General features: G+C 39.1%; 7 protein-coding genes and 2 long non-coding RNA genes across 14 annotated transcripts; 2 read left to right on the forward strand and 7 right to left on the reverse strand.

The window, feature by feature from the left end:
* The first annotated feature begins 13,981 nt into the window (after nucleotides 1-13,981).
* Nucleotides 13,982-39,316, forward strand: RAB4A (RAB4A, member RAS oncogene family). The gene is made up of 8 exons (XM_026669456.2): nucleotides 13,982-14,086; nucleotides 19,527-19,607; nucleotides 21,635-21,749; nucleotides 22,238-22,300; nucleotides 30,286-30,440; nucleotides 32,605-32,700; nucleotides 33,727-33,881; nucleotides 36,341-39,316. Exons 1-7 carry the CDS (start codon nucleotides 14,056-14,058, stop codon nucleotides 33,840-33,842), a joined length of 657 nt encoding a protein of 218 aa, XP_026525241.1. The 5' UTR covers nucleotides 13,982-14,055; the 3' UTR covers nucleotides 33,843-33,881; nucleotides 36,341-39,316.
* A 3,715-nt stretch (nucleotides 39,317-43,031) lies between these two features.
* CCSAP (centriole, cilia and spindle associated protein) lies at nucleotides 43,032-57,228 on the reverse strand. Of its 4 annotated transcripts, XR_015746435.1 has the most exons (4): nucleotides 56,708-57,222; nucleotides 52,050-52,336; nucleotides 50,101-50,283; nucleotides 46,556-46,692 (listed from the first exon to the last, which is right to left on the reverse strand). XR_015746435.1 is itself a non-coding variant. In XM_087949286.1 (3 exons), the coding sequence occupies exons 1-3, from the start codon at nucleotides 57,099-57,101 to the stop codon at nucleotides 46,499-46,501; spliced, it is 888 nt and encodes a 295-aa protein (XP_087805412.1). In that variant the 5' UTR covers nucleotides 57,102-57,228; the 3' UTR covers nucleotides 43,032-46,498. The 4 variants fall into 4 exon arrangements, 3 of the variants coding, with proteins under 3 accessions (XP_087805412.1, XP_026525240.1, XP_087805407.1); XM_087949286.1 differs by lacking the exon at nucleotides 50,101-50,283 and having other exon boundaries at nucleotides 43,032-46,692; nucleotides 52,037-52,336; nucleotides 56,708-57,228; XM_026669455.2 differs by lacking the exon at nucleotides 50,101-50,283 and having other exon boundaries at nucleotides 43,032-46,692.
* Nucleotides 57,229-80,941: 23,713 nt separating this feature from the next.
* ACTA1 (actin alpha 1, skeletal muscle) lies at nucleotides 80,942-87,447 on the reverse strand. 2 transcript variants are annotated; one of them, XM_087949360.1, is made up of 7 exons: nucleotides 87,385-87,447; nucleotides 85,294-85,430; nucleotides 84,356-84,680; nucleotides 83,465-83,626; nucleotides 82,434-82,625; nucleotides 82,137-82,318; nucleotides 80,942-81,411 (listed from the first exon to the last, which is right to left on the reverse strand). In XM_087949360.1, the coding sequence occupies exons 2-7, from the start codon at nucleotides 85,420-85,422 to the stop codon at nucleotides 81,268-81,270; spliced, it is 1,134 nt and encodes a 377-aa protein (XP_087805486.1). In that variant the 5' UTR covers nucleotides 85,423-85,430; nucleotides 87,385-87,447; the 3' UTR covers nucleotides 80,942-81,267. The 2 variants fall into 2 exon arrangements, with proteins under 2 accessions (XP_087805486.1, XP_026525243.1); XM_026669458.2 differs by having other exon boundaries at nucleotides 85,294-85,434.
* Nucleotides 87,448-93,325: 5,878 nt separating this feature from the next.
* Nucleotides 93,326-128,503, reverse strand: NUP133 (nucleoporin 133). Its single transcript, XM_026669459.2, has 26 exons — nucleotides 128,213-128,503; nucleotides 120,933-121,051; nucleotides 120,013-120,116; nucleotides 118,949-119,056; nucleotides 116,924-117,055; nucleotides 116,581-116,751; nucleotides 115,665-115,820; nucleotides 115,519-115,589; nucleotides 114,760-114,907; nucleotides 113,968-114,112; nucleotides 112,783-112,940; nucleotides 112,529-112,620; nucleotides 110,284-110,447; nucleotides 108,286-108,380; nucleotides 107,983-108,207; nucleotides 107,553-107,675; nucleotides 106,364-106,463; nucleotides 104,748-104,990; nucleotides 102,920-103,053; nucleotides 101,839-101,997; nucleotides 100,281-100,416; nucleotides 100,033-100,151; nucleotides 98,229-98,309; nucleotides 96,400-96,464; nucleotides 93,846-93,934; nucleotides 93,326-93,546 (listed from the first exon to the last, which is right to left on the reverse strand). The coding sequence occupies exons 1-26, from the start codon at nucleotides 128,386-128,388 to the stop codon at nucleotides 93,407-93,409; spliced, it is 3,453 nt and encodes a 1,150-aa protein (XP_026525244.2). The 5' UTR covers nucleotides 128,389-128,503; the 3' UTR covers nucleotides 93,326-93,406.
* Nucleotides 128,504-131,201: 2,698 nt separating this feature from the next.
* Nucleotides 131,202-152,930, reverse strand: ABCB10 (ATP binding cassette subfamily B member 10). Of its 2 annotated transcripts, XM_026669460.2 has the most exons (13): nucleotides 152,409-152,930; nucleotides 148,712-148,912; nucleotides 147,067-147,269; nucleotides 144,924-145,058; nucleotides 144,116-144,262; nucleotides 141,491-141,626; nucleotides 139,999-140,094; nucleotides 138,292-138,501; nucleotides 137,663-137,742; nucleotides 137,215-137,395; nucleotides 135,941-135,984; nucleotides 135,027-135,061; nucleotides 131,202-133,745 (listed from the first exon to the last, which is right to left on the reverse strand). In XM_026669460.2, exons 1-13 carry the CDS (start codon nucleotides 152,758-152,760, stop codon nucleotides 133,493-133,495), a joined length of 2,073 nt encoding a protein of 690 aa, XP_026525245.1. In that variant the 5' UTR covers nucleotides 152,761-152,930; the 3' UTR covers nucleotides 131,202-133,492. The 2 variants fall into 2 exon arrangements, with proteins under 2 accessions (XP_026525245.1, XP_087805469.1); XM_087949343.1 differs by lacking the exons at nucleotides 131,202-133,745; nucleotides 135,027-135,061; nucleotides 135,941-135,984 and adding an exon at nucleotides 136,791-137,079 and having other exon boundaries at nucleotides 152,409-152,928.
* A 4,930-nt stretch (nucleotides 152,931-157,860) lies between these two features.
* Nucleotides 157,861-168,247, reverse strand: TAF5L (TATA-box binding protein associated factor 5 like). The gene is made up of 5 exons (XM_026669461.2): nucleotides 167,864-168,247; nucleotides 166,484-166,628; nucleotides 164,071-164,175; nucleotides 162,532-163,256; nucleotides 157,861-160,261 (listed from the first exon to the last, which is right to left on the reverse strand). The coding sequence occupies exons 2-5, from the start codon at nucleotides 166,623-166,625 to the stop codon at nucleotides 159,461-159,463; spliced, it is 1,773 nt and encodes a 590-aa protein (XP_026525246.1). The 5' UTR covers nucleotides 166,626-166,628; nucleotides 167,864-168,247; the 3' UTR covers nucleotides 157,861-159,460.
* A 110-nt stretch (nucleotides 168,248-168,357) lies between these two features.
* On the forward strand, nucleotides 168,358-201,964 carry URB2 (URB2 ribosome biogenesis homolog). Its single transcript, XM_026669464.2, has 10 exons — nucleotides 168,358-168,780; nucleotides 171,571-171,707; nucleotides 174,341-174,517; nucleotides 177,611-180,989; nucleotides 183,126-183,286; nucleotides 184,213-184,323; nucleotides 189,182-189,415; nucleotides 191,054-191,144; nucleotides 193,588-193,727; nucleotides 201,338-201,964. Exons 2-10 carry the CDS (start codon nucleotides 171,582-171,584, stop codon nucleotides 201,533-201,535), a joined length of 4,617 nt encoding a protein of 1,538 aa, XP_026525249.2. The 5' UTR covers nucleotides 168,358-168,780; nucleotides 171,571-171,581; the 3' UTR covers nucleotides 201,536-201,964.
* On the reverse strand, nucleotides 193,816-196,160 carry LOC148132863 (uncharacterized). Its single transcript, XR_015746436.1, has 2 exons — nucleotides 196,062-196,160; nucleotides 193,816-193,971 (listed from the first exon to the last, which is right to left on the reverse strand). It is a non-coding gene; the product is annotated as an uncharacterized LOC148132863 (long non-coding RNA).
* Nucleotides 201,965-218,718: 16,754 nt separating the features above from the next.
* LOC148132864 (uncharacterized) lies at nucleotides 218,719-226,280 on the reverse strand. Its single transcript, XR_015746437.1, has 3 exons — nucleotides 226,213-226,280; nucleotides 221,990-222,077; nucleotides 218,719-218,737 (listed from the first exon to the last, which is right to left on the reverse strand). It is a non-coding gene; the product is annotated as an uncharacterized LOC148132864 (long non-coding RNA).
* Between the last annotated feature and the right edge of the window lie 62,078 nt (nucleotides 226,281-288,358).

The following is a 288,358-nucleotide window of genomic DNA, read 5'->3' on the forward strand; positions in this document are numbered from 1 at the left end:
TCAAATACTGCAGGCCACTTTGCTCCTAAAATTCTACAAGCCATCTGTTATGGGCACTGATTATCAAAACATACTCAATTTGCAATTCTACACAGTCTATTTCACTAAAACAGATGCATAATCACAAACCTAAGAGTAATGGCACGACTGCAGCATTTTGCAAAAAAAAAAAAAAAGAAGTGCCATTTCCAAAAGAAAAAACATTGACACCATTATGCCCAGGGGGAAGGGTGGCCACGCCTGACCTGGATGTTGTTCTTAAAACATTAATTTCATTTGGTTTCATTTCATATTAATTTCATTTGGTTCTCATTCCTAAAAGTAATCAGCTACTATCTTTCTCTAGCTTATTCATTAGCCTACTGCAAAGACTTGTTTTATCATCACCAATTTCCTTCATTATCAAAGTTTCTTTGTCTCTTACTAGACAGGATGCATGTAAAAGGTAGGAATTTAGAAAGTACTTACAAAGTACTTTTAAATTATTTTTAGTTTTTTAATAACTCCTTTTCAACAAATTAATTAAGAAGCATAGTTAAAATAATTGCTTATCAAAACTTCAGAACAACACCTTGTGGATTTATTGAAGGAGATGTGTGATAACATAATAATGTTAAAAATAAAAATAAATATCACTTTGGATATTTTCGTATAAGCCCATCTGCAAATAAGTTGACATTTGAACTTTTAATCACACTATCATGAAAAATCAGCTGATTTTGGATGAGAAGCGAAACATCTTCTAGAAAAACCAGAAAGTCCAGTTGTCTCTTGAAAAAGCACCTTTGGGACACCTATATCTTGGATGACGGAGAATCTCCATGAATATCATGAAAAATGTGCCATCCATAGATAAGACAACCTGCATTTTCCTTGGTATTTTGGTTAAAAATTTATGAGTCTGTTTATCTGCAGATGGATTTATACAAAAAATACAGACACTTTTAAAAAGTATTACCATATACAGTATATTCATGCATAAGCTCATCTGCAGATAAGCCAAACCTGATTTTTGGGGTGCATTTGTCAACTAAAATTCTCAGCTTATCTGTATATGATAATAGCCAATGTTCTGAATACCCACCTATACTTTCCCATCCCTGCTCCAAAACACATTAAGGAGAGCAACTGGTGGCCATTTTGCTGGTTAGGAATAGGAATGAAAATAAAATCCATGAGTTGCTTTAATTGTTTAGCCAACAAAGTGCCACTCGCTGGCTTTATTGGTGAGACAAAACAGGGAACAGAAGTAATGGCAGCACAACTTATTGAAGAATAGTTCCTGCTACTCTATGATCTGAACGAAACTCTATGATCTGAAGGAAAGGACTTTAGTGCAGCCACCTGTCTGTGACCTATATCTATTTGCTTGAAAATGTTGGTCCTTTTCTGGACTGAAAGCTCTTCCTAAGTTCAGTTCAAAAGCGTGAAATCAGTATCTTGGATTCCACATTAGACAAACAGCCTATGGAGAGCCTTGCATAAAACAATATATTTCATGTTCAGTCAAAACTCAAATATTACATAGAACATGGCCTTTTATCTTAACAAAACAGCACAAATGAGAAGTGCATATATGGATCTGATTGGGTTCAACTGTAGGAGTGTAATCAGGGGTGGGATTCTACCAGTTTGTACCTATTTGTTAGAACCAAATGTTCTATTCGTTAGAACATTCTAAGCAGTTTGGAGAACCGGTTGTTAGAAGAAATTACTGGCCTAATTCTGTAAGGAAGGCAGGAAGGAAACATTCTGGTGTTGCTTACAGAAACTGCCTCTCCGTTAACCCTTATTACATTCTTGGCAGGACTAGACTTCCTGTCTCAGGAACTTCTCTGGAGTTTTTTTCCTCCTCCTTTGCTGGTACTTTGCTTGTGTGGAGTGACCATTCAAAGTTACAATGGCACTGAAAAAAGTGACTTATGACCATTTTTCACACTTATGACTGTTGCAGCATCCCCACAGTCATGAGAGGCCAGGCGAGGAGATGCGTGCCTCGATGTGAGTAATGTTGAGTTGGCCATGCCCAGCCAATAACATGACCACCAAGCCATGTCCACCCAGTCACATGACCACCAAGCCACGCCCACCACCAAAGCCACACCCACAGAACCAGTTGTTAAAAATTTTGAATCCCACCACTGAGTATAATGTTATATGGGAATGACTTCAGAAGTCAAGGGCAGAGATGCTAACTGAGGAACAATAAGATAAGAGAGTGTAGCCTCAGCTGCATAATGGGTGGAAAAGAAAGAAAAAACCACCCTAACTTCTCTGGCTATAAAAGACACAGTGGGAGATTGTACTACCAATATCAGACCTGGAAGATTGGATATCATCCTTTCCAAGTAGACCAGACAGAAAACACAACCAGATGAGCTAATTCTACCTTATCGTAAGGCTATCTTAACAGCATATTTTAATAAACTGTATTGGCTATATGAATCCTTTGGGAGATGCATCCAGCTCACCAGAAATAATTCATCATCTGTGCTATAAGTTGTATCACAGCCTCTCCCAGAAAGTCACTACCTGTCATTGCCAGTTTGGGCAGGTTTTATAATAGGACCACTTTTAATGTTCATTTATTTCCCATACTGTTCTCTCTTTGTTCTGTAGTGTAGATAATGATCTGGTCACTCATTCATTCATACTTTAGGTTTAGAATAGGTTATCAGTACTCAGCTATCAAACACACTCTTTAATGTAAATAAACCATTAAGATAGACTTTGGCTCAAACTGAGGAAGATATATACATACAATATGTATGAGGAAAAGAAAATAGATCATCCACCAGTGCCTCCCCAAAGCTGAGACCTTCTCCTTCCTTCCCATAAAACAAAGCAGTGTTTGATGTTTACAAAACTGATAATAGCCTGAAGTCTGTCAAGGCTGAAATTTAGCCAACAACTTGCACTCTGTTTCCCCAGCCCGGGTAAACAAGTTGATGTCAGTGTAAAGGTCAGTAGAATGTTTTATCTAAATCTACAGAGTCTTGGGACACCTTAAAGACTAACACATTTATTACAACAGAAGTTTGGATGGGCTACAGTCCACTTCATTTGATGCATGGAGTGTTATCCTGAAACAGGCATGTTACTATATACAACCATGATTTGCTTGGAAAGGAAGAAAAACGGAGAATAGCAAAGATAATGGTCAGGGGGGGAAATGACCATACCTTTTACATTTAATTTTCATCTGGCTTCCTCTTTTACTATTTTCCTTTCTCTTCCTCCCACCTACCTTCCAACCATGGCACTTTTCCTTCTATTATTCCCTTACAATATCCAAGACCTCTACAAAAAACACATTATCCAACAACACAGACATTACTTAATAAAAGCCATACCTATGGTATTAGGGTTGGTGATGGATTCTCTCTGCAAGAATCTGGGTTATCCAGTCTAATTTAGTTAAAGACTCATTCATAGAGAGAAGGACATTTTAAACATGCCTCTCAGTAATTAAGATCTGAAAAACAGATGTATTTATTTATTTCATGTCTGGCAGCAGACTGATCAGCAGGCATATCAATTACCTGATCACAATCTCTTGCTAATTATAGAAAAATATATTTTCTTTCTACTAAGATATTACAGTATTATTATTTATAACTTCATTCCTATGAAAGTTTCAACAAATCTGTTTCTGTTTAGTATTTGTTTCTCCTCAGCAATTCATTTATTTTTGGGGTGGGGGGTCATATAAAAGTGGCCACTCCAATCCCTGCTATATACACAACTGGAACTACATGGAAAATAGCCACATTCTGTCAGTGTCATATCAGATATCTTTTAGGTCTACAAGTAGAACAGCTTACCTACTGATAACTTGCATAATATAAAAGATTTCTTGTGAATGTTCCTCACCTCATATTTTCCAAATGATGAGAAGCTAGATTTTTCTTTGACATTTATTTGGAAGCAGTCTTTGTATTACAGTAGGGATTTTTCACCAATCCTCCTTCTCACCCTCTATCTCAAATTAAGGTGAAGAAGTACAGGTATAGAACAGGTGGTACCTGGCTCAACAGTAGCAACTATGAGAAGGATCTAGATGTCTTAGTGCAGGGGTAGCCAACCTTTTGGATCCCAGGGCCCACCAAATTCATACTTTTAAATCCCGAGGACCACTAATATGATTTTTTTTAAAAGCTAATATATTTAATATAAAAAAAATTAAAGAACAACTACAATGACGTGGGAAAATACCCGAACAAAGCTGAATGCCATATATATATATATATATATATATATATATATATATATATATATATATATATATATATATATATATATATATATATATATATATATATATATATATATATATATATATGGATCTTTGGTTGTTCGGGTTTTCCCCGTGTAAGATTGGAAGTATCTAGGCAATGTTTCGATGAAGTCTCATTCATCATCTTCAGGCTTGTGTCTTCAGCTCTGTGCTTCTCAGAGTGATGTGAGCTTGCAGCTGCTTCTTCCTTTTAACTGTTAGTGGGGGTGTGACTTGATTGGGTGGGGGCTTGGCTGTGTTCTGATTGGGTGGGGGTGTGTTCTCATTGGTTGGGGTTTGGCTGTGTTCTGATTGGTTGGGGGTTGGCCGTGTTCTGATTGGTTGGGGGTTGGCCGTGTTCTGATTGGCTGGAGGTGTGTTCTGTTCAGGTGGGGGGCTTGGTTGTGCTCAGGTTAGTCTTAGTTGCTGGGGGATTTGAGCTGGTGAGCTGTGATCTTGCTGTTTGGCATCGAGTTCGTGGTTGTGCCGCATCTTCATGGTGGGGTTCAGTTCGCTTCATGTATGGCTCGGAGGGGTTTGAAGTGAGTAGTGATGCAGCTGCAGTGCGGCTTCTGGTCCGTGGTCGTGTCTCATCTTCTGTGTGGGTGTGAGTCTGCTTTTTACGTGGAAGTGTGGTGGTAGCATCTTGTGTGGCCCTCGTGGGTGTGGGTCTGGTGTCATTCTTCATGTTAGGTACTCGTCTGTTCATGAGGGCGGGTTTCCAAATGGCTGGTAGGCGGGAGGTGTCATCTCTTTTATTCATGCTGTGTGGGCGTTTTTCTATCTCTATGGCTTCTCTGATTATTCTGTTGTTGAAGTGTTCGGTTTTGGCGATAGTTCTGGTACTTTTAAAGTCAATCTCATGTCCTGTGGCTTTGAGATGTTGGACCAGGGAAGAGGTCGGTTCTTCTTTTTTGATTGCGTTCTTATGTTCTTCAATGCGTGCACTTATTCTTCTGTTAGTTTGTCCGATGTATGTGGTGGGGCAGGCGGTGCAAGGGATTTCGTATACTCCTTGGTTTTCTAACTCGATTTTGTCTTTATATTATATATATAATATATACTATATATAGTATATTATGTTACGGCCACATATATGGGGTTTCACATGACTTCCACCCTTTATTTTCACACAATGTGAAATTTATTTCCTATCTGTTTTCAGTTACAGTAAGCACCAGGACACACTTCATTATCAATTTAAACCTTATTGGGATTGTCAGCCAGATGCTATTCTCTGGAGTTCAAATTCTCTGTGGGAATTGAACTCATGGAACCTCACTTTTTAGGTGACATTAGCTATGGGAACTATTCAGGTTCTGGTGCTTGGCAATTATACTTCTCTTTGAGGTCTTGAACCTCAAAGAATAACATCTGGCTACAGCATTGACAATTACTAATAAAGATTTAACTAGTAGCACAAATGCAGCCAAAAATAATGATAATCATGAAACCATTTTCTACATCATTGGCAGCTATAAGAAATGAGAGGAGCAAATTAATTTTTGACATTAATAACACATTACGTGTATATCATAATTTTAGAGCATTTATAATCCCCACCAAAATACTACACTCTGCAAAACAGATCATGGTAAACTTTAAGAAGAGGAATCATGATGAAGAGATAGCAGAGGATAGTCAAAGAATATAGAGAATTGAAAACTGAGCTCAGATTTGAATCAGGGATTTTCCAGATCATACACTTAATTTAAATCTATACTATTATTCTGTGTGCTTAGAGAGCACTTCATGAACAATAACAAGTAATAAGATAACAAGTAATAAGATAACAAGTTTAAATTAGATACCAAGTCAATGAATAAACTATTCAGATAATAAAGCATTGCTAAAGGAAAAATCAATGAAAAATGAAGATGGAATTGTTCCATTTGACTTCATTGATTCTTCTCAGCAAATATAGAAACCAGCTCCCATTTAACAGATCTTCTCCCTTGCAAATAACGCCTCAGTTTCAAGATAAATTAAAAAACAGTATTCACAATCTTCATTTATTTTTGTTTCCTGAGACCTATACAAATTTATTTGAGCAACTTTCAGAAGAAGCCCTATGGCACCACCTGCAGGATAGTTCAAAAATATTCTCCTACTAAGAAAAGGTATAAATCATGGAATGTGTTAGAAATATGGAATCAAATATAATTACACAATATCTGATACCATTATAACTCCAGACTTATACTCTGAGTTGCAAACAAATTTTGAGGAGGATTAAATGTTGGAGTTCTTTCAAACTATATTTTTCCTTCTAAAATAGTATACAATCCCATTGCATATTGGCCATTCGCTAGCAACAAAATTACTAAATGAATTCTCACTATATGAGTACCTATTCTTAATATATTTCTTTCATACTTACTGAAATAATTTGAAATAGACTTTTTTAAAAGTCCCTATAACTTAAAATTACAATTGTTCTCATCTTACGATAAAAATGTAACCAAACAATGCAATATTGGACAATCTTTTGAGCTTGTGAAAAAAATTATCCTAAATTTAGGCCTATCTTTTTGGGGCAGGGACATATTTGAAATTTTAAATCAAATAATAAGCAGACTTACAGCATTACTGCCTGAGACTTGCCTGCTTACAGAACAACTGCCATCCATAGTGAGCAGGTCAGTTACAAAACAACAGACTAAACTTCAGGTTCAATAGAGAAATCCAGTAGAATGCTAGAAGATGCCAATAGAGCCATCACAATAATTTCTACTACCATGATAACTCAACCCAATAAACTGATATATGCTACAGCTTTTCTAAACAAATGCAGTATACAGGTAATCCTTAACTTGCAACCACAGTTGAGCCCAAAATTTCCATTGCTAAGCTTTACTTACTTTACTTTACTTTATTGTCATTGCACCTCGTACAATGAAATCAAACACCATCGTCAGTGCACATCATGACCATGAAAATAAACACAAACACACATCCTTCACACTCCACACATTGAATCTAAAACCCTCGACACAGCACCAACACTGGACTATACAGCAGAATTGGTTCAACATGGCTCAATGCATCTCTCCCCGACTCCATTACCACAGTAAGAGACTATCATGTTTACCGATCAGATCGTGAAAATCGTCGAGGAGGTGGTGTTGCTATATTCTACAAAAATCCTTACATCTAAAAATATCCAAGTTACCCAGGAGCTTGCCCTTCCTGAAACCATCATCTGTGAACTATCCTTAAATATCACAATTCGATTCTTACTATGTTACAGAGCACCTGATTATGACATCGAACATATAAACAAGCTAAATACACTACTAACATGGGCTACATCCTGCCCATACCCTTTATCTTTCTTGGAGATTTCAATCTACCTCATATTGACTGGACCCTAAATAATTGTACAACTGAAATCATACACACAACCTTCTTCAATGCTATTACAAATCTAGGTCTTGAACAACTAGTAACCAACAACACTAGACTGAACAACTGCCTCGATCTCATCTTCTGCAATAGTTTGAATTTAATTTACCGAATACAAACCAAAGAACCCTTTTCCAGTAGTGATCACAATATGATTGACTTTTGCCTCAACATACGTCCACGCAAAAATCACCACAACGATGTCATCCCTAGTTGTAACTTCAAAAAGGCAATTATGATCTTATAGATAATGATCTCTCATCCTCGATTGGCAATCTCTATTCACTGGATGCAATACTGTTGAAGATCATTACAACATATTTTTACTTGAAGTCAAAAGAGTCATCAAACTATATGTTCCAACAACAACTCCAAAAACAAAACAAAAAAGCAGATTACCCATATCAATAAGGAAACTTCAATCCAAAAAGAGATCACTCTGGCGGAAAAACAAATCTGGTCACGTTGCTAATTTCAAAAACCGATATAAAAATTTATGCCACCAGATAAAGACCGATGCACCAATTACCACATTAAACAAGAGGAAAACCTTCTAAGCACCAATTCCACCCGTGCTTTTTACAATTTTGTAAACAACAAACTAAAAGACTCAAGGTCCATCCCTCCTTTGATAGGACCTGATGGTAAAGACTGCAGCGACTGACACCATTAAAGCCAACATCTTTAACACATTCTTCGGCTCAGTGTTTGTAAACAGTAATGGATCATGCCCAATGTTTCCTAGCCGTACCACAGACAACAATAATGATCTAATACATATCGATTTTACAGTAGACAACGTTGAAAAGCACTACGCAACCTAAAACCATCTCTATCTATTGGACCGGATGGAATATGTGCCTACTTCTTAAGAAAACTATCCGCTGCCATAGCCAAACCTCTAAGCATAATCTTTGAAAGATCTTTCAGAACCAGCTCCTTGCCCAACCTATGGTTACAAGCCACAGTCATTCCCATCTTCAAAAAGGGAGACCCAAGCCTAGTTGAAAATTACAGACCAATCTCCTTATGCTGCGCCACCTGTAAAGTCATGGAATCAATTATTAACCAATCCATCATCCTCCATTTAGAGACAAACAACCTACTCTCCAATAAACAATTTGGTTTCAGAAAAAACTATCCTGTAATCTGCAACTCTTACACTGCAAAAACATATGGACTACTCAACTCGACCAGGGCAAAGCAATAGACGCAATCTACATAGACTTCTGCAAAGCCTTTGATTCAGTGGTACACGACAAACTACTCCTAAAAATAAAATCTTATGGTATCTCTGGACAACTGAATAACTGGATAGAAGCATTCCTGTCAAACAGACAACAATGGTCAAAATTGGGAACGCCCTATCAAATCCAGTACCTGTCAATAGTGGTGTTCCCCAAGGCAGTGTTCTAGGACCAACTCTCTTCATAATCTACATAAACGACCTTTGTGATCATATCAAGAGCAATTGCGTTCTCTTCGCTGATGATGTAAAGCTGTTCAATACCACAGACAATACTACTACCCTTCAAAAAGATCTAGACTATGTATCTGAATGGTCTAACATATGGCAACTCCAAATCTCAACAAATAAATGCTCTGTCTTACATATTGGTAAAAAAATCAGAAAATAAAATACAAGCTGAATAGTCAAGATCTTGTTGATGACCCAAGCTCTGTAAAGGACCTGGGAATACTCACCTCTAATGATCTAAGTGCTAGAGCTCACTGCAACTACATAGCCAAAAGGCATTAAGAGTTGTTAACCTAATCCTACGTTGCTTTTTCTCTGGTAATATCTCACTACTAACCAGAGCATACAAAACATTTGCTAGACCAATACTCGAATACAGTTCATCAGTCTGGAATCCTTATCACGTATGTGATATTAACACAATTGAGAAAGTCCAGAAGTATTTCACAAGAAGAGTTCTCCACTCTTCTACCCGTTATAGAATACCTTACGCCACCAGACTGAAATTCTAAAACTAGAAAACCTCGAATTACGCCTGTCTTCGGTCCGACTTAAGCATGGTATATAAAATCATACATTGCAATGTCCTACCTGTCAATGAATACTTCAGCTTTAACCATAACAACACAAGAGCACACAACAGATACAAACTCAAAGTAAACCGCACCAAACTTGATTGCAGGAAATACGACTTCAGCAATAGAGTGGTCAATGTCTGGAATACTCTACCCGACTCTGTAGTCTCTTCCCCAAACCCCAAAAACTTCAACCTTAGACTGTCTACTATTGACCTCACCCCTTTCCTAAGAGGTCTGTGGGGCGTGCATAAGCGCACCAACGTGCCTACCGTCCCTGTCCTATTGTTTCTCTTATTCTTTTATTTTTCTTATATGTACCCATTTCATATATTCACAACTATGTATACACTTGTACTTATTATCTTGTAAACAATTGACAAATCAAAATAAATAAATAAATAAAATAGAATTCAAAAGAGCTACTGCCCTGGGATAGAAACTGTTTTTCAGCCTATTTGTCCTTGTTTTTCCTAATTCTGTCCCGTCTGCCAGATGGTAATAGTTCATAAAAAGGGTTCCCAGGTTGAGATGGATCTTTGAGAATGTTTTGAACTTTCTTAAGGCAGCGGGAGCTATAAAGCTTTTCCAAAGAGGGGAGAGGGAAACCAATGATCTTCTGGGCAATGACATTAACCCTCTGGAGTGCTGTCCTATCTGCCACTGTTCAATCAGTATACCATACATAGGTGCAGTAAGTTAAGATACCCTCTATGGTGCAGTGGTAGGAGGTCACCAGCAGTTTTTCATTCAATTGTTGTTAAGTTTTGCTCCAATTTACAACCTTTCTTGCCACAGTTAAGTGAAACACTGCAGTTGTTAAGTTAGGAAGGCAGTTGTTAATTGAATTGGGCTTCCCCACTGGCTTTGTTAAAAGATGGCAAAAGATGATCACATGACCCCAGCACCTTGCAACTGTCAAAAATACATTCCAGTTGCCAAGTGTCCAAATTTTAATCATGTGACCATGGGGACACTGCAACAGTAATAAATGTGAAAAGTCGTCGGTCACTTTTTTCACTGCCATTGTAACTTCAAACGATCACTAAATGAATGGTTGTAAGTCGAACATTACCTGTATACCAAGGTGATGCACTGACCCCACTGCTATTCTGCATAGGCTTAAACCCCTCAGCCAGAAAATCAGAAGAACTGGATAAAGATACAAGTTCAAGAGCAGAGCTACCACCAACTACCTCCTATACATGGAGTACAGCAACTTGAATGCAAAGAGTGAATGAGATATCGATTTGCTGATCCACCTAACACAATCTACAGTCATGGTATCATTTGGACTAGCGAAGTGTGGCCGGATTGTATTCAAGAAAGGGAAAGTATTAAGACTGATGGGGTGCTCACTGAGATATGGGAATTATTTTATTGATGGCTAGAGAAAAAATATGAAAGCTAGAAATAGCTAATAGATTAGTGAAACATAGAAAATAGGCTTATAGAATTAAGCATGTTAAGAAAAGGAGTGTTATAGTCATAGAGATATTGTATATATTAATAAGATAAGAATAATATAAAAATAGAGAATTAATACCAAAGTAATGAACATGGATGTGAATTTTAATTGTTATTTGTACCCAGATGACACACCGTTAGATGGAAGATGAATTGCATGTACTTTAAATAAAATCTTTAAAAATTGCAAAAAAAAAAAAAAAAGACTGATGGGGTGGAACTATCAACATAGAAGACATGCAGACCAGTTACAAGTTATTTGGTATCACACAGTTACATGGGAACCATGAGGAGGCGGCAAGGAAGACAGCAGCATCCAATTACCACCAAAGAATCAGACAGGTCATCAAGAGTCAGCTCAGGAGGAAGAACAAGATCCATGCCATCAATCTGTATGCCCTACCAGTCCTCAGACACTCTGCCTGTACTATATGGGACATATTTCTCTGTAGGGTGGAGAATTATATTAAGTGCTGTTTTAATTCCACTTTTTAACAATAGTGTCACAATACAGTGAGGGCTCCTGTATGCTCTGGGTTTCATTCATGGCAGTGGCGTTGACACTTACCAAACTCTGACTGCCCAATTTCCAGCTGATGTACAGTCTCGGAGTGTTGGATTTGGGGTGGAAGTTTCCAAGTCCTTCTTTGGCCAGCTCACTACACCGGCAGGGTGTCTGAAGACTGGCAGGGCATACACATTGATGGCGTGACTTACAACAGTTCGCTTAGTGACCATTCAAACTTACAGCACTGAAAAAAGTGATGACGTAGGACCATTTTTCACACTTATGACCGTTGCAGCATCCCCATGGTCTTGTGATTTACATTCAGATGCTTGACAACTCATTCACATTTATGAGGATTGCAGTGTCTTGAGGTGATGGGATCTCCTTTTGCAACCTTCTGACAAGCAAAGTCAAAGGGGGAAACCAGATTCACTTAAAAACCATGTTACAAATAGAACAGAATTAGAAGAATAGAATAGAATAGAATAGAATAGAATAGAATAGAATAGAATAGAATAGAATAGAATAGAATTCTTTATTGGCCAAGTGTGGTTGGACACACAAGGAATTTGTCTTTGGTGCATATGCTCTCAGTGTACATAAAGAAAAAATAAAATACATTCATTAAGAATCATAAGATACAACACTTAGTCATAGGGTCCAATAAGCATACTAGGAAACAGTCAATATAAATCGTAAGGATACAAGCAACAAAGTTAGTCATACAGTCACAAAAGAGGGAGGGGATTACTAATTTAAAAACTGCAGTGATTCGCTTAACAAATGTAGTCAGCAGAGTCATACAGTGGGGCAAAACTCACTTAACAAATTTACAGCTGGCTGGAGAATTCTGGGAGTTGAAGTCTACAAGTCTTAAAGTTTTTATTTATTTATTTATTTGATTTGCCAATTGTTTACAAGATAATAAGTATAAGTGTATACATAGTAGTGAATACATGAAATGGGTACATATAAGAAAAATAAAAGAAGAATAAGAGAAACAATAGGACAGGGACGGTAGGCACGATGGTGCGCTTTATGCACGCCCCCTACAGACCTCTTAGGAAAGGGGTGAGGTCAATAGTAGACAGTCTAAGGTTAAAGTTTTTGGGGTTTGGGGAAGAGACTACAGAGTCGGGTAGAGTATTCCAGACATTGACCACTCTATTGCTGAAGTCGTATTTCCTGCAATCAAGTTTGGTGCGGTTTACTTTGAGTTTGTATCTATTGTGTGCTCTTGTGTTGTTATGGTTGAAGCTGAAGTATTCATTGACAGGTAGGACATTGCAATGTATGATTTTATATACCATGCTTAAGTCAGACCGAAGACGGCGTAATTCAAGGTTTTCTAGTTTTAGAATTTCAAGTCTGGTGGCATAAGGTATTTATAAACGAGTAGAAGAGTGGAGAACTCTTCTTGTGAAATATTTCTGGACTTTCTCAATTGTGCTAATATCAGATACGTAATGAGGGTTCCAGACTGATGAACTGTATTCGAGTATTGGTCTAGCAAATGTTTTGTATGCTCTGGTTAGTAGTGTGATATTACCAGAGAAAAACTACGTAGGATTAGGTTAACAACTCTTAATGCCTTTTTGGCTATGTAGTTGCAGTGGGCTCTAGCAACTTAGATTGTTGCCAAATTTGGGGGACCACCGGACAGAAAAAGAAGACCACAAGGAACTAACTAAGGCAGCCCAGTGGTCTTATTTAAGCAGTGTGTTTTTCAACCTTGGCAATGGTGGGGAATTGAGGGAGCTGAAAACCACACATCTTAAAATTGTTAAGGTTGAAAAACATTGTTCTAGCATATCAAATTCCTGCTTTTCCAAAGACAAGCTAAGCTTGGTATCCGTTCTATCCTTTTCCCTCCAACTCCATTCCCCCCCACGCCCAGAAGCAGCAGCCGACATCCGCCCGTCCCAATCCCAGGAAAGAAGCGCCCGTCAATCCTGCTGGGTCGAACTGCTCCTCCCTTCCACCAGGGGCGCTCTCCGATGTCAAAGTCGCCGTGCACGTGCGCTTTGTTTTGGTGACCGCAAGAGACCGAGAAAGAGAGAGGGGAGGGGGAAGGAAAGAGAGAGAGCCGTTCGTGAGGCAGCGCGCCTGCGCATACCGGCAGGCCTCGCCCCCCCCCGAAGGGCGGAGCGAAAAGGGGAGGAGCTACGTGCGCAGGCGTAGAGAGCACGTTTCCGTGCGGGAGTTGGAAGTCCTTGCCCTTCTCTCCTGGGTGCCTAATTAGCGGGGTGGTGGGAGGGGGAAGGGCCAGAGGTGGAGCCTCGGGCTGCGAACTGACTGAGACGCGGGCGGGCTCTGTTTCCCGGGTGGCGTCGGCGGCGCTCCCAAAATGTCGCAGACTGCCATGTCCGAGACCTACGGTAGGGAGCGGTGGCCCGGGGTTGAGCTGCGAGGGGCGGGCGGGCGGGCGGGAGGGTAGGAAGGAGAGGGTCCGCGGAGGGTCTGCTTTCTTTGCTACCGAGAGAGCTACGGGAAGAAAGCAGGTTCAGAAAAAAAAAAAAAAAACAGGGCGCCAAGCATTACGTCCAGCGGAAGAACCTTTCCATTGGCTTGCCGGGGACGGGCTTTGCGTAATAAAGCCGCCCTTCTGTTTTCTTTTTAACGAACGTAAGATGCTTCCTCCCCGCGATAGGATCGCTCCTGCCTGGAGACATGAGAGCCTCGCGCATCTCTTCCCGGGTTTCTCCCCTTTGGAGCAGGAAGGGGAAGGGTTTCAGGTCTTCGCTAGTAATCAAGCAAGGTAGAGAGGGGTGCTGGGGGGAGACCTTGACAGCGTACTTGACGCTGGCTTTTTACAAATACCAGGTAGTCCCTGACTTACGACCACAATTCAGCCCCAAATCTCTGCTTAGGTGAGTTTTTGCCCCATTTTACGACCTTCCTTTCCCACAGCGGTTAAGCAAATCACTGCAGATGTTCAGTTAATCACACGGTTGTTAAGGGAATCTATTCTCCACTGATTTTGCTTGTCAAAATGGTGATCACATGACCCCAGGACACAGCAACAGTCATCAGTATGAACTAGTTGCCAAGCGTCTGAATTTTGATCACATGAGCACGGGGATGCTACAAAGGTCGTAAGTGTGAAAAATGGTCGTGTCACTTTTTCAATGCCGTTGTAACTTTGGTCACTAAATGAAGTGTTGTAAGTTGAAGACTACCTATAGTCAAAACTCTGATTCCTTACATTTTGACCTGTCTGATTTATCACTCTAATATCCCCATAATAGGTGAGTTGCTTTCAACCTTTTCTAATAACCCATGATCAGGTTTCAACCAAACCTGCATTTAGAAATGAAGCTTACCCATTGTGGTGGTGTTTTGGTTGCAACCAACTTGGGTTAGAGAAAGACTGTGACCCAACAGTATATCTCGCCCACTGATTAAAATTGCTGTTATCACTACTATAAATGAAAATTGTCACACTGTTAGGTAGTGGTTTGGCCTTTACGAAAAATAAGGTTGTGAAACATATTTTGTATTTCTGGATGAAGTAGAAGCTTCCAGCTAATGTAACTTATACTTCCTTCTGCATATGGCTCCTTAAAAATACTTAATCCTGTGTGTACAGTAAGTGTAGCAATGTAGTAAGCTCTGTATTTGTAAAGGAATTTAGAGCTGACCTTGTGGAAGATAAAAGAAAGCTATTAAGTGGGGAAAGAAAGGAGATGGCCATTAATGGCCATTCACACAGTTCTGAGGTAGAGGGAGGCCTGAAAAAGAGATTTAAAATAGCTTAGTATAAGATGGGTCACAACAAAATTGGGCAGGCTTTCAAAATATTGTTATGCTGTCTTGCCACAATAAAGAACATTCCTAGAAGCCCTGACATAATTGTTTGTTGACTCAAAGTAACTGCCTCAAAGACTTGACAATATTGTACACTTTTACTCAGTGTCAGTGTATCTATTCAAGGAAGACAAATTACCCCAGCACATAACTTTTCTTAGCAAAGATAATTGGTTTACAATTGCTTTGTGTTAAGTGATAAGATACAGATCTGACCATTATATAAGCTCAAATTGTTCCATACTGTATTTGTATAGGAGTAATTTATATACCTCATACAAATGGAAACTTGGTTAAATAATGATAAAAATGGGTTTTAAAAGCAGTGTATGTGATGTTCTTACAGCATAACAAGCTCAGAATGAAAGAATACTATGTATAATGAAGAGAATAAGAAAACAAGAATAGGAATTGAACACAACAGATCTTTATCAGGATACAAAAGCTTAACTGTCTGCATAAAATAAATGCCACGTGTTTCAGGTTTACTTCATTCACTTTCCTGAACAAAGCAGTACTGTATTTTCATTGCTAAGTGCCAGATATTGCCATAACTCAATCCTCTTGGCAGTTAAATTGCTGGATGTGCTATAAAGAGAGAAAATTTACTGGATATTTTCTTTCACTATATCAGAATTTTTCATTAATATTTGTTCTGTTTATAAGGAGGTAGGCTTCTGGGAATTAGTATCCTATATTATCTTTGTTTTCACATCAGTGTGCATAATCCATGATATTAAAATATACATTGAAATTCTCGAGGATTGCATACTGAGTTGGAATCCATTGGAGGTATTTGTAGATTTTGAAGATCTTGGAAGAACAAAACTAGTGTCACCTAAGCAAACTTCAGTTCAAGCAGTCTGATTTTACCACTTTTTTCTATTATTTCCATATTCAAATCTAATTTGAATATCTAGTATCCCATACTCAAATCTACTTTCAGATTTTCAAATTGTTTTAAGGTTATTGGTGGGGAGTGGAAAGGAGACATTCTTTTGGTAAAAGGAGTTAATTCATTTCGAGAAAGGAACTTTGAACAGTAACAAAACACAACTGATAACCATGGAGCAAATAACTATCAAACAATGATTCTATTCAAAGCTAGAAGAAATTTCTGTTTCATGGTTTTAAGTTTTATTATTGTGCCTACAATTTTTCTAGAAATGGCATACTGCACACTGTTTTGTTTCACTTCTGGCCCTTCCCATCTAATTTCTTTCATGAGGTTGCAATCCTGGTGTTTATATATACTTTTAGGTGAAATATATTTATAATTATGAAAGAATAAAACCATAAAAAATTTAAGTTTAAGAAAACTGACAATATATCAAATAAGACATTCATGAAATATGGTATAAAATATTTTTGCTTGCTGATTTATATGTGAATGTGAATTTATGTATGTATGGTTGCCACAAAGAAGGCAGGATCACCCAAAGCACCTGAAGGCAGGACAAGAAGCAGTAGATGGAAACTAATCAGGGAGAGATTCAACTTAGAACTAAGGAAAAATTTCCTGACACTGAGAACAATAAACCAGTGGAACAGGTTTCTTCCAGAAGTTGTAGATGCTCTAACACTGGAGGTTTTTAAGAAGAGATTGGAGAACTATTTGTCTGAAATGGTATAGGGTTTCCTGCCTAAGCAGGGGATTGGACTACTAAAAGACTTCCAAGATCCTTTCCAACTCTGTTATTCTGAATAATTCAAAACCAGTTTTTAAATATTAAATTATTTAGGGGAATTTAATTTTAACATTAGAGGATTATATGTTTAATACTTCTTTTTCAGTATTCCAAATTTTATCATTCCAAATATTAGGTAAAAGTTTGATGGCTATATTTTACAGACTTCATCTTTCTAAAATATATTTATCATGAACATTTGAGCTCTTGGGAAATGAAAATACATTCAACACACAAAATCCCAAGTCAACAAGGTCTTGAAACTCAAAGCACTTTTGTCATTGAGAGAAAAAAGAGAATAAGCTTTGTAATGAAATGCCTTTTAGAGCTTTTCTCCCCCATCTGGTTGAACCATTTAAATAACCGAGGCAATAAATTCTGTGAATTGCTTTCTTTGTCAAGAAACCTTATCTATTTTGAAAGAGTGAATCCATAATTTGGGGAAAATAGCATTTTGGTCTTGTAGGCCAAATGACATGCAAGAAAGGCTTCTGGCAAGAGTGGCAACAAATAAGACAAAAAGAAAGCACCGCATTCCTTTCCCTGGTGTCTAGTGGTTCCATGGCAGTGAACCCAGGAAGGATCATAAATTATGGTGCCAATGTAATTAACACTCTGTAATTATCACCAACTAAAGTCATTAAAAAATACAAAATAAAGCACAGACTTCAAAATTTAGGGCTATGATTTTACCTATATTTGCCTTTGGAAAAAAAAATCTTTTAAGTTGACGGCAACGTGAACGAAGCTACAATGAAGGATTTAAAAAAACAAAACAGTGCACAGATGCATTCCACATTAAATAGTCCTGTAATAATTCATTTAAAATATTCATACGTTCTGAAGGATATTTCTTTTAGGAAACGCATTTAATGCTGCCAATTCCGATTAAAAATAATGATTTCCTTTATATTTTGAGCAAATTTTGTCAGAGAATTTTTCAAGCAGGTCAAGTGATCAAATCTTACTAAATACATTTTCTGGTAAAAGGTTATCTCAGCATTTCCATTGGCGAGCATTAACTTTCATTAAGAGCAAGAAAACATTAGTTTTGTGTTTCATAATTTTATTCCTTCCATTAAGAGTGTGTGTGTGTGTGTGTGTGTGTGTGTGTGTGAGAGAGAGAGAGAGAGAGAGAGAGAGAGAGAGAGATGTATACCTAAACTTGGTGTAAATTTGATTAGTTATCATATTAAAGGCCTACCTCTGAAATTTTGAAACTATCCCATCCTTGCTAAAAATGGAAGAACATTCCTGTTTGATGACAACCTTCCAGTTCCTTGCAGCCTGTGCAATATTTGTGAGATTCTTGAAGGGGCTAAATGCCAGTGGTCTAAAATAGATGCCTTAAAATGATCTAAATATTTGTTCTGTTGAGGCAGATAAGAATTCTCCAGATTTCCAGAGGGAAATAGCATCATTCAATTGCCTGCTTTCATTCTGGCTTCCAGATGTCTTTCATCCCCACTGTTGGGTTAATTATATCTGTTTCTAACAAAACTGGATTAATTTTTGATACTGTTCCTTTGAGGTCTGTGGAATTGTTGATAATTTTTGTAAAAATTAGATAGTTAGCAGTTAACAATTTCCAACGCCTTCTTAATTCATAAAAATGAATGTACTAGAGAACAGAATAACTATGGTAAATCTTTATTTTTTGAAAAAGCTCTCATTCTGTATAAATCAAAAATGTAATAGATACATGCAACAAATGAAAAACAACTTTCCCCATCTTTATATCAATTCATGTGAACCAATGACATGTTTTAACATTTCAGCTGTTTTAAAAGAAGAAGTATACTGTAGACAAGATTGTTATCTAAATAAGGCAACAATTAGTTTTCACAATAAGTTAATACATTAAAGTGAGAAATAGCAAAGTACTTTATAATCAGGATGTTAAGACTGTATTTTTTTTAAAAAAAGCTCTACCTCCATTAATTTTTGTGCAAATATAAATTTATGTTTTTATTTTACACCAAGCTTTTGATTAATTATCATATGCCATTAACTGTCAGTAAATTTTGTTCATGAAGATCCTAACCTGGTCATTAGGTCTTTCAACAATCCATTCAACACCTCTGTAACTCAGTCCATCCACTTTGCTGCTGGTTATCCTCTTGTTAAAATATGTGCTTAAGTGATGTGATACCTATTGAGTATAAGTATTCATTATTTCTGTTACAATGTCTTTATGAATGAGCTACTGAATTATAGCTCAGCTGTTTTTTTTTCACTATTGTGATATGCTTTTAAGATAAGAAAATAACAGTTATAGTATAGTTCTGTATTTAAAGATACTAATATGTAATCTTGTTTACAGATTTCCTGTTTAAGTTTTTGGTCATTGGAAATGCTGGAACTGGCAAATCCTGTTTGCTTCATCAGTTTATTGAGAAGAAATGTAAGTAAAATTGTATTTTTTGCAGCTAAATCTATCCAGTTTGGAATTTGTAGGTGGTAGCATTTTATTAATCATCATATGGTGATATTTCTTTAAAGTATTATTAATGAAGTATGCAGGGGTGGGATTCTACCAGTTCACATCTATTCTCTAGAACTGGTTGTTAACATTCTAAGCAGTTCGGAGAACTAATTGTTAGAAGAAATTACTGGCCTAATCCTGTAAGGAAGGCAGGAAGGAAACATTCTGGTGTTGCTTACAGAAACTGCCTCTCTATTAACCCTTATTACATTCTTGGCAGGACTAGACTTCCTGTCTCAGGAACTTCTCTGGAGGTTTTTTTCCCTCCTTTGCTGGTACTTTGTTTGTGTGGAGTGACCAAAGTTACAATGGCACTGAAAAAAGTGACTTATGACCATTTTTCACATTTACAACTGTTGCAGCATCCCCACAGTCATGAGAGGCCAGGCGAGGAGATGCATGCCTTGATGTGAGTGATGTTGAGTTGGCCACACCCAGCCAATAACATGACCACCAAGCCACGTCCACCCAGTCACATGACCACCAAGCCACACCCACCAACTAAGCCACGCCCACAGAACCAGTTGTTTTAAAAATTGAATCTCATCCCTGGAAGTATGCCAGAAATCTATAAGCATGGTTGTAGAAGGGTATGATTTATTCCAATTAGTTTCTATTTTATTATGTGAGATCATCCAGAAGTGCTCTCCTGTCTTCATTATGAGAGCAGGATATATGACTTTACAAATCAAATCAATCTATGGATGTATATCCAAAGCAATGTAGGATAGTGCACACATTTCATTTGTATATCATTGTGACTTGAGTGAAATCATGATAAAGGTGGTTTTAAGTATAGGTTGGTTAAATTCAGAAACTTTAAAAACATAAGATGAAAAAAACTTAAGATGAAAAAAAAATCAATTATTGAAACTCCTTACCATCCAAGATGAGGCATGGCATATAGTGGGGAACTTTACTTGCTCCAATATTTGTTGGGAGAAAAACTCTGCCAGGTATAACTTTTCCCATAATGCCCTGCCTTGTCTTCCTAACAACTTTCTCCTTCAGAAGGTAGAGGGAGCCCCAAGAGTGTCAGCAATTTTGGACTTGGTGTCAAATAACAGGAAAGTCTTAGGAGAGGAAAAGCAAATGGCAGGAACATTTGAAGAAGATAGTTGTGTTTTGTTGGAGTTTGTGGTGATAAGAGAAACTAAAACAGTATGTACTGATCATGACTTGGACTTGAAGAAAGCTAGTAGTTCAGGCAGAGAGAGAGAGAGAGAGAGAGAGAGAGAGAGAGAGAGAGAGAGAGAGAGAGATCAACTACTAGTCTGGACCTTTATGGCTAATGGCAAACTTGAATTTGGTCTCTTCGACCACATCTTAATGCTACAACACACCAGCTTATTTCTGTGTTCAAAACTTGTTCATCTAAGTAAGCTTTAGAAATTCAGCATGATAAAAAAGATTATAAATAGCAGAAATGACTGTTAGCAAATGTGATAGCTCAGAACACTTATCAGTGTTTGTTTCTTGTAATAATTTTTTTTTCATTCAATAGCCCAAAATTAAAAACACGGTTCTATTATGATTTATTACTCAGATTTATACTGCGTCCAGAATGCTTAGAAATTTAATGTCTTACTATTTTCTTCATCTGATTTTTAGCTTGCAAAAAAAAGATGTTCTGTTTTTTGCAAATTCATAATGACTACTGGTTTAAGTTTAATTCAGTTTTCAAGCATCCAATTACTATATAAACCAAAAAATTGTGATAGTGACTTTATTAGCATTTCAACCTTTATGTAATATATTTTATATTCTGATAATAGCACAATTAATATCCATTTGTGTAGATTTTTTTTCAATTTTCCTTTTATTCTTTTTCTTGGCTTCAAAAGTTCCGTGATGATGCATCTGTACACTGACAATGACATAACCTGTTATGACCCTTGCCTTTCAACTGAAGTTGAGTACTAATTACTATTTTTTTCCTGTTATAGTCAAAGACGACTCAAATCACACTATAGGAGTGGAGTTTGGTTCAAAGATAATAAATGTTGGAGGCAAATATGTAAAACTGCAGATATGGGATACAGCTGGACAAGAACGGTTCAGGTATAATTTCCTGTTAAATAAGGGAAAGCAATTACAAGATAAGGGTGTTTTCAGTATTTCTGTTAAAGTAAAGGCTACTTTCTTCTTGTAACTATAATATTTTTATAGCCAACTAAGTATAGTTGTATTGATAGAGAGTAGCTTTTATATCACCTCAGCATGGCTAAATAACAATAGAAGATGCTATAACTGGCAAATGGGGTTTGTAATTGCATTGCTATTATCTCAGAAATTCTGACCCAGTCCGGCTAAAAGGAAACACATCTGGGAAGTTAATAATGCTCTTGTTAGGCAGAGTTCGATATAAGATGGGTAAGTGTTTTAAATAAACACATAAATTTAAATGGTGGAGTATGTAAATGCCTAACTCTAGTTTTGTCTTGCAAGTACAAACCTAAACAAGCACTGTAGTTTATGCTTACAATTTTAGCATTGCACAGAACTCAAATTTCTATCCTTTTAAATACTGTAGGGTTTTTTCTTCACAGATCAGTAACACGAAGCTATTACAGAGGTGCTGCAGGTGCCTTGCTTGTTTACGACATCACCAGGTAAAAGCAAAGTGCTAGAGAAATCTTTTTCCTTCTGTTCAATCATGTCTGATTCCAGGGGTAGGATTCTACCGGTTTGGTGATGATTCTCCATAGTTCAGAGAACCGGTAAATCGGGCCTCTGGCTGGCCCCTTTCTACCTGCTTCTCTGCTCCCTGCCCAATCAGGGAGTCAGTCCTTATCGCGCATGCGCGACATTGCTGACTGCAGCCTGCTTATGTGTGCCCACTAGACCGGCTATTGCTGCCTGCCTTCTGCTGCGGCCCTGCCTGAACTGATCTCCCTGAGTGAGTGAAGCTCTGCCCCTGCCCATTGCCTTTCCCTCTCTCCCCCCATACCACTTGCCTTTTGTTGCCTCTGGCGGTTGCCTTCCCCCCACTTGCCTTTTGCTGTCACTGCCGGTTGCCTTTCCCCCCCACTTGCCTTTTGCCATTGCTGCTTGTTGCCTCCCCCCCCACTTGCCTTCCACTGGGGAACATGTGGAGAGGCTCATATAGGCTTCAGCCAGGTCAGTGGCTGCTTCTCTCACATGCTTCTCTTGCTGGGAGAGCAAGAGAGTTTCCCGGGACAGCGAAAAACTTGCAAGTCCCCCTCCCATTGGAAACGGCTCCCGGGCAGCAGAGAAGCAGCCAGGTTGAATCCTGCTTCTCTCTGCTGCTCGGGAGCCATTTCTAATGGGAGGGGGACTTTCAAGCTTTTTGCTGTCCTGGGAAACTCTCTTGCTCTCCCAGCAAGAGCAGTAGGAAGGAACACGTGGAGAGGTTCGTGTCAGCAAGGTGCCCCTTGATCGAGTAGGGACAGCTGACAGCGGCTACGGGGAGCAGAGCCTGGAAACCCCGATGCACCACATATGCAGCCACACAGATGGCAGGGGGGAGCTGGTCCCGGAAGCCCTGACGCCGCCAGAATCGCCTTTTCCTTCCTTGCTGCCATCACCAATGCCGCCTCGCTCCCGCTGCATTCCTCACCACCTGCAGGTATGGTGAGTGTGAGCCCCCGGACGGATGACCAACCACCTCAACTGCTGCTCTCACCAACTTTTTTCCGTGCCAAGAGTGGAGGTGAGAGAGAGAGAGAGAGAGCAGCCCTCTTGGCACGGAGAAAAGTCACGCGTCTCCCCATATTCCTCTCTCAGCGAGCAGCCTCTTGCAGCATCTTTAAACTTAGCGTGCTTTACAAATGAGGAGGGGACGAGGCTGCTCGTTGAGAAAGGAATATGGGGAGACGCTCGACTTTTCTCTGCATTGAGCTGCTCTTGCCAGTGACTCCAGACTGTTTTTCCCAGCTAAGATTAGATTTACAAGGAAGAGAAAATAACACGCAGCAGGTGCCTAGCAAAATTTAGTAATACTGCAGATTGACTGTTTACATTGAAATCAGGTGCAAGATATTGATGATGGGTAAATTATTGGGCAGTTTAGTTTGGTATTTATTTCAGTAGGCTGATTTTAGAAAGCTAAACAGGATCAGACCTGGTAAGTACTTGGCTGGGAACCCAACACAAAATAGGGTGTGGGGAGGAATGGGGTTGGGAAGGAAAGAAGGAAGATAGGATAAGATAACTTTTATTGTCATTTTTTTACTGTAAGCACACTGGCACACATTAAAAGTGAAATATATATATATATATATATATATATATATATATATATATATATATATATATATATATATATATATATATATATATATATATATATATATATATATATGTTAAGCTTGTTCGGTATTTTCCCATCATTGTAGTTGTGCTTTTAAAGTTGTAGCACGTTCGGCAGAATCTCATCTGCCATCATCAGGCTTCTGTATGATGGCAGATGAGATTCTGCCAAACATTGCTACAACTTTAAAAGCACAACTACAATGACGTGGGAAAATACCGAACAAAGCTGAATGCCATACATGTAAGTACCGCGAAAGCTTAAGAAAACAAATATACATATACATATACATATACACATACACACACACACACACACACACACACACACATATATATATATATATATCTTTGTTATTCGGGTTTTCTCCCAGCTAAGATTGGAGTATCTAGGCAACGTTGATGAAGTCTCATTCATCATCTTCAGGCTTTGTTCAGCTCTGTGCTTCTCAGAGTGAATTCACTCTGAGAAGCACAGAGCTGAAGACAGAAGCCTGAAGATGATGAATGAGACTTCATCAAAACGCTGCCTAGATACTTCCAATCTTACGCGGGAGAAAACCCGAATAACCAAAGATCCACATACAAATACCCGAGAACCTCAGATATATATATATATATATATATATATATATATATATATATATATATATATATATATATATATATATATATATATATATATATATATGGTGTTCGGCTTGGTTCGGGTATTTTCCCACGTCATTGTAGTTCTTTTAAAGTTGTAGCAACGTTTCAGCAGAATCTCATCTGCCATCATCAGGCTTGTATTGTGTCCGTCTGTGGGTCAGACTTTACAGTGGTTTCAGATTTAAATTTGGGGCAGCCTATTGCTGTGCCAGAATGGTTTTTCTTCATCCTGATTGGTTGGGAGTCTTGGTCTGTGTTTATTGGTCTCGGAGTTTGCTGTGTTCTGCTTGATGGGTGTTTCTGATATCTTCTGTCTGTTTTTGGCTCTTTTTGTATCTTGATTGGCTGGCAGCATTGTGTTACTTTAATGGAGGTCTTTAGTGCAGCTTGGCTTCGGGTAAATGGACGGCTATCATTAGTTAGGAAGCTGGGTTTCATCTGGGTGCCTGGTTGGGGTGTGTTTGAGCTGGAGGTATCAGGGGGATCTGTTTGTGCCCAGGTGTTTGCCTGGCTTGTGGTGTGGAGATTTTTTGTTTGTGAGTGCAGGCTTCCAAATGATTGACAGCCTGGTGGAATCATCTCTTCTGTTCATGCTTTCTGGTCTTTTTCAATCTCTATGGCTTCTCTGATGACTCTGTGGCTAGGGTTTTCCATAGTGGCCAGGGTTTTGGTGCCATTGAAGTTGATGCTATGACCTGTAGCTTCCATGTGTTGGACTAGTGAGGAAGTGTGTTCCAGCTTTTTGACTGCATTTTTGTGTTCATCCAGGCGGGTACTTATTCTTCTATTGGTCTGTCCAATGTATGTGGCCGGGCATGATGCACAGGGGACTTCGTATACGCCTTGGTTTTCCAGGTCAATTTTATCTTTGGGGTTGCTAAGGATGGCTGCTATTTTTCTGTCTGTTTTGAAGGCAGTCCTGATGTGATGTCTGTGTAGTACCTTACTAATTTTGTCTGTAGTACCTCTTATGTAGGGCAGGACAGCTGTTCCATAGGTCTGTTCATCTTCTGGGTCTCTATTATGTTTCAGTGTGTTTTTGTGGATCAAGCTGGTGATTTTGCTTTTGTGGAAGCCGTTGGCTGTCAGTACTTTAGTCAGGGTGCATAGTTCAGCCTTAATGTGTGTCTTGTCTGCCAGGCGTTTGGTTCTGGTAATTAGTGTTTTAGCCACGGAGTTTATCTGTGCTGGGTGGTGGTGGGATTGGGCGTTGAGGTAGCGGTTGGTGTGGGTTTTCTTCTGGTATATGGTGTGTCCTAGTGTGCCATCTGTTTTTTTGTAGATTAGTACATCTAGGAATGGTAGTTGTTTGTTTGTTTCTGTTTCCATGGTGAACTTGATTTTGGGGTGTGCGCTGTTTAGGTGTGTTAGGAAATTGTTTAGGTTTTCTTGTCCATGGGGCCAAATCACGAATGTGTCATCGATGTATCTTAACCATAGTTTGGGTTTGAGGATGGCATTGGCCAGGGCTCTGGATTCGAATTCTTCCATGAACAGGTTAGCAATGACAGGTGACAGTGGTGATCCCATGGGGGCTCCTTCTATTTGTTTGTATCTTTGTCCTTTGTATATGAAATATGTGTTGGTTAAGCAGTGTTCTGTTAGTTCCATGAGGTGTTTGGCTGGTTGGTATTTATTTTTGATGATTTCAAGGGTCTCTTTTATCGGGACTTGAGTGAATAGGGAAACCAAGTCAAAACTTACAAGCAGATCTTCTTGCTCCACGTGTAGATCTTTGATCATTTCCAAGAAGTGGTATGAGTTTTGTACATGTGAAGCTGCTGTTTCAGCATGGGGCTGTAGCTGCTTTGCTAGGTATTTGCTAGGTATCACCACTGTCACCTGTCATTGCTAACCTGTTCATGGAAGAATTCGAATCCAGAGCCCTGGCCAATGCCATCCTCAAACCCAAACTATGGTTAAGATACATCGATGACACATTCGTGATTTGGCCCCATGGACAAGAAAACCTAAACAATTTCCTAACACACCTAAACAGCGCACACCCCAAAATCAAGTTCACCATGGAAACAGAAACAAACAAACAACTACCATTCCTAGATGTACTAATCTACAAAAACAGATGGCACACTAGGACACACCATATACCAGAAGAAAACCCACACCAACCGCTACCTCAACGCCCAATCCCACCACCACCCAGCACAGATAAACTCCGTGGCTAAAACACTAATTACCAGAACCAAACGCCTGGCAGACAAGACACACATTAAGGCTGAACTATGCACCCTGACTAAAGTACTGACAGCCAACGGCTTCCACAAAAGCAAAATCACCAGCTTGATCCACAAAAACACACTGAAACATAATAGAGACCCAGAAGATGAACAGACCTATGGAACAGCTGTCCTGCCCTACATAAGAGGTACTACAGACAAAATTAGTAAGGTACTACACAGACATCACATCAGGACTGCCTTCAAAACAGACAGAAAAATAGCAGCCATCCTTAGCAACCCCAAAGATAAAATTGACCTGGAAAACCAAGGCATACGAAGTCCCCTGTGCATCATGCCCGGCCACATACATTGGACAGACCAATAGAAGAATAAGTACCCGCCTGGATGAACACAAAAATGCAGTCAAAAAGCTGGAACACACTTCCTCACTAGTCCAACACATGGAAGCTACAGGTCATAGCATCAACTTCAATGGCACCAAAACCCTGGCCACTATGGAAAACCCTAGCCACAGAGTCATCAGAGAAGCCATAGAGATTGAAAAAGACCAGAAAGCATGAACAGAAGAGATGATTCCACCAGGCTGTCAATCATTTGGAAGCCTGCACTCACAAACAAAAAATCTCCACACCACAAGCCAGGCAAACACCTGGGCACAAACAGATCCCCTGATACCTCCAGCTCAAACACACCCCAACCAGGCACCCAGATGAAACCCAGCTTCCTAACTAATGATAGTCGTCCATTTACCCGGCCAAGCTGCACTAAAGACCTCCATTAAAGTAACACAATGCTGCCAGCCAATCAAGATACAAAAAGAGCCAAAAACAGACAGAAGATATCAGAAACACCCATCAAGCAGAACACAGCAAACTCCGAGACCAATAAACACAGACCAAGACTCCCAACCAATCAGGATGAAGAAAAACCATTCTGGCACAGCAATAGGCTGCCCCAAATTTAAATCTGAAACCACTGTAAAAGTCTGACCCACAGACGGACACAATACAGAAGCCTGATGATGGCAGATGAGATTCTGCTGAACGCGTTGCTACAACTTTAAAAGAACTACAATGACGGGAAAATACCCAACCAAGCCGAACACCATATATATATATATATATATATATATATATATATATATATATATTCTGAGGTTCTCGCTGGTATTTGTATGTGGATCTTTGTTATTCGGGTTTCTCGCGAAGATTGAGATCCAGGCACGTTTTGATGAGTTCATTCATCATTTCAGGCTTGTCTTCGCTCTGTGCTTCTCAGAGTGAATTCACTCTGAGAAGCACAGAGCTGAAGACAGAAGCCTGAAGATGATGAATGAGACTTCATCGAAACGCTGCTCAGATACTTCCAATCTTACGCGGGAGAAAACCCGAATAACCAAAGATATATATATATATATATGTGTGTGTGTGTGTGTGTATGTGTGTATGTGTATGTGTATATGTATATGTATATGTATATTTGTTTTCTTAAGCTTTCGCTGGTATTTCATGTATGGCATTCAGCTTTGTTGGAGTATCACCGCCAGTTGTGCTTTTAAAGTTGCACAGCAGCTGGCAGAATCTCATCTGCCATCATACAGAAGCCTGATGATGGCAGATGAGATTCTGCCAAACGCTACTACAACTTTAAAAGCACAACTACAATGACGGGAAAATAATTCCGAACAAAGCTGAATGCCATACATACATACACACACACACACACACACACACACACACACACACACATCCATATACATAACACACATATACACATGCTACACACACACATACACACACAATCATTGCCCATTTTGAATACATAGCGGAAAGGAAGAAAGAGTATTGGATACATATGCACAAATGTGTGTGAAAAAAACTGCAAAGAAATAGGATTATTAAAAAACAGGTTACAATCTTAGCTGTTATAGATGAGAGAGAGGAAGAGAGATGAGAAACAGAGAGAGAGATGAGAAACAGAGAAGGAGAAAGAGACACACACAGAGAGATACCTATTTAAAAGAAAATAGAAAAATGGCTCTTTGAATGTTTAAGGTTGCAGGGTGAGGCAAACACCATGGTCATTAAGGGAACCTTCTGGTCACTAAGCAAACACTGGTTTTTAAATGAGTCAATTTTCCCCAATGGTCATTTTTAACTGGAAACCGGAAGGAATTGTTGGAAACTGGCAAAAAACATAGAAAACCTCAGTCACAAGACTGTGGGATGTTGTAACTGGTCGTAAGTGTGTGTGTGTGTACATGGCTGTCAAAACACCAAAAACAGGTCAAGTAGCTCTGGGGAGGTCAGTCGTAAATTAGAACACTTGCTAGGCAACTGGCCATTAAGCGAAGACCACTTATATTTGGTTAGCCAGTCACATGGCCACCTAGCCACACCCAGCCAGTCAGATGACCACCAAGCCACAACCACAAATTAGGTCACGCCCACAGAACCGGTTGTTAAGAAATTTGAATCCCACCCATGTCTGATTCTCAGAGACTGCCTGGACAAGTCCCTGCAGTTGTTTTTTCTTCTTCAAGGTTTTTCAGAAGTGGTTCGCCATTGCCTCCTTCCTGGGGCTGAAAGTTACTGGCCCAGGATCACCCAGTTTATTCACACCCAAAGTGGAACTAGAATTCACAGTTCCTCAGTTTCTAGCCTGATACCTAACCATTACACCAAGCTGGCTGTTTTCAGGGAAATCTTAGGCACAGCTAAAATCTGGGTAAAATCACAGCTAAAATCATATTCTTCAGGGGATATGGAATTTTCTTACAGCTAATATGTATTTTGCACATAGGAAGTATAGAGGCAGTGTGATAGTTGATAGTTGAGTTTATGTGCAAAATACATATTAGCTGTAAGAAGATAAGTTAGTTTCACAATCTTATATAAAGTAACTTCACTCAATGGAAATGCTTTTAACAAATAGCGGTACAGGTAGTCTTGTTCCATAATAAGGAAGTCTGTTTAAAACCTCCTATGTATATACCTGCATACATGCATCTCTTTGGACAGTTTAGTCAAAACTTCTATGGAGTATGTTTTATTTGATTCCGAGAACCTTATCTGACTTCTCATCAGAAACTTCCTCAGCTCTTTGATTCTAGTTTTACTTTCAGATGTTGACTTTCTCCTGGGAACTGAATAGAATAGAAAATGTATAATCTGAAATGTATAGCTGAAAGTATTGGATCAACATTCAGTTATTTGCTTTCTGATCTAGCTCTTCTGGCTATCTTGCTGTTGTCATAGTTTCAGTTCCCATAGTGCATTAAATTAGGTCTCAATATAAGAATGAATATTTTTGTGACATTGCAGTATGTCCTCAGTCATAAATGAAAATACTTTTCAGGAATCTTATTGTGCAATATCTTCTTTGCATATTTCTAATCAAGTGCAGCAAAATATTTCTATAAGGGTGTTATGGGTTGTAAGTATTATTAATACAAAATATTTTGTTTGATTTAGTCGAGAAACCTACAACGCACTTACCAATTGGCTGACAGATGCAAGGATGTTAGCAAGTCAGAATATTGTAATAATACTATGTGGGAACAAAAAGGATCTTGATGGTGATAGGGAAGTCACTTTTCTAGAAGCATCCAGATTTGCTCAGGAAAATGGTAAGTAGTTTTCTTGATGTCTTTTGATTTCCTGATAAAGGGCTGTATTGAAAATTTTCCGCCACAAAAATGTTCAGAATGAAATGGAGGTGTAGGAAAGAAATTTTATAATCTTTCTTGTTTACTTTTTCCACACATTGCTTGTTTTTAAGTACTGTTTTCCAGTCTGCTTGAGTGTGTCTTTTGTGTTTAAAGAAACAACTAGTCTGAGTGATCATATAGGATTATGTGAATATGTGTAATGTATTTAATTTAATTTAATTTGATTACATTATGACATTGTAAGAATAGTCATTTTTGTCTTATGGTTGGACTCCCTTAATGATCAAAGTCAGGGAGGAGAGGGTAAAGGAAAGACCTTAATAAACATCCCTGAATTTTGCCTACATATACTATACTAAACGATTGGTCATATCCTGGTTATATTATATGCTAGTTAGCCTATAATTGGATTCTTGATTCAAGGCTACAGCTGAAAGCACTCAGGATTAAGAATAGGAAATTAACTCTATCTAGCAGCAGGGTCCTGCAGAGAGAATCACACTACCTGAGAACATTTGTGTTCATTGTACTGTTGCTCCCAACTCTTCACATTGGAAATTTGTTCCTGCTGTGCTCCAGCTGGTGTTTAACAAATTCAGTTCTATTTTGACTAGTCATGTCTTTCCAGATAAAGGAAAGAAAGCCATATTAAACCAATGCCACCCTTGAAAGGACTTTAGCTGCTATATGCAATTTCTTCTCAGTGAGGAAGAAGGAAGCAGAGTGTAGCATAATCTGACAAGTCTTCGAATTTTCATAACAATAAGCAAATCTGAATTATCCAAGGAACATTTTTTTGCCAGAAACTGGAAATAATGCAAGAACTAGCAAAAAAGTAAAAAAAAAAAAACTTCAAAACTTATGGTCCCAACCATGGAATGCTGTAAATGGCTGTAAAGATGAGCTGATTGCCAAGTGCCCAACATGTAATCAAGTGACTGTGTTGGTGGTACAGCCAGCAGAACTTTAAAATCAGGTTGGAAGTACTTTTTGTGGGTCCATCTGGTTGTTAAACTAGGATTACCTAGGATTTATTTATTTATTTATTTATTTATTTGATTTGCCAATTGTTTACAAGATAATAAGTATAAGTGTATACATAGTTGTGAATACATGAAATGGGTACATATAAGAAAGATAAAAGAATAAGAGAAACAATTGCACGCACTCTCTCTTTCTCTATAAGTCAAATTGTATGTAGCACAAAGTCCTGTCACATGAGATGAGTAGCCATACATAGCAAAGCAGAGTTACATTTTAATGTTCTCCAAATAGAATGCAAACAAATGCAGCTGTTGACAATGCTGTTATATTTTCTCTGGGGAAAACGTACTTGCAAGCAGTCCATACTGAGTATATGTAAACATGATTGTCTGTCCTCTGGCTTGTGTACTGTCTTCCCCATTTTGGTATACAAAGTATTGTTTCACTTGAAGGTCTTTCAAATAGTTTAGAATATTGGAACTTCCAGTAAATGTGAATCTTGCTGGAAGGGATAACGAGACAATTTTGGATGGGAGCAGAGCTTTAGAGTGAGGTTCTTGCTCAAGATGTAGCAATTAGATTTTCCCTATTCGTGTTCTAGGATCTTTTTAGTTTGAGAGATGGGAGATATTTTACTGATTGGAATTTTCTCCCAATTGTTTTCTCCCATACAGGCTGCAGTATTGGATGCTCAGTGAAGTTTACTGCTAAGTAGATATAGACAAAATTGACTTAGGAATGTTTAATAAGACGAATTGGTAAAAACTGGTCAGGAAAATCTTCTATGGGAAGAATATGATGACATATGTAAATATAGCAATAGCACTAGCACTTAGACTTATATACTGCTTTATAGCCCTCTCAAAGTGGTTTACAGTCAGCATATTGCCCCAACAATTTGGGTCCTCATTTTACCGACCTCAGAAGGATGGAAGGCTAAGTCAACCTTGAGCCTGATGGGATTTGAACTGCCAAATTGTAGGCAGCTGGCTACAGTAGAAGTAGCTTGCAGTACTGCACTCTAACTACTGTGCCACAGAGGCTCATCATGCAATAAATATATTGCATTTAAAGCTGAAAGACCATTATTGGGTAATTTTGAACACTGATCAAATACATTTCATTTTTACTGTTACAGAGCTGATGTTTTTGGAGACAAGTGCATTGACAGGGGAGAATGTTGAAGAAGCCTTTGTACAATGTGCAAGAAAGATACTTAATAAAATTGAGTCAGGTAATTCTAATCCACGTTTCCATTATTAAAATATTTTTACCTAGGATTAAATGACATTTCTAAAATGATAAAGTGGATTAAATGTGTTTTTCCTTTGTCGTAAAATTCTACTTGATAATAAACCCAATCTTGTCAAATAAATTAAAGAAGATAAGTTTTTCCAGCTACTGCCTAAATGGTCAAATTTAATGCTTTCTGTCCATGTTGTATTTATTTTCTAGTGCAAAAAGTATGGTATATTTTTTTTATTTATTACTCACCTTTATTATTTTTTCAAATAACTCAAGACAGCAAACACATTCAACACACCTCCCTTCTTCCATTTTCTCCACAACAACAAACCTGTATTGGGCTAAGAGAGAGTATGAGTAGCCCAAAGTCACTCAGCTGGTTTTCATGGCTAAGGTGGGACTTGAACTCACAGACTCTTGCTTTGTAGCCTGGTGCCTTAACTACTAAACCAAACTGGCTCTCTTTATATTTAGATTAATTATGTAATCTTGTATGAACAGATTTGTCAAAAACAAGAAAAATCCTTCAGTTACGATAAATCGATTATTTTTTATATTTTGCTGGCAGCTTTTCTATGTTACATCTGAAAACATTTAAAACAAGTATTTATGAACTAACTGTTGTATAAAACATTAAGATCTAGTGCTAAGGCAAACAATCTCAGATTGTAATCTCCAGCTTTCATTATCATGTGCTATCTCTTGATAGATCTCTGAACTAAGAGGAAGGAAATCGTTTTTACATTGTGTGACAGATTAGGCCACTGAATATTATTAAACAGTAGTTAACAAAAAAAATCCCAATCTCACCAACGTAAACTGCAATTTTAAAGAAAAATGTGTATATTCTTGTTTTTAAAGTACAGAATTTGTGTGTCAATGCTGTGGACATTCTCAATCCTCAAGTGTGATGGATATCGTGCTATAATTTAAATTACATTCAAAAAGGTTTTTAAATCTTGTGTATGCAGTTTAGGACCATATGAGAAAAATAAATTGTATTTTGTTTTATCAGGTGAATTGGATCCTGAAAGGATGGGCTCAGGAATTCAATATGGAGATGCTGCTTTGAGACAGCTAAGATCTCCCCGGAGAGCACAGGCTCAGAGTGTTCAAGAATGTGGCTGTTAAAGCAAACCACAAAAAACTTCTTGTTTTATGAAACAAAAGGTATGTATTACCAAGTTAGTATCACCCTTGCTTCAGTTTAGTAGAATAAAAATAGCTTTTCCAAGGTTTTTAGTATAGATTGCAGGCATTTACATACATTTGTTGCAGTGCAGAAATTAATTTCATTGACCTCTTACTATTTCAGCTGAAACTGGTTCATATGTTCTTCCAACAATCTTAGGAAGAGCCACTCTTTCTGACACTTTTGTAGCTGATACTTCATTGCCACTTTCATATTTCTCTGTATAATTAACTAAAAACAGAAAAATCATCCTTGGCTAAAAAGAGTTGAAATTGAGGTTTCCAAGCCTTTTATTTAGTATGAGTGTAGGTTCCAAAGTTGAGAACAGACAATTCTGGAAAACTTGCTTTGTGCTTACCATTTTAATCTGATTGAGCTATAAAGTTGGTGATATTTCAAGTTCATTTTCAGTCTCTTTTTCCAATCTTCCATTCAGTATGTATGTATTCAATTTCTATGGCAGCTTATCTTAATCAAGTGACTTTGGGTGGCAAATAATAATAAAATCCATTAAAACCACACAGGCACACACGCACGTATACATACGTACATACATACATACATACATAGAGAGAGAGAAAGAATGAGAATAAGTGTAGTGTGTCTTTATACATACAAACAACTACAAAATCTCTGTTATACTATTAGTAAGATGAAATTAATTAAAAATCCTGTAATTTTATTTGATTTAGTTGATTGCTGACTTTACTGTCTGGACATTTGAATATAGTCTTAATATGACTATAGAATGTAGTAAAAGTGCTTTATTTTTGTGTTAAAAATAACTTCAACATTGCAGTTATAATCTGCATTGAATTATCGCTGTAGGGTTTTTAACTGAGCAGCTTAGCTTTGTAAAATGTTTATCAACCCTTTTTCCAAGAATATATCCAAGTGGTTGAAAACAATATAACAAATATTTACATCAAATATATTATAATTTAAAAACAGTGATCAATCAACATAAAATATTCAATAAGACCACAATACACAATATTTCCCACAAAGAAGGGTACATGCTCTTGCATCCACATCAGCTTTCTGTGACACTTTTTCCCTAACATACTATCTTCCCAAAAATCTATTTTAATGGGTTGGGTATTAAGTGAAGAAATAATAACCAAAATTATTCAGTGGAATTCATTTACTGTTTTTTGAATTTTTTTCTTTATTGATTAAAGAGCTTACACACAGCTTATATAACTCCAGGGGTGGGCTGCTACTGGTTCACACCAGTTTGGGCAAACCGGTTGCTAATTTTATGGCCAGTTTGGCGGACCGGCAAATCCCACCCCTGGGAATCCCACCTGGAGCCCAGGGAGGCCATTTTCACCCTCCTGGAGGCTCGAGGAAAGCCTCCAGAGCCCGGGAAGGGCCAAAATGTCCCCCCCCGTGGCCCATTTTTGGTTGCAGGCCACAGTGGTGCAGGAGGCTGAGTAGGCCACGTCCATCCAGCAACCGGGCAGAGTTGCTAAGTTTTTTGAAGCCCACCCCTGTATAACTCCAAATATATATTTTTTCAGTAATGCGAAAGGGTTATCACCTTGATCTAAAATGTGCTGTTCTGTAAATAATGATTATTCCTAGAATATTTACATAACCACCTACAGTGATTTTAGGTACACCTACACATAAGATATGCATGCCCATATAAACCCCTGACAGTGACTCACATGGAGAATGGCATACTGTCAAAACATAGCACATAGCACCACCTCCATTTTTTCCTAATTTTAATGATAAATCTTTAAAATGTTCCCTTTTTGCAACAATAAGAGAGTGTCACACTTCTTAAAATATTTTCAGCTGCTGAAAGTGTGGGATAAGGAGAGGCAAGGCTCACATTTTTTCAGGGTTTAAGGTATAAATATTTGCTTTTATGACTTCCATTCCTTCTAGCCTTCCCCCGCTCCCCAGCTGACCTCCTTTATCTTCACTGGCCTCCCCTGTGCTGGGCTCATCATCACAGCCATGCAAAGGGAAGGGCTGCAGCTCAGGGGCTTTTTGCACATTTGTGAACCTTCCCCACCTAGCCAGCAGCCAACCCTCCCCACCCCCAGTCCCACTGCACCTTGCCAGCCACTCACACATCCTCCCTCCCACCCACCCAGCAGCAACTACTTATCTGAATCCCAGCCTGCTTGCAAGGTGCCTGGGACTTGCATCTTCCTGTTAGCTTCCCCTAACAATGGCAATGGGGACTATAAGGATTGACAGTCGTATAATCTGTAGAAACTTTGGACATTGCAAAAATATGGATTGGAGAATCACGTGAGGCTCCGGCTTGCCCACTCTATTTTAGATAGCAAAGGTATCTGTAAATGCATACATTAAGATACCAGTATCTTAACCTTGATTGCACCTGCCAGCTTTCCCCTTTTAAAAAAGTAGATCTAAATTTAAATCTGTTAACACTGAAATGCTATTTATTTTTCAGCTCTCCTTTCAAGTAATTCATGGAAAAACTGCCGTTGCTGCAAGAATCTGCATTTTTAGAACTCCTTTTTGATTCAACAAAACAGAACATATGGCATTTTTGTTTTTAAAAAGTACAGTGGAATGGCAGAGCAACACTGCAAAAAAAAGAACATTTGGTAATACAGTGGACAATATTGAGACATAAAATACCTGTACGTAAATATTTTCTGTTACATATTTAAGTTTCTTATTGTTACTTAAAAACACTGGTGTATCCACATGTATATACGACATTGTCATTAAATTTCCAAAGCATGATATACTGACATGATATTGCACTAACACTGCTTTTTTTAATTAAAAATTTTAACTCTGGTAGGCATTATCATGTTTCAGGGTTACTTTTGTTTTTGTTTTTTTATAAAGGCTTTTATTTATGAGTTGACATTGAAAGCTACTGGCATTGACTGCCAGTGTTTTATTTGCCACTTTCTACAGGGGCTTACATAAACTATTTTTTGAAAACTGTTAGGTCATATGTTTACTAATCTGCATACTGATTTTTTTTTTACTGAAGCGTAATTGTTCTTGTTTCTTGAAATGCTTAAATGTATTCCAGTTTGTCAAATGTAAGCTATAAATACAGTTGTGAACTCAAAGCTTGCTGCTGTCTGAACTTGACCGGGGATATATATACATACATTTTAGACTGCAACTAAGAATTGTAGTTTCAGGTAAAAGATAATGCCTACTTCTTTTTCCCATCCAGAGAAGTGTTTGAAGTTGTCAGTCACCATTATCTGATTTTTTTTAAAAAAAAAATTAAAATGATTTCTACATATATGTTTCTCAGTTAAAAACAATTTTAATGAGAAGTAGGATAGTTCCATCTGAAAGAGAATTGTTTTTAATTCCTATTCCACTTACAAACTGTAAATTTGTAGAAGCTTAATCTAGAAATGCAACTGGCCTAGACAAAGTTATACATTTTTATTGTAAAGCTGCCCAAAGCTCCATCTTCTGATAATAATCTGTGCCACTGAAAGAAAACCAGTTTGCTTTCATAATAGATAAATGGGCATCACTTGGGAATATAAAATTGTGACTTTGCTGAAGAGATTGTAAAAATGGCCTCTTTGAATATTCCTAGTTCATTTAAGAGCACCATTTCTGGGTTTGAGGCAGCATATATGAATTCTGGGTAATTGAAAGTTTTATATGGATGAGCAAGGAAAAAAAAAATCTATTGTTTCCATATCCATTTAAAAAGCAGCTTTTCAGCTGCCGCATACCTGAAAGAGTGTAAATGTTAGTATTAATTGCAATTTAAAATCTTACTGCCCTGGAGCCAAAATAGATGAATCCACATAAACATTCTTCATATATTTGAAGTGCAGCCACAGTGAGGTGATGAGTGTAATTAAAGTTGCAGGTCATTTTCAGTGGTCACTGGTTAGTCAACAAGGAAAGACCTAAGCACTTTCCCCTTGTCAGCTGTATTGTTTTAAATTTGTTTAATTAAAATATGGGCATGCCCTATCCTAATATCACCCAGGGCACTTTTATAACCAAAAATAACTTTGGGGGAAGGGGGGGCTTAGTGAAAGTCCTAAAAGCCCATGCATACAATTTTTTTCAATAGTTGCAAACAAAATTAGCAGCCAGAAGTTAGGACTAAAGTTAATATTAAATACTTTATTAATCCTTATTGTTAGTGTTACAAAACAGTACTGGAAAATTAAACTGAGTACCAAAAAAAGGGGGGGGATATTTAGACAGATTTTGCCTGGTACCTAAAGTAAAATAAAGATAGCATCAAAATGAAGATAGCATAAATTGATTGTTGTTAGGAATGAGTTCCATAATTCATATGCATAATTACCCAGCATAGATTACCCCAGTTGTAAAGAAGTATCTACTTGTCCACTAAATTTATAATCCGTGTGTGGTAAAACATGGGTCATGATTTTTTTAATGGACATCTGGGTGAAATTGGTTTTGGTTTTTCTTTGTGGTCATGGTGAATTGATTATACGGGTTATACAAGTTAGTATTAAGAATATAAAATGCTTTGGGAAAAAATGGGAATCTTCACTTGTAGCAATTTGTTCTTCAAAAAACTAAAAGTCAATAAGAATAAAGTATACTGATGTTGGCAAATAAATCATATCGCAAGAGTATGTTGCTCTAGAACAAAATCTGAATTCTGGTACTTAACAATTGAAAGAAATGAAAACAAAATTTACTAGCATGTGTATCTGTATCAATGTGTATTGAGTTTATAGCATGAGTATAAACAGCATGGATGTTTTGAATGGCTTTCAAGAAACACTTTTGCCTCTTTGGTTGTGGATTTGCTCATGCTAATGCTTTCCTAAGGTGAAAGAAAAAGAATCCAAAGAAGCTTGGAGATACTTTCCACCTAAGTGGATCTCCTTGGATCCATCTATTATGTATCATTGGCATTCCTTTCTCCATCCCCACCCCTTTAGAACTATTGTAAAGTAACCTTGTGTTTTAAATTTCAGGGAAGAGCAATACCAGGTCTTGGCCATTCTGAAGCTGTTACCAGCATTCTTTAGTCTTCCTACACATTGCCGTCACAGTTTTTCCTCTGAACTTTCATGTAGAGTAATATTTGCTTTACAACATGTGAAATCAGTACAATAAATGTTTTCTTTTGGTCTGAATGCTGGGTAGCCTAGGAAATGAAGAGTCGGGGAAGATAGTTACAGAAGGACAAAAAAAGCATTGAGGGTTCCTATCCTTACTATGTCGAAATGAATGTCTTTCCTATTGTTAGCAGCGTTTGTGATAGAGATTTTGCAGCATCACAGTTTGTGCTCATATGTAGGTATGCTGTGGGAGGGAGTCCCTTTCCTTTTTTTCTCTCTCCCCTCACCCACTTGTGAGTATAACAGGACTCATAAATGAGTTGCTCTTCTTTTTTCCCCTCTCTCGATTAATTTAATAAACAGCATTTCACAAACTCTAACTTGCTTGCTTAGAAATTCTTTCCTTTGGAACTAAAGTTAGCTTGGTATCGTTAGCTGGCTATTAAAGCTGCAGTTCTTAAAGCACTGCTTCTTTTAGAATAGATATTCTTTTAGAATAGATATAAGCAGCTACAGACCTGCTTATATCAAAATCAGCTGTGTATATAATGTAGAATTGAAAGGAAGCTCTAGAGCAAGATAAGATACAATCTATTCTTTTTCACGCCCACAAATTATTCCTAAATCTTTCTCCTTTTTCCTCTCTTATAAGTAGAATTTTTAAGAGAAAAACACTAGATGGATAAGTATTAAAATTCCCAGGCACTGGCTTTCCGTTGCATGTTTTTCTTTCTTCCTTTATGGTAAAGTTTAGTTAGTTAAAACATTTATATAGTTGCCTATCTTGAACCAAACAGAACAACTCCCAAACCCAAAATAAAATATCTGTAATAAAATAAAAATGTTAACAGCTAAACATAGTCATGCAGGCCACAACAAATTCATCCCAACAATCTCACCCTATCCTAGGGCTTGGGGAAGAACTCATCTCTGAAGTAGTTTTCAGAAGATTAAAAGGCAGGGAGAATATTCCATTGAGCAGGAGTTGACATGAAAAAGGTGTACTTCCTAGATCCCATAGCAGTATTTAAAGGAAAGGGACCAAGAGTGTGCCTAGCTCTCTGATCTAATAGGACAGGCAAGTATCCCTAGGGAGAGGTGGTCCTGGAGATAACTCTGTTTTCCTGCCATCCATAGGGCTTTAAATGGAATAACCAACACCTTGAATTGCACCTGGAAGGAAACTGAGAGCCAGCCATAAAATAGCGCATTGAAAATCCTGTGCTTTCCTTGTAATAGGAAATTCACCACTCAAAAGAGTTTTAAAAAGGCAGTTCAATTCAGCGCTAACTTTCAAATATAGGTAGTTCTTCACTTATGACCATTTGTTCAGCCATCATCCAAAACTGCAACAGCACTAAAGAAAGGGAATTACAACCTCTACTCAAAATTACAGCCACTGCAGCGCGTCTATGGTCACTGAACAAAATTTGGGTGCTTGGCAGTCTGTCCACCCTTACGATTGACTGTCCCACACCATCAATCACCCTTGGGCCTTCACCCTATCACTCTTCACTTTACTTATCTTTTCTGAAGATGTTCTTCAGGAAGGAGAACCACCAAGCCACTGCACAACTTTCCTATATAGAGGCCATGAGGTACCATCCTGGAAGCTGGAGGCATTTTGGATCCCAGAATTGTGGCCTCTTCCAAATGGCACCTGCTTCTGGAATGGGAATACTGCAAGTTTTTAATACAAGGGTGCTGAATTGCTACCATGTTTCCCCAAAAATATGACCTCCTCCAAAAGTAAGTCCTAGCTTGATTTTTACACATATACCCAATAAGCCCTACCCCCCCAAAATAAGCCCTAATTAAGACCCCCACCCACTCCAGGGTGCACAAGTAAAAAGCTAGGGTGAGGATGGGGGAGTGGAGCTACCCTACTACTTACCTTTGCACAGTTGCAGCCAGGCCTCGCACACCCCAACACTTGCCTTGCCGTTCCATTTTTTTTCTGCCTGTACAGCTTCCTGAAGGCCTCTGCAGCGGATAACAGAGATCCTGATCAATCTGGAGCTCTGTTATCCGCTGCAGAGGCCTTCAGGAAAGCCTTGCTGGCTGTAGAAGAAGTTCCCGAAGGCCTCTTGACAGCGAAAAGGAGGTGGGGGATGATGCGTGCAAGTGAGATGAGTCAGTGGATGACATCCCCCCCCCCGAAAATAAGACTGGTGACTTTTTGGTGGCAAATTTTTTTAAAAAAAATGCAGTACCTCTCTTAGCTTAGTTCTGGAAATAACTCCAGAAGTTTCAGCACCCATATTTGTGCTCAAGGTGGAATGTTATTGGTATTTGTGTCTAAAAATAAAAGCACATTTTATAGTATACATAAAAATGCATAGTTTGTAAACTATGAAGATTGTACTGTGCTGCTTAATTTTACAGAAATGTTACTCAACAACGAAATTCCAAATAGGTTTATATCCGTTAATGCAGGATTTTTTTGGGGGAAGAGTATGGTTGAATTGTATTTTCTGGCTAATTATATTTTTCACATAAATGATTTTTATCCAAATCAGAAAAATATCTCCCTTGTGCGACACATGCATTCACTTCCTGTAATTGTACACTCAATTTAATTTTGCAACGTTTAATTCCTGTGAAGAGTACTTTCTCAATACGTAAGGCTTTATGATATTTATTGAATAATCCCCATGCTACAAATGCAGATTTTGACCATAACCTAAGTCCAAAAACTTTGGCAAAACCTGACAGCTATGAAGACAAGTGCAATAGTGTACACAATGTCTGTGTGTCATTTGCTATAATTACAGGCAGTCTTCAACTTACAACTTACATTTATTTAATGACCATTTAAAGTTACGACAGCACAAAAAAGTGACTTACAATCAGTCTTCACGTTTATAACTGTTGCAGCATCCCTGTCATATAATCAAAATTCAGGCATTGGCAACCAACATGGATTTACACTTATTGTAACATCTGGGGAATTACGTGATCACCATTTATAAGCTTCTGCAAGCAAAGTTAATGATGGAAGCCAGATTTGCTTAACCACATTCATTTAACAATAGTGTCAAAAAAAGGTACTAAAATTGGAAAGAACTCACTTAACAACTGCCTTATCAAAGGAAATTATGGTTGTAAATTGAGGACTACTTGTGCATAGAATGTTTTATCAAAGGTTTGTCCTTATTAATGTAATTTCTATACTAATTTCAGGTTTCCTTTTGTTAATGCAGAATCCAATCTTAAAAAGAGTTTTTGTTTTTTTGGTAGAGTCACATCATTTCCCTTGGGCAATGCAAGAAAAAAATAGCCTTTGGCACCATAGCATGTTCCTGAAAACTAAATAGGGCAGTTTTGCTTAAAAACTTTCATACGACTTATTTTATGACGTGTGATATAGGTCAACCCTAACATGAATACCAGGTGAATTGATGAATAAATGGCTTTAAATGGCTTTTTTTGTCATATAAAAATAGTACATTCCTGATTTATTTTAGAAGTCAGAAAAAGATGAAAAGATGAAAATACTGAATTCTAACCAATATCATTTTCTATTGGCAATTTTAATGAAAGTGTGTATTAAGCATACACTTTCTGAATATTATATAACTATTGAACTCGGCATATAGTGAAAACTCAATTCAATGGACTTTGCATGCAATCAGCCTCATTTCCTTGGCAATTTGTATAATCCTGTCTTCATGAAAATGATGCAATGTTCATCATTTGCATGTTATGCAATATTCATCATTTGCAAGTTATGCAAATGATGTCATTTGCATTATGACAATTGATGTAAAATAACAAACACTGCATTGATATACTTTGTGGAACAAGCTAAACTTGCTAAAAGCTTGAATCATGCATGCAGCCTATTGTCATTTGGATGTGGATCATTGTTGCTAGTCTGGAAATAAACATGGAACTATTTGATAGTTTATCTGGTCTATTTTACCTCTTAATAGTAGAACAACTTTTCTAATTAAAGTGAGATGAGCTTACTACTTAAAGGAGAAATGGGCGAAGAGAGAGGGGTCTATTCTTTAAAATTTCTGAAGCCTTGCACATTTTTTCTCACAGTCAAATAATTGACTTCATGTATATAATTGAAATACAGCCATGTGATTTGTTTGAATTTTTCAAGTCATCTTTATTCACATTTTCAAAATCATGGTGAGTACAGTTACATTTAAAGACCACAAAAATATGAGAAAAACAGCATTTAGAAACATTCTAAGTCACACACTGTTCCAAGCTTAATTTTTTTCAGGCTTTAAAGTGATTTCAGTGCTCCCAATAATTGAGAAAATATATACCTCTGATTTCTAACCACATTACCCCTTCATTCTTTTTAAATGGATTGCACATAGCAACAGTAACTGTCAAATTTATGGCTTTCAGCCAAAAGCCTTTCCTTTGATCAGCATCTCCTAAGGCTCAGTAATCTGCCCCAGCTACAAACTGGAGTTTGACTTTGAGCTGTGTTTCTTGAAGAACCATACTTATTATCCTGGTCCAGAGTTAACCCTAAGTCATAAACTGATACAGCCTCATATAAGATTCCTCCAAATGTTGATGTTACATGGAAAGGAATAATGTCAGTACAACGTGTGCTCTACTTCCATGGGCCAATACATAATGATTTATCTCTGGCATAGTTACTCTCAGTGCACTTAAGAGACAAAAACTTACAGCTCATTTTTAACGCCATTCTGGAATAAAGATTTCAGTAGATGTCTATATTTCACTTTAAACGCATTCACTGTTTAAGATTAGTGACTTCCAACTGAAGCAGGCACCACTGCCATGGCTGGGGAGAGTGTACCTAGCAAGGATTTTTGTAGCAGTTTTGAGGAGAATGGCTGTATTTCAAGCAGCAGGGATATACATCCTGTTATTTTTCTGCTGGTATTAAGGTTGGCACAAAAGGAAACTTCTCAACAATTAAAATCTACTTAATTTTCTACTGTATTTTAATGAACACTAATGCTAGTGTTCTAGTCTATATGTTCATATTTATATATTATGGCTTACAGAGCATGTGGTAAATATAAAAGTTTTCACATGAGAAACTTGATGGGGGAAAGCAACTTTAATTTATGAAAGACGTTTACTTGTTACTATGGTAAAGAGAGAGAGAGAAAAAGAAGCATTAATTAGTGGTGATTTGCTCCAGGTTAGGAAGACTTCATTCTTCAAAAGTGAGTAAGAAACGCATTAAATAAAAGAATAATTGTTCAGCTGAGATATGGGAAAATATTTGAACACAAGTACATACAAAGGCAAATATCCACAATGCACATTATCTTAAAGTACAGATCTGTTGGAATAGTTGATATATACACAAAAGTGCCATTTGCAAATTCATGCATTTGTCAACCAAAAGCTGTACAGACCTACTGTTTGGAAGAACCCACAACTGCATAAATCAGCATTTAGATAGAGTTACACACTTCAGTTTATGACTGTTCCCATACTAAAGCTTATTAAACTAAAAAAAATCTAAACAGCAGACTGAAACAATGTTCAGCCAGGCGCTTGATGTTCTATTTCTCCAGATATTTTTTTCTTTCTGTTCCAATTTTTCTCCTCACTAATCAGCAGTGCATAGTTATAGTACACGTTCTATTCTCGAAAAGCTGGTGTTAAGGATGCCCTTTGGGGTGTGGGTTTTGTGGTACTTTTCCAAGCCCTAGGATTTTCTTGACATTTTCTAGTCTCTCTCTGGTGCATAAGTGGTAGTCATTTTATACTGAAGCCACATATTGTTCAAATTCATTAATTTGATACATTGAAGGAATACTATAAAGACTGAGGAAACAAATTACCATTCCAAAAAAAAGTTCAATTATATCTACCTATAGATGGAAATAAAGCCACCACATGCAACCATAGAAGAGGTAAAATGACATTTGTAGTATAGTGGTTGAAATGTTGGACTGGAAAGCAGTTTCACTTTCCGCAACACTGGAAACTCACTTGATTACTTTGGACCTGTTTTGAGGGGGGGGTGTCTCAGCCCCTCACCCAAAGGGTAATTTGTGGGGGGGGGGAATAGAAAGCCAATGCAATGAATTCAGGCTTTTTCTTGGCTCCTGGAAAAAGGACAGGATCTAAATATAATGAATATATCATATTCTTCAGAACAAACACTTTGTTCTAAGCAAAAATGAGTTGAAAAATGAGTTTTAAGGTCTCCCTGTTGATTAATGGCAGGTTTTACAAAGATCTGCACTTGCTGTATCTTTAAAGCCAAATTTTTTCAAGGTCTGAAGAAACAGTTTCTAAGACTGAAAAATATTTTATTTCAAAGTTAAAAAATCACAGGTAGTTTCACTCTGTGGTACAATCTTTCAAGTATGTTGCACTTTCATGATTGCCAATGGCTTCTTCTTCTATAGAAAATCACTTTAAAAACTCAGAAATGTGTGATACATTGGAGTATAGCAAAATTTGCAATGTCACCTGAGTTTTGACATAGAATATAACCCAGCTTGATTAAACAGGCAAATGAAACAAATTCAGAGTTTTAATGTTATAAAAGTCACTGTGCAGAAGCCTTATCTAACAAAACTGTTCACTGGATGTGTTTAAGTCCACTCAAAATGAAGCATTTTATTACAAAAAAAAAGTTTAAAACCATTTACTTTCTACAAACTACTCAATAGCCCATCAGTTAATGATTGTCTTTATCTGTCATTTGGTACAATGGGTTCATGATAGCAAATGTTCCAAACCACAATCACAGGATATTACTAATCTACTGCACCAAAATATCCAATTTTGTATGGTCACAACATCTACAGCAGGAATGTAAACCTGAAAAGTCACTATACATTTATGAAAAGGAGAGATTTTTCTTGTTCTAAAAACGTTCTTAACATTTCCAGCTATAGGTCTTCAACAGATACCTCTGCAAAAACTCATGTCTCTTAGTCCTTGTTGTGATTCCATTAAGCTGGATAAACGGCAACCTCATTTTGGCCATTCCAGGGAGGAAAAAATGGGTTATCTAAAGAATCCAATGATCAGCTTCCACAAAACATTCTTTTCCCTGCTAGTTTGTAAAGTGTGTGGTCCATTTTATACATTATTGCCAATCAGCTCATTTCATAATTTAATGAGACCTTCGTTTGTCCAGAAAGACTCTTTACAAATCCTTTGTTGTCAAGTTTTCATGATTATTTTTACAATAAATTGCACTGAAAGTTGGATGCTTTCAATGTAACTCTAGTGCAACCACTTTTCTACTGGCACAAGATTGGTATAATTCAGTAACTATAGAGAAAAAAGCCATTTCAAGAAAATATTGACTTGCTTTATTTAAAAAATTATTACTCAATTTTAATTTTTTCGGCTGACGGTCAATTTTTGACATTATCCTTAAAAATAGATATAGTAAGGGACCTATATTGGTAAACATAGTTCTCATCAATATGGACCCTCTTTTGCTGCAAAGGTTAAGTAGTTAAAATATAAATAAATGTAACAAACTGCTGGAAAAAACCCGTTGATAAAAAATGGAAAACCCTTGCATAATAGTCTGGAGTTTTCTACTGGTGTCCTAGTTGTTTTCAAAGCATTCTGAATTTTTAAAAAATTAGAAGTCTAATCACCGAGCTCGTGCTGAGTAACACCTCATGTATTCTGTCATCCATGGATTGTCTGGACCTGAAGGCTTGGTTCTCCATGTTCTTTCTACTTCTGCTGTGCGTATCCGTCTTTGAGGTAGCTTCCTTTTTTCTATTTGTCTTCTGTTCTTTGCTCTTAATGCAGATTCGTGTATCTGCAGAGACAGGTTAAAAATTGTGGGGGGGAGGTTTTGTAGAAAATACAGCTTTGAAATCATTTGATGAAAGTCACCCCCAAACAGCCTTCGAAATACTAATTTGGAATTTTGATATATTTGTGCTTTTCGAACTTGGCAAGTTTAAGATGTGTGGAGCTCAGCTCCCGGAATTCCCCAGCCAGCAATTTCACACATCTTAAAGTTGCCAAATTTGAAAAATACTGCATTATATAGATTCCTTTTTATGAATACTTCATTCAGTAAGAGATGGCTTATTCAACTGTTAAGTCCTATTTCATAACATTTACACAAAATATGCAAAGTATAATGTATCCCTATTCTGCTTTTGGATTTTGTGAATGATTATCCCTGGAGTTACCAAGCAATAGGTATTCTATGCTAGGATTTCTCTTAATATTTACTAGTACTGCCTAATTGCTTTATTTTTTTTATTTTTTTAAACATTTTATAGCATTATAAATATATATTTATATTATATATCTTTCAACCAACTCTGGAAAGTTCTCTATCAAAATAATATGCAATATAATTAAGACTATTAGTATCATAACTAATGATTCTAGCTCTATTATGAAAAGAGCTAAACGGAAAAATAAAAGAACTGTTTATTCCAGAAGTTCAGAATCATAGAAATAAACATGCTGGATAGACATGTTCCTAAGATGAAGATAAAATTCAAAACCACTATTTTAATAGGTGAACTGTGCCTATAAATTAGCATTGGACACAAGCACACAAAATTTATGGTTTAATTTGATATAGAATACATACGATATTATGAAATAATAGTTCAATACCATTAAAAAGAATACTGTAGGCTAGGGTACTTGTTTTAATGCCCTTGCCTTAACAGAGATTTATTTTCACTATAAACAAAATAACTCATGGAGAGTCTTGCTTCTGTCTTAGTCCAAACATTTTCTTCCTCAATTAAAAAAAAAAGCAATTAGCATCTTGTACTTGCTGAACAATTCAGCTGTGTTACTCATTTTACTTAAGAAAAACAATGTTGCTTTCACTTTTTTTTAAAGTCTTCAAGGAAAGAGATAAATGCAGTTTAAAGTGCAATATTTTTGCTGCTGAACCCAGTATTAACTATTTCTATTTTTAAAACTCTCTAGAAAATAATGCTATATGCCAGAGTAGTCAAAAACTTCATCTCATTACTTTGAGCATGTTTCTCTTATACACTAGATTCTACTTTTATTATGTATTATACAGTAAATTATACTGGTTAGTCCCAAAGGTGGTTTTTTTGAAAAAGCACCTTTGGGGCAATCATGACCTGGATGACTGAGAATCTCCAAAAATATATATATCAGTATTTTAACAAGGAAGATTCTGAAGTACTTCAATAGAATGCCAAGGCTAATTCTGAGTGTTGCAAGAAATGTCCGTCTGGGAAGAAAAACACTGGAAAGATGGAGGCTGCTTGGAAGGATGGTTTAATGGTGAAGCAAAACCACCAAGCATGTGTGATTCTGGGTAGAGAGAGATTTATACCCTCTCTTGGGCTTTGAATTTGAGCTTCCTGTTCCTGTGGCAAGGGATCCTATTGGAACCAACCCTATTGGTTGCAGTCAGACTCCCATAGGGCTATGCAGTCATAGCTGAGGTTGTCTGTGTCCCAGGCTTGGTTGAATCTTGCTGGGTGATGCAATGAAGGGCAATTTCCTATTGAGGCTGAATGGCTTTACCTGAAGGATAATCCCACCATCCTGGAGCTGAGGTCTTTTGTTTTGTAGATAGACTGCCCAGTCTTTTGTAGATAAGCTGGCACCAAAATATCTGCTGAGGGCAGGGAGCTGGGATCATTTGTTTCTGTTTCCTTTAAGATTTTTATTTCTCTTTTAAGGGGAAATATTCTGCCTTTTTAATATTTCCTAGAATATTTCATTCTTTTAGGAGAGGGGTGGGTGCTAACTTTCCACATGGGTCTACATAAAATCAAGGAATATAATTTTCACATTGATCAATACTTTTATATGGCCAAAACTGGTTCCTAAATCCCCAACCTTATCTAAAACCAGTAACAAATTTGCTGGATTCCCTTTGATCAATATGAACTGACTTTTCACCAGTGTGGATTTCAGTCACCTGCTGATAAATCAGAACCAAGAGTTGCAACAGAAAGCATACAGAACAGGCCTATCAAACTGGAGGCCTGCAGGCTGGATGCATCACGCATAGGCCACGCCCACCCTGGCTCTGCAAAGGCAAAAAAAGAGTCACGTCACATGACGCGATCGAGTTTGACACCCATGATATGTGAGATATCAGCTAGGTATTTAAAAAAATGGTTGGGGGGGGGGGGGCGCAGTGATCAACTGGGATCTATGTTCACAAATTGTCTCTACATTTTAATCCTTCAAGTTGCTGGACTCTGTAGGAGAACAGTTTGCTTCTGAATCCACCCTGAAGTTCAGATATTATTATCTGGGCGCTTGGCTTTCAGAGATTAGGAATTGAGGAAGGGGCTTTTCTGTCTTGCGTTCAAGTTACAACTAACTCGATACACTATTTCCCTTGTATAGTGTTTACTCTTATTTAAGATTGGACCCTGGACCAAAAACATATACAATTCTCGTTCGTTAGCTTTTCACATAGTTATGACCATATGGCACGGGCACTCTATGAAACATTACTCAAATAAGTTCAACGGATGTTTTAAGGGTGTGCAAAATATCTTAGTTATGGGTAGCTCTGCTTTTATTCAGGCAGTAAGATGTTTTAGAGAATATTATGCAAGCTTGGATAATCATATTTCAGCTTAATAAGTCAAAATATGAATTTCTTCATCTGCTTCTTGGTCTAGGGCTAGGCCAACTGCAACCAAGAAGCCGTTCTGTTAACAACATGTATTGCCCCATTGTTTTCCAAATTAGAAAGCTATGGTTAATAGCTAAAGAAAAAAAAAACCAATATAACCAACTCACTTCAATTTCATTTTATGTTCCCTCTTGTTTCCAAGCTATTAAGTTTTCTAATTTGGGTGACCATAAAAATATGGTTATTAGAAGATATCCTAGGCTGGCAGGCTAACTCATAGGAAAGGAAGAGCAGAGACAACAAACTACATTACAGAACCTACGAAGCTGAAATATGGTTGGCTGAATACCTTCTCATCTGTTCATACATTCTGTATGAATGTACTCCTCTGTCAAACTCCATGGTCTCTCACATCTTCAGACCAAAAATGCTTACCTTTTGATCAGTCTTTACTATAGGTACCACTAATTTTACTTGAGTAGAAATTGCCATTACATCACATGGACTTTTGGAAATTGGCTAAGGTTAATTTATACCTAATCTTAACTTAACATGCTGTTATTAATTTTAGTTGATTAAGCTAGCATACTGTAACATTATTTTGCAAGAACTTACAGCTTCTCAATGGCATTCAACTTCCTATCAAGGTGGCGTCATCAGCACTTCAATGTTTTGTGCCATTCCTAAACTTGCGCTCATCCTGTCTCATCCTGACTGCTGTTTTTACATATATCTTATGCTGATTTTGATAGGGGCTAAGTCATAATTCTAGCATCGAGAGTTCCGTCCACAGCAACACTGAAATGGCAGCCAAAAAACAAAACAAAAAAACTTTTCATTAAACCAGAATCAACAAGAAACAAGGATTTAGACCCATTTTATACCACGGTGCTATTGATTAACCCAGACATATTAACAGCCCAAGGAAACAGTTAACTATATATTCAGAGTGTCTCCTTTGGGACTATCCCTCCCGTATCAAGCACATTCACAGGCTTCCAGATGCCGCTTACAGGTTTCCCATGGGAACTAGCTTGCCACTGGGGAAACTGGAATTAGATAGGCTTGGATATGACCCAGCAAGGCTGTTATTTCCAAATTACCTGGGGGAGCGGGGGGAGCTCTTTTTAAAAGGAATCATAATTTAAAAATACAGATTTAGGTGACAAAAACCTTTTGGCTCTGGAAAAGTTGGAGGAATGCCACAATCATATCATCCTCTTTAAAAATATACTCTACCCCTTTGAAGGGAAAGCAAGCTTGGCACAGGAAATTCTTGCCCCATCACCAGGGCAATAGTTTTTCCAGGCCCCTATACCCAATTCAATGCATTGCTATGGGCCATGGAAACAAGGATCTTAATTTCAAGTTGTAGGCATTTCAAAAAAAAAAATGCATGATGTTAAAAGAACTTCCAGGTTCCTTTTCCGAGCCTGGATATTGCAAGCAAACAAGATGCAAGGCACGCTGCTGGAAGAAAGGAGATGATCCATTTATTTCCCAAAACAGAAGAGGTTTGCTCCTGTGGGCAGCTATAGAGAAAGTGGGATACAGAGTGTTTGTTTTATAGGGGGACTGATCCTTGGTGTGACCTTGGCGGGTGTGTGTGTGTGTGTGTGTGTGTGTTTGTGCTGTTTCTATGTGTGACTCTGTCAAAAGGTCAATTTTAATTGTCCTTTCTGGTGTCTGTTGGTTTGCCTTTTGTTGTGTAGGTGGTGTCTGGGCAGCCTGTTTAAAGGTGTGGGGGAGTGTGAATGAACAGGGTTTTTTTGTCTGATTAATTACACGTGCCCAGGTACTTGATTTGGTGTTTGGTTTTGCTATTGTCAGTTGATAGCTTAGCAGAGGTGCCATTTAGCAATCTACAAGGTATTTCGCATAGTTTCTGGTCTCAGTGGATCATGGATTTGGGTTAATGATTAAGGGATAGCTGAGAGAGTGAGAGAAATAAAGTTAATTTGGAATAATTTCCTCTGGTTATTAATTTTATAATAATAGGATTATTAATCCCTTGATGATTACAATAAAATTATTTTCACACTGGAATAATGGGCCAGCAAAAAGCTAACATGGGCCATGTTACTCTAGACAAGTGCATAGGCAGCAAAAAAGTAAGTGCATGTCGGTCAAAAGGGCAGGCAAACCACATCCAAAGATTTTTCCATCTCCCAGTGTGAGTGTCTTTGGACAAAGGTGAGCCTGCTCTTATAAAGCAGGTGTCCAAAGTAGCTTCAGACACGGGGACCTCAATAGGAGGGGAACAATCTAAAACTTAGAGCATGATGTCCTAGATATCCTATCCAATAAGTAACACAATAAAAAAGTTTTTATTTAAAAAAATGTTTACTTCTGACTGTGTTCAGCATCCCATGACACAAAGGCAGGGGAGCAGCAAAATGCTAATTCATCTTGGACCGCAAATACGCTGCCTAACACAGGGCTAAGCATAAATCCGAATATTTAGACCAGTGTTTTTCAAATGTGCCACCTTTAATATGGGTGGACTTCAATTCCCAGAATTCCCCAGCCAGTATCTTCCTAAAACACATACTTCTTTCGCTTACTTCATTTACTGAAGCAGATGCCCGGACGTTGTGTGTCTTCTGACTGCCTGTGTCAGTCTGCTTTTCACCCCAGCCGTACAAAGCAAATGGGTGCTTTATTCCCAATGTTGCTTCAGTCTTTTGTGGGCTTTTTGCTGCTTTTCTGTCACCTTGTCTACCAGGAACACTCTTCTGCCTTAAAGGCTGCATTTGCGCACCACTTGAACTGTCGATTCCTTTCCCTGCAGTTGTCCTTTCATCTTTCTTGACAATAGCCTTCCCTTGAGATTGTTCTTGAATGTCAGCCTCTGGGAAGAAAATGGCAAATGAACATTGTTTTAGCCTGCTCAAACTTGCATACGTCTACTTTCATCTACCCGTCTACTTTCGCGGCATAACTCTTTTGATGGATTAAGAACCGAAGAATAGCCATTGCAGGCTTAAGAGTGCAAGGTGGCTCACTTTAATTCTCTCTTATGCCACATTTGCACCTTAGGAGAAATAGCTGTTTGTATCAAATTCATTTAATTTCCCTTTCCCGAGGAGCCAATAGCAACAGCACGTAGACTTATATACGGCTTCACAGTGCTTTACAGCCCTCTCCAGGGTTGTAGGCGGTTCGGTGGGCGTGGGTAGGTGGGCGTGGCTATGTGACTGGGTGGGTGTGGCTTCTTCTTTTGCAGCAACCCCCCCCCCTTTTTTTTTTCCTCTTGGGCCTCAGGGAAGTCTCGGGGGGAGGAGCATTTTTGCTCCCAGAAGGCTTCCCTGGGGCCCAGGAAGGCAAAATATGGAGCACGGGGGAACTGGTCCAAACCAGTAGAATCCCACCCCTGGCCCTCTCTTAAGGGGTTTACAACATCAGCATATTGCCCCCAACAATCTGGGTCTTAATTTTACCAACCTTGGAAGGATGGAAGGCTGAATCAACCTTGAGCCTGGTGAGATTTGAACTGCCAAATTGCAGGCAGGTAGCCTGCAGTACTGCATTCTAATCACTGCGCCACCGTGGCTCTCAATAACTTGTTCATCCCTCCCATTTTCTTTAATTCCCAACAATCCGGTGAGATAGGTTAGTCTGAGAAATATTATTGCCTCAAACCTCATAGGTGAATGGAGAAGTGAACCAGAGTTAGATCTGATTCTAAATCCAACAGTAAAGCTGTAGCAGCAAAGGAAGGACATCCAGAAATGGCCATACAATATTCCAGTACTTTCCCCCAAGCAGACAGCAGATCAGGAGGAACCATAGATTGTGCTGTGTGAGGTGGGGGGAAAAGTGTCTCTTCCATCTCAGCTGCTGCCATTTGGGGCTGTGTTACAATTCCCACAAAAATCTGCAAATCCTGCTTATTTTTGGCTGGCATCTAAAAGCTTATGCAACTTTTAAAGTGCATGCTACCATGGCAATGACTTACATAAGCAGCAAGCTGTGTTTCAGTTTGAAAATCACCAATCTTATCTGAGTTGAGTATATATTGTATAAATATGATTCTTATTATTGAAAGGCTATGGGGAAGACCGTACTTTAGCCATTTAATTAGGAGTAACAGAAGGCTACTTAAACAATAGTTTTAACATTAGAAATATAATAATGTCCATGGTATCAGTCTGACATCAGCAAGATGACTAAGGATCATCTAAGCCAGTATCATATTACATCATCCTTAAATAATTAGCAACACTATATTGAAAATTTGCCCAGTGATCTATTTATTCTGTCTACTATCATTTATAATAATATATGCCATGTATCAATTGTACATGTGTCTTCCATTTGTTCTATTTGCAGATTCTATGGAAAGAGAACCACATTTCATAATATTAGCATTTCAGAGCCTTTTTGTAAAATTGGTTTCTATCTGCCAGCGAAGTGCTAGTCTCACCAATGTATTTCACAAATGAACTGAAACTAAACTCTGAGTGGACCTATAGCAATAGCAGTTAGATGTATATATCACTTCACAGTGCTTTACAGCCTTCTCTAAGCATTTTACAGAGTCAGGATATTGCCTCCAACAATCTGGGTCCTCATTTTACCAACCTCTGAAGAATGGAAGGCTAGGTAAATTTTGAGCCAATGAGAATCGAACTGCTGGCAGTCGGTAGAATTAGCCTGCATTCTAGCCACTGCACCACCACAACTCTTACAGCTAATATAATTCCAAGTGAACCAGAAAATGTATCTGTTAAGTCTTCAAGAAGGTGGGATTGCAAACCAATCAAAGACCTGTTTGAGACCATGGTGAACAATGTTTTGGCAGCTGGACAGCACCACTGAATTATTTTAGAGGAAAGACCCCTGGCATGCATAAGACCAAATTGGGATTTCTTAGGGTTTTCCCCTCCAGGTTTCGAGAGGTTGATTGAGGGACATTGAGTTATGTTAAGCATACTAAAGGGTTGCACTTAAGATGTTTCCCATCTTAAAAGTAGGAAATTATCCTGCCAATTTTGCAAACAATGGAAATGGTTTCAGAGACCATGAATTCCCTAGTCAAAAGCAGGCTGTCATAGTCTGGCTTTGGCAGGAGCATGAGGTATATAAATTGATAAATACTCAGCTATTCTGCTAACTTCCTTATGTTATTTATGTCTCTATATCAGGTCTCCAAACTTGGCAACTTTAAGACTTGTGGACTTCAACTCCCAGAATTCTCTAGCCAGCATAGCATAGCACACCTGAGGGACCTATGGTATGCTGGCTGGAGAATTCTGGGAGTTGAAGTCCACAAGTCTTAAAGTTGCCAAGCTTGGGGACCCCTGCTCTATATGAAGGATAATCATTTGAATGAGTTTCAAAATAGGATATTTACTCTATTACTATTATCTATTTAATCTACTCATGATATTATGAGGCTGGCTTTGAAAACAGTTTCAAATAACAGATGTTCTGATGAAGCATGTTAGATTAAAATATATTTCAAATTAATTGCAGGAGATTGTTCGTGAAATGTGTGGTTTCACATTATGACGTATAATTCCAACCATGGATGCACTGATTGCATTTGTTGTAAGCTGCCCTGAGAAGATTCTGTCCTGATGGCATTGTAAAACATATGAAATAAATGATAGTTCCGTCTTCTTTTAAAATTGACAAATTCTGGAGATTGGAAGTCAACCAAGTTAAGAGTTAGGCACAAGTAAGCCTGTTGATTTTAGCACAGGGTGTTTTCAAAACCTGATCTGCACCCAGCTTGGATTCAAAGCAGTTAATCTGTTGCGTTAGTATGGTTAGTTTGTAGCTTAGAGAAAGCAAGGGGCTTACCTTTGATTTACCTTTAAAGGAAGCTTGTTTTACCACTCAAATAAGGCCATTTGGCAGTGTTTAATCTACAAAGCACAGAGCAGTTATGTAACTTTAAAGTAACTAAAGATCTTTAAAGCTCAGGAACATGTTGAAATGCATAGCAACAAATACAAGGCCAGAACTGTATACCCACATATTCTCCTCTGAGAGGGAGGGGGAGGGAGGGATCCTAATTAGGGTGGAAGCTAAAAAAAACAGGAGGAAGGAAATCAAAGCTTAGAAGTTGGTCCCTGGGTGATCAGATCTCTAAATCAGCCAGCTGCCACCTTGCAGTAAGGTCACCCAAGCCGTAATGGATTAAGCTTTCCCACACAACCTCGCAAGGCAGAGCAGCCTCCTCCCCATCCCCAGTCGGGTTCCTGCAGGAAAAGAAAGGCCGATCCGCCTTCGCCCGTTCCCTGCCAGATGGGGTTCTCTCATGAGGAGAACTGGGCCATAATCCCCGCTCAGTGGCAAGAGACACACGTCAAGATCGCAGGAAAAGGCCGCTGGGTCCTTAGGCCGACCGGTTTCCCACCCGCTAGCCCTGCACGGAAGAGCGTAAAGCGAAAAATCCAAGCCAAAGCCTCCGCGCCCCTCGCAATTCGGTCGATTCAAAACACGCAGCTCCACTGCACGAAGGAAGAAGCCCCTGAAAGCGAATATTCGGGCCAACTGGCTTCCCAGCGGCCCCCATTTCACGGGCAAACCGACTGCCCGCCTCCGCCCGCCTGTCTTCCTGAGGCAAACGGCCTAGCGGCTCAAGGTCATTGCAGACTCTTGGGGAGGGCTCTCTCCCCCCACCAGCCCCAAATCATCCTCACCCGTTACACCCGAGGGAGCAGCGCTGCTCTGGTACCCGGCCTAGAGGCACACACGGGCGGCTCTAAGGGACGAAGGGTAGCAGCGATGGCTCGAGTACTCTGCAGGGGCGGCAAGAGGTTGCAAAAATCCGGACAAATTGCGTCCGGAAAGGAAAAGTCGGGTGTTTGTTTGTTTGTTTTTAGGTGGGGGCCGGAATCACTTTGCCTGCTATACTGTACAGAGAGCACTGCCCTTGTTTTCTGAGTCGGTTCGAGCCTACTAGCCTGCCTGTCGCTCCCTTCCACCTGCCCTCTGCGCTCGGATCCACCGCTTTTGTTGCCTTAGGCAAATGCAGAAGTTCCTCGAGGGACCCGCGTCGATTCTGCCGTGGATGGCGACGTTGTGTTGTTGTTGCTGTTTTGCTTCTCTTCATGACTGATAGGCCTGGCGGAGAGCCTTGAGCTGCGGAGCCCAAAGCTCAGCCCCACCGCCTCGATTCTATTCACGCCACTGAGTCACTCCAAGAAGACTGTTTACCCGCCATCCCAGCCCATCCTTCAATTTCCCCAAGCATTGGAGGAGCACATACCGGGTCCGTCGGGGGGCTCCGCCGGCGCCGGACTGGAAGCCACATCCTCTCCAGGCGCGCCGATCCTCCTGTCGAAAGTCAGATCGCCGCCGGGGACTTCGATTTCCCCCGCAGGATGCGCCTTTTCCTCCTCGGGCTGCCGGACAACTGGAGGGCTGTTATTGCCCTGGGACGATGGGGAGCTGCCGCTGCTGCCGCCGCCGCCGCTGCTTCCGTTCAGGCTGCTGTCCTGCTCCCAGTCGTCCCAAAACCAAGGCCGATGCGCCTGTTCTAAGAGGCGTCGGCTCAGCCGGTAGCGCAGTAACTCCTGGTAGCAGGGGCCGCACGCCTCCCATTTCGGTTCTTTAAAGCACTTCATGTACTCGCTTTTCACGCACCGCGACGGCAGCACCATCTCGCGAATCGCCTTCCAAGCCCAGCTGCTCCGCGGGATCTCTTCCCTCCGATCGGGGAATTGATCACCGCCCGAAAACACACACACACACAACACAACAACACTCCTACTTCACGTTCTTCACCCCCCACCCTCCCGCTGGAACGTTTAAACACAAACAGCAGCGTTTGGTAGCCGCCTCCGCTCCCTTCAGCCAATCGACGTTCGAGGTGGAGGTTCTGTGCCTACGTCACAAAGCAGGCTTTTTAAGCTCTTCGAAAACATCGAAGCACCTTCTGGTGCTTGGCGGTTTAATGGAGGGGATGGAGAGACAGTCGAATCATGAAATAAAGAGGAAGGGGGCAACAAGCATTTCTCTTCGATTTCGTTCCGGAAACGAGAGCATACTCCCTTCGTAATCCCCAGATCCGAACCACTTTACCAGTGCAGCTGCTACTCTAAAAAGGGGCTCTGGGATCTATCGCACGTGATCCAGGCCATCATTTTTATTTTTATTTTATTTTATTTATTTTGTCAAGCGATTATAAGATAACAGGTATAAGTATAAACATAATTATGAATACATGAAATGGATACGAATAAAAAGAAACATTAGGACAGGGACGGTAGGCACATTGGTGTGCTTATGCACGCCCCCTACAGACCTCTTAGGAAAGGGGTGAGTTCAATAGTAGAAAGTCTAAGGTTAAAGTTTTTGGGGTTTGGGGAAGAAACCACAGAGTCAGGTAGAGTATTCCAGACATTGACCACTCTGTTGCTGAAGTCATATTTCCTGCAATCAAGTTTGGTGCGGTTTACATTGAGTTTGTATCTATTGCATGCTCTTGTATTGCATGCTCTTGTGTTGTTATGGTTGAAGGTGAAGTATTCATTGACAGGTAGGACATTGCAATGTATGATTTTATATACCATACTTAGATCGGACCGAAGGCGGCGTAGTTCTAGATTTTCTAGGTCTAGAATTTCAAGTCTGGTGGCATAAGGTATTCTGCAACGAGTGGAGGAGTGGAGAACTCTTCTTGTGAAATATTTCTGGACTTTCTCAACTGTATTAATATCAAATACGTAATGCGGGTTCCAGACTGATGAGCTGTATTCAAGTATTGGTCTAGCAAATGTTTTGTATGGTCTAGCTAGTAGTGTGATATTACCAGAGAAAAAGCTACGTAGGAGTGCAGTTGAGTTAGGGCCATTTATGCACTACATAGTGGCTTAAAAGCATCACCGTCGTCGTGTTAGCTCCAAAATGTCGTTGTGCATGGGTTGTCTCAGGTATACGATTGCATCCTAAATATTATATAGCAGGTTGGAGCTTACTTCTGATGCTTTTATCTGGGATGCTAATACATCTCCCTCTTCCTCTCTAGTATTCTCCCCTCCCCTGCTTCCTGCGCTCACTGTAAACAGGCATCCACAACTGAGCACACACCCACAAATCTGGGTGACACAGCAACTGATCAAAGAGGTGCAGTTTATCTGGGCACCATTTCACTTTTGCACCAGGGTAGCTTTGTATGTTTTCTGCACAACGTGTACCCTGAAAGTCATTGCCGTTCTTTTGAATGCCTCTTCCTTGTTGTTTTGTGTGGCTGGGGGGGGGGGGGGACATTTTAGGTTGGCCCAGAAAATGAACTGGAAGCTGGAAAGGCTTTTGAGACTGGCAAAGCATTTTTAGAGGTTTGGAAATGCAAAAGCTTCTGGGTAATTTCCCATTTCTAATAGAAGGAAGTGGGCACCAGGAGTTGGGAGAAGCGAGATCTTTTAATCCTGTGTTGGAAGTTAAAACCCATCCCTCTCTTAGAAAAATGAAATATTTTAGGATATATTAAAAAGGCAGAATATCTCCCCTAAGAAAAAGAAGTACAAGCTCAGCCCTCTCACCTTTGTTAATGGGCCATTAAGGCTTGGGCCAATCTATTCTACATAACATGCCTCCTTCAGGCAGAGCCAATTAATTGACCTACAATGCACCACCCACCAAGTTTCAATCAAACTTAGCACACAGACACTCTACAAAGCTAGCTTTGACCTCTGACAGCAACCAATCAGGATACTCTTCCTGTGCCCCAGGAAGTTCAAAGCCCAGAGGGCATAAAACCCAGAGCCTCTCCCTATCTCTTCCCTTTTCACCCAAGATCTCCAAACCATGTGTCCTGTTCCTCAATAAACCACTTTCCAAGCGACTTCCATCTTTCCAATGTCTTTTTCCCCACTTGAAACAACCCAGAAGGATATGTCTTCCAACACCTGAATGAAAATCCTTCATCAGTCCTTGTTGAAGAAGGAGAGTTTAACTCCCAAAGAACTCTTCTGGAAAGACTTCATTCATAAAATAGCAATTATCCAATCTTGACTAATCTTGAGAAGGTGAAGCAATAAAAGCCCTGCTTGGTGCTTTGCACTAGACTAGGCTAAAGTCAGAAAATGTCCTGGAGGTGAGGAACAACAAAGCATTTCCATAGTGCTTCTGAGGAAATTGCAAAGCTGCAGTCATCAGTCATCCTACTGAAAGCATCTCTCATTTTCATTTTTATTTTTAGAGTAAGCTGGCAGCTTTTGCTTTGCAGCAGGAGCATAAAAAGAAACCTTGCCTCAATGACCCTGCATTTGAGATACCTCCATACAAGGCATTTAGGATGTATGTGTCATGTCTTCTTAACTTATTCATGCAATGCTATGTCCTGCTATGTTTTCTTTGTCATCTTATTTCCTGTGGATCTTCTTCCTTTTCTCGGAATACTGGATAGACACTCCAACTGAGTTCACTACAAAAGTATAATGCAAAACTGCCAGGTATCTTTACCACTGTTATGTTATCTTTGATGAGCATGATTGGGTATTCAATCCGATGAATATTGAATTTATAGAGAGCTGCTTTGGTGTAGTGGTTAAGGCATCAGGCTACAACCCAGGAGACCATGAGTTCTAGTCTTGCCATGGGAACAAACCACTGTGTGATCTTGGGTAAGTCACTCTCTCTTTCAGCCCTAGGAAGGAGGCAAAATGACAAACCATTTCTGAAAAACCTTGCCAAAAAAAACTGGGTCCTTCCAGGAAGTCTCCAAGAATGAAACACAATTAAACATAAATCACATTTTAGCATGACATCATGGAGCCAGCATGACATCATGAGCCTTCTCTCTGAAGCGGTAATCTATTTATCTACTTTATTTATTTTTATTTATTTGATTTGCCAATTGTTTACAAGATAATAAGTATAAGTGTATACATAGTTGTGAATACATGAAATGGGTACATATAAGAAAAATAAAAGAGGAATAAGAGAAACAATAGGACAGGGGCGGTAGGCACGTTGGTGCGCTTTATGCACGCCCCCTACAGACCTCTTAGGAAAGGGGTGAGGTCAATAGTAGACAGTCTAAGGTTAAAGTTTTTGGGGTTTGGGGAAGAAACTACAGAGTCGGGTAGAGTATTCCAGACATTGACCACTCTATTGCTGAAGTCGTATTTCCTGCAATCAAGTTTGGTGCGGTTAACTTTGAGTTTGTATCTATTGTGTGCTCTTGTGTTGTTATGGTTGAAGCTGAAGTATTCATTGACAGGTAGGACATTGCAATGTATGATTTTATATACCATGCTTAAATCAGACCGAAGACGGCGTAATTCAAGGTTTTCTAGTTCTAGAATTTCAAGTCTGGTGGCATAAGGTATTCTACAACGAGTAGAGGAGTGGAGAACTCTTCTTGTGAAATATTTCTGGACTTTCTCAATTGTGCTAATATCAGATACGTAATGTGGGTTCCAGACTGATGAACTGTATTCGAGTATTGGTCTAGCAAATGTTTTGTATGCTCTGGTTAGTAGTGTGATATTACCAGAGAAAAAGCTACGTAGGATTAGGTTAACAACTCTTAATGCCTTTTTGGCTATGTAGTTGCAGTGTGCTCTAGCACTTAGATCATTAGAGGTGAGTATTCCAAGGTCCTTTACAGAGCTTGGGTCATCAACAGGATCTTGACTATTCAGCTTGTATTTTATTTTCTGATTTTTTTTGCCAATATGTAAGACAGAGCATTTATTTGTTGAGATTTGAAGTTGCCATTTGTTTGACCATTCTGATACATAGTCAAGATCTTTTTGTAGGGTAGCAGTATTGTCTGTGGTATTGAACATCTTTACATCATCAGCGAAAAGAACGCAATTGCTCTTAAAACTGCTAGTTTGGCAGCTTGGGACAAGGATTGGAGCTCACTCTATCATATAGAGCTCCAGTCTCAAACGTGGACTACCAGCTTTCCAGCCAATAAGCCCAGCATCTTAACCGCTGAGTCACCACAGCTCCCTCTTAATTTTTGCAAGCCCTATATTAAATGAAATGCAATTAAATGTGTTTGGTCATCACGAAATAACACAATTTTAACTTGCTGGATTGTATCTAAATGGTGTGCCCAAAGTCTTCCCTGGGGCAATGTTTCTCAACATCAATAACTTTAAGACGTATGGCATGTTAGCTGGAGAATTCTGAGAGCTGCTCCATCCATCTTAAAGGATCCCTAACTCTATGGAGATAATTTCAAAAGAGGTAGGGAGTGTGTTCTGACCAAGGCTTATTGAGACACTAACAAACACACGTTGGTCCCAAAACCCTTTTTTCTTTATTTCAACGGCTATGAATTTTAGTCATTCACAGCCCGTAATGAGCCTCAAACAGTTTGTAACAGTCCCATGGAAGTCTGCCAAAGTCCTTCAGGATAAGTCTGATAAGCACACACCTTTATCTTCCTTGAAATGCTACCAACAAATAAATTTCCAATTAGTTATACAAGGTCAACCGGAGCACAAATTCAACACAGAGCTTCAGGTTTCAAACAGACCAGTACGAACAAAGTTGCTTCCTGCAAAGGTCCCTTTGCTCCTCCTTTATGTCTTATGGGAGGGCCAATCACCTCCAAGCCTTACTCCCGAGTCGCTCCTTTTGTCTTAATTGTTCTTTCCTTCTGGCATCTCTGTGCATGTGTGCACTGGGAAAAGGCTCCCCTTATTCCTCTGCCTCGCTGCTGTCAGATTCTGGAGGCTCCAGAATCAGCACATAACTCCCAGATGGCCGTGGCCCCATCTCTGTATTGGACGCAGGATCCTTGTACAAGTCCCCCCCAGACCCCCAGACTGGCCCATGTTCCTCCCCACTGTCCAGCTCTGTTGCCATCTCCACAGGCTGCCGGCGGACCACAACAGAGGGAGGGGAATTCAGACCACACAATATTGAATATTGCCCTTGTAAGATAAGATGGATTCTTTTTATTTCAGTCTTTGGAATTAACAAATTCAGTAAGCAAACCCTGACAGATTTTTGTTATAACATAAAATTATTAATGCATTCACAATAAACAAATTGCATTTTATACTGACATGTCATTTGTTATGGAGTTGACTTTTTCCATCACACATTCACCTTAGGAGATTGTGACTATTTTCTTCAATGCAGTTATAATTTCATACTTTCTATAGATAAATAGATCCTGGGATTTATTCAAAAACAACATATTTTCATCTCACCCAAGTTCTTTTTTCCAGGTAGACAACAATACCCAAAGATTCATCTAATTGGTATATAATGAATTTTCCGCAGTAAGAAAAAAGCCCTAGGCTTCAAGTATAATATTATGAAATATACATTATTTATAAAAGTCTTTGCATGAAGCAATTGTGCAATTCCAGACTGAGCCATAAGCTTTTGAAATCTAGATTGAATCAGGTGGTCAAGATTGTTGATAGGCCAAGATCATTCCTAAATTTGCCCACTGGAGGTCCTCTTGAGACTTCAGTTTTAATTTTCTTCCCCAAAGGATCTTTGCCTTAAAGATTGAGTAATGCTTCCTCAATGGCAGTCATGCAGAACATGCATATGCACGTATATATGTATATGTATGTGTGTGTGTGTATGTATATGTATGTATGTATGTATTTGTATAAAGTTGACATAGCAGTGCCATCATCAGCTTGGTCAGTGGGTTCATTAATTGGTATTTTTCCCACGTCCATTATAGTTATGGCTTTTATAATGACGTGGGACATAATCAGGACTGCCTTCAAACAGACAGAAAAATACCCAACAAAGCTGAATACCATACATGTAAGTACCATGAAAACTTAAGAAAACACACACACACACAAAACACACACACACATATATGCTTTTAAAGTTGTATAGCTGCAGAGAATCTCATCTGCCATCATCAGGCTTCTGTATTGATACAGAATACAGAAGCCTGATGATGGCAGATGAGATTCTGCCAAACGTTGCTGAAACCAACTTCTTCAAAGACAACTATAATGATGGGAAAATACCCAAACAAAGCTAAAAAGAACACTACATACATGTAAGTACCCCGAAAACTTAATATATATATATATATGTGTGTGTGTGTGTGTGTGTGTATCTTTGGTTATTGGGTTTTCTCCCGCTAAAATTGGAAGTATCTAGGCGACGTTTCGATGAAGTCTCATTCATCATCTTCAGGCTTGTATCTTCGGCTTTGTGCTTCTTGGAGTAATGTGAGCTTGCAGCTGCTTCTTCCTTTTAACTGCTAGTGTGGGTGTGACTTGATTGGGTGGGGGCTTGGTTGTGTTCTGATTGGGTAGGGGTGTGTTCTCATTGGTTGGGGGCCTGGCTGTGCTCTGATTGGCTGGGTGGTTGGCTGTGCTCTGATTGGCTGGGGGTGTGTTCTGTTCAGGTGGGGGCTTGTTGTGCTCAGGTTAGTCTTATTTGCTGGGGGATTTGAGCTGGTGAGCTGTGATCCTGTTGTTTGGCTTCATGTTCGTGGTCGTGCCACATCTTCATGGTGGGCGTCAGTTCACTTCATGTATGGGTCGGAGGGGTTTGAAGCGGGTAGTGATGCAGCTGCAGTACGGCTTCTGGTCCGTGGTCATGTCTCATCTTCTGTGTGGGTGTGAGTCTGCTTTCTACGTGGAAGTGTGGTGGTAGCATCTTGTGTGGCCCTCGTGGGTGTGGGTCTGGTGTCATTCTTCATGTTAGGTACTCGTTTGTTAATGAGGGCGGGTTTCCAAATGGCTGGTAGGTGGGAGGTATCATCTCATTTATTCATGCTGTGTGGGCATTTTTCTATCTCTATGGCTTCTCTGATTATTCTGTTGTTGAAGTGTTTGGTTTTGGCGATAGTTCTGGTATTTTTAAAGTCAATCTCATGTCCTGTGGCTTTGAGGTGTTGGACCAGGGAAGAGGTCAGTTCTTCTTTTGTGATTGAGTTCTTGTGTTCTTCAATGCGTGCACTTATTCTTCTGTTAGTTTGTCCGATGTATGTGGTGGGACAGGCTGTGCAAGGGATTTCGTATACTCCTTGGTTTTCTAACTCGATTTTGTCTTTAGGGTTTCTTAGGATGGTGGATATTTTTCTGTGTGCAGAATGCTGTTTTAATGTTGTGTTTTTGGAGGATCTTGCTGATTTTGTCTGGACAATTGATTTTGTCCAATGAGAACACACCCCCACCCAATCAGAACACAACCAAGCCCCCACCCAATCAAGTCACACCCCCACTAGCGGTTAAAAGGAAGAAGCAGCTGCAAGCTCACATTACTCCAAGAAGCACAAAGCCGAAGACACAAGCCTGAAGATGATGAATGAGACTTCATCGAAACGTCGCCTAGATACTTCCAATTTTACGCGGGAGAAAACCCGAATAACCAAAGATCCACATACAAATACCTGCGAAAACCTCAGAAAACAAATATATACATACATACATACATACATACATACATACTTCTACTAGGTTTATAAAATAGTTCACTTAGCCCAAATCAACTGTTCTTTGTTTATTTATTATAAAACTTTAAGACAATTTGGATGCTTTGGCCTGGTAAATAGTAGCAATAGTGTTTATTTCTCTTATCACTACTTTTAAGATTTTCTAATCACTTTATGCAAATTCATGTAGTAGAACTTGGCTCTCGGAGAGTTTTCCGGTTGAGGATGAGCAGATTGTCTCTGTAAGGATCAAGATGACTAAATCTAGGCTGCAAAGATCCAGGTGACCAATAGATGGCAGAAAAGAGATAGAGTAATTCTGACTATTTTGCAGTCACCCAATTGTTATCTGATGATGCTTGAGCACTCAGAAATATCTTATTGGCACCAATATTGAGCTATTTATTTGTTAGATTAGTTGCCCTATTTAGTGTTTTGGGTGCCGCAATATCTTTCTTGCCTTCGCTTGTACCATACCGGTAGTAATAACCTATGGAAATTCTGCAACTTCAGTTATCTCCAAGCTGTCAAAAGGACTAAAAAGTTTTTTTATGAAAAAAGAAAAAATGTATTTGATAATTATAAGGAAGATTTAAGTATGTTTAACACAACATACATTTTACAAAACCCAAATAGCTTAAGAAATCCAGCAGATGTTTAATTATTTGATCCTATATATCGAGACCAACATCTGTCTTTTTAAACTCAGCAAAACATACTCAGATAGAGGTAGATAGAATCTGCATAGAATTTCACTTTTTCATTTCTATTTCATTTATGCTTATTTTATGTATGTCTAATTAAACTCTTCTGAAAAGATATGCATTACATTAGACTGTTAATAATCTGCAATAGTTTCATTAATTTTACAAATTAATAAGGCAAATAGTTGATACATTTTCCTTGGATTCACAAATTTCATGACCATGTGCAACTATAGCCACATGCTATGCTCATGCTAGGGAGAGATTTTGGTTGATAGTTTCAGAAGGCATTGGGTTGGCAAAACCTATGCTAAATAAATGCCTGGAAAATTACAGTGCAAGCCAGTGTTGTAAACCAAGTACAAAAAGGGGAAAGTAAGGGAATCATAAGAGCACCAAGAAAGAAAAGTTTCTTTCCACTCCTAATTGTGATATCCAGTGAGACAGTATAAAAGCCAAACTTAACACCTCTTTAAAAAAAATCACATGGTAAGAGAAAAGCACGGAGATCATTTTTCTCCAAGCCATAAATTTCTAGGAAGGCTTAGTGTCTCCATGGAAAGATTATATTTGTGCCCATGATAATTTACTGTTGTGATCCAGTTGCAATGCAGTGTGATAAAGAGATGATAACAGCTGGACACTGTGTACACTAGTGAGGGAGGGGGAGTACAAAATTCAGTGTCAATGCAGTTTCGCAACCTGTAGGTTACCTCTACACCAACATTGAAAAGGAATTTGTGCATGGCCTAAAATAGGGAAGAGGGGCTGCTGAACAGATATCTTGAAGTAAATTCAAGTGCGAGTAAGCTGTAAGAAAGTGCTCAGGTTCCACTAAGATCAGGGTGATTTGTGAGTCTTCAATAATCTCCAAACTATATTCAATATCCTACGGTGTTCAAAAAACTAGATAAAACATCATGACGACTCTTGAGCCATTGGCTGGATGCTGACAGTAGTAATTTTTTTTCAGAACGGATATGAAAGAGTCATAATAAGGCTCTCTTATGAATATTTGGAGTGGGAAGCATAATAAAGAGCAGGTCTAGGATCCCTAGCTTCTCACCAATATTTACAAATAGTGGGTTTGATCAGATTAGGTCATGTTCGCAAATAAAACCTACTGTATGTAAATCAGTAGATCAGGAGTGTCAAACTCAATGCCTGTGGGCTGATTCAGCCTTCAGGGTGTTTAGATCTGGCCCGTGGGGCTGCCCTGGAAACAGGACTGGTCCATGGTGTCTCTGCCAGTGAAAACAGCCTCCCAAGCTCCATTTTCACTGGCAGAGGGCTGCAGGAGGCCATCATGGCCGAAAACAGAGCTCAGGAGGAACATGCGTGCCCCTCCCGAGCTCCGTTTTTGCTGGTAGAGTGCTAGCGAAACAAACTACTAGCAAAAGTGGCCTTTGATCACACAAGTGATGTTGAACTGGCCCTGCCCCGCGGCCCGGGGTCAAACACAACCCTGATGCATCCTTCAATGAAACTGAGTTTGACACCCCTGTAGTAGATAGTCTTCTAGAGTTCTACATCAACACCCAATTTGCTTCCAACCACATGCAAATGAATGAATTTTCCCAGTGAGGAACTCTCAGATGAATCCTAAACGTATGTGTAAAGCAGTGGTGGGATTCAATTTTTTTTACTACTGGTTCTTTGAGCGTGGCTTCATGGGCGTGGCAGGGGAAGGATACTGTAAAAATCTCCAATCAGAGGAGGTATTTGCTGGTTCTCTGAACTTGTCAAAATTTCTGCTACCAGTTCTCCAGAACTGGTCAGAACCTGCTGAATACCACCTCTGGTGTAAAGTTTCTGTAAAATAGGAGCTTGGTGATGATAAGGCATTCTGATTGTCATTGGGAAAATAATATGGAGAGACCACTAAAACTCTTTCTACTTTAGTTTCATGATTATAACTGAAGATGCTCCCAACATTTACTATCACTTCAGAAAAAAACTCTATCCTTAAAATTAAGACAACCTTTATTGTCATCTTCCTGTGTACATAATGGCACACATTAAAATGAAATTCTGATGCACTCCTCTGGAATGAAGAAATGCCACTAATCAAAGAACCTCCTCCTTTGTAATGCTACATTTTTCCCTGAGACAGTTAGAAGTAGTACAGGTACCGTGTTTCTCACAAAATAAGGCCGGGCCTTATTTTTTTTTGACCCCCGAAAAAATGGCTAGGCCGTCTTTTCAGGGGTGACTTAATTTCCTCCCCCACCTAGAGCATCCCATACGCATGTACCTCTCCACGAGGCTGCTTCTATCGGCCAATGAAAGCTCCGTGAAGGCAGAGTCCCCAGCTGCTTCGGGCGGCAGTGTAGCTGCCCGTGTCCCCTCACCATTAGGCAGTCTCTTTCAGGCGATGGAAGCTCCCCAAGTGCAGTCACCAGCCACTTCGATCGGCCGGTAGAAGTGGCCTAGTGGTGAGGGGAGTGTGTGTGTGCGCTCGCCCCGAGGCTACTTCTACCGGCCGATCGAAGTGGCTGGTGACTGCACTTGGGGAGCTTCCATTGCCCGAAAGAGACTGCCCTAAAGGCGAGGGGACACGGGTAGCCACGCCATACCCTGAAGCAGCTGGGGACTCTGCCTTCGGGGAGCTTCTATTGGCTATCGGGGTATTCTAGCCTAGGCTACCTGCAGGGCACTCCTAAAGGCAAGTTTTCTCCCCAACCCCCCCACCCTTCCCTCCCATTTCTCTTCACCTCGTGTAGTTCTAACGAACGATGTGAGAAATGGCGGGGAAACGCATGGTTTAAATAGGCCTAAATTTTGGGGGTGGGGCTTAATTTCACCTCATGCCTAGAAATCATGCTGGGCCTTCCTATTGGTGGAGGCCGTATTGTTGGAGAAACACGGTAGTCCTTGACTTACGAGAGTTCATTTAGTCACCGTTTGAAGTTACAATATCACTAGAAAAAAGTGGCATGACCATTTTTCACACTTATGACTGTTGCAGCCTCCCCAGGGTCACATGATTTACATTTGGAGGCTTGACAACTGACTCATGTTTATGACAGCTGCTGTATCCTGGAGTCACGGGATCCCCTTTTGCAACCTTCTGACAAGCAAAGTCAGTGGGGAAACCAGATTCACTTAACAACTATGTTACTAAGTTAACAACTGCAGTGATTCGCTTAACAAATGTGGCAAGAAAAGTCGTACATTGGGGCAAAACTCATTTAACAAATCTCTCACCTAACAATGTCAGTGTGAGTGGTGATGCGGTGGTTAGAATGAAGTATTGCAAGCTAATTCTGCTGACTGCCGGCTGTCCACAGTTCGGCAGTTCGATTCTGACCTGCTCAAAGTTGACTCAGCCTTCCATCCTTCCAAGGTCGGTAAAATGTCAACCCAGATTGTTGGGGGCAATAGGCTGACTCTGAAAACCAGGGGTCCCCAACCGTGGCAACTTTACGTCCGGCGGACTTCAACTCCCAGAATTTCCCAGCCAGCTGGCTGGGGAATTCTGGGAGTTTAAGTCCGCCAGACGTAAAGTTGCCACGATTGGAGACCCCTGCTGTAAACTGTTTAGAGACGGTTGTAAAGCACTTTGAAGCGGTATATAAGTGCTATTGCTACTATAAATACCAATAAATTTTGGGCTCCATTGTGGTTGTAAGTGCACAATGTAAGTGCACTATCTGCATGATGTGGCCATGAATCCCCAGACATAGATCTGACAATTTTGTGCCTCGGCTATCAAAGTGTCAAGGCTCTGGCAGTTAACCCCATTTAAATCATGAGTCTCTAGCCAAACTTCCAGAACTTAAAAATTTATTAGGAGTAAGCATACTGGCACTGCCTGGGTGTAGCTGACTCTGAGACACATCATTCATTGTTACCCTTGACCCTGGTTTCCCACCCACCCCCTGGGTGTATTCATATTCTCCAATGGGACACATCCCTAGCCAAGAGTCATCAATCATACTTTCCAGTTAGAATTTTGCGCGGCAGAAACTTCAGTCACCTAGAAACTATCTTTGAAATCATGGAATGCGTGCTGATCACTGCTCCCCCCCCCCACTTTCTCTTGGCAATTCTAAAAAGACCATAGAAATATTTTATGAGATGACACTAAGCTGCAGATTTTTGTAGCATGCTGAGTTACCTCTTGAGAGAGCTGTGCAGAGACAAATGTGAGAAGAGCATGTGTACAAAGCAGAAGTAACGATTCCATCATGTTCAGCTCCTAAGAAGTGTTTGTCTCAGTCTTTGTGGAGTGCAATTTATATCACCTAACACTGTTTCTAATTCTGTCCCTGGAGAAGCATTTGCTCTTTTCCTTGAGTGCAGTGCCAGGACTCCATTTTAACTCCAGCTTGCCACCATTTCCCTGTTTCAGCAGCGTGGTTGTGCAACAAATAAGTAGGTAAAACGTTTTACCTAAGATGGAGAGATGTGCTGATGGGTGATAACCTTTTCTATAAAGGCCTAGGAATAAAGCCGCTAAGGTTTGGCAGTCATACTTTCATTCCCAAACGCTGACTGCGGAGTTTCTACTGAAAGGCTGGAGAGATAATTCTAAAACAGGTCCTGCCAATGAAAAGATTAGGAAAAATAATTGGCACAAGGACATTTTCTAGGAAACAAACTAAGACTAAGGAGAAACTTCCTAACAGTGAGAACAATTAATCAGTGAAATGCTCCATCACTGGAGGCTTTTGAGAAGAGACTGGACAGCAAACCTGTCTACCTGTACAGCGACTCCTGCTTGTGCAGGGGATTGGACTAGAAGACCTCCACGATCCCTTTCAGCTCTGTTATTCTATTAATCATCACTTTAGTTCAGAGCCATCCCTAGAGAAGCTTTGGCAGATCTATATGAGCCAATCATTCCCATGTGCGGGGAGGGGGCAGGGATAAAAATCTCAATCCAGTTGTCCCCTATACTGAGCAAATGGCTCCTTTGCTGAATCATCCTCTGGTAGTTTTCAAATGTTATGTTTGGCAAATGAAAGAATGCCACCTATATTCTTCAGCACATAGAAAAAGCATTGGGGTGTCCACTGTCTATCTGCACATGTAATACAACCCACAATCTGCCACTCGGGTGTAAAACTGAGTCTATGCTTCAGATTCTTTTGATGTAACTGAGAACATGGCTTGGCTCACTGTTGGCAGACAGAAATGGGCCATTAGCTAATCTAAGCCGAGCGAATTCTAAGAACAGCTACTTGTCAACACACACCCCTGCTTTCCCGTTGGTTCTGTCGAAGGCTATGAAATACTGGGCTGCAAAATTAGGTTCAGGCACTCGAGCTTCTCTCTATCCTTCTGTCTAATGGTGAACACCGTTTATTTTCAGTTTGTTGTCCATAATAACTGCTGATAGAAGAGAAGGAAAAATGATCAGTTCCTAGATTATAAAAAATGAAAGCAAGGTGAGACAGACACTAGGTAACTACAGGTAGTCCTCAACTTACAACCGTGCATTTAGTGACCAAAGTTACAATGGCATTGAAAAAAGTGACTAATGATACTTACAACCGTTGCAGCATCCCTGGTGTCACATCAAAATTCAGATGCTTGGCAACTGGTTCATATTTATGACCATCGCAGCGTCCTGGGGTCATGGGATCAGCTTTTGTGATCTTCTGACAAGCAGGACCAATGGGGAAGCCAGATTCATTTAACAACTCTGTTGCTAACTTAACAATGGCAATGATTCACTTAACAAGTGCGGTAAGAAAGGTCATAAAATGGGGCAAAACTCACTTAACAAATGTTTCACTTAGCAACATAAATTTTAGACTGAATTCTGATTGTATAGGAAATCAGGATATTTCAGAGACACTTTGGTTTTCCCCGATTAGAAGTTGTTCCCAAATGCTATTTGTTTTGGAGAGTATGCTAAACAGTATCAGGTGCTCTCTTCATAATCTCTTCTATGTCATGGAGAGAGGCATTAAATAATAATATTTAAAAATATATGTCTGCATATAGAAATTAGCACATGCAACACTGCATGTTTCCTCTTTTCTCCTGTTTTGCTGACAATATGTGTGTGTGTGTTTCTTTAATAAATAACTACAAATTGCTATAGCTCAAGTAGTCAAATTCCTTAAAATCATGATTGTCCAGATGAAATCTTACATTAGTCAAACAAAGGAAAGACAGTGATTTCTACTAAACTAAAGGGAGGGCATAGGAGATCATTTGAAAGAGAAAGTTTGCAGTTGGTTAACCAAATTTACAGTTATCTTCTTGCAAATATATTTTGCACTGGAGCAATTTTCCACTTGTTTTGCTTCAGAACTGGACCCAAGAACACAACTTGGAAATGCCATCTGCAGGTGAGAATGGAGGGTGCAAAATGCGGTCTCTCCCTCTCTCTCTCAGGATCAGAGTTTGAGTCTCCCCTACAATTTTTTTCCTGCTTTGTAATCCTGACTTGTTTTAACTAGGTGTTATTTTATAGGATTTAATTTCTAGACCTTACAATAAATGTTACTTTGGATATGCCTGGTTGAAGGTCATATAAGAAATCACCCATTGTTTTCGTTTATGAAATGTCACAATCCAAAACCAAATGGATAAAAATGACTTTCTCTTCCAGGAACTTGGCCAAATTGTCACAGTAGCTACCTGTGGGTTCTGTCTGTGATTCTTTCAGAGTCAGAACCTCTTCTTCAGCATCCCTCTAGGATATATTTACCTAATACATTTGTCAGGTTTATATTGTGCTTTTTTCTCCAAGGCAGCATATTAGAGCCTGAAGCAAAATATATCCTTTTGGTTGTCTCCCTCCTCAGCCTTTGCAAAATCTAGGACGAACCTGTCTCCCCTGTGCTCATTCTTGGTTTGTAATTAATACAGATTATGTAACAGCATTTCTAGCCAAAAGTGGAGTCTGCCTGCTTGTTCCCCTAATTTCTATAGCTTCTGTTCTGTACCTTTTCTTAGGAATAATATTATGCCTTTCTTGGTGATGGTCGAGGATAAACTGTCACTATTTTGGAATTGTTCCATTCCACGTGCCATATGATGCTATAATCACAGAGTAAATCCTTGCTGTCCTTTCATCCTACAGCCTTTAGCAAATGTATTAGACACAATATGAGCAAACATCTAACGTAACATAACACATAACAATAACAAAATGCACAGTTTCTAAGTACAGCAGCAAACATCTGAACATATACAGGAAGCAAATCCTCCTTTTATTTGTTTATGTCAGCTCCTGGAAAAATGCATGGAATATATATAGCAATAGGACTCTGTGTTTCTAATGAGATTTTTTTTCCTGCCTTTGGTGAACATCTGCTTTGATAGATCCTCTGGAAATATCCAAAGTGCCCATTTCATTTGCATTCTGTGGTAACATTCAGATTGTTGAAGAAGATCTACATGTAGCTCCAAAGAGAGAAAAAGAAGGTGCAAATGCAAGTATTCCCTGCCTCCATTTTGCATGGCTAATTTTTATCATTTCTAAATCATCATCATCATCGCATAAGGATTTTTCTTCTCCTTTGGACAAAGCAAATTACTACCTTTTATTTAGAGTACACTTGAGGTTGTCTTTCTATATGCAGCAAGGAAATTTGGGGTGGAGAGTCAAAGCCAGAGGTGACGGGATTAGACAAAACATTGTCATCCTGGGCCATTCTATGTATCAGGGTTTTTTAATGTGAATGTAAACTAATATCCCATCATTGTGCAGTGTAGACTTGTATTATTTATTTAGGAAGACTGGTTTTGGATTTCACAAATGCAGTTTTAGGATGCTATCATTTTTCCAACAGAGAATCGATCTTAACCAGGAAATGGAGCATCTACTCCAAGGGGCAGGGAAAACAAAGAGGAATTCACTGATAAAAGGTGACTGATTTGTATAGATTGTCAAGGATTTTTTATTCCTAATTGTCTCATTTCAGAAAGAATGTATTTTTTTAGCTCTCAATTTTATTGATGCAAACTATCATTTGGAAAAAAAAAAACTAGGATTGGATTTTTGTGTGAAAGGACTTAAAAACCTTGATTCTACATACAACAGGTACGGTATAATTACAGGGAACGGATACTGCCCATACATTTATGGGCTAAACATGTACAGCTTCATTTTTTTTAAAATTCTCAGCAGATATCTGCCCATATGAGTTACAAAATACCTAAGTCTGAGGTCTGCCTATGTCTGATATTGCTGTCTCTTTAAGAAAAATGTAGAGATATGACTACTTTGGCATGAAATACAGCACAATGTAATAATTTTGCCTCATGAGCAAAATGTATAGTAAAATAGACCCCTGAGGGCTGCTAAGAAACATTGGAGCGATAGCTATACATAAACCATTTGTACAAAATAACGTTTGAGGATTACAATTAAAAAAAGGGTTTTTTTGACTAATGGCTTACAAATTGAGGTGTGACAGTTAATCTATGTATATTAATGTATCAGTACTAAAAAGTAGACTTGCCTGCTGTCATAACGGGGATCCACGGGGAGGGGAAGAATGGAATGAGTAATATTAGGTATGTTATGATATCATCATGGCTTTTTCTGGAGGCTGGTGGCTATTATACTGGAATTACTGTGGCATGACATGAATTTGATAATCATGTTGATTTGAAGTAGAACTGTAAAAAAAATGTAACCTTGTGGTAATCCAGCCTAAACTGCCACAGTGCTTGAGAAAGACATATAACAGAGAACATCTAGCAATCCCCAGGTGTGTGTGTGTGTTTGTGTGTGTGTGTGTGTATTTGGAAGCCTGAAAAACATCCAGATGTTCTGGATCATGGTGATAATTTAGCATTCTCCCAGGGAAGAATTTTGTGCACATTTTATAATCTTGTATACATTTTCCTCATCTCCCATTACAGGGAATCCACACCAAGTTCAAAAGCTTTGAGCCTCTGTATCCAGTAAATCCCCTTTATCCGTGCTAATATTTCAGCACAGTCTTTAGTTTTAAGTTAAGACTCTTGTGTTTCCATGGGAATATTTCCCTAATCTGTAGGCTGAGAGTGGGTGCTGATTTGATTTCAAATGCCTTTGTGCGCTGGCTAACTGGAGCCTCCCTTCTCAGATATTATAAGCAGCAAGTCAAATTTTTTGAATTTATTTTATTTGGTTTGTCAATTGCTTACAAGATAATAGGTATAAGTAAAAACATAGTTTTGAATACATGGATACATATAAGAAAAATAAAAGAAACAATAGGACAGGGACGGTAGGCACATTGGTGCACTTATGCACGCCCCCTAGAGACCTCTTAGGAAAGAGGTGAGGTCAATAGTAGAAAGTCTAAGGTTAAATTTTTTGGGGTGTGGGGAAGAAACCACAAAGTCAGGTAGAGTATTCTACTCATTGCAGAATACCTTATGCCACCAGACTTGAAATACTAGACCTAGAAAACCTTGAATTACACCGTCTTCAGTCTGATCTAAGTATGGTATATAAAATCATACATTGCAATGTCCTACCTGTCAATGAATACTTCAGCTTCAACCATAACAACACAAGAGCACACAATAGGTACAAACTCAAGGTTAACCGCACCAAACTTGATTGCAGGAAATACAACTTCAGCAACAGAGTGGTCAATGTCTGGAATATTCTACCTGACTATGGTTTCTTCCCCAAACCCCAAAAACTTTAACCTTAGACTTTCTACTATTGACCTCACCCCTTTCCTAAGAGGTCTGTAGGGGGCGTGCATAAGCGCACCAATGTGCCTACCGTCCCTGTTGTTTCTTTTATTTTTCTTATATGTACCCATTTCATGTATTCATAACTATGTATATACTTATACCTATTATCTTGTAAGCAATTGACAAATCAAATAAATAAAATAGAGTATTCCAGACATATTTCTTGCAATCAAGTTTGGTGCGATTAACCTTGAGTTTGTATCTATTGTTTGCTCTTGTATTGTTATGGTTGAAACTGAAGTATTCATTGACAGGTAAGTCATTGCAATGTATGATTTTATATACCATACTTAGATCAGACCGAAGACGGTGTAATTTAAGGTTTTCTAGGTCTAGAATTTCAAGTCTGGTGGCATAAGGTATTCTGCAACGAGTAGAGGAGTGGATAACTCTTCTTGTGAAATCATGTCTGGACTTTTTCAACTGTTAATATCAGATACATAATTTGGGTTAACTAAGCCTGTGTAGAAAGTTAGCACCCACCCCTCTCCTAGAAGAATGAAATGTTCTAGGAAATATTAAAAAGGCAGAATATTATATTTCCCTGGATGAGAAAAGGAGAAACATGTTTTAAAGACAAAGCAGCTTCCTGCAGTTCCCTGCCCCCATTTTCAGCTCCAGGGTGATGGGATTAAGACATACATGGCTCTGAGGAAATGATAGGATTACCCATCTCACCACATGGCACCTGGGAAGATTACATCACCCACCAGGATTCAACCAAACTTAGCACACATACAACCTACAAAGCTAGCTAAGACCCTTGACAGCATCCAATCAGGAAACTCTTCCTGTGCCCCAGGAAGTTCAAAGGTTAGAGAGGGCATAAATCCAAGGGATTCTCAGCATCTCTTCCCTTTTTTTGCCCAGGAGCTCCAAGGCATGTGGTCCTGTCCACCATTAAACCTTCTTTCCAAGCAATTTACATGAATCCCGTGTCTTTTTCCCCCACTTGGAACTGAACCCGGAAGGATATTTCTTCCAACACTTGCTTGAATGGAACCTCAGGACTTTCTGACTGCACTGCATCTCCCCTGCTACATAAACTGTGAATTTCTCTTATCGGTGTGGGATGGCCAAAGAATTCAGAGTATCTTCCCTCAGTCAGAATTCAGAGTATCTTCCCTCAGTCAGTAATTACAGGTAGTGCTCGACCTACGACCACACTTGAGCTCAAAATTCCTCTTGCTAAGTGAGACATTCGTTAAAGTGAGTTTTGCCCCATTTTACAACAAGTGAATGGCTGCCACTTTTAGTTTAGTTAGTTTACTTTATTGTCATTGCACCTCATACAACGAAATCAAACACCATCTTCAGTGCACATCATGACCATGAAAGTAAACACAAACACACATCCTTCACACTCCACACTTTGAATTGAAAACCCCTGCTATTGCATTAATATTGCACTATACAGTAGAATTCAAAAGAGCTACCGCCCTGGGATAGAAGCTGTTTTTCAGCCTATTTGTCCTTGTTTTTATTATTCTGTACCGGTTCCCAGGATGAGATGGACTCTTTGAGAATGTTTTGAACTTTCTTAAGGCAGCGGGAGCTATAAAGCTCTTCCAAAGAGGGGAGAGGTCAACCAATGGTCTTCTGGGCAATGACATTAACCCTCTGGAGTGCTTTCCTATCTGCCACTTTGCAATTGGCAAACGATACAGAGGTGCAGTAAGTTAAGATACTCTCTATGGTGCAGCGGGAGAAGGTCACCAGCAGTTTTTCATTCAGTTGTTGTTTCCTGAGAAGTCTCAGGTAGCACAATCTCTGCTGGGCCCTTTTGACCAGTGCTGCAATGTGAGCACTCCAGATCAGGTTCTCAGTGATGTTGTAACTTTGGCCACTGAACGAACTGTTGTAAGTTGAGGACTACCTGTACTTCAAAAGAAATGGTAAATTAAATTATTTGCAAGAACCTGGTGCTAAGAATGAGCTAAGAAAGCATGGTTCAGTGCCTAGTTATATGCAGGACCTTATTCTCCTATGATAATTTGCCTGACCAGTTGAATCTATTCATGCAAAATGGCTAATGGTACTCCACTTTAGGGAGGTCACCACATTATAAAAAAGATGTGGAGACTCTAGAAAAAATGCAGAGAAGAGCAACCAGGAGGATTAGGTGACTGGAGACTAAAACATACGAAGAAGGGCATGGCTAATCTAGTGAAGAGAAGGACCAGGGGAGACATGATAGCAGTCTTCCAATATTTGAGGGGCTGCCACAGAGAGGAAGGGGTCAAGCTATTCTCCAAAGCACCTGAAGGCCAGACAAGGAACAATGGATGGAAACTGAACAAGGGGAGATTTAACCTGGAAATGAGAAACTTTCTGACAGTGAGAACAATCAACCAATGGAACAGCTTCCCCTCGGAAGTTGTGGGAGCGCCATCACTTGAGACTTTCAAGAAGAGATTGGACTGCCATTTGTCAGAAATGGTGTAGGGTCTCCCACTTGGGTGGGGGGTTGGACTAGATGACCTACAAGGTCCCTTCCAACTCTGATTATCTGTTATCTGTTAGAGGTGAAGGGAGTTTTGAGGCTCAGTGGGGCTATTTATTAGTGGCTGCACTGGTGACCATAAGTGTGAGGACCACACTGCCTTCCCAGTCATCTTCTGATAAGCAAAGTCAATGGAGGAAGCCATGTGCTTCACTTAACTGTTGCAGTGATTGGCTTGACAACTGTGACAAGGCCATAAAATCAGGCATGACTTAACCACCTACCTTGCTTAGCAACAGAAATTCTGGTCCTAGTTGTGGCCATAAGTTGAGGCCTATCTCTAGATAATACCTTCTTAAATAAGGCTTTTCACTTCCAACGTATGGAATGGTCATGGAGTGAACCAGATACAGTAGGTAGCAGCAGGGTTTTAAAAATAGATAAGCTGGGCTTGCAGACCATGAAATGTGACTCACAAGGAAAGATGCCAAGAGATATTCAACTGTTCTACAACTGCGCTTGTTGTCACACTGGTTTTAGGCAAAATCATGGCATAAACAGATCTAGCAATTAAAATAAAGAAGTTGTTATTGTGGCAATCCTCAAAAGGCAGATAGGTAGGTAGATGGATGCTGAAAGCTGGTGACACATTAGCCTTTACTCATGCAGAAATCATTCTCAAGTTTTCTTTGCTTGAAGCCACACAGTGTACAAAAACATTGTAATAGGAAAAAGAACTACCGGAAGGAACCATAAGTATTCCAGAAATCCATTCTGTTGCTTAGTTCAGGGGTCCCCAACCACCGGGCCGCGGACCGGTACCGGGCCGTGGAGCACTCTTTACCGGGCCGCAAAGAAAAAAAAATAAAAAAAATGGCAGCTTTCTTCGCCTTCGGTGAATGCTGCTGGGATCGGGGATCAAGGACACAAATGAAAGAAGGGGAGGGAGGAAGCAACCGAAGCCTGTCCTGCTCTCTGGCTCAGCTCTCTCAGTCGCTTTCTCGCTCCTCCACCAGCCCAGGAAGAAACTGCTTCAAAGAAGCCGGGGGGTGGCTTTTCCTGTCGCCGCAGCTTCCCAAGCGCCCGTTTCACCCCACCCCGCCCGCCCGCTCGCTCGCGGTTCAATCCACAGTGCTCCGTTCTGCCTGCCTGCCTGTCTGGTTGTTTGGGAGCAGCTTCGGCTGAGAATAATAACTATTCGACTCTTTTTATCAGCCGAAGCTGCTCCGAACGAAGAAGGCAGGCAGGCAGGCAGGTAGAACGGAGCACTGTGGATTGAACCGCGAGCGGGCGGGGTGGGGGTGAAACGGGCGCTCGGGAAGCTGTGGCGACAGGAAAAGCCACCCCACCCCCGGCTTCTTTGAAGCAGTTTCTTCCTGGGCTGCTGGAGGAGCGATAGAGTGACTGAGAGAGGAACGAGGCAGACACCTGAGGGAGGGAGGGAGACACCTGAGGGATGGGGCTGAGGGAGGCAGGGCCGAGGCGCTCCCTGAACTTGGTGGTTTGCTGGCAGACGTTTTATTACCCGACTAGGTAACAACATCAGATGTTACCTAGTCAGGTAATGAAACGTCTGCAAGCAAACTACCAAACTCGATTCTCTTCTCCCCCCGGTCCTTGAAAAAATGTTTCTGCTTGAAACCAGTCCCTGGTACAATAAAGGTTGGGGACCACTGGCTTAGTTGATATTTATGTTCCTGACTGAATTAAGACCATTATTTGCTTTTGATTTAAGATTAAACCTATCATTTCGTTGTATGTTGCTTCCTGAGAATGAACAAAAGTTACCACTTGCTGGAAGTATCTCCTGCATAAACCCCTTTTGTGTTGTCCCTGAGTATTTCCTGCACAAGTGTCAGTAAACGCAACATATTTCCACACCGTTGCAATTAGTGGGGTTTACTCTAGAGAAGCCTCAGCTGAATTAACTTACAGCTAACGTGGCAGCTTTAACTGCTCCCCTATTGCTGAAAAGCAGGTCACAGACACCAAGTGTTTCCAAAGTATCACATTTCTCCCTGGACATCTGTTGTGTGCAGCATTTGCAGGATGGGTTTGATTCATTATTATACATCACGACCTGGGCTTGTTTGACTCGAAATGTTGGCACAGGCTGTTTGCACCTGTTGTCTCTCATGTTGACACACCATAGCTATGCAAGGAATAAGTCCTGTTTGCCCTGGAAGGGAAACTAATATGCAGATTCCACCAGCCTTGCTTTCAAAGGAGAGAGAAATAAGGGAATGTGTTCTGAGGATGGAAATGGCTGTGGGAGAGCGGACTCGGGAAAAAGGGTGACCAAGGGGTGAGTATTCATTGCCAAAAAAAGCATATTGAAGATGAAGCCTTGGAGGGCTAGGTAGCAAGAAGGTCAAAAAGCAATTTCTCCTTCGTGCAGCGTCGGATGAGAGGGTTTTAACCTATGAATTTGGCATAAGAAAGGCCAAATGACCTTCAGTTCGTACCCACTGGATGGCCTATCGTAATTTGAAGTAGCTGATGCAATTCCTTCAGCGGGAAAAGCTAAAAGGAAAAGTGAAAGATGGCAACAGCTGATAGCCGAGAGTCTCCCTCTCTGCAGCACAAGGCTGGCGCTAATCTGCATTGACCTCTGTGGTATTTTAGATCCTTGGCTCAGCTAAGGTTGACAGCCAGTAATTGAAGAAGTGGCTGCAGCTGAGTGGCAAAGCACATGGTTTTGAGCTGGTTAAGCACTAGCTAAGGGCTCTTACATAGCAGGGCTCGGACAGACCTTGGGCTCAGTCCTGGCACAACTCCGGACAATTGGCAGAATCAGAAGGGGAGATATTGAACTGAATCCACCCCCCCCCCCAACCCCCGAGACTAGTATTATCGAGGAAATTTCACCGGTAAGGAAAATTCTGGGTCATTTGAGAATGTATTAAGCACGTTTGGTGATAAGTGATTTTTTAATAAAATCATGATTGCGGCCACCCAAATCTTCTTGACATTTATCCGGAGAAAATCCTCAGGAGCGTGAGATCTGAACTGAAATCCCTGCTTGGTTATGAACTCTCTTGATGACCCGGGACAAATAACTTCACCATCTTTCTCATCTGTCATAGGAATGGTAAATGTATGTTAGCCCTGTCCATTGCATTTATGGAAATGTGCGTGCACTGAGGATTACCACCAAGGCCTATAGATGGTGTGCCACTGCTATGCACTGTCCCCCTCCCTTTTACTTCCTAACCCTTTCATGTGTACTGTGATCTAACTTGAGCAGGGAAAATATTACAACCCAAAACATTCCAGAGTAATAAATCACACCAAAGCCAGCTGTGTTGGGGCATGACAGAATGACTGATGGTTTAATGCTTCTTGAAAGTATTTTGTTTTTTTTTGTTTTGGTTTGGCTTCCTTCCGCAGGGCATTGTTTTGAGAAATAACAAAATGAGGTAAAATAAGTTAATTTTATGTACACTTTACAAACACTCAGTATCACATGGCGTCTGCAGCAACCGTCGCATAGACATTGGTATAAAATTGAACCTTAATGTGGCTTGGGCAGGTGTTCAACAGCCTGCACTTCACAATGTCGTCATCCTGAGAGTAGTTACCAAGTAGTAGTAGTAATAATAATAATGTGATCTTTTCTGTAAACATGTTTAGAAGCATTTGCGGTGGACAATGGATGGGCCGGCTTCATCGTATTCCTGTTTTGTGATCCACATCTGTTGGAAGGTGGACAGGGAAGCCAAGATGGACCCTCCGATCCAGACAGAGTACTTACGCTCTGGGGGGGCAATGATCTGAAAGAGGAAAATGGAAGGATTTAGCCAACATGGGAAAAACCAACAACAAAGCAAGAGATGCTTAATTAACAAGAGCAGAACCTCACAAGGAGGATTTCAAATAGACAATGGAGCAGCATCATGTCCTATCACTAAGACACTGACTTAAATGCAAAGCAATCTAAGCTTGAATTTAAAAATATTAATGCAATTCCTTTTTTTAAAAAAAAAAAAACCCAACCCCACAGCTTTCTGCATCCATTCCTATCAATTATTGTCCCTCTGTATCGTGAATTTCTGCCAACTCTGCTAAATTGCTTTAATTTTTTTCCAAACAGAAATAGGTGAAAAGCAAGCTAAGGCATTTAGCCAAACGTGCAGGTGATTTCATCAACTACTGGGATCAGTTACCTACTCTGTCTGACTCCTGGAAGATTTCAGAAAGTGTCAGAAGGGAAATGTAAGTCCAGAAATACTCGTTTGAAAGAAATTCCACTGAAATAAGTGGCTTGGAACATAGCCAAAGCTAATTTGGGTCCAAACTCATTGGTAATAATTTCTGCATGATTAACCCCCATTAGTAAAACTCTGGGCTGATTCCAGATTTGTCACACGTTCCAGAGTGGACTCATTGCAATAGGTGGAATAAAAATGACTATGTGTTGCAATGCATGGTGCTGTTTATGGTATTATCATCTGTCCTATTCCAATACATAGTTGTAAGTCGTGTAATTAAAGCCCACCTTGATCTTCATTGTGCTGGGAGCCAGAGCAGTGATTTCCTTCTGCATACGGTCAGCAATACCGGGGTACATGGTGGTGCCACCAGACATGACATTGTTGGCATACAGGTCCTTCCTGATGTCAATATCACACTTCATGATGCTGTTGTAGGTTGTCTCATGAATACCAGCGGATTCCATACCTGGTGGCATTGACAAAATAAAAGGATTGGGAAGAGGAATATAGCAATTCCAAGCATACGAACTTTCTGTAGGTAAAGGATCACAAAGATGAGAAATGCTAAGCAGGAAACCTACCAATGAAGGAAGGCTGGAAAAGGGTCTCTGGGCAACGGAAACGTTCATTGCCGATGGTGATGACCTGCCCATCAGGCAATTCATAGCTCTTCTCCAGAGAGGAAGAAGAGGCAGCAGTTGCCATCTCGTTCTCGAAGTCCAGAGCCACATAGCACAGCTTTTCCTTGATGTCACGGACAATCTCACGTTCAGCTGTGGGAAGAGGAGAAGAATTTAGCCGTTAGCCAAACAAGAAGTCCTGCCAGAGTGAAAGAAATGGGTGGGAGGGTGAGGGAACAGACAAGCACAGTAAAGAGGAAAGAATGCAGGCAGCTGTTGCATAACCCTGAAACTCCATTTTAAAAAGCACACACACACCTGGCAGTAGCAAGAAAGCAACACTCACACACTATTTTATGGTTGTGATGAAAGAGTATGAAACTCAAAACCTGGGTCTGATGAACTTCGCAATGCCGAAGAGCTTGGAAGAATCACCCACATTCTTCTGCATTTCTGTCCATGTCATATGCTCCGTTTTAGTGAGAGCCACCCTATGCCCACGGAACCTTTCCCCGCTTCCTCTTAAATTAACTAAGGCAGAAATGTGCCCTAATCACTTCCCCCCCACACTATCTTGAAGATATCAATCTCCTTCTCATGAGACAGGATTAAGTGACATCCACCTTATCAATATTATTTCTAACCTGCTTCCACCCTGAAACTTGGGGTATCATATGTTGTGTTCCTTCCTCCAATCCCCCCACCCAATAACAACTATCTTGTGATACCCCCATGGGTGGAAAGAAGAAATTAACTGGCCCAAAGTTATCCAGAAAGCTTCCATTGTTAGGGATGGTCTAGAAAACTGGGTGGTATTTTCTGACTCTCCCCCCAAAAAATGTTCTCCAAGGTGGTGTTCCAAAGAACTAAGGGGCAATTAAGAGGCCAGACCTGCTGGTGAGAAGGTCTTTCCGATTCTAAATATGGACAAGCTATTTAGGATTAGCCAAGAACTAGAGCAACAGAAGAGGGTTGGGAGGTTCCATCATTACCTGTGGTGACAAAAGAGTAGCCTCTCTCAGTCAGGATCTTCATCAGGTAGTCAGTGAGATCCCGACCAGCCAAGTCCAAACGCATGATGGCATGGGGCAGGGCATAACCCTCATAGATGGGCACATTGTGGGTGACACCATCGCCAGAGTCCAGCACAATACCTGCAGGAAAAAGGAAGAGATGCCATTTTTAACGAAGGAGGCTACGTGTTTCACCAACTTACAGATCCAGGTTGATACGGGACACGTAACAATAGGGAAGTAAGAAGAGACAAGACAACTACGCGAGTCACGAGGGATTCCCAACACTCCCACAGTCAACGTTAGCCAGTTAATAATTCCCTTTCATTAAGGAGTAGGCTAGACATTGAGGCAATGTACATTTTTTTCTGTGGGAAACTTTAGTCATGCACATAGTTGAACTTTTCATTCTTTTAATGGGCTGAACAAAATTTTACTGCCTAGAACGGACCAAGAATATAGACAGCCAGTAAAGGCATGAAGGGAATGTACTATGCAAGAGTTAAATAGTCCATTCTACAAAGAAATAAAGAAGACCAAAAAAGGTATATCTGAAAAAGCCGTTGCCAATAAACGTATATTAGCCTTTCCCAACCAGGACCTTTTCAGAACTACTGGAATGCAGTTGTCTAGTCAGACAATATAATCCAAGGTATGAGGAATATATGAGGCCGAGAAACATTAGTTTCTAGATAACATTAGTTAACTAGATGGACTTAATATAAGCCAATTCAGTTTGTCTTATGTTCCTAAACCCATGTCACTGACAGGGTATCTCCTAGACTAGCTTCTTCTTAGAAAGAAAGAAGTTGGTGGTGTTCCCTTGGAACTTGGCCTTTTGATTCTCTATTTCCAGCAACCAGCACTCACCGGTAGTACGGCCAGAGGCATAGAGGGACAGCACAGCCTGGATGGCCACATACATGGCAGGGACGTTGAAGGTCTCAAACATGATCTGGGTCATCTTTTCACGATTGGCCTTGGGGTTAAGAGGGGCTTCAGTGAGCAGGGTGGGGTGCTCCTCAGGGGCAACACGGAGCTCATTGTAGAAAGTATGATGCCAGATCTTCTCCATGTCATCCCAGTTGGTGATGATGCCATGTTCAATGGGGTACTTCAGGGTCAGGATACCTCTTTTGCTTTGGGCTTCATCCCCTACGTAGGAGTCTTTTTGACCCATACCCACCATGACACCCTAGGAAGAAAGAGGAAAAAACACTTAGCAATTTCCACTGGCTGTTTTCTATCCTATACATTGCAAGTTAATCAAAAGAGTATCAGGCTCTTCTTATTAAGTCCTTCACAAAACAGACAATAAATTGTAGGACAAATAACGGCAGTAATTAACTCAGAGATCATTTAGACAATGTTACGATGATCTCTACAGAGCAGCCAATTTATTATCTTGTATTCTTGATCTGAAATAGTGTAGAATCTTTGGGTTATGATGGACATTCACTTTTTCAAAATAATAATAGCACAGGGAGTTCCAGCTCAGGGACCTAACAACTGTCTCAAAATGTAACTCACTTCTGTGCATGATCCCCAAATAGTAAATCTTACACAGTTAAGGGGACTTATGTCATGGTAATTTTAATGGCTTCAGATGGAGCCACCTGAGCCTTAGGAAGATGATCAAGAGTGGGGGAAAAGAAAGAAATACAATGAGTCCTCTGACCTACTAATTCCTCACCCTTAATCACAGTCCAGGCCTTCCTAGCAAAGTAAAATTTAAAACAATATATGCTGCATCTTTCAGTCTGCCTATTGTTGAAGAGAAGCACAGCTGGTGAAAAGGGAAAGCATACCTGATGACGTGGGCGGCCAACAATGGAGGGAAAGACAGCCCTAGGGGCGTCATCCCCAGCAAAGCCAGCCTTCACCAAGCCGGAGCCGTTGTCGCACACAAGTGCGGTGGTCTCATCCTCATCACACATGGTGTTGGCTTTCTAAGAATGGAAGGAAAAAAAACAATAAAACTCACAGGAGGCACCAGGAAGCTATGCAAGCTCAGGACACAAAGACTACAGGAAGATTTTCAACCTTAATAAATTCAGTAGATTTCCCTTACTGGGGGAAAGGGCAGTGTGAAATAGTTCACCCTTACAGCTGTTCTCACTAATAAGTGAGGAAACTCAGGGGAAATCATCCATATTAAAAACACATAAAGCTCCTTCTCTGTTCATCTGCTGATTCCATTAATCATTAAAAGCTGCAAAGTAAAATATGATAACAATGATGTTAAAGTACTAGATTATTGGTGGAGCTTAACCAAATTTATTTGGAACTAATGACCTGTTTGTTTCAATAAGATTTACTTCTGCAGTTTTGTAATGGGATCAAAGGGAAGTCTATTTAAAATAATCAATATATGCTCAGGGTTGTAATTTTAGCCTCTCTATAAAAACAAATTAAATCTAAAGTCAGTTGTTTCCTAAAGGACATTACACATTGCCCAATAATAACTAGATTACCTTATTACATTGTTCATGTGTAAATATTACACATATACACTGCAATGAACCCTTTTCACTTCAGTGGTTCTATTATCAAGTAAGTTTGTTTGAGAAGAATACAGAATTTTAAATGCACAACTGAAGTGGCCAGGATATCAGAAGATGGGAAAAAGAGACTGGAGTTGGTCCTTTTTGTTTTTCAGATATTAATTCACTAGGGGTGGGTTTTTTTTTTCATCCTCCAAGTGTACTGGACTAAAACTTTCATGACACCAAAAAAATTGTTGGTTGAGGAATGTAGGAACAGTTGTCAAATACATCCAAGGGTGCCAATTTGAGTAAGAATCAAAACATGGGCTATTTCTCCAGGCAAAGTATATTATTTTGAAGAAAAAAAAATTGAGGACTTGATTTCTTAAAATGCATGAGAAAGGCTAGTTTTGAAGGGTGGCCTGTGAATTTTGAAAATAATTAAATAGGAATATGAAGCCAGATTTCCCAGCATTCTAGACACACTGATTTACTGATCTTTTCTTTTATGTATACTGAGAGCATTTGCACCAAGACAAATTCCTTGCGTGTCCAATCACACTTGGCCAATAAAAGAATTCTATTCTATTCTATTCTATTCTATTCTATTCTATTCTATTCTGTTCTGTTCTGTTGTTCTGTTCTGTTCTGTTTCTATTCTGTTCTATTTATAGAGGTGCAACAGCTTGTACTGAGGACATCCTTTTCTTTCTTCAAACTGTCAGGTACCCAATCCAACTCCGAATGACAATATTTGACAACTAGTTAGACTGTTCTTTAATGTTAGGAACTAAAGAGATGTAAGCCACTAATAAACCCAATCAGGTCTCATCTGACAAATACTTAATAAAACGTGGATGTTTCCTTCAACAAGCTGATTATTTTGGTCTGGCACTTATACTTTTCCAGTAATTAGTTTTAGCCCATCCGGTTGCTGTCCATTTCCAATTCCTCCTAAACAGCTAATCATGATGATTTGGAGAAAACTACCTTATTTCCACAACTGATCTGAGCCTACATTTCTTGGACCATCGTTCTGGATCTCCGCTGACTTCAGCTTTGGGTGATTCAGTGCCACCATCTATTATTATTTGCTTGACTTTGAAAGCTTGCCCCTGGTTGTTCCAGCAAAAGGCAAGATCTTTCTTTCCTCTTGCCATAAAACGGCAGTAAAATCAGGAGAAGAGGCTTGGAGGCATCTGTTTCCCACCCATCCAGGAAAAGCAGCAAAGCTGCTTCAGGCTTTGGCCATTTGTTGAGCTTAAAGCTGAAAAGGTTGAGCTTCTTCCCCATCGGCCACCCCACCCCACCACTCTCCATGTCTCCTCCTCCAGTCCGAAGAGCTGCTGCGCGGAGAAGCCGGGTCCAGCCAACCGGCCAGGCACCCGCCCTCCGGCTGCCGGCCTCACTCACCTTGGGGGTTGGTTCCTGGCTCTCAGCTCCGGTTGCCGCTTATTCCCAGCTCTGCTGGTCGGTGGGCTTGCGAAAGCCCGGCGGGGTTTTATATAGGCCCTTGCTGGCTTCTCCCCTCCCCTGTCGCCGACCCACAGGAATGTCTCCATATTTGGGTGCTGGGCATCGAGACTGGCCAGGCGGCCGGAGAGGAGCCCCCCAGGCCCCTTGCTCGGCCGCGGGGCTGCCCAAAGAAGGAGCGCCTGGCCCAGACCCAGGTAGCACGGGCCGGGCCGTATAAGGATTGTCTGCCGGCGACCCCCGCCCGGCCACCAAAAGCTCCCTTCCCAAATAATCTTCCGAGCCATCATGCCCGGAAAGGAGACAGAAGCCCCGAGAACGGGCGCGGGGCGCGCGGGGGTGGCCATCCCTGCCTGACCGCGGAAGGAAGGAAGGAAGGAAGGAGGAAGCTGCCGGGCAGAAGGCGGGCAGAAGAGCGCCGCGGAGCTGGCGAGGCCGCGGCCCGCCCTCCCAATCGGCGCTTGGACCTCGCCGCGGCTTTCTGCTCCTCCTCGCCTCCGGCTCTGCGAGGTGGAAAAAGACACAAGCGGGTAGCCGCGGTTGGTCGACCCCTTGAGGGGCTTTCAGCGGACTTCGCCTGGGTTGCAAAGTGAGCCGCGGCTCACTTTGCCCCTTGCAAAATCACACCGATTGGTAAAAATTCCCTAAAACTTATTTACCCTATATATTCTTTTAAAGTTATTAAAAGGATGTCTGTGGGGTGCCATGGTCCCAAAGGTTTACTTTTACTGCTCTGAGGTTCCACCGTGGACTGTCATCTCCTTGCCTTAATTTAAGGGAAAACCATACACTTATTTTTTTTTCTAGGATTCAACCCATAGTGACAATGTGTTGGTTGGGTTTCAGTACATAACATGCGTTCTTTTTCATCTCCAGCAACCTCAAAATAATTGTGATGCTTATAAAAACATGTTCAGAAAAAAATATTATTGTAAAGCAAAGTTATTTGCTATGGGAGCATTAAGAATCAGGTTGACAACACAGGTCAACACTTTCAAGACTCATAAACCCAGGTGATTCAAGCGGGCCAAAACCGGATTAAGTATGTTACAGTTAGATCACCTTCACAGTTCTGAACATTTGAAAAATGGTTTTTTTTTTTTTGTTAAAAACAATTGTTACTTTTATTATGCTGTGAAATATTTTTATAACATGAACATACTTGCCATGGACAATCATGGCTGAAGAGGAATATTCATCGAGGTCTGTGGCTTCTGGCCAAAAACACCAGTTCTCAAAACAGTTGTCTGTTAAAGGAGCGGTCAAGATCAGAGTACATAGAGCAGCATTTCTGAAGTATTATTTGTATGAGAAGAGCAGGGTTTTGGCTGGACTGCCAACCACTATAAAGGAACATGTTTAAATGTACTTTAAAATGCTGTGCAAAATCATTTTTATATATAGAGGATGATAAATACCGAAGGCTCTGGCTGGCTGCCAACCACATTGAAGAGTTACTATACACCATGAGTTCGCCGTACTTCACGCTATTTATACCACATGGGTAAGCTGACTTTAAAAGAAAAAAAACCTAAAGCAATTCACATCTAGTTATGGTCATGGAGGAGGTTAATGGCAGTTTTGGGATTGGAGGAAGGGTGGAAGTAAAAGTCCCCTTTTGGCAACAGCCAGTTATGGAGATGAGATGAAAATGAAACCCTTGGAGAGCCTTCTCCACCTTGGTACTTGCCAGATATATTCGGACTGCAATTCCCAGGATTCCTAATCATGCTGACTGGGAATTCTGGGAGCTGTAGTTTTGGCATTCTCGAAAACATATACTATCTGTGTATTGGACAAGAGTTTGAACTAGATGATCTCTGAGAGAGACCTAAGAGAGCTAATCTGGTGTAGTGGTTAAGGCACCAAGCTAGAAAGCAAACAAATACAAGTCCAGTCTTACCATGAAAGCCAGCTGGGTGACTTTGAGTCAGTTACTCTGTCCCAGCCCAATTCACCTCACATTTTGTGAGGAAAATAGGAGTAGGAAAGTATGTTGGATATGTTCATCACCTTTAATTATTTATAAAAATAATAAAGGTAGTACAATACATATTCCTTCTAATCCTTTATTCTATGTCTCTAGTTGAAAAAAAAACAATAGATGTGTTTCTAAAAGGAAGTTAACATATTCGCAGCAAATGTAACAAACATTTTCAGCAATCTTACAGGCAGGTCTAAACAAAACAGCGTATTAATTATGCAGGTACATATGCATATCCAGCATTAGCCCCTCTCACCTCCACACATGGAAGTGAACAAGCCCTAATTTGTTACTTACCTCTTACTAAACGTTTTTGCTTTGAGGTTTCATGAACTGTTGTCCAAGCACGTTCATGCTATTTTCAAAAACATGGAATCTAGATAGTTCTCAATTTCCAACAATTCATTTAGTGACTGTTTGAAGTTACAATGGCACTGAAAAAGTTATGACCATTTTTCACACTTATGGCCATGGTGGGATCCTTATGATCACGGGATTAAAATTCAAACACTTGGCAATATGACAGTTGAAGTGTCCAAGGCTCAGGGGATTACCTTTTGCGACCTTCTGACAAGCAAAATCAATGGGGAAGTCAGATTCACTAAACAAACCCGTTACTAGCCTAACAATTGCACTGATTCACGTAATAACTGTGGTAAGAAAGGTCGTAAAATGGACAACATTCGTTTAACAAATGTCTCACTTAACAACAGAAATTTTAGAGTCAGTTGTGGTTGTAAGTCAAGAACTACCTGTACTTGTTATGTACTCCCTGCTATTGAAGATGCTGTAGCATAATAGCAGTACTACAAACTGTCTTTGGGTAACATAATCTCAGACAAAAACAGTTCTTCAAGTATGCAGTAGAATGAGTGGTCTGTGTTTATTGATTCAATAGTACATTGACACTAGCAAACGTGTAATCAACTTCCTATTATGCAACAAGTATCATGGATTCAATTGGAAAAAAATATTAGCATGTCAAGGAGCACAAACAAAGCTCCAGTCTACAATTCCTTAAAACAGCTGCATACAATCCCAGGAAATGATGCAATTGCCCACAGACATTGTAGGCAGTCCTGTGTTTCTGTGTTTGTGTGTTCTGGGGTATCATTTAGAGAACAAAGCATCCTGAAGCCATTTTAGATTTAATGGATTAATCCTCACTGGATAAAATTCCTTTATACAGGACTTTGAGGAAACCCAAACTAAAATGTACAGTATATAAAAGACTGATGATGTAATAGGTTATTAAATGCATATTATCTATTTAATAGCTTTAAGATCAGCAAAGGAAAGGATCTCCATTCCAACATTTTTAAAATGGAAACAGGCATCCAGAGATGAGTGCTAAAGTAAACGGAAAACTGGTTCTCAACAATAAGTTATCACATTCATACTATTGTGCTTATTAATGAATAAAAAATGAAACTTTGAGCACCTAAAGTCATATTCCTCTTGAAAAGCATCCTGTGAAACCTAGTATTTTAGGTACATCAAATTACTACTGCAAAACTAAAAAGTAAATATATATCCAATTAATCTGTAAAATTACTTATCATCAATGATGGACAACTTACACCTTATAACTTACATTTTCATCAAAGACTATGTGGACAGCAAATTGTATAAAATAAACTAATAACTAATGTAAGGTAACTTTACACCTTTATAATTTCCTGAAGCTAAGCAGATGTGTTAGTATTGTGCTTATTACAGATTATTTTATAAACCTTCATGTCATTGGTATAAACTTCTACAGTAACTTTTTCCTGATTTCTGTAAGCAAGAGTTATTTGCTCTATAAACATAGTTGGGAATTATGGCTGAAGGATTTACAACGGCATAAAAGTTTTAGCCAGTATTAAGAGAGACAAATCCAATCAGGTTCAAGCAATTAGAGAAGGGTAAGTGCAAAGCTCATCCCCGTAGGAGAAATTACTGCAGTTTCTCAAGTTTCTGCCAACAGAAGTAACAACTTTACACCTTTATCTACTCAAAACCATACTATGGCTTTATAAGTATCACTTAGATACTGAAACACTCTCTTTTAAGTTAATGAATGTGCTTGCTAAATTAAGAGTAAAATTAGTCTCGCCACCTAGAATTTTCATTAATTGGAAAGTATAGTAGAAACTCTCTTTCCCATTGCATGACATTGAATGACAGAAGTATTAATAACACTGTGATTTGTTACAAATGCTGTTTCTTTTGTAAGTTTAAATAACTGCTGAACAATTAATATGCATATATTTTATTTATTTATACATCACCTTTCATTTGGGAACTTAATGTGATGCTTATGGTGCTGACTCTCCAGTTTTTCCTAACAATCATGTGAGGTGACAACTTTCCAGTGAAAGGAATTCACAGCAGTTATTGCAAGATATTCCTTGAATGCATTCAATTGACTCATTTTTCCCATTAAACCAATCCAGTGCTTCCAACAAAACGAATACATCTACTGAAACCGAAACACATTTGGTATTTTTTTATATAAGACCATCCGATTCAGATGATTTTTCAGCCGTTTTTCAGAAGAAAAAATAGCACAATTTTGGAATGAAATTGTCAGTTGTTGGGATCTGTACTCATATATCAGTATCTATATCATTCCAGAGGCTGCTCATTAAGTGAAATAATTTCCCAGAATTTAGGTTTTGCATTAATACCATTGCATGCTTCCATGGGAATACACTCTGTTGAACTCACTGAGATGCATTTCTTAGTAAACTGCCCAAATCAGGGCTATGTCTTCTCATAAAACTCTTAACAAATATTCGGATAACACATTTTCATGTGAATAATTAGAGAAAAGCTGTTTTAGCTTTTTGGGAAATGTTAACATCAAGAGAGAATTTCTAGAAAATTCAGATTATGTAGCCCTTTATATATCAAAGCAAATTATAGTTTGGACTGAAATGAAAAGCTCTAGGACTTTAATCAGACCAGAGCATTTTTCAATGCTTTTTAAACCGAGAAAGCAGAATAAAAATGTGATCTTTTGTCAGCTTTATTTCATTACTATGTTTTGATTTTTTAACGTTATATTAATAGCTTGAGGTGTCTGTTCCTTTTGTAATTGCATATTCTGAAGATCCCAACATACTTCTGTTTAATCTTCCAGTAGGGACAATAAATTGTATATTATCTACATTGGTTTGAATATTTCGAGGTAAGTATATTCTTCCATATGTATTCAGCTCTTCCATTCTTAAGAGCTCTATTAGTACAGCAAAAAAAAATAAGCCATGGAATGGTAGCTGTACTTTTAAAACTGGACATAGGATGTTCTTCAACTGATTTAACTTATGACCTTCTCAGCTGTTGGATCAAATTCTAGAGGCATTTAGCCAAGGCATAAAAAAGTAAGATGATGCAAATTGATTTTGCAGTTACTCTGTACATGTTGAGCAGGCTGTAAGGACAATTCCGTGATATTTGTCAGATTAAAGAACTAAGTTGATTTATATTAGTCCATCTGTTCTTTATGCATTATCATGGTAAAATGTTGTGGATTGTAAGCTACCAAAACCAAGCTAATATCAAGTAGAGAAGAGACATTTCCAGAAGAAGCACTTGCAGAACTACTTTCTTCGTGTCATTACTTAGATTGTAATAGAACTTCATTACCTGGTAAGCATTTGAATTCAGTCATATATTTAAGAATATGTGTATATTATAAGATGAAAAGTCAACATTTCTCACGTTGCATGAACAATTGTATTCATAACAAAACAGCAGCACAAGTAAGAAACTGGATTATTGTTTAGAAACATACTGTTTATAGAATGTTTTATAAACATACTGTTTAGAGAATTTTTAATGTTTTGTTCAACTTTCTTCCATAACCTTCTTGATTTGGCTTCAGTTTTTAATTATTGTGAATCAGACATGTTATTGGTTAGAATTGAAACTTTATTGCAAAAACAATGCACAATATAAAAAAGAAGCTGGCTTACTAAAATTTAAAATTTCTCATGCCTGGTCTCTCAAAACATACAATTCATAATTTGCTTTCAGAACAAATTCAAAGTAAGGATTATACTTTAAATGTCCAAGTTCATCTGACTGCATCAAATCTTTCACGTCAGGAAGATATTCGCTAAGTTGAACTCCTACAATAGAAATAGTTGTTAAGATATTATAGATGTTTGGGCAATATGGAACTCTATAATTAATTTCAGCATAATTTATTTAAACAGGAATAATGGTTTTTCTCTCTAACATTATAGTTACACTGCATGTTAAAGCTATATATCACATTTCTGCTGCCTTTAATTTGGCCAGCAATATACTGTACTAAATTCATGGCTGCAATATTATATTCTATATATTTGATATATAACTAATATATGCATGAAAATGTTTAAGCAGATTCAAATTATGTTTCTGAATATATTTCAATAAAATATACCTTCTTTTATCAGCTTCTGTAGTATTTTCACAAATATACTGTCTTTAGATGCTTCAATTGGATCATCTTTACCTTCTGAATTGGACCAGCTACCATGTCAAAATGTAAAAGAACCAAAACAAATATAGTGTAAAGATGAATAACATGCAATGTACTAATCTAACTTTTTACTGAGCTATTTTTCCCTGTGTTTATATTTCTCATTTTAATTTGCATCCTTTATTATTTTCTTCAAATTTCAGCAAGTATTACATTTCTGTTTTTCAATGCAGTATTAAAATATAAAAGGATTAAATTTCATAATTTAAGGGAAAAAGCTACGGATAGATTTTTTAAAAGATTTGGAACTATGCAAGCAGATTCTTCTACCAGAAGAAAACTATAAATCAGGAAACAGTTTTCTTAGCCTTAGTGAAGCCTCCCCCAATTTTCACAGAAGGATGGAGCAGACTACAAAGTAGAGGGAAAGGCATGGTGGAAATCTACTTAGGCAATATGAAATCAACATCCATATATTTCATTAGAATTACTACCATGCATGTCTAGATGAAACATATAGATGGAAGAGTTAAAACAGGACTGGTCTCTCTAATATAGAATTGGCAGGGAAAAAAGCAGTATTCTTTTCTTCACCATCATTGTCAGGGATCTACAATTGAAACTAATTAATTAATTAAATTAATTAATTAAATTATTTAATATGTTTGTGTTGCTGCATTACACTATTGTGACTAGGACGTTTGGTCCAGTACCCAAGTGTACATTCTGTCATTGACAGTTTAACTGGTCCTATTGCCTAGACTTTCTCTATGAGAAGGTAGGTTTGCTGGATGCTAAAAGCAAGAGAATGCTGAAATTATATTCAGAATTTGAATTCAGAATCAATTAAAGACCTTAGCAAGAAAGAGGCCTGTATTTCAGTAATATATAGTTTAATGCATTTTTTTTAAAAAAGCTTTTTTTTTTTGTTAATCAATTTATTATAATATTTAATGTGGCTGACTATAATCTGTATTAAACCAGGAATTCTGGGCAAAAGGAAACGCATTCTTCTATAATACCCTCCTTCATAGCTATTTATTTCTCCTGAAAGTGGAACAGTGAACTGAATGAATGAGGAACAAAAAACCACTACCTTGTTAGGAAGTCACCGTGTGTTTCCCACAAGCCTTGGGTACTACCCAACAATTGTATTGCCATATATAGTTATAGAGTAGAGTAGCATTAAAAAAAAAATATGCACATCCCTATAGGGCAGGTAGATTGAGGTACCTGATTCAGAAATGCCTTGATAATGAGGACATCTGAATAAGGATTATTTTGTATAGCTATTTATTCTGAGTAATCAACAACTGGACAACAGAAATGGTAGCATCCAATTGAGGATCAATACCTAACATGTTTCAAGATCAAGTCTGGACATAATTATGAATTCAAAATTCAAAATAAGTTCTAATGAATGGATTCTTTAAACAACCTCCCCAAATTGTTCCTGAACCATATCCATAGAATTCTATCAACATATTTGTTTGGAATAGGTATTTTACACAATCCTTAGAGATTTTGAGAGGAATCACTGTTATTGTTTTTTATCCAATCTAAAGCACAGGCTTTTCATCATCTGTTCATCAGCTCCTTCAATGAGTAGTTCAGAAAGCAGATTCTATTATCTGGAATGACAGACCTTCAAATAGAAAGGCAATTTCTATTTTTTAAACAAATATTTAACTGTATGGAGACTCTATAAAAAGGAACACAGTGGTATAATGGTTAAGAGCTAACAGTTGAGAAGCTAGGTGTATCTTCATTGAAACATGTATACTTTTAGTGAATCCCCAGTTTGTAATGAGATAATTCCAACCCCTTCAATAGCTTAATTAAGGATTAATAAACATATATCCTTGCATAGCCTTTCAATTGCCCAAGGAATACCTTCAATTCTATCAACTTGCCCTTTCCCTAAAGCAGGGGTGTCCAACCTTGGCAACTTTAAGACTTGTGGACTTCAACTCCCAGAATTCCTCAGCCAGCAAAGCTGGCTGAGGAATTCTGGGAGTTGAAGTCCACAAGTCTTAAAGTTGCCAAGGTTGGACACCCCTGCCCTAAAGGAAATCTCTTCTTGACAGTGATGCCCTGATTTTGGAATGTTCTACCTAAGTATTCAGTTTGATATTAAAAATTGGAAGATATTGGAAGGCTACTCCAAAAAACTATTAATTGAAATCAAAAATGCCCTCAAAAGTGGAAGGAGAGATGGAAAGCAGAGCCAATCCATGAATTCTTCTGGAAGAGTTAACCTATTTTGTCTCTACCTTTTCAAGAACTGCTTGCATTCAACCTTTTGTATTATACTTGTAAGAACTGGGGTCTAAATCTATCTGTTTTTCCATTGCTCCCATCGCTTGTCAAATCTTTTGAAAATAAAGACCAAAAAATAGATATTATTTAATTTGGTATTGATTTTGTGGAAGCTGCTCTAGGAACCGTTTTGCCTAAGTATGGATACAAATGTTGTAAATGAATACATTAAACGAATTAAACTGCTTTTACTTACCCATCTCTCAGGAGAGCTTTACAAAGTATTTTAAGTTTAAGATAATTTATGTCCACTTGCTCGGCCTTTATTAAAAAAAAGAAACAATGTTAAATTGCATTTGAAATTTCAGGAAATAAATTAGACATTATAACCATATTTGGCTGAATATTTATGCTAGAGAAACAAGTTAACAAAATAAGTACGTGTTTTAAAGAATATATTTCAGAAAATTGTAGGCTTAAGAAACTATGAAGCAATGTGAGAAGAACAAGGAATAAGCTACATAACAGTATTATGGGTGTTATCAAAGGTAGGGGAAATAAAAGGTAAAGGTTCCCCTCACACATTATGTGCTAGTCGTTTCCGGCTGTAGGGGGCGGTGCTCATCTCTGTTACAAACCAGTACTGTCCAAAGATGTCTCCCTGGTCTTGTGGCCGGCATGACTAAATGCCGAAGGCACACAGAATGCTGTTACCTTCCCACCAAAGTGATCCCTATTTTTCTACTTGCATTTTTACATGCTTTCGAACTGCTAGGTTGACAGAAGCTGGGACAAGTAATGGGAGCTCACTCCATTATGCGGTGCTAGGGATTAGAACTGGGCCAATGCAGGGGCAATGCTATCTGATCAATCTGAATAATATCACAAGTAGACAATAAAATGGCAGGTTAACCAGAGACTAGGAGCACAGAAGCTTGTGCAACATGTATGGTAAAGAACAGTTGGATTTTAAGAGAAGACTTTTTTCTCAGAAATGAACAGACTTGATTATTGACTTTAGGTTGTGGGTGAAATGGAATACTATCCGAATGTTCCCTTGCCATGCTTCATACAGTTAATTCAGCAACAGCCATTTGGAATGCATCTTTTCACATACAAGCAAGATACGGCATCCCAGTTCTCCATATGACTCTACAGAATGTATCTGTACAGTGCAATCTTTGATTACTTGAGCAGTGTGTATGTATGTGTTTATCACGTGAGATTAAGCCTCTTTTTTGGTACATCAGTGAAAGAGCATCATGTGCTGGTTAAGTGTCAGATCAAGACACAACATACCCAGATTCTAGTCTACCTTAGCCTTGGAAGCTCAACTGATAATTTGATTTGGTCACTCTTGAGTCAATCCAATCTATCTCAAAGAAAGTTGTTGTAAAGAAAAATTGTAGGAGGGCTAACCTGAACATGTGAAGAAAATGTGGGATATAAGTCTAACACATGAAAAAATAATGTCATCTTCCTGAGTTGGGCAGTGAAAAAGGGTTCCTTTTACAGTATGCAGAGGAAAGGCTGCACTCTTTCCCCCCCCCACCCATGGACAATGCATTACATTTACCAGCGTTTGTGAATGAACTATGCATATGCACTGAGGCAAACAGAGACAATGTTTCAGAGCCAGTACAGTCATCAATATACCTTTACTGAGACAGCAATTATCCTGTGCAATAATCTACTCTCTGGAATAAATCATATCTTAAACTGGTGTGTTTCAGTATCTTTTATGTTAACATTTCTTAATCTTTTATTATTGTTTTACAAAAGTTTATTTTGCATTTTTAAAAATAACTTTGTAAATCATTTTGGAAATTTTACAAAGAGGAAATGGCTGGAACAGAAATTCATAAAATTATGGATAATACTACTACTACTATTAACAATACCTTCCCAAGCTAAGTCCTCCATCACTAAAAATGGATCTAACAATGATTATCTGCGTTCAGTGGTACTTACCAGAAGAACACTTAGCAGTTTTCTATCAGCGGTCATAAATAATTTGTATAATCGTATATACCCATTCACTCAAAATCAGTAACACACAACTGAAACTCTCATTAAATTTCATACCTGATCAATATATTCCAACAGATCCAGTGCCTTCTTGAAGTCATACTCATTAGCTTTCCGGTTCTCATCACATATGTATAGCTATTGTATAAAATAATGACCACAATCATTAGAACTTGCTGCAGGGTGGATGGGTGTGGGTATATTTTAACTATTTTTTACTGAAATATCCCTGAATTCTACTGAGAATAAGGGAGTGGCATAAATCTTTAGATATACTTTCCATGTTATAGCCATTGTGTGTAAGATTGATAAATGATAACTTATTCAATTCATGTGGATGCCTATTTCACTATGGTAAATCTGGGCACCTGGTTATGAGTCATAGCATCTTATAGCATACTAAGGAGCCTCTGTGGTGCAGTGGTTAGGGTGCAGTACTTGCAAGCTACTTCTGCTGCAGCCAGCTGCCTACAATTTGGCAGTTCAAATCTCACCAGGCTCCAGGTGGACTCAGCCTTCCATCCTTCCGAGGTGGGTAAAGTGAAGACCCAGATTGTTGGGGGCAATATGCTGACTTTGTAAAGCACTTAAAGAGGGCTGTAAAAGCACTATAAAGCGGTATATAAGTCTAAGTGCTATTGTTTCATGTAAGTGAATGGAATAAAAACAAAAAAGCACAACTATTGATCTCAGAAACATTGCCAGTACAAGTAGTTCTTGACTTACAATAGTTCATGTAGTGACCGCTTGAAATTACAACACTGAAAAAAGTGGTTTATGATTGTTTTTCATACTTACAACCGTTGCAGCAACCCCATGGTCATGTGATCAAAATTCAGATGCTTGGCAACTGACTCAAATTGATGATAGTTGCAATGTCCTGGAGTCATGTGTCCCCTTTTATGACCTTCTGACAAGCAAACTCAATGGGAAAGCCAGATTCACTTAACAACCTTGTTACTACCTTAACAGCTGCAGTGATTCACTTAACAACTGTAGCAAGGAAGTGAAATGGTGCGAAAGTCACTTAACAAATGCCTCACTTAGCAACAAAAATTTTGGCTGTAAGTCAAGGACTACCTGTACTTGAATCTTCAAATCATTATTTAATGAAACTGATAAAGCTGACAGTTTTTTTTCTGTAGTAACTTGCAATTATAAAATTACTTGCAATTTTGGATAACTTGAAGATACTATATATCATATTGTGGAAGTAGTAGCAATACAGAATGATTTGTGATAAACATGGAGGATAACAAATTAAGATTTATTCACCCACAATTTGTTTTATCTTTTGAATCACACGATGTACACAGCACCAAGTTACTGTGTGCAACTGCATGTCATGGGGAAAGAAACATTCAAATGTTCATACAATCTTGGGCTATTACTCTAAATACATTGATGGTTTTATGAACATGTTGTTAAAAAGTATCTGCAGCTACACAACTTATGGGTCATTTTGACTAATGAAAATTTGAGGATTTCATATTTGAGAGATAGCAGAACCTTACTAAGCTGAATTGCTTTGATACAAGGAAAGTAGGTGCAACTGCAAGTAAGTAACAACTTGGCATGGCCAATTTCCAAACAAGTGCATAATATTCAAGTCAATGACACTCACTGTTCATCATGCACTATACATAAGACACCAATACATTACTGCTTTGACGTCAGAATTTGAGAGCAAGCTTTATACTAGCTTCAACACAAATTCTTTTTAAATGGACTTCAGTTCTCAACATTTTAGAATAATATATAATTATTTAGAAAAATATATTACAATGTTAATACATGTTGTTTTCTTTTGAAAAATGGAATTCCCTTTGGATAGTCCCATTAATTAAAAATATGCAAATACCTCAATGAGCTGTGGGGCGCTTAAAACCGGCATTTCATTGAGAGTCATCTTTTTCTCTGCCAACAATTGTTCAGGAAGGGTTTCTTGATGCAGTAAAAAACATTCTTGTTCAATGATTTCTTGCATACATGGAAGAAGAAAGAATCATTACCGGTGATCGTGGCAACAGAACCATGTCAATGAGGACCAGCATAAAGGGATTCTCTGTATAAGCATGGCATAATTTTAAAGTTTAGCTTAAAAAGTACCTTCAATTTTCTCATTAAGCATCACATCTGATATATTGGAAGCTAGCACAGACAGTTTACTTAATCCAAGAAGAGTTTTCTTCTTCGCAAAGTACCTCGTTTCTGTATTTGCTAAATTGTGGAGTGTTCTGTAAGCCTAAAAGTGACCAACACAGTTCCAATTAGATAAAGTTATGAAAAAGTAAAGTTATAGAAGAACCAAAAGGTAAAGATAAAGGTATCCCCTGTCCAGTTGTACCCGACTCGATAGGTCAGTGCTCATCTGTTTCAAGAATGTTTATAGATACAGAGACATAAACTACAAAGTTGTTTTAAAAAATTGATACAGATTTCCCAAATCAGCTGTACTCGAAATTACTAGTTTATAACTAAATATTCAAATTCTGAAATGATGAGGAAAATCCTCTTTTCCGCTGAGCAGTGTCCTACAATTACTTGGGAACAACATAAAAAAGTAAGGGTAAGAGGATAAAAATTTTAAGATTAAAATGGTCACTGAAAATGGAAAACCATCAAGACAAGAACTATTATAAAATATATTTTTGACACGCATTATTATTTAAATTTTAACTGAGCTTCTGCACAAAAGAGAAGAAACATCATAATATTTAAAATAAGTTTCATAATAAGGATAAAGAACACACTAAAGGGAGAGCTGGGTTTAATCTAGCACTTAAGGCACCGGGCTAGAAAGTAGAGTTCTAGTTCCCCATGAGTTCTAGTCCTGCTTTAGTCACTGAAGCCAGCTGGCTGACCTTGGGCCAGTCACTCTCTCTCAGCCCCAACTCATCTCACAGGGCTGTTGTTGTGGAAAAAAAATAGGAGGAGGAAGGTGTGTTTGATATATTCACAGTCTGAGTTATTTGTAGAAGTAATAAAAGGCAGGATAAATAAATAAATAGTGACTGCTGCTGTATTTTGGAAGAAAATTAGATATATGTTACAAAGTGTTTATTCCCTAAGATACCTGGACCTACAATATGATAAGCATCTAAGTTTTTTGTTAATGTTTAAAAACCAAAATTAAACAAGTTAACCAAGTAAATTCAAGGGAAAAACAGTTGTATAAAAGTGGTCTATTAAGTACTTATATACTTACCCATTACCTTTGGGGCAGAGTTTGAAATAATGAAATCATCTCATAGAACCTTCTTGTTCTAAATTTAAATTATATAATTCAACCCCAAAAAATTTCTTCACCATGGTGTTACTACTGAAGAAAATTACTACTGAATGTGATTTACAATAAATTTTGGCAACAAAGAATACTGTTAAAGTCAAATTTAAGCTGTATGCAAAGACCCAGTGAATCTACACAAGCAGAGGTCAGAACTTTTTTTTCCTCATGAAAGAAGCCTGCTCCTCCTAAATGCAACACCCCCATCCCCACAATAACCAACCAAAAGTTTGCATGATTACACAAAGATTACTACTTGTTCCTTGTATTACCAATTTCTATATGTTTCCCAAGTGAACCAAGAAAGAGGAAAGAATGTACATTGTATGCATGCCCTTGACGAAGGGAAAAGTAAGAAGCTTGTATTATTTTAAAGCGTACCTTATCCATGTCATTACTATTGATGTCATGCAACCAACTGAGATGTTCATGAGCTTGTAAGAAGCTAGCCAGCTGGCCATGCTGAGCGATTGGCTGTGATAGCAGCTTTCCTCTTTTTCCTTTTTCCAAATACCAACGAAACAGAAAATCTGAAAAATTCTAAAAAATAAAATTACATATGCATAAGGATCTGCTTTGCAAAGTATGGTTTTCTTATGAAACAGAATTATAGACCTTTAAAAGTGTAAAACATTCATTTCTTTTTTACAGTTTGGCTCCTAACAAGCATCTATTACTACAGTTCAACCTGAAAACTAAAATTTTTGTTCCCTCATGTCAATGCTTGATATATTCAAATATGCAAAGGGTAATCTGTTGTTCTGGTTTAACATTATTTTCTAGCTTGCTCTGTTATTTCTAAAGCGGGAATAAAGCAGAGCCCTGAAGCAGCTGAACACATGTTGATCCTTTGCCTTCTTATGTTACACTAAAAGTTCTCATGAGACTTGATTTGCTTAATTGGCATATCTGTACCCTGACTTATAATGCATATTTCTCCAGTTCAAGTACTGGAGAATTTACCTTTTTGAATAAAGGTAAAATGGACAATTGTGGGCGACTGCGTGCAAAGCTCCCCTTGTGCGAGTGGCAGCCATCTTGTGCTCATCTGCGAAACTTCCTTTGCGCAAGTGGACCACTTACTTTGTGTGAGCTGAGATCACATGCACCTGCTGCTCACACAAATGGAGCTCCTCTCCCTCTCCGCCAAGCTGCCAAGCCAGAAAGGTTGGGAATCACTGCTCTAGAGAAACTATGTGCAAAAAAGTCTATTTGAAATTAAAATTATTTAATTGTTGAATTTAAATCAGGGGTCCCCAGCCCACTGTCCACAGTCCACTACTAGGCTGTGGCCTGTTTGGAATCAGGCCATGCGAGGGGCTGGCTGATAGCGAGCACATGTACCCGCTGTTCACACAAATAGAGCTCATCTCCCCACCCCCTCAGGCCACCGAACTGTAAATGTTGGGCGCCGTGGACTTAAATGACAAAGCTTCACTCTGGTAAAATTTTAATACCTCACCTGATCAGCAAACTGGGTCATATAGCGTTGTAATCTGCTTTGGTTATCAGTCTGTTCACATAGTTGTACCAAAATATCAAAGTCACAATATTTTTCTGCAAGAGCAGCAGCTTGCTGGTATTGTTTGAGAACAACTGTGCAAAAATCAACAAAAACACAAAACACAAAAGATCATACGTGTTTACCTTGTAATCATTTGTACCTAAGACAGTATTCATTGTCAAATAAAAAAATATTTTCTTCACGATACAGTTTATGCATGAAACATCTATCAGATATTTGGACATCACACTCCCTTAAAGTAGACAGATAGTATCTTTTATTTCTATAGCAAGTTCTGCCTTTTATCTCTCTGTACTTATTTAACAGATATATATGGTCAATCTTTTAACATAATATGATTCTGGGAGATGTATAAGCGCAGCAACAATTTAAACATTGTAACTTGTCTCAAAATGCTGAACCTGAATCAAAATAAAACATGAAAAAGCCAAGACTGTTATTATTCTAATATTCTACCCGAGTACAACAGATTGACAGTAAGCAAAGTGAGTAATTAATAAATATTCAACAACTATTAGAAATAGAGTTCATGAGATGAAATATAAATATGCACTCTCAAGCCATTTATATTTTTTTACAAAGCAGTAATACAATTTAAAGAAAGAGTTCAATTCACTTTTTCTTATATTCTATGAACTCCATGGTGCATTCCCTTGTTCAAAGGAAGCTTTACTACAATCAAGGGTACTGTAAAAGCATAAACTGCAAAACTGGAATTTGGCAAAGTAGCAAGTAATCAAAGTGAATTATGAACTGTTCTTAATTCTTATCTATCCATTTGTGAAGCTATAACCCAAGTTCTCAGAGATGCATATACTTTCCAAAAAATCTTGGTGGCCTCCACAAAGTCCTTCCAAAGTTGACTACCAAATTGTTACTTTTAATAGTTGAGAAAGGGGCAATTATTAAATATGCAGAGAATAATCCCATTAAGTAAAAACTTCCTCAAGTGAAGTTTGACTGCTGCTAAGTACATAGAATAGAATAGAATAGAATAGAATAGAATAGAACAGAATAGAATAGAATAGAATAACAGAATTGGAAGGGACCTTGGAGGTCTTCTAGTCCAACCCCCTGCTTAGGCAGGAAACCCTATACCACTTCAAACAAATCCATGTCCATCTAGACTCCTGGCAACAGTATCTAAGTGGTTTACATTAATCATTCTCTGGAATGGTTCTTCAACTTGCCAGTTCACCCATGAATTGAGGGGTTTCCAGGTACTCTCCCATTTAAATGATAAACAGATCTTAAAGGGCTGCATAGCTTTCTGAGATAGGCCAAAGTCAAATACATGCTGCCACCTGCTGGGCTTTATAAAGTTGCATCTAATTAAATTGAATGCATTCAAATCGAATGCAGTTTTTGCCTATTTTGCCTAAAGCAGTTCCTGATATATCCCTGTAAGTGACCAACTATCTAAAAAAAGAGATATGCTCCTCTATCCTAACTAAAAAAAATAGCACCTGATAATTCTGACTGAATACAAAATTACATTAGATAGCAACTCTTACAAATACTTTTCCCGGCCAATCTCTTTTTTTAAAGGAAAAGCAACTTAATAACTGAAAAGAATGTAACACCTTGGGAGAATTTGCTTTAGTTTCATATCCAGATTTCTATATGGTACTATAAACCTAAATATATTCTGCTCTTCTTATCCCTCTGTCTTTTGTACTTACCATTTTTTATTTCATATTGCATAAAACTGCAAACTATTATTAGGAATTTAAACACCAACTTGCACAAAAACAGCAGCACTTACGTAATGGTAGCAATAATTCGGTTCTTTTCTGTTCGTATTCTACCAGCAGACTGTTATAACGTTCCTGATGTTCAGGCCGGTCCACAGATTTAAGCTGAGAAACATAGCCATCCAGAAAGCAATCCAGCAGTGCCACCAGCTGTTCTGTCACGGTGCTACGAAGCTTACTATTAGCTTGTGGATAAACCTTCTTCAGAATGATTTCGTGTTGCTGCACTATTGTTGTTCGCACACCAACAGATGCTTGAGAAGAAAGACCATAAAAATATTTTGATGACATTTCTGCAGGTTGAAATTTTACCATTAATATACTACATAGATAAGTTACAGTAAACAGGCATGATATTCCCCTCTGAACAAAAAATCGGGCCGGCCAAAGAGACCCCCACGCGGCGCCAAGAAATCGCTGCCCAGCTCCCTTTTCCTGCCGCTCAGCGGCCTCCGCTCACCACCGCCCGCCCGGGCTCCGCCCGCCCGCCGGGCTCCGCTCAGGTATCCGGCTGGGGCTGTCAGGAGTTGCTACCCCGGCGCGGCTCCATGCAGCTCCAGTCCCACGTTGCCTCGAGAAGGGAAAAGGCAAAACCAGGAGCTGCTGCTGCCGTTGCGCGCGCCGCGGCTCTTCCTTTTTGCCTTTCCCTTCCTGAGGCAACGCGGACTGGAGCCACGCAGAGCCGCGCCAGTGGAAGCAACTCCTGACTCGGGGCCTCTGAGGAGGAAGGAAGGAGGAGAAGAAGGGGAAAGGGGGCGATTCCCAAAAATTGGAATTCGATTTTAATCAGAAGAATATCATGTCTGAGTAAAATAGAAGTGTGTATATGAATGAATTCATCGTTTGTAAAGCAAAGCAGCATTTTTCAGTAGAACGACAGACTTTCCAGCAAGAAGAATGGGCATAAAACAACCAGAAACAACCAGAAAAATTTCTAGAGCTCAAAAGTATCCACTTATGCCCCCATACTCATTCAAACAAAGTTTGTTTATTTAGATATTTATCCCACCTTTATTACTTTATAAATAATGCAAGGAGTAAACATAACACTCCTTCCTCTTCTTATTTACTCCATAACAACTATCCTGTGAACAACTATCCTGGGCTGAGAGAGAGTGATTGGCTCAAGGTCACCCAACTGGCCCTCATGCCTAACGTAGGACTAGAATTCACAATCTTCTGGTTTCTATTCTGACCACTGGACCATATTGGTTCTTCTAGGTTTCTTCCTCTACGTTCCTTGTACAAATAATTGAATTTGCTGTCAGCATCATAGTATAATTTTGCCCCACCAAATAAGTGCTAAGGTTAGGGTGTATGAATAACTACATTACTCCCAAGCCATGAATCAGAATACTGCTAAGTAAATTAATATGCCAATCTTAAACTTCAAGAGGTGGAATTAAGAAATGAAAGTAATTCACATTTTTTACAAACTCTTTGTTTTAGCCACAGGAAAACTGTCACAGGCATCAGAAAAACAGCACCTTCTAACAGATTAAGTAAATAAAATGGAGGGAATTGTTTAAAGTTTAATATAATACCAGGTATGTGTAAGACTGTATAACTAAGACCATATTATAAACTAGCAGCAAAATATCACAAATACCATTTTAATTTTTCTCACCTGTCCAAGGTACATACTCAGGTTCAACTTTAGTGGGATCTCTTATTTTATATGAAGGAATTTTAGATTGGCGATCTTGGATAGCAGCTTTTAGCATATCCTTCAGAAAAAAAAAAACCAAAGAAAATAAATCTTGTTAAAATCAATTTTATGGAATATGCCATTTTTAAAACATAAATACAATTCTTATTATGAACTCACATAGTCATTTTATAAGGATTACAGAGCATTGACAGATAAAAGGGAAGTATGCATATGCAAAGATGAATGCCTCTAGACAAAAGTCAAGTAATTTTTAATATATAATTGAGTCAGAATTTTTTTAAAACAAGAAAAGTGCCTTATGGTTTCATATACTGGTTTCATTTTCAGCAACAGTGCATTCAAGGGTAAAAAAAAATACCATCAGATAGTTTAGGGAAAAATATTAAAGATTTCTGTTCAGATCATCTTCGGCTCATTTGGTCCAATCATTAAGATTAATTACCCACAAATCAAACAACTTGGAAACTTGACATAGGAGATTCTTGGTAAGAATCTCATTTCCAACTATGGAATAATCTCCAGGCACATCATGTGATGTCAAGGTTTCTGGTATAAACTATGTAGGTATGTCTCTTCATCCAGGCACTTGGCATATAAAATACACTGCTCTTTGAACTAGTACTTAATCTGGCTTTTGTGATATACAACATAAAAACATAAAACAAAACATATCACACTTCTATTGACTTCTTCAAAATTAATGGACTGATCAAATTCCTGTTTTTAATTATTTAACTACCACATAAACACAATAGTGAATTAAGCAGTTTAAAATTCCTCCAATGTCAGTTCAAGGAACTTAAGTGTACAGTTACAGTACTTGTCCTGCTCAAATCACAAGATCTAAAATATTTTCTCTGACTTTAATCAATCTAAAATGTGCTTGATTTCTGGATAAAATAAATAAGCCGACACCAGGATGCTACTGGTGAGAGTTCCCCAACTTCACTCCATTGCGCTATCCTGCATACTCTATAAATGTGCTCCATAGGAGAATGGAGACCTTCAGAACTGACGTACAAAAATACAGAGATATGGGAAGAAAATGTTAAGTTGCACTGATGGATAGAAATCTGTTTACCTAGCATTAGATATAATCAACTTTGCAGGTTTCAGTCACAATTATTAACACAGAATGTCATACCTTTATAATATTGTTTACATCAACAACTATTTCACCCCATTCCTCACACTGAACTGATGCATCCTTCAAGACTTGTTTCTCTTTTTCCAATAAGCATTCAAAAATAGTATCTACTTGAGAAACCTGAAAAACAAAAGAATGTCACACTAGTACTCCATTTATTGAAGACATTGGGTTTATATTTTTTTTTAAAATCACATCAGAGGTAGGCAGTCTTGCAAATACAGCATTTAATTTTTATTATGAAGGCATGACTGCCTTCTATTAACGATCTGTATTTGTTCCAAGCCATTTGGATTATAGCTAGGGTGCTTTTAGGCTCCTCATATATTTGAAGCTTATTCATGCATAATGTGTTTCTAGATATATAAATAATATACAAATATACAATATATATATACAAATATACAAATATACAAATAATTCTTACCTCTCTGAAGAAAACATCAGCAGGTGTTAGACCTGAAGGAACGTCATCTTCTCTTTTGTTCAAAGCAATCTGTATTGCAGAGGTCACGAGATCTGGCAATCTGTAATGATAGTTCTTGAGAGCAATAGCTGCTGCTAATTTTTCTGCATGTTCACAAAGTAGTAATCGAGCTGCCATCGGCATGCCTCTTACTTGAACACAATCCAGTCGTCCAAAGAGATCAACCTTAGATAGAGATAATTGTAAATAAAAATAATGTATGCCAGTTATCCATGTTTTTATCCGATAGCATTAGGAACTTACTTGGCGAAGAAAATCAATGTACATAGAATGTGCTTGTGACTTATTATCCAGCTGGTGGAGAATAATGATGGATGAGTTGGTAAAATTTGCTGCATCTGGACAAAAACATGATCAAGCACATTTAAATGTTTACTTGTTTCAAATGAAGTTTGAAAATGTAATTTTACTTTTCAATTAACTTAAATATTTGATGTACACATTTTTTCCCAAAACTACCCCGTTGGATTTTTGCCTTCTTTTGCCAGTATTATATAAAGAGAATCTAACAACACATTTGTCCCTCTTTGGATCAGGCTCAGCTGCAATTTCATATAAAGATCAATAAGGATGTCAACGTCAGGAAGTCAAAAAAAAATTATGTCATCTTGAATATACTGTATACATGGTCAAACTATATTGGGTGATATAACAATTTTCTTAAATAGAGGAATTCATAGCATGGAGGTTTTCTAGCTCTATTTTAGATGTCCTTACCTATTTCTTCCCATCATCTATTATTTCTGAAAAATGCATATTTGGTGAGGATGTGTATGCAACTGAACAAGTACAGTTTTGAATGTAGAACAAACTGTCAGGTTTAGACTAATTGGATGAGTCAATGCTTGGCAGAAAATAAACTAGGTACATTTGGGTGGTTCAGAAGATACCAAAATATGGATAGAGTGAGTAAGCAACCCATATATGTGCCATCTTCTTCTTTCCTCACTAGCTCTCAGCATGGAATGTCTATAGACCTGCCTGCTCCCAATTTTCCCAATACTTTCCTTACTTCCCTAGCCACCAGCATTCCACTATAACATATCCTGCCAGTAATCTTCTCAATGCTTTCCCTGGCTCTTTCCCCTAGATGGCTTGTCCTAGTACCTTCCCAATGCCCTTCCCTTCATCCCTCCCTCTTGGTCATGTTTCAGAATGCACTCTACATTCATTTCAGGCAAAAAATCAACAGGATTGGCTATACCTTTGGATTTATATTTAAATACACCAAGACAGTCCCAGTGGGAGAATAGTGATGTAGAATTCCTTAGAGTATTTTGCAATGCACAGGAATTCCAAATCATCCAAGGCAAAAATAAAAGAGGCCACTTAAAATTCTAATACTCAGTATTTCTCTGCTATAGATTCAAAAAGGGGGAAAGAAATACAAAACCTTCCACAGGTTGTGACTGTATGTACACAGCTGACATACAAGGAAAACGTTTCCTTTTCCTCTGAATACTCCTGGTTTTTGCATGTGAAGTTTCCACTCCGGTTCTCAACACAAAGAAAAAAATTCAAAAATCCTCTGATGCATATAGACAACACTAGGCTATGGATAAGCTGCTCAGGGATATGCTGCTTAGTTTAAGTGAGATGCAGGGCAAGCCTGTTGAATTTTTCCTGTTGCTTGAAGTGAATTCCAGAATGTGGCCAACATTCTCCGGCAACAATCCCAGAGGGAGGAGAAAGGAGGGACAGGAAAGATACAAGATGGGAGAAACAAAGACTAGCCAGTGGAATATGCCAATGTGGGACATCAATAGTGGCAGCAGAAGAAAGGGGAGAAGGGAAGAAATGAAAAATGCAAGGAAGGATCAGAAAGTGGGCAGGCTAGTGAGATATCTTGCAATGGGACATTGGACTAGCTGAAGAGTTAAAGAAGTTGGGGAAATTGGGGACAGCTGGGCTGCCATGGTAGGACATACTGCATGGAGAAGGGAATTGTTACAGTAGTTGTGCACTCCACCCCAGCCCGGTATTAATTTCCATAGCTGCTCCAGTCTCCTTTTCATTCTAAACCACTTCTGCCTACAACATCCCTATTTTAGTTCATGCAAAGATCAAAATATTTAGCATGTGTGTTTTAATTCAGGCATAAACTATCAGTAAACACCTTTTCCATGCATATCCATAACAACATTGCAATGCACCCTGTGAAGGGCTACCCTTGAAGTATACTTAATCCAACATAAAACAAATACGTGTATTGTTCTGCTTTTTATATGCAAGAATCCATACCTTCAGGTACAGATTCAGCCCACCGTGGATCAGATGTAGGATAATCATCTATTAATTCTTCACTGATTTGTATTACGGCTCTATCAAGTTCAGCATCAGGACCGAAATCTGCTTGCTGGGGGAAAAGGTCAGCAATTGTGGCATTTGCACCCTTCACATCCTTCCTGCAATGAATGAAAAGGCACTGTAAGCCAATCGTTATAATGAGATATTAACTAGGGTAACTTAATTGTGATAGCACTCTTTTCTAGTTGAGCTTCCCCATTTTATATGCTGCATTAATGAAAAGTTATGGGATATTTTGAAGCCCTCAACTGAAATTGTTGGTAATGTCACCTAAAGGACTACTGTATTTGCTGTACAAGAAAATTCTACATCCCAAATGTCATATTGCTATCAAACTACAAGGAACTGTAATGCAAATCACCTTTGTTGTTTATGAATTCTTTCACATGGAGAACACTTGCTGAAAGCTTTATAAAGATCACATTCAGAATGTAATTCAGAACAACAAATACAAAATTTTTTTTTTTGCACGATTGGAAAAATTTCAGGTGATATGATCTTCCTTATTTTATTCATCAAGTTCAGAATGGGTGCCCATTCCTATTAGAATGTATCTTTGTTTAGTTTGAGATGGGTAGAAGGCAGAAGGTGAAAATTGATGACTAAGCCAAAAATAAATGAAAATAATAGCAATAGTTTAGAAATAAACTCCTAAAGCAGGGGCGTCAAACTTGTGTTGTCACGGCAGCGTCACATGACATAGCGGAACTTCCCCCCTTCACTAAACCAGGTGTGGGAATGGCCAGCGCGTGATACATCTGGCCCGTGGGCCACGAGTTTGACAGCCCTGTTCTAAAGTCTACACAAAGGAAAAATGGATGGCTACACTAAAAGCAAGGGGCTGCTACAAAAATGTAAATATAAAAATAGGGGCAATGACTCTTTTCTCTACTCTGCAATTGGGAGCCCCTGGGAATCGGAAGAGCTATAAACCTCTCACCCCGTGCAACATATTCGGTAAATATATGGAATAATATTAAATTATTCTGTAAAATAAAGCTCTAGAATGTCATTCTCAATGCTCAGACATAACTTGCTTGTATGAGGCTAAGCTTGGGCTAGGAGGGAAGAATGTGATAATTGGCTCATGGACCTGCCAAGAAAAGCCTAGCAATGCAGAATACCTTCCAGATACCAGAATCTCCAAGAGAAAAGAAATTGAAGACAGAATTTCGATGGTGTGTGTAGGAGGAATCTGAAGGATGCTCAGAGTCCTATCTAAGGAGAATAGGACTGTGAAGAAGGCAGACTAAGAATATAGCTAGGGGCAGGAAAGGCAAATAGTGACAGATTACAAATATGTTGTAATGTTAAGTGAACTTAGTTACCATCCGTTTTAAGTTATTTAATAAAAGTTCATTAGTTTCTTTGAATGTTAGGAAAGTGATTGTGTCATCCTATTCTGTACTTTCCCCACTTAGTCATGTTAATTCAAAGACATGAAGAAAAGGGGTTGTTGGAGGCAGCAAGATTAAGAAATCCTATACAATGTAGGCTATCTCCCCAAAATGGGATTTTGCCTTTATTACTTTATATGCAATACATTAAGATTTTGAGAATGCAACTGATCTATGTGTACTAAAACTCTTGTGTCTGTAACTTTCAACTGGGTGAAATAATGTATCACAGAGCAGCAATTTTTCAATCAAGGTACTTCAAATGATCTAATTTACAGAATGCATCCAAAATCCATGGGATTGAAATTTGACAAATTTGTAGTCGTTTTAGTGCTACAATCCAGAGGTTCAGTAAACCAGCCCCACTCTAGCCCTCTAGAGATTGGGTAGACTGGCCCCTCCTTTGGCTGATGGAGAACAGGTAGACCGGTCCTATCCTAGCCCTCCAGAAGCTAGGTAGACAGATCCTACTATGGGCTGCTGGAGACTGGTCAACTGTGAGCAAGCTGCCAGGAAGTCAGAAATTGCTCCCGCTCCCACTGATATTTGGCCTTGGTCATTTTGTTTCTCTATTTAGGTAAGAAAATATTTTTGAAATGATGACCATGGGTCATGGGTTTTCTAGTTAGAACATAAGTCTTGGGTTTTGAATTCACCACTCATAAACAATAAATTTCCTGATTAACTTTTTAAGTGTACAGAACACTCAATAAAAGGCAATATTAAAATTTTCCTTATATTATACCACTGATGGCTTATTTAATATAGTATTTGTTTAGTACCTGCAAAACTGCAAAAAAGAAGATTTTAGCATTTTAGTTTTATCTTCTTGAGCTACAATATCCATTCTAGAAGAGCCATCAAAACCAATGCTCTAGAAAAGTAGAAAACAAAGGAAAGTTGAAGCATTATTCAACTACAAAAAAACCTCAATAAAAATAAGTATGTTTGGCAAAAGATTCTGAGGGAATTAAATGCCAGGCAATACTTTTCCCTCTTTCCCATCTTCTCTTTCAGGGTTCCAATTGGTTATTACCTCATCATTGGGCTCAGCTACAGAACAGGCTAAAGAATCCTCAATGTCTTCAGGAAGTAAAGAAGTGGTTTCCTTGGAACATATAGTTACAAGTCCGCTTTTCTGAACAAAAAAAATGGGAAGTTGAGCAGAACAACCTGCTCCTAAGATTTTATCACCTAAAGTACAAAACAAAGAGAAAAGGAAACATCATCATCATCATTTTGACCAAGGTTCAATATGTTTTGGATGACAATTCATTCTACTTGAATGGAAGTAGAAAGTAGTATTTGAAAAAGCAGGGATTCCACATCTGAGTATTCTTTGATCTTCAACTGTCACTGGATTTTCAAGCAATGATTGTGACAAGGAACAAGTCTTCAGAATTATGGTTAATGTGTGAGCTACAACCTTTGCTAAACTAGTCAGAGATTATCCATGCCTTATTTATATCCCAAATTGAGACTGTAATGTAAAGGTAGTCCTCACTTAACAACCATTTGAAGTTAAGAAAACACTGAACAAATGGCAGTTATGAGTAGTCTGTGAAAGGCAGGGCTGATGAAATGTGTGGACTTCACTTAATGACCATAACAAGATTACTACAACTACTGTTGCTAATTGATGCAGACATGTCATGTTTCACCTAATGACATATGGCCATCTTTGAAAACTGCCTGAAAGTTGCAATTGGTGCAAAATGCAGCAGTTAAACTGCTACCTGGCACAAATATAGGAATCACATGACGTCTGTACTGAAAAATTGGTGGCCAATTGCTACTCATAATTTAAGGTGCTGGCACTAACTTTTAAAGGCCTAAATGGCTTAAGAGTGATTGAAAAACTGTTGTTTCTACTATAATCCCTAAAACATCAACATCTGCAGATGAAAGATGCCCCCATAGGACAAAGCTTCTCTTGCTTGATCATGGCGTGGAAGCAGTAAATGGCTGTCTCCTTCTCTATTGTTTTTGACTTTGATTCATGGAAGTTACATATGGTGATACTTTGGAAAAGAAAAATCTACATCCATAAGAATCAATCAGTAATGCAACAAGTTTTATTTTTAAATTTCATAATTACTACCCCAGAACCTAACCATTAGTCAATAGTAAGGGGAACAAGAATCTTTGCTGCAGTTCTGGAGAAAGACTGAACAGTTTCATTAACTTTTGTTAAACAGTTTGCATTTATTAATATTCTCACCCTGGGCACTGAAAGTAATCTTTTCCTGTGGCAAAGAGGTTCTTCCTGTTCCAGTTGAACAAGCAAATACCTCATTTTCAGTATAAAGACAAGCAAAATGGCTGGAAAAATCTGGGACTATTAAATGACACACTGGTTCTTCAGGCTGAAAAATACAACATTAAATATTCCAAGAACTATTATTAAGCATTATTAAGAGCAGCAATACTATCTTGTAGGTAGGCCTGGCATACATACAAAATATTAATAAATTTGATGCCTGAAAGGAATAGATTATAAATTACATTCCTATAGTTTTTCATAATGATACACCATTCTTATATTCTTTACAGTTCTACAATCTTATTGAAAGACACATATACTTTTTGCTAATGTGTATAGAATACAGACTAGTGATAAATCCTTTTCTAGATCACATGTAATCCAATCTGATACATGAGTTATATATGTACTGCTATATACTATAAAATAACGGATTCTCAATTTCCAAAACTGAATTATCCAGAGTTCAATTTCCAAAGACTAATAGCATCAGTTTCTTTTCTTCTTTTTTTTACATTTACATTTACAAATTAAATTACTGGTTCTATTTTTTTAAATCTTTAGTTATGCCATTTTTAAAAATTCAGGTATTATTTAAATAACATTACAAGACAAAAGGAAGTACAACAGCATGTTTCTATGGATATAGTTCAGTTTTTTTCACTCTCACAACCAATCACTTGAAATTATATTCTATAAGTATGTTTAAAATCAGAAGCATCAAAAAAAGCATAAAACAATGCCAATTACCTGAAAAGGTGGGTTATACTGAGTGACCTCTACAATCACATTATCAGATGTGGGGTAGCCATTATCTTCTACAGTTATCAAAGTATAGTAAACAAGGCAGGGAGTGTCACCAAGATGCCATGCTGCTGCCAAAATAACTAGTCCATCACTACTCATTGGAAAAGACAATTATCATAATTACAAATTGTTGTTCAGAAATATCAGATGATGAAACAGCAATTTTTCAAATATATATTAACCTCTTTGCTTGACTTAAAAAAAACATTCTTAAGATTTTTACATGGTGTATAAGCCCAACTTACTGTATTTAAACTTGTATTTTATTTATTTATGTGTGATAGAACCTGTTTCTTGGCTTTGCTGAAGGTTATTTTATGAAGCTCAGATACTATATATTTTTTAATTTTATGTTATGTGTTTTGACAGTGAGCATACATAATATTTCTTCCTCCTCCTATTTTTCCCCATAAAAACCCTGTGAGGTGGATAGGCTGAGAGAGAATGACTGGCCCAAAATCCTCCAGCAGCTTAAATAAATTTAAATAAATAAATATATGAAGACTGAAGGATTTTTTTCACTCTTGCTTAACCAATTAAATAGTGGTTATTCCTGTGTTTTAATTATTATTTTTGGTTAAATTATATTTTCCTGATTGTGTGGATAAGGAGATGATATTTTGATTAGAACAGTGTCTGAATTAGTAATACTACTAGAAATATGAATCTGTAATACAGCTCACTTTCTAAATAGGTACTTACCAATTTTGCTGCAAATCCAAATATTGCACATTAATATCTTCTTTAATGTCCCCGTAATTGCTTTCTGATCCCTGTACAAATAATAGATTGTTAAAAATGCCAGAAAGAAGGAAACTATATATTATGTTACATATATTACTTCTTACCCATATTGATTCCGTGATATTTTCTTTAAGTATTCTGTTTATATCCCAGCTGAGAACTTGACGTTCTGCATTGTCTTCTATTTCCCATTTATAAAGATTTGAGTTGGTCATGGCATAAAATCTTGAATCATCTTCATCCCAAAGAACACTAGAAAGCTGAGTTAGATATAAATTAGAGATAAAATATCAGTGTTTAATATACTGCAGTTCTCTGTTGGAAGTTCAAGTTAAGAAAACAGAAAAGCTTAAATTCCCCGCCCACAAAAAAGACAAATATACCAAAGAAACAAGGATAAAATTAAAAAATAGCACAAATATGAGAGTACTGCAAAGTTATTCTGTCAAATCTTGAAATATATTCTAGACAGCAATCAAAATTGTATTAAAATATAATGCAAATAGTGGGAAAATATGGTATCAAAAATCATAGAGAAAAACTGTTACATTAAGCTTCCTAATCTGAAAAATTATCCCTTATTACTGTCCTGGTGCCTTTAAGGAGGTGGAAGAAGGGATGAGGATTGCTCATGGAAGGTATGCTTCCCAAGATTTCCTATTATCTCTTCACCTTTAAACAACCCCCACAAAACCTGAATTGGTGCAAAGAAACAATCTTTGGGGGTAGGAACTGAACACTTTGGCACACTGTTTTTCTTCTCAGCCTTAATTTTGAACCAAAAATACCAATCAAAATACTAACGTTAGGCCATTTTGTTGCTGCATTTCAGTTGGGGATCTTGAGGTCTTAAGGAACTAAATATAAATTTAGTTGGGGAAAAGCTGCCTGTAGTTGTCTACCAACTGTTCTAGCGAATCTGTCTGCACTGAGTCCTGTTGTAAAGCATTCCTTTCATGTGAGAGAAATTGGGGGGAAAATCAGCATTAAAATGAAAATACTTTTATTTTTAAGACTTACTTCTTCATCGTTACAAGGTGACAGAATCCCAAGCAGTGAAGAAACTTTTCTACCTATTCCAGAAAACATGCCTTGTCCTTGAGCTAAGCCATGTTGGTAAATCTTCCCATTGCTATCAGGTGTAAGTCGGATAAATTGACTCCTTGCCGAGGATAAAATAAAGCTTCCGCCCTAAAAGAAAGTTCTGTTCAGTTTTTTGGAAAAACTGTATTGATATTTTGTTTTTAAAAACAGACTAGCTAACCAACTTCAAAATGATAGTTCTATTTCATTTTATATATAAATAGTGAAAAAATAGATTTCAGAACTTTTACTAAATTGTCATAAAGCATCTTCAATGTACCTTTACAGCTGTAAGAAAGTTATAAAGAGCATCGCCAAAATCCATATTTGTCTCAGTATAGGAACTTTCGTGCACGAGGCTGGGCCAGTAACGTATTGTTCCTTCACGGGTGGCAGCCATTACCACAAGGGACTTGCAAATATAAAAAATATATATACATGTTAATTCTATTATTTAGAATTCACATCAGCCTAAGTCTCAAGGTCTAAATCTGTTGTAGTATAATGTAAGAAAAAAATAAATTTCTAGCCTGCTGAGAATTATAAACTTGTCAGATATAAATTTATATCTGTGTTGCAATGTCTACTAACAGAGATTTTGCAATGTATGATCCTCCATTGAGTCTAAATAGTTTTTTAAATGTAGAAATACAGATTTTAGGTGCATTACAAACTACAACAACTTTACAGAGAGAATAAACCAAAGAAGTGTTTTTCTAAGAAAAAAGTCAATGAAAATGAGCAAAAATAAGTGATTTGAGTAATTAGCTACAATGCCCCCTGACTTCCTAGGAGAGAAGATACAAAAATAGATTTTTTTAGTTAATGATTTAACCAGCCAAAAGGGAATATTTTTAAAGTTTTTATTAAATATTTTTACAGAATAAAAAGACAAATTTAAAGAAAAAAGGAAAGTGGAATGATTATTAAAGCAGAGGATTAGTATGGATTGAAGTCTTCCTTAATTTAATCCTAATATCCGATTTGCATCTCAGAATAAGAATGTTTTAATATTCACCCTAGGACATAGTTTTAGAGTACAGGTCGCCAACCTTTTGGATCTCCAGGACCACCAAACTCATAATTTTAAATCCTGGGGACTACTAATATGAATTGTGACTGATGGTGGCTTGCTGACGTTTTCCCTCTCTCTCTCTCTCTCACACACACACACACAGAGGCAGGGGTGGGATTCAAATTTCTTAACCGGTTCTGTAAGCATGGCCTAATTTGTGGGGGGTGGCTTGGTGGTCATGTGACTGGCTGGGCATGGCTTTTATGTAAATATTATAAATATTTATATAAATATTAAAATTTGCTAGCAAGCAAACTCACAAAATTACCTCGCAACACACCATGTATGTAAATATTGATATATTTTTTTATAAAAAAGAGCAACTTCTACCCAAAATCAGGCAAGGCAGGCAGGCAGATTTAGTTGCTCACAGAATCACAGATTCACTTAGAGAGATCTGTGTTTCTGTCATTGGCTATCTCAGTCTGTAACATGAATTCTAGCAAGAACTCCAATTCAGTCCTACCAGTGGAAGGTTCGAATTATAAAAAAGACACTTTTACCCATCAGGAGAAAGCAACAAATCCAACTAAATTTCCTGCCTTGCTATCTGGCTGCTGAACCTTGCTCCCACCCTGGCTAATCTAAATCTCCTGGCACAGCAGAACAGCTGATGGTCGGAAAAAGGAAAAATAACAACTTAACAGGCAAGTTTGCCAGGTAAGGAGTGAGTGGGCAGGGTGGATTCCCTTGGGCTATGTGGGTGGCACAGCCTTGTGTTCCTGTGCAGCCTGGATTAATTGCTTGGGGGAGTGCTCTGGGGGTGACATTTCTCTGTGGACCACCAAAATTTTCTCACGGACCACCAGTGGGCCACAGCCCACCGGTTGGCGACCACTATTTTAGAGCACCACAAATAACATAACAGAATGACTATTTAAAACCCCCCAAATAGTGCTCTGAATCACTCTAACATTTATTTATATAATAGTAAGATAGACAGCATATAAGATAAATACATTTAATTGATTTCTATAGCTGAATAGTGAATACTTCTAAAACAATTAAAAGTACACCGAAGTGATTTCAGCACTTATAATTAGCAAATTGCCATAATTCAATGAATATATATTAGACACAGAATTTCCCCAGCCCTTTATTTAAAATCATATTTAAAGATGTACGGTATACTGACTGCACGGTAAGTACCAGTGTAATTTCCAAATGGAGCATGAAAATGGCATAAATTGAATGTGTTATGTCTTCAAAAGATATTTAAATGTCCCTAACCTGTAAAGAAGATGCTTCACCAGGAACATTAAGACAGCATACTGCTATCAGATGTGCAGTCCAAATATAGTCGCTGGGTGGCAACTGAAGTTCTTTGCATACAGAACACTGTAACACAAAAAGTATATATATTCTTTAATTTAGTATTCTGCATTTATATTAGTCAGCTATAATGTTTCATGCTTTGAATAAAAGAAAAGTTTGGATTTCTATGGTCAACTCTTAGTTATTTTTTTCCGTAAAAAGCTGACAAATATATTTTAAAAAAGATGTAGTCTAAATTCAACTCAATGTTTAACAAAGATGTATTAAGTGTCAAAGAACTGAAGCATTAAAACTTAATTTTTTAAATAATGTGAATCATGTGCAAAATCCCCCAACAATAATGAATAGAGAATAATTTGAAATATCTGCCTAGCACTACAAATAAATCTATAAATCTATAAAATGGCATATGAGAACTTTCTTATATGAGAGTTTTTTTAAATTACAAAATAACTTTCAGTAGTTGCTGACAACTAAATATGGATCTTTCTTGGTTCACTTTTTAAAGACTTTTAAAAAAATATTACAAGCAGAATACTTCTTTCTCAACTCACTGATGCTGATTGCATACTTATTTGGAAGCCTACTACTGGTAGAATCACAAAGACCTTTTTTCAACCAAGAATAGTTAAACTTATATAATTCGTTTTCTTTTATAATGCACAAGTTAATAAAAAATACTGAGACTACATCAAATAGCAAATTATTTGCAGCATAATGTGATTGTTTCCATTCAATTTCATCCCCAAATATGATACATTCTTAAAGTTTTCAGATTGTGTCATTCTAGGAGGGAAAAACAGAACATTAGGGAACAAAGTGAGCCACTTTCCTTATTAATATAAAGTCTAAATGTTACAGAAAGTGTGCAGTATAGATGTATTCCAAGTTCATACAAATAAGACTCCAGAAAAATGCTTATTTGAAGCAGTTCATTTGCCTACATTTGCCTATTGATGAACATATACATCATTATAACTAAGCCTGCTTAAATACATTTCAATTTGCTGTTACTTTACCTTAGCTATTGATGATTGACCAATCTTCCAAATAATTAGTCTATCTTTATGGACTAGCCAAGCCCATCCACTTTCATCTAGCAGCATACTCAAATCGTCCTCAGCTATAATAAAATAATAGATTCCAAAATAAATTATAATTATAAATAAAATAAAATCCAGGCTTGCCTTCCTTCTCCGAGGATGGCCCAAATCCGTAAGTAGATTCATAGGGAAAAAAGAATTTCATTAGACACCCAAGGCAGGTATGTTTTTGACAATGAGTAACGTTAAGAGTAGGGGAAAATTGACAACCAGTAACAATCTTGTAAAACTGATATGATTATGTGTCAACTTCACAAAATAACTTGATTCTATTTTATATGGGTAGTCCTCAGGTTATGACCATTTATTCAGTGACCGTTCAAAATTACAATGGCAGTGAATGAGCGGGACTTACAAGCAGCCCACAAAGTTGCAGCCATTGGTTACAGGTCACGGTTGGATTGCTCGGAAGCCAGGCTCATGATTACAACACTGGGACTGCCAGGATGGCCATCGCTATGTGATTGAAACTCCAGTCCCAAATGCTGTTGTAAGCAACTCCGACTACATCATTTAGCGATGGAAATTTCAATTGCTGTTATAACTTGAGGACTAGCTGGAACTGCTGGAACTTCTCAGTTGCTAGAAATACATAATTTTCAAGTACATAATTATTTGAGCGTCAGATAGAAATAATGAGTTATGGCTTCCAAGCAAAGTATTTTTGCTTCTAATGCAAATTAGGACAGTTTGAATCATTTTTATTTTATAAGTCTTTAAACAGCAACATTGCTGTCTTGCTAATTTACAGATACAAGCAAAAATGCTATTTAATAATCTAAATTCTATTTCTTCCATTATCATTTATTTTTATGACCAAATTAAAAAAACCTTACCATCAGCCATTCTCAAAGCTTCTACAACTTTTACTGGCAAAGGTGAACCAAACTTTTTTACATCATAATTGATAGTTTCACTTCCTGTTGGGTGATGTACAACCTTTGTAGGGGTACACCTAAGCAGAAAAAAATAATGATTTAATAATGAAATTAATAGCATTGATTTGATTTTTGTTACTTTCAACACTACACAAATTCTTTAGCTATCTAAACAGTTGAAGTCAAAACAAATTGTATGCAGGTGGTTCTCAACTTACAACACATTTATTCACTGACCGAATTGTGCCCAACACCATGGCTGCTGCAGGGTTCCCATGGTCACGTGATCAAAATTTGGGTGTGTGGCATTCCCCAAATCTTGTGTGAATTGGGAAAATGAGGTTTCTGAAGCACTGTGAGAATGCAGTCTCTTCTCATACTCCTTCGGAAGCCTCATTCTACAAACTGTGCAATCCTTAATTAGTCCATTCTCCCAATTATGAGAGGCTTGGGGAATGGCGAGGTGGCTTTGGAAAAGGTCTGCCATTGACCAGGAGCTGTCTTCAACAGGCTGCTCCGGCCTCTCAGCTGAAGATGAGGCGTGTTGGATGGCAGGGCCAATCACACCATTCCCCAAGGCTCATGCCTTGGGAACAATGTGAGGGTGTAAGGTGGCATTTCTCAATGGTAACAGCAATGCTAGGACTGAAGTTGAGGACCAATGGCAGTTGGTTGAAACTGCTGAAGGCCCTAAGCCTCGACTTCAGACCTAGCCGTGGTACTGCCTCCAATTGTTGAACTGTGGGGCTAGGCTGGGGCAAAGGCTGAAGCTTTACATTGCCTCATGTACAGCCTGTGCAGAACCTCCCAAGGCTCCTCACCTCCCTGAGGCAGCACCTCTCGCTCCTACTTATGGCTCCATCCACTTACCAACTTGCAAGATCACTTACAGCTGCAACCAGAAGGGCCGAGATTGTAGTCATTGAGCAAACCAGTCATATGGTGTCTTCCTTAATAACTGCTTTGCTCAACAACAAAGATTCCAATCCCCCCATGTGCTTTTATCAATTCATACAAAGATATTTGCTTTTAATATTTTATTTCATTTCTATTAATTTTTCTTTACCTTTCATATAGTTAACAAAAACATTTCTCTTAATGTGCTTTTTCAAAAGTTCTGGGATTCTGACTGATATGGGTTTTTTCTCTTCAGAAAATTATTCTTCCTGACTTCTCGTATTTAGGTCTTCTCTACTTTCCTGTTCTTCCTGTTCGTCCCAAATATCGTTCACGGAATTCCTGTGCTTTCTCTATTGTATCAATTTTATATTTTTGTCCTGCCATGCTACTAAGGGCCCCTCTGGGGTAAGCCATCTGAATGGTATATCGTTCTTGATTAGCTGAGTTGACAGAAACTGGATTTGTTTTTCTTTGTTTTTATATTAGAAACTGAGTACTGCTCTTGTCTATTCCCATTCACAAACTGTTGATGTTTCGTAAATATTGAAATATTTGTAATCAAGCTGAGAAGAAAGATCAGGCAAAGCTTAAAGTCAGGGAGTGTTATTAATCACAGATAAAGCAAGATCATATATACTTGAAAATGTAACTGGCTTGAACACTGCCAAAATATACTTCTCCATTTCATTTTTGAAAACAACATGATTAATAATCAAGGTTAATATGACTGCAATGTTGGAACATTAGCAACTGATTATGTAGGAAGAAAGAAAGTTAAGAGACTTCCGGTTCGGCTCTGTGTTGGTGCGGAGCTGAGGAGCGGATCGCCTCTCTGAAAGATTCCGAGTTTCGCTGTTTGGCGGCTTCTAGGACCGTGTCGGACCCTGGAGGGGTAAGCAGACGAAAGGGGAAGGCGCAGAGGTCTTGGGAAGGTGCTGCGATCCCGGAGACTGTAAGAAGAACCCCGTGAAAACCAACAGCAGAAGAGGGAGATTGTGATGATCGGAACCAGAGACGCAGCACCCCAGTGGCCTAAAGAAGAAGGATGCAAAGAGTGGGAAGCAGCAGGCTGAGCAGTGGGAAGGTGTGTTTAAAGAAGATTTCCAGAATATTGGTGTATATTACAAAGGAAGATTGAAGCTCCGAACTGAACAGTGTAGAGAAGCGGCAGAATTAACGGTAGGAGCACTGACAGAATAATGGCACAGATTTATGCTGACTAATGGAACAGTGAAATCTGAGGAGACGAAGGGTGAGGCAACAACGTTTACTTTGAGAGTTGAGGAGAGAACTATAGAACTATACTGTCTGTTTGAGAATTGTGGAAAGAAAGAGAAAGAAACTGACGGTGTTTAAGTGGTACAGGGAGAATGAAAGAACAGTTAAGAGCGTAAGATTCAGAAAAGAACTTTTGACGCATTGAAAGATCGGAGGAAAGGACTGGGAAAAAGAAACTTTAACCTGGAAAATATTTATAGACAATTGTGACAATGAAAATAAGGAAGATTTGATTTATTTAAGATCTCTAAGTGGAACTGTGACTGTGTGGGAGTAAAAGAATAAAAGAGTAAGAAAAAAATATAACAGAAAGAAGAAATGAACTGGAGAAAGTGACTGTGTACCTTTGAAAGACGACATTTTGAATTAAGAGCTGTAACAAGACACTCAACAAAAAGATTATGGACTTCATTAAATGATACTGGTAAAACATAAACCCATTTAAACAATATTGGTAAAAAATAAATTTAAGAGATACAGATATGTTAGAATATTAAATATAGAATACTGTTTAATACTGATTGAACTGTTTTTGACTAACTGAATGATTGTTGGAAGGTGATCGTACAAGCATATAAAACAGATGGTTAAAGAATAATTGTATAGTATCATTATCCCCATCGTATTGCTAATTATTGATAAACTATTCTATTTAATGTTTAAATATAACGTAAGTAACTCAGAAAAAAGAAATCAGATACACTTCCTCCAAGTTAAATATATAATTAAGAATCTTAAGGAAATAGATTAATCTATATATATAGGAATTTAAGTATCTTAATGAACTGGGTGCCCTAACTATTTATATTAATTAATTAAGTATATAGGATTGTTGTTTTCTGATTAATTATATTTACATTTGATTAATTATATCTATAGTGGATTAATTATATTTATATTGGATTAATAATTAACTCTTTAAATATCAGAATATCTGAATATGTAAAAAATAGAAGTAAGATTTGATTGAGAGTATTCATAATAGAAAATTGTTAATTAATAACATATGTACTAACATTTATATTGAACCAAAAAGGAGAGGATAATATAACTCTACTAGGGATAGTTGATGGTGGATTGGAGAGAGCTGCTACAGATAGTTAAAATGGCAACAACAATTACAACTGTAAAATCAGGGAAGAAACCTACAACAGCGATGTCTTCACCTCTGGGACAGAGATCGATAGATACAATGTTATTAGTGGAAAAGCTCTGCTCAAAGTCTGCAGACAGTATAGACAACACTTTCTATGATGCAGGAAATGATGGTAAAAACCCACGAATTGATAGTGAGGAACCACGAAGATATGAAAACAGAGACGAGAACTGAAATAGGAGGAGTGAAGAATGAGATACAAAATGTGGATAGTAAAGTTGGAATGATGCAGGAGGCAATGATAAAGAATGAACAGAAATTAAACACAGTAGAGGCAAGAACAGAGGTGGTAGAAAAGAGATTAGAGGAATTGGAACAAAACTGGAAAATGCTATACTGCGAACTTCGAGATTTGGTGGTGCACATAGAATTAGAAAAAGCATCATTTTATCTTAGATCTCAGAATGTTGTTGAAGATAGAAAAGAAGACCTACGTGCAATAATGATGAACCTAATAGCAGCGGCTCTACAGAAAAATAAACAGGAAATTGAGAATATCGACGAGGTTTACAGAGTGCACTATGCATGAATACACAGGCTACCCCGAGAGGTCCATTTCCGATTTGCAAGAAATACACAAGACCTGCTATATAGTAAGACCAGAGATGAGCCATTGATATATAAAGACCATGAAGTAGTTACGTTGAAACAAATACCCAGGATAGTTAGAGAGCAGAGAAGGGGTTACCAGTTTCTGTCAACTCAGCTAATCAAGAACGATATACCATCAGATGGCTTACCCCGGAGGGGCCCTTAGTAGCATGGCAGGACAAAAAATATAAAATTGATACAATAGAGAAAGCACAGGAATTCCGCGAACAATATTTGGGACGAACAGGAAGAACAGGAAAGTAGAGAAGACCTAAATACGAGAAGTCAGGAAGAACAATTTTCTGAAGAGAAAAAACCCGTTATCACAGTCAGAATCCCAGAACCTTAGAGAAGAGGACAACAGACCAAGAACAAGAGAACCCAGAACAAGGAATAAAACAAGAAACGTCCTACGCAGACAGTAAGACGAACAGAGAAATCACCCTATTTTCAGTTAATATCAATGGTTTAAATTCATCATAAAAAAAACAGACACTCGAGAAACTCAAAAAACATTTATCCGGATAAGGATAAAGACTATAGAAGTTCCAAAAAAGAAAAGAAAAGGAAACTACTCCCATCTTCTTTTAACAATATGGTGAGAGAACTAAATTTGAAAGACGTGTGGAGAGAATTGTATCTAACTAAAAAACAATACTTTTTTTCCCAACCCCCATCACTCTTGGTCCAGAATAGATCAGATATGGATGGACCCAGGTCTAATGGAGAATACTGAAAAGATAGAGATTTTGCCAAACGCATGGGCCGACCATAATCCTATTCAAATTAAGTGGAAAGGAAAGGGAAAGATTGGAAGATGGACATTTAATAATAGTATACTAAGAGATAAGGAATATATTGGAATGATGAAAAAAGAACTGAAAGTATTTTTCGAAATAAATAAGAGAGAACATACGTCCCCACAGAATCTTTGGGACACGACAAAAGCCTATGTGAGAGGTTTAACTAATGCCTATAACATTAAAAGGAACAAAGAAAAAAGGCAACAACAAAACGCGTGGAGGGAGAAACTCAAAGATTTGGAAGCAAGTAGACAAAACGATCCGAATAATCAAAATATTAAGAAAAATAGATTTGGTAAAACACAAGATAAATTTAAGTACACAGGAAGACCTGGCCCAAAAAATCAAATTAGCAAAACAAAATTACTTTGAAAGTGCAAATAAGCCAGGTTAGCCCACAAAATAAAAAAAGAACAAGAAAAAAGAACGATTGTAGCTCTCCAAGATCAAGAAGGGAAAGTATGTACTCAGGCCAAGGAAAAGAAAGAAATTGCCAAGGAATTCTTTACGAACTTATATAACCAAGAAGAAGTACCAGAAGAACTTGCTAACCAATACTTGAAGGAAATTTTTTTGCCAGAAATGACTGTTGAAGAGAAACACACTAAACAACAAAATATCGATAGAAGAAATTAGGAAGGCAATTGGAGCACAAAAACCAAATAAGACCCCTGCCCAGACGGAATTTCATCTGAATTTTATAAGGAGTTTCAAGAGTTATTGGAGGAGTTAATGACGGATCTATATAATGAAGCCTTGGAAAGTGCTAATATACCAAAATCATGGACTGAAGCGTATATAACTCTCATCCATAAAGAGCAATCAGACCCATAAAAAATTCAAAACTACAGACCAATATCACTTTTAAATGTAGATTACAAGATTTTGGCCACAATACTGGTGGAGAGATTAAAGAAGAGTATTAAGCAAAACTATTCATACCGATCAGAATGGGTTTCTCCCGCATAAACAAATGATATACAAGAATATACAAGAATCATCATGGATGTTTTGGAATTTTATGAAGTACATACAACCAAAACAATGGCATTGATGTTCTTAGATGCCCAGAAGGCTTTTGACAACCTGAATAGGAAATTTCTTATCAAACAATTGACAGACATGAAATTTGGTGAAAAATTATTGGGATTTATCAAGACAATATATAATACCCAATTTCTATTTATATTCTATTAAATAAAACAATCTAAATGCAAAATTAAGCATATTCATTCAACACTAATAAACACTATAATTGCACTCTGCAAAACAGATTTCACTTCTGAATCCTTTTCAATGTCACTGCGACGAAGCTCAACAGAAATTCAAATTAAACAATTTTTAAATTCTTTTACATTGAGTCAAACCATGGGCTTATCTAGTCCTGATCTAACTGGGAATGCTAGTTCAAGGCCTTAAATGTTTTTACCACTGCAGTAGAACAGGAAACAGGGCACACAAATATACAATACCCATTAGCTTTTCAACACATTTATTGCATTCAGAAGTTGACATACAATAAAATAAAAAATAATCAATCGTTGGGGCGGGGTGGGTGGGAGTTGGGGTGTGTGATTTTTTTGTCCAGATTTTGTTCTATTATACTTTATTAATTTATTTGATTCTTTTTGTTAGTTTTGGGGGGTGGGTGGTTGTTTTAAATATGGTTTTACATTCTGCAAATCGCCTTGAGTCACCCTGGATGAATAGGCGGCAATATTAAATAAATAAATAATTAAATAAATATACTCAATATAGAAAAAATCTGAAAGAAGGGTCAGTCAGACCCAAAGTATTCTGGAATAAAAGTATTTTAGTTTTAGCACTTAAAAATAGTGGACTGAATGTGTACATATTTAATGATATTAAATAATGGGTTAATCTATCATTGTATAAGCTTGATCATCCGAGATTGACAGTTATGTTTCACTATGTACTAGAAATGCAAATATGAGAATTATTCATATGATGAAAACTGATCAATACAATATCTTTAACTCTTATCCCTTTTTTATTGGGTACGGTTAAGATTTCTTACAGTGCTTTTTCAATACAAGAAATAAAAGGTACATTTTTATTAAAACTTTGAAAAGGAGTATCCAACACTGGAGAAATAAAAATGCACTAATTTTTGGGTGGGGGTGGGGATATATAAGTGGCAGCTTAGAAGAGCCCCATCCAGCCCGTGGATGACAGGTTGCAGCGCACAAGAGAAAATCTCCAATCCTTCCTTTCCTCTGAAAGCAGCACCGCATTTGAAACACATAGTTTCTTCCTTGGAAAACGCCTTCGTGTTCCCGCCTCAATTAGGGCGACCCCAGAAATTGTGACTTCCCCCACAACACCGCAATACTTATTTGCTCTTTTGCAATTAAAATGGCACTTGTCTCCTGAAACCAAGTAAACCCCGCCCCTCCTCTCCAGATGCCCCTTGAAAATCTTCGCACCAATCGCGTGGAAGGAGGGCCCGGTTAGGCTCCACCCACCGACGGGCGGGGCAAAGTACTCACCGCGCAGAGAGGGAACCGAGGTGTCTCCTCGTTGCCGGCGAGAAGAAGGCTGGGGAAGAGACGGACGAGGTCACCAGCGTTTGGCTCTTCTTACCTCCGGGGCGGAGGCTTCTTCGGCCCGAGCCCCCGCCGCCGCCGCCTGGAGTGTGAGGCGAGGTGGGAGTGGAAAGAAACATTGTCGCTTCGGTGCGAAAAACCGAGGAGCCGTTATAAGACAAAAAAAACAACAACCCAAGCCCCGCTTCAAGTCCCGTTACTGTCTCTTCTCGTGAAGCAAAACCGGCGCACCTTAATGACGTCGTATATTAGCCAAGCACGGGATTGGCTGAGGATTTCTCCGCCCCTCGGCTTGCTCCTATTGACCCTGAAAAGCGGGAACTTCTCGTATATATATATGTGTGTGTGTTTGTTGTGGGTTGGGTCCCGTATGAGCAGGAAAAGTAGCCGGAGACAAGGAGAGGCAGTATTGGACGATGCAGCATTTTAAAGCCTATTTCAAACTGGGGACTCGGGCAGAAATTTTCGAGGTGCCGAGCTCTCCCTCGCCATGTACATGTTGTGCATCCGAACTAGACTGTGTTATTTATCTGTGTCATATAATGTGTAGGTATATGCATAATTTCGTATTTATTTTGTCATGTTTATGTAGGGTATATTGGAGGTGGTGACCCTTTGAGAGCTGTATGCAACGAAACTTCATTTTAATGTATGCATTAAATGAATGATTAGTGTACATTCAAAAGTGACAATAAAGTTACTCTTAAGTCATTCTAAGTAAATCCCTGACATTATGATAATGTATCTACTGGTGTTTCAGAATAACAGAGTTGGAAGGGACCTTGGAGGTCTTCTAGTCCAATCCCCTGCTCAAGCAGGAGACCTTATACCAGTGGTGGCTAACCTTTTCGGGCTTGCGTGCTGAAAATTGCGCACGTGTGCGCTTGCGTGCCAGCACCCAGAAGGCAATGTGCATGGGGGGGGCACGCTTCCTATGCGTGCGTGCCGCACATCTCTGCACATGTGTGTATGATCCCCTGCATGCCCTGCGTCTCTGCGTGTGCGCGCATCTCCCATGCACCCCCCCTGCACATGCACGCCAGATACCCAACAATCAGCTCTCGGGCAGTGCGCATACATGCGCAGTGGGGCTCTTCCAGGCGACCTCTCGCGTGCTGGCAGAAGTGGCTCTGCGTGTCACTTCTGGCAGGAGTGCCATAGGTTCGCCATCATGGTCCTATACCATTCTGGACAAATGGCTGTCCAATTTTCTCTTAAAAACCTCCAATGATGGAGCACCCTCACCTCTTGACTAGACCCACGGACTACTAATGAGAAGCCGAACATGAGCTTCCCAATATGTATTCTTTTATTTGATCTATTTCTACAGTCACACCATCAGTTGTCTGGGAAAGCCAAATGTGTGTTGCTGCCACCGAGGATAATGGCTTAAAGTCTTCTGCCCTGGTTGGATCCTTATTGCTTCATTTCCAAGCCACCCAGTCAACATTTCCAAAATTATGTTATAGCCTACAATGGGGGTTTTCAGTCATGACACAAACTCCTAATTGTTTAATGTAACATTTAAGGAATGCTCTGAAACGTGCTGACTGTCTTATTAATTTGGCTGGAAGAAAACTGCTCTGTAAATTATTTTTTAATAGACCAAATAACCTCACTACATCAGAAATGAGCTCTGTAAGGCACACATGAGTTTTTTGTTGGCTATGTCCACATGCTCCACAGAACTGGGAAATGATAAACAGTAACACATAACGTGTGTTGTACAAATTGAGCTGGTATGGCTAGTTTGGCTCAAGATGCAATGTGAGTCTGATAAACTGGGCGAATGTTTAATTAACAATTGGGATGTTTTGTACATGTATCCTAAAACCTCAATTTTCTTGACTATCAATCAACAGTCTTTGGATGCAAAAGGTAAAACCTGAACTTTGGATTTCATTCCCGAACATTGGACAACCCCCATCATTTCTGAAACACCGGATAATCAAGATAATTCATATCATCTATCTCAATTTATGACATTTATATAACTTGATGGGTAGCATGATAAAATGTCAATTACATCAATGGAAAATTTGTATTTAACAAACATCCTTTTACTCCAAGTGATCTGTTAATTCAGTTTTATGTAGGATTTGAGTGAAATGAAAAGAACACAGATAATTTGGTCAGGCCAATTCCACAAAAATTCTCCCAAGTTTTATGATAATTTTCTTTTTAAATTTCAGAAATTCTGCTTTAAATTTGTGACAAATATGGATGATTACACAATTATTTTCTTATTTTTGCATATCTTCATAAACCTCTGGCTGGCCTTCAATAGAAAGACAAGTTATTGGAAAATTTAAGGGGAAAATCGACATTCTCAGGTAAATTGGAAGATAGACCAGAGAATAGCTGCCCAGGGAACACTGTTTTAATGATAAGCCTATATATGCCCATCATACATATGTAATTGTGTTAACATGATGACATTGCATGTATTGCACTTTTCATAACAGTTTGATATTGGTACCTCTGTATAGTATCACTCATTTGAATAATGCTTTCTAAGATAGTATCAATTTAAGTCAGATAATTTATTGGGAATAATTAATCTCTCCATCATATTGTAGACCCACCCAAATTACTACATCTTTGCTCTACTTGTAGAGAACTCTCAGAACTTTTGCAGGCCATAGTTAGACAACAAAAGCAAATCTCAATGCAAAATCATTTCCTATCACCAAATTTGTTACTATTGATCCAATTAGAAAATGTTGCCATCATTATCATTTTGTTCATATAGCTTTGCTTTAGCATATACACAATTATGTATTTATAAAAGAATAACTGACATGTCTTTGTGGATTACTTTTACTTTTTAACAAAGATGATGGAAAAACATACTTTTCATCCATTACATTAGCAACTTTGCCACAACTGCCTACAGTGAGGCAAATGGTATTAAATGAAAGATAACGTAACATTTTATACAAGAATACTGCTTTATTTGTTTAAAAATGAAAAAAAGGTATGCCTGATTACACTTGAAAATGTAAAAAGAATGTCTGAAACTGAGAAAACTTAAGCACAAAGAGGATAAGAACGGAAAAAATGTCATATAGTTTATTAATACATTTTATTGTTATACAAAATATTACTCACAAGAACTATGGAACAAAGAGTAGAAAAAATGTTCTTTATATCAAAATTAGATAACGTTGCTTTAGGCTACATTACTAAATACTTCATCACACTCTGCATCCCCCAGTAACCAGGAATTAACTATAGTAAAGAATTGATTCTTTGCAGGAATAAAAAACTATTTTGGTTCTGGTCAGCTGCAAAATACCCCCTATATTAAATGACATTAAGACAATTGAATTTTTTAAAAAAACTACAGTAAGCATGATGCCAATTATAGTCTTCATGGCCACTTGAATGGAACATAAATAATTACAGTGCCAACTTTATGTGTCACTAAACTGGGAAGGACCAATAATAATGAAGTCTGTTAGTGAAGAAAAAATCCAGGAGTTTTTCTACAGTATTTGAAGTTAATGTGAAAATAATTGAATTTCTTCAAAATAATTGATCACCATAATTTGTGAAAATTGTGAAAAGTTTCATTTATATACCAACATCCCAACATTTTGTCCTAATCAATAGTTTTATATCTGTGGGGTCCTTGATGTTGTCTGGGCTTGGTTGTTTGCTTGCAGAGAAAAATCGGGGAGCTTGGGGACACCGTTTGGGCATCCAGTAGACATAAGTGTTCTAATCGAATACAAATTCAACCCATGGTATATGTGCATTTAGAGTTGCGTCATTTTTTTCCTTCTTTTAGTATGATTCATTTAGAAAATGTAACTATGACATTGTCATCCATCCTTGATTAATCAATTTAGAGAGAAGTCTTAAGACAAGTCATATAGATAGTAGAATTGTATACCATCATATGAACCAAATGTAAAGTGGAAGTATGGGAATATATTTCTTCGAGTTAATATTCTTTGAATACTTATCAATAATCGTATCTTCCATTTTATACATTGATCAGTTAATTCTAAGTTCAACTCATTGGGTGTTAATTGGTGGCACTTTAAGTAAAACTATCACATTGTGGCTTAAATACATGCTACTTCCCACTTTTTTATCTATGTTTAGCTGAATACTGTAACTGTTTGAAAATACAATATTGATGATCCTTTCCTTTCCCTTCATCTGTGCATACAATGGCAAGCAGTATGAGTTTCTGTATGGGTAAACTAATGTAACACTGATTTTTAGAATTCTACTTCTATATTGCAGAGTTGTAGTCAAAATAGCACTATTTATCAGTTGACTAGCTAGATGTTAACAGACTGACCAGGTTTGCCAGTAATTAAAATTATTTTTTTCAAAGCCTTGTTGTTTTCCCTTAATAGGAGAATCTTCAAAGAAAACAGGTCTGGTAAGTTTTCTGTGCTACAAAATACTGATCATTTAAAAAGGACAACAGGTAAAGGAAAAATGGAAGAGAGTGGTTTGAAAGACAAAAGACAAGACATCTATCAAGACACTGTCGGCAAAACATAATTTGCTGGATAAGTTATTTCTTGATATCCAATCGGGAACATAAAGAAATCAAATATTTTAAAAGCAGGGATGTGGTAGAATTTGCTTTGACTAATAATATTTGCTGCATTAATGTTGACCAAACCATGAGGGTTTTTGTATTAGTGAATCTAGTTTTTCTTCATAATAATGATAAAATTATTAAAATTGTAATGATTTAATAGCAAGACAAAGCATGAAAAGAAATTTGGCGTGAAAATAAACTAGCTGAAAATTCAAAGTAGGCTGCCAAATCATAAAATTAAATTCTGCAAGCAGCCTTGATATATCCATTAATCTAGGGATCAGCAGTGGGCTACTTACTGTACTCCCAGGTAGATCCTTTGCAAAAACTTGGCAAACTTCATAAGTTTCTTTGATTTGGGAAGGAGGAAACCAGGTTATACAATGTCACCTGGGTCTGGAAAGTATATCCACCCCTGCATTAATCACATAGCAACTGTAGAATCTTAAAAACAATTCACTCTTGGATTGCACCACAATAAAAAACTTAAAAGCTTTGAATAAAAAACTTAAGATAATAATTTTTTGCAAATATCTGAAGTACACTGAAAAATATATACAACACATTTATTGAAACATAATTTAAATTCTTGGAAATAGTACATTTCCCTTCCCTAGTTAGACCTTTTCATTCTTTTTTTAAAAAAAGGATATTTTTCAATTAGATGCAAAATGTTCAATATTTTGAATAAAAGACTGTTTTTTCATTAATTTGCTGAAAAGTCCATTTGGGTTTGCAAGCAGTGTTTCATGCTTTCCACACTCAACTATTCTGCCTTGGTCCAGAACTGCAACAGAATTTGCATTCTGAATGGTGGAGAGTCGATGAGCAATAATAAGAACAGTTCTGCCCTCCATCAACCGGTCTAATGCTTCTTGGACAAGATACTCATTTTCTGCATCCAAAGCACTAATTAATGAATAGAATGTAAAAGGTTATTCTCCCCATTATTAATCTTAGTGCAGATACTTTACTACAGCATAATTGTCTGTATAACTTTTTTCATTTCATTTTCATTTAAAATTTATAATTGTTTTTAAAACAATATTTAATGGTGTCAGAATTTTTAAACAAAAGCAATTATTTAAATTTTTGAGAGATTTGCTTTCAACAAAGAGTGCCCAATATTTTATAGATGATGTCCCCAAAACTGAGTCAAGACATTCTCATTTTTAATCTGCAATTTAAATATCTCATAGCATGAAGAAGTATTATAGAATCATGAAATAGGAATGACTTAGAGAAGCTTGACTGTGCTAGCATGCTGTACTGAACACATACTCCTCATCCTCCAACCATTTATTTAGTGTCCGTTCAAAGTTACATTGGCATTGAAAAAGGTGACATGACCATTTTTCACCATTAGAGTATCCCAATGGTCACCATGATCAAAATTCGCATGCTCAGCAACTGGCTTGTATTAATGACAGCTGCAGTGAGAGCAATCAACTAATGGAACAGCTTGCCTTCAGAAATTGGGAGCTTCATCACTGGAGGCTTTCAAGACTGGACTGCCATCTATCAGAAATGGTGTAGGGTCTCCTGCTTTGGCGGGGGGTTGGACTAGGCATACTTGTACAAATCTAGCCATAAAGACTGTTTAATTTACATTATCCTGAGAATTGTATCTTTTGGGTTGGATCAGATGAAGTAGTTCACCAGCTGACCTGCATGTATCCAAACATATTAGAGCACACTCTTACAAACCCTTCTACTGAGTTGGCTAGAAGCATTATATGTATGGACAACTTCAAATTCATGAAAAGACATCTGGAACAGCATTATGTGTACATATGGAATTCTGGCAGGATGTTCTGACATGGAAGAAAACAGCTGGTCTGGGACAGATTCCTATCAATAAAATGGTTGCTCCAGAAGACATGGATAGTCACAAAACACCATTTATTGCATAGGAAATTCATGAAATTGTTCACATTTCCTCTGGTAACTAGGATGCTAACACCCCACCCTCCCACCCCCGTTTAAAAGAAGAGCAATATCTGAACAATGGGAGAAAAAGTCGAAGCTACAAAAGAATATTCCACACTGAGGAAAAATATTTGCAATGTATTGTCATAGAATCAGTAGTAAAGATACCAGAAAGTCTCTTGGGATTGAATAGTAATTTAGTAAGAAACAACTTCAATATTGTCCAAGCTACCCATAAATTTCCTACTTTTTATTATTTACCTTGTTGCTTCATCAAGAAGAAGAATTTTGGGATTCTAAAAACAGAACAAATACAAAAATATTGAGATCAGAAGTTTATGCAAAAAAATTGTAAAGGAATGTCAGTTTTATTAAAGATTTTAATAGGCATCAAGAGATGTTTTCTCTAAAGCAATACTAATAAATTACTGAAATACTTTATCACAAAATATAAGAGAGAGAGGGAGAAAGAGATAGACCAAAAGAAAGAAAATTAAGTTAGAAAAGACATCTTTTCAAAGCCTTTTTCTTTCATGTAAAACTTGGTCAAACTATAAGACCTTGAAAAGACTGCATTTTAAAACTAAATTTCAAACTCTATTACTATTACATAGCCAACCACCCCACTTATAGTACAAAAAAACTTTTTTAAAATCCTTTAAAATCCTGATCAAAATTATTGTCTTCTTAGAGTTAATGAAAACCTATGGTTTCACAGCTGGTTATTCTAAGATAAAAACTGTATAGAACAAGGCCAAGCTTCAAGCTTGGCAAGTTTAAGACTTGTGGACTTCAACTCCCAGAATTCCTGAGGATTGGAGGAGAAATTCTGGGAGCTGAAATCCACAAGTCTTAAAGCTGTCAAGTTTGAAGACCCTTGGTATAAAAGAAGGTTCAATAATTACAAGATGTTTTACAACTGTTAAAAAAGGCAATGTAATGAGAGCACAGTAACAGCAGGCTATTAAAATATGCATAATAAGCAGTATATTGAAAGAATAGTTTCAATTAAAAGAAATAGGAACTCTCATGCATTCATTGCATTTCTTATATATCATGAAATGCAATGAATGCATGCGAGTTCCCATTTCCCTTAATTCAAATCATTTTTGTCATACAGTATATCTTCCTTGCTCCGTTTCGCTCTTTAAAGGCACAGAAGAAAAAAGGCCTACCTTCAGAAGAGCTCGAGCAATTGCAATTCGCTGCTTCTGCCCACCTTTGCATAAAAAACATAACGTAAATATTGCATGCATTTTATGTATTCTATTTCTTTAAAATACTCTGCCATTAAAAACAAATGACATGTATCCGTACGTTAGTTTATTTTCTTTCACCTGTGAAAAATCTGACTTAAATGCTTTACTGCAGAAAATGATTATGGCACTGCAGTTAGACAACAAGATCATTTTAAGCGTTTTACTAGAATTCAAGAGATGACATTGAAATCAGTACGATCAAGCATATGCAGTTCTAAGAAAAGGTGTCTAGACAGTGTTTCTCATCCTCAGCAGCTTTAAGATGTGTAGACTCCCAGAATGCTGGCTAGGGGGTTTTGGGAAGCTGAAGTCCACATATGTTAAAGTTGCTGAGGTTGAAAAACACTGGTCTAGATGCTGACAGAATAGTATTTGTTAGTAGAATAGAATTCTTCCTTTCCTCTTCTCCATCTCCCACAACTACACTGATCACATTCCCTTGGGGGCAAAAAAAAGTAAGACAAACCTGAAAAAGGGGCAAATCTAAAAAAGGTCAGTAAGAATAAAAGAATTGTTTATGCTTATGACTAGGCTTTATAAAGGAAAATTCAGGAGCAAAATCAAGGGAAACTTTGCCAGAATGCCACTGTAATAAAAAAAATCTAAAATCAAACAGTATCTTATTTTAAAAAGACAATTCAATTTCCACATTTTTCAATTAAATGTGAAAAACTGCAATTTGCACAGTAAAAATTAAATGAGAAAAATAAAGGACAAAGTTTCTGAAAAATAAATAAATCTAAAGGACAATTTTCTGAAATGCAGATAATCCTTGACTTCTGACACAAGTGAGCCCAAAATAAGTTGCTAAGTGAGTTTTGCCCCGGTTTAGGACCTTTCCTGCAACAGTTGTTAAGTGAATCACTGCAGTTATTAAATTAGTAATATGGATGTTAAGTGAAACTGGCTTCCCCACTGACTTTGCTTGTCAGAAAGTCGCAAAAAGGGATCACATGACTCCGGGACACTGCATCTGTCATAAATATGAGCCACTTGCCTGTAAAGAACTTTATAATAAAGGACATATGGTCTCGGTATCCCTATCCCTGGAATCCCTTGGGGAAGTCAGAAGAAGAGCAGAAGGTGTTTTAGAACAGATTTGTCTTATAGCAGAATGAAACAGGGAAAGGTAATTCCTTCTATAACAGCCATAAATTACGAAAATAGATTTTTAAATGACATAGTCTTACCAGAGAGAAGAATACCTTTTTCTCCAACTAAAGTGTGGAATCCTTTTGGAAAATTTTGGATAAAATTAGAAGCGTTTGCAATTTTGGCAACTTTCTCAATTTCTGCAAGAGTTACTGTGGATGGATCCTCTGCGCCGTAGGCTATGTTTTCAGCAATAGAGCATGAGAACAGAGTGGGTTCCTAGTATATGAAAAAGCATAATGAATATGGCAATACAGGTACACAAATGGCCAGATGAGATCATAAATGAAATAAGTTAACATGTGACCATAGAAATTAAAAGGAACACTTTTTTTTTTCATAAACAGCGATGAGTACGATTGCTTTAAAGGGGCATGAGGCAAATTAAAAAGTTAGAGGGGCAAAAAAAAAAAAAAAAAGGCCTCTGACATTTTAAAACAAATTAGGATCTGCAAATACTCTAAGAAAACTTTGCTGCTCTTTTACCTGACTTACTGTTCCAATATTAGTCCTGAACCATAGTGGGTTTAGCTGACGGATGTCAACCCCATCAACAGTAATGCTTCCTTCAATAAATTAAGATAATTGTGTTAGATAATATGTTAGACAACAATGAGGGTGAAGAGGTTAAAAATACACAGAAGTTCATAATGACATCAAATTAGAAATATTTTTTTAAAAAATATTATCGGCAGGAACTGATTTCACCTTGCATAGAATAAGTGATTTCTAGAGACATCTCTCTCTCTCTCTCTCTCCCCCTCTCTCTCTCATATAAGAAATTATGATTCCAGCACATTCATGTCAAATCCTATCAAGAAAAGCATAGGGACGGGCAGTTTATATATACATTGCCTGAAATATTCCCTTAACTGTAAAAAAATACAAGCTGAAACATAAAAATGATTTTTTAATATATATTGCTCCTATTTCAGTAATAGAAAGGCTCAAGTTATAAAAGGGCAATGATACATTTTATCTCAACTACCTTGTAAATAGTCTTCCAACCAATTCTACAAAGGTCATATTTCTCCACACATTGTGTTTTGATCTCTAATCAGATGTATAGCCAGTAACAGATGTTCAAACATATTCACAAAAACACATGTAACTACCTGAGAGTGGATCATAAAGCCTCAAGAGAAGAGATACAACTGTTGATTTGCCAGATCCACTTGGGCCTACTAGGGCCATGACAGAACCTGCAGGCATGCTGAGAGAAAAGTCTTCAAAAATCAATGTTTCTGGACGTGCTGGATATGCAAACTTGACACTTTTGAATTCAAGAGCACCTCTGAAAGCATCCTGGCTTAATACTGTTCCCTCTAAATAGACATGAAAATTCAAAAATGAAAGTAACATCAATAATATATCATTCAAACATGTTTTAGTAAAGACAAATCCAATTGTTCGCACTGAAAATTTACTAAAAGAGAATAAATATGGTCAATATGATACTTTACTAAGATTCTGTAAACTAGGGTTACTTGAATCTGGACATTCTGAAAACTGAGTCATCAAATAATTTGGGCTTGTCTGATTACAGAACAAAGCATGAATCCCAGCTGTTGGTACATTCAGGAGATCAAACTCCTCCTCCTCTGGTGCCTCATAGCCTAACGTTTCTAAGACCTGCTGGTTATGGTCAAATTGGGCCCAAAGGTATTCTTACTTCACTCCAGAATTGATAATATACAGGTAGTCCTTGACTCACAACCACAATTGAGCCCAAAATTTCTGTTGCTAAACCAGACAGTTAAGTGAGATCCATTTTACAACCTTTCTTGCCACAGTTTTTCTAAGTGAATCACTGCAGTTGTTCAGTTAGTAGCATCATTGTTAAGTGAATTTGGCTTCCCCATTGATTTTGCTTGTCAGAAGATCACAAAACGACCCCGGGACACTGCAACCATCATAAACATGAATCAGTTGCCAAGTGTCTGAATTTTGATTACATAATGATGGGGGTGCTACAACAGTGTTAAGTGTGAAAAACCATCATAAATCCTTTTTTTAGTGCTGTTGTAATTTTGAACAGTCATTAAATAAACTGTTGAAAGTTGAGGACTAACTGTAATTAGGTCACGTTCCCAGTAACAGCAACAAAAGAACAGAGAATAGGAAACAAAAGAATTGTGATTTTATGAAAGAAGGTAGAATGGCATAAATGTATATCACAGCTAGAACAGAAATCACTCCTATTCCTGGCAAGGGATTATCAAATCTTAAATCATTTGTTTATGTATGTATGATGTTACTGATCAGAGTGCTAACTCTATTTCAATTTCATTTCAAATTGCCATAGGTGTGGTACTTTTATAGTGCTTTACTGCATTCTATAAGGCACAGGGAGAGAAATTATTGGAGGGTTGGGTAGGAATGCACACACAGAATACATATTCCCACCCCACCCACCAATAACTATAATAAAATAAGCCTTGGAGGGCTACAGGGGCCATAGCCAGTAACATAATGACATTATAGTTATTTTCATCTTGTCAGGAGGATTTTTAAAGGAAGAAATGCACTAACCATAAGGCATCCATTTTGAATATCGTAAGATGTGAAATGTAGTTTAGGGAAGTTTCAAGATGTTAGCCGTTTAAAAGGATGCACACAAAATCTTCACCATAACCAATTTATGCATGTTTTTTGTGGCATCAAATGAGTAAGTCCATTTTTTGGGATCATTTATGACATTAAATGTGTACTTTGTTTACATCCTTTACTAGAATAACGTCTAATGTTCATTTTTGTGTGATATTGCATGACATATGGATATTTTACCATCTTAAACAACTGCAAAATATTAAGAACATTACCATTAAAAGGAAGTTGTGGCTTGCGATCAATAAGTTCCCACAAGCGCCCTCCTGCACCCAAACCTTTCATTAAGTCAGTATAAAAAGAGCTTAATCCTAGGAAAGAAAGAAAAAGTACCCCTATTGTTATACGTGTTCAAAAACAGGTACTGCATGTTTGTTAAACAAGTTCTGCCAGTCAGTTTACAAACAGCTAGAATGAAATAGCCAGCTAGTACAGCTAAATAGGGCATAGCCTAAGATTAGGTTGTTTAAGGCAGGAACAGAAATTGAACAGGGGCTTTGCCTTTCTTCCTTCATTTTCACCCCTAGCAGCAGAAAAAGTAAGCACATAGCCTAGAACTATCTGTTTTATTTCCCTTTTTTTAAATAAAGAAGATCCATAAAATGGCAGGCAGAACTTCTCTGAATAGATTATCTCTCGCATTCATCAGGGTTGGAATTTGTTAACCATTCAAAAAGTTAGGTCAGTGTTTCTCAATTGTGGCAACTTTAAGATTCCCCAGTGTAGAGTTGTAATTGCAGGAATGTTCCAATCTCGGATGGCAAACCTCAGATAAAGAATGTTTCCAAGCAAATACAACTCAGGTAAACAAAGTCACTAATCTAAAGGAGGATTAGAGAGAGGAAGTAAACATATTTTAGACTTTAACTAGAGATAATTAATTGTATTAATTACTGTGCTAAACAGTAACGAAAGTTAAGCAGTAACCAAAGTTAACCAATGATGGAGGATAACTAAAAATGTGTATAAATGCAAGACTAGACTCCAATAAAAATCATCATGATTCAGTTGTTCATGATCAAACAACTCGACTGCCTCGTCATTACAACACCCCAGCATCTAGCTGGAGAATTCTGGGAGTTGAAGTCCACACATCTTAAAGTTGCCAAGGTTGAGACACACTGGGCTGGATGAATGCTCTTGCTGACCCCTGACCCTCTAGCACAGTTTCCCTCTGGAGCCGCATGTGGCTTTTTCACCCCTCTGCTGTAGCTCCCTGTTGCTCAAAATATGTGTCGCAACCGCCAATGTGTGACACCTGCCGGCAAACGATTTATTGAGCTTTTCGACCCACGGTAGGCCAACTATGGATAAATCCAAGAAATGAAAAGTTTCAGAATAAAACAGAACATTTAATTCAATGTTCATATGCTAGTTTTGTGGCCGCTCAGGAAATAATCAGGCATGGGAAAGGTTTTGTGGCTCCCGGTGTTTTCTCTTCTGTGGGAAATACGTTCACATGGCTCTTTGAGTGTTTAAGGTTGCCAAACCCTGCTCTACCACCTGAATAATTGTTTAGTCAGTTTGGTGCAACAAGAGCTGTTCTGTAAGGAGAGATTAACACTGGACAGACAAGCTAGCAATTTTGGGAAATGTACTCCATACATCTGCAAAAAGGCAAATTGGAGATGGCCGATCTTTTGTCTTCTGATCTGATATCGTGTCTATTTGTTTTAAAAATTTACTTTTAAGAATATACAGTATTACCTCTAATGCTTATGCCAACCCAGAAAGCATACATTAAGAAAGAAGACAGTTCACCAACAGTCAAATGGGCACCACCCATCAGTAATCCTCCTTTGTAGAGAACAAAAAGCACAATCAAATTGCCTGATAACCCCGTCTGTAAAGAAAGAAAAGGGAAAAGTACTGATTGCAGGATTTTAATGTAATTCTTTAGATGTATGGATGAATATTACAAGAGAAGGAAGAAGAGGCACCCCTCACCCACCTTGGCCTAAAATAAGATCAAGAAATCTATCCTAATAATACTCTTAGTATTTAGAATCCCATAATTAAAAACACCAATCCTCTAATACAGATTATTTTGGGGCACTTTTATATGACTAGCATTTTCAACATCTGATCCAGAATCCGGTTTCAAATGCACCTGGGAATGCTTTAACTATTTTTTAATTCTACTCAGCTTTTGAAGACTACCATCATAGGTCTATTTACATGGTTTTAAGTTTACAGAACTCTAAACCAGGCAATCAGTGTTTTTAACGTTCTGGCCAATAGTTGAGGCCAGAAAATATCAGCCAATTAATGGTCACTTGCTGGCTAATAATGCAGTGCTTCATCCCACCTACCCCTCAGATTCATAACTAAACAAATGCAGTATCTCATTTGTCTTTTCAAAGTAAAACAGGACAAACTACTTGGGTGTGTGCCTGTGCTTCTGTGCTCACTTGAGTGGTACATTTCATTGCTTTCCAAACTTAATGAAGGGTTCAACGGCAGTAAGAACATTGAATGTGAGAAAGACCACTTCTTAGTAATTTCTAGAAATAGGTCTTGGAGAAAAAGGAACAAAGTAGAAAAAAACAGTGCTGTATTTCAGCACTGAAATGAATGATTGCAGGAAGAACAAGCACAAATGAAAAGGTTATGTGAAAAAGAATCTGAATATAACTTAGCCCCTCAGTAGAACAAGCTGAGGATTGTAGAAGTTGTTTAGAACACTGTGAAAATAATTTAAAAGCACAGTAAAAATATATGTGGCATATGAAAAAGGATGCTTATCACAAAGATGGTGAAAGAAACAGGATGAGGGAAAAATGCAAACAGATGGATTCCTGCAAAAATTGATGAAACACACTGTGTAATGTGTATATAGAGAAAAAAAGATAGTTGCAAAAAGAGCAAGGAATGGTTAACATTAAATAAGGCAAAGAAAATGTGGAGCAATTTTAATGGAAATAGAACTTTGTTTCAGAAGTGGAAGAAGTGAGCCAAACAAAGAATCTCTACCAGGGTGAATGGTAGATAAAATAATCTGGGACCTTACTGAAATGAGGAAATGCTGGAATGAATACATATTTGAGAGATGGCTTATGAGAATGACAATGGTATAATGAGGAGTAGAACTGAAACTTCCAGTATTTTAAGTATTATTGTCCAAGAAAAAAAATGCTATGAGAAAGTTGAAAAATAATAAAATTACAGAAGTATACAGTATACTGGAAGAAATGTTATAATATGTGGTTTGCTCATAGAGTGGCTGTGCAACATTTTAATTTGTCTGTAAAGACTACATCAGTACCTGATGTTTGGAAAAATGTTCCTTTATACAAAGGGAAAAACCCATAAGGGGATTAATTTGGTGGGAAAGTGGCAGGATTCTGATTCAAATGTGTCAGCAGATGACAATGTCAATTTGGGGAAGTACAGTGAGGCTTTATGAAAGGCAGATGAGACCTCTTTCTGCTTTCCGGGCCACATAAAAAAGAATATTTATTTTGCATTTGTTGATTAAGAGAAAATATATGAGAAACTCAATATGCTTAAGTTCTGGAATACTATGTAAATATGGAGATGAAAGTTGGAATTAAGTAAAACTGATGGTTAAGACTCCAGGCAAGACTCTGGGAGACGGTGAGTTCTCGTCCTACTTTAGGAATGAATCCAGCTGTGATGTCTTTTTTGCTTGTTCAATGCATCTGTAACTCAAAATATAAGGAATGTTTGTGTTAATGGAAAAAGTATGTGTGTCAAGAGCATGAACATATGTATATTTTTTGTGCACAGACAATGCTGGGTGATTAAAAAAAATAACAGTTAAGGAAAAATAAATAGGTTAGAAGGAAGGGGAAGACTAAAAAAGTTATGGTTAAAATGAGAGAGGTAGTGGACAAAAAGCAGCATATGAAGTGGTATACAGATGTCGTAGAAGGTAGAAGATGTTTTGCAAAGGTAGAAAGTTATGGAGAGGTACAGTGAAAAATGTTGATATAAAATTAATTTCAGTTCCAGTTACTTTTCTAATTTTTTTCCCTTAACATTAGATATTTTTTTTTGCCTTAGTGTTTCTTGCTTTTTTCCTGTTCTCTACATAAGTGTATGAGGGAGATGGGCAGTTAAAAATGTGATAAATAAAATGATAAAATAAATAACATTGTTATCTAAAAATGGAGTGGCTTCATGAAAATATATTTATAATATATTTATATACTTAAAAATAATTTCTGTAAACCTATTCAGTACATTAATTTATTGATGGTCATGATAAAAAAATGCAATTACAAGATTTGTCAAAATAACAATTTAAATATTCAAGGAAACACTTATCAGAAATACACAGATGATTCCTCACCTTCTTCATATACTTACTGCTCCAAAGAATCCTGCTCCAGCTATTGCTTCCTTTTTGGCCAATTGTAGAACATACTGAATCTTGTTGTCATATTTTTTCATTTCAGTTAACTCATGCCCAAAAGCTCGAACTGTTCTTAAATTTCCAATCCTTTCTTCTGCTAACTGTAGTAAACAAAATGTTAAGAATTAACACATTTCCCATAAGCCTTCCCAGATTGCTCTCATTGCATGTTGTTATTAAACTAACAGTGAGTCTTTTCTGCTATACTATTTACATAGTCTAATGCATTTATCACCCTGTAATACAACATACCAGGCCAGGGAAGAATGGATTTACCTTATATTCAGGCTGTCAAAAAATTTTATGTCCATTCACAAACCTATATATTAAAACTATTTCCATAATGAGCTATTTCTTTTTAATCAGCCAAAATTAAAAGATACTTTTAAAGTGTATTTTATCTAATAGTATGCATTTTTAAATACATTTGGCAGCATATTATAAGAAAGAGAAAGGCAAAATCCTTTTAAAAGGATAGCCTAATTTGAATCATTGTGTTAATTAGTTCGGATCAATTAACACTGAACTTCTCAAAGAACAATCCCCAGAGAACAAATTCTTCAAGCATCTTGAGCTATAAGATAGTTTGAGATGTGATTGTACGAAAAAGAATACTTCAAATTGGGGAATTACAAGGATGGCTATGTGGAAATGACTTCAATCAGACTCCTAGTAGGAACTTGTGGGGGATATGAATGAAAAGAGAAAAGGCCAGTTCAGCACGATCTTTCAACATTCTCATTTGAACAATCGAGAACCTACCTGTGTGGCCTCTGCAAGGGAATTCTGTGTCATTCTAGACAGTTTTCGTAAATACGTTCCATAAAGCACAGCTATGACAGCCAGGGATGGTACGAGAGTCAGGACAAATGTAGCAAGTTTGGGAGACACAAAAAACTAGAAGCAAAAAAGCAGTGATTAATTTTTAAATGCAGTTTACAGAGGCTTTGTTAGATCGATAAATCAAATGTTTCAATTAGTCCTCTATTAACAATGGCAATTGGGACCAGGATTTTGGTTGCTTCTGGATGCTGCCATGAAGCAAACCTGACTATTGTTAAGTGAGGATGTCACGTGGTCACCTTTTGTGACCTCCTGCCAGCTTCCCCATGGACTTTACCTATAGGAAGCTGGAAAAGAAGGTTGCAAATGGTGACCATATGTCAATGAAATGTTGTAATCGTTATCCGGGTGCCAAATGCCCAGATTATGATCACATGAAAGGGGTGCTGCAATGACTGAGGGTCAGTTGTAAATACTACTCATGTAGCATTGTCACAAGTTCAAATGGTTGCTCAATGAATGGTTGGTAAGCAAGGTTTACATGTATAGGTAATCCTCCTCCCTTAACAACCAGTCACTTAAAGATCGTTTGACATTATGTCAGATTTAAGGACAGTTACTTAAGACCTACCCTTGAAGTTATGACTGCTGCACGCTTACCCGCAAACCACAATTTGTAGTGTTTTTGTTAATTTCTGGTGGGATTTTTGCCAGTATGCAGAACCCTCCCCCAACCCATTCAAGAGAATGGATCTGCTTAACAACCATGTAGTTCACTTAATGACCACATGATTTGTTTAACCACCACAATGAATTGCCTTACCCGTCATAAAATGGTTGTAAAATCCAATCAGGTGAGTCTCATGTACTAGTTACTGAATTCAATAGTTGTGTTCAATAATTGCTGAACTATTTATTTGAAGTTATTCCATAGTTATTATAAGCAATAACATCTATTATACAGCTACACAGCTATCAACATCAGTTCCAGTCACTTTTATAATACAATCTCTTCCATGCTGCAGGATGCAACTGCACTACAACACAAAGTAGAAGGAAGAGAGACTAACATGATCCAATGATTAGTTTTTTGTATTTTTTGTTTTACTTTTCCCTTTTATATCTTGTGACCTCTCCACCATCATTCATATAAAGCAAAGCACATGGGAATCTTTTTTACTGATAAATTTAAAAAACACATTTAGAGAGAGCAGGTTTAGTCTCGTAGTTAAGGCTTCAGGCTAGAAACTCTGAATTCTAGTCCTGCCTTAGGCATGAAAGCCGGCTGGGTGACTTTGGGCCAGTCACTCTCTCTCTCAGCTTACATCAAACTTGGGCAATGAGCTAGTCAGTAAATTCCTGTTGCAACTAGCGAAGCAACACTTGATTGATCTGAAAAATCAGTTGTGGGAAAACCTTAGGAAGAAAAAAATAAAAAGGACATTTGGAGTCAAAAGACTCTAGATATTCATATGTAATGTAACATTTTTGTCTACTGTATTATAGTGCTATTGATGGGAAGCTGCAATTGTATGATTTTTCTTTATTATGGAAACTATTAATCTGTGGTACAAATAGAATGCTGTTAACTTCTGTCCACTGAGTTATTTTTTCTTTCCTAACATGTAATTAAATATAATTCTATTATTTGCACTACACAACAACTTAGTTCAAGGTATGTCCTCAAACCATATTGTCATTGGTTGAGCAATGTCATTGTAGCTGGTAAACCATGACTAATGGCTGATATTTTGTTGTGATCTTTATGTCTCTTTTTTCTGTGAATTATAATATGAATGAGATATGCGTTCCCTAATTCCCTAGCAATATCACTGCAAGGTAGATGCGACTGGAAAAAAAAAAGACTGGCCTATTATTATCCAGTGAGCTCGAAAGAGAATCTTCCCTAGTCCAATCCCAATCTTTTAATCATCACACCAGTCAATTAGATATTTTTCAACAAAATGTTGTTAAAATAGCTCCTCAATGCAATGTGCAGAGCTAGTTATTAAATTTCTCATCTATTCTAATACAGTAAATCTATGAAGATGGATGGATGAGGTGGGGGAACAGTGTTATACCAAAGGATCTGCAAAAATGGAAGAACAATGCAAACACATACCATCATCCCAATAGCAGCTGAGGCCTGTCCTGCAGCTCTTAACCCATCCGAAAGGTTTTCAGTGACTGAACGGCCCAAGAGAGCTGTGTCTGAAGACAAGCGATTAATCAGCTCCCCTGTGCTGGTTTTATCGAAGAAAGCTACTTCTTGTTTCAAGAGAGAAGAAAATATTGTTGCTCTTAGACGGTTCACAATTCTTTGCCCTAAAACAGTAAAGAAGTATGGCAATTTATAGACAGGATTTTAATAGTTAAAAAACCCCTAGTATTATGAGCATTCACCAAAGTTATTTGTGATAATCCAAGCTCTCTACCATTTATACTCTGATGTCCTTCACCTGTCTCATCTATATTTACCTGTCCCAATTGTGGGTGATACTATGTGAGCATCTTTTTCCAACTGTCTACGCAGGATTTCACATTGGATGTGCTTCAACTGTTTGAAACCAAATATGGATAAGATTATTGTATTCTCCCTTGATCATCTTATCCCTCCCCTTCCTGTTGCTTAGTTTGAATTTCAAGATTTGTTGCAGATCTCTCCAGCCGTGAGGAACCTAGGAATCATAATTTAATGACCTTTCATATGGGCAGAGCTGATTATTACAAAAATCTGCTGATGGATCATGTCCATTTGTGTTTTACCAATTTTCCAGCTAGGATCATTTGACTCTATTACTTCTAGAACAGCCACACCATGGTGAAGAGATTTTCTTCATCCAGTTCTGTGGAATAGTCTCTCACCAGGGTTATATTTGGAAGCGGATCACCCAAAGTTTAAAAAGCAATAAAAATGCTTCTTTTTCATGGCCCTGTGAAACAGATTTTAAATAAATAAATTCGTACCTATTAATTGTATTGAGGTGGTTATTATATGCTATGTACTTTTAGTATAAAAGCTCCTTATTTTACATTATGATATGCTTAATGGTAATGTATTATGTTCCAACTGTAATTTATTCTATGTCTGTATTACACTCAGTTATAATCTTGTAATCAATAAAACAATAGGTACTACTATTATCCTGTAACTAGATCCTATTTATCAGCACCAAGAAAGAAATGTATTGTTAGGTCCTTGGTGCTCTCTGAGCTTGGTAGTTTTCTTGCAGACATTTCATTACCACACTAGGTAACATCATCAGTGCTAGATGCTACCTAATTTGGTAATGCAACATCTGCAAGAAAATAACTAAGCTTAGAAAGCACCAAGGATTCCAGAGTTCAATCCTGAGCTACAAATATTCTATTGGTAAGAAATGTATTGCACAGAAAGACAGAGAGCTATATGCATATATGAAATACTGGATCAAGAAAGAAATATTGGTTACAAACACAAAAGAAATAAGATGTTTTGTGCCTCTTTGTAATAATTTATAAGACAGAAAAGGGCATTTCAAGTTTGTTCTTGTTTTTTTTCTGCTTGTTCCATAGAAATTATGCTGTAATTTTTTTTTGGTTTTGTTTTGTTTAAATAGCACAATTTCTATGATTGGGAAAGAATTCTAGGTCACATGTGGATTGCTACCTGACCATCCACTGGCAAGAAACTCTTGTTGTATCTGGCTCTGTATTTTGAATATCTTATTTACCACTGGCCTATACAGCTCACAAAACCATGTAATTTTACATCCAATTACCGGTACCTGAAATCTGCATGAGGTAGACACGTATTCCATTGGCAGCTGCACCGAGCATAAATATTCCAGTTAATAAGGCACAGAGCGTGGATAGGTTCTCTGCAAGGTCACCAGTTGGATTTGTGTAAACGACATCAATAACTTTCCCCAAGAAAAAAGGGGCAGACATAGTGATGACACTGGAAATAGCCAAAAATCCAATAGCAGCTGGATAGGAGGGAGGGGAATGAACATATTACCTTTTTAGTAATTATTCTAAGTTAACATTTCATAAAACACTTAAGCTCTTTATAGAAACAATACAAGGAAATATTTTAAATGTTAACACTATTCTAAACTGAAATTGTGAATGCAAGCTTCACAATTGGGTTTTTGAATTAAATGCAAGGTATTTTATAATCTCCCGTCAATTTAGCATAATCCCAGGTAAGGGTGGCTGTGTGAAGGACTGCATCTTAAAAATAAATATGGCATATTACCAAAATCCAATGCATCCGATATACAGAACAAAAATCCACTTTAGTGATCTAGTTCACAGAAACCTAGTTTACACAAGCCACAATGACTGGCTTTACATTGATAAAAGTCAAAATCAATGCATCAGATATATAGAACAAAAATCCACTTTAGTGATCTAGTTCACAGAAACCTAGTTTACACAAGCCACAATGACTGGCTTTACATTGATAAAAGTCATAAACCACAATTTACAAAGCTGAATGATTCAGCTGACACTGTGCTAAATAAAAAAATCAAACAAGCCACATTATACTTTGCCATTATTTGTACCCTAGGTCACTATTTTAAGGAACCTGGCATAACAATTTGAAAGAATGTAAAACCAAACCTCACTTTGTAAAACCTCCTGTATCACCTGTAAATTATATAAGGGATCATTTAACAATCTCATATATGTAAACTACATTATGAATGCTACTTATTTTTTATTTAAATTTATTTGCATTTAAATAAATTTAAATTATTTACATTAAACTTTGATTATGTTCAATTTACCCTGCCACAGTACTGCTGCAAAAGCGAAATACTACATGAGCTAAATCCCTCTACATTCTTTTTTATGCAAGATCTCAACTCTTAAACTACATATGGATTCAAGTTTTATTGCATTCTTAATGCAGCAATTGACTTGAACAGTTTCACCACAAGCTCAAAGAAAAACTGTTTTGCAGTGGGTGCTGCTGTGGGTATTACATAATTTGATTTTGCAATATGGCATAATATCAAGCAGTATCTTTAGTAATACACCTAAGAAAACTAAACATTATTACTGTAATGATTGATGCACAGACATTATATATATCAAATCAGCAGGAGATTTAGTCAGAAGTCCCAAGAAATACAAGGCAAGACTGGGATAATGGCACTGATTTGTGCCAACATAGGACACAAGTTAACAGTGGGGAAATGGTTTGAACTTTAGTTTACTTCCAAACTCCAATTCTCTGGATCTGCAAAAATTGGAATCAAAACCTAGCCAACTCCATTTTTTCTGGAGCACTATGTGAATATATCCCAAGTGAGGTGGAGAATTAGCAATTCATATGGATATCACTTATTGTTATTATTAATAGTACTATTAATCTAGTATTAAGTTATTTTCATATAAATGTTTAGGGGTCAATGAACAATCTGAAACTTCATGTGTGGATAAGTGGAAAAGTTTGGGGATCCCTAATTTAGACCCCTCATATTTGAGATGGCCAAGAGTTAGAACCAATGAAGTTTCCTTTGTTCACAGCATTTGCTGTCATCTAGAGGCTGTCCAGATTTTTTTCAGCCTATATCAGATTGTTTTAGCACCCCTGAAGTGCCCCCCAAAGTATTTCTACTATTCAGAGATATAGAAGAAAAATAAGAAGCAGCAGCCCACAGTATATCAGAGTTCCCTCTCTAGAAAGCAAATCATGCTGAGAAGTCTGGATGAAAGGCTTATGGTGAGAAATGATAATGGATGCAACTCAAGACTTCCGGAAGATACTATAGGCCCATGATGGCAAACCTGTGGCATGCAGAGCCAGTTGTGCCGGCACATGAGCTGCAGGCAAACTTACCTCACTGTGCATGTGCGCGCCTCACAGCTGATTTTTGCTGGGTTTCAAGGCCTTTTTCAGCCTCCCAAAGGCTTGAGGAAGGCTTCTGCAGGCATTGCTGGCCGAAAACTAGCCGTTTTGTCACTTCCTGTTTTTCCGAAAATACCGTAGGGGGACGCACACATTGCCTTCTGGGTGAGCGTGAGTGTGCAAGCGCGCGCACAATTTTTGGCATAGGAGCCCAAAAAGGTTTGCCACCACTGCTATAGGCAGTCTTCGACTCATGACCACAATTGAGCCCAAAATTTCTGTTGCTAAGCAAGACAGTTCTTAAGGCAATTTTGCCCCACTGTACCACCTTTCATGCCACAGTTGTTAAGTGAATCACTGGAGTTAGGTTAGTAACACAGTTAAGTCTTTACACATTGACTTTGCTGATCAGAAGATCAATCACATGACTCCAAGATACTATAACTGCTATAATTACATGCTAGTTGACAAGTATTTGAATTTTGATCATGTGGCCGTAGGGATGCTGCAATGTCGTAAGTCTGAAAAATGGTCACAAGCCTCTTTTTTTGGTGCCTTTTTAACTTCAAACAGTCAGTAAATAAATGTTCATAAGTTGAGGACTACTGGTAAACTGGAGTATTGAAATATATGTATGTATGTATGTATGTATGTATGTATGTATGTATGTATGTATGGTATTCAGCTTTGTTCGGGTATTTTCCCACGTCATTATAGTTGTGCTTTTAAAGTTGACGTGGGAAAATACCTGAACAAAGCTGAATACCATACATGTAAGTACCCACGAAAACTTAAGAAAACACACACACACACACACACACACACACACACACACACTCATAGATTTTCATGGGTACAGGTATGTAGGTCTAGGTGTGTTCGGGTCTTTTCCCGTGCACTGGTACGAAGCCGAAAGCACCAGCCTGAGGATGGTGAGTAGGACCTTGCTGAAATGTCGCCAAGATACTCTTAATCTTATACTGGAAAAGACCCGTGTAATTGCTGATCCAGATATGGTTGCGGGCAGGAGTAAAACAGAGCAATAGAGTTGGAAGGGGCATTGGAGGTCTTCTAGTCCAATATGCAAGGATTTTGCGAGGAGGTCACAGACATGGGCTTGACATCCAATGTAAATGTTGAGTAGAACCCCATTAGGATCAAAGAACTTGGAGCTGAGGATCAATCACCACTCTCTTTTTGGAGGAAAAAGCTAGAGAGAGCAAAGAAGTCTATGGGGATTCTCAGGCCATGGTTGTTCCAAAGATGCTTTTGCAAGAGGCAACTGGACTTTCTGTTAGCAGACAGTACAACTGCCTCTTGAAAAAGCACCTTGGGGGCAAGCAAAGGAGTCAAGAGCAGCGCGGGGCATCCCCGTCAATGGGCATTTGTTTGAGCCCACGCTGGAGTGGAGCGAAGGGCAGAGTGACGGCTGGAAGGGAACAAGGCAGCCAGCAGCGGCAGCCTTTCCCTTGCTACCTGACGGAACCAGTTACGAGTTCCCGGGGAGGGGAAAGGTACATTGCAGGAATAAAATCAATCTCTCCCCCCCACCGGCCCGCGCGCTTTGCAAACCGGGAGCTGCAGCCGAGGAGGAGGCGAGACCCGGCCGGGGAAGAGATTACCTGACAGTTTCAAGCGCTCCGGATAAGCCAACGCCAAAAGCCTCTTAGCGTCCGAGACTGCGCCCTCGTCGGGCCCTGCCGGCGGGGGCTGCTCGGTTCCTTGTGGGTCGCCCGGTTTCTTCCCCGAGGATTTGGCGGCCGCGGCTGCCCAGGAGAAGGCGGGGCGGGAAAAAAGCGGCACACGGTGAAGAGTGCCGGGGGCCAAAGCGGCGACCCCGCACCCCTCCGCGGTCCATGCCGCGCTCCCGGGGACCGTCGGGTGGAAGAGAAGCCGAGGCCAGGAGGAGCTCCGCAGGCTCTGCCGTCGCCACAGCCGCACCACCAAAGGAAGGCGGAGAGCCAAGCCCGCCATTGAGCCCGCGGCGATTCCTTCTCTCTGGCCGAGCGGGCAGAGGGCGGCCCCTCACGAGCGGGGTCGGCGCGGCCCCATGAAGCGCGCGGCCCTGCCCTCGCTGCTGCCCGCTGATAAGGCTCCCGCTGAGGCTTCCTCCTCCCTACTCAACCGGCCGCCAGCGACCCAGGGCTGGGGCTCGGAAGCCGGCGGCGCCCTCTGCTGTTCCGGCTTTCGCCGAGCGTTTTGCCAAGACCAGCAAACCGTAAACCGCGGTGGCCGAGTTGGTGCGGCGCGCTGAGTGCAAGCCGGCCGACCTTATTTAACCTGTTTTATTCCATAGTAAGAACCGAAGGCAGTTCGGATTTTTCAGGCTTTTATAGGTCTATCCGCTCAATTGGCTCGGTACCAGCATAGAACTGGGGTTCGCTTGCTTTCTTTTAGGATGTTTGATTTCACGGGCTAGCCCGTACCTGTCCTTCCAAGATCCTGCTTAAGTTTTGGCCTCAACCTCTTCAATAAGAATAAATGAAATATCGTTTAAGAAAGTCGAAACTCTTTTCTTCGTCAGTCGGAGGTCTCCAACCTTGGGAACTTTAAGACTTGTGGACTTCAACTCCCAGAATTCCTCAGCCAGCAAAGCTGGGAGTTGAATTCTGGGAGTTGAAGTCCACAAGTCTTAAAGTTGCTATGGTTGAAGACCCCTGTCCTAGTAGGTTGCAAAGTGCTAAATTGAATTGTATAGCACCATCTTCCAACTAGTAAGAGTGGCAGTCCATCTTCCGGCGTTCTTTTGATACTGTTCCTATAACAGTACGGCCCACACAAGGGAGGGGGCATCCAAAAGAAGCAGATTTTTTTTTTTTAAACTTGTGAATGAAATAGAAATCATCAGCGGCAATGCTTTCAATCGGATTTCATGAAAGCCAGTTGGATGACTGGGCCACTTACCCAGCCAATGATGTCAGGCTCCGGCGACAAAACCTGTCAGTCAATTCCTCTCGCAATCAATGAATCAACACTTGGTTGGGGGGCGTAGGCGTGGGGCAAGACAGCCAAACCTGCACTTGCGGAAAAAACGCTAGGAAGACAGACAGGTCTCAAAAACCACATTTCCTCACATGCTGTAGTAATTGCATTATTAATATTTGCCTTAGACTTTGTAAAAGGTGCTCAAATATTTACAGACTCTTCAGTTCTGAGTACTCAAAGCCACCAACCGAAGAATTAGCTGGTACAAACCAATATAGAGAATTCAACTATCTCAACAGCCTTTGAAGTAATGTAATTAATAGTTTTACAATTCAGATATATCAGGCTTACAAGTATCCATAACTGAGCTGGGGTTTTTTTTGCCCCTGGTCCTGCAAGATGTAGCAAGTGCTCCAAAGAACATTTCTGAAGTAAAGCTTACAATGACCTTAAGATAGAAGATTTCCAAGTTACTGTATAAATGTAAAAAAAATAAAAATGTTAGGATATGAAGTGTACTGTATCAAAGATAATGGGGAGATTCCTTATTGGAAGCTGTATGTCCTTCCCAGTGAGAAATGCTGGCCACAGTTCTGGGAAACTCTCATTGTCTCAGTATCTTTATATGTATATTTTACCTTTTAAACTTTAAAATGTATGTTGTATTTTAACTAGCTTCTTACGGCTATCTCTTGCTTATAATTCTGTATAAATGCATGCTTATATTTATACAAAATATAAACAAGTGATTTTCTTTCTACTTTCCAAAAAAATATTTATATTGTGATATTAAGGAGATATAAGCTGTTTGGGAAATTCTTGTCTTTAAAGTTGGCAATTGAAAAATATACATTATCATGGAGAATAGAAGAAACACTGGTGCTGCCTTTGTTGGAGTGAGAAATTCCAAAACCCAGAATTATTTGCGAGCAGATAATAAATGCCTTTAGGAGTAATACAAATCTTTATTCCTGTTTAATGGCGGAGTTTTTAAGCATAGCTGTTTTAAGTTTAAAAAACAAGTTCATATGTCCAGACAGGTAAACAGGGTCAGAATCTGAATACATACTCCAGCACCAGTAAGCAGGCTACAGGTTGTCTTTGACTTACACAACTGAGCCCAAAATTTCTGTTGCTGAGACATTTATGAGTTTTGTTCCATTTTATGACCTTGCCACACTTGTTTAGTAAATCACTGCAGTTATTAAGTTAGTAACACGATTGTTAAGTGAACCTAGCTTCCCCACTCTTTTTGCTTGTCAGAAGGTTGCAAAAGGTTGCAACCATCATAAATATGAGTCAGTTATCAAGCATCTAAATTTTGATTGAGACCATGGATATGCTGCAACAATCATAAGTCACTTTTTTCAGCGTCGTCGTAACTTTGAATTCTCGCTAAAAGACTGATTGTAAGTTGAGGACTACATGTATTTTAACACTAGTGAGAAATCCCACTAACCTGTCCTGAAAGGAAAATTTGTATGATTTTATTTTTGGAACTAGAGCAGAATGAGAGAAAACAGAGAAGTTGCTGGATTGAAGAACGAGTTGGATTGAAAATCTTCAATGTGGTGCTACTTCAATGTGATGCTACTTACTTTTTTATGGTTGTTATTATTTCTCTGTATAATCTCATAATTGCAGTCTAATGTTTAGTGTGTATTCTCAAATTGTACATACCATAAGGACATTTTCTTTTGTCCTTTTGTCAGTATTTTGTGATCTCTAGTGAAAATTCTCTCATCTCTGAGATTTTGAGACGGTAACAAAGCAATTCCAAATGGAACATTATGTTTTCCTGTAGGTTTTTGTAAGTATAAAATTAAATCACAGCTTGTAGTAACTGACTGTTTTTGAATAGAAATTGATTAGAAATAACCAATGTAGACTCAAAGAAAGATCACTGCATTTATGTGCATTTAAAAAGCTGTTGACATAGAGAAGATCAAGTTGCAATGCCTCTTACTTTTGTTTATAGGCCAACCAGAAGCAAACACTAAGGAGACAATTTTAATTCTGAAGTGGAAAGATAATGCAATTTAGACCATTATTATGTGTTATATAGTTTCATAGAATAATAATACAGAATTGGAAACCACTCACTCCAAAGCCTTGTTTAAGACATATATCCAAAGAATGTATCCACAACATGGCTACATGTTTGTTGGATGAATACATCCAACAAAAGAGTTCTCCACTTATCCTGGTAATTAGCTTCACTGTCAAATTGTTCTTATTAGTTATATATATACTATTTTAAATAACATTCAATCAGAATCTACCTTCATGTAAGTTAAATCCATTAGGTAGTGTCAACTGTGGTAGAATTTATAGTTACCATTCTTGACTTTGCACTTCAACATGCTATCATGTTCCTTCTCAAACATCTTTTTTCATGGCTGAACATACTTACCTCACACAATCTCTTTTATAGATTTTAGTTAGGAACATCTTTCTTGATCTTCTTTGAACCTGTTCTATTTTTAAAAAAAAATTCAGAGCTGAAGGAGTTTTTTGGATGAGAAGTGAAACATCTTCAAAGAAAAATAAGAAAGCCCAGTTGCCTCTTTAAAAAGCACTTTTGGGCCAGCACAAACTACACAAAAGCCCTCTTGGCTATGACTGCCACCAGCTCTTCAAGGATTTCCAAATTGCGAACTAGGTATGTTTGGGGCAATCCAGTACCAAACATGGTAAAATTTCAGATCTAGAAGACCTTAAAACTCAAAACACCTTTGGGACAACTATGATCTGGATGACTGGGAATCTCCATAGACATAAAAAATGCATCTTTTCCTTGGCTATTGTTAAATACTTTCAGTGTAAGTTTAAGCTTCTCACATTTTTTGTCAATAATCTTGAGTACCTGCCTGGATAATAAATAGACTGAGATATAATGTATATAATCTATATAGCAACCAATAACAATTTGATTTTAGGGCTCTGTTTATTGTATGTAAAAGACAATATCTGTACTGGCCAGCTCCAAAACACAAAATGTACAAGGCTTTCTGTTCATGGAGTATTTATTAGGATTCAACTCCGCCTCTTTATCAATATAAGCCTATGCATTTAAACAATTGTGCTATTTTAGATCAATGCAGCTTAATTCTTGCTGTCTGTGGCATATTCTTACTGTTGTAGATGTCTGTGGGTTTTTACTGTGTTTTGGAATCATAGCCTAATCACAAGACGATCTCTAAGAATTTTGCTGCCATTCTGATTTGGAACTTTTGTTTTTTCTCTTCTGTGTGTCCATCCTGTATGCACAGCTAGAATCAACCACTCTCATCCTTGCAAGAGGTAAGAGGGGCATGAATGAGAATGGAGGCTTTTTAAATGGTAGCTCCCACACTGTGGAGCATACTTCCCCCAAAAAAGAAAGGTACCACCATATCTGCCATTTTAGAAGACATTTTTTTCAACAGGCTTTGGCACCTAACAAGATCTGTTGTCTTTTTTTGTCTGTATTTGTTTAATGTTAATTTACTGTGCATGTTGTGGTGACTATTTTTAGATGTGTAATTCATGCTCTTTCAAAAATTGCTACTGAACTGAATGTTAAAGTGACGGAAGTAGAAAATAATTAAATGCATGAGTACTTGTATTCTCTTTGATTTAAATATAATGAAACTTAGGGTCCTTTGTCACAGCTCCTTTTCTCTTTCAAACTATAGTCTCTATTATAGCATTTTTATCCTCAAAAGTTGAGCATTCCATCTTAAAGAAACATAAAAACATCCAACCTTGTGCAAATGTGTAATTCCTCTACTTTTCTCTGCAATTCAGTGAGCCCTCCAAAATCTTCCCTGGAATGTCTCATAGTTGTACAACATTTCAGTGGCTTTTGAGGACTGCAGAGGGAATAAACTTGCATACATTACGAAAAGAAACCCTGAATTAAATTTGCTTCCTGGATATAACTATTTATATTGCATTGTTTTTTTAAGCATCAAAAACTTTTATAAATTTTTATTAAAGTTGATGGAAATGGTTGCTCATTTTACTGCATTTTAAAATAGCAATCAGTAATTTAAAACACGTTACTTGTATGTTAGCTTTGTTTAAAATCTGCTTTCTTCAGCCTCCACTTCTTTGCAAAATAGATAAATTAAATACATAAAACATGAATAGTACTTGCAGCATGTATCTGGGTAAGACAAACCTGTCATGGATTTTATTTCAAGCAAAATTATGCAATCCATCAACATAGAGTCCACAATGTGAACAGACATAAAATTCAGAGCCTGCAAACATCTGGCTTAAAAGTATTTTTGGCTGAAAAAGACGTATACAAAAATTAATATATTTGGGGAAATGATGCATACAAGATGTGTAAAAGTTGTATACAAAAATGTGTTTAGTTTTTAAAAAAACAATTTGCAAAATGGTACAGAACTCTGAAGAGATGATTTTTGTAATTTGTTAGATTGACATGGACAAGATACAAAAAGATCCTTACCCATGTGACAAGGTTAGGTTTATCTACTTCATAAAATCTGAATTCCATACAGAGATGCCAAACTTTTCTCTTTAAACTAAACATTTTAATTAAAAAAAATACAAAATCTTTTTTCCGAAAGCAGAAATATTTGATCTTCTCTTAGAATGACAAAATTAAAGTTGCTGCTCCCATCTCCTCTTTGCATGCTGACACTTGTATATGAAAACTTACAGAAATGTTTATTTCAGTGAAAAACATCAGATATTGACAAAGCTTCTATTAATTAATGATGTAATGATACTAGCTTCCATTCCCTGGATATCTTTGTTCATATGGTCTGCAGATAATGTTTCTGAGGAGAATTGTCTTTCTACATGGAGTTGAAATGTGCTATAACAAATTCAGCCATGTTTTGCTGGTTCCATCCACAGCTAATTATTATTTCATCGATTAATCTAGTATTTTATGTCATCATCACAGTGCAAACAGATCCAGGAAACCCCCAAATTTCTGATCTAGGAATAGCTGCAAATGTTGTGGTCCATATAAAAAATTAAAACCACTTTATAGATTTGGTAGTGACAACAGCCACGTGTATTTTAAAAAATAATAGAATGGCAACACTCTCTTTCTCCTGGAGTCCCTCCTACTCTCAAAAATCAATTGCAGAAGGTTGAGAAATCACAGGATTGCAGTGGGAAATAGTCTTTCCTCTTCACTCAGCCAGTCCTCTTTTGTGGATCATAGAGATCCCATGGAAGGGAAGTTTTTTTTAAAAAATTAGATCTAATCTCATATCTTTTATGCTAATGAGTTGGGAAACTGCCCTTTGGTGTTACTTTAAACATTACTGAAATATTTGGAAACATCCTCAGAACAGAATATATTTTTCTACCCAAGGTGATGTTAGCTGTACTACATAATTGCTCTTTAGACAAGTCAGTAGTAGAAATAGGTAGGATGTTCCCATCAATGAAGGATATTTAAGTGCAAATGCTCCAGTGATGATTTTACTTGTTTGGACCAGGTTTTGGACTACTCCTATATAAAAATATTCTGGGCTGTTCACTTTATTACATTGCTTCCTAACTCTGCACTAATGTAGAACTACAGTGAAATTCTCATATTGCTCTCCCTTCCTATCATTTTTTGCAAAAATAAAAAATACTTTCAAATACAGTACTTCCATCATTCTGGATGTCTAATAAAGGGAGAGGGGGGGAAATTCACAGTCAATTATATATAATCTCAGTTTATAATAGACTCTAGTTTTCAATAACATCTTCTGTCCCGTTTCCAAAAAGACTAATGTTCCTGATTCTCTTGTGCAATTCCAGTCACTAAAAGAAGGTTACAGGCCATAAACTGTACACTCAGTACATTGCTGATCTGTCCAGTATATACTCCAACTAGCTCGCTGGAAGAGCCATCTACAGGAGCATTGCAGTAAGTGTTTCGAATATCCCAAACTCGAACAGAGTTGTCCATTGATGCAGAAGCAATCAAACTACTATCCGGACTAAAAGTAAGGCTGGTGATATTATCTGTGTGCCCCCGCAGTTCTTTGTAAAGCGTTCCAGATGCCAAGTCCCACAATTTTAAGCGCTGGTCTTCACCTGCTGAGGCCAAGTACTTACCATTGGGAGAAAAGGCAAGGGACAGAACCGGACCCCGGTGACCTGTAAACAGACGCACTGTGTTTCCTTGCTGGGTGCTCCAGAGCCGCACTGTTTTGTCTGTAGATCCTGTTGCCAAGTAGTTAGAATTTGGATGAAACTTGATGCAGTCGACATCTGCTAAATGGCCCGCGTATATCCGTAGGGGATACGTCCGATCAAATGACCAGAGTCTTGCTGTACGGTCATGAGAAGCACTAGCAAAGTACAAGCTGCAAGGGCTGATGTCCAAGTCCCACACCGGATAAGCATGTCCTTGGTACAAGACAGTGTTTGTAAAACATCCAAGGTCCCAGTATCTGATAGTTGTATCTTCAGAGCATGACAGCAATCCTGAACTGTCTGACAAAAAACTTGTGCTATACACTGGTCCAGAGTGCCCTCTTAATAACTTCATTTCAGTTCCTATATCATCATCATCATCTTCAGCCTGTAAAGAGAATAAAGAAGTTTCTTCAGATGAACTTCCTCTAAGCTTTGTTTTTTTCAATGTCTTTATCAAAGCAATAAAAGCATTTTTTACCAGTTACAACTAAAAGAAATAAACAGGCTGTCAGTGAAAAACACTCCCAAATGCTTGTAAAAAATGCTCTTCTTGAGTCCTTCTCAAAGACCAACTTGGCTGGCAAATCCTATACTAACTAAAGTTTGTGGATCAAATACAAAAGCAGCCTTATGAAGAGAAATCAAGGTTGGATACCTTCAGCTTGTATACCACGAGTATCATTTTAGTGCAAGAAAAAGCATAGAGTGCATCTGCTTCTACAGATTCTCTTTCTGGGAGAATGTAGGCCCATCAAAATTTAAAGCTATAGCTTTAAATTTAATGTAATTAATACCTCATTCAGAGGTTAATTAATCCAATATCTTTGCCTTCAACTCCCATTAATAGCAAGCAGGCATTTACATGAATCATTTTATTACCCAATGTTTTTATAGAGAAGTAGATCTGGGTGTCAACAATATACTGATAACACCCAGCTTCAAATCCCTTGATGATCTCTCTATCAGTTTCATGCAGATGTTAAGAAGCACTGAAAATGAAATGGAGTACCAAGGGACACAATATAATAGCTGCCATTTCAAAGAGCAATTGTCTCTTAAGAAGTATGATCTGAAATTATCTGAGGGACGGAAACAGGCACTGCTATTTCTATTATATTCTATATTTCTATTTTATATCTGACCCATAGCTGGAATATTAAAACTGCTGGTAGGTCGAATTCTATACATATCTTATCAAACCATAACAACTTCTTGTGCAGATGTACATAAACAGCCGAAGGAGTTAAGATGCTTTGCATCTTCTACAAATATATTGTTTGAATTATGTTAACAGCTGGATGTATAATAACATGTAACTGGGTCTTGCTTGTATTATTTGTTTTTACAGACGGAAAATTGTATAGTGCAAAAGATTCTGTACTGTTGTTTTTAAGGAAAAAATAATAAAATATACAAATTTTGTGCTATAATCAGAAGACTGAAAGACCCTTTCTTACCTTCAGTAAGATGCTCTTGCCATCACCCTCAATTCTACTACTAATCTATAAAATTATATATAGTATATCATTACTGTGAGTCAGGGGTCTTCAACCTGTGGGCCATGGCCAGAGGTGGTATTCAGCAGGTACTGACCAGTTCTGGAGAACCGGTAGTGGAAATTTTGAGTAGTTCAGAGAACCGGCAAATACCATCTCTGACTGGAGATTTTACAGTAGCCTTCCCCTGCCAAGCCCGCCAAGCCACGCCCACAGAACCGGTAGTTTAAAAAAATTTGAATTCCACCACTGGCCATGGCCCACTCATGGGCCGAAGGATTTACAAATGGGCTGTGGAAACAGGCAAGCGCCCACATGCACATCCTCACTTGCACAAGCAGCGTGCGCTCAATTTAAGCAAGCGGTAGGCTTGTGTGCACACCTCTCGCACAAATGGAGCTGCACACACATCCCCTCTCCCCTGCGCCTGGTCTGAAAGCCAGAAACGTTGGAGAACTCTGTTGTAACCGAAGTCATTTATTTTGATCATTGATCAATCTGCTTTAGGCATTAGTTGCAAAAGACTACTTTAGGAATTATTTTAGGCAATTGCAACACTGCTGTGTTTAGGCAGTTATGCCACATGCAGTAGAAATAATAGCTAGATTAATCATGCATCTTATTGAATTCTGTCTTAAAATCACCCTGAACACCCAGAGTTCATACAGGTACAGGGGTACAGGTGACCTAAAAGTAACTTTCCTTCTAATGAGCAAATTTGAGATTATAATTTAAAGCACTTTCCGAATCTCCTTTTCTGACTCCAATATTATAACTCATCTCTATTTGTGCCCTTGAAAAGTTGAGGTGTATTACTGTAAGCGCATATGAAGAATGAAATTGCCACGAGTCACAATTGGCTAATGAAGCATGCAATTTAATAAGGGCATGTTTAATTTAATAAGGGATCAGTTCTACTATTATCAGAGGTGGGGAAATGGGCAGTTTTAATCTAAAACTTTATCGAGGCAAAATATTGTTGGCTCCCTATCTGCCCAGCCTACCCATATGACTAATGTGTAGAAGGAAACGTGAGGCAGGTTGTGCTTTTTGTTGACAATTTTGAAAATCTCTCACATAAAATATTTCAACATAAACATAATACATTCTACCTATGATTCAATAAAAAAAAAACTTCAGGATAACAAGATTCTCTGACCTCTTCATCCAAGATATCACAGGCCAAGTGGATTCGGGAAATATCTACTAAGTGAGGCTCAGATTTCAGCTTCTTGGGCCGCAAGCTCCACAGCTTCACACAGGAATTGTCAAAGCCAGCAGCCAGCAGCTTGCTATTTGGCGAGATCTCTGCTGTATTCAGCAACTGCTCATTATTATAGAATGCATAGAAACATATGGTAGTAAGGGATGGTGGCCCATCTTTGACTCTTTTAATGCTATCTTGCAGGAGGTCCAAGGCTGCTTCATTCTGCAGGATGGAAGCAGGCATGTCAGTAGGTTCCAGGCCATTGCTCTCACTGCGTGAAGAGCCACCACTAGCATAGAGCTGATAGTCCACTCTCTTAGCGGATTGCACATCTAGGTGAATATGCAAGGACAGGACTTTGCAGAGAGCACTGTTATTATCACTCTGGAGGTAGCGGAGGAGGAAGTTGTAGCTGTCTTCCTGAAGGCGGATCACATATTTATTGTCCAGAAGTGCCCGAAGTTTGAAATTGGACAGGATGTCTTGAATTGTTAATGTAGTTTGTAACTGTTCAATTATGTCTTTCTGACTGGCATTCTGTAAGAACATCCCATGGAAGCGACTGTAGAAACTGTCCACTGTGCTCTTTAGGCCATTTTGGACCATGTTGAGATGGAGGTAGACAAAGAGAGGATACAGGAGAGGCATCACTTCCTGGCTATGCTGGGAATCTGAATCTAAACACCAAAGATAAAGAACTGTCATTTTTCCTCAGCGAGTGCTCAGCAGATTAAAATAGAATGAAAATTAAACTATCCAGCTCCCACCCCTTTCACAGATAGCCTTTTGATGATATTTTTTAAACAGGGAATATTCAACATTAACTTTTTGTTCATTAAGAAATACAGGGTAGTTCTAAAACTCACATAAGAACTATCTATGGCAGAATTAGGGGTGGGCAAACAAGTAGCTCAAGACACTCTAATCCTTTAAAATATTTTCTTTGGTAACAGAATGCCATTCTGTCTATGGAACTCCAGTCAGAGAAGGTTCTCAGCTTCTTTACTTTATTATGGCATCTGTGGTAGAGAATAACTTGCCATCAGAGCAGAGATAAGAGTTAGAAATGGAAGTTGCAGGGGCCAACATTCCAATGTTGAAAAATCACATTCTTGGCTCAATGACTAAAGGTTGGTTTAGAGTTGCCTGCAACCGCCTGTAGCTGTTACCACATATCTAGGGGTTGATGGGTAAGTGTAGGTTACAAATGGCTGCAGACAGGCCAATACAAATACCTCCCATGTCATGCAGAGGGGTGCATCCTGCATGCTGATTGGTTGATCTGACTTGTTCTGTGCATTGGTTTTTTTTTTAGTGCTCCCTAGCCAGAATGTCAACATTTGCAAATGTATGAATACAACAGCTATGCAATTGTCTACAAAGGACGAAAGCATGCATGCAGTGCTGGAGAAATTTGCTTGACTCTTAAATCTGGCATACAATGAACCTTTCACTTAACAAATCTATGGCTCCAATCTGGATTTTACCCACCTGTCAGAAAGTTGCGCAACCGCCCAAACTGTACTTCATATTGTTGGGGCTCTGCTAAGCAGGGTGCGGCAGAAATCACATTTGTACAACCCGATTCAGATTGTACTAAAAAAATAAACAAAAACGAAGACAATTGGCTTTCAAATGCATTGAATGCTGCAATGTAACTTTCTGCCTTTTTATATCGAAACACATAACTTCTGCATTTTTAAAACAATCTAGTAAACATCTGTTTCCACTATTTTTATTGGACAAATGGAAGGGGTATCAATCAGGTCAAAAATATTTCACAATGCTTGGTATACTTCTTGTCTGTATATAAAGTTTACAAATAAGTTAAGATTGTTAAGGTAATGGCCTTAATATTTCTATTAATCCAGTTTAGTTTTTTTCATTATATACAGTAGAATGAATTCACACATGTAACTAAACTAAACATGCCCCCAAAATAAAAACTTCAGTATTTAGCATAGCTTGTTATCAAGGATTACTATCACAGAAAATTGATGACACACAAAATGTCAGAATACATTATTTCTTTCAATTAGGTTCATTCCTAAATTAAGTGGAGATTAGTTAATAATCAAATCATTTTTAAATGTCCATTTAAATGTCCACCATAAATCTGAAGAACTGTACTCATACTAATTTTACCTTGAGTATAGCTATCTATACAATCTAGAATCCCAATTAAGCTAACTGTGTGAATTTATCTCAGGCAATTTTAAAAAAAAAGTGGGTGAGAAGAATGAAGGAAAAAGACCTTCCCCATTCTATGAAATTCCACTGAGGCATTTCTATGCAATGTACTGTAGCATGAGAATAGATGCAAAAATGAGGCATTTCAGGCAATCAAAGACAGAGACTCTGATATCAGAGCCCCTGATATCAAACGATACCTTTGATATCAGAGCCCCTGATATCAAATGATACCTTTTGTCTGATTTTTAGGAAGCCTATCTCCTTCAGCAAATCCTTTCCACCTTCGGGACAAGCAAAGAACTGAGAGGGCAAGACAGGCATTAAATCCTTTTTCCTTCCTGAGCACAGGTTTGGATTCGCCTCATTGTGATTATAACCCCACCAACATAATTTTCTAGATTATGTCTACAAACAACCCCTCAGGATGGCTAGATCTGTGGCTCAGCATCGCTACAGATTCTGCTTATAGTGGAACCTCTACAATTAATTTCCTGTCAAGCTGGAAATCTAAATTTCACTGTTAGTGTCCCATAAAAGTCCCACAAGAAGAAATCTAGAAGCAACTTTTGCAGTTAAGTTGGCTAATAGTTCTCAAAAATGGGAAAAAAGACACTTTAGGAATCTATCTTGATCAGCTTGTGCCATGCAAAACCTACATCATTTAAATTCTATTAATTTAATTAGAGTCTTGCATTCATTTTCTGTGGGTTTATACAAGTTATACAAAAATAATAAGCTCTGAAGATGTGGCTAAGGTTATTAACATGTATTCCAGCATCACTGCAACCAAGAATGATTAGTGCATACATCTGTTTTCCCATGAAGCTGTTTTTACTGTTTACTACTGTTCAGGTAGTTGCTTACATAATTATGGTCCCTGGTATCCCCCCACCTTCCAATCATAACTTCAAGTTGCAAACTTTATTGCTATTTGTTTTAAAACCAGTTATTTCATATAGAACTGTCCAAAAATGACATAACATCCTTAAGTTATTTAGATTAATTTAACATATCCATAGAACCCAGAATTACAACACCAACATTTTAAGTACATTATGAACTCATAAGTTTAGAACATATTAACCACTTCTAAACCACACAACCTCCCATAATTTTATTTTACTTATGAAATAAATGTTTCAATTCAGTGGCTAATTTAATTTAATTAACTAAATAAATAAAAGCTCAGTTTATCTCAATATATCAGGATATACAATAATTTAAAGATGCAGCTCCCAAATGAATCACTTTCAAACATTCAGCATTAGCAGTTATTAACTTGATGTTTCATTATAAAATCTCTAGTAAGTTTTCCTTGCAATAATCAACTGATTAATTAAAGAACCATTTTAGTCTAGTGGTTAAAGCACCGGGCTAAAAAGCAGAATATCATGAATTCTAGTCCCACCTTTTAGCCATAAAAAATGGCTTTGCAGGTTTTGGGTTAGTTATTCTCTCTCAGATAAGTCAAATAAGTCTGGATGGTAGTTGTGACCATGCAATAAATATCCCATTCCTTAAGTACCCTGCTCATGCCATGCATGTAAAAAAGGATGGGATTTTGATCATGGCTACCATTTTGACTTTTCTGAGCCCCCCTCCACCTGAATGCTGCTAACTTGGATTCATTATGTTCAGTCTCATTCCAAGTAAATGCCTAGACATTTTGTAGTACTATAAAAATAAGTTCCCTTGTTCCTTTCTTGCCTACCTGTCAGATTAGCAGCCATTTCTTCAGCTGTGTGGCATAGGCGCAGCCCTTGTTTCAGGGGACCTTCTGAGTCTACGTACTGCCTGCGCTTGACATAGCAGGAAACAGCCATCTGAATCTGTTCGGTGCGTACACGTTTCATGACCTTCAAAGAAAGAGATGTAGAATTCAAATTCCAAGGAAACAGTAAAACCATACATTTTATGTAGCATTTTCTTAAGACATAAATTAGTGTAAGCTGCAAGCCCCTGCCATGTTTCAATCCAAGAGAACCCCCTCATACAATATTGGAAGGTAGTGTTTAGATTTCAGCACTTTGAGATGGACAATGACAATGAAAACCTTTTGGGATTATGATTTTTTTAAAAAATAAAATCTTAACAAAACGTTAGGAAAGGATTTTGTCAATGAAAACTTCAAATCGTCACTGGCCTAATTTACACATCACATAAAACAGCGTTTTTAACCTGTCTATTGATCAAAGAAACCAGAACCGCTGTTGTTCATCTAACTTTTTAGATTTAATGGCACCCGTCAAATATTAAATTGCTTGGAAATCTTTATTTGCAAATGGCTTTTCAACACTATACAGTATTACTGATTATGAATATTTCAGGTGATATCCCCTGGGATGGGGAATGTGTGGCTTTCCACAACTTTCATAACTTACCATGCTGGCTGAATTGTTGCCTCCCCTCCTAATTATTCAGCTTGCAAATGGTATTTTTTTCTCTCCATCAATCAAAGACGTCTCCCTAAATACTACTCCTGACAGTACCAACAGTCTTGGATTGTCAAGTGTTTCTGTACAATAAGCAATGATGATATTTCCAACCGTACAATAGAATGAAACGTACTGCCAATCCCTACTGTGGCTATTTTGTCTAAGCTCCAAGAAGGCTTCTATTTGCTTATCTCCACCGATAACTCAGCGTCAAGAACGCAAAAGATGAAACAGAACCCAATACACGGCGGCCCACTATCAAGTCCACTTATTCGAAAGTTTCACGGACTGTGGCTTCATGCTCCCAACGTAAGCAAGGCAAGATGCACAGACCATCCTCCCGTTTCTATGCCTTTTCCGCCACATCCGTCCCCGGGGAAAGCACTTGCAAAAAAAACAAAACCAAATAAACATGGGGAGGAAGGAAAGAAAAGACGGATAGAAAAGATGCACGACCGGGAAGACCCCACCAGCTCTTCCTGCCGCTCCGGCAGCTGCACCGGCGGGAAGAAGGGAAACCCGAAGACACAGAGCCCGATTTTACCCAGGGAGGGCCCGAGAGCGCTTCCGCGCGCCACGCGCAGCTCGGCTTGCCTCGACTCTCGTCCACCCGCCCGAGCGAAAGGGGCAGCTCCGCGGGGAAGAAATATACTCACTGGAGCATTGCAGGCATGGAAGTCGGAAGAGAGAGAGAGAGGGAACGCGGGCGCGCGAGCCGCGGCGAACGTGGGTGATTCCTAATGCAGGCACGCGACAGAATTCCCGGGTTCGCGCCGTCAGTCACTGCGCCCAGCCGCGCGAGACGACTCCGCCGCCGTTGCTGCTGGTGTTGCGGAGATCGCGGACTCCGGTGGTGGCGCGAGCAGTTTTTCCTCCCGGGGGAACCTTCTGCAAACTAAGCTGGCTCGGACGTCCCGCGTTGCAAGCTCCGGCGGCTTTAGGCGCTTCGATGACCGTCGCGGCTGAAAACCGCCGCTCCATGACTGACGGAACTGACTCGGAGAAACCGAGGGGGAGGGGGGAAAAGAGGAGAAGGAGGAGGGGGGTGTCGGAGGGGGGCAGAGAGAAAGGCGATTGCGCAGGCGTGGCCTTCTAACCAATGGGAAGGCGCTCCTTCTTTTCGACGCTCAGCTAGGAAGGCCTGCCCGGTTCCTTTCATCCGGATAATTAGGTGACAGAGGAGAACGCGAGGAGGTTCCGGAAGGAGGAACACGTGCGTGGAGCATCTGGGAAGCTCGTGGGAAGAGGCGGTGTCCTCGCCGCCGTGCAGCGTCGTGGGGCGGAGGAAGCCTGCCGGAGGGTCCCGGGGGGGAAACGGTGCAAATGTCAATCAGAGAGTAGCCTTGTAGCCTCTGTGGCGTTGCGGTCCTGCGCAATTCTCTCGAACGCAACTTGTGCCTGAAAGCCAGAGGTGGGCTGTTGGAAGAGAAGCCCGATTTCTCTTTATTTCACTCCTCAACCAGCCAGGGACTCTTGGAGGCTGCCTGTTGTTCGGCAGGGCGGCGAGTTTCGGAAGGCAGCTAGGAACCGATCTTGTGTGCAAGACTCGATTTGTAAGCAGCCCTGATTGGATGTGAGTTTGCAAACTTCGTAACATTTTGAGATAAGCGGCTCCGAGGAAACCACGGGGAAGCCCTCTTATTTCTTGAGTTAGAAGGCAAAAGCTTTCCTGGAAGTTATATAGACTGCTCTGAATTGACTGCTTCTTAATTTGCTTGGGGTCAGTTGATGGCTAGGCATGGACAGGCATGGCAAGAGGGCAGATGCTAGATATAACAGAATGACAGAGTTGGGAGAGGTCTTGGAGATCTTCTAGTCCAACCCCCTGCTCAAACGGGAAACCGTTTCAGACAAATCAGTGTCTAATCTTTTCTTAAAAACCTCCAGTGTTGGACCACCCACAACTTCTGGAACTGCAGCTTTCTGTGCTGCCAGAGGCTGGCCGGGAATTCTGAAAAACCTAGCCAAATGTTGCTGCAAGTCATGCAAAGTTAGGTTGGATAGAAATAATCTTTGAAAACATAGAGGGCACAAGTATGTCTGCTGAAGGTATGTTTTCATGGGGCATTGGGGCATTTGAAATCCTGATGTTAGCATTGGAACTGAATGATAACTGGGCTGGGATTGTGATTGCTGTATGAGAACTCTTGGCAGAGTGCTACGTGAATTTGGAAATGAGAGACCATTTTGGTAGGCCCATAACAAGAATGTCTGGGGGGAAGACAGCAGGGGTCGCATCTATTCGCTAGAACCTGTTGTTAACATTCTAAGCAATTCAGAGAACCAGTTGTTAGAAGAAATTACTGGCCTAATCCTGTAAGGAAGGCAGGAAGGAAACATTCTGGTGTTGCTTACAGAAACTGCCTCTCCGTTAACCCTTATTACATTCTTGGCAGGACTAGACTTCCTGCACTTTGCTTGTGTGGAGTGACCATTCAAAGTTACAATGGCACTGAAAAAAGTGACTTATGACCGGTTTTCACACTGATGACTGTTGCAGCATCCTCACAGTCATGAGAGGCCATGACTGCGAGGAGATGACTGCCTCAATGTGAGTGATATTGAGTTGGCCACGCCCACAGAACCGGTTGTTAAAAAATTTCAATCCCACCCCTGGAAGACAGGATAGTAAATCTATAATAAAGTCTATAATAAGTAAGCAGTCAGCAAATCAATAGTAAGAATCTGATTAGTTATTGTGCATATACAAACTTTAATAGTAAACAGAGGTTTGGCAATGATAAAGATGAGACACTTTATTGATTTGAACAGTTTTTATTGAAACAGTCACATCCCCATACTTGCATGGAGTCCAGGAAAATGAATGTAGCATTTATCTTTTTACTTTAAAGAATCAGTACCTTTTCCTGGGTGCTGCAAACCCTTTTTGGACAGTGCATTTGAAGTGCTGCACAGCTTTGATATATACATAATCTCTGCACAGTGTCATTGAGGACAGGACAGGTAAGAGAAGGTTGTCATAGAATGAAGTGATAATCTTAACATTACTTACTATGCTTAGATGCACTTGGTTAGCTGGTTCATTTTCTAAACAATGCCAATTTGCCCTTTTCTCTCTCTGATACTATTCTCTGAACCTATTTTCCAAAGTACCAGAAGGCAAGACAAGAAAAAACAGAAACTAAAAAGGAGAGAAGCAATCTAAAACTAAGGAGAAATTTCCTAAGAGTGAGAACAATTAACCAGTGGAACAGCTTGTCTTCAGAAGTTGTGGGCACTTCGTCACTGGAGGCTTTTAAGAAGAAACTGGACAGCAGCCACTTGTTTGAAATGGTATAGGCCAGGGTCTCCTTCTTGAACAGGGGGTTGGACTAGATAGAAGACCTCCAAATTTCCTTCCAACTCTATTATTCTGTTTCTGTATCAGGTGTCTGTTGAAGATATACCTTACAACAGGGGTGGGCAACTATGGTGCCTTTATGACCTGTGAACTTCAGCTTCCAGAATAGCTGCCTCAGGATTTCTGGGAATTGAAGTCCACAGGTCGTAAAAGGGCCACAGTTGCCCACCCTTGGCTTATAGCTTGATTCTAATCAGGAAAGAACAGATCCTTCAAAACATTGTTTATTCTGCTAAAATGCTTATGAAAGGAAATCTAAGCATCTCTTAACATGAGATTATTTTTTCCTTCAGCAGATGTTCTCTTATTTCTTAAGCACCAGAAAAGGAATTTAAGGTCCCCCAGTGTTGTTAGAATAACCCTTCAAAGTTGATTAGCATTCATTCTTCATTTTTATCCCAATATTACAATGGTGGACAGGCAGTGTAAAGGCAGATTTGTGAATGACTACAAATAGTCTTTGACTTACAGCCATTCATTTAGTGATTGTTCAAAGTTACAACAGCATAAAAAAAAGCGACTTATGACCATTCCTCGAACTTGTGACTTGTATCATCTCTGTGGCCACATGATCAAAATTTCAGCACTTGGCAACCAGCATGTATTTACAGAAGTTGCAGCATCACAAGGTCATATGATCACCATTTGCAACCTTCCTAGCTGGCTTCTGACAACAAAGTCAAAGGGGAAACCTGGGTTTGCTTAATGACCACATGATTCACTTAACCACTGTGGCAAAAAGACTGTAAAATTGGGCGTGATTCACTTAACAACCACCCTGCTTAGGAATGGAAATTCTGGTCCCAATTGTAGTCATAAGTTGAGGACTACCTGTAACCATCAACAAATTCTTAGGAGGTATGAGAACTGAACTATACAACTTCCCTTTTTCAAATGTATCAACTATATTGCAGACCAGAACAGATAAGTAGCAGTTTGAAGGAGCTGTCATGAGAATTTGGTTAGAAACATAATTAATATTCAGCTTTAAATAATTTTCAGGTTCTCCTTCCATGGCTGCAATTTACTCTGGTATTCATCTGAAGCTGAAAAGCTCAAAGACCTCTTGGGAGGACAAACTCAAGTTGGCTCGGTTTGCATGGATTTCTCATCAGTGTTTCCTTCCAAACAAAGAACAAGTAATGTATTTCAGTAGATCTTTTCTCTTAAAAGCTGTTCCATGTTGTTCCATATTAGGAGGTCTTGAACCTGCTAGGCACTCTTTCTTCAACCAAAAGGGAGCTTAGTTATTCAAAAAAAAAAATTATCACTTATTTTATCCAAGTTTTATTGAAAGTGGCTGAGAAGTAATTTAATACTTAAAAAAGCATTTAACTAGCACAAATGTCAAATTGTTTTTCATATGAGGATGTTTTTATCATAACCCATCATTCTTGCTACATTTCTATAATGTTAGAAATTGTGTATGAAGTTAATGTAAATATACTGGATATTTCTGTAAACATCTAGTGCCATTCTTTCACCATTTTTTTTAAAGTTTACTCACCTTTAAGGCTTACCTTGCCTTTCTTAAAAATATGTCTTTCCCTAGATAAGAAGCGTCTATTTGGGGGACAACCATATTAACCATATTTTAGATGGATTTTTAAAAGAGAAGGAGATTTCCTTGCTTTTCTGCAGCTGCTTTATGAAAAGATTTTGAGGACATGCAGAAGATTGGAGAAAAACAATCTGTTACTCAAGCAGAAATATACTCTTAATATTGAATTTCATCCAAGGAATACCAGTTGTATCATGCAGATATAGATCTTATTGCTTTATTTTAAAAAATTCTGCATTGCCCCTCAAAACCAAACTAAAAAAGTTATTAAAAGTACTGTCAAGACATGGTTAAGGATTCCTAATAGCACCACTGATATTACTGAGAACATGGGACATATCACTAGACACACAGGGCCAACATTGACTGAAACCAGAAACATGTAATTTAGTATGTTATACGAGGACTGAATTTTGTTAAGTCTGTACATAGCAATCTACAGTTAAGGGTCTGTTAGTAGTAGGAAACCTTTTGTAATTTGGGAGAATAATTCATTATTTTCCAGGTTGGTTACCAATCTAAAAAAACCCGAAGAAATGTCCCAACCAACTATCACAGAGAATAATTGGTCAGCAGGCAGACTACTTATAAAATCTACTCTTGCAAAATGGTTTAGAATGTAAGAGTGATATCACTTACCCAGTTATACTAATAGGCCTTATCTATGTTTCTGTTTGTCATGTAAAATTAAATGTATTCTGCCATCCCACTGAAGGTCCTGTTCTGTCCTAGGCCTCCCCAAAAAGCACTATGTCAGGTTTCCAAGTGATGAAATCCATTTAAAAAGAAAAGAACAAAGTCCACCTTCCAAAACAAATTATTTTATTTAGGAAAGCATCAAATTAGCAAAGTAATTCCGTATCTGATACAACCCGGAATTACCCCACAATATTACAAGTTAGAAACAACCTCCCAAAAGTCACATTCTCCAATAGAAGTAATTCAACGTTGCTTGATGTCATAAATCTCCACCTCAAGGGGCCCAAGCAAGGACAGCTCGTTTCTCATGGGAAGAAAGATCACCTAGCCAAAACATCTCTCTTTATCTCCACTCCTCCCCACACTTAGGAATGTGGTGAGCCTGAAACTTTTTCCCCAAGACTGCCACAGAGAAAGTGAGAAAAAGAATATATACTAAGCCTAACTAAAATGGCTACGCGTATGTCAATTTCGGTCTTGACGCACTAAATCAATTCTGAATCCTGGCAAAAACGTCTTTTATTACATTAATGTGGATTTATTTCATTCACAGTCAGCCAACAGCTTGGCAAACAGTCTTGCGATAGTATACTAATTAGTTCAGACCTTTATCAATCCTGGAACGCTGCCTGGTAAATAGTTCCACATTCAACGCTGGCAGGGAAGGGCTGGGTTATACAGACAAATCCTCACAAGGCTGGAATGAAGGAACAAGCGAGTTGTTTCCTGCAAAAAAGCCCCTCCCCTTTTGCTTCTCTTTTAATCCTGATGGGAGGGGCCATTCATCGTCCATCTATGGCCTTAATCCCACATCGACCCTCAGTTCTTAATTATGCCTTCTTTTTGGCAGCTCTGTGCATGCGCAGGCTGGGAACTGGTTTCAGAAGCTCCCCTGTCTCACTGCTATCTGAACCTGAAGGCAGCTGTTGACCGTCAGCCTGCCTTGACCCCAACTCTGCCTTTGATGTAGAGCCTCATCCGAGCCTTCCTCAGCCTCCAGGAATGGCCCGGGTTCCTCCCCAACCTCCTTACTACTGTCCGACTGGGCCACAACAGTTCCTAATGTTTCCATCCCTATGAAAATGTAGCCTTAGTATATTTTGGGAAGGAACACATCATCCACCCATGGACATCCAATACACACAGAATCCAAATACATTTTACGTTTAAATAATTTTTTATGGGAGTTTTGGAAATTCGGAGGCGTCTCTTTGATTGTGAGGAAAAGAAAAGAAAAAGAAAAAGAACATGTATTCCCAGATATAGTCCTACAGGGAAAGGCAGCTTTAGTTGCAAGCTATATAACATATGTGAAAGGCAGTGAGGGGGTTATTTATAAGGAAGTAGAATGAATCTCTGTATTTTGATTTTGTCATCTCTTTAATCACAATACTGGAAGCCTGCCATTTATACACAAGTATTGAGTTGCCTTTCCATGTCCCGTATTAGTGAAACAGATCTGCTTATTTTTAGGAATCGCATTATTTGCCTCAAACTGCTTTGTTTTTCCAGGTCTTACTTGACTGGGTGAGTCATAGCTTGATTTCCTGCTACAATAAGAAACTTGAATTGCCAGATGAGATAATTGAGAAGCTTTGGATTTACCTGGACAGCATCATTCACAGCAAAAAGCTGCAGAATCTCTTCAGGGATGGAAAAACAGTCACTCTGCGGTTTACAATTGCACAGGTATGCTTACAAATAAATAAACGTTTACATAGATCCATCTTCCTCTGGAAATAGTGCCCAGTTGCTTTGAGATCCTGCTGATTATCTTCCGAACCTTTTCTTTTTACATCACAACGCCTGCTACAAATTTTTCTGCAACTTTCCCATAATAATCTGATACCCCCTAAAAGCTGTATTTCTTTACGAACAGCTTTTCCTAGTTTAGTTGTCTCCAGTTGTGTTTTGGTTGCAACTCAAAGAACTCCAGCAAGGGAATGTTTTGTTTGATCTTACAATACATCTGGAAGATGCCAGCTTGGGCAATACTGTTATGATCCAGCAGTTATTTATAAACATCTGTAAGTGGGTGTGTATGTTTAGCACATAGAAACATATTGGTACTTGCAGGAATATTGTCTGATACCAGTATGTTCACAGAGAAGTGCAGATTGGCAAACTAGCCAATAGCTGGACATTTTAACTTAGTATCACTATTGTACATTGTAACTGTATGATAGGGGAGGTTTTTTTAAAGAGTATGTATTTTAATGAGATATAATTGTGAATGAGAATTTAGAACAATCTTTAAAATGTTCATACTACCGTAGATGCTATGTATTCCCAGCCAAAGTATATTGATTGTTACACTTGATCATCTACATGTTATGCAAGAACAAAATCCCACTAATTGTTTTGAAGTTTTAACAGAGTATAACATTTTTGTCTTTTTGGTGAGAAAAAATGAGAGACTATGAGAAGCAGATAGAGGATTCAGTCGATGTGAAACGAGGCAGAATAACCTGGATAGGGGGCGAGGGGGGGGTGTAAAGAAAGGAAATGCTCCAAAGCAGGGATCGCCAACCTTTTGGACCTCAGGGACCACCAAACTCATAATTTTAAATCCCACAGACCAGAGACCCTGGGAAAATCCCCCAAAAAAAAAATCTGCAGGAAAATTCCCCACCCCGTTTTCCTACTGATCAATCATTCTTTATTTGCGATTGCAGGATACCGTCTCCAGCTCTGTTCTCAGGGGGAGAGAGAGAGAGAGAGACTTTTGGCTTCATGCAAGGAAAGAAGCAGAAGCAGCAGAAGTCTTTCTTTCTCTCTCCCAAAGTCTGCCAGAAGTGAGCCTTTGTGAGACTTGTTGCGCCGGCGCAGCCTCTTGGAGCAGGATGCCTTGCAGGGTCCCAGAGACTCATTTTTGGTGGAGTTTGGGCGAAAGAAAGAAAGACTTGCTGCTTTCCTTGCATGCAGCCAAAAGCAGAAGAAGAAACAGAAAGAAGCAGCCCGGTGGCCAGGCGAGGCACATGGGGTGCATGGAGCAAGTTCCCCCCCGCCCTTTCCCCCCTCCCCTCACTACCTCATTTTGTTCACAATGCAAGCGATGCAAGCCTTGTGTTCCCGCGGGCCACGTGGGTGGCCTTGTTCCCGCGCAGCCTACATTAATTGCTTTGGGGGTGACATTTCTCTGCGGACTACCAAATTTTTCTCGCGGACCACTAGTGGTCCCTGGCCGACTGGTTGGCAACCACTGTTCCAAAGACTGCCTAGGGACTTTTTAAGATTTTAAGATTATATTTTTACCTAAATATCTATGGAGATTGTCAGTCATACTGGTCATGGTTGTCCCAAAGATGATTTTTCAAAAAGCTTCTGGACTTCCTTTGTTTTTACTTGAAGACGTTTTGCTTCTTATCCAAGAAGCTTCTTCAGTTCTAAATGAATGGTGGAGAATGGAAAGATTTATATTCCTTGCAGTTATCTGGTTGTTAGCACGCTTTCTGAGAGTCGTTGAGGCCACTTGGAAGTTTACCTGGGCCCTCAGGGTCACCTATATTTTTACCTCTGATATTAAAATCTGATGTGGTTCTTTCTTCTTAGTGGCAACTATGTGGGGCTTGACAATAAGAAATGGTTCTTTGCTGTGAAAGTCCACCAAGACCTACATTGCTTTAAAAATCAGATTGTGCTAGTATGATAATATTTTTTTACTAAGTCGTTGCCTGATTTGATTTTCACCTTTATAGAACCTTCCATTTGTAAAGGAACTTTTCACCTTTATTGAATCTTCCATTTGTTTTGTCTGTCTGCTTTTGGATCCTCAGGATGAGGTTGAATTTCCATAATTACTGTCATTATAAAGAGCCAGAACAGATCGTTTAGGTAGTGTAGTAAAATTTAAAAGGAGGGAAAGAAAATTGTTTATATCATTTGAATTGAATTGAATTCTTTATTGTTATTGTACGTATATACACAGTATACATACAATAAATTCACATAATACCCAGAGACCAGTCCCAACACGCACACACACATGACAATCCTCAAACCCGCCAAAATTCCCCGCCTCCTAAGAACACATAAGCATCCACACAACAGACTAAGTAATACTGTCCAACAGCTCACTGATGGTGGTCCTTAAATTCATTGTTAAGTGCAATTATAGCTCTGGGATAAAAACTGTTCCGAAAACGTGTGGTCCAAGTTTTAATTGTTTTGTATCTTCTGCCAGAAGGCAACAGTTCACAAAGGTTGTAAGCAGGATGGGAAGAGTCTCTGAGAATGTTGTACAACTTCCTCAAACAGCGAGATGCGAAGATGTCATCCAGGGCTGGTAGCTGGAGCCCAATGACATTCTGGGCAGTTTTAATTATTCTCTCTAGAGCTTTTTTGTCCGCTACAGAGCTGCTCCCATACCATGCAAGAATCCATATGTCAGGACACTATCAATGGTGCTGCGGTAGTAGGACAGAAGTAGATGCTGAGATAGATTTATCTTCCTGAGCATTCTCAGGAAGTACAGCCTCTTCTGTGCCTTCTTCACAAGCAAGTTAGCATTCACAGTCCATGAGAGGTCCTCTGAGATATAAGCGCCCAGAAATTTAAAACTACCAACTCTCCCTACCTCCTCACCATTTATGTACAAGGGTAAATGTGCACCTCTCTTCCTCCTGAAATCAATTGTTAAGTTCTTTAGTTTTTTGGGGTGTTAAGTTATATATTTATAAGTGATTTATCAGATAGTAATAAATATGCAAGAAGACACTTGAGTTTAATTTTGATACAGATCCTTGCGCATCACTTCTGTTTTGTCCCTTGTCTCATCTTTAGGTCATAAATGAAAATCTTTCTCTTGCTTACAATCAAAAAACACTGAAGAATGTCAAGGCGGTGCTAAGCTGTTGTAGCGGCATCCTTTCCAAACCTCCTCTTTCAATAGTTTATACTGCAAAATTTGAACTGCTGGTACACCTTCTGAGTAAGTTGTGCTGGCTAACCTGTTGGCAGTTATCATCAGAAGATGCCGTGTCCCTCCAGTTGTTTGAAGTCCTTCAACTGAGCCTCAGGCAGTACCTTCTACTTCAGCGGCAGCAAACCAATGCCAATCGGGTATTTGGACAAGTGATCCAACAACTGCTGCAGCCATGCCTCCTGCTTCGATTTTTGCTAACCACGAAAGTATGGACCGATGCAGATGATGATCGCATTCGTCCACATCTCATCAAGGAGGCCCGAAATCACGTGGAGACGTTGCTCAAGGCTGGCATTTTCCAGCAGGAGCTCTTGCCATCCTATAGAGAAGAGCTGTTGCCAGAGAAGGAATCCGCTGGCACAAAGAAAGGCTTGAAAAACCTGCTTCTCCCAGCCAATACAATCCAGGCCACTTTAAGAGATGCCGCCTTTGGTGAACAAGCTCTTCATGGGAAAGTGGTAGCGCATTCCGTGCCTTTGCTCTTCAAGCTTTTTTTAGAGACGTACAATAAGCCCGAGGATCATTTGGTCTGCTTTCACATGCTTACCAAACTTTGCGATTGCTTACAGATTTCTTGCCTGCGGGGGAATCTTTGGGACAACCAGCTTCCAGCGTCAGAATGGAGCTCAGAGCTGCTCGCGGTGGAGCAGCTTCTCAATTTGGTGCTGAGCAATAATATTTATAACGTGGCCGCTGATCGGATTCGGCACAAGGCAGTCCAGTTTAATTTTTACCGTCAGTTAGCCCAGTCGCTGATGAACCATTCCCAGGCCACCATACCTGCCTGGTTTAGATGTCTCAAGGCCCTGATTTCCTTGAATCATTTGATTGTGGATCCTGATTTGGATGATTTAGTGGCCTTGGCTTGGATTGATGTGGAGGTCTCCGAGCCACGTACGAAGAAGGCTCAGGCAGCCCTTGTTAGCACCGTCTTCTCCACTTACGCCAAATTGCGTCAGTTCCCAAATCTCTTCCAAGAAGTGTTATCAGTCATTTTACGTCCTGCTGCAGAGGAGTCAAGACTGCCACTGTTGCCAGCCGGTATCAGGGCCAAGCTATGTGAGTGTCTTTTGGATCTGCCATCCAATCAGGTTCTGGATATCATAGGTCTCACGGTGGAGCAATGTCAGACTTTCGTCATTCCTCATGTCAAGGGGGATGCTGACATGGCCTCAAAGCTTCAGTCCATAAGCACGTTGCTGTATTCGGTTCTCTTCCACATGAAGAGTTTAGATGATTCCGCTCCGTTGTCTGTTGTGCATCGCGCTCAACACCTGCTGGAGAGAGTGCAGAAGAATGTCACCCAAGTTCTATTTGACCTGCTGAAAGGTTCTGAGGCGGAAGCAACAGAACTTGAGCTTTGGACAGAGAAGGTCAGTAACTCAGCTCTTCTTCTGGCTTGTGTGTGTGTAGAAAGTGATACTCTTTTTGCGTTAAATTGCAAGCAGTATAACTCTCCCTTAGCCCCATTGCTTGATGATTCTTCTGAAGGAAACTGGAACTTCTCAACCATCTTTCCTGGTTTAGACGCAGAGTGTTGGCAGAAGATAGATAAGCTGGTGAAATGTTCCTCCCCAATGAGCCGCTACTGTACCGAATGGCTGGTGCTTCAAAAAATGAAGAAGATGCTGATGCGCAACACCTGTTGGACGGAGGCATCGCATCAGGCTTTGCAAAGTGCTGGGGCTTTCATTCTGCAGTCTGGAAGAGCTTCCATGAACAAAGAAGAATCGCAACCCTGGGATGGCAGTGCGAGTAGTGTAACCGCTCTTACTTATCCCGTGGCACACTGGCACCTGATAGTCTCAAATCTCCCTGTCCTGTTTCCTTATCTTTCTGAGAATGATACAGAGTATATTGCAGAGGTGCTCCTGAAAACACTGTTGGTTAAGCAACCCCAGTCAACTTTTGCTGAAGAGGACGATGTTTTATTCACAATGGAGAAGCTGTCTAAGGATTTATTGCACAGTTCTCTTCTCCCAGAACTGCAGATGCTGCACTGTTTTTTCCTAAGCCAAATAATTCAGCACTGTGCTAGTGTGCTCTCGTCCACATTTCCAAATATTGCCAACCAGCCTCTTCAGTTGCTGTGTGCAGGAAATACTCTGTGGTGTGAAGCTATCCCTTCTGGTCATGCGGCCAGCGTAAGGTCCAGGAGTGACTTTTCAGTCTCCTGGGCAGTTATGGAGAAAGTTGCTCTCAATATACTGTCATTAGTGAAAGATAGATCTTACGCTACCTTGGAAGAAGAACATATCAAAGAGCTCTTGAATATACTAGAGGTCATTTCAACACTGAATGTAGACAGCTTCTTTCCTTTGGGTTTCACACGATGCTTTCTTCTGTTGATTTCTTTGGCTGTTAATACCAGAGCAAGCATTTCTTGCAACAGAGCCTTGTCTTTAAAGTTTCTGGCAACCTGCTGCCACCTTCTAGCGTGTTTACAGGCCGGAAGACATGCAAACTCATCCTTCAAGGTTTTGTATGCTAGTGATGTTCTCGAAGCTCTCCTCACCTCCACGTTTGCAGTCTGCAAGACCTTTGGCGGTGTCTTGAGGATGGATGCTTGGGATGAATTCCTTCATGAGCTCCAACTCTTTTTGGAGCACTATCTTCAAGTAATCCTAGAAAGGAGGCAGAGTGTGAAACTGAACCTGGAAAAGTTCCTGTCTTTCATAACAAGTTGTCAACCACGCGATAGAAGTTCTGGACAGCCTGAGCATTGGAGCCCTGCAGCTGACCAAGTTCTTCTAGTGGCATTAATTTCATTGTGTCATGTTCTGGCTACGTACCTGCAACAACAACCCGATGGAAAACTACAGATTTCAGGAATGCTACCTGTTTTTCTTAAACAGGCCATGTTGCAAACAGGAGTGACTATCAAGTTCTGCCTTAGAAACAAGACAAAAGGCCAGCCGTTGCCTTTAGCTTTTATACCGCATATTACTATTCTTCTAAAAGCAGATGCATCTTGTTTTCAATCTATGCTTCCTGCAGCTGGTGAGAACGAGCTGCAAGATCCGATGAAACCCAGCAAAAACAGACAGCTTTTTCACAGGGAACTATACCAAAGCTTCTGTGTTCAAATATTGAGAGAACTTGACTTGGCAGATGGGAACCTCCAGTTTCTTCACTCTGCTTTGCGGTTTTTGACTGCTTTCTGTTCCATGCCAGAACTGTATCCACCACATGTAACTTCTATTGCCGTATTTAATTCGGTCAGAAAATTACTTGCAGGTAAGGAAGTGTAATTCTTATTTCCTCACTTCTCTCCTAAATACTGAAGGGAGATGGTAGATTAGAAACAGTTCCAGGTAGCCAGTGTTGAGCAAGGATAAAAAAAATCAGCACATAGGAATAATAGAGATCATGAAATAGGTGACAGGACAGAATTATTACTGGATGGCCACCAATGTCAGATTAATGGCATCTCCAAAAATGGCTATGATGTGACTCTAAAAGTACAATAAGTTGTTAGTGAAGAGAAACCAGTGACTCTTAACGAAGTTCTAGAGCTCAGAATCTTGATCATATCCTTTTTACCTTTATGTACTTCCTGGCCTGCTGGAAACACATTCAATGATATGAATTTACCATAATGCACTGAAGGTTGTTTATTGTTTTTTGTTTTGTTTTTGTATTTTTGGTGGGCTTGGGACGATCTGCCTGATTTTTTTTGTAGTTCCTAGAATTTTTAGGGGATAATGGTTGGTGCCTTAAAGCAGCGGTCGCAACCGGTGGGCCGTGGTCCACTGGGGGGGCCATGAAATTTTTTTGGTGGGCCGCAGAGAAATCTCACCCACAGAGCACCCCCCCCCAAAGTAATTAATCCAGGCTGCGCAGGAACACAAGGCTGCACGACCCACATAGCCCGCAAACTTTCCTGCTAAATTGCTATTTTTCCTTTTTCCGACCATCATCTGTTCTGCTGTGCCGGGGGATTTAGATTAGCTAGGAAGCAGGAAATGGTTGGATTTCTTGCTTTCTAGCTAGTCTTTAGATCTTGGGCTCTGCTTTTAAGTACAGCCGAACCTCCCTTAGGACTGAAGGTTTGCTTGCAAGCAAATTCAGTGCAGGCTCTCGGCAAGCAAATTTGGGAGAATGAGCTAGCCGATGGCAGATAGATAGATTTCTGAATGATTCTGTGAGCAACTCAATCTGCCTGCCTGCTTTGCCTGATTTTGGGTAAAGGTTGCTCTTTTTTTATAAAAAAAATTCAATATTTATATCAATATTTATAATATTTACATACAAGCCATGCACAGCCAGTCACATGACCACCAAGCCACACCCACAAATTAGGCCACACCCACATAACCAGTTAGTGGTCCCTGGGATCTAAAATTATGAGTTTGGTGATCCCTGAGGTCCAAAAAGGTTGGCGACCCCCGCCTTAAAGGCATCCTGGTCCCCTCTTTTTAGGACCAAAAAATGTTCCAAAGTGTTGGTTCCCACCTGTTTTGGGGTGGACTCTAGGAGCCATAAGTGAGGTTTTGGAGATTTTAATCTTATTTTGAAACAAGAACTGAAGCCACCAAAAAGAATCGCCTATTTAAAATAATATATTTTAGATTTTAATTTCTTTGAAAATATAGTTGAACGTTGTTAGTTGACTGCAGTAGGATGTCATTGGCTTCTCTCCTGCTACCTGATAGCTAACTGGGTTGGAGATGTTATTTAGTTAGATCTCTTTGCTGGGCATGAAGAATATTGCTCCTTGTTTCCCCCCACCCACCCTCCTGTACCCCCAAAGAGACCATACTGGCTGGGATAGAAGCAGAGAGTTGGGTGGAATACAATAGTTACCTAATAATGGTAGCAGCCTGCCTGATTTAGAAGCTGGAGGGAACCAAGAGCTATCTAAATGAACTGCAGCTTTTGGCAATTCCATCATCATGGCCTATGTCTATGATAAAGAATATTTAGCATGATAGTTCAACAGTATCTTCAGAATTACCTTTTTTAAAGTTAATCTTAAGGAAGCTTTAGTGGCATTGCGATATCTCCTGTCTGATGTGGCCCTTCCACTGGATGAAATTTTGCTAATATATTTTATAATTTACAGAAAGTTCTATAGATAGAAATAATTTGAGTTTTGGGCAAGACATTTACGTGACAGGAGAAGCTAGATTTTCCATCTAGCCTTCAGGATGCAGGAAAGGAGAAGTTATTGGCGTAAGAGAAATGCTGTTAAGTTTATTGCACTATAAAGAAAAAGAATGGGTTGGTTTGTCATTTCAGTAAATGACAAATAAATGGGGGGAAGTAAAGGGTAAAAAGTAAGGACAAGTTTTGTGCTATAATGTTTTGGCATCTATCAGCAGTTTGTGGGCCTTAAGAGTTTGGATGATGGCTTCTCTTGAACTATTGCAGGTCCTGAAGTCAAAAGCCAGTTGATTCAAGATCTAGATGTTCCCTTGACTGAATTGATTGCCCAGCTGGTGGAGAATGGTACCACTGATGACTTTTCTACCATGTTGAGACTGCTGATTGAGGGACTGAACGTTTGCAATCTTTGGAAACAAAATCCTGAAGTAGGAACCATGTTAATTTTTTTGTTTAAAAATATATTTGAATCAACAATGCTTAGTATTTGCCTTCAGTCTAGTTCCATACTTTTGAATTACTTTGTTGCTGAACAGGTTTTCTATTTTGTATTTTTTTACATGGAATATTTTTACACGAAGAAGGTAACAGTTAAAGGTTTCTCTGTCTAGTCACGTCCAACTCTAGGGTTTGGTGCTGATGTCTGTTTTTTGGCCGAGGGAGACAACATTGTCCGAAGACAATTTCTGTGCTCATGTGGCCAGCATGGCTTAATTGTCAAAATTGCACAGAATGCTGTTACCTTCCCACTGAAACGGTACCTATATATCTACTCGTATTTGTGTGCTTTCAAACTGCTAGGCAGGCAGGAGCTGGTTCAGGAATGGGAGCTCACCCCACTGCTAGGCACCCAGGCTGTCAACTCTAGCTGACAAGCTCAGCATCTGAGCCATTGTGCCCCCTACAGGAAGGAGTTGGGATTAAACCTAGAAACTCTCTTGAGTACAAAATATGTTCTCTGCCCCTAAATCTTATATTATAGGTAGTTCCTGAGTTACATGAAGGTTATTTCTTGGGAAATTTTGTGTAAGCTAATTATCAAGCATGACCAAAAATAAATGGCACCATTCAGGATTTTTTTTTTTTAATGCTGTAGTCTTAACCTGTTGATTTAATGCTTAAGTAATGTACTTAACTATCCAATTGTCTATGCATTGGCAAGCTTCAGAAAAGTAATTTTAAACATATGATCAGTATATAGACATCTTAAGAGATTCACTTCTAGCTGTATACTTAAATTTCATTTACTTTTGTAAAACCAGATATTTTCTACATTGCATTTTGCTTGTATCTTTTATCTTTTTTTGATGTGACCATGCTTATTATTCTTATTTTCTTGGCGTGTTTTGTACAGATAGTATTATCAGCTGTTACCTTACTGAAAGTGCTACTCAACTGTCCTCTAAGTGGAGAGAAAGAGAAAGTTTTCTGGTTTTGTACTCCCCAGATAATGACTGCTTTAGCTGTAAGTACCTCTGCTGCTGGATTAGATATATGCTATTGAATTTAGGTCACTGTTTATATTTATGCTATTGACCCCACACCCTGCCCAGGACACAGACATAAAAAAAAGCATAGACTTTTCATGTTGTAGCCTTAAGTCTAAGGATCAAAAACTACATAGCTGACATCAACCCTATCTCAGTGTTCCATGCTTTTTAAGTCTAGTTATTCCAAAAGCACACTGGGTGTTATTCCTACCCTTTGCAGCTTCCTATATGGTCAGACTTCCTGGCTTCCTTGGTAGTGGAATTATGTCCTGTGCTTCATTACGTGTTGTAGACCACTGACAGTTTTGAATCCCTGGTTCAAAATATACAGGTTAATGGCAAATAGACACATGTGATATTTATTTGTTGATTTGTTTATTATTTGTATATTTGTTTATTATTTATCTATTCAGTATCTATCTATCTACCTACCTACCTACCTACCTACTTATTTATTTATTTATTTAAAGGGAGACTAGAACTCATAGTCTTCTGGTTCCTAGCCCGATATTTTAACCCATACACATACACACACGTATATGTATATGTATATATGTGTATGTATGTATGTGTATGTATATGTATATATGTATATTCCCACATCATTATAGTTGTGCTTTTAAAGTTGTAGTTGGAATCTCATCTGCCATCATCAGGCTTCTGATCATGTGTTCGTCTGTGAGTCAGACTTTATAAACCACTGTAAAAGTCTGACTCACAGACGGACACAATACAGAAGCCTGATGATGGCAGATGAGATTCTGTCAAACGTTGCTACAACTTTAAAAGCACAAGATACTTCCGTGGGAAAATCTTAACAAAGCTGAATAACATACATATATGTATATGTATACACACACACACACACACACACAGATCAGATCGCTTCCAGAACATTTGAAACAGTTCAGCCTGAAGTCAAAAGTGTCTGTGCTGTGCAGTATTTCCAAAAGTTGACAACTTTAAGATATGTGGACTGGGCAATGCTAGCTAGGGAAATCTGGGAGATGAAGTCCATACATCTTAAAGTTGCTAAGTAAGTTTGAAAAACACTGGACTAATGCACCGAAGATGGAAGATGGAGAACTATATCAGAGATTCTAACTTATATCTTCTTTTCTTGCATACTCTTTGTGTGTGTGTGTTTATATTGTAGTTATATTTATTTATTTATTTATTTATTTATTTGATTTGCCAATTGTTTACAAGATAATAAGTATAAATGTATACATAGTTGTGAATACATGAAATGGGTACATATAAGAAAAATAAAAGAATAAGAGAAACAATAGGGCAGGGACGGTAGGCACGTTGGTGCGCTTTATGCACGCCCCCTACAGACCTCTTAGGAAAGGGGTGAGGTCAATAGTAGACAGTCTAAGGTTAAAGTTTTGGGGTTTGGGGAAGAAACTACAGAGTCGGGTAGAGTATTCCAGACATTGACCACTCTATTGCTGAAGTCGTATTTCCTGCAATCAAGTTTGGTGCGGTTTACTTTGAGTTTGTATCTATTGTGTGCTCTTGTGTTGTTATGGTTGAAGCTGAAGTATTCATTGACAGGTAGGACATTGCAATGTATGATTTTATATACCATGCTTAAGTCAGACCGAAGACAGCGTAATTCAAGGTTTTCAAGTTCTAGAATTTCAAGTCTGGTGGCATAAGGTATTCTACAACGAGTAGAGGAGTGGAGAACTCTTCTTGTGAAATATTTCTGGACTTTCTCAATTGTGCTAATATCAGATACGTAGTGTGGGTTCCAGACTGATGAACTGTATTCGAGTATTGGTCTAGCAAATGTTTTGTATGCTCTGGTTAGTAGTGTGATATTACCAGAGAAAAAGCTACGTAGGATTAGGTTAACAACTCTTAATGCCTTTTTGGCTATGTAGTTGCAGTGGGCTCTAGCACTTAGATCATTAGAGGTGAGTATTCCAAGGTCCTTTACAGAGCTTGAGTCATCAACAAGATCTTGACTATTCAGCTTGTATTTTATTTTCTGATTTTTTTTGCCAATATGTAAGACAGAGCATTTATTTGTTGAGATTTGAAGTTGCCATTTGTTTGACCACTCTGATACATAGTCAAGATCTTTTGTAGGGTAGCAGTATTGTCTGTGGTATTGAACAGCTTTACATCATCAGCGAAGAGAACGCAATTGCTCTTAATATGATCACAGAGGTCGTTTATGTAGAGTATGAAGAGAGTTGGTCCTAGAACACTGCCTTGGGGAACACCACTATTGACAGGTACTGGATTTGATAGTACGCTCCCGATTTTGACCATTTGTTGTCTGTTTGACAGGAATGCTTCTATCCAGTTATTCAGTTGTCCAGAGATACCATAGGATTTTATTTTTAGGAGTAGTTTGCTAGTAGAGATAGCAATTAATCTCCAAGAAACAGGAAATAATAAGATAATGTGCAAGGAATATAGGCATATTATGGATGAAACTACTTACCTATTTTGCAATTCCAATTTGTCTTTTTAAAGTCATTCTCATAGGAGGGTTAGTTAAAAGAAAAGGACATAATGAAATAAAACTACTAATGAAAAAATAGAAGCCTTGTTTCTTGTCAACATTTTATTTTTAAAGTGAGATTAGTCTATATGGGTTGTATACATAATAGTTACACTATATTTATATGTATACTTGCTTTTTTGCAAAATAACACAAAGGAGAATTAAATGACATCATTAAATGACATCATTAAATTATATCATACCATTTAGGTCACTTTGTCTGAAGCCCATTCAATTAGTCAACCCCAAAGCAACTTTTTGGGGAAACACGATGCTTGTCCAGGTTAAAAAAAAAAACATCAAAACCCTCATCCAGTAACCCTATACTCAAATGTGCAGTCTTGAAGCAGCTGAACTGTAGTAAAGAATAAATTCTGTGCAGCTAAAAACTGATTTGGTTGAAGGCAAAAGGAGAAGCGGGCAGCAGAGAATGAAATGATTAGATAGTATCATTGATGCAATGAATATGAATTTGGGCAAACTACTGGGGGGACAGTGGTCATCAGGAGAACCTGACATGCTATGGTCCATGAGGTCACAAAGAGTCAGATACGAGTTAGTGACTGAACAGATAACAACAACAGAAAACCTGGTTGTATAGAAGAGTTCTAAATTTCATTCCAGCACATCAGGGGTGTCAAACTCAAGGCCCGCAGGCCGGATCTGGGTTGCTTAAATCTGGCCTGTGGGACCGCCCTGGAAACAGCGAAGGACAGACCTGCAGTGCCTCTGCCAGCAAGAATGGAGCCTGGGAGGGCTACACACAGCCCTCCCAGGCTCCATTTTGGGTCATGACGGCCTCCTGCAGCCTTCTGCCAGGCAAAATGGAGGTCGGGAAGACACCGAGCTCCGTTTTCACTGGCAGTGAGCTGCAGGAGGCTGTTGTAGCTGGCCACGACCTCCGGCCTCCTGAGGTCAAACCCGGGGTGGGATGCTACCGGTTCTGCCCGGTTCTATAGAAGTGGTAGTTCTGAAGAGCAGCAGACACAAAACCAGTTCTGTGTCTGCTGCTGTTTGGCCCACCCACCTGCCCGGGCTTTTACCTGTCCCTTATTTCCTGCTTTTTCAACCTCAGCTGCTTTGCACGGCACAGCTGAGGTTGAAAAAGCAGGAAAAAAGAGGTTTTTTGAATGCTGTGCACCTGCGCGCAGCGCTTAGCAGCTGTCCGGGCAGCGCAGCATAAGCATAAGGTGCACAAAACATAATCACCGAACCGGTAGTAATGCCTGTTGAATCCCATTCCTGAGGTCAAACATAACCTGGATGCGGCCCTCAATGAAATTGAGATTGACATCCCTGCAATACATAGTCTTATGTCCTTGGCATAAGCCAGAGCCCCCCCCCCCCAATACAGTCCTCGACTTAAAACAGTTTGTTTAGTGACCGTTCAAAGTTACAACGGCACTGAAAAATAAGACTTATGACCGTTTTCCAACAGTTATGACCTTTGCAGCGTTCCCCTGATCATGTGATCAAAATCCAGACCCTTGGCAACTGGTTCACATTTATGACCGTTGCTGCATCCCAAGATCATGTGGATCCCCTTTTGCGACCTTCTCACCAGCAAAGTCAATGGAGAAGTCAGGTTCGCTTAACAACCGGCTTACTAATTTAGCAGCTGCAGTGATTCACTGAACAACTGTGGCAAGAAAGGTCGTAAAACGGGGCAAAACTCACTTGACAAATGTCTCGCTTAACAACAGAAGCTTTGGACTCAGTCACGGTCGTAAGTTGAGGACTCCCTGTATAGCAAATTTTCAGTGGCAAGGAAAAATTACGGATATGCACGGATTTGTTGGTATGACTCCCGTTGCGGAAAACCGTGCTGGAAATGGCTTAGCAGTTGTGTGATTCGCAGTGGGAGTTGTGAGGCTGGAGAAGCCCGCCTCAACACCTACCGTGTTTCTCATATAATAAGGCCGGGTCTTATTTTTTTTTTTTTGAGCCCTGAAAAAATGGCTAGGCCGTCTTTTCGGGGGTGACTTAATTCTCCCCCCCCTTGCATCTTTGGGTGGGCGGGCGGCGATGGCTTGGATGTTGACCTCGGCATTGGTGGGGCACTTCGTATCGGGGTCAACGCAGGCAGCACCATATCTGGGTGTGCAACAAAAGTACTTCCTAACGGCAAGCCCCCACCGTTCCCCCCCATTTCGCATGTTTTAATATAGGCCTTAATTTGTGGGGAGGGGCTTAATTTCATTTCATGCCTATAAAACATGCTGGGACTTCCTGTTGGGGGAGGCCGTATTGTTGGAGAAACAGGGTAGTAGTGTGGGTCCTACTGTTTGTGTTTCCTTCCTCCTGATGTAGATGCAGATCAAAGTGGCTTCTCAGGATCCAGTTGTCCTCCCTGTTCTTGCTGTGCCTATCCTGGAGGCAGCAGCTCTTCTTCTTCGATGTGGAGAAGGGATTATCTCCAACCCACATCACGTTGCTCTTGTTTTTAATATTCTTTTGACTGTCCCTCTTGACCAGAGGGTGTATAACAGCGTCTTTCTGGGAATCCACGAAGTGCTCTTTTCCATATTGCAGTGTCATCCTAAGGTAAGGAGCAGGCTTTAAAAAGCCACGGAACACAGCCTAGTGTACGAGGGATAAAACTATATACCTCCCCATTAGGTTTTTTCTGCTGTTGTTCATCTCCTGTTAAGGTGACCCCGAGTTTAGAAAAATAAATGAAAATGAAAGTTGGTGGTTTTTAAGATGGATGAAGTTGGGGCTCAGGGGAGGGAGGAGGTCAGTTTAATGCAGAGGTGGTATTCAGCAGGTTCTGATCAGTTCTGGAGAACCGGTAGCGGAAATTTTGAGTAGTTCGGAGAACCGGCAAATACCACCTCTGACTGGCCGCTCCCCCATCTATTTTCTGCCTCCCAGCTGATCGGCTGGGTCTTCTTTTGTTGCTTTGCACAGGAGAACGGAGCTGGAAAGCAGGTTAGCGGGGTGGGGAGGGAATGGGATTTTGCAGTAACCTTCCCCCAGGAGTGGGGAGGGAATGGATATTTTACAGTATTCTTCCCCCAGGAGTGGGGAGGGAATGGGGATTTTACAGTATCCTTCCCCTGCCACGCCCACCGAGCCACACCCACAGAACCAGTAGTAAAAAAAATTGAATACCACCACTGGTTTAATGGAAACTATTGGATGGGGATTAAGACAAAGGCTGTTTTTACTTTGAACAGAGCCACTTTCTCTTTTAAATCTGCTCTTTCCAGCTTCTCACATGGTTCCCAACACATTTCAAAGAGATCCAGAAGCAATCCTAGATCTGAAAAAAAAAAAAAGATGATGTAGCCACGATCACCTAGTTCTCAAGGCATTTCCCTTTATCCCAAAATACAATTGCTTTAAAAACGGCATTTGTTTTGAAATTTGAAACTTAGAAGCCCCCTTCCCTCTTTAAGGATATTAGTTTAGAATGAGTCAAAGCTGATATATTGTTTGCTTTTCATCCATTTCTGTCAGCATTTCTTGTTTCCATCCTTTGGAAGTTTGGAGGTTTTAAAATAGTTTGCAACTTTAGCCAAAAAAATATCATAGCCCAACAAGGGAAAGCTCTTTGCATATCCTTGTTAATATTTTATATTAAAAGGATATTTAATAATATCCTTTAAAATGTTTTTTTAAATATTTCTATATGTCCTTTTCAACTAATAAAGTTCATTCCATTTCTGCCTCCCATCTTGTACCTATCTCCTCTGCTTCCCAGGTCCTAATCACTGCTGCTTCATTCTTTAGAGCAGGGGTGTCAAACTCACACCGTGACGTATCTGGACTTTTTTCCCCCTTCACTAAACCGGGCGTGGGCGTGGCCAGCGCATGATGCATCCGGCCCATGGGCCGGAAGTTTGACAGCCCTGCTTTAGAGTATTTTAGATTACCTCCCTTGTAATATTTTTTTTAAGTGTCTTAGAATTTCTTCATTCGGTCTGTATCTTTCTCATGCATGTGGATGCTGCCATTGTGGCTGCATGTTAAACTCTGTACTGATGTTTGGACTAGACGATTATGGGTTATTGTTACATAAATATGAAAGACCTTCTGCAATAAAACACCTTCTGCATTCTCAAAAGCCAGACTTCAAAAGCCAGACGTATCTTTGAACCCTGCCTTTGATCTCTTATTTACTCTTGAGTATGGATTTTTGAATCTCTCCATTTTAACATCAATGTACTTATTATTCAGGTGATGCTGAAAGCAGCTCCATCTTTTCTGAACAGTTTTCATCGATTGGTTATTTCTGTGATGCATGAAGGAAGACAAAAAGGAGACAAAGGTTTGACATCTATTATCTTATATATTCCATTTTCATTTCATTGTTGCTGTGAAAATATTTACAGACCCCTCACATCTCAGACATAAACTGTTTCAACTCCTTCCCTCAAAACAACGCTATAGAGCACTGCACACCAGAACAACTAGACACAAGGACAGTTTTTTCCTGAAAGGCATCACTCTGCTAAACAAGTAATTCCCTCAACACTGTCCAACTATTTACAAAGTCTACACTACTATTACTGTTAATCTTCTCATCACTCCTTATCATCCATCCTCTGCCACTTGTGACTGTATGACTGTAACTTTGTCACTTGTATCCTTACGATTTATATTGACTGTTTCCTAGTATGATTTGATTGCTTATTATACCCTATGACTATCACTGAGTGTCGTACCTGATGATTCTCGACTCTTGACGAATGTATCTTTTCTTTTATATATACTGAGAGTATTTACACCAAAACAAATTCCTTGTGTGTGTGTGTCTAATCACACTTGGCCAATAAAGAATTCTATTCTATTCTATTCTATTCTATTCTATTCTATTCTATTCTATTCTATTCTATTCTATTCTATTCTATTCTATTCTATTCTATTTATCCTGCACTCCTGTCCTTTCCTGACAGTAAAGTGATTTTGCATGTCTGGAAAGCTCTTGCTAGCCAAATTTGACTTGTTCTGTGTGTAAGTCTTATTTGGGTTTGAATAGAATTCATCAGTTATTATATATATATGCAGGGCTTGGCATATTCGGGTCTTTTCCTATGTAAGGTTGAGAGCATCTTGGCAACGTTTCGATGAGGTCCCACTCGCCATCTTCAGACTGGTGCTTTCGCTTCGTGCTTGTGCGAGCAAAGTGTGATCGGAGCTGCCGTCTCCCTATACATACTGGTGGGGAGGTTGGCTGTGTTGTCATTTCTTGATTGGTTGATGGAGTTGATGTTTGCAGATTGGCTGGTGTTTTTTTTTGTAAGAACATGTGTGGCTGAGATATTGGCTGTGTGTCTATCAGCCTCCTGTGTTGTAACGACCTGGGTGATGACCTTCTGAGTTCTATTGTTTTGCCATCCTGGATCTTGTGCTGTAATCTCCTGGGTCGTTGGCTGGGTTGCAACATCCAGAGGTTTTGTGGTGTAACCTCCTGAGTTCTGTGATGTGATATCCTGAGCGGGTGGCTGTGATGTGACATTCCGGGTTTTGGTTTGGCTCCAAGTTTGAGGCCTGGATATGTGGTCATGGCATGTGTCCATTTGCTTGGTTTGGGGGGTCAGGGTGTGTGTGGCAGCTGGTGATGCAGCTGTGGTCTGGTTTCTGGATGGTGGTTGTCTTTCATCTATGGGATGGGTTTGGGTTTGAGTCTGGTGAGGGAGAATGGTGGTGGTGTCATGTGTTGTTTTTGGGTCTGGTGTTGGTTTTCATGGCTGGGACTCGTTTGTTGATAAGAAGCAGCTGCAAGCTCACATTACTCTGAGAAGCACAAAGCCAAAGATACAAGCCTGAAGATGATGAACGAGACTTCATCGAAACGTCGCCTAGATACTTCCAATTTTACGCGGGAGAAAACCCGAATAACCAAAGATACATACATACGTACGTACGTACATACATACATACATACATACATACATACATGAGAATGACTGGAACCTACAACTGTGATCTTAATACCCACCATTAGAAATAAAGCCCATTCAATATATTGAATGAATATCCATAAGGACCGGGTCAATACTTATCTAGACCATGTAATACTTTCCTTCAGTGGTACACATTAGGGAAAGGTGAAAGATGTAGGCATTGTTTAGATGCCAATTATTGCATCTCACAAGTCCATTTGCCCCAAACAGTAAGCATATACATAGCAATAAAAGTGATTATTTTTTCTAAATATTTCCTATTACTTGTGTTTTAATTCTCATTGTGTAAGGCTTATAGAAGCCTAGGTGCAATTAAAGTATTTCCATAATGAACCACTACTTGTTATTACATCCTCTGAGTTTAGGAGTTGAATCTTACTAGTATCATTTCAGGAGGCACGAATGTAAGAGGATAAATTCAGCAGCAAGAAAAAAATACATTTCAGTGGGTCTAATTATACATATACCATCCTAAAAAGCATACACTCTTCCTTCTCATATTAGCATGCCGAGGAAATTATTAAGTGCTACTGCAGCTTATAACTGACCCAGAACTATGAGGAGCTGCTTCCAGAAAGCTTTCATATGGCCATCAGTATACAGGTAGTCCTCAACTTACAATCACAATTGAGTCCAAACTTTGTGATGCTAACTGAGACTGTAAGTGAGCTGTTGTAAGTCAAGGACTACCTGTATTTGCCCCTATGATTTGCTGAGGGATGGGTGAAACCGAATTACCTCTCATCCCCATTCCCCTCCCCCATGTAATGCAATATTAAATCTCAGTTCATTTTGTTTTCCAAGGGTCCGTGGATGAACTTGAAGCCATATTGAAATGTGCTCAGTTGGTGGAGCGGATGTATAGTTATATTGCTGCAAAAACAGAAGACTTCACTGTGATGTCAGCCTTCATTGTGGCCCAATATGTGATAGAATTGCAAAAGGTAAATGACCCACTATTCAGTCAAAAGACCAATAAGTCTTAGTTTTAAGAAATGAGGAATACCTTGAAACTGATGTACGGGGAAAAAATTAGTGACATGTTTCTTTATTGAGTTTCATGTCATAAGACATCTTGTCCAAATCCAAGCCTTCTAGCAGTGTTGGACTATAGCTTCCATCATCCTCTACTGGTAAGCCTTTTGGGAGCCATGACCATTGGCTTGTTATATTGGTGAATGAATGTATCTGCAATGTATTAGATTTAGAGAAGTTGTATTTTAGAATATTGAAAGAGACTTTTGAATCAGTTTTAAAAATGATTAGGATACCTGAGTCTATGGTACTTCCAAGACAGACTAGAGGAGAGAAGCTTAAATATGCTCATCCCCACTGCTTGGAGATCAGGTTTACTATAATCAATAGGATTTGTTTTTCATAAAGAGCACCTAGAATCAGACTGCAGATATGTGCAATAAATATTTGTCTTGAACATCTTTTTAATTCTAAAATCTGTATTATTTTGAGAAAGGAAATTCTGTTTTTGTAAAACTTCTGATTGTTCCACCCTACTTATTTTTCTGTTGAACAATAATCTCCTTATCCTTCTGGCACAGAAGCAACATAGGCAGCTGGCAGTTCAAACCACCCCTTTATTGCTCCAAATTCCCCCCAAATACTCCCATGTTTCTGGCAAATCCCAGAGCCAAGGGATGACAGGCACACACACACACATATACCTCACGCAGCTTCTGGCTGCAAATAGTCCAGTCCAATATTGTGAAAATCCACCAGGCAAGTCAAAGAGTCCAGATAGCCAAGAAGCAAGGCAAGAATCCAAAAATCAAGAAGGAATCCAGGAAAGTTCAAACATCAGCACTCAACACTCCAGGAATTCAACATTTGTTCCCGACAAATGCCTCTCCCTACTTAAGTCTCAGTCCCCAGGTGTGTCTTGTGAAGAGGGGCGGGGCGCTCTCCTCTTGAGTAGATGAGTCAATCTGCGCTGTTCTTGCCTTCTCTCCACTCTCTGTGCTCAAGGATCAGGAGAGGGCGGTCCCTGCTCATCGCCTGAGCTCTGTCTCTCATGTTCCCTGCTTAACCTCTCTTCATCATCCTGCCCCTGTTCCTCTCCGCCTACAAGCTGTCCTCCTGAAAAGCCCTGGCCTGATTGGACCTGCTCCAAAGCCAACAAAGCCACCCCATCGATCTCTGTTGGCTCCAATTCCAGCTCATCTTCCCCCGCAGATTCAGGCTCGGACAGGGGCAAGACATTAAATTTATTTCATTTGCTCACTGGATTCCTCCTGATTGGCCCTCTGTCCTTTTATGGTAATTGAAATTCTCAGTCATTCTTTTTAATGAGTAGCCAGCTCTTCTTTCAATGAGAAATTAATCACTGCAAGTGACTCTGTTTTTAACATACTTCATACTGTATTGTTCAGAGTTTTTTCTTTTCTTTAGCTGGCATTTTAGAAAATGACTCAGTTGAGCTAACATAGGCCAAGCATTAGTTAGGCCTGGGGGAAATGTGCTTCAGATCAGCATGTTTCCTTTTGTCGTGCACGATGATTCATTCCCATATTTTCTCACTTTGCAGTTACTCAGTGTTTCATGGTGTCTCTATTGAAGAAGGGGATTCACATCATGATATCACACTGAAGAAGGGGATTCAGTGTAATGTCTCCTTGACCAAGGGCAAATTGTTTATTCGTTTCTTGAATTTATTTGCCTTGATGGCTTATGACACTTGTTCTCAAAATTAAATTATCCTCATATTGTTGTATAATGCAGCATGATAGAGCGATATGAAAATAAAAGATGGGTGGTTGGGGAAGCAGGGGGTAAGTGGGGTTTGCTAATAATCTAGTACTTCCTCCAGTGTGAGTACTCCCCCATTGGGTCCCAGATCTTCAACAACTGGCAGAGTCAGATCTTCAGGCTTGGAGGATACGAGGTTGGAGGCAGATCTCAAGTTGGAAGGTAGGATGTTCCAAAGTGCAGGTGCTAGGATGGAGAAGGTTCTTTTTCTGGATCCCACTAGTTGGAAATCTTTGACTGATAGGGGGCCTCTCTGCTGGTATGAGTGGGCTGGGCTAGATCCTATAATTCTCCTGAAGATCAAAGAGGGAAGAAAGGTACCATGTTTCCCCGAAAATACGACCTATCCTGAAAACAAGCCCTAGCCCGATTTTCATGCCTGCGCCTAATATAAGCCCTATCCAAAAATTAAGTCCTAGTTAAGCCCTGCCCACCGTCTGGTTATATGAGGTGGGGCGTGGTGCATGCATAAAAATCAAGCTGTGGGGGGACCTGCTCCCCCCACTGTACCCGGTTACCTTAGGACCACCGCAGCCAGGTCTCCCACACCCCGACACCTGTCACACCACTGCCAGACTTCTGTGGCTGGGCTTGGAATTGGTTCATCAGGCAGTCTGGACTAAATATAAAAGAAGCATATGAAATATATTTTATAAAAGATGTAAAATATATATAAAATAAATATGAGTAAAATATAACTAAATACTTATATAAATATAAAAGAACTGGAAAATAAATGAGACTTTTCTGCATAAGCACTAGTTAAAGAATCAAGCATGCAAAATTGGGATCTTTGCACTTCTTTTAGAGGTCCTGTACTCTAAATCTGATTTTTTTTTTCTAGTTTGTCAGCATCACTTCTACTTCCCTTTTATTATTGTAATGTTTATATAAAGTAGGCAAACCAGTGCATTCAGACCAATCTGGATAAAGAAATCAAATGAATTTACCTTACCTGTGTTATTAATTAGAAATCAGCAGTAAAGCATGTAATTCATGTACAATTTTATTTTACTTTAAAAAAAAAACTGTAGGCAAACCCATTTGCACTTTCTTGCAAACAGCTTGAAGACTCTAATCACAGATTCCTTACCTAGCATTAAGCTGGTTTTAAAGCTGGTTTTACGTTAACATAGATGATACCACTTGGCTAAAAATTGTGAGAAAAATGGACCATTTTCACAGTATGAATGGGTTCACAGCTACCTTGGATGATAAACTGACATTCTTCTCCTCCCCCCCCCCCCCCCCCATGCTGTCATGGTAATTAGAAATTCAATTCATCAGAAAAATATTTTATTACTTGCCTGAAGACGAAAAGAAAAAGCTTTAATGCTAATGACAGCCCTTTCTTTAATTTCTGTTCCTAGGAAGTTAGTCTGACATGTCTGGCAGCATGAGACTAATCTGGGGTTTGGGCACATGGAGGGAGGGAATACTTTTCAGCGGTAAAAATAGCAAGATTGCCTCTCGAGGCAGCCACAGCAGGAAAATGTTGCCAGAGCTGGCATTTTACTCAGATGGTGCCTTGCAGTCCTGAAATTCAAAAGGAACAGCCAGGAGTCGTGTAGAGCGGGTTTGATTCCCAGGGTTGTCTTTAGCTTTGGTGATGTTACTGTTAGAAAATTTTGGACTCCATAAGAAAATTTTGGATTACAAAGAAATGCATAATGAATTTCTCAGTTGAGCAGATTAAAGATAAAAAGGGATGAGCAGTAGTAGTACTGAAAAGGGTGTTTCCAAAAAAAAAAAGTCTGATTGAATTTTGTAGACTTAGATAAGTACTTAGTGCAGAGGTCTCATTCTCGCGGCCCGCGGGCCAATTGCGGCCCGCAGGATGATATACTGTGGCCCCCACCGTGATATGAAAGCATAACATTTGAGGATATTTTTTTAACAACATTTTTTGTGGAATCCCTTATGCGGCCCAGCCTCACCCAGACTCTGCCTCCAGCGGCCCCCAGGTAAATTGAGTTTGAGACCCCTGACTTAGTGGTAGTAGGATTGTTTCCCAGACAATCGTGAACCATGAGTTCAACTGTAGGTTTGGGAATATGTTTTCCCAATCCAAAATAAATCAAGCAAAATGTAATGGACCCAATATAACCATTTAGAAGGAGTCCTTCCTTCGGTAGACAAATGAGGACCCAGCTGAATAGCTTTGGGAATTTTGGGAATGGATAAAGACATTTTGTTGATAAATGACACATTGCAGATACATCCTCTTCTACCTCCGTAAACGTTCAGGAATCTCCAAACTCTCTAAGGAGGAGAATTAGACGCTGAGGGAGCGGAGAGGGAATTAAAGATGGTCAACCAGCAGGCATATTTTCTATCTTGATGAAGACCTAACTAGTTGGTTATATCACAAACTGCTGGCTGCCAGCAGTTAAGCAGTTCGATTCTCACTGGCTCAAGGGTGACTCAGCCTTCCATCCTTCCGAGGTGGGTAAGGACCCAGATTGTTGGAGGCAATATGCTGACTCTGTAAACCACTGTAAAGCACTGTGGAGCTGTATGTATGTCTAAGTGTTATTGCTATTGGTACATATTTTCTAGGGTGACAGTGAAATCTATTGAAAACTCATTTCAAGATGCATCATTTCAGGCATTTCTGCAGTGGTTTATTTGGAAAGAAATGTGTGTGTGTGTGTGTGTGTGTGTGTGTGTGTGTATTAATATTGAAAGAGTGCTTGGTAAATCCTTGATGATTTGAGTAGACTGACAAGGGCTTTTGGCTTTCCTGTACGAGAAACATAGCAATTAATGGTTGCTTTCGAAGTTACATTTATTTTTTAAAAAGGCAAGAGGGATAGGAAAGGCCAGGAATGATTTTTATGCAGAAGAAAAATGAGGTTGGTTCTGGAAATGATCAATTCCTGGACTGAGTGTGTATACTTGAATGCACCATTGCTCAATAATCCGTAAATTTTTATAAAACAATCTTGAATGCTGCAAAACTATGCTTTTGGAAGACCATAGCACTGTTAGAGAATAGAGAGAATAGAGCGGGTGGCCCCCCCCCCCCCCCCCCCCCCCCCCCCCCCCCCCCCAACCGCCCGCCCTGAAAAAAACCTGCCATTGGTCTGTCCAACCCGCCCTGAAAAAAAACCGCTGCCATTGGTCATTGCCAATCCCCGAACCCTGAAATTTGAAATCGCTAGTCTAGCACAGTGCCCCAAACACACATCACAATCACACTACAGAATATTTAAAAATTAAAATAATTACAAGAACAACAATAATAATTAAAAACCTAGTCTAAAACCTATCTAAAACATTTAGTAAGTTAAATAGTTTAAAAATGCCACTATATACATAGGACTAAATCACAAATGCACTGTTTGATTCAAGACAATTATTGTCTTGGAAAAGAAACTGTTTCTCAGTCTATTAGTCCTCATTTTAAGACACCTATAACATCTCCCTGATGGTAACAATTTGAAATATGAATGACCAGGATGAGAACAGTCTGTGGAGATTTTTAGTGCTCTAGAGAGGAGTCTGGTCTTCGCAATCTCTTCCAAAGAAGAAAGAGAGCAACCGATGATTTTTTGTGCTGTGTTTATCACTCTTTGGAGCATCTTATCCAGTTATCCACTACAGAGTATCCAGCACACCACACCGTTACATAGTATGCCAAAATGCTCTAGATGGTAGAATGGTAAAAAGTAACCAGCAACTTCTCACCCAGACCACTTTTTTTCAGGAATCTCAGAAAGTGCAGGTGCTGTTGGGCCTTCTTTGCAGTGGCCATAGTGTGGACCGACCAAGTAAGGTTGTCGGAAATATGAATTCCTAGAAATTTAACACTATGAACTCTTTCCACACAATTTCCATTGATATATAGTGGGAGAGGCTCTGCTTTGCATCTTCTGAAGTCTATAATCAATTCTTTGGTCTTTTTGATGTTCAGGGTGAGGTTATGACTCTTGCACCACAAGTCCAATCTGAGAATTATTTAAGTCTGTTATTATTTAATGCGCGTTATTCAGTGTTTCATCAAATGATACAAATAACATTAAACCATGCCTGGGTAGGAAAAAAACAAACATTAGTCAAGTAGGTTTCAGTATCCTGATTAAGGTTGTCTTTTTAAATTAAAATTGTGCTTAACTTAAAGCTTGTTTGGGTGTGTTTTGAATGTCGTAATGTAATTGACTCAATACAGACTGACTTGCTCATAAGAATCCATGGTTCTGAATAGTAGGAATGGGTCCATCTCTCCCAAAATTTCTCAGTTGTGGCATCTGACATCACCCAGGGGCCTACTACTAGATCCTGATCTACTTCCTGTCTGTCTGTAATATATCTAGGGTACATTTTATCCTCAGTCACTGAACCATTTGATTATTGTACAGGTAGCCCTCTAATTACGACCACAATTTATTTGGCGAAGCGAGACATTTGTTAAGTGAATTTTGCCCCATTTAATGACCTTCCTTGACACGGTTGTTAAGTGAATCATAGTTTCATGCCCCTGGTGGAGACTGACTCTGAGGGAGAGGAGGAACAGCCGACAGGGAGTGGAAGTGTGGCTCCTGAGGTTGTGGAGGAGGCTGGGGAAGGGCAGAGGCCGACTGGGCAGTCAGAGGAGGACCCAGGCCCATCCCCTCTCCATCCTAGGGCACGCAGGGAGGAGAGGATAAGGGAGAGACGTGGTCTGCTCAGGAGGAGAGGGCCTTGATCCTCTTCATGGGCTGCAGCTGTGACAACTGAATAAGAGTATGGACCTGCGTAGGGGCGAACGCTGGAAACAAAGCATGGAAATATCTCTAGTTTATAGTTCCTCTCTGTGTTTGGCGTCCTTCCCAGTGTGTGTTATCTGTGGACATCCTCCAGCCTTTATCTTGCCTGGTTTGTGTTGCTTTTTTCCTTCTTTGTGTAACTGTTTGTATGGGAGTTTTTGTCTTCCGTCAAAGATATTCAGAACTTGGAAGCAAAGTGAAGGAATAAAAGGGGCTTCACCTGTTTTCTGTGACTGTGTTTGTTTTATATCCCACCCTGGGTCATCACACACTGCAGTTCTTAAGTTAATGGCACAGTTGTTAAACGAATTTGGCTTCCCCCTTGACTTTGCTTGTCAGAAGGTTGCAAATGACCTTGGCACACTGAAACCATCATAAATAATGAGTCACTTGCCAAGCGTCTGAATTTTGATCATGAGGCCATGAGCATGCTGCAACGGTCGTAAGCGTGAAAAAAGGTGATAAGTCACTTTTTTTCAGTGCCGTTGTAACTTCAAGGGGTCACTTAATGAACTGTTGTAAGTCAAGAACTACCTTTTTATGCTTATAATAGTTTTACTGTTGCTTTATTTCTTATTTTTTTTTTTTTTACTGTTTGTACTTTTGACGTGGACATTTCTGACATTTTCTCATGCTATAAACTGACAAAATGGGAAGAAAAAGGGCTTTCATAACTGAATATGGCAGTCTTCTCAAAAGAGATTGTTAAGCAAATACATCCAGGCATTCCTATAGCGATATTTATTTTTGTTCTGTATTTTTGGCTGTTAAATAATGAAGTTGTTCACTATACCCACAGAGGAATAAAAATACATTGAAAAGAAACTGACAATAAAAATAGGCTACAGTTTGGTAAAGTCACCACAGATCTTTCCCTCTGTTCTAATTATGTTAAAGTTGGAGTCTTTATAACTCCACAGTCTTTGTCTTAATGCAAGTGGGATAATGAATGAATGCTTCTCTTCAGTGCCTTCCCTAATGAGAGTGTATGTGTGTCATTAATCACTGGTAACAAGCTTTAATAAACTCATTTATATTCCCTTTAGGTGACTTTGCATCCAGCTGTAAAGAAACATCTAACAGAAGGGATCTATCATATCATAGATCTCTGCAAGGAGCGGGACATCAAATTCTTAAATGTCTCTCTACCAGCAGGCGTGAGAGAAGTTTTTAAGGAACTCTATCGTGATTATACTCATTATCACAAAGCTTTAAAGCAAGGGGATGAAAAGTATAAAGCATGAACTAATTATTCTTTTGAGATCTGGGTGAAGAGTCTCCATCTGGATGGGATGAAACCTACTTTTCTTCGGTATTAAGTCACTTCAATTTGGAATGAGAAAACCATGTGCCTCGAAGCAAAGATGTGTGGCGCTTATCCTCTGCCGTGGTGATTTGAGTAAACTTCTGCTTTCCCAGGGTTACAAGCAGACATTTCGGAAAGGAGTTGTATTAAAAATGTACATTGCAAGGACACCTGCAAGTTCTGTAGAGAAAAAATAATAATAAATGTACTAATGGCCCAGAATTTTGAGCTATGAAGAAAGACCATTTCCTCCAAGCTTTTCTTTTCGTTGGGATAGTGTTATTTTTATATTGAGACCGAACAAGTTTTGTATTATACCTGTAAAATATTGATAACTATTAAATTTAAATAGCCTTTAAAAAAAAAAGATGGAATTGTTTCTGTTCTACTGTATATCCTTAAGCCAGATGTTTCCTAACCGGATCCTTCCAGATGCATTAGGCTATAAATCTCATCATCTTTTACTTGCACATCACAGCAAAGAGCTAGCTGGAAATGAGGAAGCTTTTGAAGGAAATATTTGGAAGGTGCATTACAAGACATATAATATTTAAAAAATTCTAGAAAATGTGTGTTCTGTTATTGGCCTGTCAAATTGTCATACTGTCAGAGTCCCACTGAGACAAGGATAAACCCCTCTAGAAACTATTTTTTGTAGTCTAGGGAAAAAAGCCATGTAAGATAATTGACAGTTTCTAAAAAAGCAAATTCAGAATGTATGTGTCTTCAAACTTTTCTGCTGTCAGCCCTATCAGTAAACCAGACAAAGAAACAGACCTTAGATAGGTAGTCCTCAGCTTATAGGCATTAATTTAGTATCCATTCAAGATTACAAAGGCACTGAAAAAAGTGACATGACCTTTTTTCATACAACTTTTTGCCGCATTCCCATGGCCAGGTGATCAAAATTTGGACGCTTGGAAACTGGAATGTATTTATGATGGTTTCAGTGTCCTGGTGTCCAGAAAGTCATCCTCTTTGGTGACTTTCTGACAAGCAGAGGAAGCCAGATTCACTTAACAACTGTGTTAATAACTTAACAACTGCAAGGATTAATAACTGTGGCAAGAAAAATTGTAAAACGGGGGAAAACCCCACTTAACAACCATCTCACTTAGCAACAGAAATTTTGGGCTCAATTGTGGTTGTAAGTCAAGGACTGTATAGAGCAGAAGGTACTTTTACTGAAACTATAGTAATAACTATAGTATTACTATAACATCTCTAGTATTACTGTAGGTAATACCAGCTATAGTAATAGAACTTGTAAATCAGAATGTGCTATATCCCTTTCTTCCCCGTTTATCTTAAGGAGAATTATAGGGAGTCCTCAGCTTATGACCCAGATCTCAGTCATTTAGTGCAGTGATCCCCAACCTTTTTACGCCGCGCCCAGTACCGGCATCAGCTGGGCGCCGCCATCTTTTTTAATGAAAAAGTGCTTCCGGTGGCCTCACGAAGCACTTTTTCATCAAAGATGGCGCCACGCTTCGGTGAGCTTTTCGGGTAGAAATGGCTTTCTACCCGGAAAAGCTCACAAGCGCTTGGCGCCGCCATCTTTTGATGAAAAGCGTGCTTCCGGTGAGCTTTCTACCCGGAAAAGCTCACCGAGCGCGCGCCATCTTTTTGATGAAAGCGTGCTTCCGGTGAGCTTTTCCGGGTAGAAAGCTCACCGGAAGCACTTTTCATCAAAAAGATGGCGGCGCCAGCAAGCCAGCGGCCGGTAGGACTTGTTCAGCGGACCGATACCGGTCCGTGGACCGGTGGTTGGGGACCCCTGATTTAGTGAAATGGTTCTTAAGTGAGATTCCACATGGCTGCTTCGTTCAATGACCATAGTCCTGGCACTCCTGGTTGTGGTGGTTAAGCAATCTTGTGGGGGCCTCGGGAGTGTGAGGGGAACCCTGAGAGGCCCAGTGCAGGCTATGTGCAAGTCTCCATTTGGGCTGAAAATCCTGTCAAAACCCAAGCGGGATTTTACGGTAGTAAGCAGTAAGGTAAGGAATGCAGAGGGCCAGGGTGGGGGTGGAGTTGTGGGGGTAGGTAGAGGCTCAGCAGAAGCTGCAAATGTCTTTCTGCCCAGGGCTGCAAACTGACCCTGTCAAAATCCAAGCATTGACTTTCTGGTGAAGCCGATGGGGAGGATTGCAAATGGGGCTCGTATGTTTGCTGCATACTTGGCAACCAGTTGGGAGTGCAAATTGCCAAGTGCCCAGATCACAATCCTGTGACCATGAGGAGAATGCGGGTGACATTTTATGATGGAATGTGTTTTACAAGTTGTAAAGCACCCTTTCCAAGGCCATTAGCAGTTCAAACTGTCGTTAGATATGAACAGTCATAAATCTAAGAGAGATTTGTCTGAACTGTTTTCACAAATTTCTTGATCTAGATTGAAGTTTTATCTGTTGCCTTGGTAATGGGTCTTTCTTGTCCTTGGAGACCATTATCTTTCTTCAGTATGTTTGCTGCATCATTCTTTCAGGGCAGGAAACTAAGATTTCCACACATAATATAAAGGTTAGAACCTTTATATTGTTTATTGAGGAATGCTTGTTTATATTCTCTACATTACTGGTTTTCTGATCAAGAGAGTCCATTATGCCGTCTTTGAATTTTCCAGTCGCTAACTTGGCCTGACATTACTAGTTAAGTCTCCCTCCTCTAAAAACTTTACATGGGTATCTCAACTTGAAACTGTATTTTGTGATGCTAAAGTTCATAAAAACCCTTCCTTCCTTCCTTCCTTCCTTCCTTCCTTCCTTCCTTCCTTCCTTCCTTCCTTCCTTCCTTCCTTCCTTCCTTCCTTCCTTCCTTCCTTCCTTCCTTCCTTCCTCCCTCCCTCCCTCCCTCCTTAACTCTGATGTTGGACAATTCAAGATAACTCCTCCGATCTAAAAATTGAAAAAACATGAGAATAAGTCATAAGACCATAAAAATCCAGCATGCTTTCACTTGAGGCGCATAATTCAGCAAATTTGTGTTGAGCTTTTAGTAGAATTAATAACTAGCTTTAGAACTTCAAACATAAATAAACCCTAATTCAGCAAGGTTTGCTTTTGTGCACTGAAAAGCCTAACACAATTTGGTCCCTTTCACATAGTGCAGGTATGCCCAGATGGAAAGTCTGACTTTTGTGCACATCAGTGGAATATGGATCTTGATTTTTTTTTAAAAATCCTTTTTTTACACGATGTTTGTATTTACATGCAATGCATGTGTGATATAAAGTAGCTTGGTTGCAGGGTTGATGGGTAGCCCTTTGGATGATCCAAAGGACCAAAGGTTGAAGACAAATCATTACGGAGGATATCTAGCTGTGTGATCACTATGAATCCACACCAATTTGAGGGCATATAATCAATGCATGATAAATTTCATTTTTATTATAATCAGTGAGAAGAGCCACATCATAGCAGAACAGCATATGCAGAATGTCCACCTTTAATTCTCCTCCATTTTCAGTTATGCCTTGGAGAAACTCTTGAAGAGCGTCTGCAAAATAAAGCTGAAACCTGGACAGCTAACCTGGCGCCTTCTGCAATTTTTAATGGTGATTCATATTAGCACCAACCAGCATGACAATGCGACTTACAAGCAGTATTGAGTTTTCTAGGATTAAGTGCCCAAACTTTGTCGGTTTCATCCTGAAGGACAAACATGCTAATTTTAAATTGGCCTTTGGATGACAAACTCAAAAATAGGAAGCGGGAAGACAAGCCCACAAGTCATTTTCTCTCCCTTTGTAGAACAGACAGACATATTTATTATCCTCTGAACCCCATTGCAGTGCACTCTTTTTGTCACAAGAGGGGGTTGTTGTCAAAAATCCGCCTTCTAGCCATAAAACTCAATTTTCTTAGAAGCAGAAATGCCGCAAAGAAATGGATATTTTATTTTATTTATTTATTTATTTATTTTTGTCAATTGCTTACAAGATAATAGGTATAAGTAAAAACATAGTTATGAATACATGGATACATATAAGAATATATGTATGTATGTATGTATGTATGTATGTATGTATGGCATTCAGCTTTGCTCGGGTATTTTCCCGTCATTGTAGTTGTGCTTTTAAAGTTGTAGCAACGTTTCAGCAGAATCTCATCTGCCATCATCAGGCTTCTGTATTGTGTTCATCCAGAAGCCTGATGATGGCAGATTAGATTCTGGTGAAACGTTGCTATATATATAACTTTAAAAGCACAATAGGACAATGACGTTGGTGGAAAATACCCAAACAAAGCTTGAATGCAATAGTAGATAAGGTTAAAGTTTTTGGGGTTTGGGGAAGAAACCACAGAGTCAGGTAGAGTATTCCAGACATTGACCACTCTGTTGCTGAAGTTGTATTTCCTGCAATCAAGTTTGGTGCGGTTAACCTTGAGTTTGTATCTATTGTGTGCTCTTGTGTTGTTATGGTTGAAGCTGAAGTATTCATTGACAGGTAAGTCATTGCAATGTATGATTTTATACTTAGATCGGACTGAAGGCGGCGTAGTTCTAGGTTTTCTAGGTCTAGAACTTCAAGTCTGGTGGCATAAGGTATTCTGCAACGAGTAGAGGAGTGGAGAACTCTTCTTGTGAAATATTTCTGGACTTTCTCAACTGTGTTAATATCAGATACGTAATGTGGGTTCCAGAGTGATGAGCTGTATTCGATTATTGGTCTAGCAAATGTTTTGTATGCTCTAGTTATTAGTGTAATATTACCAGAGAAAAAGCTACGTAAGATTAGGTTAACAATTCTTAACGCCTTTTTGGCTATGTAGTTACAGTGGGCTCTAGCACTTAGGCCATTAGAGATGAATACTCCAAGATCCTTGACAGAGTTTGGATCATCAACAAGGTCTTGGCTATTCAGCCTGGATTTTATTTTCTGATTTTATTTATTATTATTTTTTGCCAATATGTAGGACAGAGCATTTATTGCTCAGGGCAGGATCAGACTCTGCTTCTATTGGCATTTTAGCCACTGGTGAATGGCAGCAGGGAAGTTATTCCCTCCCACAAAATTTGAGAGGTAGGGTGGACTATTTTACATCCTATTTTCTTACACCCTACCTCTCAAATTTCAAACACTTTGATTAACTGCTGCCTCGTGTAGAAATGTAAAACTCCCACAGTTATTAAAAAAAACAGAGAAATATTGAAGGAAGAGGACATAAATAATATTGTTTTAAAGCACTTTTCAGGTGACAGAGTAAGCTTGCCTTGGAAAATAAGCAGTTTTCTGCCTGGTTAATACTTGGGGATGGGAGACTACTAAGGAATACCAGGACTCACATTCAACTGGCAAGTTGCCATTTTTCACACCACACTGAACCACAAATTAGCCACATTAGTATTTTAAACTCTGTGAATTTGCCCACTGGTCTCCTGAAGGTGCTTTTTCAAGAGGCACCTGGACTTTCTGGTTTTTCTTTGAAATTTGCAAGCCACCCAGGACATGCAATTTCTTGCTGGCTGTCACATAGACTTTGCTTGTTGGAAGCCATCAGGAAGTTGCAAAGAGGTCTTCGCTTAACAACAGCAATGGAAGGCTGCTGGGATTGCTGCTGCTAAACAATGCAGTCACATGATGTCATAATTTACAACTGCAAATCTTTTGCTGTCATTGAGAATAGAATAGAATAGTTGGAAGGGACCTTGGAGGTCTTCTAGTCCAACCCCCTGCTCAGGCAGGAAGCCCTATACCATTTCAGACAAATGGTTGTCCAATCTCTTCTTAAAATCTCTTCTTAAAAAGTTTATCTGAGCCTGACCCCCCCGGGGTGGGCGTGCGAGATTCGGCGGGGCCAGCCCCCTTTTCCTGCTGACCTGAGCTTATATTTAGATATATAGAATACTTTATTGGCCAAGTGTGATTGGACACACAAGGAATTTGGCTTGGTGTAAATATTCTCAGTATACGTAAAGTAAAGGTACATTCATTAAGAATCAAGAATCATAACGTACAACACTTAATGATGGTCATAGGGTACAATCAACAATCAAATCATACTAGGAAACAGTCAATATAAATCGCAAGGATACAAGCAGCAAAGTTACAGTCCCCTACAATCACAAGTAGGAAGGGATGGGTGATAAGGAGTGGTGAGAAGATTAACAGTAATAGTAGTGTACACTTTGTAAATAGTTGAACAGTGTTGAGGGAATTATTTATTTAGCAGAGTGATGGTTTTCGGGGGAAAACTGTTCTTGTGTCTAGTTGTTCTGGTGTGCAGTGCTCTATAGCGTCGTTCTGAGTGAAGGAGTTGAAACAGTTTATGTCTGGGATGTGAGGGGCCTGTAATTATTTTCACAGCCCTCTTTTTGACTCGTGCAGTATACAGGTCCTCAATTGAAGGCAGGTGGGTTAGAATTGTTTTTTCTGCAGTCCTAATTATCCTTTGAAGTCTGTGTCTGTCCTGTTGGGTTGCAGAACCAAACCAGACAGTTATAGAGGTGCAGATGATAGACTCAATAATTCCTCTGTAGAACTGGATCAGCAGCTCCTTGGGCAGTTTGAGCTTTCTGAGTTGGCGCAGAAAGAACATTCTTTGTTGTGCTTTTTTGATGACGTTTTTGATGTTAGGTGTCCATTTTAGGTCATGTAGAACCTAGAAATTTGAAGGTCTCTACTGTTGGTACTGTGTTGATACTGAGCTTCTTTACTCCTCCAGTGGAGTGGTGCCACTGGTGGCTTTCATTAAAAAGCATCCTCCAGGTGGCGAAAGTCCCCCATGCAAGTTTTAAAGCCGTGGCTGGGAGCTGCGGGCCTGTCCCCCTTTCTTCCTGTATCCCATTCCTACCCCGCCAGCCCTCATGTTAGCAAGGCTGGCGTCGGTCGCGCCTGGGTCAGGCCAGTGTCTTTGGGTGAAGAGCAGGTTGCACATCTCCGCAAGCAACCGAGGCATGCCCAGCACCAACAAGAGCCAGAAGAAGCTCCAGCAAGAGTGAGGCGCCAGAGAATCAGCCCAGGACGCTTCTCCATCCCCCGCCATTGCCCTTACCTTTTCAGGCCAGGTGAGGAGTGACTGGGAGGGGAGGGTGAGGGGCGTGGCCATCCAGTGGTGGGATCACCCAATAGGGAGCCACAGCAGAGGGCCCAAAGAGCCGCATGCAGCTCCAGAGCTGTGGGTTGCCAATACCTGTCCTAGGGGCTGAGAGAGAGTGACTGACTCAAGATCACCCAACTGGCTGTGTGCTTAAGGTGGGATTAGAACTCACGGTCTCCTGGTTTCTAGCCTGATGCCTTCACCACTCCAACAAACTGATTCTCATACTGGGCAAAAGCAGCTAATTTGAATGATGCGTACTACCCAGTTTTAATCTGGGTTTGTAATTCCTCTGGGAGGTCTTTTCTGCCTTAGCTACCAAAAATATTCTATCAGTATGAAAAAAGAGAAATCTTTGATTTCTGTGTATGTTGTTGGTAGCACCTTACTAGGTAGAGTATCTCAGATCAGCCTTGTTGAGCTCCTCCCAAAAAAGCTTCGAATTGGCCCCACTTCCGTTCTGTGTTTTTTCTTCTTAAAATGCTGTCAGAAACTGCATCCTTTTCCTTGCACACACATTAATCTTCCCATTTATTATTACAGCTGCCTAAGCCTTCTCTGAGGTCTTTCAAGGATGTGTAAGTATTTTCCAAAGAGGAGATGTATGCAGATGAGAACAGCTATTTTTTCATTTCCATAGTCTTGACATTCTCCACTTTGATAATTTATTATTTAATAGCCTACTACAAGGATGAGAAGACTTCATATGTATCCCAAGGGAACACACCCCAAAAAAGAAACTTATGCAAATAAAAAGAACCCACCATTTTATTCTTGGCTAGTTGTATTCTGGTAAGCAATACAATAATGCAATATTTTGTGATCAGGTCAAACTAGGAGCTTTTTAAGTTTGAAAAGGAGACAAAAATACCGGAAAGAAACAATTGAGAAGATAGAAGATAGAAACTTTAAGATATTCATCAAACGAAAAACTGATTGATTGGATAACACAGTAAGTAGTAAAATAGTCATCAACAGAAAGAAAATCATATTTCTATATTATGGTATATTTATCTCCAAACCAGTTGATTTGAAAACTGATTATAATTGCATAGCAATCAGCAATTTTATTGAAAGCAAGCTGGAGAGAAGTTATAGACATATGCTGGTGTCTTGATCAGCTGACTGCATATCTGTAATATTCTGAATTAGAGACAAATTATTTGGAGATCATACTCCATACCCATTAATATATATATATAATATATATATATTATACAGCAGAGATTCTGCTGAAACGTTTGCTACAACTTTAAAAGAACAACTACAATGACGTGGGAAAATACCGAACCAAGCCGAATACCATACATGTAAGTGTGTGTGTGTGTGTGTGTGTGTGTGTATGTATGTATGTATGTATGTATGTATGTATGTATATATATATATATATATATATATATATATATATATATATATATATCAGCAGAATCTCATCTGCCATCATCAGGCTTCTGTATTGTGTCCGTCTGTGAGTCAGACTTTTACAGTGGTTTCAGATTTAAATTTGGGGCAGCCTATTGCTGTGCCAGAATGGTTTTTCTTCATCCTGATTGGTTGGGAGTCTTGGTCTGTGTTTATTGGTCTCGAGTTTGCTGTGTTCTGCTTGATTGGTGTCTCTAATATCTTCTGTGTTTTTGGCTCTTTTTGTATCTTGATTGGCTGGCAGCATTGTGTTACTTTATTGGAGGCCTTTAGTGCAGCTTGGCTTCGGGTAAATGGACGGCTATCATTAGTTAGGAAGCTGGGTTTCATCTGGGTGCCTGGTTGGGATGTGTTTGAGCTGGAGGTATCAGGGGGGATCTGTTTGTGCCCAGGTGTTTGCCTGGCTTGTGGTGTGGAGATTTTTTTGTTTGTGAGTGCAGGCTTCCAAATGATTGACAGCCTGGTGGAATCATCTCTTCTATTCATGCTTTCTGGTCTTTTTCAATCTCTATGGCTTCTCTGATGATTCTGTGGCTAGGGTTTTCTATAGTGGCTAGGGTTTTGGTGCCATTGAAGTTGATGCTATGACCTGTGGCTTCCATGTGTTGGACTAGTGAGGAAGTGTGTTCCAGCTTTTTGACTGCATTTTTGTGTTCATCCAGGCGGGTACTTATTCTTCTATTGGTCTGTCCAATGTATGTGGCTGGGCATGATGCACAGGGGACTTCGTATATGCCTTGGTTTTCCAGGTCAATTTTATCTTTGGGGTTGCTAAGGATGGCTGCTATTTTTCTGTCTGTTTTGAAGGCAGTCTTGATGTGATGTCTGTGTAGTACCTTACTAATTTTGTCTGTAGTACCTCTTATGTAGGGCAGGACAGCTGTTCCATAGGTCTGTTCATCTTCTGGGTCTCTATTATGTCTCAGTGTGTTTTTGTGGATCAAGCTGGTGATTTTGCTTTTGTGGAAGCCGTTGGCTGTCAGTACTTTAGTCAGGGTGCATAGTTCAGTCTTAATGTGTGTCTTGTCTGCCAGGCGTTTGGTTCTGGCGATTAGTGTTTGGCCACGGAGTTTATCTGTGCCGGGTGGTGGTGGGATTAGGCGTTGAGGTAGCGGTTGGTGTGTGTTTTCTTCTGGTATATGGTGTGTCCTAGTGTGCCATCTGTTTTTTTGTAGATTAGTACATCTAGGAATGGTAGTTGTTTGTTTGTTTCTGTTTCCATGGTGAACTTGATTTTGGGGTGTGTGCTGTTTAGGTGTGTTAGGAAATTGTTTAGGTTTTCTTTTCCATGGGGCCAAATCACAAATGTGTCATCGATGTATCGATATTAAGATTCTGCTGAAACGTTGCTACAACTTTAAAAGCACCACTACTATGACGTGGGAAAATACCTGAACAAAGCTGACTGCCATACATGTAAGTACCCGCGAAAACTTAAGAAAACACCCATTTACCAAAACAATAATAGGGAATCCAGAAACATAGCTGCATTATTGACTATCCTAAACACTAAAAATTGAATAGCATTCTTGACTTACTTCTTGGACACATGGGTGTCAGCAATCAAGACAAAGAAAGTAATTTCATTCCTATTCCTATTATGTCTCTTGCAGCATGCATGAATGGAAATGTGCAAAAGATAGAACCATTCAAAACAGGCTGTAGAAAAGGAAGGGCCTTTTTTCTGGAAAATGATCAGCTTATGCATCTTTAGAAAAATGTCAACTTTGAGGATTGCTAAGGAAAATAAAGGATTATTTTCAATAACTGAGTCTCAGAAGAACATTAATTGGATGAGAGAAGGGCATTAGGGTTGAAAAAGAGCAGGTGGTGAGAGAAAAGTGCCTAGCTGTGACTAGCCAGACTTCATAGGAGATGATACAAGTGGATGGGTGTTGCAATGATGAGGCAGTCGAGGTGTTTGACCATGATCAAATGAATCATGATGACTTTATTGGAGTCTAGTCTTGTATTTATACACATTTCTAGTAATCCTCTAACATTGGTTAACTTTGGTTGTTGATCAGCCTTTGTTACTGTCTAGCATAGTAATTAACACAATTAATTATCTCTAGTTAAAGTCTAACACATTTACTTCCTCTCTCTAATCCTCCTTTACATTAGTGACTTTGTCTGAGTTGCATTTGCTTGATAAACATTCTTAATCTGAGGTTTGCCATCCAAGATAAGAGCGTTCCTGCAATTACAACTCTACATATCCTCGTTTTTTATTTTAAATGAAGGATTCAAAGATTTATGAATGTATCTCAATTGTAGAGGATTAAGAGAGAGGAAAGCAGGACAATGCAAATAAATTTGGAATACATTGAATAAAACAACAGGTTACAATTAATACAATAATAATTATAGCATAAAAGAAAAACTGTCTGAGCCAAGACCAATCAGGGAGCCAATTGGTTAGCCACTCAAAAGGTGAGTACTGAGCATGGATATTATTTTGAATGTATGATTGTAAATTGACAAGCTCATCCTCAATAGTTTTATTCAAAGAATGAAAAATTCTGAGAATGAACATTAGTAGCATATTTATAAAAAAAGAACCACATATTAGTTGATCAGAGGCATTAAAAATAGGAAAATTGTTAGGATACATATCAGGAGCTGTATTAAGTCCATACAAAGAAGAATTAAAGGTACCTGACAATCAATAGTAGTTAGAACAATAACTATAATTCCCTAGTTTTTTTTTTATGTGCTGAACAGCATCATAATCAGACCAATTATGAAGCCAAGTATGTTTAGTGTGACAACAGAAACACAGACCCCTTGTAAATTGACTAACTTTCAAGTAACGCCAACGAATAGAATTCAATTGCATGGGGGGGTTAGAAAATAGCCAGGAGTGTGAAATAGATTGTAGTTGTGAGACAATAAATGTAGAAGACATGATCAAGTTAGGGGTAAAAGAATTTTGACCAAATGCCATTGGGGCTCATAGTATAAAGTAATATTTGTGCCATGGGTCATAAACATATATTGTGCATGATGAACCCACAAATTAGGGTTAAGACAAATCACAGAAGTGTCATTTTGAACAGAAACACCATTAACCATAAACAAGAAAATACAAAGTAAAATTGTAACAGAATTAGCAGTAATAATAAAAACAGCAGCAACAAGATTTTCAGGAGTCTGAGGTAATGAGGCCTGTTGCAGTTGTTGTTGAGCTTGATATGTAGTAGATTTAACCTGGCCCCAAGTGATGGGTTGCGGGCACTTCAACCTTGGAAGCCAGACTTCTGTGTTCAGATGAAGACTGAAATCTGGAATCAGGTTGTGAAGGCCCTGATGCCATGCCATGATATGGACACAGCGTGCTGGAACCCACACTGCTTGTCCAGTAGAAGGATCTTCCATGGCAGCGTAACCACAACCCCAGGTGATCAGTAGTGTAGGGCCTTTCCAGGTTGGATCTGGAGCTTGGCGATATTTTACCAAAGGCCTTGCTAAAGATTCAGTAGTTCGAAAATGCAAATTAACAGGTGAGTCTGCAAGAGAATCTTAAAAGGTTAAATAATTCCAAGTATATAATGCTACAGCAATGAGATTTTGAATCTTTCGCAGATGGTAAGGGCCAGACTCAGTTTGTAATTGTTTTTGAAGCAATGCCTTAAAGGTACGATGAGCTCGCTCAACTATAGCTTGACCCTGAGAGTTGTAAGGAATTCCGTGTACCAAACTAATATTCCATTTTTGACAAAAGGTTTGAAATTCCTTACTAATATAAGCTGGGCCATTATCAGTTTTCAACTTGAGAAGGCCGACCCATTACAGCAAAAGAGGATAGGCAATGAGAAATAACATCTTTTAAGGATTCATCTGCCTTCTGATTTCCTTCAGTCAAGGCATTAGTAAAAGGAGTATGACTTCAAATGTGTTCTACATACAAGGAATACAAACGAGTTTCCAAACTATTCTTTAAAGATAAAAACAAGGATAACAAATTCTTATCCAAAGAGAAAGCACAATAAGAAAAAAGAAGAGATTACATAGCTAAATACACATATTGAGTATCAACAATCAAGTTAATAGGTTGGTCATTGAACAATTGTAAAGCTAAAATCACAGCAGCCAGCTCAGCACGTTGAGCTGCTGCGTGGGAGTAAATTTAGAATACCATTGTTGTTGAATCTGCCAGACAACCACACCCCTTGTAGGTGAGCCATCAGTAAAAACTTGTAAGAGCTTTAGAAATAGGATTTTGCACAAAAATGAAAGAAAAGCCAGATTTAAAGTAGTAGTAACCACTATTCTAGGATCCTTGGGTAAAGGATACAATAAGTCTCCCACATATTGAGAAAAGCTATCTGATATGATTCTGAAATCATCAAATGCTCATGTTCAACTTTTGTACGAGTGAAAGCTATGCTAATGAGATCCTATCCTGTAAGATGTAAGACTCTTTTACGACCTTTGATAATCAAATCCTCTAATGTTGATTTGATAAGGATAAATGTTTCTAGGTGGAGTAGCTGACAAATTAATCCATTCATGAATGTTGACTGCTTGTGGAGAGGCTTTAGAATAAAGACATCCTGTGGGTAAGGGTGCAGTAGGAAGAATAGCTAAACAAGGTCCTATTGTTAAGGATGTTGTCCTGTCCACATATTGATGCTTAAACTTATTTAATATTTCTTGAAGGCATGTTCTTTGAAGATCAGTTAATACAATTAGATCTCCTGGTGCTTGTGCTCCCTTCAAAGACTGAAATAAGGGCAACATATAACCAGTTGTAATGTAAAAGAATGAGCGTGCCCAATTAATAATGCCAAGTAATTTTGGCCATTGTACTAAGGTATATGATTTCTATACTTGTAATTCAGGAAGAATTGGAATGGAGCAATTATGCAACATTCTATGTCCTAAGTAGGTATAAGGTTCTACCTTTTGAATTTTGTCTGAGGCTATATACAACCCTTGTTCTGCCACAATATCCATTAACTCTTTTAACAATTTAGATTCATCAAAATCTGGGGCTGCTATCAATATATCATCCATATAATGATAGACTAAATAGGAAGGAAATTTATTCCTAAAGGGTTGAAGAGCATTATCCACAAAATATTGACAAAGTATAAGGGAATTAAGCATTCCCTGAGGCAACACACACCAATGATATCTTTTTGTGGGCATGCTATTATTAAAAAATTTTCTTAAATCATGAAGGAAATGCCATTTCCCATTTTTCTTTTTTATAACAAAAACAGGAGTATTCCAAAGACTAGTAGAAAGTTCTATATAACCAACAGCCAATTGTTCTTGAACCAATTGTTGTAAAGCAGCAAGTTTTTCCCTTGATAATAGCAATTGTTCCACCCAAACCAGCATAGAACAGAACCATTTAAGAAGAAGAGCCATCATCAAGAATCAAATGAACATTAAGAAGAGAAAGGATATCAAGGCTCCAAATATTAGTATGAATATCTAGAATGTATGGTTGTAGGAAAAAAGACTTACCAGCAGATTTTGTAACATTAATTTCTTGAACATTCTGCCAAGCAGCTGTAGAACCTCCTATTCCCCACAATGAAGAAACTGTTGTTTTTGCCACTGTACTGGCTAATGTAAAGAGGAGATGACAGTAACATCTGCTCCAGTATCCAATAACCCTTGAAATGGTTGTTTATTTAGTAAGAGAGAGTTCAGCTGATGAAGTAAGCCTACAGATAAAGAAGTTGATCCAAATCCTGCATCCACACGATTACCTATACCAGGAGATGGATTTTCATATAGAAGAAGAAACAATTGAACAACAGAAGAATTACAAGGAAGAACTTGAGGAAGATTCACCCAAATCTGAATCATGAGGATACTAGTGTAATCTGAATCTATTACACCAGGCACAACAAAACAGCCCTTTTTGTGTGCAGAAGAACGAGGCAAAATTAATCCAACTAATCCTGAAGGAAGAGGTCCTTTAAATTGAGATGAAACTATTTTAACTTCTAAAGGAAATTTAAATTCAATTTCCTCTTGAGTGATTAGATCAATCCCAGCACTACCAGCTGTGGCTGGGGAGGAATGAGAGAAACTGCTGGAGGACTCAGGTAATATTTGCTTCCCATCTTCAGGAATCTTTGTATAACCACTCTGATAAGGCAGACCTTCCTATTCTGCTACTTGCAGTCCAAGCTGTGGCTCCTGACCAGGATGATATTGTACTGGACAAACAGACACTAATTCTGCAAGTTCTGTTCCTGAGACAGAGGCATCCTCCTTACAATTCTCAACCATTTTCTGAAAAGAAGACTGAACAATAGAGTCAGGAGGCTTTTGCCCTGTATCTGCAGAAGCTGAGGGAATGGAAGACATATATTCAGGTGAAGAAGGAGGATAAATGACAACATTAGTATAACATGAAGATGGAGGTGTTAAAAGAGAAAGTTCATTGTGACCAAATTTTTCAGTTGCATATCTACATAAATGCCACACCTGCAAAACTTCTATTTCTGCTCTAGGTTCAGTATGCAATGTATTCCCTATACGTTCCCAATCAGTTAATTTTAAAGACCCCTCTTTTGGATGCCATAAGCACTGAGCTGCAATCTCCTGGACCAGCCTTAAGAGATTTTTCTCTGGTACCTGAGTATTATTTTTCTTCAACAAATAGCCTAATTCATCCACATGCTTTCTTTGTTCCTCTGAAAGCGAAGACCCCATACTTACAGAAACCAATAATGGTTGAGAAACCCCAAAGGGTTGAAGGTGCACCAAATCCTTGCCGGACGAAGTAAGAGGGTCCCTGTTCATGTGCCACTTGTTGCAATGATGAGGCAGTCGAGGTGTTTGACCATGATCAAATGAATCATGATGACTTTATTGGAGTCTAGTCTTGTATTTATACACATTTCTAGTAATCCTCTAACATTGGTTAACTTTGGTTGTTGATCAGCCTTTGTTACTGTCTAGCATAGTAATTAACACAATTATCTCTAGTTAAAGTCTAACACATTTACTTCCTCTCTCTAATCCTCCTTTACATTAGTGACTTTGTTTGTCTGAGTTGCATTTGCTTGATAAACATTCTTAATCTGAGGTTTGCCATCCAAGATAAGAGCGTTCCTGCAATTACAACTCTACAGATGGGAATTGTAGTATTTCAGAATCAGCCATCACATAGAATAAGAGACTCTTTGTAGATGGTTTCTTGCCTCATTTTTTTTTGTAGAACTTGAACTTAGCTTGGCATACTAGACCTTGAGTAGGATAGATATGGATGGGGTACATATTTAAAAGACTAAAGCTTTTTGTACAGAAAGTAAAAAGATAAAAGCTATAAAGCTGCATTATTTCTAGATATCCTAAGCTTCTGCACAGAAAAAAAAAATAACACTGGGATAAGATCTTATAACACAGATGTATATGCTTGCTTAGCTTTTAGGATGAAAAGAATATGTTGCCCAAATGATTGACCCTTTTTTATTGCTGGTTTCTCTCAATTTCCAAGGCCAGGATTTCATTCTTGACTCTTGTGGCTTGTTTAATTCTCAGAATGCCTATAAATGGCTGTTTAAAATTATCTCCCTCCTTCCTGATAAAATGTTTTATTAATCTAAACACTTGGGCCTTTATGAATAGCAATCAAGTGGCTATATTTCTTGCCACAGTTCATAGGTGAGAGAGCTGAGATGTGAACAGAATCAGAAGCTGACAGCTCTTAATGGAAGACAAACAGTCTTTCAGGAGCTGACAGAGAGATGATTGGTGATCTTTATTCTCCCATCATATAATTCCACTGTAAGATGCTTGCAATCCAATCCAATAGAGGTGCTATACTTTACACATACAGTAAAGGGATCTATGCACATTTTCACATACGCAGACACCCAGATGCTCCAGCCCTTTCCTCTACTCAAAATGAGGGGAAATGGTTCCTGAGAGGAACAAACAGTCATGAAATATACCACAGACAAACACTTGGCACAGCATCTGGAAATATTTAAATGCCATGATGTGTCTGTACCCACAAAGATCAGGATCGTGCAAGCTGTGCTATTCCCAGTGACACTCTATGGAAGTAAAAATTGGACTTTAAAGAAGCAGCATAGGAAGAGTATTGATGCCTTTAAACTTTGATGTCAGAGAAGACTCCAGAGAACAATGACAGTGAAGGAAAGAAACCAAATCAAGATTATGATTATGATTTTTGTATGAATATTATTCACTCAAGGCAAAAATGACCAGGCTTAAATTACCCTACCTTGGACACATAATGCAGAAATTTAGCTCTCTGGAAAAAGGTTCTAACACTGGAAAGATGGAAGGAAAGAGAAGAAAAGGATGACCAGTAGCAAAGTGAATGGATTCAGTTACAGTGGCAATGGACATTGGGAAACTTGAAAGAAGAGACTGGGGATAGATTGGCATGGAGAAAATCTGTATATGTGATCGTTCCCACTGGTTCATATGCAGATTGGTAAAAAAAACCAGTGTGAGCAGTGTGTTGAACCAGATTACTTTATTTTCACCTTTGTCAAGCTATAATTCTGTAACTATTGGATGCTCCTTGCTCACTCAGAGGAAAACCAGATGTCGTCATATACCTGCTCACAAAAGGAAAGTGATTGGATCACACTTTCCTGGCACAGGGAGTAGGACTAAAAAACCCAGGAAACATCTCCCACTTCCTTCCAGTTGTGGGCTGTGGTAATTCTCATCTGAAACAGAACACATGACCAAAACTTGAAATCTAGACAGCAATTTCTTGTGCCAGCTTCATTTTGAGCCAGCATCAGCATGGGAGACAAATAGTTTAATTATCCTTAGTATCACTTGTCTGGTAGCATATTTTTATCTTCGCATACTCCAGAATCAGAATCAGTTCTTTGATCCTCTGGGATGTTATAGCATCTTGCATGTTGGACAACTGAGTTGATTAATGTAACCAAACAAAGAAGAAACTATTTTTTTCATTCCCAAGGCTGAAGTTCTACATTGAGATTCTAGGCCAGGGGTGTCCAACCTTGGTAACGTTAAGCCTGGAGGACTTCAACTCCCAGAATTCCCCAGCCAGCTTTGCTGGCTGGGGAATTCTGGGAGTTGAAGTCCTCCAGGCTTAACGTTACCAAGGTTGGACACCCCTGTTCTAGGCAATCTGAGTTCCCATTTGACAAAACTGCTGTTCAACCCACCTTGTGGCTCCTGGGTTTCAGCTGACCGTGTCTCTTCTACTCATGGGTTCTTTAAGGGGAAGTTAGCATGACAGCGTGACATATCTCCCTTTTAGCAATTCTATGGAATTTTGTTTAGAATATGGCAAAGCAAAGTCATCAGAGGTGGTATTCAGCAGGTTCTGACCAGTTCTGGAGAACCAGTAGCGGAAATTTTGAGTAGTTTGGAGAACCAGCAAATACCACCTCAGACTGGAGATTTTACAATGTCCTTCCCCTGCCAAGACCACCAAGCCACGCCCACAGAACTGGTAGTAAAAAAAATTGAGTCCCACCATTGAAAGTCATGTTGCCATGCAAAACATAAAAAGCAGTCAGGATTCATGACAGTTTGCAGGAGTTCCTTTGAACTCTGCAACCCACATAAAGGCCTGAAATGGACCAGATTCTCCAGAAGGGAACCATCTGGACAAAGCATCTATTTGATTGTTTGTTGTATGGTGTGAAAGGTTTGTCATTTATAGTTTGTTATCCTTTATTTTATTTTTATGTGGAAGAGAGGTGAGGGGTTTTTGTTGCTCCAAGACAGTGGTGGGATTCAAATTTTTTTTATTACTGGTTCTGTGGGCGTGGCTTGATGGGTGTGGCAGGGGAAGGATACTGTAAAATCTCCATTCCCTCCCCACCCCACTAACCTGCTTTCCAGCTCCATTCTCTTGTGCAGGGCAACAAAAGAAGACCCAGCCGATCAGCTGGGACCCAGGAGGCAGAGAATAGATGGGGACGGGGCCAGTCAGAGGTAGCATTTGCCGGTTCTCCGAACTACTCAAAATTTCCGCTACCGTTTCTCCAGAACTGGTCAGAACCTGCTGAATACCACCTCTGCTCCAAGACCATTTCATTCTCACCCCTTCTCCTCCACACTCTCTGCTAGAGAGAAGTTCCCTGAAGTTCCCTGAAGTTGGGCTCCAGCAAGAGTCCAAAAGCTTGGAAGACTAAACCTCTGGTCCTGGTGACTGACCCAGATCGAATCCTGGGACATGTATATTTGCCTTTCTTTGTGACATGTGTAGAAGGTAGAGCTTGCACTGTGACACTGTGATGTTGTTTTCATCCTTTTAATGAAAGCCTGAGGTCCCAAAACCACCTCTAGCATTGATGATGTGCTTACAGACTTCTACCCATGTTGTTCATCTTCCTGGCATACCTATAAACTCTGTAATCATAGCTGATCTGTCTCAAAGATTAATACACTGCTCAAAAAAACAAAGGGAACACTTAAACAACACAATGTAACTCCAAGTCAATCACACTTCTGTGAAATCAAACTGTCCACTTAGGTAGCAACACTGATTGACAATCAATTTCACATGCTGTTGTGCAAATGGAATAGACAACGGGTGGAAAGCATAGGCAGTTAGCAAGACATCCCCAATAAAGGAATTGTTCTGCAGGTGGTGACCACAGACCACTTCTCAGTTCCTATGCTTTCTGGCTGATGGTTTGGTCACTTTTGAATGCTGGCGGTGCTGTCACTCTAGTGGTGGCATGAGACAGAGTCTACAACCCACACAAGTGGATCAGATAGTGCAGCTCATCCAGGATAGCACATCAATGCGAGCTGTGGCAAGAAGGTTTGCTGTGTCTGTCAGCGTAGTGTCCAGAGCATGGAGGCGCTACCAGGAGACAGGTCAGTACATCAGGAGACGTGGAGGAGGCCGTAGGAGGGCAACAACCCAGCATCAGGACTGCTACCTCTGCCTTTGTGCAAGGAGGGACAGGAGGAGCACTGCCAGAGCCCTGCAAAATGACCTCCAGCGGGCCACAAATGTGCATGTGGCTGCTCAAACGGTCAGAAACAGACTCCATGAGGGTGGTATGAGGGCCCGACATCGCCACTGGCACCCTGTGCTCTTCACAGATGAAAGCAGGTTCACACTGAGCACATGTGACAGACGTGACAGGGTGTGGAGACGCTGTGGAGAACGTTCTGCTGCCTGCAACATCCTCCAACATGACCAGTTTGGCAGTGGGTCAGTAATAGTGTGGGGTGGCATTTCTTTAGGGGGCTGCACAGCCCTCCATGTGCTCGCCAGAGGTAGTCTGACTGCCATTAGGTCCCGAGATGAGATCCTCAGACCCCTTGTGAGACCATATGCTGGTGCGATTGGCCCTGGGTTCCTCCTAATGCATGACAATGCTAGACCTCATGTGGCTGGAGTGTGTCAGCAGTTCCTGCAAGACAAAGGCATTGATGCTATGGACTGGCCCACCCGTTCCCCAGACCTGAATCCAATTGAGCACATCTGGGACATCATGTCTCGCTCCATCCACCAATGCCACGTTGCACCACAGCCTGTCCAGGAGGTAGGGGATGCTTTAGTCCAGGTGTGGGAGGAGATCCCTCAGGAGACCATCCGCCACCTCATCTGGAGCATGCCCAGGCATTGTAGGGAGGTCATACAGGCACGTGGAGGCCACACACACTACTGAGCCTCATTTTGACTTGTTTTAAGGATATTACATCAAAGTTGGATCAGCCTGTAGTGTTTTTTTTCCACTTTAATTTTGAGTGTAACTCCAAATCCAGACCTCCATGGGTTGCTAAATTTGATTTCCATTGATAATTTTTGTGTGATTTTGTTGTCAGCACATTCAACTATGTAATGAACAACGTGTTTAATAAGAATATTTCATTCATTCAGATCTACGATGTCTTATTTTTGTGTTCCCTTTATTTTTTTGAGCAGTGTCTATTACTACATTAATGCATAATACATTAATATATGGTATGGATACCTTCCAGAGAGCCAAACCATACGGGAAGAAGACGTCTTGTGGGAAGAAGTCTTGCATATATCCAGACTGATACATCAGCAAGATAACTCTGCAAGGAAAAGTACATCTGTGCAAATAACTGAAGCTGTTTTCAGAGTAATCTCTTGTAAACAGCAATAAGTCACCTGTTTAAAACTATGCTCTGCCTTACTTTGCCCAGCAGACAACTCTTACATTTGTGTCTCTTTACAGAGATAGTCATTTGGGAGTTATGCCAGTGAAGTTGAGATGAATTACAGGCTACATAGCATCACGTTTGCTTCTGTTTTGCATTTCAATCTAAGGCAGTATTTTTTTTTTCAAACTTGACAATTTGAAGAAGCGTGGACTTCAGCTCCCAGAATTCCCCAGCGAATAGAGACCTCTTTTTTTCCCATCTTGCCTTTTTCATCCTGACTACATCTTATCAGCTTTTTCTGTTGGCTTTTTCTCTTCTCTACATAGTTAATTTACATACTTTAACTTTCTGCCCAGATTATTCACACGGGATATCAAAGCAGACACTGGATACACTCGCCATGCTTGCAAAATTCTGATTTTGTTGATGCTACAAGAATGGAAGAGGCCCTGTGGTAGGGTCTCTTCCTCGCTTTGAGCATTGTTGTTTGGCACATGCCGTCATCAGACAAAGGCAAAGGCAGTTGTTTATTTAATGGTGGATGAAGTGATTGTTGTTTATACAGTATAATTTCAGGCACTTTTGGGGTGGAAGATGCAAGGTTTTATTATCCAGGTTCTTAATTACAAACCAAATCTGAAAACTAAATGTTTACTGTCTAGTTTTCCACTCTGTAATGACCTGGTGGTGGAATGTAATTCTTGTTCATGAGTTGGCAAATCTATCTAGAGTTAGCCTGATAACCCTGGAGATCGGGCAAAGATTTCTCAATCTCTGGGCCAGGAACTGCAGGGGGAAACCACAGAGAGTTCTAGCAAGAAGATTTGATGCCGTAATCAGGAATTTCTTTAGTCTGGAAATTGAAAGAGCCAGTCCTAAACTATTGCCTTCTACAAAACAGTCATTCACCATCTGCAAGACATCTAGCTGAAAAGAACCTGCCAGTCATACACTGTGTTTGCCAGACACCAACACACACATAGATTGTTTTTGACAATCTTCAGAGAGACAGCACGAGATGGATCAAAACTAGTGAGGGGTACTGCCATACTGTGTAGTGTTACTCTGTGTACTGAGTATTGCATGTGCTCTAGCATAATATAAAGTGGAAAAAAAGGCACCGGAAGGGTATTTTATTTTTACTGCACCTGCTACTAAGGATAAATATTCTTTGTTATTCTTTATGTGTATCTCAGTAAATCTGTGCAATCACATTAATGCATCGAGATTTTTACTCATATACAAAGGACAGAAATTAATCTTTATTTTTATATTCAATTCTCCCTAGCTTAACAACTTAGTGTTGTTTTTCAATATTTATTGTGTGGACTTTTCTCTAATATCTCTGCGTGCACATGCAGTGAAATAGATATAGATATTGAAGGCAGGCTATGCAAAGCATTTGACAGAAGCCCAAGCTAAGCAGTGTTGCTCAAAGCATTGAAGCAGACATGTCCAGGTATGTGCAAGTACACCCATTTTGCTTTGCCAGGAAAGCCAGTGGAAGTGCTGTCTCTCTTCCTTGGACTACCATCTCCTATTCTCTTCCCCCCCCCCTTTTTTTTTTGGCCACTCTTCCTCTTTTCTTTCCAAAAGCTGGTAAGATGTGTTGTGTTCATTTCTCAAGAACTAATATGGTACCCTAGAATAAGAGTTATACCTGGTTTGCTTTCTACTAGAACACCTAACTCTATCCATCATAGAGCAGCTATTAAGCTTCTAAGCTACTAAGATTGTTGGACAAGCAGGCACAAAAACAGCCAGGGATGTGATTGAAGCTTGGGAAACAGGCCCCTCATCAACCTCCAGCTTCTCAAATACTTAGGAGGCAGGGGGCTTGGTAGCACAAGGAAACAATAGCCAATGACTTAACAGTCAGCCATCAACACCCTAATCTATGTCTAAAAACCTACACACAACAGCCATCATATAAATACCACACACAGAACAGCCCAGAGGACACAGAGAAATTCCCTGAAGATGGGCTCCAGCATGAGTCTGAAAGCTTGGAAACCCATGACTGACCCAGATTGGATCCTGCAACAGTATCCTGGGACATGTATATTGGCCTTCATTCCGTCTATTGATTATTGTCATGTGATCAGAGAAAATTACAAAGCATAGGCAGAACCATATGATTGCATAGACATTGGCATATACCTTACGGCAATCAGAATGGGTGGGTGCGGGTTGGTAGAAACCTGCTCTAACCTGATCAACAAAGCAAAACAAAAACCCAATCAAAAGCAATCAATTGGCATAGGTCTTCTTCCTTTTGAGGAGGAAAACTGTGGCTGAGAGATGAACAAATAGTTCCAAGTCATCCTTGTACTTTTTATTAGCTGTTGTGAAAACATTGCAAGTTAGAAACCCTTGGAGACAGCAGCTGGATTCACTCAAAACCATATGTCCCTCTATTTCTCTATCTCTCAATCTCTCTAATTTATTGTGCATGATTTTATGCTGCTTCAGTTCACCTGACTCTAAGCAGCTTCCAAGCAACAACAAATATATGATGATACACTATATCCACTAATTATTAAAATCTATTCCTCTGTCTGTCTGTTTGTCTACAGTCAGTAATAATGATAATATTGGAGAGAGATGGCGGACAGTTGTAGTGATTAAGGCACCAGCCTAGAAACTGGGAGACCATGAATTCTAGCCACACCTTAGGCCTAAAGCCAGCTTGGTGCCTTTGGGCCATCACTCTCAGCTCTTAAAGGAGAGAAAGGGAATTCGCTTCCAAAATCTTGCCATTGCCTGAAGTCAACACTGATTTTAAGGAACAAATAATACTAATAACGATCCTCCGGAAGGACTTGATCAGTGGATAAAAATGCCAAATCCAGTCTGAAAATCTGGCTGATTGTGCAACAAGCCAGAGTAATGCTAATAGTACTTGGAAACAGCTTACATCCTGCAACAATACTTTTAACACCATCAAGCAACGTCTCACTACCTCAGGTCCTTGAGAAGGACTCAATAGGTAGATTAAAAATGACAAATCCAAATCCAGTCTAAACATCTGGTTGACTAACCATGATAATGATCATGACAATAATAATATAGAGCCGTGGTGGCAAACCTATGGCATGCATGCCGGAAGTGGCACGCAGAGCCATTTTTGCCAGCATGCGAGCCATTGCCCAGAACAGACCCACTGCGCATGCGCACATGCCTCCCTCCAGCCAGCTGATTGTTGGGTATCTGCTATGCATGCGTGGGGGGCATGGGGTGTGTGGAAGATGCATGCGTATGCGCAGGAGTTGGTGCATGCAGGGTGGGTCACATACACATGCGCGGGGGGACAGGGGCGTGCACATTACATTATGGGTGCAGGGATGTGTGTGGGCATGCATGCATGCGCGCACACACTTTCATCACGTGACGACGAAAAGGTTAGCCATCACTGATACAGAGCAATGAGCATAACATCATTCAGTACATTACCAAATTACAAACATTGTCTTATATTCAGGTATCTCTCAGTCCCCAAATGCATGGTTTTTAAAAGTTTCATGAATGTTGAAAAGGAAAGTTCTTAGATCTGGTGGGAGAGATCCCACAGGAGGGGAGTTCTTGCTGCGACTGCTCACTTCCAACTCCCCTCTTGCTGCACTTCAGCAAGATTGGAAATACTCAAAAGGTCCCCCTACACGCCCACCTTGGATGGGCAGCTTCTATTGGGAGCAAGCAGTCTTGGAAATAGCCAGGTCTCAAGCTTAGATAAGGGGACGCCGTGGCTCAGTGGCTAAGATGCTGAGCTTGTCGATCAGAAAGGTTGGCAGTTTGGCACCGCGTAACGGAGTGAGCTCCTGTTACTTGTCCCAGCTTCTGCCAACCTAGCAGTTCAAAAGCATGTAAAAATGCAAGTAGAAAAATAGGGATCACCTCGGGGGCGGGGGGGCAGAAAGTAATAACGTTCCATGTGCCTTCGGCATTTAGTCATGCTGGCCACATGACCATGGAGACGTCTTTGGACAGCGCTGGCTCTGCGGCTTTGATGAGCACCGCCCCCTAGAGCCAGAAACTACTAGCGCGTATGTGTGAGGGGAACCTTTACCTTTAACATCTAGATAGCTGAACATCTCTGGAGATTCTCAATCCAAGGTCATGGTTTTCCCAAAGGTGTTTTTTTCCAAAGGCAACTGGACTTTCTTTGCTTTTCCTTGAAGATGTTTCACTTCTCATCCAAGAAGCTTCTTCAGGTCTTGAGATTGGTAGCATCACAGCATCTTAAACTGGAAACAAATCAGAAGCCGATACAGTCCTCAAGGTTAATGTTACATGACAAGACCAAGCTGTCCCATTTAGCATGCAGGCCACTACAAATTCTTCTTGTTACAGTTTTAGGGTTGCTACCAATGACTGTCCCATGTAGAGTCACTGTCCCATTACAGCAGTAAACCCTGTGTGAACTGTCTTGCCATTGGACACTGCCTTCTTACATTCACCCCCCTCACCATCAAAATAATTATATAAATAATGTTTTGAGTTCGTGTTATTGAATTCTGAAGTTGCAGATTGCTAAGAAATTGTCCTTGGGGGGGGAAAAACTTACCCATGTCATAAAAGTGTACTAAAATCCACACAGCATAACTAACAACATATTTATAGTTGTGATGTTGAAATACATGCCAATATACTTTAATTCTCTTCCTTGAGATTCATATCTTTTTATGTTACACATAATCAGCAAGAGTTTAGCATTAAGCATTCTCCTTCCTTCTTTTTCGTTTATCCAGAGAAGAAAAACAATGCAGCATTGAATATGAAATATTCAAATTGAAATATTTTGCCTCCGAATGTAAATCTTCCACATAATAAAATAGATACATGCAGTTAAAAATAAAAAAAATTCCCATAAGGCATCATTCATTCCATGTTCAATTCTCTTTAATTTTTGGTTATTTAAGCAACTTTTAGGATACTAACATCCTCGTGTTGGACTGTGCTAACTAAAGATCATGGGAGTTTGGAGAAAACCAACAGTGGCACTCCAAAGCTTATTTTAGGTATATGATAAAATTACTTATTCAGTGATAAAGAAGAAAGATATTTAGATGCATAAAACCCTTTTTATTTTCAACTTTACATTTGGACTATCTATGGAAGATCAGTAATACTCTCCCAAAGATAGCAGACAGCCCAAATTAAAAACTTGTCTGTTAAAAGGTATCTACATGCAGAGGGTAAAGCCTAGTTTCCAAGTGGTTTGGGAAGGAGCCAAGACCCTGGGAAGGCAAGCAGAAATATAATTTGCAATAAAAACTAGCCATATTTTTCAATCAGTAACTTATGAATTTTTTTCAGATTGACAATAATAACACACACCAAATGAAAAAACATTAAAATGAGAGCAAAAACTTGGAACAAATTATTTCTGTGAACATAAGATTTGTATTCAGTACTTTTCATTTGCTGCCAAGAGATCAAGAAAAAAACACAACCTTTCAGTTTGGGGACAATTTTGAATGTAAATAGGCACAATTGTGTCAAATGCTGCCTATGATCAATATTTTGCAGCCCTGTTGACATTTCCAGTTTGCAAGGGAAAATCCAAACTTTCCATTTAACTGATCACTAATCTTTTTATCTAGGTTGTGGTTAGCCCACAACCTGAAGTGGTATTCAGCAAGTTCTGACCAGTTCTGGAGAACCGGTAGTGGAAATTTTGAGTAGTTCAGAGAACCGGCAAATACCACCTCTGACTGGAGATTTTATAGCATCCTTCCCCTGCCACACCCACCAAGCCACGCCCACAGAACCAGTAGTAAAAAAATTTGAATCCCACCACTGGATTAGCCTTACAATGAAATAATCTCTAGAAGAGATACCTTCAACTAGTTTATCCAGTACCAATCTCTCATTAAATATAGAAGTGAAAGGTGACTCCTGAATTCCAGAAACGACTATGATACTGACTAATAAAGATTCTCCCACATTTCTTTCCCCTTTATCACCATAATGGAATTCAGACACATTTCAGCACAAAATTATGAAATATTTTAATGCACTATGTGTATATCAAAGCCACGTGTGCTGTTTTCCTGAATGATTTCTAAGAAAGCAAGGGAATTCTTGAATTGGATTAAGTTTATTGGTTTCAACTTTAATTAGATAGAAACAGAAAGCACTTCCTTTATTTCATAAGTAAAGTATTTATGAATCAAACAGTTTCAGACATATTCATTCAATCCATGCAAGAAATTCTGGAAGTCACAATTTTCTGGGAGATTCCACCTTAATTAACTAATGAGAAATTGTGCTGTCCTGCTCACTCGCATGCAGATGTGATGGGAGCTTAGTGGGTTTATTAATATTCCCCAGCAATTCTCTTAACAAAAACCCAGAACTGTTCCAATTAAGTCCAGCCAAAAGCTGGACTAGTCCACAGAACAATGGCCAATGAGTCCACAAGGCACTTGAAAGCTTCCCAAACAAGACAAATCCATCAGGCAAAATTAAATCCACAACACAAGAGGATTTATGAGGCAAGCAAACTTCAGAGTTTGCAAGGCATGATCCAAGTCAAGGCACAGTGTCAATGCAAAGCAAGGCAGGAATCACAATAATCAGGAAACCCACAGCTAGGAAACAACATGCGTTGTTTCCAGCGACATTTCCATCTGTTTGCTGTGCTGAATAGCAAGGCTGACTCCTCATGAGTAATCAATCTGATTTTTGCTGAGCCTGCCTTTTCTCTGTCCTATGTGTTGGATCAACGCAGAAGGCAGTTCCTCTTTCTCATCACTGACTGGCTGTAGCTGCATGTTTTCCTTACCTGAAGCCTCAGGGCTGTCCTGTGCTTCAACCAAATCCCTCTGAGATGATTGCTTGGAGCCATTAATCAACTCCCCCCTTCTTAAGAAGCCTGTAAGGGGCGTGTATAAGTGCACCTATCGTGCCTACCGTCCCTGTTCTATTGTTTCTTTTTATTTTTCTTATAAGTATCTATCCCATGTATTCAAAACTGTGTTTATTCTTATACCTGTATCTTGTAAGTGATTGACAAATCAAATAAATATTAAAAAAATACTAAGTGTCCAGGACTGGTTCATCCTTCTCCACGCTAACATCTGGAGAGGTATCTGGGGAAGCATCCAGAGTCATCACAGAAATTGACATTCATCTTGTAGTTTCCAAGATTTGGTAGTTATTCCTACTTCTAGCATCAAAGACACTTCAAGTCTGGGCAATTTTCTTGATCTTGCCCAGCTTTGGGTTTGACACCTTCCTTCTTTCTATGATGCAAGAGTTATTCCAATTTTTATAGGATATTTTGAATAATCTTGTGAGAGGAATTTTCTGTTCTAATTTATAGTAAACTTCTGAATGAGTTAAAATGCTTCTTCCCAGGTTTCTGGTCACCTAGGCTAATTTGTTGTTTATGAGATATTTTGTCAACCAACTTGTCCTCAGTTGTTATATTGTTTATGTCTATTCTCCCTTCAATTCTTTTTCCAGACTCCCACAACCTTTCACAGAGGGAAAGAAAAGCAGTAACATCTGAGGTGAAATTTAACTCTCATTAAGCAATATACACAAGAATATAATACTGCAATGCAATGCAATGCAGTGCAGTGCAATGCAATGCAGTGCAGTGCAATGCAATGCAGTGCAATGCAATGCAGTGCGGTGCGGTGCGGTGCAGTGCAGTGCAGTGCAGTGCAGTGCAATGCAATGCAATACAATACAATACGGTACTGAGTATACAATACAGAAATGTTTAGGTTATCATGGGCCATTTTCTCATTATAATTTCCCACAGGAACATTATGGTGGAAACTACTACGATATCATTTTAAATCCTGTTTTTATAAACAATCTCTATATTTCTAGATTACCAATGCTATGATTCTTAATCATTGATTGTGTTGTCTGGGGCTGATGATAATTTAAGTCCAAACCTCCTGGACAGTTCTGATAAGATGTTAAGATACTGTATGGAAGCCTTCATAAAACAATTGAGATGGAAACCTTGCCGTCTGTGCAAATATCTGTTATAAATCTAATCAATGTGCATAATTCAAAAAACGAAAGGCCAGTTGTACATTGGCAGCAATTCAAGGCAATCAAAAAATTAGAGCATGCAGTATATAAAAGATGCTGCTTTGTAGCATCCAACAAGAAAAAAGATGCCAAAATCACTGATAATGCATGCAGGAAGAAGCCATCACATTTCTTTATCACGTTTTGTTGTAATGTTCATTAAGCACAAACCTAGTGGGCATGAATGTTGAATCAGTGCAGGAAACCATTCCTCGGATCCTGTGTTTCTAAAAATATTTATTTAATGCCGTTGTTGTAATAAGGATGTCTCTCCCCCAAGCATGCAAGTACAGACATCATAATCTAATCCCAAGCAAATGTTTATTCAGGCACTTGTATAAATGTAATCCTGAGGAATTTTTGTCAACCTCACTCCAACCTCAACACACCTCTTTAAGTACTGTATTGTTGCTACTGTGTAAGGAGAGTTGTGAAGTGACATAAGCAGTGGTGGGATTCAAATAATTTAACAACCGGTTCTCTGCCGTAATGATTTCTTTCAATAACCAGTTCACCAAACTGCTCAGAAAGTTAACAACCGGTTCTCCCAAACTGCTGCAAACTGGCTGAATCCCACCACTGGACATAAGGCATAAAGCACCACAACATTTCTTCATCTGGAGGCACGGCTTATTTTTATTCTTATGCTTCTTATTCAAAAATACCAAGCTATGGCCAGGCATCCTGTAGCCACAGATGCTACAATTATCAAGGGAAGGGGGGCGGAAACCAGAGTTCAGGCAGAGCACAGGTTGTCCATGCAAAGGACCCCATATGCAAATTGTTTCCTCAGAAATTGCATGAATGGTTTTCTCTTCCTCCAAGAGCAAGGTTTCCACTAGGCCAGCCATCTTTTTGCTACTGAAAGATGCTCCCTTCTAACATCTTCCCATGAGATTTAATTTGAGTGTGAAGAGCCCTGGAGGAGGCAGATCACAGGAGAAATTGCTATACAGCATGAGACATGCACACCTAGGAGCCACCTTGTAAGTAAATAAGTGTAGATGCACTTCATCCATCTGATTTTCTCTTTCTTCATTCTCATAGGGATGTGCTTTAAGACAGGAGATCACAAACAGTGATGGTATACTACCAGTTCGGCTGAACCGGGATGAACCGATAGCAAAAATTCCTACCGGTTTGACCAAACCGGTAGTAAAAAAAAAAACAAAAAAACTTCCGACGATCAGCTGAGAGGAGGGAAAAAAACGATAGCTGAGAGGAGAAAGGAGAGACAAGGGCAGGATTAGCCCTCCCACCTGCCCCTGCGCTTTTCTCTTCTTTTATCCTCTCAGCTGATTGGCCCTGCAGGCCTCAGCGGGTGTGGGGAAAGCTGCGTGCGCGTTAGGGGCACGTGTGTGTTGTCACCGAACTGATAGTGGAACAGGTAGGGCCCCACTGCTGATCACAAGGATTGTCTGGCTGCCATTGTGGAAGAATTAACCAACTGTCAGATCTACCGCAGCTAGGAAAGAAAGAGCATCGGCTCCATTGGATTGAAGTAATAGGTTCTTTACTAAGGATCGGTGGCTGCAGCGAAAATAAAACTAGAACTAAATGTTAAGTCTGGGCGGTGGGTCCCAAGGAGAGGCCAGACTCAAGTAGTGACAACAGCTCTTTATTAGGAGAACAGATACTGAGACAAAGCCCTAGCCGCAGCAGCTCCTTTTATAGGGCTGGCTGCGGCTAGGCAGCCTATGACATGCATTTGAGCTTGCGCGCTTGGTTTTACCCAATCGCGGCATCCCGAATATCAACCAATCAGAATGCTTAATATCGTCCAATCACGGCCCGGCTTTTCCGGACCAATAGGAATTGCAGGTCTACAAGCCTGCTAGTATGGAACACTAAGTATTCCCATGCAAAAGTTACATGCTCTCCCCCTTCTGTAGCCCCCCCCCCCACTTGAGCAGAATGTCAGTGTCTGAAAGCATCCTGGTACAATGTTTTGGGAACTGCTTTGGTGTCAGGTGAGTCTTGAAACGGCTTTGCATTCTTTCCCAGGCCAAGCCTCCTTGGGCAGCTGGATCAATCCAGTTGGACATGCCTGGTTCCTGTCAGTGCCATTCCCCCCCCCCCATACATTTTCCTTCTTCCTTCCTGCATAATTTCCCCAAATTGCTTTGACCCCCTCTGTTGTATATAGACATTTGCATACTCGTAATACTGCATTCTGATTGGACTACCACTGCCGCTTATCGATTGGTTGTTTAACAACAGTTGCGATTGGTCCGCCTGACGGCGGGAAGTTTAAAAAGATGTCATTGGCCGCGAGCTGCGAGCAGCCGTTATAAAAGAGGCTGCCGCAGCTCCGGTTTACTTGAAGTTACTGAGAGCTAATAAAGAGCTGAATTCAACTCCGGTCTCGAGTCTGATCTTTTCCCGTGACAGAACACCCTCCCTCCATTTATGGCAGGATGCCAGCAAGGTGAGCGAACCATAGTGAAGATGACAGTACTGACCCTGACACTGTGTCATTGCCCTGGGGATACAGTGCAACACAGCACCCTCAGAGTGCATATCAGGGAAACCCCAGAGATTGCGACGCCATCATCTATGGATTATATAAATAGTCTATCTTTGAAGTTGTAAATAGTGTAAATTATTTCATATTTGCTAAATGAGATTGTAATTGTGATGCACTTTTTAACATTTGTGCCCTATGCTAAATGAATAGTAAATGTTTTTCTTCAAATCAAATGCAAAATTGTAGGGAAAAGGCAGGTAAAATTCTCTTCTCTAAACCACCAGCATGTTTGTAGCTGTGCTTATTATTAAACCTCAATGCAGAGAGCTATGAAATGTTGCAGATCAGTAGCTGTGCTTCTCCATTTTGCCTGTCATGGGCCATCCTCAGGAAAAAGAATCCCTTTGCAAACAATGCTTGCTTCTGTCTGCTCTGTACTTTCCTGTTTTTTATGGCTCTTTTAGCACAAATGGGGTTGTTGGATAAGATGGTGGCGTCATTCACTGAAACTGACAGGGCTCCTTCATGCAGGTAGAAACTGGTTGAAGAGAAGATAAAACTGCCAGGTGGTATTAGTGTTTCAGTTCATCTTAATAGCTAGGTACTCAGAAGAGATTACAGCGCTTGCCTGTAGCTCTGAGGTGGGAAAAGGTACCGACACAAATGCAAGAAATCAGAAGGGCTTCCAATCATATTTCCAACGATGAACACATTTTTAACAAGCCAAGCCTATTGCTATGCTTATCAAGATCAATGAAGCAGGAAAAGGAATGGATTTTTTCCTTTCGATTGGTTCTTTGTAGAATGACAAGAAGGTCCTTTGGGATCTTGTCCAGGCATGGGATTTTGTAACAACTGGTTCTGTGGGCGTGGCTAGGTGGGCATGGCTAAGTGAGTATGAACATGTGACTGGGTGGGCGTGGCTTCTTCTTCTTTTTTTTGCAGCAAACCTCCACCCCATTTTTTGGGTCTTCTGGGCCTCAGGGAAGCCTCTGGGGAGTGTTTTTGCTCCCAGAAGGCTTCCCTGGGGCCCCGGAAGCCTCCTGGGCAAAGCAGTAAGTAAGTGTTCTATCGCCAGAACAAAAGCAGACTCGAGACCGGAGTTGAATTCAGCTCTTTATTAACAGTCAGTAACTTCAACTAAAGTCGAGCCGCGGCAGCCCCTTTTATAGCGGCTGCTCGCGGCTCGCAACCAATGGCATTTATTTGAAACTCCCGCCGCTTAGGCGGCCAATTAGAATTGTTGTTATCTACCAATCGTTAAGCGATGGTATCTGTCCAATAGGAATGCAGTATTACGAGTATGCAAACAAGTACACTACACCAAGCAAGGGGAATCCTGGCACAGCTGATCATAGGAACAGCTGATCGTCAAGAGGCGGGGTAAGAAATACCTTAAGGAGTGACTGGGCGGGGAAGAATGCACTCAGCTATGTCAGGCATGCACGCAATGTTGCGCATGCATGATAAGGACTAACTGGGAGGGGAGGGGCCAGCCAGGGGCATGATTTGCCGCTTCTCCAAACTGCGCAGAATCATAACAACCGGTTGAATCCCACCCCTGATCTTGTCTGCTATTTGGTTCATCTATTCAGTTCTTCTCACTAGAAATTAAGAAATGAATCCTCTCCCCGTTTTGAAGATGCTTATGGCATCTTGTATGCTATTCCGCCTCTGTCTGGGTGATGCCCTGCATTTTATTAATTAAATATATAACCACTCTTTCGTTTTTAAACACATACTATAAAGATGTGGGGAATCAAGACTTGGCTATACAGAATCATATAGAACCTCCACAGATTGTGGAAGGGATCTAAAACGTCATATATTTTAACACAGATGCAAGAAAGCTACCTCTATGGTCCCTCTAACAGTAATCTAATAGCAATTGCACAGCTGTGAAGTAGAAATGTGTTGATGCAAAGGACCTATGCTGTATTTGGAAAGTTGTTCTTGAAAATAAAGTACAGTAAGTCCTCACTTAATGATTGTCTTCTTTAGGGACTGTTCAAAGTTACAACGGTGTAAAAAAAAAAAAGCTTTGTGAACCAACCCTCCTGTTGATGACTACCAGAGTGTCTCGCATTCACTGTTTACATTCTTTCCAACCAGTTTGCAACCAACAGAGTTAATGGAGAATGCGGAAGTAAAATCATAAATTGCAACCGCATGCTGTTTTGTTTAATGACCACAGAGACTTCCTTAATGACTGAATGGAAAGTGATGTTGTAAGTCCGATTGTGCGCACACTATTTCCAATGTGGTGATCACAGTGCTTAAGCAACAGTGTTACTCATGTCAGCGTTCCAAGTAACAACCTCCAAAGAAAAAGACTCCAAGAATATCTTCTCAAAGATCCATTTTATTAAAGATGTCATATTGGCATATCTGAGGAAAACCCGAATCTGAGACTTCTGGGTTTTCCCTAACCCAAAGAAAACCCCAAATCCAACCCCTGTACCCAATTGTCCATCACATGGTCCAATCATTACATCGTTCTAACTGGAGACTACCTCCAGTCACTCCCCTCCAGGTGCAGGGCAACATGTCCTTGACTTCTGAGAAAGGAATGTTGTTGTGGCTAATCTTCCACTGCTCCTTGAAATCCCTCTCCCAAATTCCCAGGCACTGAATGTGGCAGCCCAGAAGCCTCAAAGAAAGATGGCTTCCAAGCTGACAATTCATTTCAACTGTGGTTGCTAAATGAGGACCACCTGTAAAAAAAATGCATTGGCCCACCCAAAGGTGAATAGCCACTACAGTACATAGTAATAACAAAAGTCCACTTTGCTATTATCTAATGGGTGCTGAACTGTATCTTTGATCCTTCTCAAACAACACTATTTTCATATTAACTGAGAACGGTAGAAATTCAGGTCCAATGCATTTGGAGAGCGCCAGGTTAACAAAGAGCAAAATGTAGGGGGGGAAAAGGCCATTTCATGTGTTGCTTGAGTATGTTTTGTTTATAAAAGGGCAATTTGTTTCAATGTAGCATTGTATGAGGGTTTTCTTTCATTCTTTTGTTCTTACTGAAGAAAGAAATAACCTGCCAGTTTTTATCAACTTCAATTTCAGAAAGGTTTATGTATATAGGTAGGTATTTATTTATCATTATCCTGCTCTTATGATTTTTATACATGGTGGCAAATATACCTATAATACTCCCTCCTCCTCCTCCTCCTCCTGTTTTCCCCACAACAACAAGTGAAATGGGCCGACTAAGAGAGTGTGACTGGCCCAAAGTCGCCCAACTGGCTTTCATGCCTAAGGTGGGACTCGAACTCATGGTCTCCTGATTTCTAGCCTGGAGTGTTAAGGACACGTTTTTGGGCTTCTACATTTCAGAATCTCTTTCTCTATATCTCTATATCTAGGCAGGGGTGGGATTCTACTGGTTTGGATTGGTTCAGGCAAACCAGATGTTAAATTTGAATCTGGTTTGCCGAACCGGTATTTGAACTGACCGGCTGTCCCCGCCCACTTTGCCCCTTTCCTCCACATAGGCCATTTTCAATGCAGGTAAGCGCAAGGTCTGCGTGGAAGTTCTGAGAGGGGGAAAACAGGCCTTCCAGAAGTCCAGAAATGGTCCTGTTTCTGGCTTCTGGGGGCCTCCAGAGCCCAGGGGAGGCCATTTTCGCCCTCCCAGAGGCCTGAGGGAAGATTCTGGGTCCTTGGGAAGGTGAAAAACAGCCCTCACGGAACTTCTGGTAGACCACACCCACCACCATGGCCACGTCCACCCAGCAACTGGGCAGGAACCGGTTACTGGATTATTGAATCCCACCCCTGTATCTAGGCATATATATTATTTGTTGGGAGTGACTGTTGACCAGATATGCTACTCTTTCAGTTCCTTTTGTATTACTTTAGAAGTTTTCTCCTTGAAGGATCCCAGTCTATCAGGAGTCACATCACAAATATGAGTATGTCACTCACTCTCTAACATTGCCAATGCATCACTGAGGGCAAAATGAAGCTGTCAGATCATCTGACCTGGCACTCAATGGGAGAGGATTATGGAAGGAACATTTTTTGCTGCTATCATGGTGTAAAAAAAAAAAAGCTGGGGAATTGGAACTGCATAATGAGGCACAAGGTAGGTTGTAAACAAATTGATGAAGAGCATCAGCTAGGCAGAAGGGCTTGCTGAACAGAAGAACAGATTATGGTTTCTATGGCAATACAAAACTTAGGTTAAGTTTGATTTTAATCAGCTGCAGGCAAGTGTATTTCAAATGGTTAATGGGGTAAGAAAGAGGAGACGATGGTGCCAATTGTTGGAAGCCATGACGTAAGACACCCGCACCCAACCGGATGCCATCCAGCTGATGTGCTGGAGTGCAACTCCTATCTATATATCTAGCCAGCCCTCTGGATGTCGCAGCGAAGGGCACCAGTTGGGAGAAAAAGGATGCACTTTTGATACCTTTGGCACAGATCCATACATCATCAGTTACATTAATTAAGCATGATGCTACAATGGGGCTTAACTTGCAGTTTTGAAAACAAGAGCCAAGGATATTTACAGCTGAGATTCCTAATAGCATTTCCCTAATAGTATTTCCCTAATAGTATTCCCTAATACTCCCTAATAGCATTTCAAAAAGTTAACTGTCAGCTTTTGTTTCCCTTTTAAAGAATGGCAGCATTCATAGCCTTGCAGAGTTATCAAGACAAAGCGTAGGGTAATAATTACAGTAAGCATTCTTGGCTGGCAAAGAAGAAGCAAACAGATGCCCTCCAGATGTTTGGGATTACACTTTCCATCACCCTGTATTATTGGAGAAGATTGCTGCAGAGATTCGTAAGCAAAGTATGCCCAAAGCATTAAGTTGGACACTTGGTTTGTCATGGTTCTAGTTCTTTTCTTCTTGAAGTAGAAGCTGGGGAGATGGCGGATCATAAGTGGCAAATGCTTTGCTACTGTCCCATATGGAAAACAATCCTCATAAATGAAGACAAGGTTGAACAACGCCTTTCCTCTAAAACTCACCAGGACCCAGTCCCAGAATTTGAAAAGGAAATACTTATTGTGAAGGAGATACATAAATTTGAAAAAGAAAATGTACTATATATTATGGAGAGAGGGGAAGGTAATCTCCTATGATCTCATGATTTCCCACCTTATATCAGACAAAGAATTGTCTCTGAGGGTCAATATATCAGTGGAGTTGATTGCTGTTATATGATGATGCACACTATTTAATCTCTGGGTTCAACAGCAGGTTTACTTTCATGTTCCATTCTATTCTCTCTCCTTTCTTCCTGATTTCCTCCCCTCGACCAATAATCGGCCAGCATGTTGGGCCCTTGGACCTCAGTAGGCTTTGGATGGGTCTCAAGGTGTTTTCCCCTTTTTAAAGTTCCTTAACATTAAAAAAAAAACACCTTTGTAAACAGTAGGGCTTTCCAGAGCGTGCTAATACCACCTTTGACTGTATGGATTGTTTAACTTTGGTAATCAAATAGCAGAATTGTCTTGAGCAGTACTCTCAAACTATTGATCCCCATTTTTCAGAGAGAATGTATTCTGCTCCCAAGTTGTTAAATAGCAAATTCAAAAGTACCTTGGCCTTATCTAAATCTCATTTCAATTTTACAACTCCTGTGTAAAAACATCGCTGCTTCCGAATATCAGTTCAGAACATCCACAGCCACAGATACTGGAATAGGAGCAAATTATACAGTAATATTGGAGCACAGAGCAAGGGCCCAGGACAAACTAAAACAGTGAGTTGTAATCTTAAGAGACAATTCTTGGTGCAGAGATCCCCAATGACCCTGCCCATTTTGCAATGTTTCCTAGGACGCAGTGTTCAGGATTATATGTTCTACACACTGATTCCAGTCTTGTACTGTGCTATAGATGTTAATTCAAAGCTTCCGTAATGGTTTTAATCGACCACTTTCATCATTGTGATATATTGGTGATAAATTCAGATAAGAGAAAAAGATCTTTCCACTTTGAGATTTGGATACGAGTTCAATTTCTCAGAGCCTGTAGGAAAGATACAGGAAGAATAATGTTCAATAATAAGAAGAGAAGAAGCCACCCTAGTGTTTGGCAACAAAGCCACTGAAGTGTCTTGCAGCTCATTAAACACTTTTAGGGCACACAATGGATTGTGAAGTATTATTCGGAAATTGGACTGTGCACCTATTGTTAGAAGAAAGGTTTGGAATGAATAGATTCAAAGAGAAACACATCCTAAAAGAGTAGAAAGCAGAAGCACATTGTTGACCTTGTCAGGGATAAGAAGCTTAAGTAAGGTTGGACCTGATTAATACCTTTTATTTAGGAAGATCAAGTTTGTAGATTAGACAGGAGTGATTTTAAAAAAAGCAAGGAGAAATCATTTCCTTAGAACTGCAAAGAACAAAGCTGCGTCCCTCATGTCACTTGGAGTCAAACACCACCAAAGGAATAGTGACAGTGACCTTCTTGACTATGACATGTGAATATCATAGCAACTTGCTTAACTTGTGAAATGATTAAATAGCAAACTGCAACCAGAACCGTTTGTCTTTCTTTAATCCACAGGAGATAATGGGATGTTCTTAATGAATGCTAGCTAGTAAGATTTTGTAAATCCCTTGCTCAAGGATACAACTGAAGGACTATCCTGGGAAGCTGAAATTTTCTCCTTTCTGTCTCTGATATCAGATTTGTAACAGATTATTAGTTTCAAAAGTGGGGAAAGGGAATGTGGCATCATAGAAATGTTTTGAGTTTCAGCTTCTATTAGCTCGAGATCGTTTGGGTATGGCAAGGAACAATGGAAGTTGCAGTCCTCATCTCCTATTCCTGGAATAAAAATTACATGTCCTTTACAGCAGGGGTCTCCAACCACCAGGCCGCGGACCGGTATCGGTCCGTGGAACATTTCCTACCGGGCCGCCGGTTTGCTGGGCGCCGCCATCTTGTTTGACGAGAAAGTGCTTCCGGGTGAGCTTTTCCAGTTGGAAAGCAGCATTTGGGTCCTGAAGGAATCCTCGCGCCTTAGTTTCATCGAAGGGGGGGGGGGGCTTCAAACGAAACTAAGGCACGAGGATTCTTTCAGCACCCAAGGCAAGGCGAGCCGAGCGACCGTCCCGAAGCCATCCCGAAGAGAAGCCCATCGACAAAGGTACAAAGGAGGAGTTGAAGGTGGCAGGGAGAAGCAGGGAACGGCTGGCTGGCCGGTCGCTCAGCTCACCTTGCCTTGTCATGCGTGCTGATGCCGGTACCGGGCCGCGGATCATTTTGTGATGCCGGTACCGGGCCGCGGCACAAAAAAGGTTGGGGGCCACTGCTTTACAGAGTGCAGTTACTGTACTGAAATCCCAGTCATCTAATTTTGCTATAAAATGACAATTTAGGCGATTTCTGAAAAACCAATTTAGGTTGAAGTTACAGCTCGCAACACAAATTAGTACATGTTCTCATGACGTATTGCGGCTCATGTATTGTGCTAAATCATGTGTACAGTTAGAATGTCTTAATGCTTGAGGGCCAGCTGGAAAACTTTTAAACATTCTCAAAACAGAGCCACCGTCTTCTGCAATGAAAGGCAAAAAGTGTGTTTTAGGGAAGAGGAAATGAAAAATGTCTTTGTTCTTTGGACCTTGGCTAAAGGTCTCTGCAGGAAGCACTTTAAAAAAAAAACACCAGATTTTGTACAACTGAGCCAGAGAATTTAGGCCCAAAGTTTGAAAAAAAAATACTGGGAAAAGTTGAACCCGTAAAGGTAGAATTGGCAAGGAACCCTTACTTAGTTCTGTGAGAAATTTTTTATTCCTTTTAAGTGATACTTTCTCAGTTTGGAGTAGTTTATACTATTTGATTTCATTCTTTGTCTCTCAGTTGCTTTACTTAAGGCTTAGAGTTACCAGACATCTGGCAAAAAAGAAGACATATGCTCCTTTTTATTCCCAAGTCCTAGGTCCACCAGGCATACACTTAAAATCAAAGAGTGTCTAGCTTTTTGAATGCCTTGCTGTTTTTTTTTCCTCTTAGTAGTCACTGAAACTTTGTATGTGTGAACTTCTAAATTGCCTGCTTCTCCCTTTTCCTCGTCTCTTGGCCTACACAACAGCCTAGTTTTACATGATTTATTTCCTGAGTCAAGCAATCGGCTTCAATCCACCACTTCAAATCTATAATCACGCTAGGCTGTGGATCATATAACCATCATTATGTGTCCCCTGATGAGAAACGCATCAGTTCTGTACCGTTGCTAGCATATGTTCTTGAAAATAAAGAGGTTTTTCTTTTGTGGAAAAATATTGCAATGAAAAAAGAATCTTCCTGAAGTTGGAAAGGTAATTTCACATACAAATACAGCCTAAGTACATTATTTTCCAGTCTTTCACTGTAATTTTTGTCATGGATGCTAAGAAGATTAAACAACTATAGGTAATCCTCGCCTTTACAACCACAATTGAGCCCAAAATTTGTGTTGTTAAGTGAGAAATGTGTTAAGTGAGCTTTGCCCCAATTTAGAACCTTTCTTGCCACAGTTGTTAAATGAACTCCTGCGGTTGTTACGTTAATAACATGGTTGTTAAGTGAACCTGGCTTCCCTCACTGTCATAAATATGAGTTAGTTGCCAAGCATCTGAAGTTTGATCACATGATCATGGGGATGTTGCAACAGTCATAAGTATGGAAATCAATGATAAGTCACTTTTTTTCAGTGCCGTTGTAATTTTGAATGGTCACTAAATGAACTGTTATAAGTTGAGAACTACCTGTAATGTGTCTTCCTCCTTCTTCCCCATTTGTTCTCCTTTTCAATAGTCTGTGTCCTCCTTTGCCTCTTCTGATTTCTCCTAACCCAGACTACTAATAGCTAAATTTGGTTTGCCAATCCCAGCCTTATGTGACTTGAAGCCATGGACATCAAAGGATCTGCTTGTTCCTTTGCATACTTTTGCGTTGGTTTTGTTCTCAGATTGCAAAAGATAGGATCTTGTGTTGCATCAGTATGAAGCTGCTTTCATAATTTACTTTGTATTAAAAATAATTAAAACCATTTAACAAAAACAATTAAAATAATAAACCCACATAGATTTAAATCCATAGCTGGAAACATATTACAAGAAAGAGTGGTGGTGGCACAGTGGTTAGAATGCAGTACTGCAGGCTACTTCTGCTGACTACTGGCTGCCTGCAATTTGGCAGTTCGATTCTCATTGGCTCAAGGTTGACTCAGGCTTCCATCTTTCCGATGTCGGTAAAATGAGGAGCCAGATTGTTGGGGGCAATATGCTTATGTTGTAAACCCCTTAGAGAGGGCTGTAAAGCACTGTAAAGCGGTATATAAGTCTAAATGCTAATGCTATTTCTATTACACATAATACAGCCATTGCAAGAGCTCCCTATCATCACGGAATTTTGAGGCTTGCTGGAAAAAACCCCCCACAAGTTTTAAGGGCTTTCCAGACATCAGTGAGAGATGGACTTGAGAGGGACCCCGACTGGACCCAGGAGATGCTTCTTCTTCAGGACCTGATGAGCTGGGTAGATGTAGTTGGGAAGAGATGGATCCTCAGATATCTTGGCTGCATGCCATATAGAGTTAAAGGTCCAAACAACATTTTGAATTGAACTCATGTGCAAACTGCTAACCAATGCAGCTTATGAAGCAGAGATGTAACCCCTTAGGGATGCACAGTACTGCCATGGCTGCTTCATTTTCCATAGCTGAACTGATACTCTTCAAAGACAGCCCCATTAGAGCACAATAGGAAGTGACCAGAGCATGAATAACTATTAGCAGAGCCTCACAATCCAGGAATGGGTGCAACTGCACAACACGAAGTGCACAAAAGCCCTCCTGGCCATGACTGCCACCTGCTCCTCAAGAAGGACTTCCAGATCGCGAACCAGGTCTGTTTGCGGCAATGCCCTCCATCCGGTATCGAAGTTGGTAAAGTTTCAGTTCTAGAAGAAAGACCCTTAAACCCCAAAGCCACTAAATCTTGCCAGGGTTCAGTTGAAGCCTGCTTAACCCATTCAGACCCCTACAGCTTCTATGCCCTGGGAAATGACATCCACAGCATTGCTTAATTTGTAAGGGTGGAAAGATATTTTTTTTAATTTATTTATTTAATTTATTTTTTATTTATTTATTTATTTAGTCAGGAAAGTATAAGATAACAGGTACAAGAATAAACATAGTTATGGATACATGAAATGGATACATATAAGAAATATAAGATATATAATATAAGATATAAAATACCATGTTTCTCACAAAATAAGGTCGGGCCTTATTTTTTTTTGAGCCCCCCAAAAATGGCTAGGATGTCTTTTCGGGGGTGAATTAATTTCTCCCCCCCCCCCACGCACCAGCGCCATCTCCAACAGCAGCATCTGAGTTGCTCCCGCTTTTCCCCTGTCCCTGTAACAACAGGAAAAAAAAAAAGATTTTGAGGTACCTGGGAGCACCACGCGTTGTGTTTTGGTTTAATCCTTGGGTGGGCGTGAGAAGAGCCGAGCAAGCGTCTCTGCTGCTGCTACCCTTGGTGCTTCAGCCTCGAGCTCTGCAAGTTTGCAAAAGTTCCGTTGCTCAGCCGGTTCCTGCATTCCAAGCGCCCAGACCAAGCCGCAGCTGTGGAAGTTATGGAGGTGGCTCCCCCACCCAAGAAGCAGCTGAAACACTTCCACGGTTCCTGCCGCTGCTGCCGCTGTTGTTGGAGATGGCACTGGCGAGAGAGGAACAGCTGCAGCTTGGCTTGGGCACTTGGAATGCAGGAACGGGCTGCGCACCGGGACTTTTGCAAACTTGCAGAGCTCAAGGCTGGAGCACCAAGGGTAGCAGCAGCAGAGATGCTCGCTCGGGTCTTCTCACGCCCGCCCAGCCGCTCGGGATTAAACCAAAATGCAGCGCATGGTGCTCCCAGGTACCTCAAAATCTTTTTTTCCTGTTGTTACGGGGACAGGGGAAAAGCGGGAGCAACTCAGTCGATAACCAGACTGGAATTTTCAAATAACATTGTCTTTTAATCTTCTCCCAATTTAACCACAGAGACTCCTGTATATAATGTCTTCTAAAATATCCCTGTGTTTTAGTTCCTTTATACCATAAGAAAGCATGCCACCCCAACAACAAATCATGTCCTTCTAATGTCAACAACCTAGTATTTCTTAGTGTTATCCATTCCTTAACCTACATCAGATTTGTAGCTTGATAGTACAACTCCCAATTAGGCAAACCAAATCCTCCTCTAATTCTAGCATCTTGCAAAAGTTTTAACTTTATTCTCGCTTTCTTACCTTGCCATATATATTTCAACACAATTTTATTTAAATCTTCAAAGTAGTCTTTTCCAAGCCTAATTGGAATTGTTTGAAACAAATATAAAATTCTGGGTAATATATTCATCTTGATTGTTGAAATTCTCCCTATTAGTGACAGTTGTAAGTTTTCCCATTTCGCCAGATCTAGCGCTATCTGCTGTTTAAGTTTAATATAATTATTCTCTTTTAATGTACTACATCTTGCTGTCAAATATATCCCCAAGTACTTGATATTATTCGTGACCTGAATTTTCAATAAGTCTGCCAGTTCTTCCTTTTATCTTAATAGCATATTCTTTGTCAAAATCTTTGTCTTATCTTTATTTATTTTCAAACCAGCCACCTTTCCATATGTCTCTATCTTTTCTATCAATTTTGATACTGTTTCTAAAGGGTCTTCTAAGATGAAAACCAGATCATCTGCAAATGCTTGCAGCTTAAATTCTCCCTTTTTGATTTTCATTCCTTTTATATTCTTTTCATCTCTAATATTTCTGTTTAGCACTTCCAAAGTTAACACAAACAACAAAGGTGATAGTGGGCACCCTTGTCTTGTTCCTTTTCTTATATTGATAGAGTCTGTCAGTTCCCCCTCTATCATTACCTTTGCTTAAAGTATATAAGTTCTATTGCTTGAATAAATTCTAGCAAAACCCATCTGTTCCAACAGTAATAACATGAATCGCCAATTCACATTATCAAATGCCTTCTGTGCATTTAGAAATATCAGAGCCATTTGTTTTTCAGAATGTGCCTCGTAGTATTCCAAGGTGTCCAAGATTACTCTCATATTGTCTTTAATTTGTCTCTTTGGCAGAAATCCATTTTGATCAGGATGAATAAAATTATTTAAATATTTTTTAAGTCTTTCTGCCAATATTGAAGCAAAGATTTTATAATCTGCATTTAGTAGAGAAATGGGTCTATAGTTCTTAATTTGTAATGGATCGGCCTCCTCTTTTGGAATAAGTGTCTGACCATGATTTAGGTATCTTCTTCTTTAACATAACTTCATTCATAACTTCTAGCAATGGAAGATTCAACAATTCTTGTAATGTTTTGTAAAATTCTGCCGGAAGTCCATCTGGGCCTGGTGCCTTTCCATTATTTTGCTTCTTGAGTGCTTCAGTTAACTCCATCATCGTTATATTGCTTTCTAACATTGTTTCAGTCTCTTTAGGTATCTGAGGTAAATTAGTATTCTGTAAGTACTGTTTAACTCTTTCCTCATCAATATTCTCTTGCTTATATAATTTCCCATAGAAGTCTCGAATGATTTCCTTCTTCTCTTTACTACCATAGCAAACTTGGCCTTGGTCATCTATTAATTGCAATATTTTCCTTGATTCTTTCTCCTTTCTCAGTTTGTATGCTAACCATCTGCCTGGTTTGTTTGCGTCTTCAAAGTAGTTCTGTTTAGCACCTCTAATTTTCTGTGCTAATTCTTCTTTTTCTATTTGACCCATTTTGATGTCCCTTTTCTGTGGCATTTTCTGTAGCTCTTTTTCAAGTCTTTTATACTCATCTTCTAAAGCCTTAGAGGCTAGTCTTTTCATAGTATTCCTTTTCCTTTATAGTTTATTATCAAGCCTCTAACATATGCCTTCATTGTATCCCATACATTCTGAATTGATGTATCTTCTTTTTTGTTTTCTCTAAAGAAGAAAGCCAGTTCTTTCTCCATCCACTGTGTGAAGTCTTTTTCCTTTAAAATAGTATTATTTAACGTCCATCTAGATCTTCTTTTTTGTCCTTTCCATTTAATTGTCATTGGATTGTGATCTGCCCAAGTACTTGTTTCAATATTTATTTCTTGAATGTTAGTTATTAATTCTGTTGACATCCATATCATATCTATTCTGGACCATGATAAGTGTCTATTTGAATAGAAGGTGTATTGTTTAGTTTTAGCATTTCTTTCTCTCCGTGTATCTTTTAAGTTTATTTTATCTACCATTTTAAAAAAAGATTTAGGGAGAGTCTTTCTGTTTTGCTTTATTGTTTTATAGTCCAATATATTATCTACAATTCCATTAAAATCTCCCATCATAACTATATTAGCAAAGTCCAGTTCAATTATTTTCATATGTAATTTTTTGTAGAATTCTTCTTGTTTGTCATTCAGAGCATAGATTGCAATCAGGAGTGTTTTTGTATTATTGTCCATTATTTCCACCATTAGTATTCTTCCATCATCATTGGTATAAATCAATTTTGCTGGGGTGGTCTCTTTAATATATAAAACCACCCCTCTTTTCTTACATTGTGGCAAGGAAGAAAATATTTTCCCTAATTTTGGCTGTATCAACAATTGTTCATATTGTTTTTTAATATGTACTTCTTGTAGACAAATTATATCAAATTTTAATTTCTCTAGTTTATGAAAGGTTTTCCTTCTTTTAACGGCTGGGTTGTCCATTTATATTAATTGTAATCAGTTTTTTCTCTTCCATGGTTATATTTTGTAGTTAAGTTTAGCAGTTCTCGTAGATCTTAGTTCACGTTGTTCTTTGGCTTCCACCTTTCCACCTACTGTGCCTTCTTCTTTTTCAGTCGCCATTTGGCAGTCCTCTTGGAATTCAATTAGTGAGATCTCTTTTTCTGCCTCTTCCTCTTTCCCTCCAAAAAATTCTGTATAAAATAATTCCACTTTCTCAATTGAGTCAATTCTATGTCTCTGTTCTTGCCATGTGAACATTAAACCTTCTGGAATCAGCCATCTATAATTCACCTCTTTTTAAAGTAGCATTTTAGTCAGAAATCGGTATTCTCTTCTCATCTCTCTCACTCTTCTGGGTATTTGTTTCAAGACCACAATCTCCTTGTCTTTATATTTCAATGTTTTCTCTTTTGCCACTTGCAATATTTGCGTTTTAATGGCTTTGTAAATCTAATGTGAACTTCACTTGGTAAGCTATTTCTAATCGCATATCTTGTGAAAACTCGATAAACCTCATCTATTCCATCCATCATCTTCTCCTGAGTTATTTCCAAAGCTTCAGCCAGTATTTCTATCACTATCTCAGCTAAGTTTTGTCCTTTTTCTTCCTCTACGTTTTGGAATCTAAGATAGAATTCTGATCTATCCATCTCCCATCTCAACATACCACTTTTATCTTGTTCAACCACCGTTAATCTATTATCAATATCTCCAGTCTTCTTGTCTCTTTGTTTATCTTCTTCTTCAATTTTTTGGAATCTCTCATCATACTTCAACATCATTTGTTGGATGTTCTCCACTTTTTCATCGGTTTTCCCTGTTCTTTGTTCAACGTTCTCTGTTCTCTGTTCAATGTTCTCTATTCTCTTTTCAATATTCTCTGATCTTGCTTGAATATTTTGAATTCCTTGCATAATCATCTGCAGTTCTCCAAACTACTCAAAATTTTCTGCTAAGGTGGTATTCAGAACCTGCTGAATACCACCTTTGTCCCCATCCCTGGAGCCAATCCAGAAGGATCTTCAGATTCCTCTTGCCCAAATGGGCTTAGGTTATGCAAAACAAGGTCACCAGATAGCAATCTGTAGAAGCAATAAGGGCAGAGAAGTACTGCTATCTTTATCATCCTTACTGCCACAAAGCACGCTTTACCCATGTTTGGTTGAGTTCATCTTTTGTTGACCTCCAGAAAAACTCTAGATATTGGACAGCCATTAATCTGAAATTGTATAGGATCCTATACATCCTGCTTGAGCAGGGGGTTGGACAAAAAGACCTCCAACTCTGTTATTCTGTTATTCTTCCATTTCATTTCCCTGAACTCTTCCCTAAACTATGGAGAGAAGCAGGATCTACCAAAAGTTAAAGATAGCACAGGCACAATCTGATCCAAGGCTCCATCTTCTTTCTCTCGGTTTTTTTTTTAATCTTGCCTTTTTATACATAATTCTAAGTGAACATACCTAATACTTTTGCCTACTATTTTTCCCACAAGAAGAACCCTATGTGGTGCATTGAGCCAAGAGAAAGCGTTTGTCTCAAAATAACCCAGATGGCTTTCATGCTTGAGGGAGAACTAGAACTCACAGATCTCCTGGTTTCTAAGCTCACCCCTTACCCTTCAGTACCAAAATAAAAGACTTTAATTCTGAGGGATACAGATCTCTGTCAAACATAGCAGCAGGCTAAGGTGAAACATTAACTACCCATAGGATAGCCATAGATATCTTATCTATAACCAAGGATTTTATTCTGGTTTCTTCACTTCAGGACTTCAGGAAAGCCTTGAACCAGAATTTTCTTTGATTCATCACTCATTTGTATTCCTTCTGAGGTGTCGTGCCTTTGATAAATCACCTATGATCCCAAAGCTGGGCTGTGCATTTCACAACAAGCTTTGAGACACTCAATTTTTATTTTATTTTTACAGAGGAAGGATCTGAGAAAAAATAACCATGCATATGACAGTTCTTGAAAAGGTTTTTTTTTTTTTTTTTGTAATCAGCTGCTCCCCCAGGATACTGCTATGATTCAAAGGATCCCCCCAAACTCCTGGATACAATAGATACAGGATTCGAGGATTTTCTGTCATTGATCAGCTTCACTGTCTCTGCTGCATACATTAGTAATTAGTAATTGCATAAACGAGGTATTTGAGAAACATTGCTAGGTCCTTAAGCTGCCTCATCTTTGATCAGTGATATTTGTCTGGCATTGAATACTGAGAGATGGTGATGAATGGAATATATTATGTCTTCATGGAGAATGACACAACAAGAATGTTGATCCACAAAAAATCCATAGAAAATATTCAACCTCGTGATTATGTAGTGCAGGGCATGGGGAAATAAACCACGATTGAGGGCTGCAAGCACACCCCAGATCTCCTTAGTGTGACTCCAAAAAGTCACTCTTGGCTACAATTACCAGATATCAGTGGCCAGTCCCTCCCTCCTCCCAATCTGTGTTCAGAAATACAGATTCAGTAGTGTAAGCTCTAAGAGGGCTTTGACAAGGTTAAAAAGAAATAAAGAACATCCAAAGTGCATCTCCCTGAAGCTGATCCCAGGAGCTCTTTTTAAGGGAAAAAAGGTAATTAGGTAGGATAAAAGATTTTAAAATAAATCCAAGCAAAGCAGCTACCCAGGATAGATTTTGCTCAGAATTTAATAACAGTTAATTCTTCCTAAATATATCATCTTTGGGGAGGTAAAGCTTTTCCTTATTCATTGTATACCTGGCAACTCTAATTTTAGCACGTCACCCTGATGTTAGTCTTTTTTGGTCCCCAGTCCAGGGTTTAGGCAACCTTATCTTGCTTTTCTTTGCAAAACACGGAGGAAAGGGAGAAGAAAGACAGGTAATGCATCATTTTGCTGGCAGTTCTTTCTCTTGACAAATCCTTCTCTTAAGGTAGCAAAAGTTGGATTTTACTAAGGATCACTGTTGTGGAAAGGCTGGCTTCGCCTAATGACATTCAAACAACCTCTTTGTGAACCCCAGTAATAAAGATAAACCATTCTGAATTTGACAAATCATCGCTTATCTTCTACTATGCCCCTGGGAAGCCCGTTATGAGAGACGATTCTTAGACTGATAAGAAATCAAGTAGTCGTTTTCAACCCAACCAACAGATAGAGTTTGCCCTTCTTTCTACCAAACAGTCAATCCTCTCCATTACATAGAAAGTGAATGAGAATGAAATAGATTTATCCTGCCTTTATTTGCCTATGTATGTATTTCTCATTCAAAGCCAGAATATTGGTTAGAAGTCTTGTCTGACATCTAAATGTCCTTCAGAATAAATCTCAATAATTGTTCTTGGGATCAAGCAGTTCCACTCTAATTGTTACCAGAAACAAGACATCTCTAAACAAAGCCTTTTCTTTCTGCTGAATTTCAACGATTAGCTGTGATCCCGTGTCTATGAAGCTTTAATTCAGAGATTTGACTAAAGACAATTCAATCAACTTTCAACTAAAGTTGAATCCAATCAACTTTCCAAGCTGAAAGGTGACCTCTAGCTTATTTTGACCATATAGATGACTTTTTTTCAAACTGAATCCACTGCCCAGAACTGTCTAGATTCAATTGATCCAATTCAACTGCATGGTTGTAAGCAATGGATTGATTCAGTTTTCCAAACTGAATTGATAATTTAGATCAAATCCATTTTGCATATCCCTAAAACCCATTCAAAGTTTAGCACTCACAAATTTCTTTAAAACCCTTTTAAAATGCCTTCTGATCTGATGGTACACACAGGACTTACCAAAAGCAAATTTTATATGCTAATTATGTACTCTGTGGAGAAATACCTTTTTAAAAGTATTAAAGTATTATGACAAAATAGGAAGAAACCGCAGAAGAAATAGCACAGATTTATCTTTCTAACTTAAGATTCAGGTTGCTTGAAAGGTGGAGGCAACATTGGCCTATTCTACTCTCTTCTTTGAAATCTTCCTCGTGCCTGAGACCAGTGTTACAGATAACTAAAAGTTAAAATTTTAATGCCAAGGACCCTACTTCTTCCCATTCAAATAAATTGCATTTTTAATGTCAACTGGTTTTCCTCAAACCACCCTTTCTCCTTACTTCTGGCAAGTCATTATTCTTTTTCCAGCATTGGCCATATACTTTAATCATGCCTCGACATACTTGCTTTTCTGAAGAAAGGTAAGTTTTAGTCCATTTTTCATATTAAATGATTAAAAGCTTCATTGCTCTCATTAATATTCTCTATCCAATTATATCATGCGTAACTGAAGATATAAAACATATGGAGGAGGAGGAAGAGAAGGAGGAAAAATAGCAACAGCTGCTCCTCTAGCTCTTTCCAAAACTATGAGATCATTATGGCTCCTATATGAATACATACTTTTATAACTTTTGGACTGAGTCATAGAAATTGACCTTGTGGATATATCTGGTGAAACACTTGTCTTTAATTTGAGTAAGTGTTGGTGTACTACATTTTGGAAAATCTGTTATCTTTATGATGGGGTTAGTGTTGACATTCTGGATGAAATCCTGTTATCCTTGGCAAGTGTTACTTTTAAAAGGGTTGATAGTGAACAACTGCAGTGGAATGAAGATCTAGTATTTTTCAAATGGTTCAGGATAGCCTTAGTTTTATGAGGAACATTAATGGCACAGTTTCAGACTTGAAAAAGAAAGGTTATGGTCTGCCTTAAGTTAAACACATGTAGTGCCATTATGTTCAGTAAGATTTTATACCTAAACTATTTCTTACAGACATTTAACCACTAGACTTAAGTATACTGTAAATACCTTGAATGTGTCCAAGTATGAGATACAAGGCCATTTGTGGGCACAAAATAATCCCCCTAGATTTAGGAGTGGGCTTCAAAATTTTTAGCAAAGGGTTCTCGGCCTGGTTGCTGAGTGGGCATGGCCATGGTGGGCGTGGCCTAGTCGGCGTCCTACACCATGGCGAGGGAGGGCATTTTTGCCCTCTCCGGATTCCAGAGCTTTCCTTGAGCCTCCAGGAGGGTGAAAATGGCCTCCCCAGGCTGCGGAGGCTCTCTGGAAGCTGGAAATGGGCCCATTTCCGGCCTTCCTGAACTTCTGGGAGGACCATTTTTCACCCTCCCTGAGCCTCTGCGTGTGCCCTGCACTTACCTGCGTCCAAAACGGGCCACGTGGGGACTACTGAGGGTGGGCAGGGCAGGGTGGGCGGGGCCAGCCAGGAGTGGGATTTGGGGGTTCTCTGAACTGCACAGAATCTTAGCTAGGGGCTCTCCTGAACCCCCTGTGAACCCCCAGCAGCCCCACCCCTGCCTAGATTCCATCTTCAGCATTTTCTTCACCCTGGCAGCTCTGATTGGGGTAATGAAGACAGAGAAAAGGAATTTTGCAGAAGCAAAGCAGTTGGACTCTGCCTCATGTCTTTTGTCTGTAAGGTGTTTCTCCAGATGGTAATTGGACTTTCTTATCAAGAAAGTCCAGTTGCCTTTTGGAAAAGCACCTTTGGGGACAACCATGATCTGAGAATCTCCCTAGACACCTAGTCTTTTGCAGTGAAATGTAGGATGAAAGGATCATTTGATCTGCTGCTCTGATTACTCAATGCAGAAGCTAAAGAATAATATTTTCCAAGGCGGGATAAGGTAAGGCCCACATGTCCTCAGGGTAAGGCCCACATGTCACAAACTAAATATTAAAGCTTGATTTAACTTGTGCACAGAGCTGGGCAGTCTGTAGCTCTGGGTAATAAATCTCTTGTTGTGGCCCTCAGTGTTCCTTTTTGCTTTATTGATTAAAAATTGACAGCATGTCGTTTCCTCTAAATTTTTGATGGGAAAGTTCTAAGCTCTAGAGCAAGGGTCTTCAAACGTGGTAAGTTTAAGGCTGGTGGACTTCAACTCCCAGAATTCCTGAGCTAACATGACTGGAGGAGGAATTCTGGGAGTTGAAGTCCATAAGTCTTAAAGCTATAAAGTTTGAAGACCCCTGCTCTAGAGTAAACATATTAATTAAAATAAAACACACAAAGAAAACTTCCAAATTCTTCCTCGTCCCCAGACAAATCCTTCCACATGAAATATGAGCTACCTACTTTATTCTCCCAACGTTAAATGGCACCATTGTCTACCAAAACTTTCTCTCACCTGACACAAAAGACACATTATTGGGTAAAACCAGCCCCTTTGTCTGTTCAGCTGCTTTGTCCCCATTTATTGGAGCCATTTATTTATTAATAAATTTATTTATTTACTAGTAAATGCTCTGTGGATAGAAAATTTTTATTTTTAAAAATATTATCTATTGTTTGTTTACTTATGCTATGCTTTATGTAAGCTGCTTGAGTAAGTTGTATTCTGATATCTTCTTCTCCTTCTCCTTCTTCCCCTTCTTCTCTTTTACTGCTTTGGGCATTGGGGGAGGTATAAAGTTGTGGCTCTTATGCTTCTGGTGGCCTCAACCATTCTTGTTGTAGTATGTCTTTGATGTTGCCTCTCCATCTTCTTCTGGGTTTGCCTCGTGTTCTTTGATCTTCTCCTCTTTTTGTATATGCCTTGTACGGTATGGAATCCCATGAAATGAATTCTGAGGTGTAATTGTAAAAATAAACAAATACATCATTGACAAGTTGCACTTGCATTCTTAAGCACTTCTTTCAAGTTTGGGTGCAAAAAAATTTAGATTCCCTGTGTTCTCATTTCTTCTGGATCTTAGCAGGCTTTGCCAGCTCTTAATTATCCTTTCCTGCATTTTTTTTTTAAATTTCTGATCTTCAGATTCTTCAAAGAGCTATTAAATAAAGTGATATTTCAGAAAGTATGTTGGTTATTCAAGAAGACACATGTCCAAAGAAAGTATCATCTTTCTTTCTGAATGGCAAAGGAACTTTTTATTTTTATTTATTTATTTTATTTTGTCAAGCGATTATAAGATAACAGGTATAAGTATAAACATAGGTATGAATACATGAAATGGATACATATAAGAAAAATAAAAAGAAACAATAGGACAGGGACGGTAGGCACATTGGTGCGCTTATGCACGCCCCCTACAGACCTCTTAGGAAAAGGGTGAGGTCAATAGTAGACAGTCTAAGGTTAAAGTTTTTGGGGTTTGGGGAAGAAACCACAGAGTCAGGTAGAGTATTCCAGACATTGACCACTCTGTTGCTGAAGTCATATTTCCTGCAATCAAGTTTGGTGCGGTTTACCTTGAGTTTGTATCTATTGTATGCTCTTGTATTGTTATGGCTGTAGCTGATGTATTCATTGACAGGTAGGGCATTGCAATATATAATTTTATGTACTATACTTAGATCGGACTGAAGGCGGCATAGTTCTAGGTTTTCTAGGTCTAGAATTTCAAGTCTGGTGGCATAAGGTATTCTGCAATGAGTAGAGGAGTGGAGAATTCTTCTTGTGAAATATTTCTGGACTTTCTCAACTGTGTTAATATCGGATTCATAATGCGGGTTCCAACTTGTTCTGGACAGAATAAGAAAGTGACATTGACGTCATTTCTGTGAGATGGTGTCCTAGGGATTTAAAGATCCTTGGGCTGGCATCATCCTGACTGTCTTAATTTTCTAGCATAGACACTGACTGCTCTGTCTGTGGGCAGACCAGTGCCTGCCTGCCAGATCAATTCCATGATGTGCCATTCACTCTTCCAAAAGACCGTCTTTCTGTGGGTTCCCTGATGTGCTTTGCATTCTAAGGATGGCTGGGTCTCCATTGGCATGCTTTGCTGGCTGCTGAGCTGAGCAGACAGGAGCAAAGCTAAGTGAAACAGCTGGCATTGGTTGCTCTCACTTCAGTGGTGTGATTGTGCGGGACCACCTTCTCTTTCAAACCCCCCAAATATATTTTGTTCACGTCTCAAGAAGAGAGACCAAATTGCTCTGAATAATGACTAAATTCCACGTGAAGTTAAGCAGGCTTAAATTCACTGATTTCAATTAGCATAAACACTATGTGCAATTTTGGACTGCATCGTGGCTGTGGGGAAAACCTTCCTGATTAAACCAGCAGTTTTTCCATAAAAGGAAGTCAAATACATAATGGATGTGTGTGAGATGGAGAGATTCACAGCAAGGTTTAAAGATAAAGTCTCAGACGCAGTGAAGACTACATTTCATTATTTATTAGGCTGAAATATTTGCATTATACACTTCATCCCGCCGATTCTAGATTGGTAAAAAGGAGAAAATTCTATCGTAAAAGCTAAAGCGATGACATCATAAACCCCTTCTGTTAACTACTACTAACCAAAAAGCACAGTAAGGACTACAAACTTAAAAAGTTGGGGAAAACAGAAGCAGTTTAATCTAATACACAGCCTTTTTCCCCCAGATGTGCTTTTTAAAGCAGGACAATTTGTAGCTGCTCTTAGAACCAAAGTGGCAGAAAAGTAGGGCATTTGGCTATGTTTAATTTGCATGCCTCTTTATAACTATAACTATATCTGCTTAGAACTGTGAGATCTCTTTGTGTATGTGATTGCCCTCTCAAAGAGGTGTCCCTGAGCAAGTCCATTTACATTCCAACCTCGTGCTTCTCATTTCCAATTCCTCCTCAGCTAGAGACCAAGAGTGTTGCCTTGGGCAGTCATTCTCTTGTTCTTTTCCCTCACTAAAACACAGAGGAAAACATTTCAATTGTAAAAGTTTGCTTTAGGAGGAGAGGAGATGCAACTTGTAAGATGTTTTGCACCTTTCAAGATTCTGGACTTTTTGTTTCCACTTTTGAGGGACAGATGACTGGATAGGAAAATCTAAATCAAATCAAATCAGATTTATTATTAAAATCAAAGACCAGAGACCAGAACAAATAAAAACACCCAAAGCATATCCAGTTAAAAATTCTTGAATAAAATAATAAATAACAGATAAAATCTATATTAAAATCACAATCTGGCATGCAATCTGCCATGACCTAATTACACTATAATATCAACCCTTAAACTGTGATTTGATTTGATTTGAAGTCTAAATCTTCCAGATCTGCACTGTAGAACTCCAGCCTGCATTAGAGTCTTCAGACAACTAGTGACTGTCCAAATATTTGCACTCCAAATCTAGTAGCCTTAAAGAAAGGGTCTCCAGAGACTCTCGTTACATACCTGTTAATCTACTGAGAACAATTAAACTTCATTCCTAGGGCTCCAGTCTTACTGTTAGCTCAACAGGCCCTCTAATTATCATTTTATTACCATTTTCTATTATTATTATTATTATTGTTAGATTTTTTTTATCCCACCTTTTTATTTATAACTCAAAGTGAAATATCTAATATTTCTGGCTTCTATTTTGCCCACAACAGCCAGAAAGTTGAGATGGGTTGGGCTGAGAGAAAGTGTTTGTTCCAAAGTCATCCAATTGGCTTTCATACCTAAAGCAGGGCTACAATTCACACTCTCCTGTTTTCTAGGCTAGCACCTTCACCACTGCACCAAATTGGCTCAACTCTTCTTAAGAGGAGATTGTCATATTTCAGCATGGGATGACAGAAGTGTGTAGAACTTCGGTAATTCTTTAATAGTTGGTCACCTGCTAAAATATCCTTTTCGTCACAGCTGTGAAGCACTACAGTCTTTTGTATTTGGCAACTCAGTTTAGTCTGACCGAATGATTATTCTTTCCCAGTTGTTAATTTGAAGGATGCACAGACACTCTATCTCTGTAATCTAACTTCTTGTGTAGTATTAATAAGTAAAATATACAGTGAATCTCAACTAACCACAAAATGTTCTCTATGTTCAACAAGCTGCTTTCTCTGACCTATTTTTCTTTTCCTGGAGATGATAGAAAGGGAGCTGCAAAGTACTGAGTGGTTTTATAAAATGTCAGTCCCATCTCTAAAAAAAAGTTTGTTATTATCTGGGTAACACATACGTTTTTGGAAATCTGTATTTTAGGTAAACTTCAGCTGAGGCCTTCTTGCTATTGTTGTATGAAAGCATCTTTCCGTCACACATCAATTTTTGCAGGATAACTCCCTGTTATTCTTCAATCTACTATAAATTGTCTCATTTCAAGCTGTCCTCATCTTCCAAGTTAAGAAGGGGACAACATAATATCTGTATCTCTCTACTATTAGACCTTAATGGAAGTGGACTGTATATATGCCAATCTGATTTGGAGTCAGAAGGACGTGCATGCCATTGATTCACTTATTTATAGTTGAAAGAAAGATTTAGTTTAGATTAAAAAAAAAAACTGTGGTTTTGAGCTATCAAAAATGAACTTGAAATAGTATGGAGTGCTAATGTTGAACATCTTATAGCTAAGGTTTACAAAATGCTACTGAAGCTGAATTTGGAAAGTGAATATGTTAAACATTGTATGTTTCAATGGGCAAGATTTTTTGGTTATAACCTAATCTGAAGTAGTAGAGAAATATGTGGACTAAAGATCTGAAATTTACACTGAACTACAATCTTAAAGAGAACTTTTCAAAATGATATAGCATTGGCATTTAAATGCCTGATAAATTGTCAAAGATTGACAGTAACAACATCACACTTCTTGCACTAAGCAAGTATTCTCTTATAGTTGTATATTTTATTTAAGCCACCCAGTAATCTCAGTTTTCTAAGTAGTGTAGAGCTCTGTTCAAAATATAAAATACAAACTAAAATAATGTTAATCATCTCATTAATGTTTGGATAAAATAATACTTAATGACAACAACAGTAATACAATAAAACATCACATGAAACCCCCCACAGATGTGTAGTCATGGGCTCAATTATACTAGCAGTTAAGGGTGTCCTTGTTGGCTCCTTTGAGAGGAACCAACCAACTTCCAGTACCTATAGAGCACCACACACCAGAACAACAAGGACAGTTTTTCCCGAATGCCATCACTCTGCTAAACAAATAATTCCCTCAGCACTGTCCAACTATTTACAAAGTCTGCATTACTATTACTCAGTAGTAAATACTACTTCAGTAGTAAATACTACTTTATGTTCAGTAGAATTTACTGATCAGCAGGAATTAAGATTATAACCTACCCAGCTAGAAAAACTGACAGATGGCAAAGAAAGCAAAAATAAAATGGAGCAGGATCAATTGTCAACCTTGTATACCTTAAAACAGCCAGCAATAGTGAGGTATATAACTGTGTGCCTGTTTGTTTGCTATTTGATGTCCCTTGGCCAGCTGTCTTAAAGCTCAGGGTTGATGGGCAACAGGCCAGGGAATGAAAGCTTCTCCCAGTTGCTCTCTGTCAAACAGGATTTGGATGTCAAATTTACTTTGCTTCTAAAACTGCTATGACCTAGCAGCTAACAAAAAGGGGTGTTACTTTCCCATTCAAAGTCTGGCAGGATGTTTGTCTTCCTAATACGGCATATTAGTCTAATCAAACAGGAACAAGCTATTCCTTCCCTGTAAGCAAACAGGTGTCTGGGTGGGATTAAGAGCCAGCCTTCCACTCCTTCATTCACTTGGGCTCTGTTGATCTTTCCCGTGACGCATAAAATTGGTGATTTCATCAATAGCACAGTATGCAAAATGGTATGCTCCTCTTGCTGCTCTCATTATTCTATGATTTTTTTTTGAAGGGTACTATTAGACAATGCTTCACTTCAGTGTGAGAAGCACACTTGAGCCTCCCAACAAGGAACTGACGGCATTATGGGACAGTTTTTCCATCACACCAGGCCAAGCTTCCTGTTGTAGCAGCTGGTAGTGCTTAATCAGCATCTCTTTCTCTGTCCTTCCTACACTAGTCAGTTTGCCCGCCTTCTCTCTTTTGCCCTACCTTGTCTGATGAAGAATTTTGGAGAACTAAACAATTTGTACCATATGTATGAATGCTGAGTGGGCCTAATGAATATTTTTTTTAATTCCAGTTATTCACTTTCCATTTCAATTAATCCCATAGCAAGACACCATCCAAATATATTATGCAAACCAATACTTTGTAGTTCAGGGTGGTGGAAGAACCCGGGAAATAAGGTTAGACCCATAAACCATGGTTTAGTTATGGACAAAGGGGTTCAGCAAATACGCCCGTTAAAAATGATGATCTGCAGCTGCCACTTTTAGAAGGAGCACAGAAAAAAGGTGGAGATTTTGACACGGGTTCCCATCCTATAATTCATCTTCTTATAATCATCTTGATGAAGTGCCAAGGGATATATAAGGGATTAGAAGTGGGAAAGGAACGGTCCCTCCTTTCTATCAACACCCCAGATTTCTTTTTGGTGAATAAAACTAAAATAGTTTTAGTTTTAAACAAATAGATCATTTAGTTAAAAAGAAAAGTTCATTAATTATGGTGGAATAGCTTCTTCTCCTCTTATTGCATAGTTTGGCACCTAGTCTATTGAGACAGCCTTGAACTGTGTGCAGTGGGTTCACTGAAAAGTCAACTGGGATACATTTCGTTTCATAAAGGCCGATGCCGTTTCTCTTTTATTAAGTTAAATCGCTATTGGCCCCTTCTTGTGTTGGCACAAAACAATGCCATCATAACATTGGCTGTCTGCATTGCCAATCTCTGTCCTGCATCTGTCGCTATTCCTTGCCAAAATGCATTGTCCAGATTTACAGGTCTATCAGTGATTCTAAACTGATTCCACACTGATCGGTTTTCTTCCCTAGCTTTGCTGCTTCCCCCTCTGGTGCAACACCAGCCTGCAGTAAACACCCATGACTTAGGACATGGTGGCATAATGAAGTAGGCCTTGATGCAAAGGTGGTAGTCAGCAGGTTCTTCCTAGTTCTGGAGAACCGGTAGTGGAAACTTTGAGTAGTTCAGAGAACTGGCAAATACCACCTCTGACTGGCCCATCTATTTTCTGCCTCCCGAGTCCCAGCTGATTGGCTGTGTCTTCTTTTTTTTAAAAAAAAAAACAAGTTTTATTAATTTTTAAAACACACAAATTATCATTATTCATTACATGTTTAAACCTTTTTTCATTGTAAATTTAACAAGTCAGATAAATTATGATTCTGTTTTAAACCATTTCCATATAACATACCAAAACCTCTTATTCAATTTCTCTTTACTTCTCTTTACTCTTATTCAATATCATTATTATTATTTCATCTATTTCTTTCTGACTTAGTTACCATTATTCTCATTCTATATTTCTACAAGTTTTTACTAATTCTCCCCCAAAAAAACATATACACACAACACACAAAACATAAAAAAATCTTTTTGGAAAGTAACTTGGACCCAGGTGTCTCTCTCTTCATGGACTTCAATTATATTCATGCTCATCTTACATATCATTACTTATTTTATTTACCATTCTAAACCTTCTATATTAACTTCTCCACATATTTCACCCTTCTTAATTCTATCTTAATTAATCATCTTAGTTTGAATCATTATATTTGTATCTTTTGTCCATTTTTTATCATCCCTTTGTCTCATTCCTTATAAAAAGAAGAAAATAAGTTTCTCCTGAAATCATTAATCAGAGTATGATGCCTTTCTATCTCCCCCTAAGTTAATCAAATTAATCTTTAAAATAATATCCAATACCCAATCCGATTTTGCTTGGTACATTCTATCTAACTAATACATCCAAAATAATTAAGTACATAATTAGACAATAAATCCAAATATTAAAAAAGATACTATAATAAAAATTTTACAATAACATCAATACCATAATCTTATTAAACTCTTTAATTAAAACAGTATTCTAAACCTCCCCTATTATTAAATTTTAAAGCCAATCATTTTTAAACATTTTAACATTTTAATCTCTTATCAACTCTTAAACCATTACAATACTACCATCTCATCTTATGTACCTTGCAAAATCTTTTTTTTAAAAAAATTATACTTTATCCATTATCCATAAAAATTCCTTTTTTTCATTTAATTTCAAAACATTGTAGCTTTTCTCCACCTTTTCCCTTTCTTTCTTCTCCCAACAAACCTTTCTACCCCCTTCTTCTAGCCTCTGCCTTACCGGCTTCCCTTCTCTGTCGTATTCCTTTTCCCTTTTGTTTACTATCATCATATTGGTTTTGCACCTTATTTTTCCCTTTCTTAAATGTTTTTTAGATCTTAAGTCCTTTAGTTTTCTTCTTTTCTCTCTTCCTTCTTTCTTGATCAAATTCTGAGATTCATTAAAAATGGCTTCTTCCTTTCTTTCTTGTTCCTCTGCTGTCTTCATCTGTTGTAATGTTTGTTGATAGTTAGTAAGCGCCATTTCTAAAAAAAAGGAAAGCTTCTTCCACACCATCTTTACCATTTTTTTTGCTTGTTCATATTCTTTTCTTAGTTCCTCAACAGAAAGAGCCATTATAAATCTTTTCTTTTCTTTTCCCCTTCTTTCTTCTTACAACAACCAGAATATTCAAAATAAAATAAAAAAAATAAAAAAATAAAAAAACAGTCCCAAAGCTATCAGTCAGTCCAAACCAAGGCAGAGTTCTCACTTTCTCCTTCTGGGGTAATATCAATCAAAGAGAAGGAAAGTCCAAATCTGTTTAAAATCTTATTGCAATATATTCTAGTCTTCAAATCCTTAAGGCATCTGCTCCAACAAAGTCTTAGCATACAAATATTTTCTTTTAATCTCTCTCTTCCCACTCATCGCTTAAAACCAATTTTCACCTAAAACAAATAGGTTTCTTAATATCCAGTTATTTATTCCGTAGGAAAAGAGGGAAAGCTATCCTTTCAGCACCATCAAACAGCCGCTTTTTTCCTCTTCTGGCAGGTATTATTCAGAAAGTCATACTTTTCAGGAATTTTATTAAATATGTCTTAGAGTCCTAGGAGCCAAGAAAAACTTTCTCCTCTCAAGCACTTTCTCCACTTCCTCCTGCGCATTCTTACCCGGCTGCCAGCTTCTTTGTGGCGGCCATTACGGACTGCCGCTGCACTGTCCTGGGAAAAGGGGTTCTACGGCCGGGAGGGGTCTGCAACACCCCCAAACCCCTCTCTGGATCCCCCTACCTTCAGCTGCCCCTGCAGGGCAGCCTAGCTCCGCACCCGTCTGGGTCGGAGCTCCAGAAGCGGCTAGCGCGGCAGGGATCGCGCAGCTTCGCAAATCCCTGCCGCTCGCGAAGCCGACAAACCGGAAGTCTCCGGCTGTGTCTTCTTTAGTTGCCCCGCATAGGAGAATGGAGCTGGAAAGCAGATTAGTGGGGTGGGGAGGGAATGGGATTTTGTAGTATCCTTCCCCTGCCATGCCCACCAAGCCACGCCCATAGAACTGGTAGTAAAAATTTGGAACCCCACCACTGTCTTGATATCATTGTGCAGTTCTGCAGTTTCAGGCTTTGCCTTGGCTTCTTCCTTGGGCTGGTTTGTCTGCCTTCCTCCTCATACCTATTTGTAAGTTGAAAATCATGTGTCATGGAGAAACTGATGGCTTCGAATAATAAATATATCTCAACAAAAATGTGTTAAGTTAATGCAATGGTCCCCAACCCTTTGAGTGCCAGGGATCAGTTCCATGGAGAGAGTTTTTTAGATGCTACTGGTTTGGGCCGGTTCTATAGAACCTTTAGCTGCGAAGAGCAGCTGACACTGAACTGGTTTGGTGTTTGGCCCACCCACCTGCCCGGGCTTTTACCTGTCCCTTATTCCCTGCTTTTTCCTCCTCAGCTGCTTTGCACAGCACAGCTGAGGTTGAAAAAGCAGGAAACAAGAGGATTTTCAAACGCTGCACACTCTCGCTCAGTGCTTGTCAGCTGTCCAGGCAACACAGCTGATTTCTTGCAAATGCTGCATACACATGTAGTTTGGAGAACCGGCAAATTGCTCCACTAGCTGGCCCCGCTCCTCCACGCCCACTCACTCTTTACCTGACATGCGAGCCATCCAACTTGCCTGGTTTGGTAAGTTGCTATTTTTCCTCCCCCCCCCCCGACCATCAGCTGTTCTGCTCTGCCGGGAGATTTAGATTTAGGAAATCCTTGGATTTCTTGCTTTCTAGCTAATCTAAAAGCAGAACCTAACCTTCCTTAGGACTGAAGCTTCTACTTTTCAGTGCAGAGTCAGACTCAGATAGCCAATTGGAGATAGATAGATCTCTAAGTGAATTTGTGATTCTGTGAGCAACTCAATCTGCCTGCCTGCTTTGCCTGCTTTCGGGTAAAAGTTGCTCTTTTTTTATAAAAAAAATCAATATTTACATACATGGTGTGTTGTGAGTTAATTTTGTGAGTTTGCTTGCAAGCAAATTTTGTGTGACAGACTCAGGTAGCCGATTGGAGATAGATAGATCTCTAAGTGAATCTGTGATTGTGTGAGCAACTCAATCTGCCTGCCTGCTTTTGGGTAAAAGTTGTTCTTTTTTTAATAAAAAATCAATATTTGCATAAATATTTATAATATAAAGCCAATTTAAAATACAAGCCATGCCCACCCAGTCACATGACCACCAAGCCATGCCTAGTCAGAAAGCCATACCCACCCAGTCACATGACCACCAAGACACACCCACAAATTAGGCCACACCGGTTGTTAAGAAATTTGAATCCCACCCCTGGCCTGGTGGTTTGGGGACCCCTAAGTAAATGAAGTCAAGCAAAACATATTTTAGTTCAGATAGATATACTATAATTAGATATATATTTTTAGAGTAGAAAAAGTCCCAGAAGACCAAGAGGCAAATAGCAATAGCACTTATATACTGCTTTACAGTGCTTTTACAGCCCTCTCTAAGTGGTTTACAGAATCAGCAATTTGGGTCCTTATTTTACCCACCTTGGAAGGATGGAAGGCTGAGTCAACCTTGAGCCTGGTGAGATTCAAACTGCCAAATTGCAGTCAGCAGAAGTAGCCTGCAGTACTGCACTCTAACCACTGCACCACCGCAGCTCAGATACTGCCATGCCTGTGTGGCTATTAAGTCCTGGAGAGAGTTGGTTAACTCTTGACTGCCAGGCTGAGGGGCAAACTTGTCTCCTTCTGAATTGGAGGTAGATGCACAGAGGACGCTCAGTGCAGAGTGTACTGAAATGGAAACAAAAAAGGAAGTGATCAACAAAAGCCCAGTTACACACTTTAGTACTGAATTGCGCAAATACACAGTTGCCCAACTAGACCTCCCCTTTCCCTGGATAAAATTTTTATTTATTTTTATTTTATTTTATTCGATTTGTCAATCGCTTACAAGATAATCGATATAAGTATAAACATGAGTAAGAATACAGGAAATAGGTACGAATAAATGGGGACAATAGGACAGGGACACGAGGCACGGTGGTGCACTTATGCAAGCCCCTTACAGACCTCTTAGGAATGGGGTGAGGTCAATAGTAGATAGTTTGAGGTTGAAGGAGTGGGGGTTAGAGGATGTAACAACAGAGTCAGGTAGTGCATTCCAGGCATTGACCACTCTGTTGCTGGAGACATACTTTCTGCAATCAAGTTTGGAGCAGTTAACCTTGAGTTTGTATCTGTCGCGTGCTCTTGTATTGTTGTGGTTGAAGCTGAAGTAGTCCTTGACTGGTAGGACATATGGTAGGATAAAATAACAGAAATTCGCTCCTCTCTCTTGTTGGAACCTTGGAGAGAACCTGGCTTCAGAAATAGCAAATTGGGGAAAAGGTGAGAGATGAGAAAAACATGTTTAAAAACACAGCAGGAGCTGGGAAGACAGATGCTGGGAAGGAAATGATGGAGGCAATGAAAATGGGCCTGCGGCCAATTGTGATGAGACTCATGGGAGTCTCAGTACTTGCCAACACACCAGAAATGTACCTCTGGTCACCCATTCAACTGGACTCTTGAACTCACCTCCCAAATATAATGAGGATGTAAAGCCTATTGAAGAAGGGTTGGGAACAAATTGGGGCCAGGACTGTGTGACCTGGCATTGGCATTGTTATGGTTCCACTCTAAAGATCAGCAGGAAAAGGGCCACTTGTTGAGACATGATTCACAATGGACAACCATTTGTTCGAACAAGAGCACTTTTGGGAACATAAAACAGTTTAACAAGCTTTTTTTCCCCCCCTGCAATTAACCGTTCTGCTTTTCTTCTTTTTAAAAAGCTGCAATTACAGCTTCTTGTGATTAATTGCTATGATGAACTAATTAAGGCTACAAATGTGTGTGTGTGTGTGTGTGTGTGTGTGCGCTGCATGGAGCTCAGGAGGAATTAATTCTGAATAAGCGCCTCTCCTGGAAGCTTGCCTTAATGTTTCCGGTGGCCTTCAGAGATTGGGGTCAAAGCTATGTAGAGTTTATGAAAGCTGCCGCCTGGATAACAGAATGGATAACTTCAGACCTTTTTCAGTAGCTCAGCACTGAGAGGCTGTTACTGCACTGATCTCTTCCTGTCATTCTCATGTACAGCACAGGAGAGATGGTGTGTGCTCACCACAAGTCACCTAAAACAGTTAGTTTCCAGTTAGTTTAATGAGAATCTCCACAAACACTACGGCACCAAACTACATTTCTAGATGTTCAGCTTCCTCACACACGGGCACACAACTAATTGAAAGAATTGGAGAGGCAGATCTGTACAGGTACTCCTTGACTTACAACAGTTCATTTAGTGACCATTCTAAGTTACAACGGCACTTTAAAAAAAGTGGCTTATGACCATTTTTTCACACTTATAACCATGGCAGCATCCCCATAGTCACATGATTTACATTTGGATGCTTGACAACTGGTCCATATTTACGACGGTTGCAGTGTCCTGGGGTCATGGGATCACCTTCTGCAACCTTCTGACAAGAAAAGTCGATGGAGGAGCCAGATTCACTTAATAATCATGTTGCTAATTTAACAACTTCTGCAATTCACTTAACGAATGTGGCAAGAAAAGTCATAAAATGGGGCAAAATTCACTTAACAAATTTCTCACTTAACAATATACATTTTGGGCTCGATTGTGATCATAAGTTGAGGATTAACTGTACAGCCTTATCCTGCCCATTCCGCTCCAGAAGACCCAGAAAGTTAGTATGTATTTCAGTGGTGGGATTCAAATTTTTTTCCAAAAAAGGTTCTGTGGGCATGGCTTGGTGGGCATGGTGTGGCTTGGTGGGCGTGTCTTGGTGGGCATGGAGAGGGGAGGGATACTGCAAAATCCCCATTCCCTCCCCACCCCACTAACCTGCTTTCCAGCTCCGTTCTCCTGTGCATTGCAACAAAAGAAGACCCAGCCGATCAGCTGCAACTCGGGAGGCAGAGAATAGATTGGGGGCAGGGCCAGTCAGAGGTGGTATTTGCCAATTCTCCAAACTACTCAAAATTTCTGCTACCAGTTCTCCAGAACTGGTCAGACAGAACCTGTTGAATACCACTTCTGGTGTAGTTGGAATAAATGTACCTTAGACGCAGTTAGTACACATAGTTGCACAGTAGATTAAACCTCATCTGAGTGTTAATAAGTCTCAAAGTGATGAATTATAACTTTTTATATAAGTAGGTATAGACTTCTCTGTTCCAATGTTGGCAAACAGATGGCTAGAATACTTATATCAGCTGGAAGTTGAAGTGTTTGGTAGTTCTGTATGAGTGTTCCTGAACAGGAATCTAACCAAAACAAGGATTCATGAAGCCGTTTTTTTTTAAAAAAAAAATTCCAACAGAAATGGGATTTATTTACAGGAAAAATATTCTTGGGGTTGCCTAGCACCTAGCTAGCTACCTCCTACCAGAGTCTGTGCCTGTAGGCAGGCACATAAAACAATCTAAGATTACTAAACACTTAGATGCAGAGGAGACCTACAGCATATCATTCACCCTCTCTATCTGTTCTGTTCAGATAGCCATGGGGTGCTGAAGAACCAGTGACATGGAATCTGGATCTCCAACAATATCCAGGATTCTCTCCAAGAAAATCAGTTTGCGCTATAATAAGCTGAACAGGCAGTAGCAACATGACCTGCCAACATCTATAAATCGGAACTTCCACACATAGGCTGCTATGTCAGGGATAGAGAGCAAGAAGGCCCAAAGGACAGGCCCAAAGCCTCCCAGTTGCTTCTGGACTGGGGACGGGTTTGGGACTTGTGGGCACTCCATCCCTGGAGGTTTTTAAGAAAAGACTGGGCAGGCCCTTGTCTGGAATGATATAGGGTCTCCTGCTTGAGCAGGGAGCTGGACTAGATGACCTCTGAGGTCCCTTCCAGCTCCATTCTGATTGGTTGGTTGATTTGAAAGCTTCTTTTGCACATGCACTCAGGAATGGAATGGGCAGATTTCCCCCCCCCTCTAAGACTAATTGGCCACCCTATTGATCTCTGTTGCTTTACATACCGGTAGGGAGTTCTAAAATTGTTCTTCTTTTCGCCAATTTGAAATGCGATCTTAATACACCATAAATGTTTCTTTTCCCCTTTCCTCTCAGTGTTAACAGAGCTCATATGAATTCATGTAGTATTGCACAAAGGAAGCTATTCAAGCTTTGCATCTGAAAACATTTTTGGTTGCTGTGAATGTTATTTCACATGCATTTAGCTTTATTATTGTGCTGGGCATTATGTGGAGAAGACCAGATATGGAAATGAGGCACACAGGAGCAGAAAATAAATAGTCATTTCAAAGAATTAACATTGTAAGTCTTTTAAAATGCCACAACACTCTTTGTTGTTAAAGAAGAATGCTAACTGAATTCAGCTATTAGACTGGACACAGTCCAAGGCTTGGAAAAAAATTTTTTTTTGTTGAAAGTAGGAATTTTGTTTTTTTGTTGCAAGTAGGAATTTCTTCCAAGTGCTTAGACAGGGGAGTTTTAAAAGGCATGATTCTGATATAGCACTGGTTCACAGATTACACTCGTTCATACAGCATGCTGAAATAAAGTAAACAAGTCTTGTAATGGCTTTATGGCCATGTATAAACCAGTCGTTTTAATTGATACGGACTGAATTTCTGCACAACTGTTGTTTTGTTCTTTAAGGCAGATCATCATGTCATCAGGGATCTGAAGTTGCAATTTCATCTCCAGGTTCCAGTTGGTGTTGCAGTTGGAGAGGACTACAAATAGGATAGAATGCCTGGCAGACCTTGGCAAGACAAGACCATTCAGAAGGAAATAGAGCTATTAAAAAAACAACAGCTCAGCTCATGAGAGAGGGGAAGTGTAAGAATGAGACTAGCAATAACTCTATCGTAATTACACTGTGTACATGTTGTGCAGTAAAATTAATTTGATAAGCATTCAAGTTTCTATTACCCTTCTAGCAATAAAGAAATTTTCAGAGGTCCAGTTTTTGCTAAACTTAGGTTTTTCTTGTGGATATATATTATCAATATTGTCACTGTCATTTTGTCATTGCACCTATTCTCCAGTCTGAGATTGTAAAAAAGCTCTCTCTTTTTAAATGTTGTGCTCGATTTATTTTTACGGTGGTCAACATGTGTCCTAATAAATTTTTTATTTGTAAATTTTTGCAGAGATAGATTATGTTTAATAGAAATACTGCATCTGGGATTCCAATTCAAATAGTATTTAAATGTATGATGCATTTATTTCCAATGTTTTTTGAGTATTTTTGCATGAACATATATGGTGAAACATTTCTTATTTGTTATGAGATTTTCTAAATATGTTGTTATACTTTATGCTTTATCTACCTTGGTAATTGTAGATGGGATTATATTGATGGCAGAACATTTTACACCAGGTTTCCCTTAGATTGTAACTTGGAATAAACATATTTTTTTTTCCATAGCTCTTTCCATTGGTCTACCAAACTTCTCTTAAATTCATTTTATCATGAAGTTTTTAATTTGCTCTGTCTCTGTGCCAAATTTTGGCAACAGTTTATAAATGCATCTTAATAAATGATTTTAGTTTTATATAAGCATTTCAAATTCTGTCAGATGGGCAGTACCACTCATTGAAAACAACAACACCATACTAGACATCTGGCTGGATTTTATGCAGAGGTTCTGTGCTGTCTTTGACGATTCCTCCAGGAGACCAATTGCTGATCAGGAGATTCATAAATTGAGAATAGCAGGATGCCAGTATGGGAACATCTAACAGATTTTCAATTGTATCTCAGCATCAGCACAATAAGATAAACAGACTAAGGAACCAATGCCATATAGGAAAAGGTCTATTTTTATTGGAGCAGCCATTGTAACAGAATCTTGCAAGTCTGAATGAGCCAACCCCTCCCTCCCTTGATCTTCATGTGAACTAGAGACATTTACAGGTCTCAAGATTGGAAGAGGATCAAACTTTGTGTCAACTCAAAAATATTTCTCTGCTCTTTTAGAGTTGACAGCAGAAAGGGAGTGGGGGAAGTAGTGCATTCCTTAAATGCTTTCATAGATAATGGCTAGGCAGCTGAAGCTTCTGGCGTGCAAGATTATTACTGTAGAACATGATTGATGACTCTTGGCTATGGATGTGTCCCATTGGAGAATATCCAACAGTTATCCAACAGTTGCAATGGTGGTATTCTACCGGTTTGGCCTGGTTTGCCCAAACCGGTAGTTCCGAGGATCATCTGTGAGAGAACTGGTTTGCTTTGACGATCAGCTGCTGGGCCCTTCCACCCACCCCGGCTCTATACTGACTCTTATTTCCTGGTTTTGAAGCTCAGCTGCTTCTCGCGGCACAGCAGATTGCCGCGCATCAGCTCTTGAAGACACAGGGAGAGTGCAGGATTGCGGGAGAAGGTCAGTATCAAACCTTCTGCGCATATGCAAAGCACGCCCACCAAGCCACACCCATAGAAACAGTGGTAAAAAAAAAAGTTGAAACCCACCACTGAACAGTTGCCTTTGATAAACAGCCTTTCTTCCTATCTTTCAGGGCCATTCCATAGAGTCAGAGAAGTACGCTAAATTTAGATCTGCCAGTTTCAGGAGGACCTTTCCAAAGAACCGAGGAGTAAATTAGTGTATGACAAGGCATACCAGAGACCTTGGAAAAGTTATTTCAATGTAGCATAGTGATAAATTGCAGGATAGTGGTATGAATGCATGTATGAATATGAATAAGCTTCTTTCCAGAATTTCAGAATGATTCTTCTTCCCTGCGTTTGACAGTCTTGCAGGATTTAACACCTAGACAAAGATCTGAGTGAGTATCATATTTAAAAGATACAAGAAAGAGGATTCCTTAAACTCCAGCTCTCTTAGGGACTGAAATCCAAAGGCCATATCTTCTGCATCCTCAGGCACCCAGAAAAGCACTTTACTACTCATTAACTGAACACATTTGAAATTTTTTTGGTAATCTACTGTATGTAGCACTCAAGCTATCAAGGGATGGCAGCTACTTCGTTTTTAAAGAGTGGCTTTGAATTGTTCTGCCGTATCTAGGCTGCAAACATCCAGACAGTCACTAAAGCAGCCAAGAGATAAGGTAGTCTAACACTTTGCTGCCACCTAGTACTCATCCACATGTTTGCATCGCAGATAATGTAGGCTTGTTTTGGTTTTTCTGGAAGATTTTTTTTTTTCAGTAGGAAGATATATATTTTTTTGTTTCCAACTGGATCAAAATTGCTTTCAGATGGACAACTCCTAGAGTGGCTCAGAAGCCACTGTGCTCTACTCTATTCCTTCTTTGCTCTCCTTCCTGCCTGGATTTATTTACCTTCTCACTTTGTGGAAAGTTGCAGAGATAGAAGAAGCAGTGGGGAATAAGTGATAGTGGATGATGCCTTAATGCCTATACTCAGTAGAGCAAGGTAGACTATTGCATAATGACCCTATGACACTCACAGTTACTTTGGATAATGAGATGAGTGTCATATAAATTTAATAAACAAACAAACCCATACTCTCTTTTTTAAGAAACTGAAGAGATCTCTCTTCTCTTTGTGGGAGGATTCAGCTGATTTTTACACAGCTTGATTCATCTATTGGGCTAAAGAAGTATGTTGTATGGTTGGTTTAGGCTTAGTTACTATGTGAACCTAGCCACTGTGATTTGCAAACAATGGTTTCTGGATGAAGCAAGCAATCTCTTTTGCATTGGGGCTTAACAGTTTTGGAATAGCACATGGCTGGGTGATGATGTAGAAGTGTATAGGGACATATCCTTCATAGACTGATGCTTTCCCCTAATTTGGGTGGGTATGAGGTTTTCTCTTTGGGCAATTGTGGGCTTGGTATTGCAAGCTATTCTATTCCTTCTTTTCCATCTTTCCTGAATTGGTTTATTTCCCTTCTCACTTTATGGGAAGTTGCAAAGATGGAAGAAGCAATATGGCATGAATGGTAGTTGATGATCTCTGAATGCCCACGTTCAGTAAAGTGAGCTAGACTACTACACAGTGACTTTGTGAGTTGATGATCTCTGAATGCCCACGTTCAGTAAAGTGAGCTGACTACTACACAATGACCTTGTGAGTTGATGATCTCTGAATGCCCACGTTCAGTAAAGTGAGCTAGACTACTACACAGTGACTTTGTGAGTTGATGATCTCTGAATGCCCACGTTCAGTTAAATGAGCTACACTACTACACAATGACCTTGTGAGTTGATGATCTCTGAATGCCCACGTTCAGTAAAGTGAGCTAGACTACTACACTGTGACTTTGTGAGTTGATGATCTCTGAATGCCACGTTCAGTTAAATGAACTACACTACTACACAATGACCTTGTGAGTTGATGATCTCTGAATGCCCACGTTCAGTAAAGTGAGCTAGACTACTACACTGTGACTTTGTGAGACCCAGACACCCACAGCTGCTTTGGTTCATGCGATGATCCTAGTTTTATACTTTGGCATCTTGCGCAAGCACATAGAACTGTGGTACCAATGGAGGAGAATATTTGTAGCTCGGGGTTGAAATGAGGGGTCCACGAGAACACCAAGGACCCCACATAGAATTGTAGTTTATTCAGTAAACCTTAGTTAACTCGACAATGATTTAGTGCAATGTGCGATCCACACAGCCCCCCCTTCCTCCCCCAAGCTGGACGCTTGTATTGTGAGTTCTCTTCCATATTTTTCTCAGGGAAATTCCTACGGTGGCCTGAGAAATTAAATTCTTATGGTGGCCCAGAATCCTTGTCTTCATGTGTGATGACATTACACCAAAGCCTGGGAAACCTGAATTTCCTGCTTGCATTTAGTTTCCCAATGTGGATTCTTTTACCCTTTCCCATGCAGGGCAGCAGATTCAGAATATGCAAAAGAAATATTTGTTTTACATTTCTACTCCTCTCACTTCCTGCTACAGTATAGTATATCCTTTTGTGTCCCCCCCCCTTTTCCCCCTTTCTTCCTTCTTATGCTTATTCTGTTTTTTTTTCTCATTTGTCTGGCTAGAACTAAAAAGTCAGTTCAATCTAGAAGGCAATTTTTTTATATCTGGTTGGTGTTATTTGTTTATTCCAAATTTGTTTTATGGGGCACAAATTGGAAAAATCAGATGCATTTCATCAGAATGCACAGATTTTACTATGAAAAAGGATTTTCTGCACGTGTCCTTGTTAAAGCTGCCTGGTGCTTTGGGAGAGATCCTCCTTCCCTTTTAATAAGTTCATTGGAATAATAGTAATTATTAGTATAGTAAATGTCTATGGAGATTCTCAATCATCCAGGTCATGGTTGTCCCAAAAGTAACAATACGTATGATCAATTGTGAATATAAGGATATTCAACATTAAAAACAAGACAATTCTGCTGTTCCAGTAAACCTTCCTAGTCCTTAATCTTGAAAAGTGTACCTTTTATATGTCCAAAGTTGATAAATTCAATATGTGGAACACAGAGATGAAAAGATTTTTCATCCTGCTCAGCTAAACTGAGCCTGAAGCTTTCTTCCTTTCTCTTTTCTTCCATTCTAAGTTTCAGCCTAACCGAGGTGGATCTAGCTAGGGATGATTACACAGCATTTGAAGGGCCAAAGCTAATTAGCTTCTGAATCAAATGCTGGGGCACCATTCCAACAAACCTGGCAGAGCCAGAGAAGAAAAATAGGCTGGTTGCTTTCACATGGACAACCCATTTGGCTGCTAAAGGAAGACAACCTATATTGGGGCTGCCATCAGCTGGGTAATTTTGGGCCAGTTATTCTCTCTTGATTAATGGTGTGGTTGTCCCCAGTATCCCCAGGTACTCCTCCAAATGTCAGCTTGGAGGAGAATGAACCAATTCTGGGCACGTCTGGAGGGGAGTTGGTCAATGGCTCTGAACAACTGTCTGAGAGGGATTGGGCTGAAGCACAGCTGCAGCAGGACATCCCTGAGGCTTCAGGTGGGGAAAGCATGCAGCTGCAGCCGGTCAGTGATGAGGAAGAGGAACTGCCTTCTGTACCTGATCCAAGAACATGTAGGGCAAAGAAAAGGCAGGAGCAGAGAAGGTCAGTCAGATTACTCATGAGGAGGCAGCCTTGCCCTTCTTGATGGGTTGCAGTAGTTGGCTATTCAACAGAGTAGTCAGATGGAGGCAATGTTGGGAACAATGTGTTTGTTTTCTTGCTTTGTTCTTGCCTTGAATTTCAGATTGTGTTTCTTCAGCTATTGCCTTTGCTTGCTTTGTTTTTTTTTTTGCCTGTGGGCTTGCCTTTGTCTTGGAACTTGCCTTTGCTTTGGGAACTTGCTTTTGCTTAGTGGACTGGACTTGCCTTTGCCTTTGCCTTGCAGACTAGTGTTGGCTTCATTTGAGTAGCCTGTGGGACTCATTGGGGTTGAGCTGGTGCCAGCACAGGAAATTGCTGGGGAATAGCAATTCAGGCTCAGAAACCTTAATAAAGACTCTTTGCATCTGGATTGTGTGTGTATGTGTGTGTGTGTGTGTGTGTGTGTGTGTGTGTGTGAGAGAGAGAGAGAGAGAGAGAGAGCCAGCCAGCACAGGTTGAGATCAGCTTGATGTCACATAATCTGTCAACCAATTGCACCCAGCATACTCCCAGACAATCCCTACATGCCATTACAGTAAGCACACATGCCGCTTCTTTAGCTAGTAACATGCTGCTTTTTCAGCTAGTAACAATAATGTTTGTAGTTTATTAAGGATTGGCAAATATCAAAAGAGTTAACTGGCAAGATGGGATTAAATGCAGGCAAGAGCAGGGAGAAAGAGCATTGGGCAAGAATTTACATTGTCTAACTGTCTATTCATCTATCATCTAAAACAGGGGTGTCCAACTCACAGTGTCATGGTAGCATCACGTGATGTATCACAACTTTTTTCCCCTTCGCTAAACAGGGTGTGGGAGTGGCCAGCGCGTGAAGCATCTGGCCCGGGGCCTGCGAGTTTGACTGCCCTGATCTAAAAGTTCAGGACTTTTTAGAGCCATTGGAAGCAGCCCTGTGGATAATTAGCATGAATACTCCACAAGGAGCGACTTTGAGCTATTCCAGCATTAATACCTTTATGTATATAATGGCTTCAGAACAGAGACGGAAAGTATGACACTGGATGATCCTCCCTCTATTCTGCATCACAAAAGAATCAAGTAGGTGCATGAGGATGCTATAGTCAGTGCATCATACCCTTCCATTCTGCATCTCAGTTGAGTAAGGTATCTTCTGTCTAATTATGGGTTATTTAGAAATAATAGCAATAGCACTTAGACTTATACACCACTCCACAGTGCTTTACAGAATTCTCCGAGCAGTTTACAACCTCAAGATATTGCCCCCAACAATCGACCTTGGAAGGATAAAAGGCTGAGTCAATCTTGAGCTGGGATCAAACTCCAGGCAGAGGGCAGAGTTAGCCTGCAATACTGCATTCTAACCACTGTAGCACCAGGGCTAAGAATGTCTCTTGCTATCAGAAGCCACCAGTACAAGATTCACAGTCCTTTGGAATTACAGTATGGATATTAGCAAGTCTCAAAATGTGTACTCTGCTATAAAAAGAAAAATTAAAAAGCACTATGGAAATTAGATTTCAGAAGAAATGGCATGTCCTAAAATAGTAACAAATAAATACAACCCTATGCCTTTTATACAACAAATAATTATTTTAAAATCCAATAGAAAAAGAGCAAAATAATTTTTAATTGCTAATTTATTTTCTATTATAGAACTTTCCTTTTCTAAAAAGAGCATTTTTAATACTGTTCTTGACCTTTCCAGAACTATCTTGCGAAAAAAGGTTAGAGTGATGGTAGCCACTTTTCAATGTGGCTCATTTGCTGCTTAATGATTCTAATGTACTTAAAAGAAATATTGTATTTCTAGATAAATTTGCATTTACATGGGTGGGTGAACTTGCTGGGACGTGTCCAGGAAGGAACATATATAAGATTATGCTGTTAATTTGTGATCCACAGACATCATGCTTATGAGGTCTGTTTGGGTTTTGGCTTAGTGGTATTATTGAACCTAGCCATTACGTTTGAAAGCTATGGTTTAGCGTTTAGCTTGGTTTCATGTGTTCTAGATCAGTGATCCCCAACCTTTTTTATGCCGCGGCCCAGTACCGGCATCAGCTGGGCGCCGCTATCTTTTTTTGATGAAAAAGTGCTTCCGGTGAGCTTTCTACCCGGAAAAGCTCACCGGAAGCACTTTTTCATCAAAAAAAGATGGCGGCGCCCAGAAAACCAGCGGCCCGGTAGGACTTGTTCCACGGCCCGGTACCGGTCCACGGACCGGTGGTTGGGGACCCCTGTTCTAGATTATAGATTATGGCTTGTTGATAAAGTCAAAATAGTAAAGGCCACACATTGCACTAAGCCAAAAAAATAAAAGAGACCTGCACTTTGCCCTCCCCAAATTTCAGCCTTCAAGCTTTGAATCGAAAGATTCATTTGTTTTGGATCATCAGTTTGCTCAGATGCAACAATTCAGAAAAAAAAATCAATCTCTGAATCATTTTATAGAAAAGGGCACAAAATATGATTGTGAATCATACAGTGAATCGAAATGCACCCCGTTTAATTTGACAATCCCAATAGAGCACTCAATCTAATTCGGAAAATTAATTCACTTCAGAGAGTCAGTAAAAGCCCATCCAGGTTGGCACTCCCAACCCCCAGCTCTCGTCATGATCCCTTGACACACGTTAGCCTTACTTTAAATAGGACTTCTTCAACAACCCAACAGATTCAGTGGGAACCAAGCTGGGGAAAGGCTGTTTAGGAAATATAATTAACAATAGTTCACTAATGTATTTCACATTGTGCTAATCATCTAAGCTTGAGAACTGTATGTTTTCCTAAACAATTGAAGTATTTCTCTTTAAAGCAGCAGTCCCTGACCTTTCTAGCTCCATGGACCAGCAGCACTAGGGGTGGTAGAGGTAACAGGTGGGGGAGGGGATGCTTTCACGCACCCAATCTGTTAGATCGGGTAGATCGGTCCCAATGAGAGACGCGAGACCAGTGTACTTCAAAGCTCTTATTTTATTATATAGTTCTGTCCAGGATCTTGGAGCCGCGGCAGCCCTTCATATAGGGACTGCTCGCGGCTTGCCGGCCAATGACAGGGCTTTGAATCTCCCGCAATCGGCTCGGCCAATCGCGGTTGATTCTTAGGAAGCCAATCACGGCCGTTCAGTAGACCAATCGGGAAGTGGCCCGTGTGGACCAATCAGATTTCACCTTTTGGAGTACGTTAATATAGAACACAACCTAGCTCCAGCACATGCCCAAATGAAGCTTCATGCACTTGCCCACAGCTTTTACAGGCGGGTTCCCAATGGGCTGTGGACCAAGGCGTTGGGGACCCCTGCTTTAAAGGACAGGCAAGTAAATAAAAAAAAAATTCAAGAGGACGGCTTCCAGCAGAGGATCATGGTCACCATTTTGACTTTTTTTAAAAAAAATTCTTCTTCGGATATTCTTGAGAACCAACATCAGAGGCGGTATTCAGCAGGTTCTGACCAGTTCTGGAAAACCGGTAGTGGAAATTTTGAGTAGTTCGGAGAACTGGCCAATACCACCTCTGACTGGAGATTTTACGGTATCCTTCCTCTGCCATGCCCACCAAGCCAACGCCCACAGAACTGGTAGTAAAAAAAATGGAATCCCACCACTGATCAACATGGTAGGATTCACTAATGTAAAGTAAATAAAAATCTCCATCACAGTGATGGCAATATTGTAAGCCGCCCAAGGTTACCCTGTTGTAAGATGGGCAGCCAATAAATATAATAAATACATAATAAATAAATGCCTTAGTGGGAGATCATTATAATGTATATTTCTTTTTATCTGTATTTGGATGAAAAGAAGGGATCATAGCTGAAAATTTAAGTCCTTGTGCGCTATTAAAACCCGAATATCATATGGAAATTCTCAGAATGTGTCATCCTGATCCTCAATATAATGAGTCACCTAAAGCTAGAATTGTTTGGCTTAAATAGCATTTGTCTTAATGCCACACTGTAAATGATAAGTCAAAAACCATTCAACAAATTACTTTCCTTCTGTAACTCCTGAGAGAAGCATTCTGAAGGAGCACTGAAAGTTTAGTCTGGCTACCAGTCAGTTCTAAAAGGAATAGCTTCACTTTGATCGCATGAACATCTGTTTGGAATTAACATGTGGCTTGCTGGTTTGTTTGTTTTTTAAGAAACATTCTCGCCAAGAGGACAAGAATAAGAATCTTCTTTCCTTTCATTATTGACTGATTGGATTGCATAGTTTGCTGGTTGTGATTAATATTGATGGGCAGAAGCTACTGTGGACATAGTACAAAAAATTGGATAGTGTCTTGGTTTCTTTTATATGAAATATTTCCATTTCTAAAGAAAGTGGTCCAAACAAACATCCAAGTCCAGTTAGCTCCCATAAATCAAGAAGAATTTTTTTCCTCTTCCATTGACCAACAGGTAATCAGAATTATACTTTTACGTCTTCCGGTTTGCTAGCCTTCGGCGGCAGCAGGGATTTGCGACCGCGCAATCCCTGCTGCATTTGCCGCCAAGGTTCCCCCGATCCATTTGGATCTGGGGGATATAGCTGCCCCGTAGAGGCAGCTGAAGATAGGGGGGATCCGGCAAGGGGTTTGGGGGTGCCGCAAACCCCCTCCCCAGCCGGCTAAACTCCCTTTTCCCGAGGCGGAGGAACGGCGGTCAGTAATGGCCGCCACGAAGAAAGCTGCAGCCGGGTAAGCAAGTGCAGGAGGGAGAAAGCTGGAGAAAGTGAAAGGTGCTTTTAACCGGGACAAGACGGGAGAAAGTGATTTGGAACCTTGAAAGCTGTTAAGGATATATTGTTCCTTGTGAGAGCCACAAGCTGCGAATACCCTAAAGGGGAAAGTTTTTTTTTCTTTGTTCTACTCTCCTTCCTAAAGTGACAGCGGGGAAAAAAAAATCTTTTTGGCTGTGAGTGGGAAGGGAGAGTGAAAAAAAAAATCAGAGCAAAATTTGAAAATAAGGAGAAGATTGCCTAGAATTGCAAAGAGTTTAAAAACTTCCAAAAAATATATTTGAAAAGGATTTGTGATTACTTTAACCTCAGAAAGAAAAAGTGAAGAAGAAGAAGAAGGTATTTAAAAGAAACAGTCTGTTTGGATTGTTTGGTGATTTTGGAACCTTTGGAAATTATTTCTGATTAAATCATCTGGGTGGTTGTTTGGAAAAACTTTTTTCTACACAATGGCATCACCTGTGGATGGATTGGAACTTATATATCAAAAATATGAAAGAGAAAAACAAGGAGGGGAAGATGGACTTGGCACTATTTTTCAATACTTAGAAATGGCAGTTTATATTTATGCGAAGCAGAATGAGGATGATGGGGACAAAGAAGAAGAAGAAGCCATCTTTGATGAAAAAAGGACTTTGATTGGAGACGGGAAAAAGCAAGAGAAAAAGGAAAAGAGGTCTTTAAGATCTGAAAAACAGCCCAAAAAGAGAAGAATAAGGTGAAAAAGGGACATTATGTTAAGAAACAACAGAAAGGGGGGAAAGCAGAATAAAAGGGAGGTGGAGAGACAAGGGGTTAAAGAGGACAAGGAGAAGAAGAAGCAAGGGAGAAAGGAAGGGATGAGAAGCTCTAATGGTGGGGAGCAAGATATTAAGAAGCAAAAAGTTTTTCAGAGATAATGGATAGATCTTATTGTTAATGGGATTCTAGAAAGGTACATAAGATTGCATTTTTATATCTGTATTTAGAAGTAATTATAGAAAATTAGAAATAATATGTAGCTTAAAATGTGATAAAATATCTAACATAAATAAGTGAAATTTTTGTTAAGAAAAAGAGAGTACTGTAATGAAATATGATTCAAGATTGTGATGTGGGGGGTAATAATCGTGGAAAGCATAAGTGTTCCCACAAAGGTATGATATTCAATTGAAATGGATAAAATGTTTAAGATATAAATGATTGTTAAAATTAATGATTAGAACATGGTATATTAGCAAAATCTTTTGTGAAATGAGATTTGAAGTAGAAGAAGGAGGAACATTTCAACGAAATATTGAGCTATAATATGTGGTGTGTGTGTGTGGGATAATTATGGAAAATAGGGCTCTCATAAAAGTATGTGATTTAATTGAAAAGTAATGAGTTAAACGTCTAAGATATGAATGAATATCAATACTAATGACTAGATTTGTATTATTTTTGATAATATAGTATAATTTTAGAATGTACCAGACAGAATCCCAATGTATGTTATGTATTTTATATTAGGCACTATAAATATAAGGGAAAAATATAAAGGCATCATACTCCATATAGTGTACAGGAGAAGTATTTCTTCTTTTTTTTAAAGAAGAAAAATAAATGATTGGCTGGAATAGAACAGACAAAGAATAATAAATATTAGGATATGAATTGAGAGGAGGAAAAAAAAATTGAGAAAATTTAAAGGAGAGGAGAAGTTATATAGAAAATTGAAAATGTTAATAAGATATGAAATGGTATGTAAAATGAATATGAAACTGAACTTGTGTCTGTACCAAGAGTTTTAACCCGGGACTAAGCAACTTTCAGAAAAGAGATTTTTTATGCTTTTATGTTTTGTGTTTATGTGTATTTATGTATTGTTTGTCTTGAAAATAAAACTTGTGAAGAAAAAAAAGAATTATGCTTTTACTGACAACTTAGCAAAGGTTTTCTTCTTTAAAGTTCAGTTTAGAATCCTGAAGTTGCTCACATTTTGGTTCACAGTGTTATTATTCGATATTAGTATGCCTTCTCTGACTGTGTGGAATGGCTTTGTAGTCTTTTTAAAGATTCTTTGCTGTGAGAAACAGGATAAAAGTGCTATCCCAAAAGTGTTTTTTTCAAGGGGCAACTGGACTTTCTGGTTTTTCTCTGAAGACATTTCACTTCTCATCCAAGAAGCTTCTTCAGCTCTGACTGAAAGTGATAAAAGTGCTATTGCAATGCTACAATTATTAGGAATAATAATATAAACTATTAACAGAAAAAAAATATTGCTTGAAATTTAGCATGGTGTATGGACTCAGCCAGACACAAACAGATGTATGTATTGCTAATAGATTCTCTGATATTTTAGACCAGAGAGACCATTTTATCCTGGTTTGTGTCTATGTGAGCGTGTTTATGTCTGCTTTTTAAAAAATAGCTTCTACTAGGATGGTAATGGAACTGGAGGAGACAGAATTCAAACTTTCAGTCACATTATGGGGAGGTAAGGAACGAAGCATATTGTACATTGCAAAAGATTGATACATTTCATTTCACTCTTGTAATTTAAAAAAAAAGGCTGCACTGCCATAATTCTGCATTTGCAATCTTAATTCAGTGTTGAGATAGGAGGGAGGTCTAGAATTGTAGGGCCTTTCTGTAGCATGTAAATTATGATCCAGAGCAGTGTTTTTCAAATCTGGCAACTTTAAATATGTTGGCTGGGGAATTCTGGGAGTTCAAGTCCACACATCTTAAAGATGCAAGTTGCCAACACTGGTCTAGAGGGAGGAGACAAAGCTCTGGGCAAAGAAAGCGGATGGAACTGCTGACAGTAAAGTTCTCATCCCATAGAAGCAACTACTGTTCTGCAAAGCTTTCTATTCCATGGCATGACATAAAATGCGGATTCATTGGTCATGTTTATTTGGTGCATATTTTTTTGCTATTAAGTTTTTCAAAATGTACCAATCAGTTTCATAGGTTTGCATATGAACATTTGTACAATATTCCATTTATATTATTATTCCGAATACAGTGCTACAAAACCACTGTTAAAAGCTGATCCTTGTCAAAGAACCAAATAAATAAATGCTTAATGGGTTGCAGTAATTCTGCACATTTTTCCTTTTGCATCATTTGATGATTTCTAACTAACTGCAATTAATTGTATCAATTTCAAACCTAAATTACTGTAATCAAATGCAATTCATACTTTCTATAATTTATCTGGACCTCCTCTCTGATAGAGAGTGCTAATCTCACAGGAAGTAGCTTACCTGGAATAAAGATTGGGTTCATGCATCATTCTTTTGTTTTACTATGGATTATTGAATGCTACAATAGTCAAGGTTTACATTTTTCATGAAATCATAAATCATAATTTTTAAACCTACAAGTTCAGTCAAACAGATCATCTTAACACAATGTGCACTGAATCAAAACTAGCACTGTACAAATATGACTCCTATTTTACTTTATCACTGCAGAAATCCAAACCTTAAATAAAAAGGTCCAGTTAACCTATCTTTAGTATGAGTAGAATGTCAGAAAGAGAGAATACAAAAAAAGAGAGAAGATTTAGTTTTGGGCTATGACAATTTTAAAGTACATATACAAATAGAGAAATAGTATGCTTTGATTTAATTAAAAGTAAAATACAACTCATTTTAATGGGGAACAATGAGAAGATCATTGTTATTTAACGTGTGTGAATATTCAATTTACACGGATTTGGTTAAATTTAATTGACTTAGACTTTAGACTTAGAACTTAGAATAACTTTATTGTCACTTTGAATGTACACTAACCGGCATACATTAAAATGAAATTTCGTTGGACAGAGCTCTCAAAATTGAATTTCCAGATTAAATCAACCAGTTAATTTGAATCATAACATCAAATTAGATGCCTTCAAATAAAATACTGAACATGTACAATGTTTTTTCCTGAGCTTGTAGGAATTAAATCAGATCACACTTTCAAATTGAATTAATAAGTCATAAGAGGTTTGCCTGATTTACCTAAATGCTTGCTTTCTCTACAAGCCAAGGTCTAATGCTAGATGGACAACTTAACTCTTGAAAATTCTTAAATGTTATTATCTTTCCATCAGACATGGACCAGGTACAACTGATCAAAAAGAAGATATTTTTCAGTAGATTATTTTTTTTGAAGTAGAACAAATTATTACCTCAATCAAATTGGCACTAAAGTTTTAAAAAAATCCTGGAGCTAAAACTCCAATGACATCTTACAATGAAATTTCCTGACTGCAATATAAATCACCTGTTTCTTGTTTATTCCACATCACTGGGATTCTCCTATCCAAATATTAGCCAGGCATAATCCTGCCTGAATTGTGAACCTAGGCAAGATAAACCAGGCTCTGCCGTAGTTTGAATTTATTTATGATAGCTACAATAAATGATTACTTTCCCTGGCCTTTACTATCTATGTTCTCAAGACAAGAATAAAAATGAATCAAACGGCACTGCCTTATTATACTTGTAAAATATCATTTTTATAAGTGTCTTTTAGACTTTTCTTTCTAATTATTAAGCTATCATTTAGCTTTATAAGTACATTTAGCTTGAAAAATCTATTTTTTCCTGAAGCAAAATTAAATAACCCCTCTTTTGATTTGGAATAATTGAAGATTTTTCTGTCAAGGAAATCTTCTTGAAGATATTAATAGTACTTAATTCTCCCTTCTCATAGCTCGGTTCTCATAAGTTAAGGGTCATGGGCTAAAAGCACTATTATCTCATGACCCATCTTTCATGAAAGAGGAACTCAGGGAAGGGAAAAGTGACATGCAGAGAAAACCTATTATATCTTTGAGGGGATCCTATGGTCCCAGAATCAGTTAATTATTCTAAACTTTGAGAAACATTAAACAGTCCTTTTCTTTAAAAGGTTATTCCCCTACTTTTTCTTCCTAATAAGCTAATATAATGGTATGTGGGACTGATCTCGGGGATAAGAGGAACTGCCACAGATGAAATAACCATCATGTAAGAAATATCCCAATCCATAGAAGCAGAAGTGGGGTGAGAAGCATTTCAGAAGGGGCCCTTTCTAGTTTTCTAGACAGAGTAAAAGGAAAAGAGAGGAAGAATACTTTCAGACTTACAAGATTTTGTAATCTTGTAATAAAGTTAAAGCTAGCATTTATTGTTGTGCTGCTGAACTATCTTGAAGGACTAACGTTTTGGAAGAAGTGTTAGATTAATTGTAGTGGGTCATTTTTTTTTTTTTTTAATCACAAAGCATTTAGAAAACATCCTAAAAGAAGGGAATGAAAACAATTTCCAGGTTGCTAAGAAAACTACACAAAAAAACTAAACTCTTAACTCCAGAGAGAATTTACCTTATCTACTTGGATCTTGTACACTTTCTAATTGAAGGTAAAGCACTTTTAAAGAGTAGTACCAAAAGTGTATTGGTGAGGAAATGCAATTAACTTTTCATGCCTCATTTATTCTTTGACTCCAGCACTAAGCTTTAACATTGTGGCTGCAAGCCGACTGTTTTTGAGGCAGATGCCAGTTTTATTAGTACCATTACCTACTCCCCTAAGACATATCAGAAAGTTATTACATACCAGGAAAATGCAAGTTTTTACGGTGACAGAAATGCCAAAACTTCAATGTTCTCATTTCAGAATGACAGTGAAAAAAAGGCCTCAGTTCAAAAAGTTTGGGAAATATAGAGCTTTCAGGAAACAAAAACAATGCCTTGCATTGATAGTGTTCCAAAATATTAAACAGGTTTTCAAGTAGGGATTTAAGCATTTTGTTTCCTCTGTAAGTTAGAAAAATAAGATTCTGTAGCCATAGCCTCATGTCCTTGTTTCATTGCCATTTTATTGTTTTTCTAGGCTCCTGTCTCTACTGCACCACTTAATAGAAGTATTTGTTTAATATGACTGACATTTTCTTTCTATTTATGGGGATATGGTTTGGCCTTTGGGAACTGCAGGAGATGTGATGGAAGCACAATTGTTTGGCCTAATTTTGCAAGAAGAGACTTCTGGATTCAGGAATAGAAAATAGAAAGCCTTACAGGATTGAGATACCTATTTTCAGACTTCTTTTTCAACCCCTCCCCTCTCCTCGTGCTGCTGAAAGTCATCATTTTTCCATTTTGTTCTTTTGAGGTAATTTTTGGGAGGAGAGGTCATAGAACTGGGATGGTGTGTGGCTCCCCAGCTACAGGTTTTCATCCCTGCTTTATATGGCAATACAACGATGCCTCAGTTCCTGCTCTCCTTCATGTAATCATAGATTTGGAAGGGGCTAGTTTATCATTAAAGCCAACTCCTTGCTCTGTAAAGCCAATTAACACATCTCTGAATGATGATTGTCTAGTCTCTGCTTGAATGCACCCAGCAAAGAAAAGCCCATCATCTCTTTCGATAATTGCTTCTGTAAGGTATTAACATACTCACCTGTGATTGGTTGGTCCACAACGGCAGGAATTTGAACAGTCGTCACTGGCTGCAGCCGCGGGCAGCTCTGCTGTAAAAGGAGCTGCCGTGGCTGCTGCAGTTAGTCCTATAAGAGAAAATAAAGGAACGTTTACAGAGCTGGAGCCCATCTGCGTCTCATTACTAGTAATCTAACACTGGCAACGAAGGTGGGATCCTGAGACGAAATGGAACTAGCAAGCATGTGGCGACTGAAGACCCAAAGCAGAACACCCAAACATACTATCACCCAGAATGACACATTGGCCGGAATTCCTAGCTGCCTACAAATACAATTTAATATACTGACCCGGAAAGGACATAGACCATGCAGACGGACTCAGTCAATGCCTCCTACCCAACCTAGAAGAAGACCCAGCACCAACCACATCTACACTCCTGATAGAGACTCTAGAGAAAGCACCGGCAACAGCAGCAGACATCGCGAGAGCAACAGCAAGAGACAAAACCCTGGCGCAAATACTGAACTGGGTAGGGAGGGGTTGGTCAGAGACTGAGCCCACCAATGAAACCAAACCATTTAGAAATAGACAAACAGAACTCTCAACCCTGAAAGGGTGCGGACTATGGGGGGATCGGGGGATCATTACTGAGGTTTTTAGGGAAAATATACTAGAAATGTTACATGAGGGACACCCGGGAATTGTAAAGATGAAATCCCTGGCTAGGAGATATGTGTGGTGGCCAGGGATAGACAGGGAAATAGGAGCCTGGGTGTCAACCTGCAAATGCTTTCAAGAATCTAGGACAGCACCTCCCACAGCACATACACACGAGTGAGAAACGCCAAGGGGACCGTGGTCAAAGTTGCACATTGATTTTGCCAGACCAGTAAAGGAGCACACATTTCTAATAGTGGTGGATGCATACTCCAAATGGTTGGAAGTAAGCATTATGCAATCCACCCTGCAGAAGCTGTAATTAGAAAGCTTAGGAGACTATTTACAACACACGGCCTGCCGGACGTAATTATATCCGACAATGGGCCCCAGTTCACGGCCACCCAATGCGAAGGGTTCCTAGCACAGAATGGGATAAGGCATGCATTAACACACCAGGACACCCATCCATGAATGGACCAGTGGAACACATGATATGTTACACCAAGGAAACCCTCCAAAAGCTACGGCTTGGGGAAAAACAAGCTGTTGAGCATACATCATATAATGCCCAATATGAGCCCCGCTGAACTACTCATGGGAAGAAAACTGACATCACCCCTAGACAGATTACACCCCACATATAACCCAGACAAACCAGTAGTTTTGTCCAGAAAATGCTGGACATTCCAAACAGGTGACCTAGTTTACACCAAGAATCTAACCGGGGAGCCCCTGTGGATATCCAAAAGGGTGGCCCAGGTAACCGGGCCCCACTCTTACAGAGTGGATACAACAGATGGGCGAAATTGGAGAAGACACGTAGACCAATTCAGAGCCCGAGGGATGAGGGGCGGCCCAGACACAACCAGAGAGGAGGGGGGGAGACCCCTTACACAGGCACAACTCAACCAGAGAGGAGGGGGAGACCCCTCACACAGGTGCAACAAAACCAAAGAGTAGGGGGGAGACCCCTTGCAAACAGGGATACACACAGAACAGGCCCTGACAACTAACGACATACACCCTCAACAAGTAAAAATAGCTCCAAGCAGAAAAAGCAGACACATACCTGAATCCAAAGGGCAGGGCAGCATAACCAGGCAGGAACAGGCCTGCGAAGAAGTCAAAAGGGCGGCCACGAGTGGGGACAAAATGGCCACCATAGCTAGGAGGTTCCAAGGGGAAGAACAGGAGAGATGGTAAATCCACCCAAACAGTTCAGAGACCAACCAGCGACTGAGCTGCTCAGGTTCAGTCACACCCATAAAAGCCCCACCTACTTATGTGATTACATACGAGAGGCTAGGACAGGATTGGGTGGACCAGACCAAGTGTGAAGGGGTGTTAGGTATTAATATACTCACCTGTGGTTGGTTGGTCCATGACGGCGGGGAGCTCTACTGTAAAAGGAGCTGCCACGGCTGCCGCACTTAGTCCTATAAGAGAAAATAAAGTAATGTTTACAGAGCTGAAGTCCATCTGCGTCTCATTACTTGCAATCTAACAGCTTCTGCTGTCAATTTTTTCTTAGCATCAGCTGAAATCCAATTTCCAATGGACTCTTCTTCTTTCCAATGGACTTATGCACTGGGGTGATTTAACAGAAGCAGCAACAACTGGTCTCAACCGTATTCTATATGACATAAAACAAGTTGTCCTTTTAGGTATTTGTTCAGTGGCATCATTCATCCTCGTATTCTTTTATCCAGGCTAAATAATACTATCTCCTCCAGTCTCTTTTTATACTGTAGGACTAGTTTCTAGTCCCCTGTTCATCCTTTTCTGAAAACGTTTTATTTGTCTGAATTTTGCTTAAAGTATGGTGCCTAAAACTGGACACAGTAAGCAAACTGGGCCTCTAATCCGTGCACAACGAAAAGGAACAATTGCTTCCGGTGATTAGGAACTGATACCTCTGTTGATATAGCCTAACACTGCATTTCTCTTATTTGCAACCATCTCACACAACTGACTCATATTCAGTTTGTAATTTATTAGTATTCAAGATCTTTTTCAAAAGTCCTGTTGCCAGGCAAGCTATAGTGGTTCTGAAACTACATTTGTTTTGGGTTTTTTTTTTTGTTTCCTGGGTGAAAAACATTGTATTTGTGCCTGTTACAGTTCATCATATTATATTTGGCTCACTACTCTAATCTTTCAAAATCAGTTTGAATTTTATTTCTGCCTTCTAGGATATTAATGATCCCAATCAATTCTGTATCATCTACAAATATAATAAGCATTTCCCCCACCTTATTTTTTACTAATAAAAATATTGAAAAGTAGAAGACCCAGAATGGAAGCTTCTGCCCCTGTCTCTCTCCAGTTTTATGAAGACTGATGAACTTGCTTTGGATATAGTTTTCAGGTCAACTACAATAGGTATCCACTTAAAAGCTGAACTTCCCAACCCACACTTATTTAGCCTGCTAATCAAAATGTCACAAGATACTATTAGAGATTTTGCTGATATCAAGATATATAATATCCATAACATCCCCGCAATCTACTGAGAAACTTATCAAACAAAAAAAAATGAGATAAAGATAGTCTGGCAAAATTTGTTTTTGACAAAATTCTTGCTAATTTCTGGCAATTATTCCATTTTTTTCATAAATGTTTATGTTGCTTTCCAAAGATACAAAATTATTACATTAGGATTTCCTTCCTCTCACAACTGACAACCAAAGAAGTGATGTGGGGGTTCTCTTTCTTAGGGAGTTTTATTTCTATTTACTCTCAGCCTGAAAGTAGGCATTGAAAAAGAAAATGCTTCCTCCAAGTGTAAAGCTTGTTACAATATTGTGCAAATAGTTTTTTTTTAGTCCCAACACTGCATAACTTAATTTGCTAACTCTCTATATTTGTGAAATATGTAAAGTTGCTCATGAGCCAAAGCTTCAAGATCACTGGCATGTATTAATTGTTACCATTTGTCTTTTTTCTGTTCCATCTCTCACATCAATGAGGAAAATGTTACATTAAACCAGTCCCTTTAATATGGAAACCCAACATCTCTCAAGCTGTTTTGCTATATGTGATGTGCAAACCAGAATGCCTGTGATAAACATGTTCTGCCGTCTTAGTGACATGATAGCACTTATCAATCATCTGTAAATTCAAAGGTACTTAACATTCACCTCTCACCCTTGTTAGCAGACTTGTGTTTTAACAGCATCTTGCATCCAGAGTTTAAATGGTTCCGGAAAAGCTCTTGTGCCATGCCATTGGGTGCTCTGCTTATTATGAGACAAATGAGATGCTCTGAGAAGTTTTGAAAAAGTTTTTACTTGATAAATAGCGAAGGAAGAAAGTCGACAATATTAGTTCTGAGCAGGAATAGCCAAAACAATAGCTGCAAGGGGCCAATTAAGAGACAGCGATCAAAGCAGGCAGAGGCACGATAAGCTTGGTTTCTTTACAGCTGGAAATTCAATTTTGTGGGTTTTTGAGGAGGTTTTCCAATTCAGGCAACTGTTTTCTATATTGGTGATTATTCACAGCAATATTTTCTCAGGAAGACACTGAAGATCGTGCAGTTTAAGTGGGTATTGTTCAACCTTGGCAAGGCTGGTTGGGAAATTTTGGCAGTTAAAGGTCACCCCTCTTAAAATTGCCAAGATTGAGAAATGCTTATTTAAGGTAATAGCTAGTTTTCCATATCTGAATACTTTCACTGAATCTTCTGATTGACCCCTTCCTTAGCTCCATTCTAAATATAACTTTACACCCTTGAACTACACCTTGCAGTAGCAAATAGTATATCATTATAGTTTGACAATAAACCATATAGTTACGATTAAAATGAGATCAGGCATCTCATTTCCAGCTTTTTAATGTTTTCTGCTTTTATTTTTTTGCCTGAGAAGAAATAGAGATAGAGAGAGGAGAGGGAGAGGAGAGAGAAGGAGTATGTTCTTATCTTTCTGGAATTCTGCTTTATCATTAGGGCAAGAAAT

This window comes from Notechis scutatus, chromosome 1, assembly GCF_049901735.1.
Source record: "Notechis scutatus isolate UNSWTSFEM ecotype Mainland chromosome 1, rNotScu1.2, whole genome shotgun sequence".
NCBI classification, from domain to species: domain Eukaryota; kingdom Metazoa; phylum Chordata; class Lepidosauria; order Squamata; family Elapidae; genus Notechis; species Notechis scutatus.

What these genes read in the sequence shown, in the direction of transcription:
- RAB4A (XM_026669456.2), top strand. Translation starts at nt 14,056, where the DNA reads ATGTCGCAGACTGCCATGTCCGAGACCTACG. An exon ending in TCAGTTTATTGAGAAGAAAT is followed by an intron (nt 19,608 to 21,634) that starts GTAAGTAAAATT and finishes TTCCTGTTATAG; the next exon opens with TCAAAGACGACTCAAATCAC. An exon ending in GCTGGACAAGAACGGTTCAG is followed by an intron (nt 21,750 to 22,237) that starts GTATAATTTCCT and finishes TTTTCTTCACAG; the next exon opens with ATCAGTAACACGAAGCTATT.
- NUP133 (XM_026669459.2), bottom strand. Translation starts at nt 128,388, where the DNA reads ATGTTTCTTTCCACTCCCACCTCGCCTCACACTCCAGGCGGCGGCGGC. An exon ending in GTGAAGCATCTTCTTTACAG is followed by an intron (nt 117,056 to 118,948) that starts GTTAGGGACATT and finishes TATATTTGCAAG; the next exon opens with TCCCTTGTGGTAATGGCTGC. An exon ending in GCGCCCCACAGCTCATTGAG is followed by an intron (nt 98,310 to 100,032) that starts GTATTTGCATAT and finishes TTTATACAATAG; the next exon opens with CTATACATATGTGATGAGAA.
- ABCB10 (XM_026669460.2), bottom strand. Translation starts at nt 152,760, where the DNA reads ATGGCGGGCTTGGCTCTCCGCCTTCCTTTGGTGGTGCGGCTGTGGCGA. An exon ending in GAGCAGGATTCTTTGGAGCA is followed by an intron (nt 141,627 to 144,115) that starts GTAAGTATATGA and finishes CTTTCTTTACAG; the next exon opens with ACGGGGTTATCAGGCAATTT. An exon ending in AAAAGGTATTCTTCTCTCTG is followed by an intron (nt 135,985 to 137,214) that starts GTAAGACTATGT and finishes TTTTATGCAAAG; the next exon opens with GTGGGCAGAAGCAGCGAATT.
- TAF5L (XM_026669461.2), bottom strand. Translation starts at nt 166,625, where the DNA reads ATGAAACGTGTACGCACCGAACAGATTCAGATGGCTGTTTCCTGCTAT. An exon ending in AATGGCTGCTAATCTGACAG is followed by an intron (nt 164,176 to 166,483) that starts GTAGGCAAGAAA and finishes TTATTTTTTTAG; the next exon opens with TACAATCTGAATCGGGTTGT. An exon ending in GTTGCGCAACTTTCTGACAG is followed by an intron (nt 163,257 to 164,070) that starts GTGGGTAAAATC and finishes TTTGGTGTTTAG; the next exon opens with ATTCAGATTCCCAGCATAGC.
- ACTA1 (XM_087949360.1), bottom strand. Translation starts at nt 85,422, where the DNA reads ATGTGTGATGAGGATGAGACCACCGCACTTGTGTGCGACAACGGCTCC. An exon ending in TGCCTCTGGCCGTACTACCG is followed by an intron (nt 83,627 to 84,355) that starts GTGAGTGCTGGT and finishes TTTTTCCTGCAG; the next exon opens with GTATTGTGCTGGACTCTGGC. An exon ending in TTTCCAGCCTTCCTTCATTG is followed by an intron (nt 82,319 to 82,433) that starts GTAGGTTTCCTG and finishes CAATGCCACCAG; the next exon opens with GTATGGAATCCGCTGGTATT.
- URB2 (XM_026669464.2), top strand. Translation starts at nt 171,582, where the DNA reads ATGGCTGCAATTTACTCTGGTATTCATCTGAAGCTGAAAAGCTCAAAG. An exon ending in GGTCAGAAAATTACTTGCAG is followed by an intron (nt 180,990 to 183,125) that starts GTAAGGAAGTGT and finishes GAACTATTGCAG; the next exon opens with GTCCTGAAGTCAAAAGCCAG. An exon ending in ATGTGATAGAATTGCAAAAG is followed by an intron (nt 193,728 to 201,337) that starts GTAAATGACCCA and finishes TATTCCCTTTAG; the next exon opens with GTGACTTTGCATCCAGCTGT.
- CCSAP (XM_087949281.1), bottom strand. Translation starts at nt 57,101, where the DNA reads ATGGTGCTGCCGTCGCGGTGCGTGAAAAGCGAGTACATGAAGTGCTTT. An exon ending in GGAGCCCCCCGACGGACCCG is followed by an intron (nt 52,337 to 56,707) that starts GTATGTGCTCCT and finishes TTTTCTTCCCAG; the next exon opens with AGGCTGACATTCAAGAACAA. An exon ending in GAAGTCCACCCATATTAAAG is followed by an intron (nt 46,693 to 51,973) that starts GTGGCACATTTG and finishes CTGTCTCTGCAG; the next exon opens with ATACACGAATCTGCATTAAG.